The sequence below is a fragment of the Globicephala melas genome, chromosome 7 (genome assembly GCF_963455315.2).
Source record: "Globicephala melas chromosome 7, mGloMel1.2, whole genome shotgun sequence".
In the NCBI taxonomy this organism is placed as follows: domain Eukaryota; kingdom Metazoa; phylum Chordata; class Mammalia; order Artiodactyla; family Delphinidae; genus Globicephala; species Globicephala melas.
The window spans coordinates 109,081,944-109,370,301 of record NC_083320.1 but is presented as its reverse complement, the minus strand read 5'-3'; the positions used below and the strand labels follow the sequence as shown (position 1 = coordinate 109,370,301).

The following is a 288,358-nucleotide window of genomic DNA, read 5'->3' as shown; positions in this document are numbered from 1 at the left end:
GTGTTCAGCGTGCTGCACCTTGGGTAACGTGATGGCATCATCCCAGTCTCTAGTGTTTGCGTGCCTGTCATTGGTATGACTTGGGTCTTTACAGATAGAATTAAATTTGAAAACTGTATGATCATTTTGATTTTGCCATAAAATATTATGCAAAGTCACAGGAAACCCAAAAGACTTTAGAAATTAAGTGATTTTCTAGAGAAGGCCTCCTCATAGATGAGGAACCTAAGACTTGGAAATTAAAATGACCTTCTCATTACTTATTAGCTACATTATTACTGATTAGTTATGGGCCCCTGAAAAGAATCTAAGGTGTTTGCCATTTCTGTATTCAAATTTTTGTTGATTTTTTTAAGTTTTCTCCTTTTAAAAAAAAGGTCTCCAAGAAGCCAGGTCAGGGGAAAAGGATGTAGTTGCTGAAAGTATTAATGTTGAACCCTGCTTTGACAGATAGCAGTGTAAATATATCAGTGTGTTATTGGATTGAAATAATTCAGTTGCACCATAGGTACTCATCTTTTCATTTTTTATTTTGATTAAAACTAAAAATCCAGGCTTCTTATTACTGTTTGCATTCTTAAGATTGTTGCTGGCCAAGAATGTTTTGGCATGCCAGTGAAAGCATATGAGCAGTAATGTAATTGGATTATACTTTTTGTAGCTAAGGTGGTGCCTCAGCAAATCACACATACTTCTCCTCGGATCCAACCCGATTACCCTGCAGAGAGGAGTAGCCTGATTCCCATTTCAGGACATCGAGCCTCTCCAAATCCTGTGGCTATGGAAACCCGAAGTGACAACAGGTAGGAGAGAATGTGCCCCATCGTGTCACGAATTGTTTTGATTTTTCAGTGAAACCAGTTGTCCCACGAATATGGCATGTATTTCTTTATTTTCAGTTTTTCCCCCTGAAAATCTAATACATTGTGTAATTTCTTTAATTGTATGAAACTGTGCTGTATTTATTCGTTCTCCTTTTGATGAATGTTCTAGTATCTTTTTTTTGACTTGTGTACTTCTCTTTTTAATTTATTTTGAGCCATTTTGAGTGTAAGGGTGGCAGCATCATGACCTCTTATCCCCTAAGTATTTCCATTTTCATCTCTAGAGAACAAAGCTGTTCTTACTTAACCACAGTATGGGGAACTGAAACGATCCTTTAGCTTTCCATTCTCTTTCATACATTGACATTTTTGAAGAGTATAGATAGGCCGTTGTTTTTGCAGAATATTCTTCAATTTGGGCTTGTCGGATTGTTCCTCGGAGTTAGATTCAGGCTGTGCATTTTTGAAGTGAATACCATTAGGTGATATGTTCTCACTGTTACTACATCAGAGAGCTCATGCTCACCCTTTGTCCCATTAATAGTTATCTCAATATTAATTACTTAATGAAGGTGATGCCAGATTTTTCTACTGTAAAGGTGTACTTTTCTTTTTTGTAAATAACTAATTTGTGTGGAAATACCTTGAGACTATAAGTGTCCTTATAAGCTTTCACTCCGTAGTTTTGCTTCTATTGATGATTCCTGGCTGAATCAGTTGATGGTTGCAATATGATGGTTGCAAGATAGTGACTTGTTCGATCATTTCGTTGATATTTATCAGTTGACATTCTGATGTAAAGAAAGTTCATCTATCCCCATTTATTTATTTTTCTGTGTATTTTATTTTTGAACATCTGCATGGGCTCGTGGATTTGGTTTTATTTATTCATAATTATAATCCATTACTGTCATCTATTTCGAGGCTCAGATTGTCTCCAGGTTCGTCCTTGGGAGCCCCTTCAGACTAGTTCCTGGGTTTTGCTATGTCCTGGTCATTCTAGCCCTTCCTTACTTCTCACCACATTAAGATACTTGAAACTCTTCGTGAACTTGGTCCCTCTGAGCCCTGGAATCTGCCATTTCTCCAAGGAGCCCTGGTTCCTTTGCATCATTTAGAAACTAAGATCTAGCCATTAGCTCTGTTTGTTGTTACTGGATTGTCACTACTTCTAGGCCCTTTCAGCAGGCAGAGAGGTAGGAAGTATGTAACATTTTAAAAACTAAGTACATTCTGGTATCTCTGGTCTAGCTCCATTACCTCCCCCATTCCGTATTTGTATCTCCCTTCTCCCACCCCACAGTGAGAACCTGGTGGAGTGCACATGAAGTAATTTCAGAATTGGATCATTTTTAAATATTCTTGTTTGATTATTGTGGCGTGTAGAAATGCTTATTAGTTTTTTTCTTTTCTTTTTTTACCAAAGTACAGTTGATTTACAATGTTGTTGTTAGTTTCCGGTATACATCAAAGTGATTCAGTTTTTTATATATATATATATATATGCGATACAGTAGGATCTTGTTGTTTATCTATTCTATGTATAGTAGTTTGTGTCTGCTAATCGCAGACTCCTAATTTATCCCTTCCCGCCTCTTTCCTCTTTGGTAACCACAAGTTTGTTTTCTATGTCCGTGAGTCTGTTTCTGTTTTGTAAATAAGTTCATTTGTGTCATATTTTCAGTTCCACCTGTAAGTGACATCATATGGTATTTGTCTTTCTCTCTCTGACTTACTTTACTTAGTATGATCATCTCTAGGTCCATCTGTGTTAAAATATTACTCTCTCTAGGTCTGTATCCGTTGATATAATTGTTTGGGATGCAATTTAGGAAATGTTAGTATGGCAGTTAAAAGTAAAAAGAGTTTGCAGGGGATAGGATCATTTGAAGGGAAAGAAGAAAAACCATTTTGGTTCATATTATCTGTGTTCCATCTATAGACCATCTGTTCCTGTTCAGTTCCAGTACTTTCTGCCAACGTACCCACCTTCTGCATACCCACTGGCTGCTCACACCTACACCCCGATCACCAGCTCTGTGTCCACCATTCGACAGTATCCAGGTATGAGCCCCACTGTTAAGATGACTTTTAACATTTTAATTTTTGCATGCAATGAGATAGAAATCGATCAGTGAATATTTCTAGTGTGGATTTAATTACTCTAGCTTTTATTTTCAGATTCAGATCAGGCTGAAATCTGAAGCTTTAAGGTTGTAAATCACCACCCCTGAAATCTAAAAAGTTGTTACTTTCAGTGATAGTAGCATGATTTTATCCCACCCTGAGGATAATTATGTTAACAGTTTTTGTTATCCCTTAAAATGGAAGTGCAGTTAAAAACGAATAAAGCTGTACTCTTACGGGGCTTCTGTTGTTTTGTGGGATATTTGTTGTGTTTTTAATGTTCGTCCAGTTGTGCTCAAAATTCACTATCCAGTCCGGTAAATAGTGTTCTTTTTGCCAATCCAGACTAAACAATGCTACTTAAACCTCAGGGTTTGTATAGTCTTTTCCTGTGAGACCCTCAGCTCACTTCAGGCATAAGAAAGCCAGGTTGTCAGATTGTGGCCATTGCCTGTCTGCTGTGCCGTCCAGGACTGCAGCTGCGCCCACATGTGGCCATTGAGCATTTAAAGGGGATCCGGCACAAATGAAGAACTGAATTTTTTGTTTTACTTAATTAAAATGAGAGAAATTTCAAATATGTTTGGTGCAACTTAGTGATATGCAACTACTTTTTTCAAAATTGTAGATTTTATGAAATCAAAATACAAATCGAATATTTCTGAAATTTAGTCTCTGAATTGAGATGTGTTTTAAGAGTAAAATGTACCCTGAATTTTGAAGACATAATATGGAAAAGAGAATGTAAATTATGTTATTAATAACTTTTATAGTGATTATATTTTGAAATGATAATTTTTGGATATATTGAGTTAAGCAAGATATGTCATTAAAATTAATTTGGCCTGCGTTTTTTTGTGTGTGTGTGTGGTACGCGGGCCTCTCACTGTTGTGGCCTCTCCCGTTGTGGAGCACAGGCTCCGGACGCGCAGGCTCAGCGGCCATGGCTCACGGGCCCAGCCGCTCCGTGGCCTGTGGGATCTTCCCAGACCAGGGCACGAACCCGCGTCCCCTGCGTCGTCACTGCGCCACCAGGGAAGCCCTGGCCTGCGTTTTAGTTTATTAATGTGGCTACTGGAAAATCTAAAATTGCATGTATGACTTATATTTTCATTAGGACAGTGCTAGTCTAAAACTTTCAAACACTGAGGGTTTTTTTTAATATATATATAAATTTATTTATTTTATTTATTTATTTTTGGCTGTGTTGGGTCTTCGTTGCTGTGTGCAGGCTTTCTCTAGTTGTGGTGAGCAGGGCTACTCTTCATTGAGCTGCGCAGGCTTTTCCTTGCAGCAGCTTCTCGTTGTGGAGCACAGGCTCTAGGTGCTCGGGCTTCAGTAGTTGTGGCTCTTGGGCTCTAGAGTGCAAGCTCAGTAGTTGTGGCGCACGGGCCTAGTTGCTCCGCGGCATGTAGGATCTTCCCGGAACAGGGCTTGAACCCATGTCCCCTGCATTGGCAGATTCTTAACCGCTGCGCCACCAGGCAAGTCCCAATACTGAGGTTTAAATAGCTTTGAAAATAGGTTCCTCCATCTCTACATTGTTCTATGTGTGTGTTTTGATTTTTTTTTTTTTTTTGCGGGGTGGGGGGTGTTTGTTTTTCAAAACTTTCTTTTTAAAGGAACTTCATAACAGTGTTTTTTTATTAACAATCTTATAAAGTAGAATAATGTTTAATTGATTGTTGCCAAAAGTAGGATGCAAAAAGTATCATAGAAGCATGTTGACAATTAGGAAGTAAATTTCACGTGTGTGTGTGTTACACTAACTGCTGAAAATTCTTAAGTCTCTTTATCAGTAACAGCACTTGCCTTCAGGTTCTCTCCTTCATCTACTACCTTGAATTCTATAACAGTGAAGTTCTATAACAGAACTCTATAACATGATTCTATAACAGAACTTCTATAACAGTGCAGTCATTTTGCTTTTATGGAGAAGGTCATTCATGACCACTGTGTATTTCTCTGAATGCTAGCCAGCTGAAAAGGGCACGCAGAGTCTCTCTTGACCTAGAATCAACTATGCAGACACTATCATTCTATATAAACCTTTATTGTAAAAATCCATCATAAGAGCACTGTCTGAAGTGTTGGGGATCCTGCCAGTCGTCTGTTTCTCTACATTATTCTTCTTTCATCACTGCTGTAGCCCTGATAGATACTAACACAGAAAAATGAATAGTACGTTCAATACTTTATTTCTTCCAGGATCAAACTGTCATTGTTGGTGCAGATGAGAGGTAATATATTATTTCTCAGACATGTGAATCTAAACATGGGTGGACACAAATGAAAAAATGATTTAGTAACCAGCTTACAGTATCCTATTGAATATTTATTGAAACCCTACTTTTTTGTAAGGTCCTGTGTAAGGCTCCTATGCTAGGCTCTATTTTTAAAGTTGACTTTTAAACAGCTTTCAACAAGCTTAGAGTCTAGTAGGAAGATTAGACATGAAGAGATATTATAATATGCTAAATCTTAAAAGAGGGGCTTGAGCAAAGCCATGCTGCTTCTGAGGTAAGAGGTTATGTCTACTTGAGAAGGTAGGGTTGGAGGTCAGGAGTGATTTCCTGAAGGAAGTGACATTTGGAAAGCATCTTTCAGAAAGTATAGGGCAGAGCCGTAGTGGGTTTGGAGAAAAGCACATTTCTGTCTGTGAATAAAGTATTAGCTAGAGTATGTGGTCAGAGCAGAGTGGCTTGGTTTGGGCAGGAACATAGTGTGAGTGAGAACACAAAGTGTGAAATAAGATTGGATCTTAAAAAGGCTTGGAGTGGTGACTAGACTGCAGGTTCAACAGCAGGCAAATGACCAAAAACTGTTATTTAACAGAAATAGCACAGATACACTTCTCAGGAAGAAGCTATAATGCTCTGGAAATTGTGTATGTATATATTTTACAAAGGAAGAATTACAATATAGCCATGACTATAAATTTACACGTAGTAACTTTTCACTATACTTTTCTTATGCATAATAATAATTTAAACCTTTATCTCTATGGTTAAAAAACATTTTCAGTTAGATTATTTTTTAAAAATTGAGGTGTAATTGACATATATTAGTTTCACATGTACAGCCTAATGATTCAATGTTTATATATATTGCAAAATAATCACCACAAGTCTAGTTAACATCTGTCACCGTCCAGTTAAAGATTGTTTTTCTTGTGATGAGAACTTTTAAGATCTACTCTCTTAGCAACTTCCAAATATACAATACAGTATTGCTAACTATAGTCGTCATGCTGTACATTACGTCCCCATGACTTATTTATCTTATAACTGGAAGTTTGTACCTTTTGGCCACCTTTACCCATTTCGCCCACTCTCCACCCCTGCCTATGGCACCCACCAGTCTGTTCTTTGTGTCCAAGAGCTTGGTTTATTTTTGTTTTCTGCATTTTAGATTCCATATATAAGTGAGATCATATGGTATTTGTCATTCTCTTTGTGCCTTATTTCACTAAGCGTAATACCCTTTAGGTCCATCCGTGTTGTCACAAATGGCAGTATTTCGGGTTTTTCTTTTTTAATGGCTGAGTAATATTCCATTATGTGTGTATGGATATGCATACCATATCTTTTTTATCCATTCATCCACTAATGGACACAGATTGTTTCCATATCTTGGCTATTCTAAATAATGCTGCAGTGGACATGGGGATACGTATATCTTTTTCCAGATTGTTTTGATGACGGAGAAGAAAAGTCTTTTGTTTGTTTGTTTTCTTTCCACAAACAGTGAGAAATCCCTTCTTTTTTTTGTCGCTTCCTGGGAATGTTTTTGTTTTCAGTTTTGTTTGTTTGTTTGTTTTTAATATACACAGATGATATGTTTGCCTGATAGATAAAAGGACAAGTTACTTCTCTCTTCAGTGCATATTTTGGAACTTAAAATCCGCAGCTACTGTATTTCAGAAGTGCCTGTGATAGTGGTTCTATCAATTAAAGCAAACATTCTTGACCTGGAGGCATGGATGTATCTCAGAAGTTTTATATTAATTACTTACATAGTTGCCTGGCTCACATTTGGCTTTTAATAAATGATTGCTTTTTTCTCGTTTTAATGCTATTTCTAGCAATCTGCAGAGATCGTATCAAATTGGTGCAAGTAGTGGGGGGGGAGCCTCAACGTATAGAGTTTACGTAGCACTTTTTTTTTTTTAACTGAGAGTTTAGATCTTGAACAGTGGAAAAATTGTTTTGATTTGAGTGTTTTTCTCCTTATGTGGACTGTGCCAATCAAAGCTAACATTTTTGTCACTTTTTGCCTCATTTTTAGTTTCAGCTCAGGCTCCAAACTCTGCCATCACGGCTCAGACTGGAGTCGGGGTGGCGTCCACAGTCCACCTGAACCCCATGCAGTTGATGACAGTGGATGCATCCCACGCTCGACATATCCAAGGGATCCAGCCAGCCCCCATCAGTACACAGGGCATCCAGCCAGCTCCCATTGGGACCCCAGGGATCCAGCCAGCCCCCATAGGCACACAGGGCATTCACTCAGCAACCCCAATCAGCACCCAAGGACTTCAGCCTGCACCAATAGGGACCCAGCAGCCTCAGCCTGAAGGAAAGACTTCAGGTAATTTTAATTTTTTACGTGGAAGTTGGTGTGGAGGGAAAAGGTACACAGGGTTTGAATCATGGTTCTGCCACTTGCTGGCTTTGTGGTCTCAGGTAAGCTCGCTAGGCCTTAATTTTCTCTCTGTAACATGAGTTGCTTAGAACTTACCTGTCAGGGTCTTTGTAAGCATTAGAAACTACGTACATAAACAGCCTAACGTGCGCTTGCACATGGGGAGAAGCGTTCTAAAAGAGCTCTTAGTTGAGGGAGTACATTCACCTTATAAGACTAGTGTTCTCATTCCATTTCAAGATTTTCTTTTTCTTTTTTACCTTTTGGTCGTGCTGCGTGGCTTGCGGGATCTTAGTTCCCCGACCAGGGATTGAACCTGGGCCCTGGCAGTGGAAGTGCGGAGTCCTAAGCACTGGACCCCCAGGAAATTCCCTAAGATTTTTTTTGGAGTTGTTTGTAAAGCTGTAAAGATAGACTGTAATGTTGGTACCATTATTAGGAATTGAGAGGTGGTGGTATTTCACCAAAAAACTGTAGCAGAACATTTCTTGCAGTATACTATATACTTTATGTATCTCATCTCACTTATTAGTAATTATGATTGTAGAGCAAAGAAAAGACGTTCTTAATCGTGCATCAGTAGACTTTGTAACCTCCCCAGTTTGCCATCTGCTTTTGTCCTTATCCCTCATCTTCTTGAAATTGGACAGTCCTAACATGGATACTCTTGATTGTGGTGGTCTGATCGTTGTTTTTTGTCTTACGTGACATTTTAGTGATGTTACTTCCGTTTCCTTCTCTTCATTGCTCTTTCCTGTCCTCCAGCAGTGGTGTTGGCAGATGGAGCCACAATTGTAGCCAACCCTCTTAGCAACCCGTTCAGTGCTGCTCCAGCAGCAACAACTGTGGTGCAGACTCACAGCCAGAGTGCGAGCACCAACGCTCCAGCCCAGGGCTCGTCCCCACGGCCAAGTATACTCCGGAAGAAACCTGCCACAGATGGGTGAGTAGATCCAGAAGTGCCAAAGGACACCGCTAATTCTGGAGGTAATTGGTGTAAACAGTAGGCAGTAATCCAGTGCTGATAGCAAACTCAATTTCCTCCAAAATAACTTGACCGCCGGGTTATTCAGTAGAGCCTTGCCAAGCTCAGACTGCAGGATGGTAAGAATCCAGGAGTCAGTTGGGTGTCAATTTGTAAGCATGTGTTGCATATTACGTACTTTTAGGAGTTCTCTCTGGTTCTGAGAGTTTAACCCTAGAACCCCTAAAGTAGCTTGAAGTGAACTCTTCAGGCTTGTCTAGCTAGGCACAGTAATGTGTGCTGTGTATTTTTCCTCATCGTCCTAAATGAATTGTTGCTCGGGGCAGGCAGTCTCCCAAGTGTATTAAGGGTCATATTTAGTAGCAAATAGTGTTCTGTGTTGTCATATAAGCTTCTGAGTTGGTGGGTCATAGGTGGGAAGGTATGTGCTCTGCCATAACAGAGACCAGAGTCTCTGTCTTAATACTAAGTCAGTCCATGACACAGTAACCGTATTAATGAAAACACAAGGCAGAGCTTGTAGTTAAGATGGCAGATTGAGTATGCACTTCTAAATTTCTCTTCCTCTCAAAACCCTACAGAACTTATAGTAAGAGGCTTTTTAAAAAGACTGTAGGGGGGCTTCCCTGGTGGCGCAGTGGTTGAGAGTCCGCCTGCCGATGCAGGGGACACGGGTTCGTGCCCCGGTCCGGGAGGATCCCACATGCCTTGGAGTGGCTGGGCCCGTGAGCCTGTGCGTCCAGAGCCTGTGCTCCGTGACGGGAGAGGCCACAACAGTAAGAGGCCTGCGTACCACAAAAAGAAAAAAAAAAGACTGTAGGGAATTTCCTGGTGGTCCAGTGGTTAGGACGCCACGCTTTCACTGCCAAGGGCGCACGTTCCATCTCTGGTTGGGGAACTAAGATCCCACAAGCCACACAGTATGGCCAAAAATAAGTAAGTGGGTAAGTAAATAAATAAATATTTTTTTAAAAAAAGATTATAAACACACAGAGGTGGGGAGAATAGGAGAAGACACAACAGCAACAAGTCTTTGAAGCTGGAAAGCAAATAGGCAAGTGCTCACTCGCTCCCTTAGCCGTGAAAAAGGTGAACGGTAAGTCTGCAGAGAAGAGCGCTGAGAACCATCCTTGTTTAAATTGTGAATCTTCAAAAGGACCAGGAGCGGGAAGAACTGGGGGTATCCACCTGGATTAGCCAGCACAGTGAAGGGCATGGTGCTGTACCAAAAACGGATTAGGGGACCAAGCCTGTGTGGAGTGCTGAGACTTCTCCCTCGTGGCTGACACGACCCTGGCAGCTGAATTTAACTCTGTTGACAGAAAGTGAGAAGACGACTGTACTCTGCTTCTAGGGTCCGTTCCAGCCCGAGGGGAAAGAGCTAAGGATACCAACAGTAGGGGTTTAAGGACACTAAGGACAGGGCTCCGATTGCCCTTAAAGTAAACAAGCCCCGCCACAAGCTCAGAGCTTCCAACCGGCTTTTTAGTCCCCCCACTCCTCCTCATGAGCGTGCAGCCAAGCATGTCAGGTATCTGAGGGTTCTTCTAACAATGCAAGATAGAAGCCCCAGCGAACACACTGAAAAAAGCAGCTCGGAAGATGCAGAGGCTAGGCAAGGGGAATAAAACTAAAAACAAAACATAAGAACACATGAACAGAGACAGACACTGTCAGTACCGTCTTCAAAGGACAAATGAAAACTGCATCCATGAAACAGGAAGGCCGTGCTCCACAGAAGGAACATTCCGAGAACAAGAATGTGTCCAGAAATCAAAAACTCAGTAGAAAACTTGAAAAGTAAAATTGAGGAAATCTCTCAAAAGTAGAGCAAAAAGACAAAGAGATAGAGAATAGGAGAGAAAAGACCCAAAATTTAAAGAACCAGTTCAGGAGATCCTGCCTCCAAGTGATGGGGTTTCAGCAAGACAGATCAGAGAAGAGAAGAGGACGACTTAGAAATAATTCATAGAAAATCACCAAAACCGAAGGGTAGGAGTTTCCTATTTTAACGAACCATGAAATGCTTGGCACAGTAGATGGCAATGGATACAAACCGGCACCACGGTAAAATATTTTGAAATTTCACAGCACTGGACAAAATGAGATCTGGCCCTTCTCCCATGCTTAGTCACCTCCAAAGTCCCTTCTGCTGTGCCCTCTGAGATCGTCCGTCATCATCTCAGTCCCCTGTGGCCTGACCTCTTCTCTGAGCATGGCTTCTTGCTTTAATTGGAACCTGGCTCTTCTTCGGGGTCTCGACTTCCTCGACTCTCCCCAGGGTGGTGGCTGTCTCTCCCTCCCCATTCCATCCTGTCACTGGGCCTGGAGGTGGGGTGGCTGTCCTCTTTGGGCCTCACTGCCACTTTCAGGCCCATCCTTCTCAACAGTGGACATGCTTCCTGGCCTGTATTTAGATTTCATAAAATTTGCAATTGAAAAAGTAGTTTCACATAGCCAGGTTAATCCAGACACACTGAAAAGTTTTCCAGTAACTGAATCAAGTACCAGTTTTTAAATTCAAATTAGTTTAAATGAAATATTGTTAAAAATCATGCTCATCAGTTGCACTTGTCACCTTTCAAGTGCTTAGTAGCCCCATGTGGCTGGTGGCTACCTTGTGGGACAGATTCAGGTTTGATTTGGGGTCTGTGTTTGTCCTTCAGAAGGTACATAGTGTCTGGCTGTGTCATACCATCTTCAACTTTAATGTAAACAGAAATGATTTCCCAGCTCTCTGGCCTCTCAGTTGCTTGAATGCATCCTCTGCATCCGCCCTCCCTCAGCAGGGCACACGCATGAGCGCTAGCACTCCACGGCACAAAAGTTCAGCAGCTTTTTCTGTACCCTAGGGTCCCACAGCCCGCCTCTCTTTCCACGTCCCTGGCAGCGACTCCCAGCAAGACCCAGTTGGGAGCCTTCAGTCTATTGGTCCTTACCACCCTTTCACTTTTCCTCACTGCCTTTCCTGGCCTCTTTGTCTGCCCTCCCTGGTTCAGAGTCTGGTGCGTTGCAGTCATTTCCTTGCGTGCAGCCTCAGCTTCCCTGTCGTCCTCTTCACTTTGTCAAAGTCAGAGTTAAAATCCAGCGTTCTGCTTAATTTGTGTTGTGCCGCTTGCCTGTGTGCAGCAGAGTGTTGCCTCGTCCGCCTTAACCTCACACACCTCCCCTGGGATCTCCCAGCGGACCAGCACAGTCTGCTTTCCTTGGCCATTCCTCCAGACACCCGTGTACCTCTGCTCCTTTCCAGACTTCCACGCCTCCTCTCCTACGTTCACTTGTAGCTAATGAATGTGCCCACCTACTTTTCTCTTTCTGCTACGTTCTTGAGAAAATGGAAACACACAGAAGAGAAGTTCACAAGCTAGCTGTCACATGCTTGCCTGCCTGCCTCTGTCTCCAGCTCCGCCTCCATCTCTCAGTGGTGGGCTCATCACTCAGAGCTGAGCTCTCAGGGCGTCTCTCCAGAGCGCCTGACTGCCGCCCGTCTCACCTCCGTGAGAACTGCTCCAGCTCTTGTGCCTCTCTCCTCCGTCAGTTTTTTCTTGTTAGTGGATCCTTCACATAAACAAGTATAAACTTGTTATCATTTCTTCCACTTTGCTCCACTCTCTGCCCCATTTTTTTGCTCCTGTTTGCAATGAAAATGAAGGTGTTGTCTCTGTTTGCTAGCCCCACTTCTTCCAGTCTCTCTTTCTTTCAGCACTTTCACTGAAGTATAGAAAACTGCACAGATAATGTATGTACAGTGTAATGAGTCAGCACAAACGTATAACTGCTGTATCGGTTAAGAAACAGGACATTACCAGCACTTTCTCCCAAAGATTACTAACCAGTTTTTCTTTTTTTTTTTTTTCAGTTTTTCTTTTTACCCTATGGATTTGTTTTGCCTCTTTTGAGCTCCCATAGAATCATATACATTTTTTGTGTGAGTCCATCTTCTTTCACTTGATTTTGGGAGATTGATCCATGTTAGTGCATATAATTGTAACTTTTTTTATGGTTATATAAAATGCTCTTGTCTGAGAAGACCATAGTTTAACCATGGATATTTGGGTTATTTCCAGTTTAGGGCCATAATGTTACCCCGAACATCTCTGTGCATCACCTTTGATGCATCCATAAATGCAGTGCTGTTATGTACCTCGGAGGGGATTTGCTGGGCTGTGGGCTGTGCTCATTTTCAGCTCCAGCAGGTAACGCCAGCAGTTTGTCCAGGTGTTTGTACCCATTTACACTCTCACCAGCAGTGGGGTCCTTGCCTTCATCATCATCGACGCTTGTTATTTGGCACTCTTTTTTAAGTTTGGTCATTCTGTGGGTTTATAGTAGTGTATCTCTTTAGGGGTTTGGAGGGCTTGTTTGTACTGAGGAATGGGGGATTGAGTGGTCTTGCTTTTTTGTTTATTTCTTACTTTTTATTGTGGAAGGTTTAAACATAATACAGATTTGAACATCTGAATTTATACCCATCATTCAACTTCAGTTATTAACTTATCAGTTCATGTTTTATCTGTATGCCTTTCCACCACTTTCCACCATATTATTTTGAAGCAAATCATAGGGAACACATCATTTTGTTTGTATATATTCGTATATATTTCAGCATGTGTTTATTGAAATACATACTTTAAAAAGTGTTATAACCCCATAATGTTATCAAATATTTAGTCATTGTTCAAACTTCCAGTGATCTCAAATGTCACAATTTTGTTTTGTTATATTATTTATTTGAGTCTGTATTCTGATAAGGTACACACATTACGATTGGTCGATATGTCTATTAAGACTCTTCTAATATATGTTACCTCCATTTCTTTTTTCCTTGCACTTTGTCTGTTGAAGAAACTTGGTCTTCTGTCCTGTAGAGTTTTCCTCTCCCCTCCCAACTCTCTCCCTGAATTTGTCGATTGCATCCCCATTCTGTTAGTTCCCTAGGGCTGCTATAACAAATTACCACAAGTTTGGTGGCTTAAAACAACAAAAGTTTATTCTCACAGTTCTGATGACTAGAAGTCTGAAATCAACACGTCGGCAGGGTTGGTTCCTTCTGAACACTCTCAGGGAGGATCCACGCCGTGCCCTTCTTCCAGCTTCTGGTGGCTCTTGGCGGTCCTTTGTGTTGCTTGGCCTGTGGATGCACCACTCCAACCTCTGCTTCCATATCCACATGGCCTTCCCTCTGTGTCTGTGTGTCTCAAATCTCCCTCTCCTTTCTGTTGAAAGGATACCGATCATTGGATTTAGGACCTGCCCTATGTCTAGAATGATCTTATCTACTTAATTACGTTGGCAAAGACCCTATTTTTTTTACATTCGCGAGTAGCAGGGGTTAGGACTCGGATGGGTCATATTAGGGAACACAATCCAACCCCCTGCCCCCATTGTCTGGTTTCACTTGTTATTCTCTCCTCCACATTTTCTCTAAGTTGTTACTTGAATCTAAAGGCTTGGTGAACTTCACTTTTTCTCCTCTTTTGGCAAGACTCCTTCCTAAGTTGGTGGTTTAGTCTTTTTATCAGGAGAAGTATGCTGTGTGGAAGTCAACCTTTTTGAGATGTTAGCAGTCTTAGGATCAGTGTCTGGATCCATTCACAGTTAGGCATTGCAAAGTGGTATGTTCTAGCTGTTTCGTCTCAGACGGACTCTTCTAGCATTTGCTTGCACCCCTCCGCCAAAACTAAATGTGTCAAGATCACTTATGACTTCCACATTGCTAAGCTCCAGTAGTTAGTGGTCAGTCGGAGCCACGTGTGGCCTGTCTGCTGCGTGACACAGTTGATCACTAGCTACCTTGATCAACTGTTTTCACTCAGTTCCTCAGGTCAATATAAATGCATAGGTACAATAATGATTGTAACTGCTAAACAGATTTAAATGTTATTTTATTTTTAAATTTTTTTATTATTTATTTATGTTTTATATATTTATTTTTTTTGGCTGCGTTGGGTCTTCATTGCTGCGTGTGGACTTTCTCTAGTGGTGAGGGGGGCTACTCTTCATTGCGGTGTGCGGCCCTCTCATCGCGGTGACTTCTCGTTGCGGAGCACAGGCTCTAGGTGCGAGGGCGTCAGTAGTTGCGGCGTGTGGGCTCAGTAGTTGTGGCTCGTGGGCTCTAGAGCAGACTCAGTACTTGTGGCACATGGGCTTAGTTGCTCTGCGGCATCGGGGATTGAACCCGTGTCCCCTGCATTGGCAGGCGGATTCTTAACCACTGCACCACCAGGGAAGTCCCTAAATTTTAATATTAAGTACAAAGAAGATATGTAGGTAGAAGGTAGAAGAAGCAGGTAAAAGAGTCGCAATGGTTGCTTCCTGAAGAGAGACAGGCAGGAAGTGGGGAGGCAGGGGGAAGGGATCTGCTGTATGTTATTAAAATCGTTTTAGTACTATTTGGTTTTTTAAATAATCTGCCTTCATTACTTTGGTAAAATTTGAAAATCCATTAAAAAATACCTAGCCATAGGTACACTTAGCAAATGTGTCGTTCTTATCCTTTAATGCCGTCTGGGTTTGTCTCTTTACTCTTTCAGAATGGCAGTTCGGAAAACCCTCATTCCTCCTCAGCCTCCTGAAGTGGCTAGCCCTCGAGTGGAGAGCTCTATGCGGAGTACGTCTGGGTCACCTAGGCCTGCAGGGTGAGCACATCATTGAGGACAGAAAAGTCTAATACATGTCGCAGACTTCACATCATTTGCCTCTAAAAAGAACCACTAGTGTGTGCATCTGAAAGAACCATTTTCTAGCTATGAGATCTGGACACGTTTCTCAGCCTCTCTGACCGTTATTTACCTCATTTATGAAGTGGGCATACTTACAGCACCTGCCTCATAGGCTCCTTGTGTACTGAATCCACTTGGAACAGAGCCTGCCTCACAGTAAACACCAGTTATTGTTGCTATCGAAAATGGCATCGTGACACTACTTAATGCATTCCGTTTTCTTTACTCTTTATCTCCTTGATTCTAAAAGTAATCTTTTGGAAAAGAAAATGAGACAATATAAAAATATTTAAGGTATAAAGAGAAAATCGTCCTATTCTCCACCCCCCCTCCAGTCACACTCCCCCAGAGTAATGTTGATTGGTTAAAGTTTTGTTAAGCATCTTTCCACATCTTTTTCTACATACATGTGTAGATAGATCGATAGATTCTTAAAAACAGGATTTTGTTGATTGTTTTATATACTGCATTTTATACTTATATCTGTAATAGCTTACCATGTTAATATATTTATATCTACTTCTTCATAAAACTTCAAAAAAAAATTTATGAATGCCATGTGTGTGCCAAGTATCATTTTAGAATCTGGGGATATAAGAGTGACTGAAAGTGTCCATTCTCCTTAAGCTTACTATCTAGTGAGTGTAGAGAAATAATAAATATGTGAAGAAAAAGAAAACTGTAAATGGAATATAAGTGATGGGAGGAAGGGGTGATGACTTATAGAAAGGCCTCTCTGAGCAGAGGCTTTAAGAGCATGGAGGAATAAGCCACACGCTCCCTGATGTCAGACTGTGTCAGGCAGAGGAAAGAGCAGGGACTAAGACTTTGAGGTAGGAGTATTTGCAGTCACCACTTTGTACATTAGTGCAGGAATGTGCAAATAACCACGTAAACGGAAACTGTGCATGGTTATTTATAACTGTTCTGTGACCTTAAAAACATTTGTGAACGTATCAAAAACTCTCTTAACTGTCAGTTAAAATATATAGGGAAATGAAAAACATAGTAAAACTAAAATTTATTTAGTACACTGTAATTTGAACATCAGAAACGCTGAGAATTAAAGTGTTTTATTTCTTTCTAAAAGCTAATCAAGTGGGAATTCCCTGGCAGTCCAGGGGTTAGGGCTCCACGCTTTCACTGCTGAGGGCCCAGGTTCAAACCCTGGTCGGGAACAAAGATCCCACAAGCTGCGCAGCATAGCCAAAAAAGAATAAATAAATAAAAGCTAATCAAGAGTACAGTTGGCCCTCCGTATCTAAGGGTTCCACATCTCGAGCATCCACAGGTATCCATGGATTTTGGTATCTGCGGGGGTGGGTATTGAGGGACGACTGTAGTTGGAACAATGTTTCCCTTATTCACATTGAATAACTTACGATACAGCGCAAGAGTCCTTCTATGCGTCGGTGAATTGTCATACTCCTTTCTAAGTTTGGGTCTGCCCTGACATTTTATCCTGTCTTTTTTTTCTTTTGGCTGCATTGGGTCTTCATTACTGTGAGCGTGGGCTTCAGTAGTTGTGGCACATGGGCTTAGTTGCTCCACGACGTGTGGGGTCTTCCCAGACCAGGGATCAAACCCGTGTCCCCTGCATTGGCAGGCGGATTTTTTTTTTTTAAGAATTTATTTATTTATTTATTATTTTTTGGCTGTGTTGGGTCTTCGTTGCTGTGCGCAGGCTTTCTCTAGTTGCGGCGAGTGGGGGCTACTCTTCGTTGTGGTGCGCGGGTTTCTCATTACGATGGCTTCTCTCGTTGCGGAGCACGGGCTCTAGGTGTGTGGGCTTCAGTAGCTGTGACACATGGGACTCAGTAGTTGTGGCGCATGGGCTTAGTTGCTCCACGGCCTGTGAGGTCTTGCCGGACCAGGGCTCAAACCCTTGTCCCCTGCATTGGCAGATGGATTCTTAACCACTACTCCATTAGGGAAGTCCGGCAGGCGGATTCTTAACCACTGTGCCACCAGTGAAGTCCCTGTCCTTTGTCTTTTCAGTGTTGTAAATTATTTCCAGAAGTTCCTTTAATGTGAGGTTGTTGCCAGCATCACTTCCAGGGACATCTTTATCCTTTTATCAAACCATCTTCCTTAACTAATCCTTGGAATCTGGGTGCACATTCCACAGCAGCATCTTTATCTGTGCTAGCAGTTTCACCAGATAGCTTACATTAATCAAATTAATGCTGACTATTGAAAAAATGAATCCAGCCTTTATTGGCTGTAAAAGGCTTTGGTTTTTTGGTTTTTTTAATCCTCCCTGTAATTTCCATCTTCTTTCAATGTGGCAGTTAATTCAACATTTTGGTCTGAGTGATTGGGTTGTTGTGGGGTTTTTTTACAGTCTTCAATCCAGAATGGAAGTAAATACTCCGTTTCACTATAGTGGCTTACAGTAAAATGACTTTACCACCTTTTTTATATTCATTGGACTTTCTCAGTGTGGTCCAAGCCATAGCTTCATACAAGCCTAGGTCTCATCCTAAATTATCTTTGCTGTTGCCATTTCCAGATCTTCTAATCACATCCCATTTTACTTCTAGATTTATCACATTTTTTTCTGCATTTTCATCGCTGTTGGCCAGTTCTCTTTCAGTCGTTCATTTTTGTAAAATTTCACCTGGGTTTATCACAAGGAAACTAGACAGCACAACTACACACTTCGCTGTCTGCATGAACTGAGAAGTAGATGTGCAGTAATCAGTCAATGACATACTTCGAAAGAAGTGATGTGCGATGTGCATGTCTGTAAGTTACAGAGTGATTTGTGGACCGAAGAGCTAGTAGAAAAGTTTGCACTTTATGAAGTTACTCACAGTTAATAATTATACTGTAGTAACTGAAATTCGAACAGTGTTGGTGGGGGACTGGGGGAATACAGTTTCACGTATGTATGTGAAAGTCACACGTATCAGTGTTGTGCGAAGTAAGCACTGTCTGCATTTTAGGAATAAACAAGGAGCAGCAAGGGAGAGCAGCCTAGAATGAGGGGCAGGGTTGTACAAAATGGTTCAGAGATAACAATGAGAGCCAGATTACGTATACAGGGCTTTGTGGGCCATTCAAAATCCTTTGGATTTTATTTTGAGTGAGACAGGAGTGCCATCCGAGGGCTAAGGCATAGGAGTGACATGATTTGACTTATTTCTAAAAGGATTGCTCTGGCTGCTGTGCTGACAATGAACTGAAAGAAGACAAGAGTGGAAGCAGTGAGACCAAGTAGGAGATTATAAAACCTTAGACTCTCTTAATGGCTTGGACCCGCATGGAGGTAGTAAAAGTCTTCAGAAGAGTTCAGATTCTCAAAATGTATTGAAGGCACAGCTGTCAGAATTCTCTGAGTGGAGAGAAGGGGAGGAGGCAATGATAGCTACCAGTTTTTGCCTGAGCAACTCCAGATAAGGAATCACCCTTTCTGAAGTGAGAAATAGCAAGGGGGAAATCAGGAGTTTACTTTTAGATATTTTATTTTGAGATATCCAAGTGGTTAAACACACCGAAGCGGAGATGTCACGTGCATAGCTGGGTATATATTTCGGAAGTATATACGATTCTGGAATTGAAGATGGAGGTCCATGCTGCTGATTAAGATTTGGGAATTAAAGCAGGTACTGGCATACCTTGTTTTATGGTGCTTCACAGATACTGCATTTTTTACAAATTGCAGGTTTATGGCAGGCCTACGTCAAGCAACTCTATCAGTGCCTTTTTTTTTTTTCCCAGCATTTGCCCACTTTGTGTCTCTATGTCACATTTTGGTAATTTTCACCGTATTTCAAACTTTTTCATTATTGTTATATCCGCTATAGTGATCTGTAATCAGTGATTTCTGATGTCACTGCTGTGATTCCCTGAAGGCTCAGATGATGGTTAGCTTTTTATAGCAAAAAAGTATTTTTTACAATTAAGGCATGTATATTGTGTTTTTTCAGGCATAATGCTGTTACACACTTAATAGACTACAGTATAGTGTAAACACAACTTTTACATGCACTGAGCAACCAAAAAATTTGTGTGACTCGCTTTATTGCGATATTCATTTTATTGCAGTGGTCTGGAGCCAAGCCTGCATTATCTCTAAGGTATGTTGTATGTGTGCTTTAACACCTTGAGAGTGGAAAAGCTCCCACTGACAGTGAGTATAAATAGAGAAGTGGTACAAGGACCACACCTTAGGACATAACCATCTTTAGAGGTCAGGAAAGTACAAAACCAGAAAAGGAGACTGTATTCCTGTACTGTGTGCTGTTCCCAGATAGGCTGGTGCCATAATTCAGTCCTCAATTAATGAACATTTAAGTTATTTCCATTTATCACTGTAATAAACATTACTACAGTGAATCTCATTATCTATCATTGAGCCTCGTTGCAGACATGTCTCAGGGATAGATTTCCGGAAGCAACATTGATGGGTCAAAGTAAACGTGCAGTTTAAATTCTGATTTCCAATCACTCTACCTTTTTACATGCTTACAAGCTATGTGTTCCCATTTCCTGCACATTCTTGCCAACACCAGATATTAAATTTGCAAACGTAATACACTTATTTTCAGTTGTTTAAGTTTTTTTTTTAAACAAAGTAGCACATGGAGTTATTTTTAAAGTGGTAGAAAAAAAGGAGTTCATGAAGGTGAAGAGCACACTGTGATGTATCAATACAAAAGTTTATCCCTTGTGAGAAAAACGTGCAGAAACTTGGGTGAGGAGGGGCTGTTGTAGACTCTTTCCTGGGCTTAGTATGGTTCAGAGAAGCTGTGGGGTGGGCCCCATACAGGCACCCAGGCTGGCCTTTTTTTGCAGTTGGCAGTCTGTTTCTGTGGCACCTGAAAGAAGAGAGTATTTGGATTGTGAAAAGCAACCAGCTGAAAGAGCAGTTTTCCTACCCTCCCACGCCCAAGGAGTCTCACGTAAATGGCTGTTTCTTGGAATAGCCCAACTCATTTACCGACGAGTAATAACAGAAGGATTGATGGGAAAATAAGTTTAAAAAGTAGGAAAAAAGCAACAAAATATACTAGTTTGTTCACTGAGAACACTCACCAGAAACACATTTACAGGGAACAGATGCAATTTATAACAGAATATTTGACTGTGAATAGAAATTACTTAACAAAATAGCCACCACTTTTATGAAACAGAACACAAGGATGAAATACAAAGACTCCCAAGAATAAATGAGAAAACATAAAGAGATGATACGTGAGTGGACAGAATTCAGTAAAGATCTAGAAGAAACCATCACAGAATGAAGTACAGTTAAAAAACAGTGTAGGCATAGAGGGTGGAAATGAAAAAAGTGAACAAAAATTTTAAAAGAAACAAAACAAAAACCATACAGAACATGCTGTGATACAAGTAAGATCAAACATATACATGTCAACATCTCTGAAATCAATATATAACTTTAAATTGACTGCATGTTAATATCCTATCATTAAATAGTGTATTTTTAAGTTGTTCACAAAATATTGGTGTATTGTATAGTGTTGGCAACTTAGATTCACTGAAATACTGAAATAGACGGGTGTTGTGTAGAGATGGTAGTGGGTAGGTTAGAGGAAGGAGACTTCTCAATACATCTTTCGAAACGTGAATACTAATTCAAAACAAAACATTAAGAAAAGTTGAAATCTTAGAAAACAGTAGATTTAGAAGGTAAATCCAGACGCTAAAAAATAGATATAAAAATTGAATTTTAAAAGAAGTCACATAATACAATACTACAAGGCTACTATTCATGTTTGCTTAGGTTTTCCCTGCCAGCCACTAGTTCATTTCAAACTCTCCACCAAACCTATAGAAAAGCTCTGAATAAAGGTGGACCTATAGATCTCTGTGTCATTTGTTTTTGGTAACATCCCTCCAGTCCGCATTGGTTGCTCTCTAGGCAACCAATATAATGTGGCAACTCTGAACATCAGACTCCCACCCCTCCCCAGGTTTGTTGCTGTTCCTTGTAGTTGTAGTTGTTTCGTGACTTTTCTGAACTAATTCTTTAAAATCTATATCTTTGTCTACTGCAGCCACTGAAATCTACTTGGTTAACTTTGTAGTCAGCTAATGAAAGAACAGATTTTCTTCAATGCCTGGAACCAATAAGTCTCCATGTGTTTGCCAGAGAGCTCTGTGTGTGTCTTGGGTACCCTGTCAACACTTAGGCAGGCAGTTGACAGCTCTGCCTAAGCCCTCTCTTCCTGCTTGCACAGAGCCTCACAGTCAGCCAGAGGGGAGCCTTAGGGCCTTCTCAGTTCTTCCCTGGGCGTGTGCTTAGCCCTGGGTATGCACACAGCCCTACATGTGCGCGTTGCTTCCTAGACTGCCAGAAATATGTCAGAGCTGCAAATCGCCTATGGATAGTTCATTCTCCAGTTTTTCCTTTCACGTTTTTTGGGTAGCTTATTGTTGGCTTCAACTGTTACCATCCTCTCAGTCAGCTGGGAAACTGATCGATTGCCTCTAATATTTTCCAAAAACACACCTTGGGAAAAGGTCGTTTGCACTGACAAAGCTCCAAGTCAAGTCAAATAAGACAGCCTTGCAAATGGGAACAAGCAGACAGGTCATATAATGGTAATTCTTTGGTAAAGAGGGTTTGTAGTGGCTCTGACCCCTCTGGTAGCTGCAAGGCTGCTGGTTTTCACTGTCAGTGTGGGCTGTTGGCTGATAAGTCTACTGTGGAGCTGGAAATGGAAGAATGGAAACAGTGCAAGTTAAAACGCCACAAAGTTTACTGTTCTTACCAAGATTCAGCCTATTTTCTTGAATAGTTTTGCCAGATTGTTGAAAGCCTTTGGTTAATGTCTAGGAGTTCTGAAAAAGTTGTTTCTGACTTTTTTTTTTTTTGCCAGTTTTTTGTTGCTTTTATGAAAGGGAATTTTCAGAGATCCTAAGTCTCATATATTTTTGCTGATGTCTCTGGTTATTTTATCTCTTTTTTTTTTTTTTTCGGTCGTGTTGGGTCTTCGTTGCTGTGCATGGACTTTCTCTCGTTGCAGCGAGTGAGGGCTACTCTTTGTTGCAGTGTACAGGCTTCTCATTGTGGTGGCTTCTCTTGTTGCGGATCACGGGCTCTAGGCACGTGGGCTTCAGTAGTTGGGGCTCACGGGCTCTAGATCGCAGCCTCAATAGTTGTGGTGCACAGGCTTAGTTGCTTTGCAACATATGGGATCTTCCAGACCAGGGCTCGAACCCGTGTCCCCTGCATTGGCAGGCGGATTCTTACTGTGCCACCAGGGAAGCCCTATTTTATCTTTTAATTGTCTTTAATTCCAGAATAATCCTTACCTCTACACCACCCTTATTTTTTAAAATGCTTATCTTGAAATAATTTAAGACTCACAAGAAGTTGGAAAAGTAGTACAGAAATTTCCCATGTACCCTTTTTCCAGCTTCCCCAAATCATTACATCTTACATGACTCTAGTACATTTTTGAAATGAAAAGACTGGCATTGGTACAATACTGTTGACTTAACTACAGACCTCATTAGAATATCACCAATTTTTATAATGTTCTTTTTTTTTCCTTTGGTATATACTACTTTGAAATTTTATCACATGAATAGATTTGTATAACCACTGTTATAATCAGAATATGGAATTGTTTCATTACAACAGAGACATTCCCTCATTTACAGTCACACCCTTCCCCCAACCCTAACTCCTTGCCATTCAGCTGTTCTTCATCACTATAATTTTGTCATTTTGAGAGTTTTATGTAAATGGAATCGCATAATTATATATATAATTATATAGCTTATTTTCACTTGGCATAGTACTTTTGAGAGTCTATGCCAAGTTGTAGCATTGTAGTACTGTTTTGGTTGAGCACTGTTTTATCATATGGATGTAGCACAATCTGTTTAGCTGTTCACTCATTGAAGTAGATTGGGGTTGTTTCTAGTTTGGGGCTATTACATATAAAGCTGCTGTAAACATTCATGTACAGTGCTCTGGGTAGACCACATTTTCCACCCATTTTCATTTCTGTAGGATAAAAATCCCAAGAGTGCAGTTGCTGAGTTGCATTGTACATGTATATTTTTAGTTTTATAAGAAACCTCCAAACTGTTTTCCAGGGTAACTGGACCATTTAAAATTCATACCTGCAACATAGGAGATCCTTTTATTATACAACCCTGCTAAACTCATTTATTAGTGTTAGAAGGTTTTTGTTTGTTTGTTTTTTAATTTTATTTATTTATTTTTGGCTGTGTTGGGTCTTCGTTGCTGCACGCAGGCTTTCTCTAGCTGCGGCGAGCGGGGGCAGCTCCTCATTGCGGTGTGCGGGGTTCTCATTGCGGTGGCTTCTCTTGTTGTGGAGCCAGGCTCTAGGCACGCGGGCTTCAGTAGTTGTGGCATGTGGGCTCAGTCGCTGTGGTTCGTAGGCTCTAGAGCGCAGGCTCAGTAGTTGTGGTGCACGGGCTTAGTTACTCTATGGCATGTGGGATCTTCCCGGCCCAGGGCTCGAGCCTGTGTCCCCTGCACTGGCAGGTGGATTCTCACCCACTGCGCCACCAGGGAAGCCCTAGAAGGTTTTTTGTAGAAATAGTTGCTCCACATTCTTTCCTGCACTTGGTATCATAGGGTATTATATTTTCACCATTCTGATATGTGTGTGGTCGTGTATCATCGAAGCTTTCTTTGCATGTCTCTAAATGGCTAATAGTGTTGAACATTTTCTTGTGTGCTTATTAGCCTTCTGAATATTTTCTTTAGCAAATTGTTCATTATTCATGTGTTGTGCCCATTTTTAATGGGATTATTTGTTTTCTTAGTGTTGAGTTTACAGACTTCTTTATATTTTCTACATATAACTCCTTTATTAGATATGTGTTTTGTTTTCGTTTTTTTAACCATCTTAAGTGTATATTTCAGCGGTATTAAGCATATTCCCAGTGCTGTGCAACCAATCTCCAGATATTTTTCATCTTGCAAAACTGCAGCTGTATACCCGTTTTACAGCAACTCCCCATTGTCTCTCATTTCAACCCCTGGAAACCACCATTCTGCTTTCTTTTTCAGTGAATTTGACTACTCTAGGTAGCACATATAAATGGAGTCCTACAGTATGGTCACCCCTCGGTACCCTCTCGGGGCGTTGGTTCCATGACCTGCGCCCCTGCATGTGTCAAAATCCATGGAAGTTCAAGTCCCTTATATAAAATGGCATAGTATTTTCATGTAACCTACGCATCTCCACATTACTTATAATACCTAATACAATGTAAATGCTGTGTAAATAGTAGCCAGCATGCACCAAGTTCACGTTTTGCTTTTTGGAACTTTCTGGAATTTTTTGTCCCTAAATATTTTCCATTCACTGCTCGTTGAATCTGCAGATGTGGAGCCTGTGGGTATAGAGGGCCGACTGTATTTTTGTGATTGGCTTATTTTACTTCGCATAATATTCTCAGATATATGCAGTATGTGCTTTGCAGATACATTTTTCAGTCTCTGCCTTGTCTTTTCAATCTCCCAAAATGGTCTTTAGCAAAGCAAAAGTTTTTATTTTTTTTATTTTATTTTTTTTGTGGTACACGGACCTCTCACTGATGTGGCCTCTCCCGTTGCGGAGCAGAGGCTCCAGACGCTCAGCCTCAGCGGCCATGGCTCATGGGCCCAGCCGCTCTGCGACATGTGGGATCCTCCCAGACCGGGGCACGAACCCATGTCCCCTGCATCGGCAGGCGGACTCTCAACCACTGCGCCACCAGGGAAGCCCAAAAGTTTTTAATTTTGATGAAGCCAGATTTATCAGTTTTTTGTGCTTTTGGTATCATGTCTAAGAACTCCAGTCATAAAAGTTTTATAGTTTTACATTTTTACGTTTAGATTTGTCATCCTTGTTTAGTTCATTTTTGTATATGGTGTGAGGTTTTGGTCAATATTGAATTTTTTGCCTATATAAGTCCTGTTGCTTGGGGCCTTGAACTTGAGGGGTATTGTCTTGTGTTGCTTTTGATATTCTGAATTTTCAGCAGTAGGATATAAATTTTCAGCGCAGTAATATAAATCAGTAAAGCTTTACAGCTATCAAATGAAATATTTTACTTAAAAAAATGTTTGAGAAGAATTTGTAATGACATCGATGACTTCTTATAAAACTGAAAAAAATAGAATATACATTTTTGAAGACTGTATTTGTAGTTACTTTAGATGTCTGAAGTATTTCTGGTAAAACATACCAGAATGTTGTGGTGACCCTGGTTAGAGGGCTGGGTGTTCGAAGTGGAGGGAAGTTATTCTCAATTTGTATTCTTTTCGATCTTTTCCATGTGCATGAGTTTCCTGTTTTATAAGAAGTAGGTTTACAAATGACATATGAAGTGTGAGTATAGTTGTTATTAAAAAAACCTCCTAAGGCAGCATATGCAATAATGAATTCTTGGAGGGAAAAATACACTAATGTAATGAAAATTGGTTGTCTTTCAGTGATGTGACTTTGATTTCTTTAAAGTGTTCTTCGTTTTCTAAATTAATTTTATTACTGCCTATAAAAACGATGGGGATGGTTCTGAAACTTGAATTCCCTTTAAAAGTTACCCTAAAGTTCAACTTTTAAAATCAAGGAATAGAGTTTTAGTTGTGCTGTGTGTTGTACAAAAAGAATTGGACAAATATTCACCTTCTGAGATGATGCAGGTTAAGGCAACTTTCTGTGTTTGCTTTTGTGTTTCAGTGCCAAACCCAAGTCAGAGATCCACGTATCGATGGCCACTCCAGTCACTGTGTCTATGGAGACCATATCCAATCAAAATAATGATCAGCCCACCGTTGCAGTCCCACCCACCGCTCAGCAGCCTCCACCAGCCATTCCAACTATGATTGCAGCAGCTAGCCCCCCGTCACAACCAGCGGTTGCCCTTCCGACCATTCCTGGAGCAGTTCCCGTCACTCCACCCATCACCACCATTGCCACTGCCCCTCCACCGCCAGTGGCTGTGGGCAGCAGTCTCTCCTCCGTTTTGGGCCCTCCTGTACCTGAGATAAAAGTTAAAGAAGAAGTGGAACCAGTGGACATCATGAGGCCAGTTTCTGGTAAGTTCATTCACAGTATGCTCTTTGCTGGCAGTTGCTTCTTCCCCTTTTCCTAACTCTCCTCAGAGTCCAAACTCTCATGTGACCCTCAGCCAGGAAGTCTGACGCCTTGATGCCCATTTGAAATTTGTATTTCATTAGTTTTTAATAAATAGAAGAAAGCATTGCGCTCCTTTTGAAAACTAAAGCCATATTGCTACCCTTTTCTAGTTAATTTTCTCACCAAAATCTTGAAAAAGATTATTATTTCCCTAAGAATATCTTTGAACATAGCTTCTTGTATTCATTAAGAAAATATTGCCATGGAAAAGGGGTTCACAGTACAATCATAGCTAAGTGCTGATTAGTTTACAGTGTGTTCCCTGCCAATTTTTGTTGCCTTGTGCATGCAGTAAAGTAAGATCTGTGTTGTAGGAAGTAGTCTCTTGATAAATTTATTTGTGATTAGTAAAATCCCAAAACTACCATCACCCCCTCCCTCTTCTCAACTCTAAACTTCTAGTTTGTAAAAGGCAGGTCACTTTAAAGGTTTTCTTTTTGTTTGGTTGGTTTTCTGTTATTTTAATAACTTACGTGTAATCTTATTTTCCTGACTACAAAAGTAACATTCAGTGTATGAAATTTATAAAATACAGAGAAAGCCAAAGTGGAAAACAAGTCAGTTTGTCCCATAGTTACCCAGTATTACCCTCTTAACCATTCGGCATGAAGGCCCCCATCCCCCATGCCGCCTGTTCAGTTATGAGGTGTGGTCATGCTATGTCTACAGTTTTTAAACCTGCTGTGTATTTATTTGCTTATTTATTTTCATTTTATTATGCCAGGAAATATCCTTCTATGGCACCCATATTTAGCCTCAGCACTTCCGTTGAAAGGTACTGTGGATAACCCTGGAGGGGAAAGGAAATGGTCTCACTTTTGCTGTTCATCTGCTCTTTCAATGTACTGGGTACTTCCTCTTAACCTCTCGGTACTAGGAAGTCGGCAGTGTCCTTGCTCAAACCGTAGGGCTCTGCACCGGCCTTTGTCCTGTAGGGCTCTGCGCCAGGCACTGATGATACAACCTTGTACAAAACAAGCACAACTCCATCCTCTTGGAACTTACCTTCTCGCAAGGGCAACAGACGGTAAAATGAAGTAGAGACAAAATATAAGGGAGAGTTAGGGCTGGAGCTGTGATTTTTAAGAATGCTTTAAAGGAGAGGCCTTGCTGAGGAAATGATCTTTGAGCAGAGACATTAAAGAGATGAAATGCTGGCCACGAGGATGTCTGGAAGAAAGTCATTTCAGACCGGGAGAGCAGTAAATGTAAAAGCCTTGTGTGCTCAAAGAATAGCAGAGGCAACGGCAGATGGAGCTCAGTAAATGAGGGGAGCGGGATGGACAAGGTCAGAGAAACAGGGTCAAGACTGTGAGAGCCTGTGGGCCACGGTAAGGCCTTCGGCTTTGCTGAGGGAGGTGGGAGCTATCAGAGGGTTCCGAGCAGAAGAGAGACTTGAGCTCACTTCCATTTTTAACAGACCACTCTGGCTGCTCTGTGGGAAAAAGACTGGGAACAAGGGTGGAATTAGGGAGATGTGTTTAGAGCCTGCTGCATTAATTGCAGGGACTAGTGAAGGTTTCAGCCAGGGTAGTAGCAGTACCAGTAGTATGAAGTGGTGAGAGTCTAGATATATTATTGAAGTAGAACTGAGAGGATTTCTTTATTAAGATGGAATGTTGTGTGTGAGGAACGGCATCAGAGGCAACTATAAAGTTTTTGGCCTTAGTGTATGGAAGCATAGAGTTGCTGGCAGTTGAGGTAGGGGAGGGGGCGGGGGGTGGGGCTCCATTGTGTAGGGAGAGATCAGGAGTTAGTTTTTAATCTTATCCATTAAGTTAGATCTTAATGGATAAGATCATCTGAGGAATGAGCGCACGATAAAAAACAGAAGCAGCTGTGAACTGAACCCTGCAGCACTGCACCATTTTGAGGAGGGAGAGGAGGCCGAAGCTAGCACGGGAGACTAAGTGGAGGGGCCAGAGTGAGAGGGAGAAAGCGTAGAGTATGATGTCCTAGAAAGCCAGGACAAGGGTCATGACTGATGAGAGATCAGTAAGGTAAGAACTGAGCAGGACCATTGGATTTAGCAGTATGAAGGTCATGCAGATCTCGAGAAGAGCAGTTTCCACGTAATGATATTGGCCACAGCATGATGGGGAGTGGGTTCAAGAGAAAGCTGGGAAACAACTTAGAGACAGGGAGTATAAACAGCACTTGAGGAGTTTGTTATAAAGCGCTAGAAAAAGGAAGGGCAATATCTGAAGGGAAATGATGCCAAGAGGAAGTTATTTTTAAGACAGGACAAATGAGTTTTGTATGTTAATGGGAGTGATCCAGTAGAGGGGAAAGAAGTGATGATGCAGGAAAAAGAGACGAATTCCTGAAGCGATGTCTGAGGAGGTGAGAGTGGGTGGGACCTATTGTGTATGTGAAGGAATCTGTGTCTGCTGAAATCACAGAGAGAAAGGAAGTGCCTGGTCACAATGCATGTAAGTACGTATAGCTGGTGGGAATTTACGGACATTTCCTTCTGATTATTTCTATATTTTCCAGTAAGATAGAAAGCAGGGTCATAGCTGAGGGCAGGGGTGATATAGGAGGTGTTGAGGGTGAATGGACTTGGCAGACGCGGGAGGATCGTCCAGCAGCAAGGGCCTGCTCGAGGTCAGCAAGCATGCTAACAGGACACCTGTGCCCGTTGCTGTGTGTTTTTCTCTGGCTACACTCAGCTGCACAGGTGCAAACTAGTTGGACAGTTGGATTTAACCTGTTGTGCTTTTTGCTCAGTGAGTACAGTGAAGCAAAAGAAAGGACAATAAACGAATAAAGTGAATAAAATTAATGGGAGAATTAAAACCCAGTGATAGGAGAGAGTGGACATTTGAGGGATGAGTGACAGCAAATAAGTGGTATGATTAATGGATAATAGTCCCTAATGGGGTCTAGGAATTATTGGAGGCAAGTTACTAAGAGAAGTGACCTAGAAAGATAGTCGGGCTATCTTTGGGCTGGAAAGTCAGATGCTAGAAATTGAGATGTGATGACAGAGTGACGGGTATGACTGTTGGGAGTGGGTGGCTGAGGAAGGGTGGAGGGAAAGGATAGGCCAAGGATATATGGTATAGAAGAGTTGAGGTGAAGTTTTCTCATGGTTTGCGTGTCCCCAGACACATGATCCATACAAGCCCAAACAAATGATGTTAACATTGTACTGAGAATGCTGCTTATCTGGGGGCAGTGGACTGTGGTAGTTAAATAGTCCAGGCTCCAAAGCCAGACTGCCTCTGTCAGCTCCCAGCTGTCCCACTTCCTACTTGTGTGATTTGTGCCACGTTTTCTCATCTTTAAATTGGGGCATAATATAATGCCTACTTGCTCAGATTACTTTTAAGATTATATCAGTTAATGGGTTATCTCCTAGAAATCAATGCTCAAAGGCTTGAAAAACAGTGGCTTGAACATGTAAGGTTTTATTGTCTCCCTTGAAGCGAATCCTGAGGCAGACAGTCCAGGCATGGTATGTGGACTCCATAAAATCATTAGGGATCCAGGCTCCTATCACCCCTAGCATTTGACCCTCATGCTCTTGATTTAAGATAGCTGCTGGAACTCCAGCTATGCCATCTGAGTTCCAGGGTCACAGGAAGAAGACGAGGAGTGGGTCATGCCTTCTTTCTTTTAAGGAAACTTCTTAAGAGTGCTACAGAGCACTTGTATTTTCATTTCAAAAGGCCACAATGAACTGTAAGGGAGACTAGTAAATATGGTCTTCCAGCCAAGTGACAGTGTGCCCATTTCAAAGTGAGGGGTGCTCGTGCTAAGGGAGGTGAAGATGTGAGGTATTAGAAAGCAGTGGGCAGCCTCTGCTACAGTTGGAGTGCTTAGCATAGCGCTGGGCATGTCGGAAGACTCCATAAATGTTAGCTCTTTTTCCTGTCTTCCTCATCTTTCTCATTGATGGAAATCAAGTGACACTTTCCACTGTGTTTGGGCTCTCATGCATGTGTGCACCCTTTTTCCTATGACAGCAGTTCCCCCCCTGGCTACCAACAGTGTGTCTCCGTCTCTTGCATTGCTGGCTAACAACCTGTCCATGCCTACAAGTGACCTACCACCCGGTGCTTCGCCAAGGAAAAAGCCTCGGAAGCAGCAGCACGTGATTTCAACAGAAGAAGGGGACATGATGGAGACAAACAGCACTGATGATGAGAAGTCCACTGCCAAGAGTCTTCTGGTGAAGGCAGAGAAGCGCAAGTCTCCTCCCAAGGAGTATATCGGTAATGCTCACTTGAGCTAAATTTTGTCACAAGAAGCTTCCCACTTAAGTCAGGGGTCCATCCCTGAGGCTGTTTACATAGCCAGGTTTCACTTACGGCTTACCTGCAGGAATTATACCAGGAAGATTGTTGCAAATAGATAGTAAGCTATTTAATGTCTTCTTTTTCTTCTCTTGAATAGATGAAGAAGGTGTGAGGTATGTCCCAGTGCGTCCAAGACCTCCCATTACCTTGCTCCGTCACTATCGGAACCCCTGGAAAGCTGCATACCACCACTTTCAGCGGTACAGTGACGTCCGGGTCAAAGGTCAGTTTCCCCAGAAATGTTCGGTGTTAACACTTGCAATGGGTCTTTCAGTCAGCTATATTGAAATCACAGTAGAATAGAAAAACAGAATCACAGTTTCCTAGTTTCAAAAAGAACCATAAGTTTTTGTTATAAAATCTCAAGACTTTATTGTTTAACTTAGATAGAATACACAGTTGAGCATAAAATTTGGAAAATTATCCTTTGCCTCAGAAAGCTTTGTGTACTTTACTGGAAACACAGTCTAATGAATAAATGACAACATGTGTTGCCAGCTCCCCAAGTGGTCACAGATGACCTCTTTAGCCCTCAAAGTGGTTGAGGAAGAGCTATACTAGACTGTTACTGGACATGGTCCACAGTAGTTCCAGGATGCTCAGATATACATGTGTGATAAGCCCCAGGAAGTATATTTTCCAAAAGACGTTTTGTTCAACATATGTGAAGCTCTTGGAATGGTCTAGTACAAGCACTCAGTGAATGTCTTTGTGGTTTTGAACTTGAGAATAACATTCTCATTCATTAACCCACTTATAATAAAAATGGCTGATAGTACTTTGCGAATATCTGCAAATATTTCTAGGGATAGACTTCGTGTCATTAATCTCAAATATAATCATTGCACAGAGAAGTGTAAGTTTTCAGAGAATTGGTCATATTTCCCATTCCCTCAAATAAACTTTACTTGGAAGCTTCCTTGAAGCCTCAAGATGAGTCTGATTTGGATGGTACTGACTAATTAATGCCTATCAGCAGGAGTGAAGGTCCTGACAGTTCACTATCTGAATGGAAGTACAGAGGTGGCTGCACTGCCCAGCTTTTCTTCCTCACAAGTACACCCTGAGGATTGAAAAGAGGGTGAGATTTTGAAAGAGAAATCAGAGAATGTTGGCCTTTGGTGGAGGCAGGATATGAGCCACCAGACATTTCTTCACACCACAGGAATTCCATATCGTAGCAGGAAAGTATTTACAGTTTTCCCTGGTAACATGTTAAGCCATAAAAGATTCTTATTGCTTATTGGAACTCACTCTTCAAAAGCTATCTCAGGAAAGGTTATTTGACAGCTGAAAATACTGATGATTCCTAAATCTTCTGTTTGGGTATGTACATATTAATCACCTTGTGCCAAGTCTCTTGACTATTAAACTTTAATTGAACTATTTTGCCTAAGCTTTAAAGTCATATTCATACAAAGAAATAAAGGTGGAGTACTAAAAACAGGTAATTCACAGGGAGGAAAGAAAAGAGAAATAGGGGAATAAGAAGCACAGAAAACAAATAATAACATGGCAGGCTTAGCCTTACATATCAGTAATTACCTTAAATGTAAATAGTCTGGAAGTACCAATTAAAACACAGATGGGCAGAGAGGATAAAAAAAAAGATCCAACTATATTATGTCTGTAAGAAACTTCAGATACAGTGTGTCAGTAGAGTGACAGTAAAAGGGTGGAAAAATATGTACAATGCAAAAACTAATCAAAAAACAAGAGCAGTTATAATAATATCAAATAAAAGTAGACTTCAGAGGAAAGAAAATTACTAAAAATGAAAAAAGGCATTACATACTGATTAAAACTATATAGGCAACAAAAATCATGAGCTTCAGAATATATGAAGCAAAAACAGCTGAAAGGAGTATAGGCAAATGTGCAGTCATAGTTAGACCTTCGACACCCTCTTCTCGGCAGTTGATAGAAGTACTTTACAGAAAATCAGAAGGATATACAAGAAGTGAACACCACGAACCAACATCTAGTAGACATTATAGGACACTAGAACTGCAGCAGAATACATATTCTCTCAAGTGCACACAGAACATGTAAAGACAGACCATATTTAGGATCATAAACCTCAACAAATTAGGGAGAATTGAAATCATATACAAAAATATAAAGTATCTTCATTGACCATAATGGAATCAAACTAGAAACCAGTGACAGATAAAACCTCCAAGCCATGGATTAAGCAACACACTTCTAAATAATGGGTCAGAGAGGAAGTCTAAAGGGAAGTTTTTAAAAATACTTAAAACTGAATGAAGATAAAAGAACAACATACCAAAATATGTGGAAGGCAGCTAAAGCAGTGCCAACAGGAAAATCTATAGCACTAAATGTTTATATCAAAACAGAGGAGGAGGGCTTCCCTGGTGGCGCAGTGGTTGAGAGTCCGCCTGCCAATGCAGGGGACACGGGTTCGTGCCCCGGTCCGGGAAGATCCCACATGCCGCAGAGCGGTTGGGCCCGTGAGCCACGGCCGCTGAGCCTGCGCGTCCGGAGCCTGTGCTCCACAATGGGAGAGGCCACAACAGTGAGAGGCCTGGATACCACGAAAAAAAAAGAGGAAATACCTCAGTCACAGTTTCTACATCAAAAAACGAGAAAAAGAAGAACAACATAAACTCAAAGCAGGTACAAGGAAGAAAATAGTGAAAAAAGCAGAAATCAGTGAAATTGAAAACAGAAAGTAATAAAATGAAAAAGCTAATTCTTTAAAAGAAAAATCAATAAAATAAATCTCTAGCAAGACTGAAGAAGGTAGAAGAGAGAGGACATAAATCATGAATATGAAGAAGGAAACAGGAGAGGCAGCACTGCAAACGTCTGCAGACAACAGCCGTACACTTACTGCATATGCAAGCATGGCAACAAACAGTGCTTGACACATGATATTCTGTGTCAGAGATTAGCTCAAGATGGCAGAGTAGAAGGATGTGAGCTCAGCCCTTCTTTAAAAAACACCAAAACCACAACTAACTGCTGAACAACCATCAACCAAAAAAAAAGCACTAGAACCTACTGAAAAAGATAGCCTACATCCAAAGATGAAGAAGCCACAAAGAGATGATCGGAGGGGCGCAGTCGCTATAAAATCAAATCCCATACCCTCCAGGTGAGCAACTCACAAACTGGAAAACAGTTATACCACAGACGTTCTCCCACAGGAGTGAAAGTTCTGAGCCCCACATCAGGCTTCCCAGCCTGGCAGTCTGACAAGAGAAGGAGGAGCCCCCAGAGAATCTGGCTTTGAAGGCCAGCAGGGTTTGATTGCAGAAATTCCACAGGACTGGGAGGAAAAGAAACTCCAGTCTTGGGGGGGCACACACAAGGTCCCATGCACACCAGGACCCAGGTGTAAAAAGCAGTGACCCCATAAGAGACAGGCAGACCTACCTGCTAGTATTGGATGGTCTCCTGCCGAGGTGGGGGATGGCCGTGGCTCACTACAGGGACAATAACACCAGCAGCAGCAGTTCTGGGGAGTACTCGTTGGAGTGAGCCCTCCCAGAGGCCACCATTAGCCCCACCCAACAGCCTGTAGGCTCCATGCTGTAACACCTCAGGCCAAATGACCAACAGGGCAGAACACAGCCCCACCCCTCAGCAGACATGCAGCTTAAAGTCTTCCTGAGCACGGCCCTGCCCACCAGAGGAACAAGACACAGCTCCACCCACCACTGGGCAGGATCCAGTCCCTCACATCAGGAAGCCTGCACAAGCCTAATCTAGCCTCATCCACCTGAGGGCAGACAGCAGAAGCAAGAACTACAATCCTGCAGCCTGCGGAATGGAAACCACAATCACAGAAATTTAGACAAAATGAAACGGCAGAGGAATACGTCCCAGATGAAAGAACAAGGTAAAAACCACAGAAGAACAACTAAGTGAAGTAGAGATAGGCAACCTACCAGAAAAAGAATTCAAAATAATGATAGCAGAGGTGATCCAAGACCTCGGAAAAAATGGAGGCAGAGATCGAGAATATGCAAGAAATGTTTAACAAAGACCCAGAAGAGCTAAAGAACAAACAAACAGAGGTGAACAACACTATAACTAAAATGAAAATTACACTAGAAGGATCGATAGCACAATAACTGAGGCAGAAAAATGGATAAGTGACCTGCAAGACAGAATGGTATAAATCACTGCCATGGAACAGAATAAAGAAAAAAGAATGAAAAGAAATGAAGACAGTCTGAGAGACCTCTGGGACAACATTAAATGCACCAACATTTGCATTATAGGGGTCCCAGAAGGAGGAGAGAGAAAGAACCTAAGAAAATATGTGAAGAGATAATAGCTGACAACTTCTCTAACATGGGAAAGGAAACAGTCAACCAAGTCCAGGAAGCGCAGAGCATCCCAGGCAGAATAATTCCAAGGAGGAACACGCTGAGACACATAGTAATCAAACTGACAAAAATTAAAGACAGAAAAAAATATTAAAAGCAACAACGGAAAAGCAACAAATAACATACAAAGGAACTCCCATGAAGTTATCGGCTGATTTCTTAGCAGAAACTTTGCAGGCCAGAAGGGAGTGGTGAGATATATTTACAGTGAGGAAAGGGAAGAACCTACAACCAAGATTACTCTACCCAACAAGGCTCTCATTCAGATTCGACAGAGAAATCAAAAGCTTTACAAACAAGCAGAAGCTAGGAAAATTCAGCACCACCAGACCAGCTTTGCAACAAATTCTAAAGGAACTTCTCTAAGTGAAAAAGAAGAGACCAAAACTACTATAGAAACAAGAAAATTACAATTGGAAAAGCTCACCAGTAAAAGGCAAACATACAGTAAAGGTAGGAAATCATCGGCACACAATATGATATCAAAACCAGCAAAATTGTGAGAAGAGGAGAGCACAAATGCAGGATGTTGGAAATGGATTTGAAATTAAAAGACCAGCAACTTAAAACAATCTTATTTATATATAGACTGCTATATCAAAACCTCATGGTAACCGCAAACTGAAAATCTACAATAGATACACAAAAACGGAATCCAAACACAGCATCAAATCACAAGGGAAGAGAACAAAGAGGAAGGGAAGAAAAACCACCTGCAATAACAAATCCAAAATAGTTAACAAAATGGCAATAAGAACACAGATATCGATAATTACCTTAAATGTAAACAGATTAAATACTCTAACGGAAAGACATAGACTGGCTGAATGGATACAAAAACAAGACCTGTATGTATGCTGTCTACAAGAGACCCACTTCAGATCTAGAGACACATACAGAATGAAAGTGAAGAGACGGGAAAAGGTATTCCATGCAAATGGAGATCAGAAGAAAGCTGGAGTAGCAATACTCATAAAAGACAAAATAGACTTTAAAATAAAGACTATTACAAGAGACAATGAAGGACACTACATAATGATCAAGGGATCAATCTAAGAAGATATAATAGTTGTAAATAGATATTCACTCAACATAGGAGCACCTCAATATATAAGGCAAATATTTTAAAAAAAATATATATATATATATAAGGCAAATATTAACAGCTATAAAGGGAGAAATTGACAGTAACACAGTAATACTGGAGGACTTTAACACCCTGCATTCAAAAATGAACAGATCATCCAGACAGAAAATCAGTAAGGAAGCACAGGCCTTAAATGACACATTAGACCAGATGGACTTAATTGATATTTTTAGAGCATTCCATACAAAAGCAGCAGAATACATATTCTTCTCAAGTGCACATGGAACATTCTCCAGGATAGATTACATCTTGGGTCACAAATCAATCCTCAGTAAATTTTAGAAACTGAAATCATATCAAGCATCTTTTCCAACCACAACGCTATGAGATGAGAAATCAACTACAAGAAAAAACTGCAAAAACCGCAAGCATGTGGAGGCTAAACAATATGCTACTAAACAACCAATGGGTCACTGAAGAAATCAAAGAGGCAATCAGAAAATACCTAGAGACAAATGAAAATGAAAACACAATGATCCAAAACCTATGGGATGCAGCAAAAAAAAGTTCTAAGAGGGAAGTTTATAGTAATACAATCTTAGCTCAGGAAACAAGAAAAATCTCAAATAAACAATCTAACCTTATACCTAAAGCGATTAGAGAAAGAAGAACAAACAAAACCCAAAGTTAGAAGAAATCATAAAGATCAGAGCAGAAATAAATGAAATACAGATGAAGAAAACAATAGCAAAGATGAATAAAACTAAAAGCTGGTTCTTTGAAAAGAAACAAAATTGATAAACCTTTAGCCAGGCTCATCAAGAAAAAAAAGAGGGCTCAAATCAGTAAGATTAGAAATGAAAAAGGAGAAGTTACAACTGACACCACAGAAATACAAAGGATCGTAAGAGACTACTACATGCACCTATATGAACAGACCAATCACAAGTACTGAAATTGAAACTGTGATTAAGAAACTCCCAACAACAAAAGCCCAGGACCAGATGGCTTCACAGTTGATTTCTATCAAACATTTAGAGAAGCACTAACACCTATCCTTCTGAAAACTGTTTCAGAAAATTGCAGAGGAAGGAATACTCCCAAGCTCATTCTATGAGACCACCATCACCCTGATACCAAAGCTAGACAAAGATACCACAAAAAAAGAAAGTTACAGGCCAATATCACTGATGAACATAGACGCAAAAATCCTCAACAAAATACTAGCAAACCGAATCCAATAACACATTAAAAGGGTCATACACCATGATCAAGTGGGATTTATCCCAGGGTGCAAGGATTTTTCAATATCTGCAAATCAATCCATGTGATACACCATATTAACAAATAATTGAAGAATAAAATCTATATGATCATCTCAATAGGTGCAGAAAAAGCTTTTGACAAAATTCAATACCCATTTATGATAAAAACTCTCCAGAAAGTGGACATAGAGGGAACATACCTCAACATAATAAAGACCATATATGACAATCCTACAGCTAACATCATACTCAACGGTGAAAAGCTGAAAGCATTTCCTGGAAGGTCAGGAGCAAGACAAGGATGGCCACTCTCGCTACTTTTATTCAACATAGTTTTGGAAGTCCTAACCACAGCAATCGGAGAAGGAAAAAAAAAAGTCATCCAAATTGGAAAAGAAGAAGTAAAACTCACTTTTTGCAGATGACATGTCATTAGACATAGAAAATCCTAAAGATGCTACCAGAAAACTACTAGAGCTCATCAGTGAATTGAGTAAAGTTACAGCATATAAAATTAATACACAGAAATCTGTTGCATTTCTATACACTAACAGCAAAAGATCAGAAAGAGAAATTAAAGAAACAATCCCATTTACCACCACATCATAAAGAATAAAGTACCTAGGAATGAACCTACCTAAGGAGGCAAAAGACCTGTACTCCAAAAACTCTAAGATGCTGATGAAAGAAATCAAAGATGACCCAACCACATGGAAAGATATACTGTGTTCTTGGATTGGAAGAATCAATATTCTCAAAATGACTATACCACCCAAGGCAATCTACAGTCTTAAAATTTGTATGGAGATATGAAAGACCCCGTATTAGCCAAAGCAATCTTGAAAGAGAAAAATGGAGCTGGAGGGATCACGCTCCCTGACTTCAGACTATACTACAAAGCTATAGTCATCACAACAGTATGTTACTGGCACAAAAACAGAAATACACATCAATGGAACAGGATAGGAAGACCAGAAGTAAACCCATGCACCTGTGGTCAATTAATCTATGACAGAGGAGGCAATGGAGGAGAGATAGTACAATACAGTGGAGGGGGGACAGTCTTCAATAAATGGTGCTGGAAAACTGGACAGCTACATGTCAGAAAATGAAGTTAGAACATTCTTTAACACCATACACAAAAATAAACTCAAAATGGATTAAAGACCTAAATGTAAGACGAGACATTATAAAACTCTTAGAGGAAAACAGGCAGAACACTCTCTGACATAAATTGCAGCAGTATCTTTTTTGATCCATCTCCCAGAGTAATGGAAATAAAAACAAAAATAAACAAATGGGACCTGATTAAACTAAAAAGCTTTGTACAGCAAAGGAGACCATAAACAAAACAAGAAGACAACCCACAGAATGGAAGAAAATATTTGCAAGTGATGCAGCTCACAAGGGATTAGTCTCCAAAATTTACCAACAGCTCATGCAGCTAGCTCAGTGTCATCAAAACAAACAACCCAATCAAAAAATGGGCGGAAGACCTAAATAGACATTTCTCCAAAGAAGACATACAGATGGTCAAGAGGCACATGAAAAGATGTTCAACCTCACTAACTATTAGAGAAATGCATATCAAAACTACAATGAGATACCACCTCACACCAGTCAGAATGGCTATTGTCAAAAAATCTACAAACAATAAATGCTGGAAAGGGTGTGGAGAAAAGGGAATCTTCCTACACTATTAGTGGGAATGTAAATTAGTACAGCCACTACGGAGAACAGCATGGAGGTTCCTTAAACAACTGAAAATAGAAGTACCATATGATCTAGCAGTCCCACTCCTGGGTATATATTGGAGAAAAACATGGTTCGAAAGGATACATGCACCCTGATGTTCATTGTAGCAGTATTTACAATAGCCAAGACATGGAAGCAACCATAGTGCCCATCAACAGAGGAATGGATTAAGAAGGTGTGGTACATATATACAATAGAATATTACCCAGCCATTACACAGAATGAAATAATGCCATTTGCAGCAACATGGATGGAGATTATCATACTAAGTGAAGTATATCATACAGAAAAAGACAAATATCGTATGATTTCGCTTATATGTGGGGGGAAAAAAAACATACGAATGAACTTCTTTACAAAACGGAAACAGACTCAAAGACTTAGAGAACGAACTTATTGTTACCAGGAGGGAAGAGTGGTGGGGAGGGATAGATTGGGAGTTTGGAATTGACATGTACAGACTGCTGTATTTAAAATAGATAACCAACAAGTACCTACTGTGTAGCACAGGCAAGTCTGCTCAGTATGCTGTAATAACCTAAATGGGAAAAGAATTTGAAAAAGAATAGATACATGTGTATGTATAACTGAATCACATTCCTGTACTCCCGAAACCAACACAACATTGTTGGTCAACTGTACTCCAATATGAAATAAAAATTTTTTAAAAAGAAGGAAACAGGATATTACTAAGACTGTGCAGCCATTAAAAGCATAAGGAAATACTACAAACAACTTTATGCCCATAAAGTCAGCTGCTTAGATGAAGTAGACCAATTCCTTAAAAGCCACATACTAGCAAAACTCAGTCAGAAACAGGCAACCTGAATAGTCTTATAACCATTAAATAAGTTGAATCCATAATTTAAAAGCTTCCAAAGAGGACTCTATAGGCTCAGATACTTTTACTGGGAAATTCTACCAAACGTTTTTTTTTTTGTTTTTTGTTTTTTGTTTTGCGGTACGCGGGCCTCTCACTGTTGTGGCCTCTCCTGTTGCGGAGCACAGGCTCCGGACGCGCAGGCTCATCAGCCATGGCTCACGGGCCCAGCCGCTCTGCGGCATGTGGGATCTTCCCGGACCGGGGCACGAACCTGTGTCCCCTGCATCGGCAGGCGGACTCTCAACCACTGCGCCACCAGGGAAGCCCTACCAAACGTTTAAAGAAGAATCAACACCAATTTCCTACAATCTCTTTCAAATATAGGAGGGAACACTTCATTTTATGAAGCCAATATTTTCCTGATACAGAAACAAGACAGAGTACAAATATAGAAAACTACATATCAATATTCCTTAATGAATATAGTTGTAAAAATTCTTAACAAAATGTTAGCAAATTTAATCCAGCAATATCTAAGTAGAATTTTGCACCTTGATCAAGTAGGATTTGTTACAGCTCTGCAAGGTTAGTTCAGCATTTGAAAATCAGTGTAATTCACTGTTTTTAACAGGCTATATTAATTTCCTAGGGCTGCCATAACAAAGTACTACAAGGTGGATAGCCTAAAATAACAAATATATTCTCTCATAGTTCTGGAGGCCAGAAGTCCAAAATCAAGGTATCAGCCGGATCATGCCCTCTCTGAAGGCTGTAGAAAAGAATCCTTCCTTGCCTCTTTTTAGCTTCTGGTGGTTGCCAGCAACCCTAGTTATTCTTCAGCCTGCTGCTGCATTACTCCAGTTTCTGCCCCCGTCTCCAACAGAGCATTCCTCCCTGTGTTTCTTGACTCTTTGGATTTAGAACCACCCTAATTCAGTATGACTTCTTACTGCATCTGCAAAGACCCTCTTCCAAATAAGATCACGTTCACAAGTACCAAGGGTTAGAACTTAAACATCTTTTGGAGGGACACAGTTCAACCCACAACAGAAGCTAAAGAAAAATCACATGATCATATCAATTAATGCAGAAAATTTGTTTGACAAAATTCAAAACGTTTTCATGATAAAAACTCAAAAATAGAGAAGGAGGAAGACTTCCTCAACTTGATAAAAAGTCTACAAAAAAACTAGAGCTAACATTATACTTAATGCTAAAGACTGAATGCTTTCTACCTGAGATTAGCAAAAGGATAAGACTGTCTTCTGTCACCACTCTTAACTTAGGATAGAACTGGAAGTTCTAGCCACATCATAAAGTAAGGAAAAAAGAGATAGAAGCCTATAGAGGTTGGAAAGGAATAAATAAAACTATTTGCAAATGACATCATTGTCTACATAGAAAATCTCAAAAAAAACCCTGAAACTAGTAAATAAGTTCAGCAAGGTCACAGGCTACAATATCAACATGAAAAAAATCAATTATAATTTTAGATACCTGGAATGTTGTGGAAACATATTGAAAGCATAATGCCATTTACAATTATTCCCCCCAAAGTGATATACTCAGGTACAAATCTAGCAAAACATGTACAGGGCGTGTTTGCTGAAAGCTGAAAAATGCTGATGAAAGAAGATCTAAATAAAGAGACATACAGCACTCATGATTAGAAAAACTCAAAGATGTCAGTTCTCCCTAGATTGACCAATACATTTACTGCAATTTCTACCAAAATCACAGAGGTTTTTGTAAACTTAGTAAAGCTTGTTCTAAACATTATGTGGAGAGGCACAGGGACTAGAATAGGTAAAATAATCTTGAAAAACAACAGAAATCTTCTTACCAAATCTTCTTTAGCTTCAGTACTCAAAACAGCATGGTGTTTGCAGAAGGATAGACGTATTGATGACAGGAATGGAATAAAAAATGCAGAAATAGACTCACACAAATATGGCCAACTGATTTTTGACCAAAGTGCAAAAGGAATTCAATGGAGGAAGGAGAGTCTCTTTAACAGATAATGCTGGACATCCATATGTTTGGTGGGGGCAGGGGGGACCTCAACCTAATCCTCACACTTCATGCAAAAATTAACTCAAAATGGATAATAGATTTAAATGTAAAACTATAAAACTTTTAGGAAAAAAACCTAGGAGAAGGTCTTCAAAACCTAGGGCATGGTGAACAATTCTTAGACATAACACCAAAAACACCATCTCTAAAAGAAAAACAATAAATTGGACTTCATAAAACGTTTTTTTATCTGTGAAAGACCCTATTAGGAGAATGAAAAGACAAGCTATAGACTGGGAGGGAATATTAGCAAACTACATCTCTAATAAAGGACTCATGTCTAGGATTATATATTAGGAACTCTCAGTACTTAACAGTAAATAAAAACAATAATCCAGTTAGAAAATGGACAAAGGCATAAAGAGACATTTCACCAAAGAAGATACATGGATGGCAAGCACCTGAGAAGATGTCCAAGGGAATATAAATCCTGGTCCTTAAGTGTGGGCTATGTAGAGACTTCGTTCCAAAGTGTGCAGTGTGGAAGAGGGTGTCTCTCTCTCTTTACAGTGGAGACATGTGACAAACATCACCTCAGCCAGGTGATCAAAGTCAATTTCAATAGTAATGAATCATGTAATAATACGTACCCTTCTCAGGCAGTGATGACAATGGTACTTCTCTATGTCTCCTCTCAAAAATCTATAACCACTATCTAATCCTAACAAAAACATCAGACAAATCTAACTAGAAGGTCATCCTACAAAATAGTTAACCAGTACTCTTTAAAACTGTCAACGTCATCAGAAGCAAGGGAAGTCTGAGAAGCCATCAAGCCAGAAGGAGTCTCAGGAGACACGACAAGTAAATGTACTGTGGTATGTTGACTGGATTCTGGAACAGAAAGCAGTAAAATTTAATTTTTAAAAAGCGTTTATCCCTAGCCATTAGAGGAACTTAAATTGAGATGCCTACCAAAATAACTGAAATTAGGGAATTCCCTGGCAGTCCAGTGGTTAGGGCTTGGCGCTTTCACTGCCGGGGACCAGGGTTCAATCCCTGGTCAGGGAACTAAGATCCCACAAGCCACGCAGCACAGCCAAAATAACTGAAGTTAAAAATACTGATAATGCCAAGTGGGGATGTAGAGAAACTAGATCTCTCATACATTCCTTTGAGCATTTTGAATGTTATCCCACTGCTTTCTAGCCTCCATTGTTTCTCTAGAGAAGTCAGCTGTTGATTTTATTGGGGTTATCTTGTAAATGATGCATCATGTTTTGTCTTGCTCCTTTGAAGATTTTCTCAACTTTGACTTTCAACATTTTTATAATACTATAATATGTCTATTTGTATCTTTGCATTTATCATACTTAGGGTTCCTTGAGCTTCCTGGATATATAGTTTATTGGTTTTCAGTAAATGTGAGAAGTCTTCAGCCATTTTTTCTTTGAATATTTCTCCTCCTTTCTCTCTTTTCCTTTTGGTACTCCTTTATACATGTTTTGGTGCTCTTAATGGTGTTTCATGTTTCTTTGAGGCCCTGTTCATTCTTCATTTCTTTCTCCCTTCAGTTCTTCAGTGCTGTTGCTCTGTCTTCAACTCTACTAATTCTCTTGTACCAGTTCAGATCTACTGTTAAGCCCCTCTAGTAGATTTTTAACATTTTGTTTACTGTACTTTTTAACTCCAGAATTTCCATTTGGTTCTTTTCTTAGAAAGTAATTTCTGTCTCTCTACTGATTTTCTCTATTTAATGTGACATGATCATCATACCTTCTTTTACTTCTTCACTCATGCTTTTCATTCTGTGAATTTATTCATAACAGCTACTTTGAAATCTTTTTCTGATAAATCTGACATCTGATCACTCTCTCAAGCAGTTTCTGGTGCCTGTTTCTTTTTCCCTGTGTATGGGTCATACTTTCCTGTTTCTTTGCATGCCTCATAATTTTTGTTAGAAACTGGACATTTTAGATACTATATTGTAGCAACTCCTGGCACTGATCTCCCCATCTCTTCCAAGACCCACTATAGTTATTTGCTGTTTGCTTGTTTATCTGTTTAGCGACTGGCTGGATTCTTTTAGTGAAGTCTAATCACCTGCACCCTGCCAACACCACCAAGTGTTAATAAGCCTCTGACATTACTCCTTGGGGACGCGCAGCTTTGGGTGCCCACAGTCACCTGGGAAGACAGTGGCATTAGTACGGTTCTCCCCCACTGTTTGCCTGACTACATCCAGCTGATAAACCCCACTACTTGCTTGCCATTTGATTTCCTAGAACACAGTACTGGAATTTGACCTTAAACACAAATTCCTCTGCAAACTAATCCAGTCGTATTGTAGCTCCTTGCCAGAATGGTTTTGAGGTCAGTGTTTGATGTTTGTTCTGCCCCCAGGAGAGCTCCTGCCAGCTGTCTTACTCTTTGTTCTCTCCTGAAAACTGGTCAGCCCACAGCCTAGGCCGCGCCTTTCACTGGGTCTGTCCGTTTCCTCCCACTTTGACTGCACTCTCCGCTGCTTTGGGGAGCATATGAACTTGCGTACTCTGTTGAAAATGGAGCCACCTCCTTTGGGAAGAGATTAGAAGCTTCCTGTGCTATGGCCTGTTTCTCCCTCCAGGCAGAATCTCTGAGCCTAGGGCTCTGGAGGTGGGAGTGGGACAGTGACAGCCTTTTCTCCGAGTAACACCTTGCTCTAGGAGGTGATCACTCAGGGTAGGGGAAGAGGAGTGAGTAGCCTGGGGTATGTCCGCTTGGTTTGCCTCTCCTAATGTGACGCCACCATTTAACAAGCCAGGAGAAGGGCTCCTGGGGCCCCAGTGTTCTCAGCACGCCTTGCCTAAGGTACAGTCTCCATCCCACAAGTGGGGTTGAGCAAAAGAAGGGAGCCCCCACGTCAGTTCGACTCGCCCGGGACTTGGCCTCAGCAGCAGGGAGCACGGAGCAGGATGAGAAATGTCTCGCTTCTCCTTGGAGGACAGCCATCTCCCTAGCGGCTGGCGGAGAGGGGGCTCTGTGGGCTGGGATGCAGCAATCTGGGATGGAGTCACCGCCTCTCAACTGGAGAGAGGAGAGAGGGAGCGGTCTTGGTTTAAATACCACAGACTTCCTGTTCTTTCCACATTTTCGTAGATTTGCTTGAGTAGATGTTTCTGCTTTGCTCTTTGCCCTTAGGACCTTTCCCAGAGGTTTAGTGTTATTTAAAAGTTTTCCCCAGTTTCACTGGGGAAGCAGCTTAGAAGAACACTGTCATATCACAAGTCAGTTGTCTCTTATACATTGCTGAGCTACTCTGGAAAAAAAAAATTTTATAAAAACCAAACATACACTTACCATATGACCCAACAGTTGCACTCCTGGGCGTTTATCCCAGAAAAATGAAAACCTGTGTTCACACAAAAATCCGTACACAGGTGTTCATAGCAACTTTTTGGTAATAGCCAAAATCTGGAAACAATACAAATGACGTCAAACGGTTAAACAAACTATAGTGCCATTGAATACTACTCAGGAATGGAAAGGAAAGAACTATTGATCATGTAATAGCCTAGATGGATCTCAGGGGCATTGTGCTGATGCTTAGTGGAAACAGCTAATCTTAGGAGGACACATACCAAAAAGAAAAAAAAGAAGACATATCACGTGATTCTATCTATATAGCAGTCTCTAAGTGACAAAATTATAGATAGAGAACAAATGAGTGGATTTGGGGGTTAATCATGGGGCAGGGGTGGTGTGACCATAAAGGTGTGGCACAGGAGAGATGTCTGGTGATGCAATAGTTCTGAATCTCGATTGCGGTGGCAGTCACGTCAGTAAAATGATGTAATGGCGTGTACTCACTTTACATCAGTGGCGGTTCCCTGGGTGCGATACTGTACTACAGTTATTAAGATGTAGACAGTGGTGAAGGAGAAATACCTGACCTCTCTTTACTGTCTTTTTTCCCCAGTAATAGCTTTATTGCACTATAATTCATGTAGCATGCAATTCATCTGTTAACATGTACAGTTCAGTGATTTTTAGTATGTTCACAGTTGCACGTCCATCACTACGGTGAGTTTTAAAACATTTTCATTACCCCAATAAGAGACTCCACGACCCTTAGCCATCCTCCCCAGTCCTGCCATGTTCACTCCTCCCTATACCCCCAGCCCTAGGCAACCTCTGATCTGCTTTCCATCTCTGTAGATTTCCAGTGCTGGACATTTCCTATGAACGGAATCATGTATTATACAGTCTTCTGTGACAGGCTTATTCCACGTAGTGTAATGTTTTCAAGGTTCAGCCATGTAGCATGTGTGAGTACTTCATTCCATTTTCCTGCCGAATAATCTTCTATTTTATGGATATATACCACATTTTATTTATCCATTCATCACTTGATGGGCATTTCGGTTGTTACCACTTTTTGATTATTATGAATAATGGTGCTGTGATCATTTGTGTCTGCATTGTTTTTATAAATTTATTTTATTTATTTTTGGCTGCGTGGGGTCTTCATTGCTGCGCGTGGGCTTCCTCTAGTTGCAGCGAGCAGGGGCTACTCTTTGTTGCGATGCGCGGGCTTCTCATTGTGGTGGGTCCTCTCGTTGTGGAGCACGGGCTCTAGGCGTGCAGGCTTCAGTAGTTGTGGCTCGTGGGCTCTAGAGCGCAGGCTCAGCAGTTGTGGCGCACAGGCTTAGTTGCTTCGCAGCATGTGGGATCTTCCCGGACCAGGGCTCGAACCCGTGTCCCCTGCATTGGCAGGTGGATTCTTAACCACTGCACCACCAGGGAAGCCCCATGTGTCTACATTTTTGTGGGAACATCTGTTTTCATTTCTCTTGGACATATACGTAGGAATAGAATTTCTGGGTTATTTGCTAGCTATAGTTAACATTCTAGCAACTCCCAGACCGTTTTCCAAAGTAAATACATTTTTCCCACCGGCAGGGCATGAGGATACTTCGGATTTCTCCATATCCTCACCAGCACTGTCTCTTTTTTTTATTACAGCATCCTAATGGGTCGGAAGTGGTACTTCACTGTGGTTTTGACTTACATTTCCCTAATGCCTAATGATGTTGAATATCTTCATGTGATGTTGGCCATTTGTATATGTTTTTTGGAAGAAATGTCTTTTGGGATCCTTTGCCCTTTTTAATTGTTTTGTCTTTTTATCATTGAGTAGTAAGAATTCTTCCTATGTTTTAGATACAGGTCCCTTACCAGATATATCTCTAGACTATCTTTGCAACTTCTGTGAAACTAAAAAGTTTTTTTTAATGCTCGTAATGAAATATACACATCCATCTAAAACTGGTGAAATCTGAATAGGGTCAGTGGACTCTGTCAGTGTCATGGTTGTGATATTGACTGTAGTTTTGCAGGATCTTACCACTGGGGGAAAGTGGATAAAGAGTACACAGGATCCACAACATTGTAAAGCAATTATAATCCAATAAAGATGTGAAAAAAAAAAAGTACACGGGATCTCCCTGTATTATTCCTTACAATTGTATGTGAATCTACAGTTCTCTCAAAAAGGTTAAAATTCTTTCATCCCATTCATGCTAATATTTGTCTAGTAGACAGAGGTTTTTTTTAATTGCTCTGAGAAGTAAAGTTCGTCAGTTTTAGGTTCACAATCATATCAAAAGAGATATTCCATGTCCCACCCCCACCCCCTCCCGAACATGCACAGCCTCCCCTACCGTCAACACCACCACCAAGTGGTGCATTTGTTGCATCTGCTGAACCTAAACTGACATACAAGTATCACCCAAAGTTCATCATTTACGGTCCAGTTTGGTCTTGGCATTGCATACTGTATCAGTTTTGACAAACATATAGGTAGGGTTTTTTCGACATTAATTTCTAAAATAACAAAATAAGTTTTTTAATTAAAAAAATGTTTTTTAATTATCCGTGTACTATGTAATTACATTTTAAGTCCTAGTTAAACAGTGATATGAAAACTTCACAGATACAGCTAAACTCACCTTTGACAGGTACCCCTCAATCCTAGTTTCTTTCCCCAGTCCAAATGATACAATTCCTATTTATTTTACTACAGTGCTGGTTACTGGACTTTTCTACTTACATTTAAATGTGACTCAGGTTGGAGCCCTGTGACTTCTCCAAGATCTAGATAACACCACGGAGCTTCTAAGCTTCATGCCCAAACTCTCCACATGCTGGCAAGCTTCACACATGAGCAAGGCTCCAACCCACTAAAGACCATTTCCTTCATTTAAGAGTTTAGAGTACTAACTTACTCTCTTTTGAACTCACTAGATTAGCACAAGTAGGTCTGTAAAGAATTCTTCTGGTGTGGACAAAAAGAGCTTTTATTCATGTTGTGACTTGTATTTTCAGTGACTTAAAGATATTTAAGTAAAGCTCTTAATAAGGTAGTGGCTTGAACACAAATGACTTTAGCTCTATAAAAATTGAAATATACTTTTTTTTTTTTTTTAATGGTTCCAGAGGAGAAGAAAGCTATGCTGCAGGAAATAGCTAATCAGAAAGGAGTATCCTGTCGTGCCCAAGGCTGGAAGGTTCACCTCTGTGCTGCCCAGTTGCTGCAGCTGGTAGGTGGCGCTCTAGCAGTTGTTACGCCCTGCTGAAAAGAAGGATGGATGCTGGAGACGTCTGAGTTCATAGAACGTTTTCTTTAGAGTGATTCCGAAACGTTCCCAGTTAACGTGGGTCATGGTAGAATTTTTATGTGTGCTGTGTGATATTATAATTACTGTTACCTATTCTGTGGATGGATGTAATTGTAATCTAAATATATCTTAGTTTTGGTCCCCATAAGTGAAATATACTGAACAACTTAAGTTTGTAAGATGTACAGTTAAGGTTCAGTGTTACCTGTTGCCGTGACATCTGAAAAAGAGGGGGCGTCAGATGACCCAGCTGTGTAAGCTCCTCCTCCTCACGCTGCTCCTTGTCGTGGGGACCAGGCACAGTTCCCACTTCTTCCTGAATAGTGGGCTTCAGTTCTCTGCCAGCTTGCGATACTCAGATAAGCCGGTGACATCCTCCCGGGAGCACCAGGGGGCACCGCTCCCTCTTGATACTGCAGTGCCTGCCTCCTACAGCCCCTACTCCTTCACTCCGTTCCCTGCTTGTCATGGAGTGCAGCCCCCATGTGGCCGTGCGTGGTGTGCGGTGTCCTCTTCCCCTGGGCTGTGAGTATACTGACTAGTAAACTGCTGTTGATCTCTTCTGTCCAATGTGTTAGGTGTTCAGCCCTTTCCATAACCCTAGGCGGGAATCCTTCCTTCAACAAGGTAAAGAGGAGGTGATCAAAATAATAACCTCGGGTTTCCCTGGTGGCGCAGTGGTTGAGAGTCCGCCTGCCGATGCAGGGGACACGGGTTCGTGCCCCGGTCCAGGAAGATCCCACATGCCGTGGAGCGGCTGGGCCCGTGAGCCATGGCTGCTGAGCCTGCACGTCCGGAGCCCGTGCTCCGCAACGGGAGAGGCCACAACAGTGAGAGGCCCACGTACCGCAAAATATAAAAATAAAAAAAAAAACCTCACAAAGTCTTTCCATCTTTGGAGTAGCAATGATCTGAAGAACACTGTCTTTCATGAGTATTGTTTTTCAAGTAGTGCCGTGGCCAGGTTTTATGTGGCATAAAAGCATATTCTCTGAAACTTACAGGCTTGTTTTTCAGAGGGATTGTGAATTCCTGGCGGAATGTAAAAGTTATCCTTGGACTTCCCTGGCGGTCCAGTGGTTAAGACTCTGCACTTCCACTGCAGGGGGCACGGGTTTGATCCCTGGTCGAGGAGCTAAGATCCTACATGCCGTGTGGTGCGACCAAACAAACAAACAAATAAATAAATAAGTTATCCTGGGGGCTCCCCTGATGGCACAGTGGTTGGGAATCCACCTGCCAATGCAGGGGACACGGGTTCGCGCCCTGGTCCGGGAAGATCCCACATGCCGCGGAGCAGCTAAGCCTGTGCGCCACAACTCCTGAGCCTGCGCTCTAGAGCCAGTGAGCCACAACTACTGAAGCCTGAGTGCCTAGAGCCCACGCACCCAGCAAAGAGTAGCCCCCACTCACTGCAACTAGAGAAAGCCCGTGTGCAGCAACGAAGACCCAATGCAGCCAAAAATAAATAAACTAATTTAAAAACAAAAGTTGTCCTGGAAGATGGACTCTGAATTATGGCAAATTGTAATGTAAATTGTTGATCAATTTTCTTTACTGCATCTTAGTCATTGGGAGAAATGATTTTATCACCCAAACAGATCCGATACCAGTTTACGCAGGTGATTCAGGGTGGGTTGTTTGCCTGAGTTTGACAGAAGTATCTCCGAGGTCATGACGCCCTCCCTCTTGTTTGTTGCAGACAAATCTAGAACACGATGTTTATGAAAGACTCACCAACCTACAAGAAGGGATCATCCCAAAGAAAAAAGCAGCAACTGATGATGATTTACACCGAATAAATGAACTAATACAGGTTTGAAGGAGTCCTTTCCCTCTCCTTACGTCTCCCTTTCCCTCTCTCGTCCACTAATGTCTTTAGTAAAAACCTGTTACTTCAGCCTGCATTGTCAAGAAACACTAAAACCTTTTTTCTGTGTGAAAGCCTCAAAATGGCTCAATCCAAAGGTGAGAAGTTCTTTAAAAGCCACATTGTTCCGAAGATTACTTACTGACGATGTGATGTCTTTTGTTTCAGGGGAATATGCAGAGGTGTAAACTTGTGATGGATCAAATCAGTGAGGCCAGAGACTCCATGCTTAAGGTTTTAGATCACAAAGATCGTGTCCTGAAGCTTCTAAATAAGAATGGGACTGTCAAGAAGGTGTCAAAATTGAAGCGAAAGGAAAAAGTCTAGACCCCGAATCAGGACTTTGGAAACAGAATTTATGAAGAATGGTGTTGGGGGTGGGGGAGGGCTTTGGTTATTTTCAAAGCAGAACATTGAAATTAAGACAGCGTTCCTTAACTCATGCTCGAAAGCAGAGGGGCCCACAGCATCCAGTGACACAGAAGGATCGGAGCTGATCTGACACAGTGGACTCCAGTCTTTCTTTCAGGCGTCTCCCTCTTAGACTTACCATGTCGTCCATGATTCCTGATGCATCAGTGTCTCCCAGTTGGAATCGGTGACACAAGTGACTGGCTGGCGTTTTTCGGCCTTCCAGTTGATAAACTGTATTTATCTGCTGGATTCCTGCAGGACCCATACTGAGCCTGGACTGAAAGTATCCACTCAGACCATCTGTTCTCTCTCTACGCTGAAAATCGAACCTCTTCCCTTCACCCCAGTCGGTCCTTACTCTGACCTTCAGATGCCCACGCTGGCCTTCTAAAGCAGTGCCATGGCACCGAGAGACCTGCCACATCTCACTTTAAAGGGTTTGAACTATCGATTCTTGTCATTTTTTTAAAGAACCATTTCAAAGTGAAATTGTTATATTGTCTGTCCTGCGTGTGTCAGAGTTGGGTTTTTGTGGAGGTTCGGAGCAGGCAGCACCGTAAGTTGCTCTGAGATCTTTGTTCTGAAGTACGTTCTTGGTTACCTGTACTTCTGTAGCTGGTGTGATGCTGTTGATTGTATGTACCACACATCTCCAAACGTTAATAAAGGACTCAAAGAGGTTTTTGTACAGAAGCAGTTTACATCTTTTTATAAGTTAATCAGTGCTGTACTGCACATCGCTCGAGTGTTTACCCTACTGTAGTTTCTCTCACGTTGTTGAGTCTACTCTGTTAAAGTTTTGTTGTTCCACATAGAGTTCCACTTACCCTCGTATCTTGAAGATGTCACAGATGGTGAAGCCTGTTGGCTTTTGGTTATCTTAAATACGAGACTACCTTGTATCCCACTGCAGATAGAAATTGGTCATGTTATAGGACAATTAGGGGTAGAGCTTCCAGGAGAGTGGAGTTTCTTTACAAGGTTGCTTCCTGTGAACTAGCTCAAGTGGGAAGCCCAGCCTTGCTTTTTGCCTTGACCTGCACAGATCTGAGACAGGAGTCTATGCCGAGTGATCCAGTCTTTGGGACCAGAGATGGCCCTCCTGGGACAGCCTTCCTCGAACTGGGATGGTAAACTCTCATCTGTTGTAGGATTGGGGAAGAGAGAAGCAAAGCAGGCTTTCAGCCTTCCCCCGGTTAGGCCACATGGCCTGCATGGCATAAGCTAAAGAGGTCCTCGGAACAGTCAAGGCTGCTTCACTAGAGTGTTTCAACCTGAAGATATTACTGACTGTGTACTAGACGGTGCCGGTTTAGCGTTGTGTGCAGTATAGTGCCTGTGCTAGCACAGGGCTCCTTGCCTCCATTTCTCATCTGTGCATGTTGCCCAGGAATATGTGATGTGCTGGCTCTGAAGGACAGGACCCAGGTACTTTGGATCCTGCTTTATAGACCTATTCTGTCTCAAAGAATTGTTACCTCTGTTTAAACAAAACTTCGATAACCCTGGTCAAAGGAAGATTGTCAGTACAAACTTTGCTGTCAGTGCAGGTTAGAACGGTGGTGTTTTCTGTTTTCCCTCGCCTTATGAGGACAATGTGATCAGAAGATAGGAGAGGGTGGAGGGGGAGATGAATTATATGTGTGTACAGCATTATTTAAAAACAAAGCACCTTAAAGTATACAGTCTGATAAGATCTTACATACATATATGCCCATGAAACCATCACCACGATCAAGAGAGTGAAGATATCAGACCCCACATTTTCCCTGTGCCTCTTTGTGATTTCTTGCCTCTCACCCCTCCCTGCCTCACCACCCCCCATCTCCAGGCAAAGATTAATCTGCTTTCTGTCACTCCAGATTGCATTTTCTGGAATTGCATTTGAACGAAATCACACAGTATATTCTTTTTTGAGGGAGGGAGTCTGGCTTCTCTTACTCAGCATAATGGAAATTTATGCTGAGATTTGCTCATGTGGCTTATTTCAATAGTTCATTGCTTTTATTGCTGAGTAGCAAGCATTCCATCGTATGGATATGAATATTCCTTCCACAAGTTGTTTCTGCATTCACCTGTGGAAAGACATTCAGGTTGTTAGGTTTTGGTTATTACAGACACAGCTACTTTGTACGTTTCTGTCCTTTGTATGGATAAATGTCAGCACACACCTTAATTGGTGATTTTATGTTGGTTGTACTTTCCAGGGATTTATGACCAGGAGATAGTGCTGAGAAGTCCAGACACCCAGTGGCTCTTGGTCCAGAAAACTATCATTCACATACTTAAAGATGAGAAAGAATTAGAAATATATTTGAGGTAGGACGTCGATATGGTTTCTGTTCTTTACAGTAGAAAATTAAACATAAACCTGGGGGAAAAAGTTTTTCTGTTTTGTTTTTCTTTTTAATATTTATTTATTTATTTGGCTGAGTCATGTCCTAGTTGCGGCATGCAAACTCTTAGTTGCAGCGTGGGGATCTAGTTCCCTGACCAGGGATTGAACCCAGGCCCCCCTGCATTGGGAGCGGGGAGTCTTAGCCACTGGACCACCAGGGAAGTCCCTGGGGAAACAGTTTGAATCCATCTGCGTGGTCTAGAAAATCTTTCATATTATTTTCTTAAACCTAGGTATTTCAAAAGATCATTAAATAGAAAATGCTTTAGAATATTTTCATTGATTTTTATCATAGTAATAATATAGAATCACACAGTTTTAGAGTTTAGAAGTTATTTAGAGGTTATATATAGTCCAGCCCAACCTGTGATGAAATGGACACCTTTGAAAGGATGTTAAGTTTTTGTACTTTTTTATGTAAAATACAGCACAGGTAAAGAAAAGTACATGAAACAAATGTATAGCTTTATAAGTTCTTAAAAGAAGAACAACTTTGAAATGGTCCCCCAGAGTAAGAAATAGAACTTCGCTAGCCACAGAATGCTCTATCCCAATCACAGCGCTCTACCTCTCCCTAAAATAACCACTATCTTGACTTTTCCCTCCCAAATAATCAGTTTTATTGTGATGTAATTACAGAGAGTAAAATACCCAAATCTTAAATTTACAGTTTTGTGCATTTTGACACATATACAACCATGGCTAACATCCAGATAAAGATACATGACATTACTGTAACCTCAGAAGGAGCTCCTTTGTAGTCAAGTACACCTGTGTCCTCCCACCCACACCCATTAGTTTTGTCTGTTCTTGAATTTCGTGTGAATGGAATCACACAGTATGTACTTATTTGTGTCTGGCTCTTTTGCTCAACATAATTTGAGGTTCTTCCATGTGTTAAATGTATCCTAAGTTGTTTCTTTTTACTGCCCTGTGACTATGCCGCAGTCTGTTTACCCATTTCCCCACTGAAGGACATCTTGGTGCTTCCAGCTCTTGACTATTACGAGTAAAGCTGCTGTGAACATTTGAATGCAGCTTCTCGTGTGGAATCTCAGGTTTAAATCAGTCGAGTAAAAACCTAGGAGTGTGATTGCTGAGTCATAAGGTAAAACCATGTTTAGTTTTGTAAGAAACTTCCAAACTATATTCCAAAGCAGCTGTACCATTTTCCAGTCCCACCAGCAATGAGTGAGGGTTCCTGTTGCTTCACATCCTCGTCAATATTTAGTGTTGTCAGTGTTTAGATTTTAGCCATTCGAACAGGTGTGTAGTGGTTTCTCATTATTTTCATTTGCAGTTCCCTAACGATATGGTGTTGAGCATTTTTTCAAATGCTCATTTGCCATCTTCATATCATTTTTGATGAAGTATTTGTGCAGATCTTTGCCCATATTTTAATTAGCTTGTTTGTTTTCTGATTGAGTTTTAAGAGTTCCTTATATATTTTTGATACCAGTCCTCTTTCAGATGTGTGTTTTGCAAATATTTTCTCCGTCTGTAGCTTATGTTGCCATTTACTTAATAAGTGGTACCTTTTGAAGAGCAGTCTTTAATTTTAATAAAGTACAACATCAGTTTTTTCTTTCATGAATTGTGCTTTTGGATAATAGCTAAAGACTCATCACCAAACCCAAGGTCACCTAGGTTTTCTCCTATGTTTTGTTATAGTGGTTTTATAGTTTTGTGTTTTACTTTTAGGCTATAATTATCCATTTTGAGATAATTATTTTGAAAGTTGTAAGGTCTGTGTAAAGTTTTTTGGGTTTTGGTTTTCGGGGTTTTTTTGAACATGGATGTCCAGTTGTTCCATAATCATTTGTTGAAAAGACTATTCTTAATTAAATTGCCTTTGCTCCTTTGCCAGAGATCAGTTGACTGTATTTGTGGAAGTCTATTTCTGAGCTCTGTATTCTGTCCCATTGATCTACTTGCCTATTCTTTTGCCAGTACCACTCTGTTTTTTGGGGGGGTTTTTTTGGTTTTTTTTACCACTCTGTTTTGATTACTGTAGCTTTACAGTAAGTTTTTAAGTTGAGAGTATGAGTTCCCCAACTTTGTTCTTCAGTATTGTGTTGGCTATTCTAGGTCTTTTGTCTTTTCATGTAAATCTTAGAATCTTAATATCTATAAAACACCTTGCTGGAATTTTGACTAGGATTACATAAATCTAAGGTCAAGTTGGGAAGGAATTGACATCTTAATAATGTTGAGTGTTCTAGTCTATGAACATGGACTGTCTCCTCATTTATTTAGATCTTTGATTTCTTTCATCAGTCTTGTAGTTTTCCTCATGTAGAGCCTGTACATCATTAGATTTATACCTAATTATTTCATTTTTGTGTGTGTGCTATTGTAAATGGTACTTTTTTTTTTTTTTTTTTTGCCACACCGCATTGCTTGCGGCACGTTAGTTTCCCAACCCCAGGGATTGAACCTGGGCTCTCAGCAGTAAAAGCTTGGAGTCCTAACCACTGGACCGCCAGGGAATTCTCTATTTCAAATTCTGATTGTTTTCTGGTGTTATGTGGGAAAGCAGTCCACATTTATATATTGTTAACCTTGTGTGCTGTGATGTTGTTGTATTCACAGAAGTTTTTTTGTTGATTCTTCAGGACTTTCCATGTAAACAGTAATTCCATCTGTGAACAAATACAGTTTTATTTCTTCTTTCTCAATCTGTTTAGGTTTTATTTCCTTTTCCTATCTATTGGACTAGATAGGCCTTCCAGTAAGGTGTTGAGTAGGAGTGGTAAGAGGGAATATCCTTGCCTTGTTCCCAGTCATAAGGGTAAAGTGTTCAGTTTCTCGTCATTAAGTATGACATTAGCGGCAGGGTTTTTTTGTAGATGTTCGTTATCAAGTTGAAGTTCTCCCCTCTTCCTAGTTTGCTGAGAGTTTTCAATCATAGAATGAATGGTGGATTTTGTCATATGCTCTTCTGCATCACTAATATGATCATACGAGTTTTCTTCTTTAGCATGTTGGTATGATAGATTACATTAATTAATTTTTTACTATTGAACCAGCCAGTCAAACCAGCACACTTGAAATAAATCCCACTTCATTATGGTGTATAATTCCTTTTACACATAGTTAGATTCAGTTTGCCAACACTTAGTTGCATCTGTGTTCATGAGAGATACTGGTCTGTGCTTTCTTTTTCGTACATGCCTTAAGTCTGGTTTCAGTGTCTTGGTAATAGAATGAGTTAGGGAATGTTCTCTCTGTTCTCTTTTTGGGAGGGGATTGTAGAGAATTGGTACAATTTCTTCGTCAAATGTTTGGTCAGATTCAGCAGTAAAAACATCTGGACCTGGTACTTTTCTTTTTGGGAAATGATTAATTATTGATCCAATTCTTTAAATAGACATAGGCCTATTCAGATTGTCTCTCTCCTTGTGTCAGTGTTGGTAGTTTCTGTCTTTCAAGGAATTGGAACATTTTCCAATGTGTTCCTTTATTATTCTTTCCATGTCTGTAGGTACAGTAGTGATAATCTTTCATCTCATTTTTTTAAATATTTATTGAGATATAACTCACATAACATACGATTCACCTACTTTAAGTGTGAAATTCAGTGACTTTTACCATAGTCACAGAGTTGTGCATCCGTCACCACAGTCAATTTTAGAGTATTTTCATTGCCCCCAAAACAAGCCCTGCGCCCTATAACCATTACTCCTGTTTAGGAGCTGAATCTGTTTTGAGTTAATTTTTGCATCTGATGTGATGTAGGGAGTCCAACTTCATTCTTTTTTTTTTTAATTGAAGTATAGTTGATTTACAATGTTATGTTAATTTCTACTGTAGAGCAAAGAGATTCAATTATACATACATATATTCTTTTTCAGATTTTTTTCCATTATGGTTTACCATAGGATATTGAATATAGTTCCCTGTGCTCTACAGTAGGACCTTGTTGTTTATCCATTCTATATATAATAGTTTGCATCTGCTAATCCCAAACTCCCAATCCATCCCTCCTCCCCCTTCACAACAACCACAAGTGTGTTCTCTTTGTCTGAGTCTGTTTCTCTTTTGTAGATAAGTTCATTTGTCTCATATTTTAGATTCCACATATAAGTGATACCATATGCTATTTGTCTTTCTCTGTCTGACTTCACTTAGTATGAAAATCTCTAGGTCCATCCATGTTGCTGCAAATGGCATTATTTCATTCTTTTTTAATGGCTGAGTAATATTCCATTGTGGAATTATGGTATATACCACATTTTCTTTATCCATTCATCTGCTCATGGACATTTAGGTTGTTTCCATGTCTTGGCTATTGTAAATAGTGCTGCTGTAAACATTGTGATGCATGTATCTTTTTGAATTATAGTTTTCTCCAGGTATATACCCAGCAGTGGGATTGCAGGATCATATGGCAATTCTATTTTTAGTTTTTTGAGGAACTTCCATACAGTTTTCCATAGCGGCTGCACTAATTTACATTCCCACTGGCAGTGTACACACCCACATCCTCCACACCCTGTTCAGCATTTGTTATTTGTAGACTTTTTAATGATGACCATTCCTACTAGTGTGAGTTGATACCTCATTGTAGTTTTGAGATGCATTTATCTAATAATTAGCAATGTTGAGCATCTTTTCATATGCCTGTTGGCCATCTGTATGTCTTCTTTGGAGAAATGCCTATTTAGGTCTTCTGCCCATTTTTTGATGGAGTTATTTGTTTTTTTGTTATTGAATTGTATTAGCTGTTTGTATGTTTTGGAAATTAAGCCCTTGTTGGTCACATTGTTTGCAAATATTTTCTCCTAGTCCATAGGTTGTCTTTTTGTTTTGTTTATGGTTTCCTTTGCTGTACAAAGGCTTGTAAGTTTGATTTGTAAGGTCTCATTTGTTTATTTTTACTTTTATTTCTATTACCTTGGGAGACTGACCTAAGAAAACATTGCTATGATTTATGTCAGAGAATGTTTTGCCTATGTTCTCTTCTAGGACTTTTATCCAAATTCATTCTTTTGCACATGCCTAGCCAGTGTTTCCACCACCATTTGTTGAAAAGACTATTCTTTCACCATTGAATTGTCCTGGCATCTGTCAAAGATAAGTGAGTTGTCATTTTGAAGGCTTATTTCTGGATTCTCAGTTCTATTCCTTGGTCTAGCCTTAGGCCACTACCACAGTGTTTTGTTTACTAAAACTTTGCCATAAGTTTTGAAATTGTGAGTTCTACATTTTGGAACTCTTTTTCCATATTGTTCTGGCTGTCCTGGGCCCCTTGAATTTCCAGGTGAGTTTATGAACAGCCTGTCAATTTCTGCAGATAAGTCATCTGGGATTTTTATAGGTATTGTGTTGAATCTATAGATAAATTGGGAAAAATTTGCCCCCCTTAATATGAAGTCTTCGGATCTGTGTACCTGGACTGATTTTAGAATTTATTTACTTCTAATTTAAATTCTTTCAATTGTTCTATAATATTCAGAGTAAAAGTTTTTCATTTGTCAAACTCACTCCTAACTTTTATTATTTTTATGCTACTGTAAATGGAATAGCTTTATTTTTTTAATATTAACTATTGTTAATTTATTATACAACTCACTTAACACATTCAAGCAGAAATACAGTCAGGCCCAGAGGAAGACAGTTTTTTTCTGTGCCCCTTGGTTATTACAGATTTTAATAAGACATAATCCTTATTGTAGTAGATTCTTCATGTCATTACAGCTTCCTGCCATTGACACATAATTACTGGCATTAGTAAGTGTAGGAAAAATGTTGCGGTCTGGTCTATGTAGCAAAAATATTTGTGGCAGGCCCCTTTGATTAGCTTTATTTTTTTATTTTATAATTTTTTATTGAGGTATAATTGATTTACAGTATTCAGGTGTACAGCATAATGGTTTACAATTTTTAAAGGCTATTCTTCATACACTTATAAAATATTGGCTATATTCCCTGTGTTGTATAATATATCCTTGTAGCTTATTTATTTTATACATAATAGTTTCTATCTCTTAACCCCCTACTCCTGTCTTGCCCCCCTTTTCCCTCTCCCCACTGGTAACCATTAGTTTGTTCTCTGTGTCTGTGAGTCTCTTTTCGTTTTTTGCTATATTCACTAGTTCGTTTTATTTTTTAGATTTCACACGTAAGTGATATCATACAGTATTTGTCTTTGTCTGGCTTATTTCACTAAGCATAATACTTTCCAAGTCCATCCATGTTGTTGCAAATGGCAAAATTTTATTCTTTTTTATGGCTGAGTAGTTGGAACAGCTTTCTTGGTTTCATTTTTTGTTTGCTTATTGCTACTATATAGATACAATTGATTTTTTAAATATTGTACTTATTATTTATTTATTTTGAAACAGCTTGACAAATACAATTCACATACCATACAGCTCACCCATTTAAAGTATATAATTCATTGGTTTTTGATATATTACATTATTAACTTTTTAACTGTAGTAAATACATAACATAAAATTTGCCATTTTAACTATACAGTTCAGTGGCATTAATTACATTCACAATGTTATGCAAACTTTACCACGACTATTTCCAAAATGTTTTCATTACCTCTTTGTAACCATTAAACAGTAACTCCTCATTCCCCCTTCCCCAACCACTGGTATTCTCGAAACTATTTTCTGTCTCTGTGGATTTGCCTATTTTTAGGTACCTCATGTAAGTGGAATCATACAATATTTGTCCTTTTGTGTCTGCATTATTTTGCTCAACATGAGCTTTTCAAGATTCATCCAGGTTGTAGCAGGCATCAGAACTTCTTTCATTTTTATGTCTGAATAATATTCTGTTATATGTACATAGCACATTTTGTTCTATCCATTTATCTACTGGTGAACACTTGGATTGTTTATAAATTTTGCCTATTATAAATAACGCTATAACGAAAATTGGCATATAAGTCTCTGTTCAAGTGCCTGGTTTCAGTTCCTCTGGATATGTATCTAGGAGTGCAATTTCTGAATCATATGATAATTCTGTGTTTAGCTTTCTGAGGAACCACCAAACTACTTTCCATAGTGGCTGCATCATTTTACATTGCGAAGTACGTTATTCTTTTTGATGCTATTGTAAATTGAATTGCTTTTACAATTTGCTTTTGTCTTGTTCATTGCAAGTATATAGAAATACAACTGATTTTTGTGTGTTGATTTTGTATGTATCCTTCAGGTTTGCTGAATTTATTAGCTCTAACAGTTTTTTGTGGAATCATTAGGTTTTTTTACATGTCAAATCATAACATATGCATACAGAGAGAACTTTACTTCTTCCTTTCCAATTTGGATGCCTTTTATTTGTTTTTCTTGCCTAATTGCTCTGGTTTGAAATTCCAGAACTATGTTGAATGGAAGTGGTGAAAGGTGACACTGTTGCCTTGTTCCTGATCTTAGAGGAAGAGCTCTCAGTCTTTCACAATTGAGTACGATGTTAGCTGTGGGTTTTCCACATATGACTTTTATTGTGTTCAGGAATTTCCCTGCTATACCTGGTTTATTGAGTGTTTTTATATTGAGTTTTATTAAATGCTTTTCCTGCAACAATTGGAATGATCATGTGGTTTTATTCCTTCTTTCTAATAATGTGATTTACTACATTGGTTAATTTTAATATGTCAAACCATACTTGCGTTCCAGGAATAAATCCCACTTGGTCACGGGATGGTCCTTTTCATATGCTGCTGAATTTGGCTTGCTAGTATTCTGTTGGGTGTTTGCATCTATCTTCATAAAGATTTTCATCTGTTGTTTCTTTTCTTGTAGTGCCTTTGTATAGTTTTGGTATCAAAGTAATTCTGACTTCATAGAGTGAGTTAGAAAGTGTTTTCCTCTTCTTCAGTTTGTTGGAAGAATTTGTGAATAATTGGTATTGATTCTGTTTTAAACATTTGGTATAATTCACCAGTGAAGCCATCTGGTTCTGGGATTTTCTTTGTTGTGAGGTTTTTCATTACTAATTCAATCTCCTTACCACTTAACATGTTATCCTAATTCAGGCTGCTGTAACAGAATACCATAGACTGGGTGGCTTAAACAACAAACTTATTTCTCACAGTTCTGGAGGCTGGGAAGTCCAAGATCAGGGTGCCGGCATGCCTGATGACTGGTGAGACCACTCTTCCTGATTTGCAGTGAGTGTCTTCTTGTGTCCTCACATGGGGGAGAGCAGAGAGGAAGCAAGCTCTGTCGTGTCTCATCTTATAAGGACGCTAATCCCATTCATGAGGATTCCCCCTCATGACCTAACTACCTCCCAAAAGCCCCACCTCCTAATACATTAGAGGTTAGGATTTCAACAGATGAACTTTGGGAGGACACAAATGTCCAGTCCAAAGGACTTACATTTAATGTGATTACTGATAAAGAAGGGTTTACTTCTGTCATTTAGCTATTTGTTTTCTGTGTATCTTCCATGTTTTTTATTCCTCATTTCCTCCATTACTGCCATTTTTTGTAGTAAGTTAGTTTTGCAGTGTACCATTTTGATTCCCTTCTTTCTTTTTCTGTATATTTTAAAAGTTATTTTCTTGGGAGTTACCACGGGGGTTACAATTAACATCATAAAATTATGATAATATGCTTTGAATAATAGTTCTAATAGTATACAAACGCTTTGCTCCTGTATATTGCCTCTCCCTCTTTATGTTATTATTGTCACAGATTACATTTTTATACATTATATACCCATTATCATAGATTTATAATTATTTTATGCATGTTTCTTTTAAATCATATATGAAAAGGGAGACATTGGGACTTCCCTGGTGGCGCAGTGGTTAAGAATCTGCCTGCCAGTGCAAGGGACACAGGTTCGATCCCTAGTCCAGGAAGATCCCACATGCCGAGGAACAGCTGAGCCTGTGAACCCCAACTACTGAGCCTGCACTCTAGAGCCTGTGAGCCACAACTACTGAGCCCGCTTGCCACAACTACTGAAGCCTGCGTGCCGCAATAAGAGGAGCCACCTCAGGGAGAAGCCCACACACCACGGTGAAGCGTAGCCCCTGCTCACTGCAACTAGAGAAAGTCTGCACGCAGCAACAAAGACCCAACACAGCCCCCCACACACACACACACACACATACACTCACATATATATATATGTATGTATGTAAAAGAAAAGGGAGATATTATAAATATAAACTAAACCCAAAGTACAGTAATACTGGCTTTTTATTTACCTATGAAGTTACCTTCACTACTGTTTTTTAATATTTTCTTATGTCTTTGAGTTACTGTCTAGTGTTCTTTCATTTCAGTCTGAATAACTCATTTTAGGATTTCTTTTTTTTTTTTTAATATTTATTTATTTATTTGGCTGCACCGGGTCTTTTCATTGCAGCATGTGGGATCTAGTTCCCTCACCAAGGATCAAACCCGGGCCCCCTGCATTGGGATAGTGGAGTCTTAACCACTGGGCCACCAGGGAAGTCCCCATTTTAGGATTTCTTATAAGGCATATATACTGGTAATGAGCGTCCTCAGCTTTTGTTTATCTGGAAATGTCTTAATTTCTTCTTCATTCTTGAAAGATAGTTTTGCCAGATATAGAATTTTTAGGTGACAGCTTTTTTATTTCAGTATTTTAAGAATGTCATCCCATTGCCTTTTGATCTTCATGGCTTCAGATGAGAAATCTGCTGTTAACCCTACTGAAGATCCTTTGTACATGAGGAGTCACTTCTGTCTTGCTGCTTTCAAGATTCTCTCTTTGTCTTTGAGTTTTAGCAATTTGACTCTAATGTATTCCTTGAAAGGATGTGGATCTCTTTAAGTTTACCCTGTTTGGGGTTTGTTGAGCTTCTTGGAGGTGTGTATTCATACATTTCATCAGATTTGGGAAGTTTGGGCCATTATTTCTTCAAGTATTTCTTCTGCCCCTTTCTGTCTTCTGTTTCTGGGATTCCTATGATGTATATGTTGTTCTGCTTGATGGTATCCCACAGGTCCCTTAGACTCCGTTCACTTTTCTTCATTATTTTTTCCTCGTTATTTTTATCCTCAGATTGGTTAATTTCTTAATATCTAATCTTCAAATTCATTGATTCTTTCTTCTACTTGTTCTGCTCTACTTTTGAATCCCTCTGTTTTTCATTTCAGTTATTGTACTTTTCAGCTCCAGAACTTCTTTTTCACTGCCCTTTATAGTTTCCATCCCTTTATTGATATTCTCATTTTGTTCAGATGTCACCTTACTAATTTCCTTTAGTTCTTTGTTTATGGTTTCCTTTAGCTGATTAACATTTAAAATAGTCGCTGTAACACCTTTGACTAATAATTCTAATATCTGGCCTTCCCCAGGGATAGTTTCCTTAGACTCTTTACTTCCTGTGACTGGACCATACTTCTCTATTTCTTTTTGTGTATTGTATTTTCTGTTGAGAAGTGGATACTCTGAGCATCATGTTGTGGTAACTCTCTGGAAATCTAATACTTCACTCATCAGGGATTGCTGAGTTTTCTTTGTTGATGTCTGGAGCCTTCCTTCTGTAGCTTTTCCATACTATTTTTTGCAAAGTATATATTCTTTGTTGTGTATGTTCACTGAAGTTTTTCTTCTGTTGTCTCTACAGTCAGCCAGTGTACTGACAGAGATTTCCTTAAATGGCTCTCAAAAGAGAGAAAAAAACCTATCTCTTTAAACTCATGTCTGGGAGGCCCATTAGCCCATGGGTTGAAACAATGGCCCACCTCCATGGCTGCTGCTCATTTATCAAATCAGAACCCACAACCCCATCTTTTGGAGGACAAAGTCCTTATGACCCACTGGGTCCAGCAAGCCACACCAGAAGTGTGTGTAGGCTGCTGTTTCCATAGCTGCCTGCTCCAGGGCTTAAGGCTAAGGAAGAGCAGCCACCATCTCACTGAAGCCAAAATAGACAAAAGTTTACCAGCCTCTTCATCCAACTGTCTCTTGGATGGTGCAAGTATTCTTCTGCTCTACTGGCTGTACCATGTAGTTGCTTCAGACAGTTCCTGGCAATCTGATGGTTGGGTCAGTGGAGGGATAGATTCCTGGAGCTTTCTACTCTGCCATCTTTCCTGATGTCACTACAGTACAGTTTGAAGTTATGTATATACAGTTTGGATTTTGTGTGTTCCCACAAACTTGCTAAACTTGTTTATTTCTTCTGACAGTTTTTTCCTGTATTCCTTAGAATTTTATATATACAAGATCAAGATCCTGTCATATGCAAAGAGAGATAGTTTTCCTTCTTTCTTTCCAGTCTGTACATCTTTTATTCCTTCCTTCCACACCTTTTATTCATTCCGCCCTCCTTCCCTTCCTTCCTTCCTCCCTTCCTCCCTCCCTCCCTCCCTTCCTTCCCTCTTTCAGTAAATATTGAACATATGTGGTGAGAAAACATCCTTGTCTTGTTCCTGATCTTAGGGGAAAAGCATTTAGTCTTTCACCATGAAGTATGGTGTTAAATATGAGTTTTTCATAGATGCCCTTTACGAGATTAAGTTCCCTTCTATTCCTACTTTGTTGAGTGTTTTTTAATCATGAAACGGTGTTGCGTTTTGTCAAATTCTTTTTCCACATCTATTGAGATGATCATGTGGTTTTTGTCCTTTATCCTATTGATGTGTAGTGTATTACATTAATTGATTTTCAGATATTAAATCAACTTTGTGTTTCTTTGGATATATCCCATTTGGTCATGATGTATAATCCTTTTTATTAATGGACTTGATTTGCTAATTTTTTAAAGGTTTTTCGTATATATTCATTAAAGATATTCTGTGCATTTCTTTTTGTGTGTGATGTCTTTGTCTATTTTTTATTAGAGTTATATAGGCCTCAGAATGAGATGGGAAATGTTCCCTGCTGTCCTTTCTTTTGGAAGAATTTGTGAAGGGTTTGTATTAATTCTTCCTTAACGTTTTTTAGAATTCACCAGTGAAGTCACTTGGTCCTGGGATTTTCTTTGTGGGAAGTTTTTTGATTGCTAATTCAATTTGTTTATTTCTTATAGATCTATTTGGACTTTCTGTTTCTTCATGAGTCAGTTTGGTAGTTTGTGTCTTTCTAAGAATTTGTTCATTTCATCTGAGTTATCTAATTTGTTGGCATACAGTTGTTTCTAGTATTCCCCTATGCTTCTTTTTATTCCTGTAATGTCAATAGTAAAGTTCCCTCTTCAGTGTCTGGTAGTAGTAATTTGTGACTTCTGTTTTTCCTTGGTTAGTCTAGCTAGAGTTTTGTCAATATTTGTAAAGAACCAACTTTTGGGTTTTGTTGATTTTGTCTGTTGATTTCCTGTTTTCAATTTCATTGATTTCTGTTGTGATTTTTATAACTTCTATGCTTGTTTTAGGTTTAAATAGCCATTCTTTCTCTGGTTCCCTAAAGTGGAAGCTTAGATTTTTTTTGATTTTTTTTTTTTTGCGGTACGCAGACCTCTCACCGTTATGGCCTCTCCCGTTGCAGAGCACAGGCTCTGGACGCGCAGGCTCAGCAGCCATGGCTCACGGGCCCAGCCACTCCACAGCATGTGGGATCTTCCCGGACCGGGACATGAACCCGTGTCCCCTGCATCAGCAGGCGGACTCTCAACCACTGCGCCACCAGGGAAGCCTGAAGCTTAGATTATTGATCTTCAATCTTTCTTCATTTTTTAATTTATGTATTTAGAGCCAGAAAGTTACTTCTAAACACTGTTTTCTTAGTTGCAGCGTGCAGACTCCCAGTTGCAGCATGTGGGATCTAGTTCCCCAACCAGTGAAGATCCTGTGTGCTGCAGCTAAGACCTGGCACAGCCAAAAAAATATAAATATTATATATATTTTAATGGTCCACGTCAAAACAAACAGACAAACAAAAAACCGCTTTCACTTCATCCTACAAATTTTGAAAATTTGTATTTTCAATTTCATTTAGTTCAAAAAATATTTAATTTCTCTTGAAACTTCTTTGACCCATGTGTTATTTAGAAGTATGTTGTTTAATTTCCAAATATTTTGGAATTTCCCAGTTATCTTCCTGTTACTGGTTTCTAGTTTAATTTCACTGTGGTCTGAAAACATTCGTTGTATGATTTCTATTCTATTAAATTTGCTAACACATGTTTTATGGCCCAAAATGTGATTTATCTTACTAAATCAACTCTGGCATTAATGGACTCCTCTATCTTGACATTTATTGTAATCATAGTTTTGCATTTCTCTATGATTTTAATAACCAATTATGTCTATCTAAACATTACAGTTCATCTTGCCTGTTTTCTTATTGTCTTTGATATGCCTTTTATTTATTTTTAACAACTTTATTGGAGTATAATTGCTTTGCAGTGTTGTGTTAGTCTCTGCTGTATAACAAAGTGAATCAGCTATATGTACACATATATCCGCATATCCCCTCCCTCTTGTGTCTCCCTCCCACCCTCCCTATCCCACCCCTCTAGGTGGTCACAGAGTACCAAGCTGCTCTCCCCATGCGATACAGCTGCTTCCCACTAGCTATCTATTTTACATTTGGTAGTGTATATATGTCCATGCTACTCTCTTACTTCTTCCCAGCTTACCCTTCCCCCTCCCCCGTCCTCAAGTCCATTATCTACATCTGCATCTTTATTCCTGTCCTGCCCCTAGGTTATCAGAAACTTTTTTTTGTTTTGTTTTAGATTCCTTATATATGTGATAGCATATGGTATTTGTTTTCTCTTTCTGACTTACTTCACTCTATGACAGATTCTAGGTCCATCCACCTCACTACAAATAACTCCATATCTTTTTATGGCTGAGTAATATTCCATTGTTGATATGCCTTTTAAATCTTTAATCAAAGGTGGCCTTCCTGTTCTTTTTTTCTTAGAATTTGTTGGTTAAGGAACTCAGTCCTTTCCCCACAGTCTGATTTTTGCCAACTGTACTTAATAGTATAGTTAAACGTGATTCTCTGTCCTCTGGATCCAGAGTCTTGATCTGTTCATTTTTGATTTTTGATTTTGGTAGGACTGTGTGTGATGTTGTATTCTTTCAACAGGAGTTGCTTGCTGCCTAATTTTATAATGTTAGCAGCCAGTAGGAGCATCTTCAGGTTTACTCCTGATTCCTTTTGTTACGATGTTGCTCTTTGGTGTGGCAAGATGTTCTAAACATATCTTGTATATTTCCTGCTTCACAAATTGGTCATTTCTCTAAGAATCTCTGGTTTCAATTACTAGGAAGTGGTGTTTAAACATCACAGTCTAGGCAGTGGGGCATGATTATTGCTATTGGGTATGTAGTTCTTTCTAGGACTTTTTAATAGATATACAAATGCATATTTAAGTGTAGTGATTAATTGTAAAGTTACGCCCCACCCCCTTTCCATAAACTACTCTTTGGAAGCAAGTCACTAAGTATAGCCCATGTTCAAGCGATGAAAAATTAAGCTCCACCTCCTTGAAGGCTCTCCCCTCATTATTTTATTTTATTTTTTTATTTATTTATTTTTGGCTGCATTGAGTCTTCATTGCTGAGCGCAGGGTTTCTCTAGTTGTGGTGAGCGGGGGCTACTCTTCATTGCAATACGCAGGCTTCTCACTGCAGTGGCTTCTATTGTTGTGGAGCACGGGCTCTAGGCACACAGGCTTCAGTAGTTGTGGCTCACGGGCTCTAGAGCACAGGCTCAAGAGCTGTGGCACACGGGCTTAGTTGCTCCGCGGTGTGTGGGATCTTCGTGGGCCAGGGCTCGAACCCGTGTCCCCTGCATTGGCAGGTGGATTCTTAACCACTGTGCCACCAGGGAAGCCCTCCCCTTTTTTTTTTTTTTTTTTTTTGCGGTACGCGGGCCTCTCACTGTTGTGACCTCTCCCATTGCAGAGCACAGGCTCCGGACGCACAGGCTCAGCGGCCATGGCTCACGGGCCCAGCCGCTCCACGGCATGTGGGATCTTCCCGGACCGGGGCACGAACCCGTGTCCCCTGCACCGGCAGGCGGACTCTCAACCACCGCGCCACCAGGGAAGCTCTATTTTTTATTTTTAAAATTTATTTTTTTGGCTATGTGGCATGTGGGATCTTAGTTCCCCAACCAGGGATCGAACCCGCACCCCCTGCATTGGAAGCACGGAGTCTTAACCACTGGACCACCAGGGAAGTCCCTCCCTCATTTTTTAAATTGTTATACTATACTACAATATCAGAGCACATCAACAGTAGGGAGCATACTACTCTCCCTTGTAATCTTCAATTAGTATTAGTTCTAGAAATAACTATATATTTAGTGCTTACCACCAGTCCTTATGTCAAAGTCTCCATTTTGTTGTTTAAAACTTGTTCTCCAGTGAGTTCCTCAAGAAGGCCTCAAAGGTACAATATTCCTTCAGTTCTGGTGTATCAGTAATTGTTTGTCAACACCTTTTATAATTGAATGTCAGTTTGACTGACTTTAATAAAATTCTCTTAATAAAATTCTTGATTCACATATAGTTTACCTTTTTGTTTTACAAAGATGAAGTGGAATCTTTACAAAGAAAGTGTGTATAATCTTTTCATTCAAACTAGCATACCAGTGTTTTAAAATGCTCACTTATGGGCTTCCCTGGTGGCGCAGTGGTTGAGAGTCCGCCTGCCGATGCAGGGGACACGGGTTCGTGCCCCGGTCCAGGAAGATCCCACATGCCGCGGAGCGGCTGGGCCCGTGAGCCATGGCCGCTGGGCCTGCGTGTCTGGAGCCTGTGCTTCACAACAGTGAGAGGCCCGCGTACCGCAAAAAAAAAATAAAATGCTCACTTATAAGTTAACTTCTACCATTTTAATAGCATGTGATTGGTATTTTTATTTTATTTTACTTTATTTACCTTTTTTTTTTTTTTTTTGGCCTTGAAGTTTGCGGGTTCTTAGTTCCCCGACCAGGGTCTGAACCTGCACTCTCAGCAGTGAAAGTGCAGAGTCCTAACCACTGCACCGCCAGAGAATTCCTATGATTGGTATTTTTAAAGCACTCTCAGGGATTTATGGCTATCAGGTTGCTACAATTATTGCATTCAGGGTGTGAATCATCCCTGCTTTTTCTTCTCATTACATTTATCCATATTCTCATAGTTCTCCATGCTGTGTAATAAGTTACCACAAATACAAAACAACAGTATTTATTATTTCAGTGTCCATGCTTCAGGAACCCAGCAAAGCATAGCTGCAGCCCTGGGCAGGGTTTTATGAGGCTGCAATCATGGTATCCCCCAGGGCTGGGATAGCATCTGAGTCCTCTTCCAGTCTCACGTGGTTTTTCAGCATAATTTCCTATTGAACACATGATGGCTTGCCTCTGCAAGGCCCAAAGGAGTGCTTTTCTGGCTTCATAGCACCAGAGGCCAGGCAGGCATAGTTACCGCAGCGGACAGCAGAGTCAAGGCAGCAGTCTGAATATTTTGACTTGCCATAGGCCTCAGACCTATGGTGTTGGCTAGTTAATCATGGGGTTACTAGACATGAAATAGATAGGAAGCCTACTAGATTCTTCATCTGTATAAGCAGAAAAGTTCTAGGTCAAGTGAACAAAAGTCTAGCTCAAATTATAAAACTAGAGAGTCACACCCCCTCAGTTCCCAAACTTGAGCCAGTTGACAGATCCAGAACCTTTGGAATGAAGGGGAGTCTGGGTCCCCTTGAGGAAGGACCCCAGTACACTACCAAAAATGTATACTGTTAATCTTTCTCCCAGCCTTCCCCAAAGGGACCTACAGCCTTTTACCACTTTTACCAGAATATCTATGCACTGGGGAACAGGGAATAACCAGACCTTTCAGGGACACTGGCTGTGACTAGGCATTGATTTCAAGAGACCCAAAAATGTCAGGTGCCCTCCAGTCAGAGTAGGAGCTTATGGGGTTCTGGTCATCAATGGAGTTTTAGCTCAGGTCCATCTCACAGTGGGCCCAGTAGGTCCCCAAGCCCATCCTGTGGTTATTTCCCCAGTTCCAGAATGCAGAATTGGAATAGGCATACTTAGCAGCTGGCAGAATCCCCACATTGGTTCCCTGACCTTCAGAGTGAGGGCTGTTGTAGTGGGAAAGGCCAAATGGAAGTCATTAAAACTGCCTCTTCCTAGGAAGATAATAAGTCAAAGCAATACCCCATTCCTGCAGGGATTGCAGAGATTAGCAGCACTACCAAGGACTTGAAAGTTGAAGGGGTTGTGATTCCCATCACATCCCCATTCAGCTCTCCTATGTGACTGATGGATCTTGGAGAATGAGAGTGGATTAACATGAACAACGAAGTGGTGACTCCAACTGAAGCTGCTGTGGTGGATGTGGTTGCACGGCTTGAGCAAATTTACACATCCCCTGGTTCCTGGTATGCAACTATTGACCTGGCCTTCTCCTCCTCACCTGTCCATAAAGCTCCCAGAGCAGCTTGCTTGCAGCCTTCACTGCCCTACCGGAGGGGTATATCAACTCTCCACGCTGTGTTACAGCTTAGTCCACAGGGATCTTGATCACCTTTCCCTTTCACAGGATGTCACATTGGTCCATCACGTTGGTGACCCTATGCTGATGAGACCTTGTAAGCAGGAAGTAGGCACTACTCTAGACTTACTGGTAGGATACGTGTCAGAGGATGAGAAGGAAAGCCAATAAAATTCGGGGGCCTCCTACCTCAGTGACATTGCACACAGTTGTGTGCAACATGTCAAGATAGGCCTTCTGTGTTGGAGGATAAGGCCTCTCCTATAACCGAGAAAGAGGCAATGCCTAGTGAGCCTCTGCGTATCGGAGGCAACGTAGTCCTCATTTGAGTGTGTTACTTCAGCCTATTTGCTGCGTGACCCCAAAGCTGCTGGTTTCGACTGGGGCCCAGAACAAGAGGAGGTTCTACACCAGGTCCAGCTGCTGTGCAAGCTGCTCTGCTATGGGCCCTATGATCCACCACATCCAGTGGTGCTCGAGTGTCGGTGGTGGATAAGGATGCTGTCTGGAGCCTTTGGCGGGCTCCTGTGTGTGAATCGTGTCACAGGCCTTCAGGATTTTGGAGCGAGACCCTGCCATCCTCCATGGATAACGACTCTCCTTTTGAGAAATAGCTCTTGGCCTGCTACTGGGCCTTAGTAGAGACTGTATGCTTGACCGTGGGCCACCAAATTACCGTACGACCTGAGCTACGCATCGTGAACTGAGTGTTATCTGACCCACCGAGCCATAAAGTTGGGTGTGCATGGCAATGCTCCATCGTCACATGATGGTGGAATATATATGTGATTGGGTCTGGGCAGGTCCTGAGGGCACAGGTCAGTTACATGAAGAAGTGGCCCAAATGCCAATGGTCCCCATTCCTCTTACATTGCCTTCTCTCTCCCAGCCTGTACTCTTGGCCTCATGAGGAGTTCCCTACAATCAGCTGACAGAGGAAAAAAGACTCAGGTCTGGTTTACAAATGGTTCTACATGATATGCAGGCACCATAGTGGACAGCTGCACACTAGTCCCTTTCTGGGACACACTAGCTGCACATTAGTCCCTTTCTGGGACATCCCTGAAGGACAGTGGTGATGGTAAATCTTCCCAGCGAGCAGAACTTCAGACAGTGCACCTGGCTGTTCACTTTCTTGGCGGGAGAAATGGCCAGATGTGATCATATACCCATTCATGGCTGTGGCCAATGATTTGGTTGGATGGTCAGGGACTTGGAAGGAATATGAATTTCTTTGGCGACAAAGAAACTTGGGGAAGATGTATGTGAATAGACCTCTCTGGATAAGACTATATTTGTGTCCTATGTGAATGTTCACCAAAAGATGACCACAGCAGAGGAGGATTTGAATAATCAAGGGGATAGGATAACCTGTCCTATGGATACCGGTCAGCCTCTCCCCAGCCACCTCTATCATCTCCCAGCGAGCTCATGAACAAAGTGGCCATGGTGGCAGGGATGGAGCTTACACATGGGCTGCCACTCATCGAGGCCAGCCTCGCTCTGCTACCAGCAGCAGGGATCAACACCGAGCCCCCCTGTGACACCATCCCCTGGGGTGATCTGCCAGCCACCCGGTGGCAGGTTGAGTACATTGGACTGCGTCCATCATGGGAAGGGCAACATTTTGTTCTTACTGTAATAGACACTCTGGCAATGGATTTGCCTTCCCTACATGCAGTGCTTCTGCCCAAGCTACCGTCCGTGGACTTACAGGATGCCTTATCCACTGTCACCGTATTCTTCACAGCATTGCTTCGGGTCGAGGAATGCACTTCACGGCAAAGTAAGTGTGGCAATGGGCCCATGCTCACGGAAGTCACTGGTCTTACCATACCTTCCACTAGCCTGAAGCAGCGGACTTGATAGAATGGTGGAATGGCCTTTTTATCTTTTCTTTTATTATTATTATTATTTTAATAATAATAAGTATAGTTGTATACTTGATTTAATAATAAGTATAGTTGATTTATAATGTGTTAATTACTGCTGTACAGCAAAGTGACTCAGTTATACATATATATACATCTTTTTTTAATATTCTTTTCCACTATGGTTTATCATAGGATATTGAATATAGTTCCCTGTGCTATACAATAGGACCCTGTTTTTTATCCATTCTATATATAGAACCTTACACCTGCTAACCCCAACCTCCCACTTTATTCCTCCCCCAAACCCCTCCACCTTGGCAACCACAAATCTGTTCTCTATGTCTGTGATTCTGTTTCTGTTTCATAGGTAGGTTCATTTGTGTCATATTTTAGATTCCACATATAAGTGATATCATGTGGTATTCGTCTTTCTCTTTCTGACATTTCGCTTAGTATGATAATCTCTACTTGTATCTGGAATGGCCTTTTGAAGACTCAGTTACAGCACCAGCTAGGTGGCAATACGTTTCAGGGCTGGGTCAAGGTTCTCCAGAAGACTGTATATTCTCTGAATCAGTGTCCAATATATGGTGCTGTCTCTCTGATAGCCGGGACTCACAGGTCTAGGAATCAAGGGGTAGAAATGGTAGTGGTACCACTCACTGTTCCCCTTAGTGACCCCCTAACAAAATTTTTGCTTCCAATTCCTGTGACTTTGTTCTGCTGGCTTAGAGGTCTTGCTTCCAACAGGAGGAATGCTTCCACCAGGAGACACAACAGTGATTCCACTGAACTGAAAGTGAAGACTGCCACCAGGCCACTTGGCATTCCTCATGCCTCTGAATCAACAGGCAAGGGAGGGAGTTTCTCTGGTGATTGATCTAGATGACCGTGGGGAAATTGGACTCCACGATGGAGGTAAAGAAGAGTGTATCTGGAATACAGAAGATACCTTAGGGCATCTCTTAGTATTTCCATGCCCTGTGATTAAGGTCAATGGAAAACCACAGCAGCTCAATCCAGGCAGGACTACTTATGGCCCAGACCCTTCAAGAATGAAGGTTTGAGTCACCCTACCAGGTAAAGAACTATGACCAGCTGAGGTGCTTGCTGAAGGCAAAGTGAATACAGAATGGATAGTAGAAGAAGGCAGGTATAAATACCATCTACAGCCACACAACCCCTTACAGAAATGAGGACTCGAATTGTCATAAGTATATCCTCCTTATTATACCAACCTGAATTATACCACCAGCTTTCTTGTTTCTCCAGTTTGCACACAGGAGATTGTGGGAAACTTAGCCTCCATAACCATGTGAGCAAATTGCCGTAATAAATTTCCTCTTATGTATATATATCTATATATCCTATTGGTTCTGTTTCTCTGGAGAACCCTGATACATACGGTTTCCATGATTCGGGAGCTCAGGACGCATAATCAGGAGCCTGATCAGGGTCTGAAAGGCAACAATTATGGTATCATCCAGGGCTGGCATCTCATCTGAGTCCTCTTCCAGGCTCACATGCTTTTTGGCAGAATTCATTCCTGTGGAACTCCTGGTGGCTTGCTTCTTCAAGGCCCAAAGGAGTGTCTTAAGCCTCTCTTAAAGGGCTCCCTGATTAGATCAGGACACCCAGGATGATCTCCCTTTTAATTAACCTAAAGTTGATTGATTAGGGACCTTAATCACATCAGCAAAATCCCTTCAGTTTTGCCATATGATGAAATCAAATTATGAACGTAAGATCCCATCATATACACAAGTCCCACTCACACTCAAGGCAAGAAGAAGGTCGTTTACACCAAGGGGAAGGGAACTTGGGGGCCATCCAAGACTTCTACCTAACACAAGTTGTTTTTTTTTAATTTTTTAAGTGTGTAACAATTGCATTTTGGAAAACATGCTGCTCTCTTTTGTCTTGAGTTTCTAATGTGAACAAGGTCTAGGGTTAAGTCTGAGGACGGATAGAGCAAAGCATGTTTGTACTTTCTGGCTGTTTTATTGCAGACTGTTTACATCAAAAAGAAAGGCAGCAATAGACAGCAGCATGTGCTAAGCAGTAAATCAGGTGCACGAAATAAAAGTGCTTTCAGGGTTTAGAGAAGGAAATCATCACAGGATAGGAGTGACAGAATGAGGATAGCAATTGAACTAGATCTTCAAATTGAATTGAACAAATATTTATTAAGCCCTGAGTGACTCTGTTGGGGCAGAAAGATGAATCAGACAGTCTCTGCCTTCCAGGAACGTATAGTCTGGAGGGAGAGACAACGTTGAACCAAATGAATGTGGGCAGGTTAAAAAGTTGGTAGATTAGACATAGAATACGTAGGGAAGAAATCCCATAAATCATAAAGGATAAATAGTCTTCAGAAAAAGGAAAAAGCAACAAATGGCAAAGCGGAAGGGCAGGATGCAAGGGGAAGTAATAGCGAGAGAGAAAACCACAAATGTGCCAGAGCCCATGGCTCAGGGTCTTGTACGCCCCGCTACATAATTTTCACTTTTCCGTAAGAGTCATGGGAATTCTGGATTTCCCTGGTGGCGCAGTGGTTAAGAATCCGCCTGCCAATGCGCGGAACACGGGTTTGATCGCCGGTCCGGGAAGATCCCACGTGCCACAGAGCAACTAAGCCCATGTGCCACAACTACTGAGCCTGCGCTGTAGAGCCCACGAGCCACAATACCTGAGCCCGTGAGCCACAACTACTGAAGCCCGTGCACCTAGAGCCCGTGCTGCGCAACAAGAGAAGCCACCGCAATGAGAAGCCCGCGCACCGCAACAAAGAGTAGCCCCCGCTCGCCACAACTAGAGAAAGCCCACACACAGCAACAAAGACCCAACACAGCAAAAATAAATAAATAAATAAATAAATTATTTTTAAAAAGAGTCACGGGAATTCTTCAAGGGGCTTGGAGAGGGAAGTGGGGGGCAATAAAGGCACCAAGTAGGAGTTTGTTTCCTGCATTTCTTCAGTTACCCCTGGGAAAGCTAATTAACATCTCTAAGCCTCAATTGTCACATCAGTTAAACTGAGGTAATAATAATTTCTATTTCCGAGGTGTTGACGAGACGATGAAATGGAATATTCTGTGCAGAGCCTTTAAGATAGTTCCGAAGGGCCAATGTTCAGACAGTGATGAATATTTAGCTACCTTGGTCAGAGTTGAAGAATCTCTAGGTAAGAAATTAGTAAAGTGATGGGGGAGGGGGAATTGAGTGAAGGGGGTAAAAAGGTACAAACTTCCAGTTATAAGATAAATAAGTCATGGGAATGTAATGTACAGCATGACGACTATAGTTAACAATACTCTTTAGTGTATCTGAAAGTTGCTAAGAGAGTAGATTTTTAAAATTCTCATCACAAGGAAAAAACATGTAACTATGTACGGCGACGTGAGTTAACTAGGCTTGTTGTGGTGACCACTTTGCACTATATACAATATATCAAATAATTATATTGTACACCTGAAACTAATACAATGTTATGTGTCAACTGTATTTCAACAAAACTGGAGAAAATAAAAGAAATTAGTAAAGTGTAACGTTGCAGTGATGTTGTTGCAGGACAGGGGACCCCTTCCAGGGCCCGAGATGGGCTCTTGTCTAACACTCAGAAATGAACTGTCCGAGGAGACACACGTGCTGACAGAGCAAGAGACTTTATTGGAAAGGGGCCCCGGGCGGAGAGCAGCAGGGTAAGGGGACCCGGGAGAACTGCTCTGCCACGTGGCTCGAAGTCTCAGGTTTTATGGTGACGGGGTTAGTTTCCGGGTGGTCTCTGGCCAGTCGTCTTGCTTGGCCCACATTTGGTCTGACTCAGGGTCCTTCCTGGTGGCATGTGCATCTCTCAGCTGAGATGGATTCCAGCGAGAAGGGCTCTGGAGGCTGGTGTCTCCCCCCTCTTGCGGCCCCTCCCGGATTCTCCCGGTTAGTTTTCAGTGGCAGCACCATGTTCCTTACTGGGACCTCCTGTTGTGAGACAGCTCAGGCAAGTGGGACTGGCCAAGGCGGGTGGTTTCAGTCAACTGTTCCCTTCCAATATTAAGGAATAAAATCACTTTGAAATGTGCTTAAAGGTATTTGAAAAACTGAAGGTGGTGACTTTTTAAAGTAATGATGACTTTAATATAAAATTATATATCCCCGTTATTTAAAAAATATTAATCTACTCAGAGAGGTACAAAGAAGAAATTAGTGAATCTCCTGAAGTTCTACCACTTAGACAAAAAAGCAGTGTTAACTTATGGTGATCATAGCTTTGGACGTTACTCTGTGATGAGGGGTAGATAATTGAGATGAAGGGCAGAAATCATTTTATTGAATGTATTATACCACACCACTGTTTTTAAAATATAAATAACGTTAACTTTTATTCATTTAAAGACCAAAAATCTTACTGAATTTTAGTATGAGGTGTTAATTCCTTTTTTAAATTTCCCTCTCCCAGTATACAATATAGTTTTCCCTGAAATGAACCTACATCTATTGCATGTCAAAGAAACAGTCATGGGCTTCCCTGGTGGCGCAGTGGTTGAGAGTCCGCCTGCCGATGCACGGGACATGGGTTCGTGCCCCGGTCCGGGAGGATCCCACGTGCCGCAGAGCGGCTGGGCCCGTGAGCCATGGCCGCTGAGCCTGCGCATCCGGAGCCTGTGCTCCGCAACGGGAGAGGCCACAGCAGTGAGAGGCCCGCGTACCGCAAAAAAGAAAAAAACAAAGGAACAGGCATAAGGAAAAAGTGATACAGAGCAATTGCCATAAAAACCCTTCCTGGTTAAGTTTCTGAACTTTAAGGATAAACAGTTCTTCAGACATCCAGACATAAAGAGGAAGGCTCCACTGAAGACAATTCAATGGGGAAAGAATAGACTTGTCAACAAATGATACTAGGCCAACTGGGTATCTACAGGCAAGAAAATGATGTGGGATCCTCACCTCATACTATATGCAAAAATTGGATCAAAATGCTTCAAAAACCTATATGTAAGAACTTAAGGTATAGAGCACGTGGCAGAGCAGTCCTCCTGGGTTCCCTTACCCTGCTGCTCTCTGCCCAGGCGCCCCTTCCCAATGAAGTCTCTTGCTTTGTCTGAGAAGAAAACATAGTACAGTTGTTAGGGGAACCGCTAACCAAAACTGCCCATCCTGGCCAGGCCGGATAGTAACCACCTGCAAGAGTTCTCTTACAACAGGAGGTCCTGGTAAGGAACATGGAACTAACAATCTACCACCAACTGGAAGAATTTGGGAAATGTCAAAAGAGAGAGGAGACGCCAGTCCATACATCCTACCAACCTCCCAGAATCTTCTCACTGGAATCCACCTTGGCTGAGGGATGTGCGTGACACCAGGAAGGACCCTGAGTCAGACCAAATATGGACCAAGAAAGATGCTCACCCAGGGACAACCCGGAAACTAACCGCATCACCATAAAACCCGAGACTGCGAGCCACGTGGCAGAGCAGCTCTCCCGGGTTCCCTTACCCTGCTGCTCTCCACCTGGGCCCTCCTTCCAAGTAAAGTCCCTTGCTTTGTCAGCGCGTGTGTCTCCTCGGACAGTTCATTTCCGAGTATTAGACAAGAGCCCACTCTCAGGCCCTGGAAGGGTCCCCCTTCCTGCAACACACTGAGTTAGGCAATAACTTCTTAGAAACAATACCAAATGCACAAGTGATAAATGAAAAAAAAAATATTTGAACTTTATCAAAATTTAAAACTTTTGTGCTTCAAATAACACCATCAAGAAAGTGAAAAGGAAATCCTCAGAATGGGAGAATATGTTTGTAAATCTTGTCTCTGCTACGCGACTTGTATCTAGAGTATTTAAAGAACTCTTACAACTCAAAATAAGATAAATAACGCAAATTTTTAAATGGGCAAAGGATTTAAATAAACATTTATTCAAAGAAGATACATAAATGGCCAGTAAGCACATGAAAAAAATACCTAACATCATTAGTTTTGCAAATCAACACCAGATTAAGATACAAATGCACCCCCTTTAGGATTACTATAATAAATAAGAGGACAATCACACGTTTTGTCCACAATGGGGAGAAACTGGAACCCTCATATACTGCAGGTTGGAATGTAAAATGGTGCAGCCACTATGGAAAATGTTCTGGCAACGTATCAAAAGGTTAAACATAGTATTATCATGTGATCCAGCAATTCCACTTCTAGGTACACACTCAAAAGAATTGAAACATATGTCCACACAAAAACTTGTATATGAATGTTCATAACACCAGTATTCATAATAGCCTAAAAGTAGAGACAACCCACATATCCATCAACTGATGAATGGATAAACAAAATGTGATGTGTCCATCCGTCATCCATACAGTGGAATATTATTTGACCGAAAACATTATGCCAAGTGAAAGAAGCCAGACAGAAAAGACCAAATATTGCATGAGTCCGTATACATAGGAAATGTCCAGATTAGGCAAATCCGTCACAGAGCAATGGTTGCCCGGGGCCGGAGAGAGGAGGGAATGGGTGACTGCTACGGGAGAGGAGGTTTCTCTTTGAGCGACGAGCATTTTCCAAAATTAGACTAGGGTGATTGTTGCAAAACTGTACAAATACTAAAATCCATCAAATTGTACACTTTAAACAGATGAATTTTATGGTATGTATTTATATCTCAATAAAGCTGTTTTTTTTTTTTCTAAAAAAAGCAAGTTTCTTCAAGGGGTCAAACATTAGACTTCTCCATGCCAAATGCAATAACAGAAAACTATAGAGCAATGCCTACAAAATTCTAAGGGAAAGATTGACCTCAGAATTTTATACACCGTGAAGATATCTCTTTAAATACAAGAGGAACAGACGGACGGCTGAAAAAGCTACCCAAAATGAAATCTAGCTAAATAAGAAAGATTCAAATGAAAGAATTCAACAACAGAGGAGTCAAGGTAAAAGGACTGAAGGTGAAAATGGAATCAAGTTAAAATTAGAACCATGATTAAACAGTGGGGGAAATATAATTTGAAATAAAATGTAAATGTTACTGACCAGGGTTCTTGGCCTCCTTAATTAATCAATAGAAATTGATCAGAGACCAGACAAGAAATTCAGGCAAGGCCTCGGGAGCGAGAACCAACAACAGGTTCCCTTGCTTGTTCACTCACTCAGCAGGGGCAAGCTTGTTCCTTATATGGGGTGAGGGTAGGGGTGGGTCCAGGGGTCGGTGGGAGGGGTAGCTTAGGTGGTTTGCCCACCCCTTTGGTGGTGGTGTGTGCAGTGGGCATTTGCAGTGCCCTGCTTTTGCTCCCGGATCCTCAGAAGTGGCAGTTGGGATTTCTGGTCTGTTTGTATCTTGTCCAGAATTTGCCCCAACTGCACTTGAATGCACGCACTTACTTTTAGTCCCTTATAGTTCCTTTGTATTTTGTTGCTCCAGGAGACCTTCTGTTCAGGTGCAAGCACTGCGGCAAAGGGTCCCAGGTCCAAGCCTGTCTCATAAATATTATAAACAAAGGAGGATCATTGACTCCTGTCTTTTAGAGATGAGGAGAAAAATGTTAAACTTCCTTCTTGTTCCCCTCCTGCTGCCTTTTGACTTTGTTGTTTGTATGTATTTTCCAGGTGGTGAGCAGAGGTTAGACTGCTTTTTGTCCCCCAGGAACAAACAGCTGTGTCATCTCAGTGGCTCAGCGGTGCCGGTGTTCTGTGTCTACGTTCCACACCCAACGCTGGTTGTCCGGGGCTCCACTCCACGCTGTCACCTGGAGACCCGGATCAACATAGGGTCACTGTCCTGTAGCTGCAAGGCTGGGAACACCTGGCCCTCACTGTCAACACCCCAGGGAATAACCAGCTGAGCGGGGTTCACACAGGCAATAAAATGCTTTAGCCCAGAAGTTGGGAATTCCCTGGCGGTCCAGTGATTAGGATGCTTCGCTTCCACTGCACGGGGTGCAGGTTCAGTCCCTGGTCAGGGAGCTAAGATCCCCCATGCCACGCTGCACGGCCAAAAAAGAGAAAAGAAAAACACAAATATGGCTTCCCTGGTGGCGCAGTGGTTGAGAGTCCGCCTGCCGATGCAGGGGACATGGGTTCGTGCCCCAGTCCGGGAAGATCCCACATGCCGCGGAGCAGCTGGGCCCGTGAGCCATGGCCGCTGAGCCTGCGCGTCCGGAGCCTGTGCTCCACAATGGGAGAGGCCACAACAGTGAGAGGCCCGCGTACCGCAAAAAAAAAAAAAAAAGAAAAACACAAACAAAAACAGAAGTGACACCTGTCACTTTGACTCCCAGCCCATTGCCCTGTCTTAACTGCAAGGGAATAGGAGAGCATAACTTCAGCTGTCCCTGGCAGAGACTGGATACGGGAAGCTCTAGGAGTGTCATCCGTGGCCTGGAATACATCACTAAGATACAGAGGGTCAGGAGTAGCAGAAACTCCTCACCTCTAGTGGTTTTGAAAGGCTTCCCCTTTCCTGGGGCGCCAGTGCCCACAGCCCTGTCCCTGGGTGAGCTTTGGGGTCTCGTACCGGTCAGCGGCAACCTTACTGTCCTTGCAGGTCCTGTGGGAAGATAGTCTTGACTGTGGTTCTCCTTGCACGGCCTTGGAACCCAGTTGATTCTTTCCAAAGATGTCCATGTCTTTCCACAAATTCTTCGCCTTCTCAAAGCAGCCTGGGTGGATTTTTGTCATTTGAGATAGAGAACCCTTACTGGCAGGGTACTGTTACGTATACGGCAGTTAGATGGCTGGGAAAATGCCCATTTCTCATTAACTTGTTCTGTGCCGAATGAATAAGTCTCATGACAGAAAAGCCAAATTTGTGGGCTGGGCATAAAAGATTTTACCCCCAGTCCCCAAACGGGGCTCCTACCAGGATTACCCTTGATAGTTTCGCTTTTCCGAGACCTATATTTCCTTTAAGGACAAGAAGAAAAGAAATAATGCATTCTTTCAAACATGCAAGGGCGCTTCCACACATGCCCCATTTCTTTCTCAAAACTGAGGACTTTAGGCGTTTCTTCCATCAGTAACTGAACACTACCTGTAGCTCTGCCAGCACTTCAGGCTGAGAGGAATAATTTCTCAGTACTAAACTGCAGCTAACTGCCAAATGATTTTGTGAAGGAAAGTGAGGCGCCATGCCGTTTCCAGCTACAAAAAGAGCAACTACAACCCACAGACTGGGAGAGAATATTTGCAAATCACTTATCTGACTTGTATCCAGAATATATAAAGAATACTTACAACTCAATAAAAAGACAACCCAATTAAAACATGGGCAAAGGATTTGTACAGATATTTCTCCAAAAAAAGATCTGCAAATCAAAAATATATACATTAAAAGATATTAGGAGAATGCAAATCAAAACCACAATGAGATACCACTTCATGCCCTGTAGGATGGCTCTCATTTAAAAAGACGGACAAGGGCTTCCCTGGTGGCGCAGTGGTTGAAAGTCTGCCTGCCGATGCAGGGGATGCAGGTTCGTGCCCCGGTCCAGGAGGATCCCACATGCCGCGGAGCGGCTGGGCCCGTGAGCCATGGCCGCTGAGCCTGCGCGTCCGGAGCCTATGCTCCGCAACGGGAGAGGCCGCAACGGTGAGAGGCCCGCGTACCGCAAAAAAATAAATAAATAAAAAATAAATAAGAAAATAAAAAGACGGACAATAGGGACTTCCCTGGTGGTGCAGTGGTTAAGAATCTGCCTGCCAGTACAGGGAACACGGGTTCGAGCCCTGGGCTGGGAAGACCCCATGTGCCGTGGAGCAACTAAGCCCGTGCACCACAACTACTGAATCCACGCACTGCAACTGCTAAAGCCCGCGCTCCTAGAGCCCATGCTCCGCAACAAGAGAAGCCACTGCAGTGGGAAGCCCGCGCACCTTAACAAAGAGTAGCCCCCGCTCACCGCAACTACAGAAAGCCTGCGTGCAGCACCAAAGACCCAACACAGCCAAAAATTTTTTAAAATTAAAAAAAATCTGTTTAAAAAATAAATAAAAAGACGGACAGTAACAAGTATTGTTGAGGATGTGGTGTAATTGAGGGCTCATACATTGTTGGTGAGAATGTAAAATGATGCAGCCATTCTGGAAAACAGTCTGGCAGTTCCTCAAAATGCTAAACCTAGGGTTACCATATGAAACAGCAGTTCCACTCTAGGTGAAGTGGGATGAAAACACATGCCCACAAAGATACGTGTACACAAATGTTCACAGCAGCATTATTCATAATAGCCCAAAAGGGGAAATTAGGGCTTCCCTGGTGGTGCAGTGGTTAAGAATCCACCTGCCAATGAAGGGGACACGGGTTCGAGCCCTGGTCCGGGAAGATCCCACAGGCCGCGGAGCAACTAAGCCCGTGCGCCACAACTACTATGCCTGCGCTCTAGAGCCCAAGAGCCACAATTGCTGAGCCCATGAGCCACAACTAGTGAAGCCTGTGCACCTAGACCCCGTGCTCCATAACAAGAGAAGCCACCGCAATGAGAAGCCTGCGCACCGCAAGGAAGAGTAGCCCCCCATCGCTGCAACTAGAGAAAGTGCACGCGCAGCAACGAAGACCCAATGCAGCCAAAAATAAATATAATTCATTAATTTTTTTAAAAATCTCTACCTTTAAAAAAAGGGGGGGGAGAGTGGAAATTATTCAAATGTTCATCAACTCATGAGTGGATAAACAGAATGCAGTATATTCATATAATGGATTCGTATTCAACCATCGAAGGAACGAAGTACTGACACGTGGAGAGACCTTGCAAACATTAGGTGACGTGAAAGAAGCTGATCACAAAGACCACAGACTGTATAATTCCATTCATTTGAGTGGTCCTGTCCAGAAGAGGCAAATCCATAGAGAAAGGAAGGCACTCAGTGGTTGCCAGGGCCTGGGGAGAGGAAGGATGGGAAGTGGCTGGAAAGGGTGTGGGGTTCCATTCGGGTGATGAAAATATCCTAAAGTAAATCGTGATGGTTGTGCAATTCTGAATACACTAATAAGCACGGAATCGTACCCTGTAAAAAAGTCAGTTTTGTGGTCTATGAATTAGATCTCTTTAAAACTGTCATTTTTAAAAAGTACACCTAAAACAGCTATTTTGCTCACATATTTTTTAAGGTTCAAACAAGTTTGTTATTCTCATTTTCAGCTCTTGAAAGTGATTGTGTAGGAAGAAAAGAGATCAGCCTCTTGCCATGAAGAGGTGGTTAAGTTTTGCCTTGGGGAGTAACGGATTAGGACCTAAATCCTGTTAAATTTATTCAGTGCTTCACTCCTGTCCCCCTAGGTCTCTCCTCTTCACAGAAGCATTTTCCAAAGGCCTAAGCATGTTGGCCTAGGATCGTGTCCAGGGTTTGGGGAGAGGAATGACCTCAAATGCCCTGTCCACTGGCGCCACGGACCTAAAGTTTCCGGACACCGTGGGAGGGGCACATGCCCTCCAGGGCTCCTTCCTCCCCACCCTCCGGGCCTCTTGCTGGAGGGTCTAATCTCAACATGCAGCAAGGCCCCTGCAATGTAACAAATCACAGAAAGACAGCTTCTCATACCTTGGAATAGCGCTGGCCTGGTGTTTTGGAGACTTTGATGGTGCTCTGATGGGGCTGGCAACTCAGTTGTGGCAGGGACATGTCACTCTACCCTTTGGGGCCTCAATTTCCTTATCTGTAAAATGAAATATTTGGACTCGATCATTTCTAACCCTTGGGTTACATTTCCTTTCTATAACAGATACAGCTGTGTGTGGTTACAGCTAACAAGACCAGTATTCAAACTTCGCATTTCCTTCTCTCCTTTTAGAAATATTTCTATTTCCTTATTTTAATAAAAATTAACATCCATTCCAGACATTTTATTAAACTTTGACGTGTTAATTTATAGTAGTAATACCTTATCCTTGTTAAGGGGGTAAAAACTTTCAATGCAGCGTTGGCTAGCAGGTCTGGTGAGAGTGGGCCCCCCCCACTGACGTGAGAAATCCACATTGGTTCGTTTGTCCCCTCTGCTTACGGGCAGAGTCACAGAAAGGAAAGAAAACAAGAGCCCGTTCACTTCTCCCCCTGCCCTTCCACATCTGCCTTTCCTCTCCAGGGGAACCACTGCTCATAGTTGTGTCTATACCTCCTTTTTTTCCATAGAGTCACATGCAGATAGATAAACATGTACAGAGACACATCACAGCGATTTGACAGTGATGAAATGAGACCAAGTAGGTCGCTGGCTTTTTCCCTTCACAGTTTCTTAGAGAGTAATCTTTGCTGGTGTGGAGTTCCACCAGGCTCTTTCCCAGCCACGTGGTTTTCCTTATATGAATCCACCCTAGTGCACTCTGGACTCAGTTTCTCTGGTGATGAAATTAGGTGGCAAAAAATTCTTTTTTTGCATCGTCAACGATGCTGCACCACCTTGTATTCACGTTGTTGTGCACATGTGCGTGACACCTAGAAATGGAGTGGTGACAAAACGTAGTTCTCCGGAGGAAACTGCTAACAGGTGCTATACATCCTTCTAGTCTTTTTTTTCCAATCTGTGGCATGCAAATATATATGCATACGGAGAAATACATGTATGTATAGAAATATATCACAGTGTCTGTAGCCTAATGAAAACAGGACTAGGGTTGGATTTTGGTAGGTGCTGCTGAGGTAGGAGATCGATGGGCCCCAGGCTGAGCGACTGCAACCAGTCTCCTGCTGACGCTTCAAGATGAGATACTAGCAGGAGCATTGGGCCCTGACTGAGTGGAAGACAAAGCAACCACGTTTTCCTCATTCTCGTGGTCAAGGGGATTTCCCAGCCCAACACATGCACAGAGGATGTCCTCTAGTCTAGGGAGGGGCCAAAGGAGGGAGGAGCCACCAGCCCATAATATGTCCTGCCAACCCCTAGAAACCTTCGTGCTGGAATCCATCGTGGCTGAGAGATGCGTGCACCTGCCAGGAAGGACCCTGAGTCAGGCCAAATATGGGCACACGCAAGAAGATTGGCCAGAGACAACCAGGAAAACTGCCCCCATGTAAGAGATCTAAGCACGCCTACTGGGTGCAACTCACTCTTGAGTTCGCCGTCGTGCTCTTCCACATGTACTCAGATTATGATCTGTTTCACAATCTCCGTCTCTCGGCTGAATTCTTTCCTCAAAGAAGACAAGGACCGAGGCCTTCCTCCCACCCACCCCCCCCCCTCGCCGAGATCACCGCCAAGTCACTTTCCCACGGGGCTGCATCACCACTCCCCACTTGTCCACACTCCCTTACGCTGGCAAGTGTCGGTAGTATTACATTGTACCAGTCGACGGTGGGAAAATATTCGAATTTACATTTTCCTAACTGCCAGGAGGATCAATCATTTTTACTTATGTTTATTAGCCATTTGCATTGTTTATGTTATTCATTGCCTATTCATATTATGGCCAATTTTGGGGGGGAGGGTTGTGTGTGTATCTTTTTCTTATTAATTTGTGATTAGTCTATAATTGTGCCTTGATGTTACCATCTCATTTCAAGAAAAAAACAAAACGAACAAAAGCTAAGCTCCTCATTTGCCCTCTTTTTTTTTTTTTTGCGGTACGCGGGCCTCTCACTGTTGTGGCCTCTCCCGTTGCGGAGCACAGGCTCCGGACGCGCAGGCTCAGCGGCCATGGCTCACGGGCCCAGCTGCTCCGCGGCATGTGGGATCTTCCCGGACTGGGGCACGAACCCGTGTGCCCCGCATCGGCAGGCGGACTCTCAACCACTGCGCCACCAGGGAAGCCCTGCCCTCTTTTTTTACACTAAGTTCTCTTATGCCTGGGTATGAAACATTCATGCACGTTAACATGGGCCTTAAAGTTAACCAAACAAGTCTTTTCCCCCAGAACATTCAGGAACATTTTTTCTGAATTTCCCATTTGCACAGCAGCAAGATGACACGCCTTCTGAGAACCTTTCTTTCCCTCTATCTGCTCAGGTCACCAGTCCACAGGCCCCACTCCTTTGAAAGAGCAGGTCTGCAAAGACAGAATGCAGGCGCCCATGGGCAGCACTCAGATGACACTCCCTCCGCAGCACAATTGTCTGGCTCTTGGCCTTAGACACATCTACTCATTCTTTTTTTTTTTTTAATAGATTTTTTTTTAATTTTTGGCTACGTTGAGTCTTTGTTGCTGCGCGCGGGCCTTCTCTAGTCATGATGACTGGGGCCTACTCATTGCGGTGTCTTCTCTTGTTGCGAGCACGGGCTCTAGACACACTGGCTTCAGTAGTTACAGTACACGGGAGCTAGAGTGCGCGGGCTTCAGTAGTTGTGGTTCTTGGGCTCTAGAGTACAGGGTCAGTAGTTGTGGTGCATGGGCTTAGTTGCTCCTTGGTTTCTGGGATCTTCCTGGGCCAGGGATCAAACCCGTGTCCCCTGCATTGGCAGGTGGATTCTTAACCACTGTGTCACCAGGGAAGCCCCATCTACTCATTCTTTTTTTTTTTTTAATAAATTTATTTATTTATTTACTTACTTATGGCTGCGTTGGGTCTTCGTTGCTGCACGTGGGCTTTCTCTAGTTGTGGCGAGCCGGGGCTACTCTTCGTTGAGGTGCACAGGCTTCTTATTGCACTGGCTTCTCTTGTTGCAGAGCACGGGCTCTAGGCACACGGGCTTCAGTAGTTGCAGCACATGGGCTCAGTAGTCGTGGCTCGTGAGCTCTAGAGCACAATGTTCAGTAGTTGTGGCGCACGGGCTTAGTTGCTCTGCAGCATGTGGGATCTTCCCGGACCGGGGCTCGAACCCGTGTCCCCTGCATTGGCAGGTGGATTCTCAACCACTGCGCCACCAGAGAAGCCCATCCCATCCACTCATTCTTGATCTTTGATGTACAGATACTATGAGAGTATAATGTGGACCTCGTATACCTAGAACACGATGATGTATGGCCTTTTAGTCATTGTAGGGCCAAAGTGACATGGGAGAGCATAGGGGCTGTAGGAGATGAGACTACTCCTCACCTTGGTGGTTAAGTAAATCCTGGAAATTGCTGTTACGGGAGTGATGTGTGGACGTGTCTACCATCATGTGTCGCATAGCGGGGCCTGAGTAAGTGGTGGCAATTAACACTGTGCGTGTTTTTCTTTTTTCCAAATGTTTATTTATTTTTTGGCCGCAGCCTGTGGCCTGTGGGATCTTAGTTCCCTGACCAGGGATTGAACCCGCGCCCCTGCAGTGGAAGCACGGAGTCCTAACCACTGGACCACCAGGGAAGTCCTTGTGCGTGTTAATACATATCATATTTCCACAGGCTTTAGTTGGATGACTTTACTCCTAAGTTTCACAGGATATCCAAGAGCCATTTTAAGCTGCCCTGATGTAATTTCCTGCTGAGTTTCCTAAAATGTCCAGGCTGAGATGCAGGCCAGAGAGGCCAGGACTGGCTCTTGTTGGCAGTGAATAGACAGGAAAAGCTTCCATAAAACAGAAAACTGCCATTAGCTTACATTTTCTAAGGTCACTGTGTTTGGCACGATGGTCTTGTCACAGCCATTACCAGCAATGAGCTTAATGCCTGGACAGAGCAGCTGCACCTGCAGATCATTTCCTTGAAGGTAGATTGTGAACAGTGTTTCCTGGAAAGCTTCACTTTCTAGAGCAACGTTGAAAGCTTCAGCCAATAAAAGCTTAGGGGTTCATGGCCACTGGAGAATCTGTATCTCAAGCTGCCTGCACATCCATGGTGCAGACTGCAGTAGTGTGACGGCTTTGCATGCAAGGTTTCCCAGTCATCATGTAATAGGGAAGAATCGGGGGCTTCCCTGGAGGCACAGTGGTTAAAAATCCGCCTGCCAGTGCAGGGGACATGAGTCCAAGCCCTGGTCCGGGAAGATCCCACATGCCGCGGAGCAACTAAGCCCATGTGCTACAACTACTGAGCCTGCACTCTAGAGCCCGCGAGCTGCAACTACTGAGCCTGCCTGCCACAACTACTGAAGCCCACACGCCTAGAGCCCGTGTTCCGCAACAAGAGAAGCCACCGCAAGGAGAAGCACGTGCACCACAACAAAGAGTAGCCCCCGCTAGCTGCAACTAGAGAAAGCCCGCGTGCAGAAACAAAGACCCAGCACAGCCAAATATTAAATAAATAAATAAATAAATTTATTTTTTAAAAAAAGAATCATTGTATTCTATCACAAGTTAATCACTAAAGGCCTATAAGCTTAAATTACACATAATGGCCCATCTCTGGGAAACTTGCCTCCCAAGTAATGAGTGTTAATCTAAAATATCTTTATTTAGCTCACAGGAAGCATCCCAACCAGGTCCACCTGTGCATGACTGCAGGAAAGAAGAAACACATCCCCTCTGGAGACTGACCAGAACCAGGAAATGTTTGACTTTACTCCCTCCCCTTTTAGTATAAAACAAACCTGAATTCTAACTTAGTCAAGATGGTTCTTTGGGACACGAGTCCATCATCTTCTTGGTCTGCTGGCTTTCCAAATAAATTCACCATTCCTTGCCCCAATGACTTGAATCTTGATTTATTTTCCTGTTGTAGGGCAAGCAGTATGAGCTTGGACTTGACAACAATCACCATCATGCTTACTGCTTACCGAGCACCACTGTGTGTGTACAGGTAGAGTGCCATGACGGGGCCTTTGTGTAGGTCATTTAACCGTGGCAAATCACCTGTTGGGCAGTTATTAATCAGATGAGAAAGCTAAGGCTCAGAGAGGTAAAGTGACCTGCTTGGTAGGTGGAGGAACTAAATGCAAACCACGAATCTGTGCACTTTGCTCTGTGAACATCTTACTCTTTGTCATGGACTGGTGATCCATTCCTTACCCACTTTGGTCATTTGCATATTCACCTGGCCTTTCATCTAATGAGCAGAGCTGACACATAAACTCTGACGAGTATGTCCTGTGTGCTAAAAACTGTCAGGTGCCTTACATATGTGATCTCTTAATCCTCACCGTTCTGAGAGGATTTGAACTTTTTATTTGAATAGTGTCAATTTTTAAATTTTATTTATTTATTTATTTTGGCTGCACCAGGTCTTAGTTGTGGCACATGGGACCTTTGTTGCAGCATGGGGGATCTTCAGTTGGGGCATGCGGACTTCTTAGTTGTGGCATGCGTGCAGGATTTAGTTCCCCGACCAGGGCTCGAACCTGAGCCCCCTGCATTGGAAGTGCAGAGTCTTACCCACTGGACCACCAGGAAAGACCCTGTCATTTGTTTTTAAAGTGTATTTTTTAAATAAATTTATTTATTTTATTTATTTATTTTTGGCTGCATTGGGTCTTCATTGCTGCGCGCAGTCTCTCTCTAGTTGCGGCGAGAGGGGACTACTCTTCGTTGCAGTGCGTGGGCTTCTCATTGCAGTGGCTTCTCTTGTTGTGGAACACGGGCTCTAGGCGCGTGGGCTTCAGCAGTTGCAGCACGTGGGCTCAGTAGTTGCGGCGCGCGGCCTCTAGAGCACAGGCTCAGTAGTTGTGGCGCACCGGCCTAGTTGCTCCGCGGCTTGCGGGATCTTCGTGGACCAGGGCTTGAACCCGAGTCCCCTGCCTGGGCAGGCGGATTCTTAACCACTGCGCCACCAGTGAAGTCCCTCATTTATTTTTTAAGTAACAAGCCCATACAGAAAAGTACATAAATCCTAAGTAAACAGCCCAGTGAACTTTCACAAAATGAACACACCTGTGTGATCACAGCTGATCAAGAAGCAAAACAGTGTGTCTTCCCTTCCTCCCTCCTGCCCATCCACCCTCTCTCTGGTTAACACATGTATCTTTATGCAGCTCACATGAGGATTTTTTTTTAATAAATTTATTTGTTTATTCATTTTTCACTGCATTGGATCTTCGTTGCTGCACGTGGGTTTCCTCTACTTGTGGCGAGCGGGGGCTACTCTTCGTGTGCTGCACGGGCTTCTCATTGTGGTGGTTTCTCTTGTTGCGGAGTGCGGACTCTAGGCGTGCGGGCCCCAGCAGCTGTGGCACGCAGGCTCGGTAGTTGTGGCTCGTGGGCTCTAGAGCGCAGGCTCAGTAGTTGTGACACGCGGGCTTAGTTGCTTACCGGCATGTGGGATCTTCCCAGACCAGGGCTCGAACCCGTGTCCCCTGCATTGGCAGGTGGATTCTTAACCACTGCGCCACCAGGGAAACCGGATGACTTTTTGTTTTCTCTGGCCGCGCTGTGCGGCTTGCGGGATCTTAGTTCCCAACCAGGGACTGAACCCGGTCACCCAGCAGTGGAAGCTCAGAGCCCTAACCACTGGACCTCCAGGGAATCCCCTCACATGAAGACTTTTGTGTCTGATTTGGAGAAGGTTGCAAATAATTAATGAAAAAGCATTTTTTTTAAATACAGGTTTTATATTCTATAAACTCAGAATGAAATTGATAAGCCAGGCCTCGCCTGTCACATGGGACTAATTCAAAGTGAAAGGCACAGATCATAATTTCAAATCAGAACCTTTGGTAAATGTCCTACACCTTTTTTTAAATAAATTAATTAGTGTATTTGGCTGCGTGGGGTCTTAGTTGAGGCACACAGGATCTTTCGTGGTGACACGTGGGCTCCCTAGTTGTGGCGCATGGGCTCTGGGGTGCGCAGGCTCAGCAGTTGCGGTGCTCAGGCCTAGTTGTCCTGCGGCACGTGGGATCCCAGTTCCCTGACCAGGGACCAAACCTGCATCTCCCACATTGGCAGGCAGATTCTCAACCACTGGACCACCAGGGAAGTCCCCTACAACTTTTACTAGAGTACCCCGAATTTCCCACATTGCAAGGCATTTCAGCAATACTTATTTTAAATCAACATTTCTTCTACAGGTACCAAGCATCTGATATGCACTAGATACACGAGCAGGCCTGCCCGCCCAGGCTCCTTCCCCACAGATGTCTCCTTTTGGAGCCAGAGAAAAGGCCACGTGTACCTGTGGTTCTGAAACCAACCGTCAGACACTCTCTGACACCAACTAGATGTCCAACAATTCAAGTCAATCCAGTTCTGACCCTAACTACCCAGGTTAGCGGCAGACCCCGCTGGTTTAAGAAGTCAGTTCCACGAGACCTAACCCAGCCCCCGCTTCAGACGCCAACTGCAGGTCCTGGGGAGCCACCCCTACTTCTGACAGACCAGCTACAGATCAGGGGTACCCCCAGCCCCTCCTCAGTTTCAGTACTCACTAGAATGACTCACAGAACTCAGGAAAACACTTTACTCATGGTTACTGGCTTATCATAAAGGATACATCTCAGGAACAGCCAACGGAAGAGTTGCAGAGGGCAAGGCGTGGGAGACGGGATGCGGAGCTTCCACGAACAGATTTTGGAGGGACGCAAACATTCAGTCTATAGCACCTCTTCTATTGTAATTTATTTTTAAACATCACTTCCTTCACAATTATTTGAAAAGGTGTTTAGTTCAGATATCTTGAGGCAGTTCCTGCTTCCTGCCAAGGTTCCTGAAATATCTCACAAAAAGTGTCACTTTGTGATGAGAATTTGGGAGTCATTTTCTGCCCAAATTGTTGAAGTCTCTGGGTCCTAATGATAAAGTTGGCTAATACAGCTTGTTATAATACCGTAGTGTGAAATTTGGGACCAGTACGAAGTTTCCTGTGGGGCAGGTGGATTGATTTTGAGATCAGAGGATTGGTGGGTTACTTGTGCCTTACCTGGGCCCCATCTCCTCAATGTCCCACTCTTCTTGCTAAAAATCAGGATCAGCTCAGGAATTCCCTGGCGGTCCAGAGGTGAGGACTCCGCGTTTTCACTGCCGAGGGCGCGGGTTCGATCCCTGGTCTGGGAATTAACATCCCGTAAGCCTCGCAGCGCGTCCAAAAAATAAACAAATAAAATTGAAAATTAAAAAAAAAAAATTAGGGGCTTCCCTGGTGGCGCAGTGGTTGGGAGTCCGCCTGCCGATGCGGGAGACGCGGGTTCGTGCCCCGGTCCGGGAGGATCCCGTATGCTGCAGAGCGGCTGGGCCCGTGAGCCATGGCTGCAGAGCCTGTGCTCCGCAACGGGAGAGGCCGCGGCGGTGAGAGTCCCGTGTACCGAAAAAAAAAAATCAGGGGGACGTTGCACCCTCCCGTGGACCTGTCCCAGGGAGGGTGCAATGGCCAGCCCCTCGGATAGACAAGAACGATAACCACGCCCCTGGAGCCTGCCGTTTCCTCGGCACCAGCTGAGAGAAGTGAAGGCTAACAAGGAAGGACCAGTTTCCTTGAAGCTGCTAAAACCACATTCATGTCGCTTCTCCGGCGAAGTCTGGAGTGTGAGAAACTGTGGCCTCTCCTGGGTCAGCAACACCCCAAGTACACACCCCAGTCCTGGCTCTCGGGGACGGAGGAGGCATTACACCTTGCCTATTTGTTACCCGTCTTTTGAGTCTTTACTCTTTAGAGCCAATCCTGGCTCCACTGATGGAACTGGAAATCTATTCCTTAATGAGACTGATACAAAGCAGGGTCAGAAAACTGGCTGACAGCTCCTGCAAAAATCTTCTGATTTCTTTAGGATCTTCCGTTTCTGTGAGGATGGAAGATGGAGCTCAGGGGATGCACAATAATTCTTCCCTAACATACTCCTCTTTCCTGTAGACTTGAGGATTTCAGCTACTCTCGCATTCAGGCAGAGGCATTTTTGTTGTCTCATGCCATGTGACCTGTTCCAGGGTCACTTTATATTATGCCTATTCTTTTAATAGAAGACCTCATTTATTGGCGCACATAAGTGATGAGCCTGGGGGCAGCTTTACCTCCAGGCATGGACTGTGTCTTAGGCTCAGATGGTACAATCAGCCTGGTTTCTTCCCAGCTCCTCCAGGTCATAAGCGACAAGGCGGCAAGACCCCAGCCGGCAGTGCCAGGAGAAAGGCAAGCCGCCAATCTTGCTCGGCAACTGTCTTTGGCCTGAATTAGATCATGGGGTCAGGCCTGACCACTCCCTGGGACAAGGAGGATGAGATGCCAGGTCTGGCTGCATCCTGACCTTGCCGTGAAGCTGAAAGCTGAGCCGACCTGAAGGCTGGGCTGAAGCATGGTAGAGGTGCGCTCCTTGAGGTCTCAGAGCCCACGGCCCCCAGGTCCTGAGCCTCAAGCTCCCTCTGGGCAGGGCTGGGCAGCCAGAGTTTGTTCATTTTTACGACTGAGCAGTATTCGAGATTTAGGCTAGTACAAATAAAGTCTGCTATGACAATAGAATAAGGGTTTTTGTGAGGACATAACTTTTTTTTTTTTTTTTTTTTGCAGTACACGGGCCTCTCACTGTTGTGGCCTCTCCCGTTGCAGAGCACAGGCTCCAGACGCGCAGGCTCAGAGGCCATGGCTCACGGGCCCAGCTGCTCCGCGGCATATGGGATCTTCCCGGACCGGGGCACGAACCCGTGTTCCCTGCATCGGCAGGCGGACTCTCAACCACTGCACCACCAGGGAAGCCCAGGACATAACTTTTTACATCTCTGGGATAAATGTCTACTGCTGCAGTTGTCAGATCATATGGTAAGTATATGTTTAGCTTTTGAGAAACTGCTGAACTATTTTCAAAGTGGTCGTACCATTTTACATTGCCAGCAACACTGTATGAGGAACTGAGTGTCTCTGCATCCTCACCGGCATTTTGTATATGCCCTACGTTTTATTTCAGCTCTTCTGATAGGTGTGTAAGAACATCCCAGTGTGGGGACTTTGCTGGCGGTCCAGTGGTTAAGATGCTTCCACCACAGGGGGCAAGGGTGAGATCCCTGTCTGGGGACTGAGATCCCACATGCCGTGGCCAGTGTGGGCTTAATTTGCCCAGTGGCCAGTGATACTGACCATCTTTTCACGTGCTTATTTTCCTTCCATATATCCTCTTCAGTGAAAAGTTTATTCATACATTTTACCCATTTCCTAATTGGAGTGTATGTTTTTTACAGTGAAGTTTTGGGAATTCTTTATATATTCTAGGTATGAGTCCTTTATTGGATATGTGGTCTGCAAATATTTTCTCCCATTCTGTAGCTTGTCTTTTTATCCTCTTAGAGGGGGTTTTTCACGGAGACAATGTTTCTATGAAACCAACATCATTTTTTCCTTTTACGGATGATGTTTCTGGTTTTCATGTCTGAGAACTGTTCACCAAGCCTTAGATCTTGAAGATTTTCTGCTGTTTGCTTCTTCTAAAAGTTTCAGCGTTTTACACTTTAAAGCCTTTGATCCATTTTGAGTTAATATCAGGTACAAGTTGTGCCGTGAAGCCAGATTCTTTTTTCTTTTTCTTTTCATATTTTTTTGTTTTGTTTTGTTTGCCGAAGGATATCTAATTACTCCGGCACCATTTGTTGAAAAGACTGTTTTCCTCCACTGAACTGCTTTCTCACTTTTTTGTCAGAAGCCAGTTGGCCATACTGGGTAGCCAGTAGCCTGTGTCTGTCTTCCCTGTTCTGTAATCTATGTGTTGGTCCCTCAGCCAGTACCACAGTCTCTCTCTTTCTTTTTTCTTCCAGTTTTATTGACAAACAATGGACATACATCACTGTATTCGTTTAAGGTGTACTGCATGACGGTTGGATTTACATATATTGTGAAATGACTACCACGATAGGTTCAGCTAACATTCATCATCTCATATAGACACGATAAAAGAAAAGAAAGAAGAAAAGAAATTCTCTTTGTGATGAGAACTCTTAGGACTTACTCTTAATGATGTTCCTTTATATCATACATACATATAGTGTTAACTATAGTCATCATGTTGTATATTATATCCCCAATACTATGTATCTTATAGCTGGAAGTTTGTGATTTGTGTGTGTGTGTGTGTGCGCGTGTGGTACGCAGGCCTCTCACTGCTGTGGCCTCTCCCATCGCGGAGCACGGGCTCCGGACGCGCAGGCTCAGCGGCCATGGCTCACAGGCCCAGCCGCTCCACGGCATGTGGGATCCTCCTGGATCGGGGCACGAACCCGTGTCCCCTCCATCGGCAGGCGGACTCTCAACCACTGCGCCACCAGGGAAGCCCAGTTTGTGCTTTTTGACCACATTCCTCCAATTCTCCCTCCTCCCACACTCCTGTCTCTGGTAATCACAAGTCTGATCTATTTTTCTATGAGCTTCTTTGTTTGTTTTCAGAGTCCACATGTAGGGGAAAACTCAGTTCTGATGGGGGGTTTTGAAGCCCTCTCTCTGAGTAGGCAAGAGATAGGAATATGTAGAGGAGATTTTGTATCTAAGTCGGGCTGCTGGCAGAAGCTGCGCTATTGCTGTCCTGTCAAGGTGCGGAGTCAAAAATACGTCTGTGTTTAGAGGTTGGAAATACCATATTCACTCCCAACCAACACAGGGAGTAGGTGGGTCCGGGGTGTGCCCACTTGTGCACACATCTCCCTGAGCAGAGATGCTCCGTTCCCCTCCCCATCCTTGGCCTCCTTTGCTGTTCTCCCTGCATCCTCCTTCCTACAGCTTTGTGTAATTTGGAAGAAAAATAATCACTCATTGAGATGTCTGGGCTCTCTCTTTCTCTGGAGAAACGTGTGCCAGGGTCCTGAGGCTCTAAAGCTTAGGAACTGTTTCCTCATCAGTTAAGATCCATGCCCTGAGAAGTAAGAAAATATTTATGACCTTTGAAATTCACTCATGTATCCACTCTTTTGGATGGACACATTTGTGCCCAGTGCTGTAGCGAAGTTTGTGGTACTTCGTGCTTTGACATGTTCAACACACCAGCTGCATGGCTTCAGCTGGAAAGGCTGCATGAATTCTGCTGGGCAGCGAGGGACAAGGGTCAGCGAGCTAGGATTCGTGATGCTTTCAGGCATACTGAGCTGCTTTTACTCTGCCGTGGTGTGCACCCTCAGTGACTGAATGTTTTCTATCCCTCTGTGTCTGTTCAGTGATTTCCGTTCAACGTGGTTACTTCTGCTTTCCCTGAGCAAACCCCCAGCTAATTGCAATCTTCCTGAGCACGAATCAGTCTCTGGGCTTGTGGCTTCTCACCAGCTCCTTCCTTCTGGGTCCCCGTCTCCTACCTTTATTTTTGTATTGGTTAGATGTTAACTGTTTATTCAGTCTCATTTTCCCCCATCACGTCTGCACGTAAAGATCTCCCAACAGAACAGTGAAGGAAAAAAAGGTGGTAGTCTTCAACTGCTCTCATTTGTTTCCATCTCTGAGAAACACAAAGTAATTATATATAAGTATTATATTAAGGTATTATATCAGTGCCTTAAAGTAAGGCATTGACTTTTGGAATGTGTCCCACTGACCTCAGGGAGAAGAAGGGAAAGTATATCTGACCTCTGGCCCTTTCCTTCCCCTCCTGTGTACCTAAGCACTGCAGCTTTAGGAGCTAGAAGTTCAGGAAAGTCAGCAAGCCCTAAGGTGCTAGACAGTTCAGGACGGTGCCAGCTTTCAGCATTATTGGGATAAGGCCCCAAAGGTCGAAGGTTTCAACACAAACCCGAAGGAACTGCTACTAGCATATTCTCAGAAAAACCAGAGGGCAGTCTTATTTTGGTGAAAATTTGAAGCGATGGCTGTACCATTATTTACCTATTATTGCTCAGGCCAAGCCTGCCTTTCTCTGTTCTGTTCTGAGATAATAGGACTGGAGTCTATAAACTACATTTCCCAGACGCCCTTGCCATCTGATTTCTTTTCAGGTTCTGCCAATGGGAGGCGCTGGTGGGAGACCGGAAGGTGGCCGTGGAGTTGAGCGTCCCTTCTCATCTTAAGGTACCGTCAAAGGCCCGAGCACCAGCTGCAACAGTCTCTCAATCCGGCACCAGCTGGTGGTGGCCCATCCCTTTGGTTTGAAACGCCTATAGCATTTCAACGGAAAGTTTCTAGTTCCTGGATCTCAATTGATAGGATACTCATTACCGGGATTAGGGGTTACTTCCTACCTCCTGGAGCCCATGTGAGTTTCTAATGCATCTGAGGTACTTGCCACTTCCTGCTCCTCAGTCTGTGCAGCAAGATGTCATGACTGTAATGGATCTGTGTGATGTTCTGTGGAATGTCAGGAAGATTCAATTCTCTGCTGGCACGATGACGACAGTGAGGAGAGGTGACATAACGCCGAGGCTAGACAAGTGAAGATGTATTGCTCACTTACCTCCTTCCCGACTGCGTCCTGACGGATACAATAGCCATTTTTAGGATTTGCCATTTGAGGATGGACTACACTGAGGTTGCCAAAAAAAAAAAAAAAAAAAAAACCCAGGAGATTTTGTAAAAAATCTTAAATCGCTAGACTTGGAGAAGGGGACAAGATTGTTTTAAAATGATGCTGGAGAGGCAAATTGTGGTATATTCATTCAATATGTATTGAATGGCATAGTAGTCTATGCAGCAAAGAAAAATAGTGAACTGTAGCTGCACAGAACCAAAGGGATGAATTCCTAGCACATAATGTTGAGCAAAAGAAACTAGACACAAAAGAATCCATACTGTACGAGGCCATTTCTCTGACATTCACGAGCAAGCAAAACTATTCCGTGATGGTAGCAGTCAGAATAATGGTTATCTTTTGAAGAGAGATTAATACCTGGGCGGAGGCTCATGGAAGCATTCTGGGCTGCTGGAAATTTCTGCGTCTTAATTTGTACGGCGGTTACACACATGTACACTAATGGAAGAATTCGCCGGGCTGTACACTTGAGAGTCTCGCATTCTACATGCGCATCTCTCGATAAAAACCAGTACAAAACTCTCAGTACAGGCTAGACATTAAAAGTATTTATAAGATAAATGGATGTGTGACTTGAGCTTTCCAACTTGGTTTCATTTATTCCACCAATAATGCTAGTAGAAGCTTAGAAACTTTTTGATGAATTGTGTACCCAAGTGACATACAAAGTCTAAAAACGCATCTTCTCAGAGTAACATGGTTTAACTCTACCACAAACAAAATACTGTGAGTCTAATCAGTTTATTTAAACTACACTTTTCTGAAATACGTAGACATTTGTATATACAGATAAAGATTTATTTTAATCAGGTAAGTATTCATCATCTCTTTTAAGTGTCCAAACGGATTTATCCTGTGGAGGATACACAGGAGACAGGCACTTTTGTGGAGGCCAGAGCACAGAGGCAGACTTTGTATCTCCTACCAAGACCAGACTCATGTCAGTCTGGAAAATGGGACAAATGAAATCTGTAACACCTATCAATATATCCTGCGAAATCTTATTTCATTGCCACAGGCTGGTAAATGCCTTTGGTGCACGAATGCATTGCCAATCCAAGGTGCACATCCAAAAGAATGTATATGTTTGGTGTGCAGGCTAATTTCATGCTTATTCAACACCCTACTAATGAGGCTCACAGTTACGCAGCATTTTTTGACGTGATAACCTTATCATAGCTTTATATGTATAAACTTATTTAAATCTCATAACAACTCTGAGTTAGGGACTGCTACAATCCCCATTTTACTGACATACGAACTTGCCCTCGGGTCACAGGTATTCATGGCAGGACTGGAATTTGAAACCATGCAGTCTGATTCCATTCGCTCTCGTTTTTTAAAAGTAAGTTTATTTATGGCTGCATTGGGTCTTCGTTGCTGCACGTGGGCTTTCTGTAGTTGCGACGAGCGGGGGCTACTCTTCGTTGTGGTGCACTGGCTTCTCTTGTTGCAGAGCTCGGACTCTAGGCACGCAGGCTTCAGTAGTTGTGGCGCACAGGCTTAGTTGCTCTGCGGCATGTGGGATCCTCCTGGACCGGGTCACGGACCCGTGTCCCCTGCATCGGCAGGCGGACTCTCAACCACTGCGCCACCAGGGAAGCCCCCACTCTGTTTATTTTTTGCACCAGTTCACTGTTGCCTCCTGATGTGAGGTGACCCCCAAATGACTTTTTAAAGTCCTAACCCTTTGCCTTTTGGCGTCAGTAAACAACACCAGCAGTGTCTGGGTCCTACTTCTCAGTAAAATGCCATTGACAGCTCAAGGCAAGGTTTGTTTTTGTTTTGAGAGTGCTTCAAATCCAACTTGGTTCCATCATTTACCTCCTGGCAGCCGGATAACCAGGGAGCAGTAACTCCCTTATCTGTGGGCTGTTTAATGACAACACAGTACCACCCTGGGAGCAGTAGCCTAAGGCCCTTTTCCAGATGCCATGTTTTAAGGCTTTGAGCTGGAAAGACCTTCACTACCTGAAATTTATTCTGATTATTTAAAGTCAGGATTTGGTCTTCTAATTCAGAAACAAACAAATGAACTCTGGCTTGCTGCCTCCTGCATTTCTGGCTCTAGGCCATGTGATCATCTAATTTGTAGTTTTTCAGGCCGACAGAGGTTAGAAACTGGCCAATGTGGGCCTCGACAGCAGATAAGCTCATCAAGACTGTGACAGGAATTATGAAGACTGCTATAGATGGCTTTAAAAAAAAGTCGACCTCCCGTTCTGCAAGGCATCATTGTCCCTTTCTTCCACTGCTGTGCTTTGCCAGGTTCTCTGTGAGTCCCAGGTCCAAGAGGCACCAATCACTCTCGGTGTTTGCTGCCTACAGGTAATTATGCTAAAAGTCTTGTAGTAGTGGATCTTATTATGCTTTAGTACATTATGCATTCCAGAGCAGAAGGTTTTTGCTGGAAAGCTTCACTGTTAGATACGATTTGCATTTTTTACTAGGTACTTTTCTTTGCTCCTTGAAGACAAACACGTTAAGGATTCCTTTGTGCATAAACAAAACTGTGGGGTTGAGTGTGTGTTCTTAACAAGACTGGCAATACTTTAAAATAGGGCATGCCTTTACTGCAGGGGCTAAACGGTTTGTTTGGAGTGGTTAGGGTGAGGGAGCAGGGCAGAAATAAAAGACTTTTAGGGCAAATCCATCTGTAATTAAAATAAAAACGTTAAGTCGTCAAATCAAATAGCAAGGATTTGAAAGTACAATGATTTACTCCTAATTTTTAAAAACTGAGTTTTTTTGTAGTGCTCTGTTTGAGGCTCTTGCCCTGCTATAGTGCTGAGGAATGTGTTTAGTCGACCTATTGAATTAAGCCTGTACTCTGGGTAATTGCACCTGAGTCGTCTCCAGGCTGGGGACGCACAGGGTCAGGTCAGAGAGGTGGGCTCCTGGCACCACCCGGGTGTAGTTTGCCCCTTCCCGTCCACGAGGAGGCTAGCCTGGAGGCCGAGCCTGGAACACCTCCCCGCAGGCCTGGCCGGAGCCAGTGGGTCAGCTGCATTTAAAGCTGGTCTGAGCTGCGCCTTCCTGGCTGCTTTCGAAGGCTGCGGCCCGGTCGGGGGAAGCGACGCGAGCGTGAGCGCTCGGGAAGAAAAGCCGTGGGCAGGTGAGTGTTGGGTCCTAACGCGGGAGAGGGCGGAGCAGCGAGGCCGGGACACCCCGGCTGACGTCCCCAACCGGCACCTGGGCCGCGTCGCGGACAATGCCGCCCGGCCGGCCACACTACAACTCCCGGCGCGCTCTGCGCTCGCTCGCAGAAGCCAAGGCGGCCCGGCGTGCACTGCGCCGGCCGGCCTGACAGCCGGGCGCTTCGCTCGGCCCGCTCAGTGACCTGGGTCGGGGGAGAAACCAGCTGGCCAGCCTCCTCTCGGCGCCTCACCGCCTCGCCTTCTTTATTCCAACTGCCGGGGACTCGGCCCGAAGACTGGGAAGCAGCCTCCTAAATACAATCCCGTAGAGTCGGCGCCAGCCAATAAAGTGCGCGGAGTCAGGCCACGTGACAATAGCGGGGTGGTGCTCCGATGGCTCCCTAATCTCTATGGTTTTGGCGACTCGCTAGAGGGCGTGTGGACCACTGGAGGACTCCCTACATTCTTCCTCCATTACCTCACTGCCTCCGGTGGCTGCTGGGATACCGGAAGACTCGGGTCCCGGCTCGGCTCAGTCCTCCAGCTGCCCCGGGGAATACCTTTAGCAATTCTTTCCTACCGCTACCGCCGCCCCGCCGCTTCCTCCTCCGCCCGCCCCCCGCCGGCCTTCTTGGCCCCGCCCCGTCCGCGCCGCGCGTCTGGCCCGCCCGCGGCCCGCTTCTCTCGGGAGCCCCCACCCAGGTGCATGGCTCCATGAAGCAGGAGGAGGAGGCAGAGCGCGAGAGGTTCCGTCTGCCCCGGCTGCGTCTGGGCCAGGAGGAAAGGTGGGAAACTCGGTCCGCGCCGCTCCCTCCTCCCCCGTGCCCGCCGGGCCGGCCTCCCTCCAGCTGCCGCCGTGCGCGCCGGGCCTCCTCACCCCGGGGCGACCGGAGGGGCCGGGGAGCGGATCCCCCCCGGGTTCGGGAAGAGGGTCCCGGGACAGCGTTGGGGGGAGCTCCCGGGCGGCGGTGAAAGGAGGCGGCAGGCGGGGCCTGCGGGCCGCGTGTGCCCGCCGGGAGCAGGGGGGGTCAGGAGGCGTGCTGGGGAGGGGGGTGGGCGGACGCCCCTGCCCCCGGGCCGCGAGGCGAGGCCGGGCGAGGCTCCAGCTCCTTTCTGCACTCCCTCCAGGAAGCAGTCTCGGGTCGTGTAAAGTTTGGTGGTCTCCGGCGCCGCCTGGCGGCCCTCGCCCCCAGTCCCACCGCCCCCTCCCCCGCCCGACGTCTGGATTCCACCCCCGCGGCTCGGCCCTCGCTGCCCTACCAGTCGCTGGCTCGTCCCACCACTACTCCCGGCGCCGCACGCTTTCCTTCCACCCCCTTTTCCTTACCATTCACCTTTCTTTCTGCCTGTTTGGTCCCTCCCCACTCTGGCCTCTCCTCTCCCCACTGTATCTCGCCCTTTCCTTGCTGAACTCTCTTTCACACGCACGCTTTCGCCTCTTCTTCTCTTTCTTCCCAACTCCACCCTCATTCTGTCCTTCCTTATCCACCCAGAGTCCCCGTTTTCATCATCCCTCCACCTGACACTCTTGTGGGTTTTATGCCTCCCTCCTTCCCAGGCTGTGAGCTTTGCCCTTCATTCCTCGCCCTCCTCCATCCCCTGTCCTGATCTGAACTCCTCACTTTGCCACACTCCCTCACCCTTATCCCTCTGGGCCTATCCTCTTTCACTGTCCTCTCCTAGGATAGAGTGGGTGGGGCCTGGAGTCTCCTGTTTACATCTTTGGGAATAACTCACATCTCTACTTCTGGGGGGGGGGAGAGTTGGTGAAGAGATTACGAAGAGATTTATGCCAGCCGAAGAGTATGATGGGTGACTCTTACCTACAGTTAACATCTCCACCTGGGATAACAAGATGGCCTGGCCTCAGGACCCTGGCATGCTGTCCAGTAATCTTTCAGCACCATCTTTGCAGAGGATTTGGGAATCTGTTTGTATTCTGAAGCCAGTGGAGAACCTTGAAATGGTGTATCTTGGCCTGAGAACAAGTTTTGGTCTAAATTAGTGGTAGAGGAAGTTTTAATGTGTGTTAATGTTCAGGTTCAATAAAACCTTTGATCCCCCCGTCCACCCTTCTTGGTGACGGCACCAGGGATGAGATGATTTTGTGCATGGGGTTGCCCTTGCTGCCTTATATTTAGATTTTGAAATGTTTTGAATTAAAGAAAGCCTGTTCCTTAGCTTTTTTTTTCTTTCTAGAAATTGCTCTGTTGAGTTGTAGTTTTTCAGAAACCATCTCTTACCCCGGCACTGCCTTGATTTTGTTCATTCACTGCACCTGCATTTCCATCTTAGGTACAGGAAGAAGGAATGGAATCGGAAGGAAGAAAATTCATTTCAGAGACAAAATAGCTCCCCTCCTCTGTTATAGCTGTTCCCCTGGCAATACAAACTTTCTGCTTTCAGTGAGTATTACCTTGGACATACTTAGACTAGAATTTTGTTGCTTTTGCTCTCTTTTCGTTTTAGGCCTGTGCTAGGACTTTAGGATGTAGGTTTACTTTGTTCGCTTCTGTTATTCTGCTTCCGTGAGGGTGTCCTAAAGCTGATGAATCCTTCCACTTGCTCTCTTTATATGTAAAGACAAGTTTATTTTCCATAATCCCATTAGAGTGACCTAGATGGTGGTGTAGTATTACACTTACCCTTCGCGTCTCCCACCGCTTCCCAAATTATGCATTTTTTAAAGACAAAGATCATAACTTGTAGGTTAATGCAGTTCCTGTCAAGGTCAGTTATTGGGTGTCTTCCACATGGGTATAATCTTCAGAGATTTATGGAACATTTTGCCCTGAATCTGCTAGGGTGATACTGTTTTCTTAAAAATAATTAAAAGTCTACACGTAAACCAAGTTCTGGAAAAATTTTTATTACTGCTGCGTTCCCCTCAAATGTGTTAATAACGGTATGCAAACACTTGTAAGAGAGTTTTCCAGATCGCTTCGCATCTTACTGGAGGCTCACAGCCACTCTGTGAGGAAGGCAGAGGACAAATATTTTCATTTTACGAATGAAAGAACCAAGGCCCAGAAGGATCTGGCACCCTGCCATAGCTCACAGAGTAAAGGGAGGGGATCTAAAAGGAAAACAGAGCATCTGACTCCTTGTGGTCATGTTTTTCCTTAAGCTAAGTTGACATGAAAGTGTATAGTACTGTGTATTTTTCTAAATCTGTAAATTTTAGAAGCAATTGTATAGGTAGATCTCTTTTTCGCAGGGAAAATTTTCACACAGCAAATGTTTTGGCTGTTTATGTGTGTATGATGGGCTTTCGTGTAGAAATGATTATTTGAAATGATGACCAGAATGTTTGTGGGTCTTTCATCTGTTTCTTGGAATTGTTCCATAATAAGTAGGCCAGAATTATAGCTCAGGTGCCGTTTCACTGCTCAAATAATGATTAAATTGAATTTCAGTTCAACTCTGTGTCACAAAGGAAACAGCAGCCTGTTCCCTTCTGCGTAAAGCTTGGTTTGAATAGACATCCGGAGAGTAAATAATAACAGAAGAAAATACAGAGACCTCTTTTTTCTTTGCTTTTTGCCTACCTTCCAAATCCATTTTCTATGTTATAAGGTCATGCCCGCACATAGGCTGTTTGGGGCTTCAAAAGATGACTCTCTCTCTATTTTTTCCCACCTCCAGGCTCTTCTAGATGTTTTAATCTGGTTATTGTTGGAAATCTAACTACTTTGACTCAGTAGTTCTGTTAGTACTCAATATATATCAAGGTATCTGTAATAACAACAACAAATTTAGTTTCTTTTTAGTGTATGGCTGCAAGCTTAAAAGAGGACCCTTGTAGAACAGAACTGTGCACAGCTCTCAGCCCACTATTCCTTATATCTTCTGGTGTCTCACAATGAAAAAAACAGTGGATGACTTATTAGAAGCATGTCTCTCCAAAGAGGAAAAGCATCAAGGTCATTAGAGTAATAACCCCATGTTAATAATATGATCTTTCAATGTATCTACAAAGCAGAAGTAGAGTCACGGTTGTAGAACACAAACTTATGGTTACCAGGGGAGAAGTGGGGGAGGGATAACTTGGGAGATTGGGATGGACATATACCCACTACTATATGTAAACCAGATAACTAGTAAGAACCTACTGTCTAGCACAGGGAAGTCTACTCAATACTCTGTAATGACCTATATGGGAAAAGAATCTAAAAAAAAAAAAAAGTGGATATATGTATATGTATAACTGATTCACTTTGCGCTACCTCTGAAACTAACATGACATTGTACATCAACTATACTCCAATAAAAATTTTTAAAAAATAATATCTTTGAGCCTACATGGTAGTTCTTAATAGAATTTGATTATGAGGACATTTATCCCTCTAGAAATTGTAAGAACTCAGAGCTATGTTATTTATATAACAAACCCTGCTTTTATCGGTAAAGGTAGTCCTAGTATTAGTAATAGCAGATGCTTTAATGAATAGTAGTTCTGTGCCAGAGAAGTGCTAGATGCTTTTCATGTCTTAGTGAATTGCTCACAGCTAAGCCCTCTGTGGTAGCAGGAGCCCAGGTCCACAGAGATGTGACAGCCTGCCTGAGTTTGTACCTGGTAAGTCTGATTGGGGATTTGAGCCTAGACAGTAACCCCAAAGCCTGGGCTGTGTCCTCCGAAGATGGGAGCTGCTCTGGGAAGGCACCAGCTTGTTGTTTTCAGTGGACTTAGGAGCCTTGGAAGGGACCCCTAGCAAGGGAGGAAGGCCCTCCTGTCCAGCCAGCCACGTCTGTCAGGGTGTCCTCACATCCTCCCCTCAGTACTGGTCTCCACACCTTGTTTATGTTTATAACATCAGCAATTTATGAGACATCATTTGTATTAACTCCTTTTTTTAAAATTTTTATTGGAGTATAGTTGTGTATTAACCCCTGAAATCGTAAATTGCCCTCCAGACAAATAATGCTCCCTTGGGTAGCTCTTAAAGCGCCCCATCTTTGATAAAGAAAAGAAAATTCTTTTCAAGTGCAGTTTAGAAACTAGGTGTGTCCTTTGGAAGGAAAGCCTTGAGCAACCTACAGTTAAACAGCACCTGTGGCCAAGTCTAGGACTGACCAGTTACTGTGTTTTAGCCAAGAAGCCAGCTACCACCATAAACCAAACCAAGAAGTTACTGTAGGGGATATTTGACGTGTTTTTTAGAATGAATTGTCCACGTTGGCTCTCCACCTTGCTATGAATTAAACCATTCCTTGGTTTGGGCTGAGTAGAGCTGATGTTGTGTTTTGGTTTGGTTTTGGTTTTGTTTTTTTTGGCCACACCCCAAGGCTTGCGGGATCTTAGGTCCCCGGCCAGGGCTCGAACCCAGTCCCCAGCAGTGATAGTGCCGGGTCCTAACCACTGGACCGCCAGGGAATTCCCTGAGTTGACATTGTTGATAATAATAGATACTTGTATTTTGGTCACTTTTCAGCTTCTGACACACTCAACAGTCAACACCTCACAGTGAAACAAGAGTATCTAAAAGTCAGGTTGTGCCATAAATATTCTTTTTATTAGAAAGGCTAACTTAAATGGAATTGCTGGGAGATCTGTAGATAAGGTTGTTGGTGTGTGTACCATGTGCAAGACGCTGTGTTAGGTGTTGCGAAAGAAAAAACACAGATGCGGCTCGGCCTCTGAGACCGAAGGTGTTGGTGAGTTCATGGCTGGCTGGAATTTAAGTGGCCCAGATCAACAACACACTGCTCAGCTTTCCCACAGAGGGGGCCGGAGAGGTGCCTTTGTTGTGCACCCTCGTGAAGGCCAGGACCCCTTGAATACTGCATGTCAGGTAAAGGGTGTGGTGACTTTTGCAACCCTGAGAGCAACTTTACTTCATTTGACACTTGCTAGGTTAGGCGGTCTTAAGAGGTAACACAGTGATTCCTGTTATTTCCTCCAGCTTTTTGTGGAAGTGTGGGTATTGTCTCCATCTGGTGGAAATCCAGTTTTAACTAGTTCTTTTTCATTGTTCGCTCTAAAGTGGACAGACAGTAGGAAAATGACATCACTGCCATTGGCCCTTAAAGTGGCCCTTGAGTTTAGCTTTGAAAGAGTAACCAGCTGAAGGCTCCGAAGGTCTTAGTGGTATATGTGTTTACAAAGCAAGGGTTTTTGCCTGATTCCAATTGCTTCAGATGAACCAGCTTGACAGGAGTAACGTTTATTTGCTCCTACTATGGTCAGTGTACCATTGCTGGTAGTGTTTATGAGGTTTGGGGGAAGAGTGAGAACAAATGCACACAGTCCTAGAAGAGGTAGACTGTGCCGTTGGGGTGTTTGTTTTTAGCTGGTCAGACAGCAGGTTAGTCTGCTGTACTGAAATGCTATTATTCTGAGGGATCTCACACTGTGCCCTCGGAAGCCGAGCGGTTGGAGAAATGAATGTGTCTTTGGTCATTGTAGGACAGTCCCGGGAGCCGAGTCTGGGACACTTAGCTGTGGTGAGATGCCCGCTTTGTTGGAGTGGGGTTAGAAGAGTCTCACTTTAAAGAGGAACTTGATGAAATTGATAGGTTGAGGTTGATATGGTAAGTAAAAGTACTCACTGCCAGCACCTTCAGTCTTTCCTGTCATTCACTTAACATTTGCTTGACGCTGACAGATAGGTAAAATACTGGTCCCTTTAAAAACAAACCTTAAAAATTCAGTAGGAGGTGGGGAGATGGAGTAAGTAGGCTGCATATGTTTGAAATTTTCTATAGATTTAAATTTATGGAAATTTTTTTTTTTTTGCGGTACGCGGGCCTCTCACTGCTGTGGCCTCTCCCACTGCGGAGCACAGGCTCTGGACGCGCAAGCTCAGCGGCCACGGTTCACGGGCCCAGCCGCTCCGTGGCATGCAGGATCCTCCCGGAGCAGGGCACGAACCCGCGTCCCCTGCATCAGCAGGTGGACTCTCAACCACTGCGCCACCAGGGAAGCCCTATGGAACAAATTTTTAAAGAAATGCCTTCTAATATTTTAAAGAAATGCCTTCTAATAGACGATCTTTGAGGCAGAACGTCTCTAACTCTGCCTTTGGTCACTAACTGAGAATATCTGTTGAATTGTTTGCTTAGTGGCCTCCAGAGAAAGCTCGGGCCTAAGGAACCACAAGATTTGGGTGGGTTCTACAGATTACAAATCATAGTTGGGGAGGGGGAATTGTTAAATGTATTCTCTTGGTGTCAGTTGTGATCATGCCCCACTGCAGATCGGTGATTGTACGTGATGTGTAGGCAGAACCTTCCTAGGCTTGAGCTCACCTGCCTTGGCATGGTTTGAAAATCCCTTCTATTGCTCTGTTGTAGGATGTTTCACAGTCAGGTAGCTGATAGCACCTGCAGAGAAACACCTGAGTTGCCACTATCTCATGACATTTCGCCCTTCGCTCAGGTGTGCTTTGGTGTAAGGCGAATGAGGAAAGATTTCTTTCTTTAACCTATTTTATCCCTCCTCTTTGCCTCTTTGAATTTTGGGACTCTCTAGAGGCAGGGCCTCAGGGCCCTGTTGGTGCTGTTAAAACTCTAGCTCTCGAGAGATGGTCCCTCTGCTTCATTCAACACGTGTCCTAAACCCCCTGCACACAGTTATGCACAAGGTGGAAAGTCAGGTAAGAGCTCAGAGGGCAGTGCCATCCCTTGTGGAGTCAAGGGACAATGGCGGGGTACTGATGATTGTCAGCGGGATGGCGGAGATACTGGCTTTGGGCTTAGGTTTTCTTTTTTCCCTGCTCCATTTTTGTTGGCAAGATTTTGCAAACTATTCTTTTAGTTTTTAGTATACCCTTGATTTTTTTTCTTTTTTTTTAATCATGCCCTTAGGAAGGGGACTGAATCCAATGGATATTATTGGCAGGCCTTATTCTTCTTTGTGGTTTGGTGGGAAGACCCAGGCTTTGGAGTCTTACAGATGGACTGTGGTCCAAATCCTGACTCTGCCACTTAGCGGCAGTCTGGCTTTGGGCAGATTATCTTGCTCATTAAACCTAAGTTTCCTCCTTTGTAAAATGATGGTAACGTTGTCCTCCTTGCTGAGTGGTTTTGAGGATTCAGTGAAATCCTGTTTAAAGAGCACCTGTTCGATGCTCTAAGCCCTGAGTGCCCAGCGAAGTCCTGGCCTTCCGGAAGTTTCCATCCTGGTGGGAGCAGATGATAAGCCCAGATGATAAGAGCAGCTGACTCTATGCCAGACGCTGTATGGAAGCAGCTGACACATATTAAACTCAGTTCTCCTAACAGCCCCATGAGGCACGTGCTCCTGTTATTCCCAGTTTGAGGGAACTGAGGCATAGAGAGGTTAATCCTGGAGGAATCAGGATTTGAACGCAGGCCATTTGACTCTGGAGGCAGCATTTTTTTTTTTTTTTCGTACGCGGGCCTCTCACTGTTGTGGCCTCTCCCGCTGCAGAGCACAGGCTCGGGAAGCACAGGCTCAGCGGCTCAGCGGCCATGGCTCCCAGCAGCATGTGGGATCCTCCCAGACCGGGGCACGAACCCATGTCCCCTGCATCGGCAGGCGGACTCTCAACCACTGCGTGGAGGCAGCATTTTTAACCGAGATCTTCTGCTCCCTCTCTTAAAAGTCCGAACAAGGCAGTGATACCCGTGCTCAGAAACAATCTAGTCATTGGAGGTTTTACTGCATCACGTGCGTGAGGCTTTCTCAAAAAGAAGCCCCTGTTTCAGGCCAGACATTGAAGCACGCAAGCTGTTATTCCTCTGCTAGAGACAACTTTCATCTTCCGAAGAACTGTCTTAGATACAAAAATGTGTGTTTGTTAGGGGTCAGCATATATCAAGAACATAAGCAATATTTGTGAAATTTTTGTATCTCATTCAACCTAAAGTGGCAGGTTGTTTTTGTAGAAATTACGGCATTGCAAATGGGTACGTGCATATCTAATTTGATGTAAAAGGTTGTAGAATTTACAATCAAAATACCATACAGTAGAGCAGTGCCTAAAAGGCAGTTGTGTGCTACGTGTTCAAACCACAGGGAAAGTTTTAGGTAGGGATTATATATATTTTTTTGAGTGGGAGGGCTACAACTAACAGGTAATGACTTGAGGAAAAACAAAGTGTACTTTTCTCAAGTCAGCAGAATTTTACAAACTTTGGTATTATCAACATTGAAATAACTAGGATTGCTTTTCCTGAGCCTGCTGATTACAGACACAGACAACAGAAAGGATCTTGATCATGTTATAACTATATATCTTCACCTTAGGCTTTTTAAGAAAAAGAATTTAGTGGAAAAAGATTCCTTCCTCCTCTTAATCAGTTGGGGCTCTCCGGTTTCCTGGGCCATCTGATGCCGCATTTGGTTAAGCTGATGGCTTTGCATCTGTCTGCCTTGCTATGACAGGGCAGAAATGGCTGCCTCACAAAAGGGCTGTGAAGCTTGGGTCATTTGTGTGAATAAAGGTTTCTGCTAGGTTGTAGCTTTTTTTTGAATGGGGTCTTGAAAGGACAGAAGTGTAGAACTTGGAGTGAGTTCAGAGGAGAACCAAAGAAAATGAGTAAGGCTGTGCAGGACAGCTGTGAGGACGGAAAGGTGGGAGGGGAGCCCGGTGTTAGAAAGCGTGCTCTCGTCAGAACAGCTGCTGCCTTTCATCTTCACAGAGGTCCGGGGCTAAAATTACACAGAGAAATTGAGGTTAGTGATGAGGAAAATGAGGAGAGGATGTGGTTAACGAGGAGAAGCAGGGCTTCCCTGGTGGCGCAGTGGTTGAGCGTCCGCCTGCCGATGCAGGGGACGCGGGTTCGTGCCCCGGTCCGGGAAGATCCCACATGCCGCGGAGCGGCTGGGCCCGTGAGCCACGGCCGCTGAGCCTGTGTGTCCGGAGCCTGTGCTCCACAGTGGGAGAGGCCACAGCAGTGAGAGGCCCGCGTACCGCAAAAAAAAAAAAACAAGGAAAAGCATGAAAGTTCCTCTGGGGTTCTTTAAAAATAGGGTGGTTCAGTTTGGAGCCTCTAAAAAGGTAGAGAAAGCGTCCTGATGAGGCACCTGACAGGTCAAGTGCAGTCTTCCAGTCGGTTTTGAAGCGTCCCCATTCAGCTGCACGCTGGCTGCCACCCCACCCTTCTTTCTGCCCAGGGAGTCCTGGGCAAGAGGGAGCTGCTTGTGGCCTGCCTCCGTCCGTGGCGATGATAACCTTTATGGAAAATGGAAAACAGCTCCCCCTGAGGAAGAGGTTAGGCGCCTTCGGTCTGGAACTCAGGGTCTCTTCTAGCCCACTGGTCTGCCACCCTTTGCAACCAATGTGACCTGGGCAAGAAAGAATTTGATGGCTCCTACCCTCTCCATGGAGACCCTTTCTCTTTGAATTTTGTGTTCTCCTTGCGGCTAACCATTTGAGTTAATGCTTGCATGTTCTCTTCTGGGTTAGGGTTCCGCAGCATTCCAGACCTCAAGCACTGGTTCAGGATGGGAAAAAGACGCTGCGTCCCCCCACTGGAGCCCAAGCTGGCAGCAGGCTGTTGTGGGGTTAAGAAGCCTAAGCTGTCTGCAGGTGGGACGCACGGTCACGGGAGCCAGTCCACAGCCGTCCCCGGCTCCAGCGCGGGGCCTCTTCAGAACCACCAGCATGTGGACGGCGGCGGTGGTCGCGAGAACGTGTCGGACTTAACTCTGGGACCTGGAAACCCTCCCATTACACGGATGAACCCCGCATCGGGAGCGCTGAGCCCTCTCCCCAGGCCCAATGGAACTGCCAGCACCACCAAGAATCTGGTGGTGACCGCAGAGATGTGCTGCTACTGCTTCGACGTCCTCTACTGTCACCTCTACGGCTTCCCACAGCCACGCCTTCCTAGATTCACCAATGACCCCTAGTGAGTAAAGCGGTCGCGTGTCGGGGATGGTGAGAAAGGCATGACGCCTCTGTCGGGGGCATTCTCTTGAGAGAGTCTGCTACTTACAAAAAGCTTAACATGATTTGGGCAAAGGTTGTTGGGAATAGGATGATGAGAAACGTGCAGCCAATGTCTAGAACACTCACTGGGCTCAGTAATGGAAGGGCACTAGGCTGTGTTTGCAGGAGTGGTTGGCTTGTCAAAGTAATGTTCCGGGAATCAGGAGGGTTTCGTTCTTGGTCTTCTGTTGGTTCAAATGGCAGTGGGTAGGTCATTTAACCTCTCACGTGGAGAAGTCACACCATCACACCATTGTGGACCCGAGCACCGTTGAAGCCCAAGTGACCTGCCAGTGTCTGGGTGCCAGGTGGGAGACTAGGAGCTCATTTAGTGGGAGCTGAGATGCTCTTAACAAGGGTCCCCTCACTTGGTTCATTGTCAGTCCCATGGGGCTGCCGGCACCCCACCAGGAATGTCAGAATTTGCTTTACTGTTTTTAGTTCAACACTCTGTTATTTGTCCCAAGTCCCCTCGAGGTGTCAATGACTTTAATAAGGAATGTGTGTAAAGGGTAAAGTCAAGTGAAGATGCTCATGCCAATGCTTTCTTTCTCAATTGGAAGCAGCTTTGAGGTGGCTTTAAAGAGCACTGCTGCTTTTTTATTTTTATTTTTTTAGGAGATGCTTTTAGAGCATTCACTGACTGATCATCATTCCTCGACTGTTAATGCCATACTGAGGCGGTGCATAGCCCCACTGGGCAGGGAATGGAGGAGTATGAAGAAACAGTCCTTGCTCTCGGAAGACTTGAGTTGGCAGATCACACACAGAAGCTAAATAGTGTTCACACACCGTCTGGGCAGAGGTGGAGAGGAAGTTACTCCTGTGATTGTGTCAGAGGAGAAGAAATGCAGAGAAAATGTGCTCACTCTTTAGGGAAGTATTGCCGTGCGATACCGTGAACAGAAAAATCCGGACTGAGTCGGTGGAGAGGCTAAGCCTTGATCTGAGTGGGGTCAGGTGTGTCCCTTGCAGGAGAGGGACGTGGGTTTGGAAGAGTAGGTGGTGGCCGCAGCAGTGTAGGGTGTGGAGACAGTGGAATTCTTGAAGGGTTTTTGAGCAGGTTTTGGAACATTAACTTTGGCTGGTGGTGTTCAGGTGTTTTCCTGGAAGGAAAAGATGGGTAGGTGGGAGATCCTGCTTTGTAATAATGATCAAAGTTAGATAACTTAAAAAATTTAAGTTGCTTTTGAGAAGTGTTAACTCAAGAATCAAAGAGGTAAGGGCATAGGAATATGGAGGAATTTCAGGAAGAGGGGACAGCCCTGTAACCTCTGCCTAAAACATCTGTCAGCGTCAATCGGATGTAGCCTAATGCAGCATGACTTGGGCCTAGAAAGTGGTTAACTTCTGCTAAGAATAAGCTTTTTATTTTATCTTAGCGGCGCCACTTGGCTTGCAGGATCCTCGTTTCCCCACCAGGGATCGGACCCGAGCCCTCGGCAGTGAAAGCGCAGAGTCCTAACCCCTGGACTGCCGCGGAATTCCCCGAGAACAAGCTTTCTTGAGGAGACTTTTTCTTTTTTTCTGGAATTTATGAGCAGGAGAGGCAGAAATAATGATGGGCACGATGTGGGGTTGAGCGGAGAAGGTGTGCAGGCCCCGTGTGTCTTCATGAAGGTGGAACTGGGAGCATAGACACCTGAAAAGAGAGTAAACAAGAGGAGAAAGACATGGAGAACTAGAAGAAGAAAGAGTTGAGTCCTGGGCAGAGGAAGAAGAAAACGGCACGTCCACGTGGTGGTAGAGTGGAGTGAGGCTGTGAGCAGGGGCCTTTCTTCTCGTGCCTCGCGGCGATTTCCTCTCCATTTACACCCTGGGGCTGCGCGGCTCGGAGAGGGCAGAGAGGGCAGAGCCTTTCAGACAGCCCGCTCAGGAAACCATCCTTGAGGGGAAGATGAACGGGGATGGAGCCGAGGCTTTCTTCTTCCCTGATTGATGTGTGCTTGCTCTTTCAGTCCGCTCTTTGTGACGTGGAAGACGGGGCGGGACAAGCGGCTTCGTGGCTGCATTGGGACCTTCTCAGCCATGAATCTTCATTCAGGACTCAGGGAATACACGCTAACCAGGTAATGGCAACCGCACGTAAGACTGGTAGATGATTGGCAAGAATGGAAAAAAAAACTGCCTGTCTCTTCTGAGTGGTGAAGTCCGAGTGTTCTCTTTTGGCTAATCAGGAAATGTAGGGGACTTAATCCGGTGAGTCACTTCCAGTCCAAGTGCAGGCAGTTAGTGGCGTCAGGTTGTTGGCAGCATGCTCGGGCTGATGGATAGTGGATGTTTTCTGCAGAGCTCGAGAGCCATAAGCGTTCGGCACATGATGTTGGCTCCCAACCCTGGAGCAGCCTCACTTGTGTTTTCTGTCCCCTCCAGTGCACTTAAGGACAGCCGATTCCCCCCCCTGACCCGAGAGGAGCTGCCTAAGCTTTTCTGCTCTGTCTCCCTCCTTACTAACTTTGAGGATGCCGGTGATTACCTGGACTGGGAGGTGAGAGCAGCCGCATTTGGAACTCTGCGTCTCTCGTTGCATTTGGGTTCGGGTTAGTACATGGTAACGTGTCTCCTTCATTGAGCGAGGGTCTGAGGATGTGAAAGCTGAGCTTGGGAGGAATTGCAGGCAACTTGGGTGACAGAAAAGGTGCTGCAGTATCAGAAGTAGGAAGAAATGGGAAGGCTTTCTTCTCCCATTCTTCCCAGTCTACTCTGTTGTACATCCTTTTCCCATGTCTAATAAGAAATAGGAATGGGGATAAAGGAGAACATTCCTGATTCTTTGTGGTAAGCCCTTATCAGGAGCCATGTGTGCAGAGTCAGGGGCCCAGATCAAAACCCTGTGGCACGTTCTCTTAATGGAGTAGATTAAAGGTGGAATATTCAAGATCTTTGGATGAACTGCTGAGAGAATTTATTTCTGTAGCCTCCATACTCTCAGAGAGGTGGCTGCACGTAGACTCTCACTTCCCCTAAAGCAGCAGTTTCTTTGGCTTCCATGCCTGAGAGAGAGAGTAAGTCATGAAAGGCAAGAGCCTCCCCTTTTCTCAGCCCTGGGTCAAGCTGGTCAGGGGCAGTGTTGATTTATATGAGGATAATTGAAGTTCCACTAGAGTGAGTAAATGCCATTTACCGGTTGTGTGTTTTTGTAGGTTGGGGTCCATGGGATTCGAATTGAATTCGTCAATGAAAAAGGCGTCAAACGTACAGCCACATATTTACCTGAGGTTGCAAAGGAACAAGGTGAGTTGGACACATGGAATTTCCGTGAATGATACAGTTCACAGTGCTGCCAAGTAAAGGGCAGGAGAGTGGAGTGTGTTGCCTTTCAGCCTAACTGTAACTAAGGATGAGTGCCTTTCTTCCTCTCCCCATATCTGTCAAGTTCTTAAAGAACGAGAAACTCCCCCAAAGATGTAGGAGCTGGGAAGAGAAGAGGGGTAAAGACTTCCCACGCCCAGCTGCTCGTTTCACGTACTTTCAGTGAGTAGTGGTATTTCTTGGCCCCCAAAACTGCAGTGGTTAACTGTAGGGAAATTCCAGCAGTCAACTTGGTCACATTCTGGAGTTCATTGTAAAGGGAGGTTGCCCGTATTAGTGGGTTTTGACCTTCTGGTCGTGAGCTACTACACAGTGTGATAATTGGAAGAATGCAGAACATAATCTCTCCTGTGTTTTGAAAGAACTCAGTAGCTACTTAGCTCTTACAGTGGGACATGAAAGGTAGGAAATGGGTCAGGCAGGTTTTCTCTTTCAAAGCATAGTTAGAAGAATACCTTAAAATGCTGCTCGTGCAGTCTGGTGTATGACCCAGTTTTCTTTCTTTCTTGGAACTGGTCTGTGTTTTGAAAATAATATGTATCTGTTAGGTGTGAACCTGGAATAGAGAAAAATATCCGGTTCAGTGTATCAGCGAACTGATGTTGTGGAGAGGGCTTGCCTTGTTGGTTCCCGTCGTCGTTGTGTTTAAACTGTTTCAAAAGCAGTGAGGATACGACATAAAAAGGAGGAAGCCTTTTAACCGCTTCATTGAGATCCTAAATCTGGCATTTCTGTCCAAGGAGGCACACCAGGAGTTACTTCCTGAGAGTGAGATGTGGTGATAATATAGGTAAATAAGCAAGCACTTTTGCCATTTGAAAACTGGTTGGGAAAATTTAAAAATCAAGGCACCTACTGCAGTAATTTAGGGGGTTCTCTTTGGTTTTCAGTTTGATATATTTGGTTATATCTGTTGAAAATGTTTCAAGAACAACACAGCAGTAGATGTGTAAACACCTTCGCAGCCTTCCTAAAGGAATAGTTTCCTTCCTGCTGTCAAGTCTCTGTAGTAGAAAACGACTCCTAGAAATCATCGAAACGAAGGAAGGCCACACGAAGGAATACAAGCGCAGAGTATGAATTCTCTCTTCTCCCAGAACAGCCCTGGTTACAGCACTAGGCCTACAGGCTGGTCTACGCTGGGACCATGTTTGCTGCTAGATAGTTATACTGGGATCATATCTGACAGGAAAGACTCAGAAGCAGGGGGCCTGGGGACAGCCATTAGTGACGTGTGTCGGGCGTCATCTCACATCTCGGATTCTCCCTGGACTGCCAGTGAGGCAGACGGGGCTCCAGGGACGTGGGGCAGTGCCCAGGCTTGCTCCGCCCGCAGCAGACCGGGCTGCTTCTGTTCTGTCACTGTGGTGTCAGAGCACGGCCCGTTCTTGTGTCGCTGTGCGCTGACCTCGGTGTGCCTGCCTTCTCCTCAGACTGGGATCAGATCCAGACGATAGACTCCTTGCTCAGGAAAGGTGGCTTTAAGGCTCCCATTACCAGTGAATTCAGAAAAACCATCAAACTCACCAGGTAAGCCACTGTCTTATTTTCCTTGTCATTTTAATTCACTTGGGGTTGGATGGAGGATACTTTTGACAGACAGGGGAAGAGAAAAATTTTCTCTGTTAATGTCTCTAAACCGAAGACGTATGGGTGAGGTGGAAGCTCTGAGGAAGCAGTGGCAGCAAAGGCAGAGACTCCCCAGCATCCTGGGCATGTCCACGGCTAAGCTGCCAGCACAGTGGGAGCAGAGTAGCCGCTAAGCAGGTCGTGGGTGTCTTTGTCAGACCCACTTGCTGGGAGGCTGAGCGGGAAGGCTGAAGGCAGGAGAAAAGGCTCTCAGTACAGAAGTCCAGGGTCAGTTGAAGTCATCACATGTAGTCAGGTGGCCTGTTGATGGAATAGTTCCAAGGAAACGCCCCTGCCTGTTTGCGGCTAATACTTCTACGGGGAGGCTGCCTAGTGTAGGAAAATATGCATGGACTGGACTCTGAGTCCCAGCTCCACCACTTCCTAGCTGTGTGACCTGGGCCAGTTTTTCCACCTCTCAGAGCAGAAAAAAAAAATGTCCTGTCTGCAAGAGGTGAATGATAATGCCTTGGGGTCGTTTCAGGGTGTGGTAAGGTAATGTATGAAGAAGTGCTAGTCCAGGGCCAGGCAACATTGTAGTAGGTGGTCAGTAGATGTCAGTCCTCTTCCCATCCCTACTGAACTCGGAAACACTGAAAGGTTTAGCTTCTGTGGGGTTTCTGTGGACCTCCGTTGGCCCGTTCATCTGTGAAATGCTGAATAATCAATATCGTAACCTCACAGGTCTATCTGGAAGATAACCCCGTGTTTTTGAAATGCTTTGGATTCCAAAAAAAAGAAAAATCTTCAAATACAAAGCATTATTATTATCATTATTATTATAATTTATTTGAACAGCCATTTCCCTGTCAAAATTCAGGAATAATCACCTTGCAGTGGAGGAGTGATTACAGTGGGGAAGAGATGGCTCTGGGTAAGGATTGTCACACCCAGCTCCTGTGGTCTGTAGTAGGCTCCATAGGTTTGTAACACCCCATGCTTCGCATCCCGACTCATGGCTCTTTCCAGAGCAAGGCCAAAGTGCTATGAATTCTGTTCTGATGACCCTGTGATATGATATGGCATATTCATCTGGAAAGTGAGACCCATCCTCTATAGCCCCAGGATCTTTTAACCTGCTTCGTCAGAATTTGACCCAGAATTAGGTATCTGTGCCCCTTTTAGTTTATAAATAACTTGTTTGTTGCTTTTCTGCAAGTGGAGGTTGCATTTCTGTCAAATTTATCACATTTTAACCTGAAAGTAGATATGCGTTTTACACTGGGCATTGGTGCAGCCATCTTCCAGTCTGCTACCCATGTAATTTGACCTTGAAATTCTTCACTCAGACCCTAGTAGCAGATTGCTTAAGAGCAGCCTGGTGATAAGCATATGAAGTGTTTAAAGGTGGGATGTGCAGAAAACAGATTCTCAGGGGTGAATTGTGAGTGTGCTTTTCCATCTCGTTCATTTGTAATAACAACACTGTTCTCTTGTGCTGTCGTCTTTCATTCTCTGTAAGTAAGATTGCTCTTGGTCTTCCATTTTATTCTTTCAAAATGTGGAATAAGCTTTTGGTTTTCTCTGCCGCGTGACTACAAAATGAAGTATCTGGGGTTCCTAATACCCTTTCCTGTTTCCTTACACAGGTACCGAAGTGAGAAGGTGACAATCAGTTATGCAGAATATATTGCTTCTCGACAGCACTGTTTCCAGAATGGCGCTCTTCATGCCCCGCCCCTCTACAATCATTACTCCTGACACACGGCTGCATGACCAGTCCCACCCCCCCGTGGCCACCAATGGCTATGACATCATTGGAGCAGATGCCTCCTCTTCCTGGTCCAGTTACTTTTATTACTGCACCATTTTATGATGCTAGCTTCCGTTGCCAAGTCTGCCTCCAGCTGACTGAGGGGGGCGGGGTTACATCGAATGAAACAGAACTTGAGGGGCCCAAGCCTTATCTCAGCCTTTCCTCAGTATGGGGTTCCGTTGGATTGGGGCTCCTCCATGACTAGTGAGAATTCCGTGTGGGTTCAGAAGACCTTGGCTGCAGGTGCCGCTGGTGATTTGCTGCCTGTGTGTTGGCCACTCAGTGGAAGCTGGAATTGATGGTCCGTGAAGGCTTAGCCCACACACACCCCTGCAGCCTCCCCAGATCGAGTAGGTGTATTCCCCTGGCAGTCTGGGCAACGGAGACCAACAAGAAACGTTTTTAGGTTGTTTTAAATTCCTTTTTTTAAACTTCCAGTGTATAGCATACCACGAGTTGATCTCAACCTCCATGCTTCGTAAGTGGACGCCATGTTAGGGTCGAACGTGGGCACCATGAGTCGTTTGCGGCTCCTGGACAGAGACCCACCTCAAGATCGGAAGCCCTTTGGATGGCGTTGCAGCTCTCATTGCTCAGTTAGCCTCAAAGGTTTTAATTCTCATCCCACTATCAGTTGGATTTTTTGGCACTCTTCCTGCATTGAGTCTCCTGGTATCGAACAGAGCGCTGTGGTGTAGCCTGCAGAGGAATGGACTGGGATGCCCGCGGGAGGTCCTGACGGCATCGCTGCATGCAGTGTCGAGGGAGAGACCTCTTCCTTACCACCCGGCTACCTCACTCCTCTACTGGTGGCAGTGCCTATAGCTGGATCTGGGTTCTCAGAGGGCAGAGGTGTTCAGACAAGCACTTGGGTCGGGCTCTAGAAGGGCACGTCGGCATAGGAGAGAATCCAGGGTCTCTAAGCTGTTTTTCTGTTCCGGCAAACATCCTGAGAGACCTTTAAGCAGAGGAGTTCCTTTTTCTAGTTTGCCTGTAGAAGTGGGAAAACTGTTGCTGTTACAGTCCTTACAGGACTTTAGAACAGAGCTGTGTCATTAAACAAGGTGAATCTCTATCTTGCCTAACATGCCGGGAACCTTCACCCCACCATGGCAGAGTTCCAAATAGCTCATTTCATTCTAGGTCATTCATCCTTTCATGTGGCATATTTCCCTTTCTTGTTGTTGCTGATTCCAAATACCTGTCAGCAAGTTTCTCCTCCCTCTTGCCTATTCTTCACTCATATGGTGGCAAAGTTCATAGAAGCTGGGGACTTGGAAGACGCTTTGAAAACATGGTCACAGAGGCACTGCTGAAATGATTCACAGGAAGAGGTGGCCACTTGGAAGAAAGGACCCTACGGGTGATACACTGGTTTTCAACAACGTGTTTAGAGAACTCTCGACGCGGATTGGGTGTCAACCCAGTGAACACAATATTTTGATTTAATTTATTTTTAATGTTTATGTGGTAGTGGTGTGGCTTTCCGAAAATGGGCAGATGTTCAAGTCAAAGGGTCTTTGGGGTTTGCTTCTGCCAGGAACGGGGGAGGGGGAGCAGAGGCACAATCTGAGGAACGACACACGTGCCATTCTAGGCACAGTTGTCTCGTTTCTTGAAGAGATGGGTAAGGGTGAGCAGGTGAGCTCGGCACAGTCCTCTGCTGTTGGCGAGGGTGTGGAACGGGCAAGGGAAGCGCCGGCTGACGTCTGGATGCGCTGGCTGGGCTGCTGCACGCCGCCGCCTTTCCCTCGCGGTGTTCGTGAAAACAGGCTCCCAAAGAGGAAGGGGTTGTTTCGTGATTTCCTGCTGCTGAGAATAATAAATGTCTTGTTGCAAATAAATGTGACGGCAGTTACTCTTAGGTGCCATGGATCGATGTCAGGGTGGTCAGCAGCTCTGGACTAAACCGCCCACCTCCAATTTGTACAACAGTATTGATACATAGGGCTACACTCATTCCTGTTCAAGTCTTCTATGTTGAAAGTTGTGTTTAATTTCTAAAGTTTAAAAAAAGCAAAAAAAATGGTGCTAAACTTTCACCCCTGAGCACGCTCAGTGAGACTGGTCATGCAAGCATTTTCAGTGCCATGCTCTTTCAAGCCTATTTTTTCTCGTAGAAATGTTGCCCTATTTGTCTTCCCCAACGTATAGTATGTTTTTTTTTATTTTATTGAGGGTGGGGTAGGATACCTGCCATTTAAGAAAATGAACAGAAGATTTTAAAACCCAGGAAATGGGGGGGGGGAAATAGCAGTGCACAAGAATCGGGCTCCTGAAGCCCAGCACCACACTGACGAGGGCTCCGTGGGCTCTCTCCACTTTCTGGAGTGAAGAAGCCTGACTCCCTGCACATTCCCTCACGCCCCCATCCAAGCCCAGCAGTGGAGATGCTCGAGGTCCTCTTGCCTTGGCGAGGGGACTCAGGAGTCGACCGAGGAAAACTGTTTGGCCCCGTGAGGAATGGCACTGTCAGTGTCTGTCCCGAATGGAGCCTAGTCAGGAAGTGGTCTGGAAGTATACGGTCAAGGTCACCTCCTGAAGATGTATGGCAGGTGGCTCTCAGGAAAAATACTAAGTCTGGATCATCCACGTGGCAGCTTTGCGTAGGGAGATGACAGCTCCGAACTGGAACTGACCTGCCTTCCACGTGCTTGACCACAGCAGTGATGAGGGCGGCCAGTCCACGTAGTGGGAGTGGTGGGTTTGAAGAGAAGGGAAGGTTTTTCTGCTCGGTGTTTCCTTTGTCCTTGGGCTGCTCAAGCTGAACAGTAACCACTGTTTTCAAGGAACCAGCTCCACCTTGGCTGGTTTGGTTCGGAGTTCGTTTCATCCCTAGCTGTGAGTGCCTTTTGGTCTGGAAGGTTGGCTTGTCTCATAATACCCACAGCTAGGACATTCTCTGTAATTTCGAATTGTCCTTGTTCTCCATTAACTAAAAGAGAATGTCTGATCACTAGAGTTCGTCGGTGTTGGATTGTTTCCACTGTGAGGTTCTTAAACTTTTTCGCTTCATGATATTAAAAAGCAACTCATGTTAGAGACCCTTTCAACATGAAAGGTTTGTAGTTGAGACATTACATATATTTTATTGTTTATAATAAATATCATCTGTACAAAAGTCCTGGGTGTTAATTTTAATATTTGCACAAGATCTGTTTTCCGTGATATGTTAACACCTACAATTTCACTAACTGTTGATGTTATTTTCTATTGAGATTCGGGAGCCTAGGGAGCTATTTGTTCTTTTTGTTTATTTTCATTCTTATTTCCCTGAAGCAAGAGACTTTGTATGGCCTTCAGTGCAAAGACTTTAGACCAATTCTTTGTATTACACTTGGTTGCCTCTTGGCTATATAACTTCTGAGTGCAAATCATTGAACTCTTTAACAAAGTATTGTAGAGAATAAATCATAATGGGTAAAAATTGTTCTTTGTCTTGCCTCTTTTTTTTTTTTGAATAGTAGTAATAGTCATTTAAAAAATTTTTTTTAATTTTATTTATTTTTGGCTGCATTGGGTCTTCATTGCTGCGCGAGGGCTTTTCTCTAGTTGCAGCACGCGGGCTTCTCATTGCGGTGGCTTCTCCCGTTGTGGAGCACAGGCTCCAGGAGCGTGGGCCTCAGCACTTGTGGACGCGGGCTCCAGAGCGCAGGCTCAGTAGTTGTGGCGCCCAGGCTTAGTTGCTCCGCGGCACGTGGGATCCCCCCGGACCAGGGCTGGAACCCGTGTCCCCTGCACTGGCAGGCAGAGTCCCAACCACTGTGCCACCAGGGAAGCCCCTAGTCATTTTATTTTTAAAGACAGCCAACCAGATCATATTTATTCAGCCTGCATGTTTTTGTGTGGTGTTCATGATACCCAATAACCTTGCACTTTTATTTATTTTTTTTTATGTAATGCCATTACATAAAAATGCCATTGGGTTTTTTGAGCCAACTTTTCTGAACTAAGGTTTGTGAACCCTTTAAAATTCGGATCTTTCTAGAAAGAAGGTTCATAGTTCTCATTAGGTTCTCCAGTGAAACTGACCTTGCCCAGAAAGCTACAACCTGAACTCCGGGGTGGGGGGGATGCTCAAATTTAAGATGTCATTTGGTGAGGTTAACCCAAACAAAGACCCTGGGACTTTGGTGTGGTCTGACCTAAAGGAAAATGTTTCTTGCTTTTGGATGGCCCAGAAAGGATGAGGTGTGTTTGGAGAAAATGGCAAGGAATAATTTTTCAAACCTTACAAACATCCATATGCTGATATTGTCAGTCTTGGTTTGAATTTTTATTTGCAAGGATGTAAAAAATTTTTTTTTAACATACCCAGTTCTGAAGCCCTTAAAACTTGGCCACAGGTGTACGCTGTCAGGGTTAGATGATAATTTTGGAAATAGATCACAACAACTGGTTAAACACAGACTTTGGTAATAACTGGGGTGTGTGAGAGGAATTCTGTTCCTTCAAGAGAAATTATAGTTCTAGAGATTAGTATTCCATATTTGCAGTTACACAGCATGGAATTCCATTTTTGTTTGTTTGTTTTTGGTGGTGGTAAAATATATATAACACAAAATTTGCCATTTTAAACTCATTCTGTTGTCTGAAACGTGAACTAAGCCATGTGGTCAGAGATCGGTGGTTCTTGTGAGACTGAGGGTGGAGGAAGTGCTGTAAAGCTGCTTCCAGATCAATCTAGGGTCTGTGACCTTGGCTTGAATATCTATCTGCCTTTGAAAGGCACTCACTGGGCTGGTTGAAGAACTTGACCCTGAGCCAATAGAGTATAAAGAACCATAGTAGCTCTTGAGGAGCATAATGACCTCTTTCTCTGTATCCTTCCATATCTCTCATACCCCTTGCCACTTTCTGTCTTTTATGATGGAAGATAAGTCCAGATCTTGCATCAACTGCTCTTAGTGAGCTCCTTTTGGGGACAGCTCTAGGACTGATTCATCTTTTTAACCTCAGGGCTTTGCACTTAAGTATTTATGATGGTTTTCCTGAATGAAAATGTAGACAGACCAACCTATGAAACATCACTATGTGTTACCTGTTATTCTCCTTTCCTCTCTCTTCACCTGTTGACTTCTCTCCTGCTGTGTGTGTTGGGTATCCGGCTAGCCCTGGGGGCAGCCCATGGTAAGTCCAGTAAGTAGTAGTTGCTCTGTGAAGCCCTGTTGGATGGATAGATGAGAGAAAGGGGCCTACGCTGAGTACAGGACCATTTCCCACACCCAGCTGCTGCATGTCCCCAGACTCCTCGGGACATCGGTCCACAGCTGTAATGAACTGTGTAGGAAAGCCCTTCAAGGCGGTAATAAGCTCTAACAATACTATAGAACCTGCCATTAATTCACCGGATACATTTCTTCTGGAAATACAGATACAAGGCAAATTAACTTTGTGAAAATTATATTTTAAATCAAAGGAATACAAGTACATATTCTCGTCTGGTAATATCCTCATTCATTTACTGTTAACAGAGTTCACATGATACCTAAACGTGGTTCACTCCGGAGCCAAGTAGTGCACTGTGATTATTTCCTTCATTGTACAGCCATCTGTTTTCTCTCAGGTTGGAAACTTTTTCATTTGCTTACTTATCTTTTTCTTTTTGCGGTACGCGGGCCTCTCGCTGTTGTGGCCTCTCCTGTTGCGGAGCACAGGCTCTGGACGCACAGGCTCAGCGGCCATGGCCCACGGGCCCAGCCGCTCCGCGGCATGTGGGATCCTCCCAGACCGGGGCACGAACCCGTGTCCCCTGCATCGGCAGGCGGACTCTCAACCACTGCGCCACCAGGGAAGCCCCTCTTTTTTTAAATATTTATTTATTTATTTATTTATTTATTTATTTTTGGCTCCATTGGGTCTTCGTTGCTGCCGGCGGACTTTCTCTAGTTGCAGCGAGCAGGGTCTACTCTTCGTTGCGGGTGTGCGGGGCTTCTCGCTGCGGTGGCTTCTCTTTTTGCGGAGCATGGGCTCTAGGCACGCGGGCTTCAGTAGTTGTGGCACGCGGGCTCAGTAGTTGTGGCTCATGGCCTCTAGAGCGCAGGCTCAGTAGTTGTGGCGCACGGGCTTAGTTGCTCCGCGGCATGTGGGATCTTCCCGGACCAGAGATTCCAGGGATTGAACCCGTGTCCCCTGCATTGTCAGGCGGATTCTTAACCACTGCGCCACCAGGAAAGCCCCTGCTTACTTTTCTAAGTATCATCCAAATGTTCCAACAAGGCCTCTCAATATCACTATCCACATGTTGAGAATTATTGGAAAAATCCCACTACAAATCAAACATTTTAAATGCTTAAGGCATTGTAAGAAATTACACTGTATGTTTTCGGAGTCACCTACCCAGCTTCCCATCAACGACAGTTCCTTGGGTCGGTCAGCGCGTTACTGCATCTCATCTAATCCTTCCCTACGCCCTGGGAAGCAGGTATCGTCATCCACACTTCACCGGTGAGTTAGCTGAGGCTCAGAAAGGTCAAGTGACCAGTCTCCACGACGCGCGGCGAAGGGCGTACTGGAGAAGAGAAGGACGGTTTCTCCGGAAGCGACCAGCGCAAGATGCCCCTCGGCCCTCCGGGAACCCCCGTGACCTCGCGGCTCTGACCTGTCTCCGCTTCCTTAAGGGAAGCGCAAGGACGCTGCAAGTCCCTCGGCCCCGCCCGCCCCGTCGGGGTCCCGCCCACCCACCGAGGCCCCGCCCACCACTATGACCCGCCCATCCCCAATGGAGCCCCGCCCCGTCACCAAGACCACGCCCCTTCCTGGCCGCGGCTCAGCGCTTCCGCTTCCGGCGGTGTGGGCTGCTGTGCGCGGCAAGGTGATGGCGGCCGGTGGCAGTGATCCGCGGGCAGGCGACGTAGAGGAGGACGCCTCACAGCTCATCTTTCCCAAAGGTGCGGCCTGGGGCTGCCGGACTGCCCCTGTGGTCCTGCGTGGTCGCCGCAGGCCTGGGCAGGAGCGGCGAAGGGCAGGGAGGAGGGGGATGCGGGCCGGCAGGGCAAGGTGCCGCGGGAGCGGGCCAGCCGGAGTCCACGCCTGCAGCCCTGGAGCCGTCGGCGCCCAACTCCACACTGCCCCTGGGCGGCCTCTTGCTCCTGTTTAAGTAGTTTGTTTTATCCGATAAGCTGTGAAGTGTTGGAGGGATGTGTCAAAGATAAAGCTGGCACTAAAGGGGAAAGGACAGATTTTAATCAGTAATATACTATTGCAGTGGGACAGAGAGTCAAGCGTGGACTCATCTAAACTTCGATCTGTAGAGGTGACTGGGCATATTAAAGGGAGAATGAAGGAATAAGGAGCGGAGTGAGCGGGGCCTCAGTAGGGTCGGGGAAGTGAAAAATTACGAAAAGCGGGAAGCGGGGGGTTGGTCCATTTGAAACCCCTTTGGATTTGTTAACTGGCGTTTAACTCCTACCCTCCCACACCCCTCGCTCTGGGCTGGGACACAGGGGCCCTGTCTTCAAGTGTTGGCTGGAACAAACAGTTATTTTGGCAGCCTTCAGTTTTCATAAACAACCACTGTAAAGGGCTAGAGTCATCCCAGGGATGCGGCCTGGAGCTATTAGAAATCTAGTTAGTGTTTTAAATGCATTTATTTTATTTTTATTTATTTTTGGCTGCATTGGGTCTAAGTTGCTGCATGTGGGCTTTCTCTAGCTGTGGCGAGCGGGGGCTGCTCTTCGTTGCGCTGCGCGGGCTTCTCATTGCGTTGGCTTCTCTTGTTGCGGAGCACGGGCTCTAGGCGCGCGGGCTTCAGTAGTTGAGGCACGTGGGCTCAAGAGCTGTGGCACACGGGCTTAGTTACTCCGCGGCATGTGGGATCTTCCCAGACCAGGGATCGAACCCGTGTCCCCTGCATTGGCAGTCGGATTCTTAACCACTGAGCCACCAGGGAAGCCCTCGTCAAGTTTCTGTGGACCAAAGTTGAGTCCTTGGGGAGAAGAGGGCGACAGGAAAGAGCCTGGAGTTTGGTCAGGGAGAGAATCTTTGTCAGATGGCTGGGAGTAAAGCACGTTTTGCTATCAGAGAGCTTCCTCTTTGCAATGTGATGTGCTTAATTTGTAATTTAAAAACCCAAAATAAGTAGAAAGCTTAAGATTTTAAAGTATCATATCTTACAGGTACTGGAAAACACAAAATAAGTGGGGGAAGCCGTAACAGTACCCTTCTTTTAAAAAAAATTACTATATTCACAGTAAAACATGAAATTCCACACCTTTTCACCCAGAGGAAACGACCGTAAATAGTTTAGTGCTTATGCTTCCAAACTGTGCTCATTTATAAATATATACTTATACACTTTATTCTTTGCAAAAATAGAATTATGCTATAGAAATCATACAGCTTTTTAAAAATTTGATGATATATTGTGTAGAACTGTTCTATTCTTTCAAAGGGCTAGGTAGTACTTAATGGTTGTACCATAGTACTATTTATCTGTTGATAGACATATAGGTTGCTTCTAGTATTGTATTTTATAGACTCAAGGTGTAATACTCCCTTCCATAGGATAGCTTCATGGAAGTTTTGGGCATAATGGAAATATATGTTTGTTTTCTTTTTTATGGTGTAATAACTAAGAGGGAGATGGTTTTCTTAATTTCATGATAAATTAAACCAGTTTTTCATATTTAGGTTTTGTCTAGGTACTTTTTATTCAGGTTTTTGTTTGTTTATTTGTTTTTTAAATGCTGTACAGTTAGAAATTCCCTGGCAGTCCAGTGGCTAGGACTCGGCGCTCTCACTGCCGGGGGCCCCGAGTTCAATCCCTGGTCGGGGAACTAAGATCCCACAAGCCATGCGGCATGGCCAAAAAAAAAAAAAAAACCTGAAAAATACTGTACAGTTGCGGGATATTGAAGCCTCTGGATTTCTGCAGGGACGGAGACTTGCTGATAGTCTCAAAGGCAAAAGGAACGTTTAGAAGCTGACTTTTGGAGGAATATTTTCAGCTGACATTTATGCTTCTCACAAATAGAGTTTGAAACAGCTGAGACACTTCTAAATTCAGAAGTTCATATGCTTCTGGAGCATCGAAAGCAACAAAATGAGAGTGCAGAGGATGAACAGGAACTTTCTGAGGTCTTCATGAAAACTTTAAACTACACAGCCCGTTTCAGTCGTTTCAAAAACAGAGAGACCATTGCCAGTGTACGTAGGTGAGTGCTGAAAGAAAGTTTTATTAATCCAGACTATTAGACATCTGCACGTAGCATGCTGTTGCCGCCTCCCCCGCTCCTCCCGCCACCCCGTGGGCATCGTCTGTACGATTAATGTAAGTAAAATAATGTCTTCGTCAAAATTTTGAAATAGCTTATATGGTCAAAACCCTCCTTGGCCACCTTTTGCTGTACCCCAAATCCCAGTCACCTCCCTGCAGAGCGACTGCTGTCGGAAGTTTGTTGTTAGCCCTGCAGAGCTTGTCCCATACATCGGCATACACACCATAAACACACAGCATTGTTTTATTTTGCTTTTTTCTTTTGTTTAATAAAGTGGGCTTATTTATTATTTCCCTGATGTGTCCTAGAGATCTTGCTATGTTAATAAATATAAATCAGGAGCATTCTTTCTGGATCTTTGCTTGACCATTCAAAAGGTGACCGGCTTTTAGCATTTTTTCCTAAGGCATTGCTTCTCAAATTGGTTGGATGTGCTCTGGGAAACAGTGAGGTGCTGGGGTATATAGGAGGCCCCAGGGAAAACAAGAGCTGTTTTAGCATTTCTTTGATTTCTTCGAAGATGAACATTATCTCATGTGAACTAGATAATCATTTGATGTTCTGATATAATTTGAGCCACTAGAGAAGTCCATTTTTATAAACTGGGTGTCATCAGTGTTACTTGGTGGTATGGTTTAAAACATTTCTGCATTAAAGCAAACAGATACCAGTATATTGTGAAGTAAAACAAATGATATATATGATCTCTTTTTTCTAATACTTTAGTTGTATTTATTTATTTTTATTATTATTTATTTTGGCTGCACCACGCGGCATGCGAGATATTAGTTTCCCGACCAGGGATCGATCGAACCCGTGCCCTCTGCACTGGGAGCTCGGAGTCTTAACCATTGGACCACCAAGGAAGTCCCTGAATTATTGAAATAAATCATGAGACTTAAATCCTTGCAGTTGCAGAAAGTCATTTGTGCCTATGCCCCCGAGTTGGTTGTGGGTACTTGTTTGCTCTACTCTGGTGAAATGTTTGAGAAGTACTGTCCTAAGGAAAAGCAAGTGGACAAAAAGATGTATATATGCAAATATTCTTCAGAGAGCTATTAATAATAGTCACAGTTTTAAAAAAAACTAAATATTCAACAGTAATTAAATAAATTGTGGTAAATCCATTTGATGGACTACTATATATTTTGTTTGTTTGTTTGTTCTTTTCGGTACGCGGGCCTCTCACTGTTGTGGCCTCTCCCGCTGCGGAGCACAGGCTCCGGACGCGCAGGCTCAGCGGCCATGGCTCACGGGCCCAGCCGCTCCGCGGCATGTGGGATCTTCCCGGACCGGGGCACGAACCCGTGTCCCCTGCACCGGCAGGCGGACTCTCAACCACTGCGCCACCAGGGAAGCCCTGGACTACTATATTGTCATTGAAAATTATGATAGAAAATGAAATTGAAGGATGTTCACATAATTTAGGTGTGCAGAAAATGAAGTGATAAAGCTGTATATGAAGTATAGCCTGTTCTGAAAAGTGTGGGTGTATGCATGGGGAAAAGATTACGTACAAAACTGCAAAGTGTTGAACCAAAAAGATGACTTGAATAAATGAAGGTGGACTTAGAACAGATACAAATCCAAATCTATTATGTTTTATATGAGTCCAGTGTATGGCAAAGATGGTACTGTAAGTTACTGGGAAAATATTTTTAAATGAAGTTGTAACTCTGTATACCTTATACCAAAATAATTACTGAAGGAATTAAGGATTTAAATGTAAACTATGATGCATAAAAGTGCTATGTGATAACTTGAGTGAATATACAGTTTTGGCTGTAGTTAGTAGGACTTTAAATGAGGGGAAACTTCTTAGTTTCTTAGTTGAGAAACTTAGTTGAGTAAGTAAATGATTCTTAGTTGAGTAAGTAAATGAATTTACATAAATATCTTGAAATAAAGTGCCATAAGTAAAATCTAAGTATGAATAAACTGGGAAGAGGATTGATGTCCTTAATGTTAAGAGCTCTAACAGATAATCAAGAGATGACACCCAGTTTATAAAAATGGATTTAAGGGCTTCCCTGGTGGCGCAGTGGTTGGGAGTCCGCCTGCCGATGCGGGGGACACGGGTTCGTGCCCCTGTCCGGGAGGATCCCGCATGCCGAGAAGCGGCTGGGCCCGTGAGCCATGGCCACTGAAGCTGCGTGTCCGGAGCCTGTGCTCCGCAACAGGAGAGGCCACGACAGTGAGAGGCCCACATACTGCAAAAAAAAAAAAAAAAAGGATTTATTAGTCTCTAATGACTTGATTTATGTCAGAACTTCAAATGACTATCTAATTCAAATGAAATAATGTTCATCTTCTAGGAAATCAAAGAAATGCTAAAATAGCTAAGTAGGTTTAAAAAGAATGGGAAACCTGGGACTTCCCTGGTGGTCCAGTGTTAAAGAATCCGCCTTCCAATGCAGGGGACTCGGGTTCGACCCCTGGTCGGGGAACTAAGATCCCACATGCCACGGGGCGGCTAAGCCCGCGCGGCACAACTACTGAGCCCGCACGCCGCAACTACTGAGCCCATTTGCCTCAACTAGAGAGAAGCCTACGTGCTACAAACTACAGAGCCCGTGCGCCCTGGAGCCTGCGCGCCACAACTAGAGAGAGAAAAACCAGCATGCCACAGCTAGAGAGAAGCCCACATGCTGCAATGAAGAGCCCACGTGCCACAACGAAAGATGCTGCCACGAAGATCCTGCGTGCTGCAACGAAGACCTGACGCAGCCAAAAAAAAAAAAGAATGGGAAACCTAGTGTAAGAAGTAGGGGAAACAGGCACCATCTTTTATTGCTGGTGGCAGTGTAGTGTATATTGGTAAAGCCCTTTTAGGGCACTGTCTCTCAGAAAGAAGCCATCCAGTTATATCGTATCCTTTGACTGAATAATTCTGCTTCCAGGAATTTATCTTTAAAGCACAAAGTAATCAATCAAGTGCACAAAGAAGTATACGTTTACAATGATGTCTAGAATGATGAATAATTGGAAACAACAGAAATGTTCAACAGCAGGAAATTTGATATATAAATTTATGGCACAACCTTTCAGTGCAATGCCATGTTCAAGGTAAAGTTATGTGTGTACTAATATGGAAAACAGCTTCTGTATTGTTGAGTGAAAAAAGGCCAGTTAAAGACTAACATTTGTTATAATTCCTTTTGGGGTTTTGTTTTGTTTTGTTTGTTTATTTGTTTTTAATTATGGAAAGGGCGGTTGGACTCTCTATGAAAATGTTAACACTGGTTATTTCTGGGTAGAATTTCAGGTTATTTTCCCATGTTGGGGTTTTGTAGGGGTTTTTTTGGTATTTTTTATAAATGAATATGTGTTCATTTTACAACAGATCCCTCCGTATAATACATACACTACATTATGAACCTCTGCCTGTGTAACTAAGTTTACAGTATTTTCTTTACAAAATGGAAATAGCTTTATTAGGTGACGAAAAGTTACAAAACAGAATGAGTGAGTTTGTATTCTAAAACATAGAAAGACGTTTGGAATGGCATACTAATATGGTAACATTGACTTTGTTTAGGTAGTGACTTTCATTTTTCTGTCTTTATTTTCTCAATTTTGAACAATAACTAATAGGCTTGTAGTCAAGTGGTAAGGACAGGAAATGTTTATTTCTGAACAGGTAATTAAGGTCCTCTCTGAAACCAGATTTACCATGGACGACCTCTGTTTTAAGAAGTCGATATGTGAGAATCCAGGATATGATTTGTATTGATGATGTTCTTTTTTACAGCTTGAACTAGAAGTACATTTAAAATAAGATGCAGTTTATACATAGATTTGTACAAAGTAAGATATGCTTGTATTTGTTTATTTTTTAGATACTTTTTTTTTTTTTGCGGTATGCGGGCCTCTCACTGTTGCGGCCTCTCCCGTTGCGGAGCACAGGCTCCGGACGCGCAGGCTCAGCGGCCATGGCTCACGGGCCCAGCCTCTCCGCGGCATGTGGGATCTTCCCGGACTGGGGCACGAACCCGTGTCCCCTGCACCGGCAGGCGGACTCTCAACCACTGCGCCACCAGGGAAGCCCTTAGATACATTTAAAAGAGAATTTTCTTCAAGTCAAGATGCCTGGTAGATGGGGGACATCTGACATCATGTGTTTGACATAAAATTAATAACAAAGGAAGCAAAGAACAGTGGTAGGAAGAGCAAAGAGCAACAGAATAAATTCTCGGGGGAAAGCTTGTATAGTCCTCGAGGTACATAGCAGTTTCTCAGAAGTTATCATCGCAAGCATTCTTTGCCTTGGTGTGCTTTCACTGTCTCTGCCTGATTTCGTTGTAGCTTCCTGTTCTCCAGGAAGAGGAACAGGAAGTGATTTGAAAGTGGTATTTTGCAGCAAACCTAACCATAATGGGAAGATTGCAAGTGCTTTATTTTTCCTCTTCCTTGCTAGCTACATTTGATGCCCTTTTTCCTATTCATCATTGTTTGATTTTGTTTGTCTTGATTTTCTTCCCTGTGATCAGCTTGCTGCTCCAGAAGAAGCTTCATAAGTTTGAGTTGGCCTGTTTAGCCAACCTTTGTCCAGAGACTGCTGAGGAGTCCAAGGCTCTGATCCCAAGGTTAGGACTGGTTGTGAAAAGCTCTGTGTGTATTGGATAAATTCTTACAAGTAGAATTACTGTGTCTAAAAGCTGTGTGCATTTAAAATCTAGATAGATATCACCAACGTTGGATGGGTGCCTTTGTAATGAGATTGATGGTTTTATAGCACACCAATTGTTGGCAAAAATGTGAAACAGCTGAAACTCTGGTATACTGATGATAGGAGTGCAAATTAGTATGGTCACTTTGGAGAGCAGTTTGGCTACATCCAGTAAAGCTAAAGATGAATATACCCCATGAGCCCAAAATACATTCCTGGGTACGTGTCCTAAAAGCAACGCATACGTAGTTTAAAAGAAGACGTGTATTCCAATGTTTATTGCTGCATTGTTAGTGATAGCAAAAACTGGACAACAGTCAAGACTGGAGAAATAAATCATTGTATGATCATATAATGTTTATTATATAGCAGTGAAAAAACTAGTGAACTAGGACAACGTGGAATAATGTCAACAAATGCCAAATTGAATTTTGAGTGAAAAAATTGCAGAAGGATACATACAATACGATGCCATTTCTTTTTTTTTTTTTTTTTCCCGTACGCGGGCCTCTCGCTGTTGTGGCCTCTCCCGTTGCGCAGCACAGGCTCAGCGGCCATGGCTCACGGGCCCAGCCACTGCGCGGCATGTGGGATCTTCCCAGACCGGGGCACAAACCCGTGTCCCCTGCATCGGCAGGCGGACTCTCAACCACTGCGCCACCAGGGAAGCCCTACGATTCCATTTCTTATAGTTTAAAACCAGTACTGCATATTGCTTGTAGATACATTTACATATACTATAGTAAATATTAATATAAAAGTACATGTAGGGATGATGAATACCAAATTTAGGATAATGGTTACTTCTGGGGAAGGAAGAAAAGGAATTGGAATAGGGGAGCACACACAGAGCCATCGATTTGTGTCTGTCATATTTATTAAAGAATCAAGGGGAGAGGGAATTCCCTGGCGGTCCAGTGGTTAGGACTCCGAGCTTCTACTGCAGGGGGTCTGGGTTCAATCCCTGGTCGGGGAACTAAGATCTTGCAGGCCACACAGTGTGGCAAAAAAAAAGGGAATCAGGTGGGGATGACTTTTAAAATGAGCTTATTTTCTATACCATTTATATGTTTGAAGTACTTCATAATGTTTTTTAAAGGAAAGAAGTAAGAGTTGCAATGTAAAGGTGTCAGCGTTTAGGGGTAAGCGGAGAGGTGGGCCAGTGGTGCTGGAAAATTAGCACACACGAAAGAAAAGGCCGGGGAGCACTGTCGCTGCGACACTCACTTTTTTTGTTTTCCTTCTTGTAGCCTGGAGGGGCGGTTTGAAGATGAGGAGCTACAGCAGATTCTTGATGACATCCAGACCAAGCGCAGCTTTCAGTATTGACCTCCAGATACCACTGCTGCTGGGGGACACATCACATCCCCAGCACAGCGCTGCTGGCCCAGGATCCAGGGCTGACTTGCACAGAAAATCTATTGCAGAAGACACTTGGGCGTCCTTTGGATAGAACAACCCAGTGCTTGGTCTTGGTTTAGGTTGCTGTTTCAGGCTCGACCGTTGGACGCTGATGGCCAGCATAACCTTGGAGAGGCCTTGCAGTGGCTGCCTGAGCTTGCCTCTGGGAAGGGTGAGGTGGGGTGATGTGCATCTAAGCCACACTGCTGACGCCTCACATCACGGTCTTTGGCCCTTGTGTTATTTTTGATTCCTACTATTTCATGTTTTAATTTCAGTGTGTTCATAGTTTTTGAAGCTATACTAGAACATGTAAAACTGGTATGGGAAACAGTATCCCCTAAATGCAAAAAGAGCAATTAAACGAGACCTGTATCGTTGTTTGAAATTCTTAAAGAGAGGGTGATAGCGCCTTGGCGTCATTGTGCTTAACCAGGAGACAGGGAAGAGCTGCCGCGAAGAGTAGTCACGCCTGAGGGTGACTGCTGAGTGCTGTGGGGCACACAGCCTTGAGGTGGGCAAGCACCGTGCCGTTCTTCTTGGATTGCTGCACAGCAGAGATTTGGAGTAAGTGGTCTTTAAGCACTTACTGTGTCACTGCCGCATTCAGATTTTTCCTTCCTGGGCCAGATGTGAAGGAGTGAGCACTTCATAGTGTCCTCATATGGGGCATCGGGTCCAAACCTCTGGCCTCCTGCTTAGCAGCAGGTGTTCTGGGATGGAGGAGACATGGGAGGAGGGCGCCTGCCACTTCCCGAGCCACTACAGTGGCCTCACTCCATCTGAGGCTAGTTGCGGAGAAAACACTTTAATTACTAAACACTGCGGCTCTGAATTTTCTGAAGGGAAATATGCCTGTTTTCTTCACAATTTGGTGATTTTTCTTTGAGGCACTTGTTGGCTCCAAGTGAATTCAGGGTCCAGCGAAAAGGCTGGGGAAAGAACAAAGCTGCCTTTAAAAGTCAAGGTGGTTTTATGTCAGCTGCTGACTAAGGCAAAAATAAAATTTCTTTAATAAAGTCTTTCAGTTTCTGAAATGACATGGTTTCTGAGTTACCAACATTCTTGATCATTATTTGAAGGAAATGTCATTCATACCTCAATTAAAGAAGCATTTGAGGAAATAGTCTTTTCATCCTTGGGCAACTTTACTTCTTTGAGACTCAGTGTTCTCAATTGTAAAATGTGGATAATAGTTTCTATTCCACAGATGTTTTTAAAGATTGAATGAGAAAATTATTAAAAAGAGCCTATTGGTGTCTGACATACACTATACCCCAGTAAATGTTAGCTGTTATAGTCAGCTTGCTTTGTAGAAATTAGTGCAAGGGGGACTTCCCTGGCGGTCCAGTAGTTAGGACTCTGCGCCTTCACTGCCGAGGCCCCTGGTTCAATTCCTGGTCAAGGAACTAAGATCCCACAAGCCATGTGGCACAGCCCAAAAAAAAAAAAAAAAAAGAAATTAGTGCAAGGAATTGGTAGCATACCCACTGGTACTGGCATCAGACTATGAAAACAAACCCAACTGCCTTACTCAAAGTCTGCAGAATTATCTTTTAAGAGAGTCAGTTCCATGGTTGGCACCAGGCAATGAAACAAAAAGAACAGGCCTGGATGGCAGACCCGAGCTGTAATCCAGGCCGCGTGTGCTCGGTGGCAGGAGCAGGGCGGTGCTACCACCTCCACCGGGTGCCCGCCTGTGAGCCACCTGGGAGTATTAAACTGTGCAAAGTGCCCGGCATATAGTTAGGCACTAATAAATGGCAGGTAGTAAGGCAACTAGAAGCAGTTTAAAACAACAACTCATACTGGGGGATTACATGTAAAAGCAGCCTCATGCCATGTTACAGACTCAAAGCCTGGTCTGTGCCTTCTGGTCAGGGTTCTGTCTAGTCCTGGACAGCAGCTCACTGTCCAGTGAACAGGAGGCCCTGCAAAATCTTTAATCATCTGTGAAACATCGTTAGACTCACTGCACCGTTTGCAAAAGCAGAATTCAAAACAAAGATGTCGTAGGGGCTTCCCTGGTGACGCAGTGGTTGAGAATCCACCTGCCAATGAAGGGACACGGATTCGAGCCCTGGTCTGGGAGGATCCCACATGCCACGGAGCAGCTGGGCCCGTGAGCCACAACTACTGAGCCTGCGCGTTTGGAGCCTGTGCTCCACAACGGGAGAGGCCGCGACAGTGAGAGGCCTGCGCACCGCGATGAAGAGTAGCCCCTGCTCGCCACAACTGGAGAAAGCCCTTGCACAGAAACGAAGACCCAACACAGCCAAAAATAAATAACTAAATTAATTAATTTTTAAAAAAAGATGTCATGTTGTCAAAGCCTCACTTCACCAGAAAGCTACATTAACCAGAAAAGCTTTTCTGAAAGCTCTCGTCATCTTGGTTTTATAAAAATGTATTAAACTTGAGTCTTGAAAAAGCATTACTGGATGGGGCTTGAGCACAAGCCATTCTTACTAAAAATTACTGTTTTAAGCTTATTTCTAAAACCATTGAAGCCTACACAAAGACTTCTGTGTGAATAATCATTGCAGCGTTATTCATAATAGCTGGAAAGTGGAAACAATTCCCGTGTCCACCAGTTAGTGATTTGGTCAGCAAAGTCTGATACAGCCATACAGTGGAATACTTTTTAGCAATAAAAAGGAATGAACTAAAAAAACAAAAACCCGAAGCATTGAAGCCCACAGGATATGCCAGTGGGGTGACATTTTTTCAATTTTTTATTGTGAAAAATTTTAAGCACAGAAAAGCTGAAAGATTAGAGCATTGATCATACCTATGTTTTTCAGCTGCATTTAACAGGTAATGTTTGTCATACTTGCTTTATTATATTTTTCTAGGAAGCATATGAAAGCAGACAGCATGACACTTCATTGAAAATTGAAGCATGCATTTTAAAAATACACTTTCCTCTGTTAAGTACAACTGTTGCACTTAGGAATATTGACAAGCATTTCCTGATAACTTAATATTCAGTTCAAACTTCTCCTGAGGAGGGTTCTGGGCCAGTAGTCAGTCCCAGTGTTGGTATAATTTAGTATATAAAATCAATCGTCATAAAGGATCTAAATATTGAAATTGAAATATTGAAGAAATACATGTGGCTACTGCCCTCAAGTTGCTGGACGAAAATACCCGTTTGCAAGCCCTAGGTGAAAAGTGGGCCTAGACAGAGTTCAGGCCCTAAACAGTGATCGGTAATGTGTCTGCCTGTGGCTCTCCGTGCCTGTTCCTTCAGCAGCAGCAGGAGGGCAGTTTGGGACTAAACAGGCAGAAAGTGTGAGTGGCGACAGCAGGGTGAAGGTAGGTCTGTCTACTGGAATCACGTTCAGACTTGGGTTCTGTGCACCTCGCTCCCTTTGCGTGGCTCCCAGGGGGTGCTAAGTAGTGAGTGTTGAGTAAATACACTGCCCCCGTTTGCCGAAGGTCGACTTGGAGTGCAGGGAGAACGAGAATGTACCTGAAATAATACAGTTGAAGGAGAGGACTTTGTGAGGGGGCGGCGGGGAGGTGGGGAAGCAGCCCAGAAGACACCTGGGAATTTTGGAAGACAAGGCAGAGCTGCCCAACAGAACTTTCTGCAAGGTAGGAATATTCCTTATCTGCACTGTCCAGTGCGGTGGCTGCCTGCCACAGGTAGCCCTGGAGCACTTGAGGCTAGTGTCACTGGATTGAGGAACCGAACTTAAGTAGACAGCAACACAGAAAGAATTGGTCACATAGGCTAGTTTCCATTCAGTCAACTTTCTAGCTGTCTCAGTTGGGATAGAGGCATTTACAGAACTGGCTGTGCTTGAGCCTTCTTTGCAAGCAGCTTTTATTTATGCATGCATGCTTCACCAGGTCTTAGTTTCAGCATGTGGACTCTTCGCTGCAGCTTGTGGGATCTAGTTCCCTGACCAGGGATCGAACCCAAGCCCCCTGCACTGGGAGTCTTAACCACCGGACCACCAGGGAAGTCCCATGAACTGTAAATTTTATTTAAGTTTTAAATTTAAAAATTTAGATAGTCACATGTAGCTAGTGGTTACTGTAGTGGACAACACAGCTCTTAGCTCCCAACACAAATGTCCCGCAAACCACTGAGCGTTACAGCAAGACTGACAGTGCTCACAGGAGGAGCAGTAATAATGGGAGAGCATTCATCCAAATGGGGTCCCCAGAGTTTGGAAGTCCAAAGATGTATATCACTTTCTACGTATCACTGAATCCAATTTTTGTGTATAATACACATTCTCTTTTTAAAAATCTGCCTCTTTAGTACTTATGCTCAAGGACAAAATTATGAAGGCTGTTTTAAGGAAACATTTGGGAATAGTGAAAAGATGAATGCCCCATCTTGTGGTGAGAACCTCTTTCCTAATTAATTCTGCCTTTTCAGTAGGCTGATAACTTGTACGTTGAATTTAAAAAAGCAAAACTCCAAGGTTTATTACCTTTTAAGGCTTCTGATATTTATATTTTGTAATTCTACTAATAAATATGGTCCAGGCACAGGTTACTCCCGGATTCACAGACTGATGTCCTTTTAAATTCAGACTAACCTGTACCTCCTGAGCCATATCAACACCAGCCCGTGTCTGCATGTGTCCTAAATACATTCCCCTTGTTAATAGGGAACTTAACAGTTCTCCATATTCAAAGGCAATTGAAATTAGAAGATATTTGACAAGCAATACTTTCTATACTTAATGATAGAAGAAATAAAAAAGACTTGATTACATAATTTTAAATTGTGTAAAATCACTAGAAAGGCAATTGAGAGAAAATTTATAGCAGAGAAGACGAGCAAAGGGTGAAGATGTTTATAAAGAGCTTTTAAAAATAAACTTTAACATCTTAGGGCCCCAATTTCAAAAAGGATAAAGCATATCGACACAAGTTACATCCAATTACCAAATTAATGGGGAAACGTTCACCCTAATTAGTTTTCAAAGGTATCTAAAATGAGGTGATGTTTTTCTCATTAAAAATGTACAAAAGGGGCTTCCCTGGTGGCGCAGTGGTTAAGAATCCGCCTGCCAATGCAGGGGACACGGGTTCAAGCTCTGGTCTGGGAAGATCCCACATGCCGCGGAGCAACTACGCCCGTGTGCCACAACTACTGAGCCTACGCTCTAGAGCCCACGAGCCACAACTACCGAGCCTGCGAGCCACAACTACTGAATCCCGTGCTCCGCAACAAGAGAAGCCACCACTCACCGCAACTAGAGAAAGCCTGTGTGCAGCAACAAAGACCCAGTGCAGCCAAAAATAAATAAATAAAATAAATTTATAAGAAAAAAATGTACAAAAGAATGCCCTCTATTTACATGTAGTGAGCAACTTCTTTGTGTCAGTTGCTATTCTGTACGCATGAGGATACAGAGACAAAGAATGCCAGCTTTCAGAGTGCTGCCTCAGTGGGACAAATAAAAACATACTTCGTGCTTAAAGTCTTTACACTCCTGAGTAATACAAGGACCACAAAATCAGGTCTTCCCTGGTGGCGCAGTGGTTAAGAATCCGCCTGCCAATGCAGGGAACATGAGTTCACTCCCTGGTCCGGGAATATCCCACATGCCGCAGAGCAACTAAGCCCATGTGCCAGAACTACTGAGCCTGTGCTCTAGAGCCTGCGAGCCACAACTACTGAGCCCGGGTGCTGCAACTATTGAAGGCTGAGCGCCTAGAGCTCATGCTCCGCAACATGAGAAGCCACGCACCGCAACGAAGAGCAGCCCCCACTCGCTGCAACTAGAGAAAGCCCACACACAGCAACAAACACCCAATGCAGCCAAAACTAAAAATAAATAAAAATTAAAAAATAAAGGACCAACAAAATCACCCCTGAGCACCCACTCCCACCTCTCTTTATGCTGTAGTTTGTTTTTTTTTTGTCCAGGACTTTAGTTTGACTCTGTTTTTAATTACCCCCAACACACACACACACACACACACACACACACACACACACACACACACAATGTTGTACAGTCAATGCAGGGATTTATCCACTTTTTTTTCTGATTTTAAAATTTATTATAAGGTTGTAGTCTCAAGACAAAGTGATATGGGTAAAGGGTAGAGAAATAGATCAGTGGAACAGAATAGAATCCACAAGAGACCCATGCGTATATGATTAAATGATTTTGGATAAAGTTGCTAGGGCAATCCCACTGGAAAATGAAAGCTTTTTTTTTTCAGAAAATAACTTTTAATTTTATACTGTAGTATAGTTGATTAACAATGTTGTGTTCGTTTCAGGTATATAGCAAAGTGATTCAGTTATACATACATATGTATCTATTCTTTTTTCACATTCTTTTCCCATTATCCACATTTTTACCAACTTATTTGCTCATTGTTGCATCTATGCATCTCCCCTTCCTCCTGGGTTCAGTTTTATTTTTCACAAAGCTGCTCCTTTGGTAGTTTTTGAATAAGAGTACGAGAGTAAACATTCTCAGCCTTTCTTTGGCCAAATATGTCCTTCACCCTGATTTTGAGTAGTAGTTGTAGAATTCCATATTCTACATAGACACTAACTTTCCAGAGTACTTTGAGGATGCTATTTGTTTCTGGTAAGATTTCTGACAGTCTTAATGTTCCTTTGTAAATAATCTGTTTTTCTAATTGCTTTCATGATTTCTTTCTTGTTTTTTGTGTTTTATAATTTCACTACAAGGTGTCTAGGAATGGATTCAGTTTTATTTACTCTCTTTGGGAATTGTGTTGCTTCTGCCTGTGGATTCATGTCCTCTGTGATTTGGGGCAGTTCTTAGTTGTTGCCACTTTAACTGCACCTTCTTTCCATGCTCCCTTCTCTCTCCCTCTTGATTTTTTTTTTTTTTTTTTTTTTTTTTTTGGCTGTGCCCTGCAGTTCCTCAACCAGCTTCTGGGATCTTGGTTCCTCAAACAGTTGCCTGGGGCACTGGACCACCAGGGAATTACCCACAGAGGTTTTTTTTTAACAGCTTTTTTGAAGTATAATTTACATACCATTAAAGTTCACTCATTTAGAGTTTACAAATTAATGGTCTTTAGTATATTCACAGAACTGTGAAGCCATCACAACAGTCTAAGTGTAGAACATTCCATTATTTCAAAGAGAAGCTTGTACCATTATCAGTCACTTCCCCTCCCCTATTCCCACCCTCCCCAGCCCTGTCCACTGATTCTTATTTGACTATAGTTTTCTATTTCACGTATTTCAACTCGGGTCCAAATCAGAGTGTTCTTTTTTCCATAGTGTCTTGTTCTTTCATCATGGTTTCTATTTCTTCTTTCATAACTTAAGACATATTTAATGTATATTCTCTTTCAGACTGGTTATCTCAAGTTCTTGTTCTCCATTTGTTTTGTAATTATTTTGATTTTTAATGGGGATTGCTTTTACTATGGAAATGTGCCTGCGTTTGTTTGTAGGAGTGTTTCTAACAGAGGGGTCTGCACTTCTCCCAGGCCTGTAGTATCAATAGCCTGGGAATACTTCTTCCAATAATTTCTCCGCTTAGGGATTCCCACAACATGGAACGTGCAGTGTAAATCTGAATTCAAACCCATATGTGGCACAAGTTTCAGGTTTTGATTCCTCAGATGAGACTTTTTTTTTTAACCTGGAGCCATGAATAATGACAAGCATCCTTGTCTTCCTGGGCCTCTGGGCAGAGCCTATCTTTTACTGACGTGACAGTCTTTCAAGTTCCTGGCTTTATGGAGGGGGCCCAGCCCACCTGGAGGCTAACCTGAAGCCTCTAGCTAATCAGACCTCATGCCACCTCTCTGACCCCAGCCAAGATTGCTGTCGTGTCACTTGGAACTTCACTCTGGCTTTCAGTTCCCAATTTTTGTTTTAATTAATTAATTTATTTGTTTATGGCTGCGTTGGGTCTTTGTTGCTGTGCACGTGGGCTTTCTCTAGTTGCAGCAAGCGGGGGCTACTCTTCATTGTACGCTCTACTCTTCAAATAAATAAACAAATAAATTTATTAAAAAAAAAAAAGAAGAAGGCAGGCAGAACCCGGGGACACAGAGGGCAGCCCTGTAGGCTCCTAGGCTTGGTTCTGCCAAGACAAGTGTCTCTGGGTTCCTTTTAATACAGATATCACTGTGACTAGCGGGCCTCACTCTGCTTTATCCACAGTGTGTGTTCGTGTCAGCACGTATCCATGTCTCCAAGCTTTATACGGAACATTTCATAAACTTGACAGTGCTATTGCAATGAACAGGTGATTTACCAGAGAGGGAGGTCTGAGAGAAGACAAGGTATGAAATAGTCATTTTAGAGAGTGGCAGGTTGAAGGACCAGGGGGATGAATGTAGTCAGTCGTCTTGAAAGCCCTAAGGCTGTCCATACAAAGCTACTACAAGTGCTAGAAACCCAACAAAAGTACAAAAAGGGGGACTTCTTAATAGGGTAATGGCTTCATTGAAATGAAATTGAACTTCCAAGCCTCAGGAAGAGCAGGAACACATGCCATGAGTCTCCTCTTGGTCTCTGCTTGTTTCTTTCTTTTCTTTTTTAATATTTATTTATTTGGCTGCGCCGGGTCTTAGCTGCGGCATGCAAACACTCAGTTTCAGCATGTGGGATCTAGTTCTCTGACCAGGGATCAAACTTGGGCCCCCTGCATTGGGAGCGTGAAGTCTTAGCCACTGGACCACCAGGGAAGTCCCTCTGCTTTTTTTTTTTTTTAAATATAAATTTATTTTTGGCTGGGTTGGGTCTTCGTTGCTGTGCACAGGCTTTCTCTATTTGCGGCGAGTGGGGGCTACTCTGTTGTGGTGCACAGGCTTCTCATTGCAGTGGCCTCTCTTGTTGCGGAGCATGGGCTCTAGGCGTGCAGGCTTCGGTAGTTGGGACACACGGGCTCAGTAGTTGTGGCTCGTGGGCTCTAGAGCGCAGGCTCAGTAGTTGTGGTGCATGGGCTTAGTTGCTCCGCAGCATGTGGGATCTTCCTGGACCAGGGCTCGAACCTATGTCCCTTGCATTGTTGGCAGGCGGATTCTTAACCCCTGCACCGCCAGGGAAGTCCCCCTCTGCTTGTTTCTTTATATCAACTCTGCTCTCTTGTTCCCGCCTGCCTTCTTCCATATAGCAAAGAACAGGCTTCTAACTGCTCATGGGTTTCGTTATCTTGACCTTCTGCCACCCGAGAGGGGCTGGGATCAGGCTCTGTTTGGACCCAGATTCAGCAATCCCAGGGAAGGGCTTTGAATAACCTGGTTTGTGTCTGGTGCCCACCCTGGAGGTGCTCATGGAGACAGGAATCTATAAAAACACTGCAGGGACTTCCCTGGTGGCAGGGTGGTTAAGAATCTACCTGCCAATGCAGGAGACATGGATTCGATCCCTGGTCCGGGAAGATCCCACATGCCGCGGAGCAACCAAGCCCCTGCGCCACAACTACTGAGCCTGTGCTCTAGAGCCTGTGAGCCACAACTACTGAGCCCGCATCCCGCAACTACTGAAGCCTGCGCGCCTGGAGCCCGTGCTCTGCAACGGGAGAAGCCACCGCAGTGAGAGGCCCACGCACTGCAATGAAGAGTGGACCCTGCCCTCCACAACGAGAGAAAGCCCACATGCAGCAACAAAGACCCAATGCAGCCAAAAATAAAAATAAAATAAATAAATTTATATGGCATACATAAATATATATAAAGCTACAAAAAAGAATGAATATTACCATTTGCGGCAACATGGATGGACCTAGAGAATATTATGCTTAATGAAATAAGTCAGACAAAGACAGATTCTATATGATATCACTTATACATGGAATCTAAAAAAATAATACAAATGAATCTATATACAAAACAGAAACAGACTTACAGACATCGAAAACAAACTTATGGTTATGAAAGCCAGGGGGAAGAACTAATTAGGAGTAATAGGATTAACAGATACAAACTACTATATGTAAACTAGATGAAAAACAAGGATTTACTGTATAGCACAGGGAATTAATACCCAATATCTTGTAATAACCTATAATTGAATATAATCTGCAAAAAGAAAAACTAACCCAAACTTGAATCACTATGCTGTACACCTGAAACTGATGCAACACTATAAATCGACTCTAATTCATTTAGAAAATAAGTTATAATTTCCATTCCACTGGAGTTCCTGGAGGAAGGAAGTTAGTGCAGAAGAAAATATATGAGGGGAAAATGGCAAACAAAAACTTCACAATTATGTAAAACAGAGATCTAGGAAGCTCAGAAAACCTTCACTCAAACACATAGTCAATCTGCTAAAAACCAAAGGTGAAGAAAAAAATCTTGAAAGCAGTCAGAGAAAAATGACACATTATACATAAAAGAATATCAATTCAAAAGCCTGTAATTTCTTATCAGAAAACAGAGGCCAGGAAAGATTGGAATAATATCTTTAAAGCAGTGAAGGAAAAAACTACCAACCCAGGACATTATATGCGGCAAAGATATCCTTACCACTGAAGGCAAAACAAAGGCTGATGAACATGAAAGAAAACTAGAAGCGTTAATCATATCTGATGATTAACTAAATATAAAATGATATGAAAGCAATTTCTTCAGGCTGAAGTGAAATGACACAAGAGTTTGTGAAGTTGGAACTTCAGGGATAAAGGAAGAGCAACAGAAGCGGTAGTATCTGGATAAATGAGATAGTCTATTTTTTTTCTCTTCTTAAATTCTTTTAATATACATATGACTTCTGAATTAAAAAATTATACGAGAATCTCAGAGGGTGGGGTTCAATTCGTGTTGATGTAATACAACAACTATAACATAGAAAACAAAGAGTAAGAGCTTCCCTGGTGGCGCAGTGGTTGAGAGTCCGCCTGCCAATGCAGGGAACACGGGTTCGTGCCCCGGTCTGGGAAGATCCCACATGCCGCGGAGCGGCTGGGCCCGTGAGCCATGGCCGCTGCGCCTGCGCATCCGGAGTCAGTGCTCCGCGACGGGAGAGGGCACAACAGGGAGAGGCCCGCGTACCGCAAAAAAAAAACAAAGAGTAAAAGAATCTATATTGCTGTAAGGCTTACATTTTACTTCTGTCAAAACAAAAATTCACCCAAGAATGTTAAACAGGCAAGGAAGATGTTATTCAAGACTACTGCAATAAGAGAGACCAGAACTCAGTCTGAGCTCAGCTTCTCTGAACACAAAGGCAGGAGGTGGAGAGTTTTAAGTGTGAGGTGAGGTTGATCTGTGGGGTGTGTCCAGCACATTGAGTTATTCCTGAGTTTGCAATGGTTTTTCTCTGTGATTAGGACATCTGTGTGTGCTATTTGGTAACCATCAAAGTCAGGCTCCTACCCTCCCACAGACACTGGGAAATATATATGTTATATATGTCCCTCCCAAACTGCCCTGGATGCCACTTCAGCTGCCCCCTGGATGCCACTTCAGCTGCCCCCTGGAACAGGATATGGGTGGTATGGGCACGGAGGGAAAGGGCAGGAGGACACACAGCTGCTGATCGAAAGCTGCCACCTTGTGTAGGAGCTGCTGAACCAGGAACCCTGCTTTCCAGAGTTCCCCCTCTGCTGGGTGGGGACCGGGGACTATGTCCTGTACAGTTAGTTCCCCGACAGCTCTCCCAGCTAGGGGAGAAGGGGCCACTGCCCTGCCAATAACCTCATCACCCTCAAGGCAAAAACCTCCAACCCTCAGACCCCAGGACTGGGAAGCGCCAGAGGGTCCGAGGTGAATCTGCACCTGTGCGCGTCCTCTGCACACAAGCCATCCCTCCAGGACTTTTGCGCCAGCGGGTTCCGTGAACCCACGCCCATTCTTGACTCACACATTCCCAAGCTGTGTCCCAGAAGCAGGCCAGACGGTGTGAGCTTTGGAGGTTGACGGCGGAAGAAGAGTGCTTGAAGCCTAGCTCTCTATCCAAGGGCTGACTTCCCCAAGTGCTCTATGGGCAACTACCTGGGCAGACTCTGCCCCTCAGCCCCACCCAGGCACGGGGGGCCAGCACCTGCCGGGAGTTTGGCAGCACAAGCCCGGCTCCCTTCAGGTTGAGGGTTTCAGTAGCACCTATGGGCTTTACCCCAGATCTAAGCTGCCCCTTTGGGGCACTCAGCATTATAGCAGACACAAGGCGAGGGGTGGAGGGTTGCTGACTACAGCACACTGCTATGGGGGAAGTCTGGGACTGAACACCTGGGTCCCCCTGGTCAGAGCACCCCAAGGTGACCCCAGGACCCAGCACTAAGAATAGCCCTGTGTTTGGAGGCACTACTGCCCCTATCTTAAGTCACATTCCCAGGGGCATGCCCCAGTAGAGCCGCCATCCTTCCAGCCAAGGGCCCAGTACCACGGCCAGCAAAGCTGCCTTTAGGGGCATGTCCATCCCTGTCTCAACCCCTAGGAGCCCTGTCTCTGCAGTAGGCACAGGGATGAGCAACCTTGCTGTTATGGCGCCCTTACCACCTGTTCAGGGTGGGACACAAAACCACTGGGGCAACCAAGTCATTTTCCTCCACGTCGGGATCCAGGCACTCGCTTGGGGTCTAAGAGGCGAATGCTGGCCTGACTGAATAGCTTCCTGGAGAAGTAGTCAGTGTCTTCCTTCCTCCCAGGCTGGACGTCGTATGGGCCCCATTTCAATGTGATACACACATATAGGCCTGACCTCTGTGATCCTGGAACAAACTGGGCACCCAGAGAAACAGCATTCCCATCCCGTATTCTGCAGTTTTCCCCTAAGGTGGGTAGTTTGAGGCTGTTGTCTGTAAGAGGTCCTTGTCCTGTCCTGTCCCCTCCAGCGATGGAGCAGGCGGAATCCCTCCTACTGCCTACAGTGGATTCCTCCCCTCTCACCATTTTTTCTCCCAGAACCCTTGGGTCTTCTCTGTAACTTATAATTAAGCCTTAGTCTTGTTGCTTTGCATAATTCTCACATGTCTGTACTCTGTAGATCGTGTGGAAAGCACTGACGTGTATGAGTCGTGATCGGGAAGTCAGACCTGTTTAAAGTTTCCTGTGGCCCAGCTCAGCAGGTGTGGAGAGTAGCACAACTTGATGACTAGAAAGACTGGCCAACTTCTGAATATTGAAAGTACATTTTGGGAATTCCCTGGTGGTTCAGTGGTTAGGACTCTGGGCTTCCACTGCCGGGGAGCCGGGTTTGATCCCTGGTTGGGGAACTAAGGTCCCACTGGTCGTGCGGTGTGGCCAAAAAAGAAGAGAAAAAAAGTGTACTTTGAGTTTAAAGCTCAGTGCAAGTCCAGGATAAGACAGGCCGGGGGCAGGGGGTGGGGGGGGATAAAGACAGAGGCTCATTGTTGCCTGTTGGAATTGTCACCCCACTTTCTGACCTGGAGGGGCTGGATCACCCTGAGTGTATACCAGGAGTCCACACCCTACACGTTTAGTCTTTTCTAATGTAGCCATTTCTTTTCTTACTTTTTTGCTTTTAAAGGCCTAGGCAAATTACCTACACACAAATCTCACCTAAAGGGAATGGGCCTGGCATTAGAGCTTCTCAGCCAGCACAAGCAAGGAAAGCTTTAATTCTAGGATGTGACATATCCCTGAGCAGTTTGTGACATCCTGCTTTAAAAAAGTAAAACGACTCCCTGAATTACATTTCTTTGCTTTTCCAAAAATAGGGATGAAGGGGAAACAAGCTAAAATTAGTTCATTTTAATTATAAAAGATTAAAAGACTTCCAGTTTGTGGTCCAATATGTATGGAGATTAGAGATCATTACGCCTGTTACCACAAGAAGAAGAGAAGCTGAACAAACTGAAAATCAACAATTCTTCCTAAATCCATCATAGAGATGAGGTCACGGGGCAAACTATCATCACAAAAAGAACAGGGAAGACAAAATAAACAACAACAACAAAAACCTGCAAAAAACAAAGCACCCCAGAGAAAATGATTGCTTCTGACACCTATAACTAGCAGCAAAGAGTAAACATGGTTTAACTCCTAGAACATAAAAAACTTACATTAAAGCCCTATTTACCTCAGTTTGGTGTATTTTTTACCCAATACACTAATCATGTCCAGCTTTCAACCAAAAATTACAAGGCATACTAAAAGGCAACCACCCTCTCCCCCCACAATTTGAAGGGACAGAGCAAGCATCAGAACCAGACTGGAATATGATAGAGATTCTGGAATATTAGACTGGAAATTTAAAGTAAGTGTAATTTGGGCTTCGCTGGTGACGCAGTGGTTAAGAATCTGCCTGCCAATGCAGGGGACATGGGTTCCAGCCCTGGTCTGGGAAGATCCCACATGCCGCGGGGCAACTAAGCCTGGGCACCACAACTACTAAGCCTGTGCTCTAGAGCCCACGAGGCACAACTACTGAAGCCTGCGTGCCTAGAGCCTGTGCTCCGCAACAAGAGAAGCCACCGCAATGAGAAGCCTGTGCACCACAACAAAGAGTAGCCCTCGCTCGCTGCAACTAGAGAAAGCCCATGCGCAGCAACAAAGACCCAACACAGCCAAAAATAAGTAAATAAATTAAAAATAAATAATAAAATGAGTGTAATTCATATGCTAAGAGCTCCAACGGAAAATTGAACAACATGCAAGAACATGATGGGCAGTGTAAACAAGGAGATAGAAATTCTAAGACGAAACGGTAGAAATAAAAAACACTAACAGAAATGGAGAATGTTTTGATGAACTCATGAATAGGCTAGATATGACTGAGGAAAGAATCAGTGAGCTTGAAGATATATCAATAGAAACTTTTCAAACTAAAAAAAAAAGAGAGCGAGAGAGAAAAGACTGAATAAAGTAGAAAAGAATATCCAGGGACTGTGGGACAATTATAAAAGGGATAACATCTGTGTAAAGGGGATACAAGAAGAAAGAAATAAAACAATAAAGAAGGAAAGAAAGAAAGAAAATAAATACTTGATAATGGCTGGAAACTTTTATTTAACATACATCAAACCACAGGAATCACAGAGAACACCAAGCAGCATAAACACCAAGTGATCGATACCTTTGTATATCGTATTCAAACTTAAGAAAATCAAAGACAAAAAGAAAACCCTGAAAGAAGGCAGAAGGAAAAAATCTTACGTGTAGAGAAACTAGTATAAGAAATATATTGATTTTCTCTTCAGAAACCATGCAAGCAAGCAGAGAGTGGAGTGAAATATTTAAAGTGTTGAAAGAAAAAAAAAACACCCCACCAACCTAGAATTCTTTTTTTAATAAATTTATTTATTTATTTATTTATTTTTGGCTGCGTTGGGTTTTCGTTGCTGCCCGTGGGCTTTCTCTAGTTGCGGCAAGCGGGAGCTACTTTTCAAGCGGTGCGCGGGCTTCTCACTGCAGTGGCTTGTCTTTGTTGCGGAGCATGGGCTCTAGGCGTGCGGGCTTCAGTAGTTGTGGCTTGCGGGCTCTAGAGCGCAGGCTCAGTAGTTGTGGCACATGGGCTTAGTTGCTCCGTGGCACGTGGGAGCTTCCCAGACTAGGGCTTGAACCCATGTCCCCTGCATTGGCAGGTGGATTCTTAACCACTGCGCCACCAGGGAAGTCCCACCAACCTAGAATTCTGTATCTATCAAATTTCTCTTTCAAAAGTGATGATGAAATACAGACTCTAACATAAATAGAAACTGAATTTGTCTCCAGTAGACCTGCCTTGCAAGAAATGTTAAAGAAAGTTCTTCAGAGAAAGAAAATGATGTAGGTCAGGAACTTGGGGCTACATAAAGAAAGGAAGAGTGTTAGAGAAGGTATAAATTAAGGTAAAATAAAATTTTTTTTTTTTTGGCAGTGCCTTGCGCCTATGTGGGATCTTAGTTCCCCGACCAGGGATTGAATCCGTGCCCCCTGAAGTGGAAGTGTGGAGTCCTAACCACTGGACCGCCAGGGAAGTCCCAAAATAAAATATTTTTTAGTTTTTACTTTTCTTATTCTTAATTTATCTAAAAGATTAACTGTCTTCAAATTAATAATTGCAAAAATACATTTGGTGATAACAGTTTACGGATAAGTGAAATGTATGAGAGAAATTTTATAAGGGATGGAAGGGAGGAACTGGGAAAACTCTGTTATAAGATACCTACTTAACCATGAAGAAATACAGTGTTGGGACTTCCCTGGTGGTCCACTGGCTAAGGCTCCATGCTCCCAATGCAGGGGGCCTGGGTTCGATCCCTGGTCAGGGAACTGGATCCTATATGACACAACTGGGGTTCCTGCATGCTGAACTAAAGATCCAAAGATCCCGCACATGGCAACGAAGATCCCGCCTGCCGCAGCTAAGACCCAGCACAGCCAAATAAGTAAATAAATATTAAAAAAGAAAGAAAGAAAGAAATACAGTGTTATTTGAAAGTGAATTTAGGTTAGTTGTAAATTTAGATTGTTAATTGTAGGGAAACCGTTTAAAAAATTTTAAAAGAAGTACTACTGATATGTTAAGAGAAAAAATGGAATCACATTTTGATTAAAATCAGAGGCAAAAAATAGTTTAAAAGAGTGGAAGACAAAAAAGAGAGAACAGGGGCAAAGGATAGAAAATAGTTACAAATATGGTATATATTAATCCAACTATCTCAATAATCACTTTAAATATGGATGGCCTTAAAACATTAATTACAGGGGCTTCCCTGGTGGCGCTAGTGGTTGGGAGTCCACCTGCCGATGCAGGGGACTCGGGTTCGTGCCCCGGTCCGGGAGGATCCCACATGCCGCGGAGCGGCTGGGCCCGTGGACCATGGCCGCTGGGCCTGCATGTCCGGAGCCTGCGCTCCGCAGCGGGAGAGGCCACAACAGTGAGAGGCCCGCGTACTGCCAAAAAAAAAAAAAAAAAAGGAAAAAAACATTAATTACAAGACAGAGATCATCAGAATGGATTAAGAGAACTGCCTGTGTAGTTTACAGACCCTTAAATTTTACTGAGCTCCATGGCTATCACCTTTTCAGTCCTGAGCCACAGACCCAAATGGGAATTACCAGAAGGCATTTATGATTCAAAATTCACTTCCTTTGGCAGGTCGCTACTTCCTTGGTTAGGAGTAAGCGCAAATGAGGCTGTGATCAGGAAACTCTCCTTAACTCTTGTACTGTAGAATCTGCTGCTAAAGCAATAGCTGCCCAACGAACATCCCTAGAATCTCTGGCTGACGTTGTTTTTGATAATAGGATAACCCTTGGTTGCCTTTTAACTGAGCAAGGAGGTGTTGGTGCTGTGGCTAACACCACTTGTTGCACTTGGATTGACACTTCTGAAGAAGTTGAGACTCAGCTACATAAGATCAGTGAACAAGCCAGTTGTCTTAAGAGAGTGACTCCTTCAATGGGGTCTTTCTCTGACTTATTTGATTCTGATTGATTTGGGTCTTGGGGATCATGGCTGCAAAGTACATGCCAGATATTGGGAATTATCCTGCTTTTGATAATCATAGTAGTCTTCCTGAGGCTTGGTATTCTCTCAAAACCTTCAAATGCACGTTTGCAGTCACTAACCAGAGAGCAAAAGATCTCCCTAAAACGAGAACATCAGAAAAGGAACGAAGAGAATGACTGACTTAAAGAACGTGAACCCAATGTAGCGACCTGTAAACACCACAGAGAGGTCCAGGAGGTCCAGGCGTTAAGACTCTGTGCTCCCAATGCAGGGGGCATGGGTTTGATCTCTGGTCAGGGAATTAAGAGGTTATTTCTCATTACATACATATATTTATAAGCCACATGACATGGCCAAAAAAAAGAAAAAAAGAAAGTGTTTGGGGGGAATTGATAAAAACAAGACAACAGGCCCCAAATGGAGTCACTTACGCTAAGCCCCACCTCATCAAACTGAGACTTAATTACAGTTTCAGCTCTCCCAGAAATGCAATCTTAAACCAGTCAATCAGGAATCGCATAATTAGCTCTAGTTAAGTAACCTGACTGATAACCCCAGCCCTTAAAGCAAAGTGACCAATCTACTTTTTGCTAGTAGAACTTCCTTGTTCCTGGACCCTTCTGCCTATACTCTCCTTGGAGCTCCTTTCCATCTGTTAGATTGGGTGCTGCCTGACTCATGAATCATTGAATAAAACCAATAAGATCTTTAAAATTTACTCAGTCGAATTTTGTTTTTTAACACTACCCTGGAGTAAAATCCTTCTTTCCTAAATCTTTGCTTGTTGCTTCCAAGTTTCTGATAATCCCTGCCTTCCTGGAATTGAAGGAATGAAGATTAAACTTTTGGCACCTGGGGAGGTGTGGGGTTCTGATATTTGTTAATAATGCCCAGTGAACTTCCAAGTCTAGTGCAAAAAAATGGACTAGAAAGAGAAAGAATTCCTAAATGACGTATGATGTTAATCAAGCAACAGGAATTTGTAAACTGTAATTGTTAATAAATAGAGATTCATTTAATAATTTAATATACCATGTCAGTAACCTGTTACTGCTTTAAAAAAACACACCCTTTCCCCCTCAGTGATTACAAAAACAGAACACAATAGTCATCCTTAATCCTACCATATTATTTCCTTAGGTTATTTCTCATTACATACACATATTTATAGTTCTTCATATTCATGTTCCACTAAAATCAGATAATAAGCATTTCTGATATCATCATAAAAACGTTGTGTAGATACTCTGTAATGTACAGATACTCTACCATTATTTAGCCATTCCCTGCTATTGGACATTTAAGTTGCTCCCTTTTTTTTTTTCCTATCATCAATAATACTTAAATGAAGTTTTGTATATATATTTTTTTCACACTTCTGTGACCATCCTTAGAATAGATTCTTAGAAGAGGAATTAGAGGCAAAAGTAATAAATATTTTTAAGATTCTTGATTCATACTGCCAAATTACTTTCCTAAAGTTAGAAGACAACTTTTTTGTTTTGAAGTTGTATTCTGAACTTCATATAAGTGGAATCATCCGTGTCCTCTTTTGTGCCTGATTTAACAGTATCTGTGATATTCATCCAGTTTGTTGCATTTATCAGTAATTACAGGCATACCTTGTTTTATTGCGCTTCACAGATATTGCATTTTTTCCCCTACAAATTGAAGGTTCGTGGCAAGCCTGCATTGTCAGATGATGGTTAGCATATTTTAGCAATAAAGCATTTTGAAATTAAGGTATGTATTTCTTTTAGACTTAGTGCTATTTCACACTTAATAGACTAAGTACAGTGCAAACATAAACTTATATGCACTGAGAAATGAAAAAAAAAATCGTGTGACTCACTTTACTGCAATATTGGCTTTATTACGGTGGTATGGAACTGAACACGCAGTACCTCCGAGGTATGCCTGAATTTCCTGTCGCTACACAGCAGCCCACTGCATGACCACACCAAAATTTATTTACCAGTACAACTGCTGATGGACATTGGGGTTACCAGTGTTCGGTTATCACAAGAAAAGCTGCTATGAACATTCCCGTGCAAGCCTCTGGTGGACGCATGCACTCAGTCCTCTTGGAGGCGAACTGCTGAGTCTCAAGGGAGGGCTTAGTTTTAGTACTGGAAACAGTTTACCAAAGTGGTCGTACCCTAGGGCTCAGTTTTTATAACTTGGTCTCCACTCAGTGAGGAAAGGCGATAACTCAGAGGCACCGGGAACGCGCAAACTCTGTGTGCTTGACTCAGCTCGGCGCTTTCCTTCAAATTCTTAAGATATACCCCCAATTCCACGGATGAATAAACAGACTTAGCAACTCCAGCACCGTCCTCGAACAAATTTCTCATTCAATTTTAGAAAACAGGGTACTTCTGAGAGCATCAAGGTTAGCTCACAATGTGAAAGAAGTACGGCAGCACCACCCTCTCCCGGTCCCTCCTCTGGCTGCGGCTCCGTCCTTGTCTCAGCTGGAACAAAGGAGTCGCTCAGCTAAGCCGCGTGTGGTTCCGGTCAGGCCCCGCCTCTCACCTATGCGCAGGCGCAGATTGAGCCCTAGGGAGCCCGGCGGCCCCGGCGCGCGTGACGTAGTAGCGTACGCCGGTGCGTGATGACGCAGGGGCGTGCGCTCGGTGGCTCATAGGGGAAGATGGCGGCTGCTCTTTTGGAGGAGTGGGATTGAGAGGGGAGGGAGGAGGCCAGACAGGAGAGATACTCCTGACTGTGAAGACGAACATTTCGCTCGCTAGTCATTAGGAGCTCTGCTCAGCGCCACAGGGTGAGTGCGGCGGCGGCACGGGACCGCTCGCCTGCAGCTGGCGGCGGCACTCTCCGCCATTTTCATGCTCGGCCGTTGCGTGCTTTGGGGGCCTGGGGGGTGCCTGGGGATGGGTTGGAAGAGCTGGGAGGATCGAACTCCCGAGGGCTCTTTGAGGCGGGTTCGGGCCTCAGGGGACGGGGCTGGAGGCTTGAGGCAGACCGGGAAAGGCAGGCATGGTAGGACCAAGGCCCTGACTGGGGACCGGTGGCGACGAGAAGACGTAGGTAGGGTAGGCCACGGAGAAAACTGGGAAGTTTGGAGGAGGGAAGCGCGTTAAAACTGGAATTTGGGGCGGGAGTGGAAGGGGTTGGGCCGAGAGTGGAATGGAGTGTGGTTTTGAGTGGTTGGGTGAAGGGGTCACGGGAAGTTAGTTAATGGGAAACCTGTAAAACGGCGGAAGGTTTAACCTCGTTATTATCGTGGCTGGAAGTCGGTATTTTAACAGGGTTAAGTCCACAGCTTGACAGGCAGAAATCCCCTGCTCCTTTGCAATAGCTACATTAGTATTTTGTTTGGTTTAGATCGTGGTCCCTGCAAGTGTCCCTTAAGAACTCCCTGCACGTTTCCGATTTTAAGACTTCTGGCAACTAGATATTTAGGTTCTTAGAAGGCATTCTCTTTTTTTTACGGAAAGGAAAAAACTGGTTACTTGGTTGTAAACCCTAGTGGTTGGTGGTCCTTCCGGAGAAAGAAGAAGGAGGCGGGTCGATAGGGAATTCCATAATTGGACCTGTTTAAATCAAGTCAGAAAAGCACGGATTATTTGTAGAAAGCCTGTCAAGAATGTTTTGAAGTAATTTCCACACAGATGACACGCAGTTAACTGTTCGGGAAATTTCGAAGACGAGTATGAACAAAAAGCTTATGTTAAAAGGAATACCTCTTGGGAGCACTGAGTTGACTTTAAAGAACACTCTGGAGATTCAGTGCACGCAGCATTTTTTGCCTGTGAACGTGATGCAGTGGTAGATCTGTTTAATTTAAACAAAACTTTCAGAGCCTGTTAGTTAAAAGGAAACATGTTCATTCTTCCCCTGATGGCATTTTTCTGTTCCTAATCTTAATTGCTTTTGACACCTATCTTTTTTTTTTTTTTTACGCCTATCTTTTATAACCATAAGATACCTTTGCACTTTTTAATGGGTCTCCTTGCCTAGAAGGCGGCAAAATACTGTATCGGTTTCAGTTTGTTGAGGCGTCTAGTTTCGTATTTGGCCTTTTTTCTTGAAGTTTAGGGAAAATTTTTATCTTTGTGTATATGGGGGAAGAATTTTCATAGAAAATTGGCCTTACATCACAGTGCTTTAGGAAAAAATAAATCCTTATCCCTGAAGTTGATGGCTTAACCTGCATTCTTAGGTTGGTGAAAAATACTAAGACGACAGATTTTGCCATCACAGTTTTACCCCGACCTAAGGCTTTAATTATACTTTTAGTAACCACTTAAGGAGCTTATTCAAAGCTCTCTTTGCTAAGTAATAAGTCCGTATATTTTTCACACTACTTCGGGAAAAACGTGCTATTTGATTATTGCTGAAGTTCGAACTGTCATATTTCAGAATAAGAAAGAAGAAGGTAAGGTAAAATAAAGCTTTGTAACTGTAACAAATATATTGACAAAGATATCAGTGAAAGCTTTTCACTTAAGACTCTATTTATGTAATCCTTTTGAGGTTGCTCAGCCAAAAAAAAAAGAAAAAAGGACTTTTAGATAAAGTAGTATTCATTAGCTAGAGCCTGCAGATTAGAAATCTTCATTATCAAAGTATGTTTAATTAAATGTCATAAACTTACCAGTTGTTTAAGCATTCCAGATTTGTTGTTTAAGACTCCAGATTGTAGTTTTCTGCCAAACATTATTCCAGGATTTTGTGTTGAAACTGTTGCTTGTAATTCCAGGATTTTATTTGTGTTGACACTTTTGCTTGTGCTGAAACTTTTTCTTTTGGAATAGTGGAAGTATTTCTGAGACTCTTAAGTATGTATAGTATTGGAAAATCTTTACATTACTCTCATCCTTTCTGGCCCTAGAACATTTTAGTATTTTCTGGTAGTGACTGACTTTATAACGTTTGTATTGTACCTTATGTTCATAACTTGAGTGCTTGTAAATTCCCAGAGCTGGGTGGTATTGTAAAGGCCATGGGTTTTAGCAGTAGACAGACCTAGGTTTGAATGCCAGGCTCACCACTAACTAGCTTTTCTACATTTGGTCATTTACACTCTCTGAACTTGAGTTTTCTTATATATAAAAATGTAAATTATAGTACTTATTTCAAAGGTAAAAGAAAGTGTCTAGTACATAGTAAGCATTCAGTAATTTTTGGCATTTTTCTTTCTGTGACTTTAATTGATGAGGTCACTTTTTTTTAATTGAGATATTACTTTCAGGTGTACAACATAATGATTCGCTATTAGTGTATATTGCAAAATGATCATCGCAATAAGTCCATCACCATACATAGTTACAATTTTGTTTTCTTGCCATGAGAACTTTTAAGATCTATTCAGAAACTTTTAAATATGAAGTATAGTGTTATTAACTGTAGTCACGATGTCATATGTTACATCCTTATAACTTATTTATTTTAGAATTGGAAGTTTGCACCTTTTGGCCCCCCTTCATCCATCTTGCCCATTCCTACCTTTCCCATTCTCACTGTTTAAAAACTAACTCAAATATCTTTGTTGAAAACTTACTGATAATCTCATTCCTCTGGTAAACTGATTACTCCTTTCCCTGTGTTATTAAAGAATTTTGTGTATATCTCTCTCTAATGTATTTTGATTGAAGCAGTATCTTTTCCATTACTTTGTCAGCTCTTTGAAGGCAGATGTTTCAGAGCCTTATATTTTTTTTTATATTCATAAAGCCTAAGCATTATAAAAATGGATGAATGATTGATTTTTCTACAAAAATTCTCTTCATGACTCTGTTGGGATCCATATTTCACACAGACCTGGTTTATTATTCTGCTCCTTGGCCCTTACTGGTGACCTCTTTCAGACTATGCATATCTTGTCCATTCCTCAACATCCAACTAAATCTCTTCCCATTAATGATGTCTTCAGTGAGTATTTATTTATTTACAGCTGTCTCTCCAGTTAATCTAAGGTCTGTGTGACTGCCTTCATACTACTGGGCACTATGCCTTAACGGTTTTGAACAGATTGTTGGGTGGGTTGACAAATGCCCAACTGTGCTTGAAGGCTGACTTTGTTATAGGCACTTGCTCTATTTACTGTCCCACTTAGTAAGATACTTCTAAGGAGCAATTTCCCTTTATTTGTATGTGGGATAATCTGGTAACTTTTTTCCTATCTTTTTATGTTAGGAGAAACTGCAAACATCCAGAAAAGTTGAAAGAGTAACACAGTGAACACCTGTTGCCTTTCATTTAGATTTATCTGTTACTTACATTTAACCATTTTGCTTTAGTTCTCAGTATACCTCTCCCCGCAGCAACCAGTTGAAATTAAACATAGATATCATGCTGTTTGTCCCCTGAATACCTCAGGATGGATCTCTTTAAAGTAATGCCATTTTTCTACACTTTATGTATTTTTATTGCAAACTACCCTCCCGCTAAGACTATATAAAAACAGTAACCATTATTATGCGTAAGACAGTTAGCATTAAGTCTCTGGCATGGACTTTTTAAAGAATGTTCCACATTTGGGATTTTCTGATTAAATGATTAAAATGGCATTTAACTTATTTCTCTATTTTTAAAATTTCCTATAAATTGGACGTTAGATCTAGAGAGGTTTGATTAAATTTGGGTCAGATATTTTTGGCAAAAATACTTCATAGATGATGGTATGTAATTTACATTGTGTTACATCAGGAAGGACAGAATGTCTGGTTCTCCTGTTTCTAGTGATCAATAAGGTGGTGAGGATTACCAGATGTTAGTTTGCCCCATTGTTTACTATGCTAAGTTTACTTGGTTAGTGTGGTGTCCATCAGGTTTCTTCGTTGAAAAGGTACATTTCCCCGTCATTTGGTGGTTGATTGTTGGCCTAGTCATTTATTTAATTGGGGGTTATGAAAATTAAATGAGTGAACTTTCTACAAAAATTCTCCTCATGGCTCTGTTATTTCTTTACATTTATTAGCTGTTTTCTGTAAAAAAAAAAAAAGAGCTTCCCCCTCTTTCATGTTTTAAACTTACAAAAAAATTTTTATTATTTATTTGGTTGCACTGGGTCTTGGTTGCGGCAGGAGGGCTTCTTAGTTGCCACTCACCAACTCCTTAATTGCAGCACGTAGGCTCCTTAGTAGCCGCACGCGAACTCTTAGTTGTGGCATGCATGTGGGATCTAGTTCCCTGACCAGGGATTGAACCTGGGCCCCCTGCATTGGGAGCGCGGAGTCTTATCCACTGCGCCACCACGGAAGTCGCTCTGCTTAAACTTTTAAATTTTGAAATAAATACGAACTTACAGAAGAGTTGGAATACTAGTACAAAGAACTCTCCTACTTTTTCATCCCTGTTCACCAGTTGTTAACTTTTTGTCACATTTGCTTTATCCCTCCTTCCCTCCATCCCTTCTTTTTCCCCATCCCATGTTTTTGGTTGTTTTTTGGCCGTGCTGAGCAGCTTGCAGGATCTTAGTTCCCCAACCAGGGATTGAACCCAGGCCATGGCAGTGAAAGCACCTAGTCCTAACCACTGGGCTCCCTGGGAATTCCCGCCAGCCCATGTATTTTTTCTGAACCATCTGGAGTCCTTCACAGACACCATGCATCTTTCCCCTAAGAACACCATTCTCTTAAATACCCACAGTATTAACAAATTCTACACATTTAACATTGATACAATATTTGATATTCAAATTTCATATTCCAGTTTCTCTAGTTGTCTCAATAACGTCCCTTACAGAGTTTTTTCCCCCCTGTCATTTAGGATCCAACCTAAAATTGAACATTGTATTTGATTGTAATATTTCTTTAGTTTTTAATCAAGACCAGTTCTGTGGTCTTTTTTTCTTTAATGACTTTTTTTGTGTGTGTGTGTGTGGTACGTGGGCCTCTCACTGTTGTGGCCTCTCCCATTGCGGAGCACAGGCTCCAGACACACAGGCTCAGCGGCCATGGTTCACGGGCCTAGCCGCTCCGCAGCATGTGGGGTCTTCCCGGACCGGGGCACGAACCCGTGTCTCCTGCATCGGCAGGTGGACTCTCAACCACTGCGCCACCAGGGAAGCCTTAATGACTTATTTTTAGAGTATAGTCTATTAGTTTTGTTTTCGTTTTTGGAGAATTACTAATACTGTTTTTTGGTATGTTGTAGTTGTTACTGTTTTTTTAAAAATTTTATTTTATTTATTTAATTTTGGCTGTGTTGGGTCTTCGTTGCTGCACGTGGGCTTTCTCTAGTTGCAGCGAGCCGGGGCTACTCTTCGTTGCAGTGCACGGGCTTCTCATTGAGGGGGCTTCTCTTGTTGCGGAGCACGGGTTCTAGGTGCGCAGGCTTCAGTAGTTGTGGCGCGTGGGCTCAGTAGTTGTGGCTCTTGGGCTCTAGAGTGCAGGCTCTGTAGTTGTGGCACATGGGCTCAGTTGCTCCGCGGCATTTGGGATCTTCCCGGACCAGGGCTGGAACCCGTGTCCCCTGCATTGGCAGGCGGATTCTTAACCACTTCGCCACTGGGGGAGCCCCTGTTATTGTTTTTGATGCTTAAGTTGTTCCAGATTTGGCCAGTGTGAGTCCCTCGTCGAGCTGGTTTTTGTGTCACTTTTTTTTTTTTTTGGCTGTGCCATGCGGCTTCCAGGGATCTTAGTTCCCCTACCACGGAACAAACCCATGGCCCCTGCAGTAGAAGTGCAGAGTCCTAAACATTGGACCGCCAGGGAATTCCCTCTTATGTCCTTTTTGACTGAGACTGATTAATCTCTGAGGGCTTTCTTGGTTTTTGCAAAACAGAATAACCCAGGTCTTTCTTGTGTTTTCCTTTCTTCTTGTTTTTTATATTTTTCTATTTCTCCAGAAAGCTCTGCTTTCTTTTGAAGGAAAGTGATATTTATAAATTAAAATTTGAGTGCTAGGTAGTATATGCGCTGTTACTAGAGTGTCTTTGCTTCTAGGCTCCTTTCAGTGGACAGAGCTAGGAAACATGTTTTCAAAAATCATCAGTTTATATTATAACGTTATTATTGGGATTTGCTACAAAGAAAGTAGATTCAGTTTACATCCTGCTGAGTGCAGTTAATTTCTTTTCAGTCCTTTTTTTCCTTAGAATGTATTCTACTAAAAATGAACAGAGAACTGTGTTCAAAAGTTACAGTACTTCATTGCTGTTTCAATTTGCATTTCTCTGATGATTAATGATGTTGAGCATCTTTTTCATATGCTTGTTGGCCATTTGTATGTCATCTTTGGAGAAACGTCTCTTCAAGCCCTTTGCCCAAATTTTAAGTGAGTTACTTGATTTTTTTTTTGTTGCTGAGTTGTAGGAGTTCTTTATATATTCTGATAAAATCTGATAAATCTGATAAATCCTTATCAGATTTGCAAATATTTTCTCCCATTCTGTAGGGTGCCTTTTCACTCTGTTGATTGTATCCTTTACTGCACAAAAGTTTTTGAGATTGATATAGTCCCATTTATGTGTGTGGGACCCTTGTTTTTTCCTAACAATATATCCAAGAAATCATTCCAGGGACTTCCCTGGTGGCGCAGTGGTTAAGAATCCGCCTGCCAGTGTGGGGGACACGGGTTCAATCCCTGGTCTGGGAAGATCCCACATGATGCAGAGCAGCTGAGCTCGTGCACCACAACTACTGAAGCCCACGCGCCTAGAGCCTGTGCTCTGCAACAAGAAAAGCCACTGCAGTGAGAAGCCCACGCACCACAACAAAGAGTAACCCCCACTCACCACAACTAGAGAGAGCCTGCACGCAGCAACGAAAGATCCCGCACGCCTCAACAAAGATCCTGCGTGCCACAACTAACACATGGTGCAGCCAAAAAATAAATAAATAAAATGTTAAAAAAGAAAACTCTTCGTTTTTAAAAAAAATAATAGATATATGTTTCATTGGTTAAATTTTTTTAACTTCACTTTTAGGTATTTGGTTAAATCTTACTGATTATATCTTTAATAATCACTGTACTTTTGAAATCCAGACTGACTTGTTTGGCGGGAAATACCAAACTAAGACAGTATGTGTCATAGGGTAAAGATACAAATGCCAAAGACTGAGGAACTAGTTAGGCTTTTAGGCCAGTGTGGGTAATAAAACCAGAAACTGAGAACCACTGTTCCAAAATCAAGAGGCACTCAGAGCCTTAAGTTTGTCAGTTTCATCTTGCTGTTGACAAATTTGAAATATTCAAGACTATCTCTTTAGGGTTCTTCCTTTGGTAATGATTACGTATTTTGTTAAATGCTTTTACATTTCAATTTAGTTGTTAAGCCAAGTTTAAAAATGAGCTGAAAGAAACTGGAAAATCGTTGCTTACTCCCTGTATAATCTTGAAATTTTAGAATTATTTTACTTCTGGAAGTCATCAGATCTAGACCCTTAAAGAAACAGGATTGAGGAGATTAAATTTGTTCGTAATCACAGTTAGTGGAAGAATCCAGGTCACCTGAGTACCAGTTTAGTGTTCTTTTCTCCACCTTTACAAAAAAAACAAACAAAAAACAAACCCCCGAACATTTCATAGTGTAACTTGGGAGAGTTTTTTGGTTCATCGTCTTTGGGAGAGAGCTAAAATTATAAGTTTACATAGCCAGAAAAGTCTGAAATAGGAAAATCTTCCATCAGTTAGTAAGTGGTGACATTATTCTGTGGTCCTGAACTTGACATATCTAGCTTTGTTCAAAATTGATTATCAAACTGGGACTTCGGTATGTTTCTATTTTAGTAACCTAATGATTTCAGCCTTTAACTCTGCCAGATAATCACAGGATTTGGCAGAATGTTTCTTGGTAGATTTTTAAAAAATTAATTAGTCAATTAGGTCGTGCCGCAAGGCTTGTGGGATCTTAGTTCCCCGACCAGGGATCGAACCCGTGCCCCCTGCAGGGGAAGCATAGAGTCCTAACCACTGGACCCCAGGGAATTCCCTCTTGGTAGATTTTATCCACACACACCACATCCCAAGTGTGTAGCAAGGTGCCTCCCTCATGTGTTTTATGTACTCAAACTATAGTTGATAGTATGAGGGAGGTTTTTTTCACCCACATTTTCTACCCATGATGCTTATTTGCAACTATGTTTTTTACAGCAGTTTTGTGCCCAGATTAGTCATTTCTATTTCTGTGCCTGTGTTCATAACACTACTTAGTAGCATTACTTATGTAAGTTATTTTATTTTTATGCATTTATTCATTCATTCATTCATTTATAAACGAATTACCAAAAAAGAAAAAAAAAGTACAAAGTACAAGGGGATATACAGTGATCTGTCTCTTCCCTATGGCTATTCTCTAATCCTTTTTCATCTATCCAGTAGCTGAAGTTATCAGTTCGTTGTAAATTCTTCCAGAGATGTTTTGGGTTCTATATAGCAAATGTATTTACTACAGATGTATATGTGTCCCTTTTTTGTTGCTTTTCACTTACACAGTTGTAGTCTATACACTGTTTTGTACTTTTTTTCACTTAACGGTATATCTTGGAGACCCTAAATAGAGCTACCTTCTTGATAATATCAGTAGTTGCATAATATATATTGTATGGGGGGACTTCCCTGGTGGCGCAGTGGTTAGGAATCCGCCTGCCAATGCAGGGGACACAGGTTTGATCCCTGCTCTGGGAGTATCCCACTTGCCGTGGAGCAGCTAAGCCCATGCACCACAACTGCTGAGCCTGTGCTGTAGAGCCTGCAAGCCACAACTACTGTGCCTGAGTGCCACAGTTACTGAAGCCCACGTGCTAGAGCCCGTGCTCTGCAAAGAGAGAAGCCAGCGTAATGAGAAGCCCGCACACCGAAAGGAAGAGAGCCCCCGCTCACCACAACTAGAGAAAGCCCCCGCGCAGCAACAAAGACCCAATGCAGCCAAAACAAATAAATAAAAAATAATATACGCAACATTAAGAAGGAAAGAAACTGTTTAAAAATTTGGGCTTCCCTGGTGGCGCAGTGGTTGAGAGTCCACCTGCCGATACAGGGGACATGGGTTCGTGCCCTGGTCCGGGAAGATCCCACATGCCGCGGAGCGGCTGGGCCCATGAGCCATGGCCGCTGAGCCTGTGCGTCCGGAGCCTGTGCTCCGCAACGGGAGAGGCCACAGCAGTGAGAGCCCTGCGTACCGCAAAAAAAAAAAAAAAATTTATATATATAGTATGGGTATTCCATGATTAACTAGTCTTCTACTTAATAGACATGGGTGGTTTCCAGTCTTTTGTTATTAAAAACAGTGCTCCATTGAATAACCTTATGCATATGTGTTTGTGCATGTTTGAGCACATGTGTAGGGATAAATTCATGGAAGTGGGATTGCTTGGTCAAAGTAGGTGCAGTATCAGTGTGTGAATATGGTGGTTTCTTTCGCACCAAACCACCACTTGTATGATCATAGTTTTTTATTTTTTATAAATTTATTTGTTTTTGGCTGCGTTGGGTCTTCACTGCTGATCGCGGGCCCTCTCCAGCTGCGGTGAGCAGGGGCCACTCCTCGCCACTGCGCGTGGGCCTCTCATTGCGGTGGCCTTTCCTGTTGCGGAGCGTGAGCTCCAGGCATGTGAGCTTCAGCAGCTGTGGCACGCAGGCTCAGTAGCTGTGGCATGTGGGCTTAGCAGCCGTGGCTCGCCGGCTCTAGAGCGCAGGCTCAGCAGCTGCAGCACATGGGCCTAGCTGCTCCGGGGCATGTGGGATTCTCCCGCAGCAGGGCTCGAACCTGCGTCCCCTGCATTGGCAGGAGGATTCCTGACCACTGTGCCACCAGGGAAGCCTTATCATAGTTTTTGCCGTCTTGAGTTTTGTTGCTTCTCAGTAAACGATGAGTCATTCTGTAGCATGCATAGCAATGAGAGTTTAAAATCACTAATTTGTCCCTTTTTGATAATTTTCATGTGATATATATTCCTGGGATGATTCAGCATTACCTATAATAGTGGTTTATGTCCTTTTTGGACCCCATAGGAATCTTCTGAAAGTTTTATACTTCTTCCCATTATAAAAAATGTGAGTATCCATGTTAGAATTCTGCATGGAACTGTGAGGTGGAGAGGTAATTTAAATCCTTTTGCCCATTTATGTATCCATAGACCCCAGTTAAGGCCTCCTGCTTTATTCGATACATATGAACTCTTGTGTCTAGATTGGCATAACGGACATTCAGAATCTAGCCCCACTGTATGAACTCAGGTTTTCAGCTTCTTCCTCTGCTGCTCCCTCTCCCCACTACCCTGTCCTTGAACCATTTTTAAAAAACTTGAGTACACCTAATAAAACTAGTGGAATGTTGTGGGGTTGGCCAAATAAGTTCGTTCAGGTTTTCCCATAAGATGTTATGGAAAAACCTGAACGAACTTTTTGGCCAACCCAATATGTCAATTATATCTCAAAACAAAAACCCAAAAAGTAGTTCTCTTTTACTTCTACTTACTGTTTCCTCGGCCTGGAATTGCTCCTCTTCCCCTTCTCCACTTGGTGTATACTTTCTTTTATTACCCTTATAAGTTAGTTAATCTGAAACTTTTGTTTCACATCAGTGCTCCCCCACTCAGTTCTTGTTTCTTCCCATGGCATTCTCTCTCGTAGCAAAATATGTAAAGTACGTGGATAGGAAGATTCAGTATTGTCAAGATGTCAGTTCTTCCCAGCTTGATCTATAGATTCAACATGCTCCCAATCAAAATTCCAGCAAGTTATTTTGTGGATGTTGATAAACAAACAAAGCTCCTTTTAGTCAGATAAGTTTCATCAATGCCTGTTAAATGAATGGTTACTAGAGAACAGAATATTCACACAATTCTAAAGTATTACCCTACAGTATTAAACATTTTAGATATACACAAAGTTGAAGAAAGAAGTTAATACCATTTATTTGCCTCCTAAATTCAACATTTGTTATAGTTTTGCTGTATTTTCTTGCTAGGGCTGATATATCAAAATACCACAGACTGAGTGGCTAAACAATAGACATTTATTGTCTTACAGTTCTAGATAGAGGTTAGATGTCTGAGATCAAGGTGTCAGCAGGGCCATGGTCCCTCTGAAGGTGCTAGGGACAGATCTGTTCCAGACCTTTCCTACCTAGTTTTTGGTAGTTCCTTGGCCTGTGCCAGAATAACTCCAATCTTTACATTTGTCCAAATTTCCCCTTTTTATAAAGACACCAATCATATTGAATTACTGGCCCACCCTACTCCAGTATGACTTCATCTTAACTAATGATATCTGCAACGACCCTGTTTCCCGGTAAGGTACGGGGTGGTGGTGGTGTTGAAGACTTTACCATGTGAATTTTGAGGGGATGTAATTCAACCAGTAACAATCTGTCTCTATATACATACAGACATACATACATACTTTTTAACCATTTGAGAGTAATTGCATACATGACAAATGACGCTTCAGCATGCAGTATCAACATGCAGTAACACATCTAAGAAAATTCGCCATAATTTCCTAATATTATGTAATATATGGTCCACATTCAAACGGTCTTTTTTTTTTTTTCCAAACAGTCTTTAATAGCTTTTTTCCCCCCCAAACCAGACAGTCATTTGGTTGTCTCCTTGGACATGTTTAACTGGAGCAGTCTTTTTGCTCTTTTATTTTTTATATATATACTTTTTTTTTTTTTTAAGACTTACAGTGTCGCAGTTGCAGAACAAGCCTCTGTGCTCTGCCAACCTGATTAAGACTAGTTGAAACCACCATTTGCTTTCTCTGTCCAAGAGTCTTAATACAGAAGGCATGTCTCTTGATGGACAGTTAAGAGGGCTGTTATATTTTCTCTGTTACAGTTGTTCTGGAGAATGGACTTTATCTCTGTACGTCTTAAGGGTTGCCCTCTTACCTCTAAATGTTTATTTTGTGTATGCTACACATTCTGTATTTTAAATTAGATCATTGCAAACAGACCCTTTTAATTTGGTGAAAATTCTCTTAGCTCATTACCTGTAATACAGAAACACAAAAATTGTTTCTGTGAGCAAATACTGTGTTTGCTGTACTTCTCACTGTATAGTTAATATTTTTTCTTTTGTAAGTATCTTGGAAACTGTGTATACTGTTTGTTCTCAAATTTTTAGCATCCATTGGTAGACCCTGTAGTAGCAACTATTAATGGGTGTTCCAATGATATTTTTCTGTTAGCATATATTTTAACATATATTTATTACTGTTTTCATGTGTGCTAGGCTGTATGCAAGGCACTGAGAATATAGAGATTAGAAACATTCAGTCTTTGCCTACAAGGAATTTATAGTTTAGACAGAAAGGCAGATACGTGGTTTTTATCAGTATGATACCTGCTTTTCCATGATTATGCATAATATACTTTAGAAGTGCAGACTGCTGAATAAATTGAGTGTAATAAATAAGCATAAATTTATAAAAGTAATTAAGAACACTGGTATTGGGCTTCCCTGGTGGCGCAGTGGTTGAGAGTCTGCCTGCCGATGCAGGGGACATGGGTTCGTGCCCCGGTCCGGGAAGATCCCACATGCCGCGGAGCGGCTGGGCCCGTGAGCCATGGCCGCTGAGCCTGCGTGTTCGGAGCCTGTACTCCGCAACGGGAGAGGGTGCAACAGTGAGAGGCCCGCGTACTGAAAAAAAAAGTATTAGGAATATGCCAACAAAGGTTGTGAGAATGTTTGGCAAACTTAGAGATTTCAGAATAGCATTTAAAACAAAAAACAGAAAAACACTACTCCTAGCTCCTTGTACAGACCTTCTTGTCTGTTGTGGACAACTTGGAAAAACCCATGGTGTAAAGAAGACAACAAGGGACTTCGCTGGTGGTATAGTGGTTAAGAATTCGCCTGCTAGTGCAGGGGACACGGGTTCGATCCCTGGTCCGGGAATATCCCACATGCCGCAGAGCAACTGAGCCCGTGCGCCACAACTACTGAGCCTTGTGCTCTAGAGCCTGTGAGCCACAAGTACTGAGCCCTTGTGCCACAACTGCTGAAGCCCGCGTGCCTAGAGCCAGTGCTCCGCAACAAGAGAAGCCACTGCAATGAGAAGCCCATGCACCGCAACGGAGCATAGCCCTTGCTCACTGCAACTAGAGAAAGCCCACGCGCAGCAACTAAGACCCAACGCAGCCAAAAATACATAAATTAAAAAAAAAAAAGTCAACAAAATATTACCATAAGTCCATGCTCTTATTACCTTCATTATGTGTTTCTTTCCATTTTCTGGCTTTTGAGCAAAAGTGTATAGTTCTTTTAAAATAATTGTAATTGTTTCATAATCTGATTTTTCCACATAGTATTAGATCATGTGCAATTCGTTAAAAATATTTCAAACATTTTTAATTATGTAAAATTTCGTGATATAGATACACAGAAGTAATTTAGTCATTCCTCTCTGGTTGCCTGTTATGCTTGTGAACTGAACTGAAAGACTTTGTTGCAAGACAGGATTTTTTAGTTGCCCACGTAGTTCTCTATTAAATCATAGAATGGTTCTCTGAAATTTATAAACATATAAAGGTATTTCTGGAAATCACAGCTAGTTGTAACATGGTTTAAAAATTGCAGAAGTTTCCTTGAATATCAAATATAAGATTATAAGTCATAATCACTCTGTGCTTTACACATTTTAAGTATTGAGTGTTATTAATGGTTCTTAATCCTGTTCCTTCATTTTAGAGATCTAGGAAACAAAGACCCAGAGGTGTCAAAAATTTCTCCAGGATAGGAGAGCCTTAAATAGAGTCCTAGCTTCCATAGTTTGTTGTTCTTTGCACTCTAATGATTCAGTATCCCCTTCCCCCAAGGCTTAGGGGTTCTGTGGAGGAGTTGTGAATAGTATTAGAGTGGTGCAACTTTGCAGTCTATCTTGAACTTACTTTTAAGATGTAGCTTGAAGCAGGAGTTCTTCAGTTGAAGGAGATTTAAAGGGAGAGAATGAGAGGGAATTCCCTGGCTGTACAGTGGTTAGGAGTCTGTGCTTTCAGTGCCAAGGGCCCGGGTTCAGTTCCTGGTTGGGAAACTAAGATCCTGCATGGCACATAGTAAGTGCTGCCAACTCCAGTTGATTCTTGTTATTCATGGTAGTTATGTTCTATAAAGTTGCCACAAACACTGAACTAGCAAATACTGAACTGTTGCTCCTAGGAAATTTAGATTCCTGTGAGCCTCTGTGACAGTATTTGAGTCAGTCAGCCAAAACATAACCTGATTTTATGTGTTTCTTTTTTTTTTTTTAAGGATAGTTACTTTTTTTTTTTTAAGATTAATTTATTTTTGGCTGTGTTGGGTCTTCGTTGCTGCACGTAGGCTTTCTCGAGTTGTGGCGAGTGGGAGCTACTCTTCCTTGTGGTGCACAGGCTTCTCATTGCGGTGGCTTCTCTTGTTGCGGAGCACGGGCTCTAGGTGTGTGGGCTTCAGTAGTTGTGGCTCATGGGCTTAAGTAGTTGTGGCACGTGGGCTCAGTAGTTGTGGCTCACGGGCTCTAGAGCGCAGGTTCAGTAGTTGTGGTGCACGGGCCTAGTTGCTCCGCAGCATGTGGGATCTTCCCGGAGCAGGGCTCGAACCCATGCCCCTGCATAGGCAGGTGGATTCTTAACCGCTGAGCCACCAGGGAAGCCCTGTGTTTCTGTTTAAAGATGCCTTAGTTAATGTATATTGCTGATCCATTAACATTGTTCTCATGGTGAACAGCATTAGTTGTTTACAGCTTTAGTATCTAACTGTATTTAATCCATAAGGCACATCACAGCTTTCTTGCACTCAGGAACACTAGACAGCACTTGAGCACAACACTTGGGGAAGGGGAGGGTATACCTCAGCTGGGAACTTGAGTTCTGGGTGATTCAACTCTGCATATGATGTACAGATGACTGCCAAAGAGTACAAATGTTGATTTTGGGGCTACAGAAAAAGTTAACTATTAGGCAAATTTGCAAATACCGAATCTTTGAATAATGAGGATCCACTCTAGTTTGAGCACAGGGAAACAATAAAAATTCCACAAGTATAAAAAGTATGCCTTTTAAGTTCAGAATCCAAACAACTAAAATGCGTACTGAAACTTTTTTCCCTGAACCTAATCATGTAGGAGACAAACAACAAAGACCTAAATGTAGATTTATTCCCAAAAACGGTATTCGAAAGACATGACAGTGTAAAACTGGGAGTTTTATTTCACTGCTTTTAAAACTGGGAGTTTTACACTGGTGGGAGTAAAACTGGTTAATAAAATTGAAAACTGGAAAAGTATTCAACTTTATTAATCAGGAAAACTAAAAAAAGAACCAAGAAAAAGTGATTTTTCTTTTTTAAACCTAAAGTATCAAAAAAAGTGACTTCAGTAGTTACTCTTGCTTATGATGGAAATGGTTCTACAGAAAAAGCTTTACGTACAAAGATGATCAGTGTGATTTGAATTTTAGTAGGATGTATTTTATTTTATTTTTTAATTTTATTGAAGTATAGTTGATTTACAGTGTTGTGTTAATTTCTTCTGTACAGCAAAGTGACTCAGTTATACATGGATATGTGTATATATATTCTCTTCCGTTATGGTTTATTACAGGATATTGAATATAGTTCCCAGTGTTATACAATAGGGCGTTGTTGTTTATCCGTCCTACACAAACTAGTTTGCATCTGCTGATCCCAAACTCCCAATCTTTCCCTCCCCCACCCCCCTCCCCCCTGGCAACCACAAGTCTGTTGTCTGTGTCTTTGAGTCTGTTTCTGTTTCGTAGATATGTTCATTTGAATCGCATTTTAGTAGGATGTATCTTAAAAACAATTCAAATGTCCAACAGTGGGACATTTAAGTAAATCATGTTTATATTATATATATATATAATTTTTTTTTCTACCCAGAATATTACATAAGTTTGTTTCAGATGTAACAGCAGTGTTAAAATCAACAAATTTTAATATTAACTGAACTGAGTAAACTTAGCTGTTTAAGTATTTTTAAAGTTATTCTCTCCAAAAAACTAAGGGAGCTTTTCTTTTCCATCCCCACATACCACGGTTTCCCAATAGTTCTGTTTTTGGAAGACTTTCAGTTGATGAGTAAACTGCTTTGCAGATTTTTCAGAACTTCTTTGCCCAAATGAAAACCAATCTGGACAAATTATATATTGCATAGATTTCTCTGCAGTTTTTTCTTTCTTTAGAACCTTATTGCAATTACCATACAGTATAATTTTTACCTATTTGCCCCACATGAAAAACTACCTGTTCTGAAAAATATGATGGATATATCCTGTGATCTTCCAGTTAATAGAATTTTTACCTCAATGATGATCTTTATCATATTTCAAAATAACCAACTCCACCTTGGACATTATTTCCATCTTTACTGACTCATAGGCACATGAACTAGTGCCCAGCTTCTACCTCTTCTACATCCTCTTCTCCATAAGTGGATGGAATTATTTAATATAAGTCTGATGTAGGACAATGAACGCTTTACAAACACATACAATTTAAGTTAAAGTCATTGACTAGGGAGCCTACATGCTCAATTCAAAATTTAATATCTTTTCCTCCATAAATAACATGTACTTAATTGTCATGAGGCAGCTTTTTGGTTTTCAGAAAAACCACGTTTAGGGCTTCCCTGGTGGCGCAGTGGTTGAGAGTCCGCCTGCTGATGCAGGGGACACGGGTTTGTGCTCCGGTCCGGGAAGATCCCACATGCCGCGTACCGCAAAAAAAAAAAAAAAAAAGCAAAAAAACCCCACGTTTAGGTATGTATTCATAGGACTGATTAGACAGTCCAGGTGAAATGGTTATAGGAATAGAGGCAGCCGTCACCTCACAAAACTCATTTATATATCAAAATCTATTTTGATATGTAAGGCTGAATTCTTCAAACTAATTATGCCTTCTGTAACTCAAGCACTGTACTCTTGGCAAGAGCAATGCTGGAACTTAGCATTAAGGTGAAGGTGCTTAATGCTAAACTTTTCTTCTAAGCTTAGATTTGGACTGCTTAAGAAACTGGTACCCAAGAAACCAGCTTGGTCTTTCTACATTTTTACTGTCTTAAGTAAATCATGTTATATTTAATGGAACATTTAGGAAGTTGTTAAAAACACTTGCAAATAGTTTTGTAACATGCAAAACTCTTAAGCTGTAATTATTAAGCGGGGAAAAAAAGAGTAAAAATTTAGGTATAATCCATGATTTCACATACAGTTAACAAGTAACAATGGTGCCATATAGTCGTCCCTCACTATCTATGGGGGATTGGTTCCAGGATCCCTGGAGGAGGTGGGGGTCCCTAATATAAAAAGGCATAGTATTTGCATGTAACCCACACATATCCTCTCCTGTATTTTTTTTTGCGGTATGCGGGCCTTTCACTGTTGTGGCCTCTCCAGTTGCAGAGCACAGTCATCCAGACGCGCAAGCTTAGCGGCCATGGCTCACGGGCCCAGCCGCTCCGCGGCATGTGGGATCTTCCCGGACTGGAGCACGAACCCGCGTCCCTTGCGTTGGCAGGCGGACTCCCAACCACTGCGCCACCAGGGAAGCCCTCTCTCCTATATTTTAAATCATCTCTAGACTACTTATAACTAATACAATGTAAATGCTATGTGAATAGTTGTAAATGCAAGAAAAATGCTATGCAAATAGTTATTGGTTTGTGGCAAATTCAGGTTTTTTGAAACTTTCTGGAATTAAAAAAGGTTTATTCCCATCCACAGTTGGTTGAATCTGCAGATGTAGAACCTGTGGATATGGAGGGCTGACTATATTTACTTGCTCCCACTCCTCTTTACTTTCTCCTCTTTTCCCAGATATCTATCATTACCATGTATTGTTTTCACAGTGGACCAAGGCTTAAAACATGCAAATTATGGATAGGTAATACAGATTTGGCTCACAGTATATATAATATCATTAGTGTCTGTATTAATGTGACACTGAGGTGGAACAGGATCTTCAAGTGCCTTCTGATAGTCATTAGGGAGAGATTAAACTGTGTACAGCATGGTTTTCACTTATTCATTCAGTTTATTTTTTTTCTGAACTCTGAAAAAGTTGAGGTATCACTGACATACAGCATTTTATTAGTTTCAGGTGTACAACATAATGATTTGATTTATGTATACATTGCAGAATTATCACCAGATAAGTCTAGTTAATGTCTGTCACCTTACATAGTTACACATTATTGTTCTTATGATGAGAACTTCTAAGATCTACTCTCAGCAACTTTCATGTATGCAATATAGTAGTATTAACTGTGGTCACCATTTTAGTCATTACATTCCCATGACATTTATAACTGGAAGTTTGTACCTTTTGATCCGTTTCACTCATTTCATTTACTGTACACCCCCCTCCTCTGGCAACCACCAGTCTGTTTTCTGCATGAGTTCTGTTTTTTGTTTGTATTTTAGATTCCACATGTAAGTGAGATCATACATATTTGTCTTTGACTTATTTCACTTAGCATGATGCCCTCAAGGTTCATCCATGTTGTCACACATGGCAAGATTTCATTCTTTTTGATGGCTGAGAATAATTTTGTGATACATATATATGTGTCTGTAATGTATACGCACATATATATATAGACATATTGGTTCCGTATCTTGGCTGTTATAAATAATGTTGCAGTGAACATGGGGTGCATATATCTTTTTGAGTTAGTATTTTTGTTTTCTTTGGATAAATACCTAGAAATGGAATTGCTGGATCGTATGGTAGTTCTGTTTTTAATTTTGGTGGAAACCGCCACACTGTTTTATAGCTTACTCCCCTTGTACTGATAGCCATCAGTCTCCAGAGGCTTTTAAATTATTAGTAGCTTGCAGTTTGGGAATAGGAAGTATTGCTTAAGCACATGTGAAAGGACAGTTGTTGTTTTGAAAGTTGTATTTCCTGTTTTAAGTTAATTTTAGTTAAAAGTGTTTAAGATAAACTCTAGATATTAGATTTGTGTCTTACTCATTTGTTTAAAATAATGTTATGATGAAGCTGATTGTCAGTTCTCCAGAAATTTACTGGACTGAATTCTCCTTGGAGGGACTGATCCACATATATGACATGTATGTTGCCTTTCAGTCTTTTTTTTTTTTTTTTTTGCGGTACGCGGACCTCTCACTGCTGTGGCCTCTCCCGTTGCGGAGCACAGGCTCCGGACGCGCAGGCTCGGCGGCCATCGCTCACGGGCGTAGCCGCTCCGCGGCATGTGGGATCTTCCCGGACCGGAGCACGAACCTGTGTCCCCTGCATCGGCAGGCGGACTCTCAACCACTGCACCACCAGGGAAGCCCTGCCTTTCAGTCTTAACAGACCTTCCAGCTGAGAACTATCTCAGGTTTTTGATTGAAAACTTAATCCAACGTAGAATAAGCAACTGAATTTATGTTTTTGTCACTTATAAATTGATACTATCCAGTCATTAAAGGAGATCCAGTCAGACCCCTTTTGCTGTAGAAAAACTATACACATACCATTTATGGAATAGAAAAATATTTTCTTAAAAACAAAACTGAATTCTGGCTTCTGTTTCCCAAGTTGAGTGAGGGAGTGAAATTTTACAGTGTTTTAAATTGAGTTTCTAATGTACGAAATCATTATGTATTAACTGTGAAACAAATTTCATTTACTTTTGGGGTAATAAATGTAGATAGTCTAAAATTCAAAATGTGTTAACTAAATTTCTTTTTTTTTTTAAACTGATTTACAGTATTGTGTTAGTTTCAGGTACAGCATAATTCAATTTTTTTCACAGATAATATTCCATTGTAGGTTATTACAAGATATTGAGTATAATTCCCTATGCTATACAGTAATCCTTATTGCTTACCTATTTTATTTACAGTAGTTTGTATCTGTTAATCCCATACTCCTAATTTGTCCCTTCCCCTCTTCCTTTGGTAACCATAAATTTGGTAATCATAAATTTGTTTTCTGTATCTGAATCTATTTCTGTTTAGTATATAGATTCATTTGTATTACTTTTTAGATTCCACATGTAAGTGTATCATACAGAATTTGTCTTTCTCTGACTTATTTTACTAAGCATAATATTCTCTAGGTTCATCTATCTTACTACAAGTGGTAATATTTCATTCTTTTTTTTATGATTGAGCACTCTATCACATCTTAAACCAGTTGTCTGTTGATGGGCACTTGGGTTGCACCCACATTTTGGCTATTGTACATAGTGCTGCTATGAACATTGGGGGGCATGTATCTTTTCAACAATTAGAATTTTCATTTTTTCCAGATGTATACCCAAGAGTGGAATTGCTGGATCATATGGTAGCTCTGTTTTTAGGTTTTAAAGGAACCTCCATACTGTTTTCTATAGTGACTGCACCAATTTACATTCCCACCAACAGTGTAGGAGGGATCCCTTTCCTCCACATCCTCTCTAGGATTTTTTTACTTGTAGACTTTTTGATGATGGCCATTCTGATTGGTGTGAGGTGATAACCTCATTGTGGGTTTTTAAAAAAAAAAAATTTATTTATTTAATTTATTTTTGGCTGCATTGGGACTTCATTGCTGCGCACAGGCTTTCTCTAGTTGTGGTGAGTGGGGGCTATGCTTTGTTACGATGTGCGGGCTTCTCATTGCGGTGGCTTCTCTTGTTGCGGAGCACAGGCTCTAGGCATGTGGGCTTCAGTGGTTGTGGCTTGTGGACTCAGTAGTTGTGGCTTCTGGGCTCTAGAGCACAGGCTCAGTAGTTGTGACACACAGGCTTAGTTCCGCAGCATGTGGGATCTTCCTGGAACAGGGCTCAAACTTGTGTTCCCTGCATTGGTAGGCAGATTCTTAACCACTGTGCCACCAGGGAAGCCCCTCATTGTGGTTTTGATTTGCATTTCTTTAATAATTAGTAATGTTGAGCATCTATTCATGTGACTGTTGGCCATCTATGTCTTCTTTGGAGAAATGTCTATTTAGATCTTCTGCCCATTTTCTTTTTGACGGGGTTGTTTGTTTTCGATATTGAGTTGTATGACCTGTTTGTATATTTTGGAAATTAATCCCTTGTTGGTTGCATGGGTTGTAAATATTTTCTCCCATTCCTACGTTGTCTTTTTGCTTTGTTGATGGTTTCCTTTGCTGAGCAAAAGTTTGTAAGCTTGATTAGGTCCCATTTGTTTATTTTTGCTTTTATTTCTTTTGCTGTGGGAGACTGATCGAAGAAAATATTGCTATGATTTGTGTCAAAGAATGTTTTGCCTGTTTTTTTCTAGGAGTTTAGTCTTCCTGCTAAATTCAGGAGCAAGACAAGGATGCCCACTCTTATCACTTCTATTTAACATAGTGTTGGAAGTCCTAGCCACAGCAATCAGACAAGAAAAGAAATAAAAGCTATCCAAATTGGAAGGGAAGAAGTAAAACTGTCAATATTTGCAGATGACATGATACTCTATATAGAGAATTCTAAGGTCTCCACACAAAAACTATTAGAACTAATAAATGATTTCAACAAGGTAATGGGATGTAAGACTAATATGCAGAAGTCTGTGGCGTTTCTGTACACTAATAATGAAATGTCAGAAAGATAAAAAGAAAAAACCAATCCTGTTTAAAATTGTGTCAAAAAACTTAAACACCTAGGAATAGATTTAGCGAAGGTGAAAGACCTATATGCCCAAAACTATAAAACACTGTTGAAGGAAATTGAAGATGATTCAAAGAAATGAAAAGATGTTCTTTGCTCTTGGATTGGAAGAATTAATATTGTTAAAATGGCCATAGTAGGGCTTCCCTGGTGGCACAGTGGTTGAGAGTCCGCCTGCCAATGCAGGGGACACGGGTTCGTGCCCTGGTCCAGGAAGATCCCACATGCCGCGGAGCGGCTGGGCCCGTGACCCATGGCCGCTGAGCCTGCGCGTCCGGAGCCTGTGCTCCACAACGGGAGAGGCCACAACAGTGAGAGGCCCGCATACCGCAAAAAAAAAAAAAAAAAAATGGCCATACTACCCAAAGCAATCTACAGATTTAGTGTAATCCCTATCAGAATATCAGTGACATTTTCCACAGGACTAGAACAAATAATCATAGATGGGATTATTATATGGGACCACAAAAGACCCAGAATTGCTAAAGTCATCCTGAGAAAAAAGAACAAAGCTAGAGGTGTAACTTTTCCAGACCTAAGACTATGTTACAAAGCTACAGTAATCAAAACAGCATGGTATTGGCACAAAAACACATACATAGATCAATGGAACAGAATAGAGCTGAGAAATAAACACATGCACCTGTGGTCAATTAATCTATGACAAAGGAGGCTAGACTATACAATGGAGAAAAGACAGTCTCTTCAAGTGGTGTTGAGAAAGCTGTACAGCTATGTGTGAAACAATAAAATTAGAACATTCCATCACATCATATACACAAATAAACTCAAAATGGCTTAAAGATCTAAATATAAGACATGGCCCTATAAAACTGGAAGAGAACATAAACTAAATTTCTTGTCCTAAGTCATCTAATTCCCTTCCTGAGGTCATCACTGGTAATATTTCTGGTGTATCTGTCTGTAAGTGATATAATCCTATAAAAACATGAGTGTGCTTATAGCTTACAAATGGCCTGCTTTATTTTTTTGTTTGTTTTATCACAACCAAGATAGCCAACCAAGGTAGTTTCTTCTTTTTTAGATCCTGTAGAACTTTATATTTCCTTCTAAGGTTTACATTCATCAAATGAAAGCATAGATTGATCATTTTCATCAGTGAATTTGGAAAATTTAGGAATGGATCAAGTTTTTAATATTAGTTGTATCTATTGTGAATACTATGTGAATATCTTAAATTCCTAATAAATATTGCAGTTTGTAAAAATTTTTTCTGTGGTAGTTATTTGAACTTAACTTTGTAAGGCAGTGGTGAATTCTCAAGGTGAGGCCAGAACTATTTTTATAATCATGCTAAGATATTATTAGGCTTTTTTACTGTGTTGACATTTGCACTTATGGTATAAAAGCAATAATGGATAAAAATGCTGGCTCCTTAACATGATTCAAGGCAGTGGTACCAACTGTGTTAGTAGTCACTGTATGTTTACTGTCACCTCACACTGGTAGTTAAAATGAAAAAAGCATTTTACTTAAGAATGTCATTGACAAGCAGTAAAAATAATTAATTTATTTAAATGTTAAACCTTGAATGTGTGTTTTAAAATACAGTGTAGTGTACTGTGGACAGAATTGTGTCCCTGTGAGAATCGTATGTTGGAACACTAACTCCCAGTGATGGGATTTGGAGATGGGGCCTTTGGGAGATAATTAGGTTTAGATGAAATCATGAAGGTAGGGCCTTCATGATGGGATTAGTGTCTTTATAAGAAGAGACACCAGAGAACTTGCTGTTTCTTTCTCTCTGCCCTATCCAATTCAGGGGACATGGGTTCAACCCCTGGTTGGGGAACTAAGATCCCACATGCCGTGGGGGCAATTAAGCCTGCGCACCACAATGAAGAGCCCTCACCGCAATGAAAGATCCCACGTGCCTCAACAAAGATCCCGCATGCCACAACTAAGACCTGACACAGCCAAAAAAAAAAAAAAAAAAAGAGCAAGAGAGACAGGACTATTCAGGTTATCTATTTCTTCTTGAGTGACTTTTAGTAGTTTGTGTTGTTGCAGGAATTGTTCATTTTCACTCAAGGTATTAAATTTTAGGGCATAGAATTTTCATATTATTCCCTTATTATCATTTTAATGTCTGTAAGCTCTGTAGTGATAGCCCTTCTTTCATTCCTGATGGTTCATTTGGGCACCTCCTTCTCTATACTCTCCCCACCTCTGTCTGAACAGTCTGTCATTCTTTTAAGTAAAAAATGTGTTCCATTAAAAAAAGTGAGTATTATCATTACATAATTGTCCTTCAAGAGAAATGACATACTTTTGTAAGTGAGAAAAAGCACTTTATCTACACTTCCCATTTCATCACACAGTACGTATTTGTCTCCTCAGGCTGCTATAACAAATTACCACAGACTGAAACAGTGATTAAACAACAGAAATTTGTTTTCTCACAGTTCTAGAAGCTGAAAATCTGAAATCACGGTACCAGCGTAGTCAAGTTCTGGTGAGAGCTCTCTTCCTGGCTTGGATTCTTTACCACTGGACCACTAGGGACGTCCCTCTCTCTCTTTTTTTTATTTGGCTCCGTGGCATGTGGGATCCTAGTTCCCCGACCAGGGATTGAACCTGTGCCCCCTGCGTTGGAAGCACAGAGTCTTAACCACTGGACCGCCAGGGAAGTCCCAGTCCTATATCTTTTAAAGAAACTGATTTCATAGTTAAAATCCTTTCAAAACAAGAAACTTGATGTTCAGATGGTTTCACAGGTGACGTTTACCAAACACGTAAGGAGGAAATAATACATGGGAGTTCCCTGGCGGTCCGGTGGTTAAGACTCCGTGCTTCCACTGCAGGGGGCATGGGTTTGATCCCTGGTCAGGGAACTAAGATCTCACATGCTGCGTAGCCAAAAAAAAAGAGGAAATAATGCAAGTTCTATAGAGTCTCTTCCAGGAGATATTAGAGAAACACTTCTCAACTCACTATATGAGGCTTGATACAAAACCAGATAAAGATATACAAGAAAATAAAACTATACCAATACTCCTCACGAACATGGATGGAAGAGTTACAAAATATTAGTGACTGTATCAAATACAGCTAATTATAAAATGGATATAATATGTCACAATAAATGCGGTTTATTTTGGAAATGAAAGGCTGTTCAACATTTGAAAATCAGTTGGGGTAATCTACCATATTAATATACTAGTCTTTGTAGATAGAGAATAAGCGTTTGATACAATTCTTCATACTTTCATGCTAAAAATTCTTACAAACTAGGAATGGAGGGGATTTTCTTTCACTCATGAAGGGCATCTATAAAGGTCTATAGCTAATGTCATATTTAATAGTGAATACTTAATAGTGGAAGACAATGCTTTTCCCCTTGAAATTAAGAACAGTGCAATAAGGCAAGAAAGAGAATTACAAAGGGCTTTTAGAACAGAAAGGAAGAAATAAAATTGCCCCTATTTGCAGATGACATGATTGTGCAGAAAACCCCAAGAAATCTACAGGAAAGCTTCTAGAACTAATAAGTGAGTTTAGCAAGATTTCAGGTTATATAGACAGTGTATACAATTATTGTATTTCAGTATGGAAATACAATTAATTGGAATTGCAGCAATGAAAATATGTAAAAAATGGTACCATTTAAAAAGCACCAAAAAATAGATACAAGTCTAGCAAAATGTGTACAGGATCTGTGAGCCGAAAACTACAAAACTGATCAAAGAAATTAAGGAAGGCCCAAGAAATTGTAGAGAATTTACCTTTTTGTGGTTTTGAAGACTAAACATTAGGGTGTAATTTCTCCTCAAATTGATTCACCAGATCAGAATCCCAGGAGCATTTTTTGTAGGTAATCAATGATAAGCTGCTTTAAAAAATCATAGAATGGCAAAGGAGCACAGATTGCTGAAACACTTGATAAAGAACAATATAGTTGGAGAATCTGATATGAGATCTGGCTGATTTCAAGATATTCTTTACAGTTACGGTAATCAAGATATTGAGGTAGACCCCCCACAAAATGTGAAAGACAATTCAGTAGAAAAAAGATGAGTCTTTTTTATAATTGTTTACAGTACAATTGGAAAATGTAAAACAATAAAATCGACAGGAGAAAATCTTTGCAGCCTTGGCTTAGATAGAGACTTCTTAGATGTAATCGAAAGTACGAAATCAGTTGATAAGTTTGATTGCATTAAGATGAAAAACTTCTACTCTGAAAGAAATGGTGAAGAGAATGAAAAGAAGTGACAGACTGAGAGAAAATATTCTCAGATAACATATCTGATAAAGATTTTGTGTGTAGATTATGGAAAGAACTCTCAGAACCCAACAGTAAGAAAATAACCAGAGGGAATTCCCTGGCAGTCCAGTGATTAGGGCTTCACCCTCTCAATGCCAAGGGCTTCGGTTCAATCCCTGGTCAGGGAACTAAGATCCTGCAAGCGGTGTGGCGTGGCCCAAAAAACTAAAATCCAATTTAAAAATAGGCAAAAGATTTGAAAAGAAGCTTTGCTGGTAAAGATACATGTGTGACAAATATCTGAAAAGGCTTCTACATCATTAGTCACTAGGGAAATGCAAACTAAACCTCAACAAGATACTACTTCTCTACTATTAGAATGACTAAAAAGCAAAACAAACAACCATGTCCTCCCCCTAGTAGACTATACCAAGTATAAGTGAGGATGTAGAGCAACTGGAACTTTTATGCATTGCTGTTGGGAATGCAAAATGGTACAGCCACTTTGGGAAACAGTTTGGCTGCTTTCCATAAAGTTAAACATAAACTTAACATGACCCAGCAGTTTCAATCCTAGATATTTACCCATGAAAAATGAAAACTTAGGTCACACAAAAAGTACGTGTGAATGTTTATAGCAATTCTGTTTAAATTGCCAAGCACTGCAAAAAAGCCAAATGTTCCTGAATTGGTAAATGGATAAGCAGTTGTGGTATGTCCATAGAATTCAACAGTAAAAAAAGGAATTTGCGATAGCGTTGGCGAATCTCAAAAGTATTATGCTGAATAGAAAATGCCAGACTTAAAAGTCTATATACAATGTATGATTCTATTTATATGACATTCTGTAAAAGACAGAAACTACAATGATGAGGGGACTTCCCTGGTGGTCCAGTGGTTACGACTCCATGCTTCCACTGCAGGGGTCACAGGTTAGATCCTGCATGCCGCACCTAGCGGCCAAAAAAACCCACACACAATTACAGGGATAGGAAACAGATCAATGGTTGCTGGGGGCTAGGAGTAGTGGTAGGAGAGCTGTAACAGCGGGCCAGTGTGAAGGAATATATGGGGGTGGTGGAACTGTTCTACATCTTGATTGTTCCATGGTTCTATGCATTTGTTAAAACTTAGAAAGGTATACCAAAAAGTGAATTTTGCTGCATGTAGCTTTTTTTTTTTTACAGGTATATTTTATTTATTTTATTTTTAAAATAAATTTAATTTTGGCTGCATTGGGTCTTCGTTGCTGTGCGTGGGCTTTCTCTAGTTGCAGCGAGCGGGGGCTACTCTTTGTTGTGTGTGGGCTTCTCACTTCGGTGGTTTCTCTTGTTGTGGAGCATGGGCTCTAGGCGCTCAGCCTTCAGTAGTTTGGCATGCTGGCTCTAGAGCATGCGCTTCAGTAGTTGTGGCACACGGGCTTAGTTGCTCCGTGGCATGTGGGGTCTTCCGGAGCAGGGCTCAAACCTGTGTCCCCTGCATTGGCAGGCAGATTCTTAACCACTGAACCACCAGGGAAGTCCCTTGCATGTAACTTTAAAAATAAATTAATTAAGAGTATGAGAAGATAAGCCACAGACTGAGAGAAGATATTTGCAGAAGACATATCTGATAAAAGACTGTTACCCAAGATATGCAGAGAACTCTTAAAACTTAACAATAAGAAAATGTATAACTCAGTTTAAAAAACGGGCAAAAGATCTGAACAGACACCTCTCCAAAGAAGATATACAGGTGACAAATAAGAATATGGAAAGATGCCTAGCATCATACATCATTAGGGAATTGCAAATTAAAACAACGAGATACCACTGCACACCCGTTAGAATGTCTAAAATCCAAAACACTGACATCACCAAATGCTGGTGAGGCTGTGGAGCAACACAAAGCCTCATTCATTGCTGGTGGAAATGCAAAATGGTGCAGCCACTTTGGACGGTTTGTTAGTTTTTTACAAAATGAAGTATACTTTAAAAAAAAATTATTTATTTGGCTGTGCTGGGTCTTAGTTGCGGCATGTGGGATCTAGTTCCCTGACCAGGGATCGAACCCAGGTCCCCTACTGGAAGTGTGGAGTCTTAACCAGTGGACCACCAGGGAAGTCCCAAAATGAAGTATACTCTTACCAGAGGATCCAGTAATCGCGCTTCTTGGTGTTTAACCAAATTAGTTGAAAGTAAATTCATAGAAAAAACTTGCATGTGAATGTTTATAGTAACTTCATTACTAATTGCCGAAACTTAGGTAACCAAGATATACTTTATAGGTGAGTGGATAAACAAAGAGTGGTACATCCAGACAATGGAATGTTAGTCAGTGCTAAAAAGAAATGAGCTAAGCTATTGTGGAAAAGACCTGGAGGGACTTTAAATACGTACTGCTGTGTGAAAGAAGTCAATCTGAATACATTTTTCAAAACCCATAGGATGTACAACACCGAGAGTGAACCCTTATATAAACTTTAGGCTTTGGGTGATAGTGATGTGTTAATATTGGTACGCTGATTTTAACTTTCAGTCTGATGCTGAATGTTGTGAGGGAGGGGTACTGTGCGCAGGAACTCTGTGCCTTTTGCTCACTTTTGCTGTGGACCTAGAACTGCTTTAAAAGATAAAAGTGTATAGGAATAAACCTGCCCAAGGAGGTGAACGACTTATGTGCTGAGGACTATAAAACTAATAAAGGAAATTGAAGATGATTCAAAGAAATGGAAAGGTATCCCATGCTCTTGGATTGGAAGAATTAATATTGTTAAAATGGCCATACTGCCCAAAGCAATCTACAGATTCAATGTGATCCCAATCAGATTACCCATTACATTTTCACAGAACTAGAACAAATAATCCTAAAGTTTATATGGAACCATAAAAGATCCAGAATTGCCAAAGCAATCCTGAGGAAAAAGAACAAAGCAGGAGGGATAACCCTCCCAGACTTCAGAGACTACTACAAAGCTAAAGCAATCAAAACAGCATGGTATTGGCACAAAAACAGATATCTGGATCAGTGAAACAGAAAAGACCGCTCAGAAACAAACCCACACAACTAAGGTCAACTAATTTTCATCAGAGGAGGCAAGTACATACAATGGGAGAAAGATAGTCTCTACAGCAAGTGGTGTTGGGAAAGTCAGACAGCTGCATGTAAATCAATAAAGTTAGAACACACCCTCACACCATACACAAAAATAAATTCAAAATGTCTTAAAGCCTTAAGTATAAGACATGGCACCGTAAACTCCTAAAAGAGAACATAGGCAAAACATTCTTCGACATAAATTGTATCAGTGTTCTCTTAGGTCAGTTACCCAAGGCTATAGAAATAAAAGCAAAATAAACAAATGTGACCTAATCAAACTTACAAGCTTTTGCACAGCAAAGGAAACAATACAAAACAAAAAGACAACCTGTGGAATGGGAGAAAATATTTGTAAACTATGTGACTGACAAGGGATTAATTTCCAAAATATACAAACAGCTCATACAACTCAACAACAAAAACCCAATCGAAAAATGGGCAGAAAACTTAAATAGACATTTCTCCAAAGAAGACATACAGACGGCCAACAGGCACATGAAAAGATGCTCAAAATTGCTAATTATTAGAGAAATGCAAATCAAAACTACCATGAGGTATCACCTCACACTGGTCAGAATGGCCATCATTAAAAAGTCTACAAATAACAAATGCTGGAGAGTGTGGAGAAAAGGGAACCCTTCTACACCATTGGTGGGAATGTAAATTGGTGCAGCCACTATGGAAAATGGTATGGAGGTTCCTCAAAAAACTAAAAATAGAGTTGCCATATGATCCAGCAATCCCACTCCTTGGCATATATCCAGTTAAAATTATAATTCAAAAGGTACATGTACCCTTATGTTCATAGTAGCACTATTCACAATAGCCAAGACATGGAAGCAACCTAAATGTCCATCGACAGATGAATGGATAAAGATGATGTGGTACATATATACAGTGGAATGCTACTCAGCCATAAAAAAGAATGAAATAATGCCATTTGCAGCAATATGGATGGACCTAGAGATTATCATATTAAGTGAAGTAAGTCAGAAGGAGAAAGACAAATACCGTATGTTATCGTATGTGGAATCTAAAATATGACACAAATGAACTTATTTGTGAAACAGAAACAGATTCACAGACATAGAGAACAGACTTGTGGTTGCCAGAGGGGGAGGAGGGGAGGGGGAGAGATGGAGTGGGAGTTTGGGGTTAGTAGATGCAAACCATTACATGTAAAATTAATAAACAACGAGGTCCTACAGTACAGCACAGAGAACTAGATTCAATATCTTGTGATAAACAATAATGGAAAAGAATATACAAAAAAATGTATACATATGTGTAACTGAATCACTTTGCTGTACAGCAGAAGTTAACACAATATTGTAAATCAACTGTAATTTTTTAAAGTATATAAAAATATTAAATTTAAATGAAAAGAATGACAAGCTATGGCATTCAGACTTCTTGAGTATATGTTAAATACTCTTCTTGAAGATGAATGTAAGTAGACTGTTGCTTCAAGGAAAGAAACTTAGTATTTGTTGCCAGTGATAAAAATTGAGTTTTCAAGCAAGAATTAGAGTTTTGGAAAACTTGTGTCTGTGAGGTTGAGTTTCCCAGTAGTTAATAGTTTTTATGATGAGATCAATGCTGATTTAATAAAAATGATTATTACATGTTTTGTAAGAAGTGTGACAGATGAAATGCCTGATTTTGTGGAACCAGTGTTTTCCAAGTGATGAGTGCATGGTGTTGAAAAACCATGCATGGTTTAAAGTTCCAAAGTGCAAGACAAACCAGTGTATTTTAATATGATAGAGTACAGAAAGCTTATTGATGTGATTTCAGAGGCTGCATTACAGTTAATATTTAATAAACTATCACTTGTCAAGTTTTGTTGGAATATCAAAGAATACCCATAGTTTTCTGAGAAGGCTATTAAAATAAAAATCTTCCTTTTTCCAAATGTATATCTCTGTGGGTCCAGATATTTTTCATGTACTCTAACCTAAATAATAACATATTGCAGCAGATTGAATGCAGAAGCAGACATGAGAATCCAGCTGTTTTCAGTTAAGCTAGACATTAAGGAGATTTGCAAAAATATAAAAAGCAATGCCAGTCTCTCATTAGTTGTTTCTGGTGAAGAGAAAATAGTTATTATAATAGGTTTATCATTATTCTAAATTAAATTAATACTTTGGATTTTTCTGTTTTAATTTCTAATATGGCAAGTATCTATGGATATAAATACAACAATTAACAAAAACTGGGGGGAAATCCTCAATTTTTAAGAGTAGGGCTTCCCTGGTGGGGCAGTGGTTGAGAGTCCGCCTGCCGATGCAGGGGACACGGGTTCGTGCCCTGGTCCGGGAAGATCCCACATGCCGTGGAGCGGCTGGGCCCGTGAGCCATGGCCGCTGGGCCTGCGCGTCTGGAGCCTGTGCTCCGCAACGGGAGAGACCACAACAGTGAGAGGCCCGTGTACCACAAAACAACAACAACAACAACAAAAAAGAGTAAAGTGGTCCTGAAATAAAAAGTTTTAAGAATTTGCTGCTATAAAGAAACTGTTTCATTGAATTCCCTGGTGGTCCAGTGGTTAGGACTTGGCACTTACACTGCTGTGGCCGGGGTTCGATCCCTGGTTGGGGAACTAAGATCTCACAAGCTGCAGGGTGCAGCTAAAAGAAAAAAGAAACTGTTTCAGAAGTAAGCTGTCCAAGTTACTTTGTCCAGTGGTTGCCAAATTTTGCCACAGTAAAGTATCACCTGGGAGCTTTTAAAACTCTGCTGCCCAGTTCATATCTCATACTATTAAATCAGAATGAAGATGAGACCCTTAAAGTCTGGCCTTAGGAACTGCTGACTTCAACTCACACTTGAATCTTTGAATTCCTTATCTTTAATTTAGGAGGTCACTTTATGATTACTTACCTTATCTAGAAAATGGGGCATGGTTTCTGTTTACTTCTACAAAGGTAGTTCGCTAATCCAGTGAGAATTGGTTTGTCCAGTTTTTATTGGTTTAGACAGTTGATAAATTGCAATGCAGTTTGAAAAGTTTAAGAATGGAAAATCCTCTTTCTATGCTAATGACAAGGGGAAATAAACATATCCAATAACCACTGACTTTATCTCCATTGAAAACCGTTGATGGTACAGGTCCCTTATCCCAGAATCACACTTTTGAAGTATTGAGTTGTTACTTTCCAGTTGAGTAGACAGTCAGATTTGTGGTCATATGTACATTAAATATTAAAGTTAGCTTTTGAAATGGCACAGAAAACTGAATGTAAAAGCCCAAATACAGTATCAGGTAACATGTATATTAAACTGGTCGAGTGCAGTATCCACTAAAATGTTTCAGTACCCTTGTACCTAAGTATACAACCAAAACTGCTTACCCCAAGTTACAAAGAATTATGCAGGTAAATCTGAGGCTGAAAGCAATAAAAGTTGGAAAACTCCTACACTGAGAGTTAAGTAAAGTTGATCTTTAATGTCAGAGTTAGTCATCAGCAAGATACAGAATCGTGAACTTTTAAAAACTACTTATTTAAACAGTTGCCTTCTTGTTTATTCTTTAAAAGATGGAGGGCTACCCTGGTGGCGCAGTGGTAGAGAGTCCGCCTGCCGATGTAGGGGACACGGGTTCGTGTCCTGGTCCGGGAAGATCCCACATGCCGCGGAGCTGCTGGGCCCGTAAGCCATGGCCGCTGAGCCATGGCCGCTGAGCCTGCGCGTCCGGAGCGTGTGCTCCGCAACGGGAGAGGCCACAACAGTGAGAGGCCCGCGTACCGCAAAAAAAAAAAAAAAAAAGATGGAATAGTCTCAACATAATGTCTCCTGATTTGTTCAGGATTCATATTTATCAATGATTGGACATTGAAGAGAGAACGTATTGATCACTGTGTTATTGGCCTTGTTCTTTACCACTCGTGTAGATCCCCTCAAAGTTCTTTGGCAGATTAGGTATCAGATCTCTTTTAGGGTAGATTCTCCATCTCAGGACCTAATGGTCTGGTGATAATCTTCAGTAGAGGTTCCCAGGCTGAGGTTCTGACCTAGGGGACCAGGTTTGTGTTAATGAGGGTGGTGATCTTAAAATCTTTTGTTACTTTTAAAAGCCCTTCAGTAATTGTACTTGCTCTCCTAACTATTTAATGCATCAGTAGTTTGCTTTCGGTTAGAATTCTTTCCTCTCAGTTTGGGGAAACAAGCTTTCATGTGCTGATCAGAAAGCTCTAATTAGTGGTTGACACGGTAAGAACTGTTATATTTCATAGTTCAGCCAGATTCTGGTGCCATAGCTACTGTAGCCAGGCACTGTACCCACACTAGACAGATGCTGTATTTGAACTTATTTGGCTATGGATTCTCAGTGGCAGCAGAAATTAAGTCATCATAAGCAGAAGATAGCATAAATAAGAAACTGTGGTCTTCACTGAACGGTTTGTTAACATTAAACCATTTGCTTTCACTTTTTTTTTTTTTTTTTTTTTGCGGAATGCGGGCCTCTCACTGTTGTGGCCACCCGTCCCACCCCCCCATTGCGGAGCACAGGCTCCGGACGCGCAGCTCAGCGGCCATGGCTCACAGGCCCAGCCGCTCCGTGGCACGTGGGATCTTCCCGGACCGGGGCACAAACCCATGTCCCCTGCGTCGGCAGGCGGACTCTCAACCACTGTGCCACCAGGGAAGCCCTGCTTTCACTTTTGACAAATTAACAGGAAGGAAATACTTTTTTACATTGTGACCTAGTGTACACACATGTACAACCGAAACAAGTTTTACAGAAGCAGTTCTTTCCTTTAAAATGTGTGGTTCAATCTTATCTGTTCTATTTTTTAAATTATTAAAGTAATACTAGTTGTCAGCCACATTGATTTTAGGAACCACCAATAGGATATGACTTCTGGTTTAAAGGAAAAATATTACTTCAGAGCAATTGATGAACTTTCAGGCCATGGAGGTTTCTTTTCAGATCTACCCTCCTGAATCGTAAAGATATTTTTATTCAATTGTGTGAAGCATTTAGTAAATTCATTTTGGATTGAATTTGTCGAATTAGTTAAGGTTTAGCAATGTTATTTTCCAATAAAAAATACATTTGACCCTTGACCAATGTGGGTTTGATCTGTGCAGGTCCACTTAGACACAGATAGTTTTCGATAGTAAATACTACAGTACTGCATGGTCCATTTGTTGGTTGAATCTGAAGTTGCGAAGAACCGTGGATATGGAGGGCTGACTATAAGTTATACTCAGGTTAACCCCGCATTGTTCAAGAGTCAACTGTACACATTTCCGCCTGTGTTTTAGTTGGAGATTGGCTGTGATGGTAAAATTTTTCTCATGGAGTCAGAAATGTTTGCTTGGGGAAGATTATTTTGGATTACGTTTGGTTGGGGAAAAGATTATTCAGGATGTGGTGTGCTGAATGAATGAATGTTACTTATTTTTGTTTCTTTCTTCTGTCTTTTCCTCCAACCTTCCCCCACCCCACCCTGAATTTAAACTTCTTGAGGCTGAATTGTGCAGTAAGCATCCTGTGTTATATCCCTATTGCCTATGAATAGTTCCTGGTAAACAAGCATAGTAGATTCTCAATATAGTAGTATTCTCACATTGCTTTCTTGATGAGCTCTTCTGTTCTGATGAACTGTCAGTCTTGAGGACAGACTTTATGTGTGTCTCTGTCTTTAGCCTGTCAAGTAGTTAGTGCTCATTGATTACTTCTTGAAATGAATTACATTTCTTGTTATGCTTCCCCATGTCACAGGGTTTTTTCAACAGATTCAACAGTTCGTAAGTATGTATTCATAGCTAGTAACTAGTAACTGCCTCAGTGAATTTGGTGGTGCCTGCTCATTATTAATAACTTTTGCTATATAATTTTCAATTTAAGTCTTACATCTCATAAATCTCTTTCTGTTCATTCTGCTATTGTTGCTCTAATTTTTGAGCTTGTGTTACTACTAGTATAGAGCTTTTATTACTTTAATTAGAAGTTAGGTTCAATAAAATGAGTTATTGTTTAGCACAATTCTGCAATGTGAAACTTGTAATGACTTTTCTTTAAGAAAAGCATTTGTGGTTCACTGGTCAGAATGGCCATCATCAAAAAATCTACAAACAATAAATGCTGGAGAGGGTGTGGAGAAAAGGGAACCCTCTTGCACTGTTGGTGGGAATGTAAATTGATACAGCCACTATGGAGAACAGTATGGAGGTTCCTTAAAAAACTAAAAGTAGAACTACCATATGACCCAGCAATCCCACTACTGGGCATATACCCTGAGAAAACCATAATTCAAAAAGAGTCATCTACCAAAATGTTGATTGCAGCTCTATTTACAATAGCCAGGACATGGAAGCAACCTAAGTGTCCATCATCGGATGAATGGATAAAGAACATGTGGCACATATATACAATGGAATATTACTCAGCCATAAAAAGAAACGAAACTGAGTTATTTGTAGTGAGGTGGATGGACCTAGAGTCTGTCATACAGAGTGAAGTAAGTCAGAAAGAGAAAAACAAATATCGTATGCTAACACGTATATATGGAATCTAAGAAAAAAAAAAAAGGTCATGAAGCACCTAGGGGCAAGATGGGAATAAAGACACAGACCTACTAGGGAATGGACTTGAGGATATGGGGAGGGGGAAGGGTAAGCTGGGACAAAGTGAGAGAGTGGCATGGACATATATACACTACCAAATGTAAAATAGATAGCTAGTGGGAAGCAGCCACATAGCACAGGGAGATCAGCTCGGTGCTTTGTGACCACCTAGAGGGGTGGGATAGGGAGGGTGGGAGGCAGGGAGATGCAAGAGGGAAGAGATATGGGAACATATATATATATATAACTGATTCACTTTGTTATAAAGCAGAAACTAACCATTGTAAAGCAATTATACTCCAATAAAGATGTTAAAAAAGATATCTTTGTAAATAATGACTGTCAGTATTTTAAATATATCAATTCTTCCCAAAGTGATCTAGAGATTTGCTGTAATGGCAATTCATATATAAAAGTTGTCTGTTTATTTGGTAGAACATGACAATCATGTTATTAATCATAAAATTAATATGTAAAAAAAAGGAAAATGGAGGAACAATAACAAAAAACAAATACATGAGACATGTAGAAAACCAAAGGTAAAGTGTTAAACATAAATAAATCCTACCATATCAACAATAAAAACTACATGTAATGAATTAAACAATACAATCAAGAGTCATATATTGTCAAACTGGGTTTAAAAAAATGTTTTCTGTAGGAGACACTCCTTGGATTCAAAGGTCTAATGTGTACAAAGTAAAAGGATGAAAAAATATACATCATGCATATAGCAACCATAAGCATGCTGAAGTGGCTATACTAATACCAGAAAAAATAGACTTTAAAACAAACAAAAAATTACTAGATATGAAAAGGGACATTTTATGGTAAAAAAGGGAAGATACAAAAATTATTAACATATGTGTCCTGAATAAGATAAAACCAAAACACATGAAGAAGAAAATAGCAAAATACACGAAGAATTGAAGGAAGACATAGATAATTCCACATTAGGTAGAGGCTTCAGTACTCCACGGTCAATAATGGATAGAACAATTAGGTAGAAGATCAACAAGGATATAGAAGACTTGGACAACACTCTGAATTATCAAGACCTAATAAATGTCTACAGAACACTCAACCGAACAGTAAAATACGCATCCTTCTCAACTACATGTGAAACGTTTTCCAGCATAGATGACATGCTAGGCTAAAAGACAAGAGATTGAAACCCACATACATTGCTGGTGGGAATGTAAAATGGGTGGCCACTTTGCAGAACAGCTTGACAGTTCCTCCAAATGTTAAACATAGAGTTACCGTATGACCTAGCAGTTCCACTACTAAATATATACCTAACAGAAATAAAAACTTATGTTTGCACAAAAGCTTGTACGTGAATGTTCACAGAAGCATGTTTATACAAACAAAAGTTGGAAAAAACTCAAATGTCAATCTGTTAAATGAATAAACAAAATGTGGAATATCCGTACAATAGAATAGCATTCAGCTATAAAAAGGAATGAAATATTGATCCATGTTACAACATGGATGAACCATGAAAGCATTATGTAAGGTAAAAGCAGCCACTCACAAAAGATCACGTATTGTATGGTCCCATTTATATGAAATGCCCAGAAGAGCAAATCTGTAGAGGCAGAAAGTAGATTGGTGATTGCCTAGGACTGAGAGGGTTGAGGAGAATGAAAAAGCATTGTGAATGTGTAATGGGTTTTTTTGTGTGGAGACAGAAATCTAAAATTGGATGTTGTGATGGTTACACAAGTCTTTTAGTGGTTACACTAAGAACCACTGAATTGTATACATTAAAGCGTTGAAATTATGGTATGTAAATTACATCCCAATAAAGCTGTTAAAAAAAAAAAGCATTTGTGGTTTTTTCCCTATCTTCATTTATAACCTTGGTAGTATCACATGACTAAGATTATAAAAGGTTATTTTGTAATAGTTGGGACAAGAAGCAGAATTATAATGCTTGTATGGATTTGCATACACAAACGCGTCTGGGTATACCAGTTTGTTCAACAGACTAGTCAGTACATTGGCTAAAAGAATAATATATTTCATGCAAAATAATATCTTTGAGCAAAAAGGATCTTTGAAGTTATCTACATTAGACTTGTTGTCCAGGTTGAGAAAACAGATGCAGAGAAGTGGCATGACCTGCCTAATTTTGGAGAGTAGTTTTAAGCTTGAAGGCTAAGAATATGCTGCAGACTTTTGTGACTTCAGAGGAGTCTTTGTATTTGCGAAAAATAGAGATGGGGACCAAAAAACACAAAGTATGAAATCTATGAACTTAGAAGTGATATTCAGTGAATTACGACAATATGTTGTACCCTGTGCTAGGTGTAATAAAAAGTAGGCATTTGATAAAATTGTGCTGATTTCTTTAAACATTGAAGGTTTGTGTGTATGAGAAAGACATGATGAATTCAATGTTTCAGGTGATTTTTTTTCCTTAGCAATTTGGTTCTATTGTTAGTGTGTGTTTAATAATCATACGCAAATTACTTATGCTCATTCTGCCTCAGTTTCTGTGTTGCCTACAGCCCCCTTCTCCCCACCCCATCCCCTCTTATCTCCCTCCCTCCCGCTCTACCCCAGATATGAGATGAATATGCTTTGGGGACAACCCTGCCTTCTGGTTTAAATTGTTCTCTTCTGTTAGTGTAGCTCAAGTGTGAGTACTTCAGTGAGTAGAAATTACAGTAATTATTTTTATGAAAGATAAAGCTCTTATTTCTTTTTCTGTATTTGGTTATATATATAGTTCCTTGAAGTATAGTCCTGAGTGAAGCCTGAAAAGGATAGTTTTAATGATTTGATTGATGGTTTTTCTATCTGGGTCATTCATTTTTCAACCTCATATTTCAAGTTTTCTGCTGTTTCAGTCATTGAAAGCTGCTATATCATTATTGCTGAAATCTTTTGGCAACCCAAAGGAAGATTTGAAGGAGAGTCAGGAGGTCCAGGTATTTTGCTCTGCCTCTGCCTCTGTGTTAGTCTGCTAGGGTTGCCATGACAAAGTGCCACAGACTGTGTGGCTTAAACAACAGAAATTAATTTTCTCAGTTTTGGAAGTTAGAAATCTGAGATTAAGGTGTGAGCGGGGGGTTGGTTTCTTCTGAGACCTCTCTTCTTGGCTTGTAGATGGCTTTCGTCTTCCATGTTTTCACATGGCCTTCCTTCTGTGCATGCCTGTGTCCTAATATCCTTCTCTTATTGGGATGCCAGTCACAAGGGTTAGGGCTTTATCTCCAAGTGCAGTCACATTCTGAGGTACTGGAAGTTAGGACTTCAATGTACGAATTTTTGGGGGGACACAGTTGAGCTCATAACAGCCACTAAGAGGCTCTGTTTTGACTTTGGGCAAATTACAGTGGTTTGCAGAAGTGAAGCTGAAGTGTGTAAGGCATTTATGAAGACTGGTTACTGTATTGTTAGGAGCTTTTCTTGTTTTATTTTAGGGCTGGATTTTGATTTAGAATATAATATTTTTTTTCGTTTTCTTCATGCCGGACCTTTCTAATTTTTTTTTTTTGTGTGGCTGTGTTGGGTCTTTGTTGCTGTGCGCGGGCTTTCTCTAGTTGCGGCGAGCGGGCGCTACTCTTCGTTGTGGCGCGCAGGCTTGTTGCGGAGCACGGGCTCTAGGCGCGCTGGCTTCCGTAGTTGCAGCACTCAGGCTTAGTAGTTGTGGCTTGCGGGCTCTAGGGCACAAGCTCAGTAGTTGTGGCGCATGGGCTTAGTTGCTCCACGGCATGTGGACTGCGCCACCAGGGAAGTAAGTCCCCATGCCGGACCTTTATTTCTAGAACACAAGTGGTACTTGACCATTCAAGGAAAAGTTAAAGGCCTTTTTTACAGAACAAGTTTTGCTCAACAGATCTGTAAATGGAAAGGTCTTAAATGAAGGAGTAATATTTTTTCTAGCTTTAACATGTGAATTATTCAAGAGTGTTAGTAATAACACACTGGTTGTTTTGTATTTGACTTCAGTCATTTTCCTCATATTTGTACAGTAGATCCTTGGTTTGGCTCTTGGTTAGTGCTTTACATCCAGGTACCCGTCACCCAGCTTTAATACCATCAGCTTTCTGATAATGTTTCATCTACTCTCCATATAAAAGTTTTTCCAGCAGTTTAAACCCCCCATTCTTTAACTGAGGTAAAAGTCATATAACATGAAATTCACTGTCTTAACCATTTTAAAGTGTGTAATTCAGCACCACTTAGTATATTCACAGTGTCGTGCAGCCACCACCTCTGCCTGGTTCCAAATATTTTCATCGTCCCCAAAGGAAACCCCATTCCCATTAAGCAGTCATTGCCCATTCTGCCCTTCCCCTGCCCCTGGCAACCACTAATATGCTTTCTGTCACTATGTATTAGCCTGTTCTGAATTTGGGTATAAATGAAATCATACAATATGTGACCTTTTACGTCTGGCTTCTTTCACTTGGGTAGTGTTTTTGAGATTCATTCATGTTGTAGCATGTGTCAGCACCTCATTCCCTTGTTTTTTTGGCTGAATAATTTTTAAGCCTCTTTTGATACGTGTAAAAATCTTTATTCTCATTTGATATCAATAATATTAGAAACTAGAATATTAGGATAATTTTATTCTAATAAAATTAGAAATTTGATGATTATAAAGTGAAAAAAATAGTAATTTTAAAATATACTTTTCAAAGCTGCATCCTTTTAGAATTACTGGAGTAGACATCTGAATTAAAGCCGTTAATTGAAATCTGCATGCTGAAACTTGGTTGGATTTATGGGATAGCTGAATAAACATATTCCTTCACCAACCTTATTGAGGCAAATGCATTCTAATTTAATATACACACAGCCTGAGAATGTGTCTCATCTCATTACAGATGAACATTTGTCAGGCGTCTTCTGGGATTGCTCCACAGTAGTGGGAGTAATATGTATTAGATGCACGTTTAATTGCACTGTTTACTTTTGGTGTCTTGGGAGTCAGGACTTGTCTCCCCACCCCCACCCCCACCCCTACCCCTCCTCCTGCCCCATTTCCTTTCTGTTATCATTATTCAATGGTTTCAGGAGATACTAAAGGGACAAGGGTGAATTAGCTAGCACTAAGACTATTTTCATCCAGAGGAAATCACAGATTTATTTTCAGGTCCTTTATTTAGTGTCTCTTTTTTTTTTTTTTGCGGTACGCGGACCTCTCACTGTTGGGGCCTCTCCCGTTGCGGAGCACAGGCTCCAGACACACAGGCTCCGCAGCCATGGCTCACGGGCCTAGCTGCTCCGCGGCACGTGGGATCTTCCCGGACCGGGGCACGAACTCGTGTTCCCTGCATCGGCAGGCGGACTCTCAACCACTGTGCCACCAGGGAAGCCCTATTTAGTGTCTTGAATGAAGAAAGGCAAATGTAAGAATATAGAAAAATAATGGAGAGTCTAATCATTCCTCATTTTCAAACAAAATTACCAAAATGGTTATAACACCCTTTATGTGTTTTTTCATGGTCTGATTTTTTTTTTCATGGTCTGATTTTTAAAATATGCTTGAAAATGTGGTTTTAAATCATGCATATTTGTATTATTGGAATGTAAGTTTAATTGGAGAACACTAAAGTTGAAAAACTGTTAACTCTTAACATTTTTTCCTTCAGATGTTAGCTTAATATTGCCTTATAAATATGTAAATCCACATATTGAGAAATAAGTTTCTGTGGTAGTTACTTTGAGCCTGAAATTAGATATACATACTTTTAGCATTCATATGAAGTAAGATAGTTTATTCCACTTTTTACACTAGTCCTAGGAAATTTAAAAGGACAAAATGTCAGGTTTTAAAATTTTTTAGTGACTTGTATAAAATGGGGGTCTTACGATAAACTTAAAATGATGTGTTTTACTATCAAACATCTAATGAAAACTTCATTTTAAAAATGTGAACAGTTCTCAGTGATTTTACCTTCCTTACCCTCCACAATTTACCCACCCCACACGTGCACAACACAGTTGCCCAAGCTGTTATAAACAGTGATTTTTCCTTCCATCAGGCTAAATTTTACAGCAAATACTTATTCGCATTTATTCTGTGAATTGACCTTTTTCAAATGTGTAACTGGTCTCTGCCATTAAATTTAATAGTTCATTTTGGAAATAGGTTGACTAAAAGCTAAAAATGGTGCATATTAGGAAAAGGAAGAGAAGTGTAAAAAAATGTTCATTTAAAAATATTTTCAGGCAGTGTTATAGTGCTGATATATTTGTAGTGACAGTACTTTTTCCTTACCCTAGTGTCCTAGAAGGAAAACATCACCATGGCTACAGAAATTGGTTCTCCTCCTCGTTTTTTCCATATGCCAAGGTTCCAACACCAGGCACCTCGACAGCTATTTTATAAGCGACCTGATTTTGCACAGCAGCAAGCAATGCAACAGCTTACCTTTGATGGAAAACGAATGAGAAAAGCAGTAAACCGAAAAACCATAGACTATAATCCATCTGTAATTAAGTATTTGGAGGTAAGTATAGTTAATGTACTTCAGATGACCAAACTTTGGTTTCTTAAAAAGAAGAAAGTTTTTATAATGCAGGGTAATAAGTATACCTGTGTTTTTTGAATTAGTAGGATGAAGTAGAATTTCAAATGAGGCCAATCACCTCAATAAAAAAAGAGTACTTTTTTTTTTACTCTTTGCATGCATGAATAATCTCAAAAATTATTAGACTCCAACTTAAAAATAGGTTTTGTTCTAAAGGTTCACACTGTATTTCAGAAGAGGGTACTTTTGTCCAACTAGGCCAACTTTTAAACACTTGTTAAACCCACAGTGTATATGAAATGTTAAGAGACTACCAACATAAGAATATTTGTATTAGAACATGTGTTCAGAATAGTGACTTGCATGTCCAAGACACTGGCATCAGAACACGACTCTCCAAACCCCTCAGGGAAAAGGGCTCTATTTACTTGGAGGGTTGAGCACCTACTGCAGTCTTACAGGGTGAAACCAACTCTGACATGGCAAATAAAGGCAGAGTAGGGGTCTGCCTAAACCTGTGTCAGCTTGGCTTATCTCCCCTTTGACTTCTTTATTTACTTGTCTTAACCTTTCTTGTCTTAAGCCTCTGTGATTTGCTTTTTTCATTGCTAACTCCACGTTAATCAGGTTTTGGTCTGCTCTGCCTCCTGTGAAGAAAATTTGTCTGCTTTTCATTACCTGAGACAAGTTGTTAAAAGACCTATATGCATATTGGGCATAATTAGTATGTTGCAGGCACATAGCAAAAATATTCATTCAGAGGTAAAGACAGATTTAGGCTTTTTCAGGTGTTTCAGTTGGAAAACTAGCCTAGGAAAGTTTGGGAGGAATTAAGAAAACCAACACCAAGATAAGAGGAATTGTTTTGTGCTGAGGATTTTGAAGGAATTGGGAACGTCTGTCGACGCCTTGACCTTTTTCCTTTTGCTAAGGTATGGTCAGTGAGAATGTGTTGGGGTCAGCAGCATCTTGGATGATTGGTTGGGCATAATATGAGTAAAGAAAGGAGGGAAATTCTAAGCAGTGTCAGTGTGATAAGAGGGGAAATCTCTTAAGATACCCACTATTATCTGTTTTAGAACATAATGAAAAAGTTTTAGTCTTTTTTCCCCATTTAACGACAGCTTGCATTTTGTAAATATTTACTTATGTTTCAGATTGAGTATAATTAGACAATATATTGATTGATTGATTAATTTATTTTTAACAGAATAGAATATGGCAAAGAGACCAGAGAGATATGCGGGCAATTCAGCCTGATGCAGGTTATTATAATGATGTAAGTATAAGATATGTCATGCTAGCTTAATAGAAACCTCTTTGCTTGGACATTTGAACTATGGGATCTCTAATTCAAACATGGACTTTTCTTTTTACATTTTTATAATTAAAACAAAACATTCCTAAAGGGATAATATAACATATCTGTGTAAACCATGGTTTTTTTTTTTTAAATCTCAATTTAAATTTTCCTTTTAATCTGGTAACGGATGAACTTTTGATTTGGGGTTTAAAGCAGTGTCCAGCAAAAGATTGCACTGCCTCAGAGTCTCTGTAACAAGAAAGTTAATTTTAAACTTGACTTGTTATGAATGTGTTTAATTGTGTTGACTTTGAGAAGTAATTGGGGGAAATCTGGCACTTGATTTTATTGTTTATTTAGTAATTATGGGCATTTAACTTTCCTGTATCTCCTTTTTCTTCATTTAATTACTATAGACTAATTGTAATCTATTATAATAGTGTTTTGAAAGTCCTATATGGTCCTGAATTTGTCTTTAAATGTTGAAGTAATTACCTTGTCATGTCTCTGGTTTATGCCCTGTTTGTGATCTTTAAACCCCATTTTTTTTTTTTTTGTAGCTGGTTCCACCTATTGGGATGTTGAATAATCCTATGAATGCAGTAACAACAAAGTTTGTTCGAACATCAACAAATAAAGTAAAGTGTCCAGTATTTGTTGTTAGGGTAAGTATTTGATATTTTTTGGATAAATTAACTCTGAGTTAGCCTGCAAATATATTTGCAAAGAAAATTAAACATTATTTTAAATGTATATCTGGGATAAAAATCAGTGTATTGCTTGTATTTTTATTTTGAAATATCCAATCATTTATCCACTATATCCACATTTAGTAAGGTAGTACTTTTGGATTGCTTTTCTTCATGTTGCAATTTCCATAGAATTCTCTCTGAGCTGGCCATGGATATATATATATTGCAGCAGGTGTCTGACTTGCTCTTGAATAGGATTGTTTTGTTACTGTTTAGAGAGCAGCATCTCAAGGCGAATGAAAACTCTTAGGGTTACTAGGAAGGAAAACACCTAAGAAGAGCTGAAGACCAATGGTAGACCATAATTGTCAGCTCCATGAAGGTACATTGTAGGTACTCTATACATTTTCACTAGAATTTTTAAAATACAATTTAAAAATAAATAATATATTAACATGGTTCAAATTATTAAAATTTGAAGGGGTTTGCAATAAAAAAGTCTTCCCATCTCTGTCTCCCAGGCATCCTGTTAATATTTCCATAGATAATGGTATAATCATTTTTTTGTGGTCTGCTAGTAAGAATGCACTTGCTGGTTAGCAGTATATCAAGTCCAGAAATGTAGGAAAGTTAATAGTCAAAGTGGAGCAAATAAGAATTGAAAAAAATAATGGGACAGAGAAAAAACAGTCATGGCAAACATTGTGGCAAATGAGCAAAATAAGCAGGTCTTCTTATTAGGGAGTTGTTGTGATAGACAGCCGGGAGAACTGAGAGGGGCTGGAAGAGACTCTGGCTTGAGTTCCATACAAATGTGGTAGTCAGTCTTAGGCCTCCTGTTTGCTTCAGAGGCCTATTAGAGTAGAAACCATTAGTAAAGAAATATTATTTGAATGGCTTTTGTATTAGGAGAGCCAACCAGTATGTAGTGTAATTTTGCTTGCCAGGGAATTTGGGAAAAGGAGTACGATGGCAGCTAATTTTAATATCTTGTTAGCATAACACAAAACCTTTTTGGAATGAATAAAATCTAAGCATTCTGTGTCCTGTATCTTATTAGATGGGTAAATTTCTCATTTGGGAATCAAGCTATAAGGTCTTAAGAAATTTGCACGTAGTAGAGGCAAGTCCAAATTACAAGGTATTAAAGACATAAAGACTGTGGGTCCTGTGTCAGCAGTTTGATTGCTTGTAGTGTCTACTGGGTTGGGATCCATAGCAGATAACAGAAACTAGGAAAGTAGGAGGATTTTATTAATAAAAATCAAAATCATGATCTGCAGGTAAACAGTAAAAGGCTGGCTTGTCATATATATCTGTGAAATTTACCAAACAGACTTCATTTCGTGTATCTCATCCTATAAACACACTTGTAGTTTTCAACTCTGTGTCACACTTTTTACTAATAGGATTCTTATATTGATATTTCATGTATTTACATCTAAGGAAAATGAACGTGTAATCTATCATAGAAACTTGAAAATAAAAGTAAGAAAAAATATGTTGCATTTTGAGTTGATAAGCATATACCACAGATTCCCTTCAGTGTGCAAATTGTGACATTGAAATATTGGGGTACTGTTAGTCATGCCTCTGTTGTATTACATTTTTTTGGAGACTAGATTAGCATAAGACCTGTCACTGCCTAATACTGTGAACGAAGAACTTAAAAAAATATATATACATGTATATAGTATATATTGTACGTTTAGTTTCCAGGAAAAGTTTGATAGCCCTGATGTCCTTAAATTGGTATGTAATACTGTTTTTTCACAAGACACTGGTAACATTTTTGCCTGAATTGGTTCACTAGCAGCTGTAATAAACCATATCCTTTATACATTTAGTCTTTGAATTTTTCTGGTGACTGACCATCTTATTTATGTTGGTCTGCCATGTATTCTAGAAAAATTAAGTCTTTGCGTATTTTGTTTTGAAATGCTCTTTAGAGTGCCTAGGTGTGTGTAACTTAACAGGTATTTAAAATGCACTTATTGGGGCTTCCCTGGTGGCGCAGTGGTTGAGAGTCCGCCTGCCGATGCAGGGGACACCGGTTCGTGCCCCGGTCCGGGAAGATCCCACATGCCGCGGAGCGGCTGGGCCCGTGAGCCACGGCCTCTGAGCCTGCGCGTCAGGAGCCTGTGCTCTGCAACGGGAGAGGCCACAACAGTGAGAGGCCCACATACCGCAAAAAAAAAAAAAAAGCACTTATTAATTTTAATTAATGAGCTAAAGTGCTAGAGCTTTCCTTGCACTGTGTTAATACAAGTTCTTTTCTGACAAAGTACTTGCTTATAAATCTGAGCTATAGTCTTAAGTGAAAGTCAGTATCGTCCACTTAATGTCAATTATTGGATATTTTATAAATAAAGACTTTCTAAGTGTTCTAAAAATTAAGGTTGAGGATTCGTGACCTTGTATAATGTCTTTTTTTTTTCCCCAGTGGACTCCAGAAGGAAGACGGTTAGTCACTGGAGCCTCTAGTGGAGAGTTCACCTTGTGGAATGGACTCACTTTCAATTTTGAAACAATATTACAGGTAACAGTAATCATCAGATGGTAGCATCATCCTTTGTTACTGTAAAGAACTTGATATATAGTTAGTTTCTTGGCATTTTAAACTTACAATTGGACAGCTTATTGTTATGAGTTAAAATATGCTCCTGTAAAGGCTTCCATCATATATTCTTTTATATAATGTTTACAAATGTTTTGTGTTTTCACAGGCTCACGATAGCCCAGTAAGAGCCATGACTTGGTCACATAATGACATGTGGATGTTGACAGCGGACCACGGAGGATATGTGAAATATTGGCAGTCGAACATGAACAACGTCAAGATGTTCCAGGCACATAAGGAGGCGATTAGAGAGGCCAGGTTTATACACAATATACCATTTTCTGTAGTCCCTATTGTCATGGTTAAATTATTCTCTAAGTGTATTCTGGGTGCAGAGATGCATGGGCTCTGTCAGATTCTGGGAAACTTTCTGCACCCTATAAACACAATATTTTTCTTTGTTTTCACACATTCACCATTTTGCTGGCACTTTTCTGAAGTAGTGTTGTCCCGGTATCAGCCTTTGCAATATGTTAGAGATGTATTGTCTGCCGCATTTTGCACTGGTTTTCTCTTTTCGTTTATGGTTAATAATGTGTATACGTTATTCATTTTTATTACCTACTATGTAAGACAAGAATATTTCATTCCAAATAAAGAATTCAGTCTTTAATTATACAACTGAATAAAATCTAAAGCCTACAGAAAACACCTTCAGAGTTCACACAAAATACAAGATAAAAAAGGCTTAAGTGAAGACCCTGGTTGGCTTGGTTATGCCACGACTTCAAAAGGAAAGTATAGGACTAAAAACTCTCACAAGTAACTCTGGATGTGGCAAACATTAATGGATTAATGAGTGGGTTCTTTCAAGCTTTGAAACTGTAAGCAGACCAATGTCAAGAAGACTTTCCTTCTGATTCACTGTTGATAACATCAGTAATGCAAATGTATCATAAGTGGGAGTTTAAAATATTTTCAGTGAGTTGTATATTTTTACATATCAGTGAGATATGTATAGTAGAAATGGAAAAAAAAAGTTTCAAAAAACAAGCCTGAAGAATTGCTGCAGCCTCAAGAATAAAGAAAGCTAAGCAGCATTCTTGACCGTTGTGCCACCCACGTGTGGGAGGAGGTTGACATCTTTATAGAAACATCATCCACTGCAGTCACTTGTTTCTACTTTCAGAATCTTAACAAAAGTTATTGGATAAACACGCTTCTGCAAAGACTTTGCCTTATTGTCCTGACCATACATTGAATTTTCGCAGTTGGTCCTTTCTTAGGCAAAGGGTTCAGAAGTTCAGGGGAGTTCTTAGATGAGAAACTTGATGGTCTTTTACAGGGAGGAAAAAATGGATTCCTCCTTTGCAAGCATATTCTTTGGCTTTAAACAGTCAGAAGGTCCCCATGTTAGTTTTCTTCAAAAAGTGCAACATTCATGGGATAGCTTGCCTGGAAGAAGGTGTGAACGTTTTCCACAGACCTTTTACATAAATCAGAAACATCATATGTAGGGATGTGTAGCAACCAGTCTTTAGTATATGTGCTGCCGAAGCGAGCACGTAACCAGTCTTTAAACAGCCTGTCTGAAACTTTTATGAAGTTTGGAGCAGAAGCTGATGCTAATTTTTTGAGCAGTATTCCTATGTGATTTAAAAGACTTTACAGGAATATTGCAAAGATAGAATTTGTTTCGTTTCTCCACTTAAATCCGCTCCATGTTTTCTGTTGGTACCATAGGAAATACTATACTGGAGAGAGTGGGTAACATTAGTACTAATAATACACTCATAAAGTTCTCTGAATATTGCTGATTGAAAACTAAGAAGCAGCTACTCTGTTGAATTCTTCTTTTGATGAGATACATTTGTTAGCTGACAACATTCTCTTTAAGGGCTTCTTCACTGTGGATACTTCCCTCTCCTGTTTATAACGCAGCACAGTGTTTTTATTTTTCCCTGTCTGAGAAGCACAGATAATCTGTTAAATGCTGACTTCTTTCCCCTGCTGTGTGTCTTCATGTAACAGTTTCTCACCCACGGATAATAAATTTGCTACATGCTCTGATGACGGCACTGTTAGAATCTGGGACTTTCTTCGTTGCCATGAGGAAAGAATTCTCCGAGGTACGTGTACTAACAGTACTGATTGGAATATTTAAATAGGGAAGGCATTTGTGGTTTAAATCATCACAATACCACAATACCAGCTTACATCTTCATTCAGTTGTTTTACATACACACCCTCTCAGTCAGGCTCTTTAAAGAAAACTGAACTCTCTGGTTCACAGTCATTTTTGTAGATTTTTACTACTAATATTATCTTTGAATTCTTTGAGCTATAAATTAAATACACATGTTCCCCTTCTTCTCCCCTCTCCTCCCAATTACTTACTTATCTGTATGCATCCGTTAGGGCTATATTCCTTTTCCTGCCTTGTACCCAGGATAGCTTTCACCAACATACTGACACGATAATTTTATTTATATAACTCACATTCTCCTGGCAGGCCTTTTACAATATGCATTAACCAAGGTCTCACTAGCTACACTTCTCAGTATTGGTATTTCTGAAAAGAGGTGGTTTTTCAGTATACCACATTTGTGCTACATGGCCCACTTGTTACTAAGCTTTGGAGGGATTTTTATTTACTTTTATTGATTTCATAATTATAAACTAACATCTATAAATTACTCTATCCTAGAAAAGAAATCCGTATTTTCACTTGGATTAACTTAGTTTTAGACTTCCTAAGGTGGGGCTGTTGAAATACTCACAGTACATCAACACCATTTATGTGAATTCAGTGCTGTTAAAGTAAGTTAAGGAAATTAACTGTGTGTTTTATATATTCAATACAAACATTGAAACAAAAAACATTTACGCTTTTAACTAAATCTCATTAGTTTATTATTAATTGGGAAGGTAGTTTTCTCAAGTGCTTAATTTGAACCTATGCTGATTTAACAAGGCGTACATTCTGTTGCATACTCTTCATTCCAATATGCCATAAAAGTAACATCTTCCTCTGACACATAAATGCAGGGTGGGAGAATGGGTGCCACAGACATTGGGTGTCAAGCAATTACTATTCAGAGATTGCCCTTTTTGTTCAAGAGTTGGCAGAGTTAGTAACCTTGGTTGACTTACAAGTTTTTTATACCTTTTTCAGAGCTTTATTTACAGCATATAGTGTCGATGCTTTCTAGACAAGAAGCTAAGTATTCTTGATATTTAACCCATATTTCAAGCCAGTGTTATTTTTTTTTAATCACAATTTTTAAACATTCCTGGCTTTGCACATTTTGTGTGGGTTTTACCCACAGTAACGTATTGTGATAGCTCGCATAAGGATATAGCACCTTCACCTGTCATAGTGAAGGGGTGTCCTGACAATGAGGTCATAATATTGTACAGCTTCAGAACTAGGTGGAGCCTTTGAAATCATCTAATCTGAGTTATTGTATGGATGAGCATCATGACCCAGAAGGCTTAAGTGACATGTTCAAGGTAAAAGAAGTTCAGAGCCAGGACTAGCATCCTGTCACTTGACAACTGGCCTGATGCTACACTAATGTTGCATCTTTCCTCACTATTAGTAGAAGTCTTAGCTGCTAAACAGTGATAAGGGAAACAACTTTTTCTAGCCTTTGAAAATCCTAAGAAATATAGAGGAAACCAAATAATTTTATTTATTGAAAGTAATTCTAAAGGATCAAAACCATTAATTTTACAGTGACCTAGGACTATAATAACTGTAAAGTCTGATACAAAACCACTCTGCATCTTGGATTAAATAAAGAAGAAGAAGAAAAGCTACTATAAGATAGCATTTTCGATCCCAAATTCCAATGAAGTGTTATTCAGTTTTGGTAATGAAACTGTTTCTAAATAGTGCTTAGGAACTTTTCTTCTGAAATGTAGTGTACATGAGTTATTAGTCAGCAGTTAAATATTTTCAGATTTGAGTCCAGGTGGATTTGGATAATGTGGATGCTGGGTCATTACCTGTTCTTCGCGTAGCTTAAAAATACACCAATATCATGTCTATACTGAGAGTTGAATTTTATTTTTTATGTGGATGTTCTTTTTAAGTTTTCACTATGAAAATTTCAAACATGCACAAGAGTATAATGAACTTGCATGTACTTTTAGGATTTGTATTCTAGCTTATTCATGTTTTTTACTTCCTTTAAATAGTATTCTACTTGCTTTATGGTCATGATTTTTTTCTTTGTACCTCAATGAGTATATGAGAAGTATAAATATATAAGCCAAGTTAATTATACCACCCAAGTAGTAGTTCTGATAGTGGATCTGGTGTAGTAGACGGGTTTTTCCAATTATCCATTTTCTATCATTCTTCATTTTTCTAAATTTTCTGAACTTTAGAGATGATTATAAAATAGTGAAACCAATGTTGTTATAATTTTTCTGTTCTTCACTTGGTGATCAGGGGATGATGGAACTCCACTTTTCTCAAGGGGTGATGTGAAATTCTTCAAATAAAATTTGAAGTGAACTTAATTTAGTTCTGTTCGTAGAGAGAAAGGTGGATCACAGAGTTAAGCAAATAGGGTGGCCTCTAAAATGTCAGTTGCCCTATAGAAAGGGGGTGATGTTCATGTAGCCTACATAGGCTGTGTGACGCCAGGCAGGTAGGTATATTCCTAAGGCATATTAGTGTTGTGCATCAGACCATCACTTGGGATTAAGTTAAGAAAATCCAAGAACATTTTGATTGAAGAGGATGTTTGTGATCACGTAGTCCAACTCTTTAATACTTTTCTACATCATTCCCCAAAACCAGTTTTCTACTCACAAAACATTTTTAGTGATACAGTATTCACTACCGCACATGAATCTCTTTTTCAATTTTAGGTAGCTCTGATTTTCAGAAAGTTCTTTCTTTATATCAGAAACCCACTTTCTTATAACTTGTCCTACCTTCTGGAACACAAAAAATCAAGTCTGTACTCTTCTACATAGCAGCCCTTTAAGTATTTGAAGACAGCTCTCATGTCTTCTTAATGCAGTCTTTCAGCTATAAGCTTACAGGATCCCTGTGAGTGCAGAATTTACAATTGCTTTTTAGTGTCATTACTGAGATTATTCTTATGCTTCTTGGAAAAAGAAGAAGTTGCACAAGAGAAAATAATCAGTATTTTTAACAAAAAATGAGCATCGATCTATTGCCAGATTTGCTACTTTGAAGTTGTAATGTTTGGTCCATAGATGGGAAGAGGAAACACTTGTGAAATTGAATATACTGCAACATTGAGAAGTACCATGTATATGTCCACCCGTTTCCAAAGCATATGCATATCAGCATAATTTATACACATTTATCCTTTTCTATTATGAATTGCAGCACTCAAATTATGGACTGTGATTAAAATAACATTTAAGCACCAGGAATACATGAGTCTAAATGAGCCTCTAGGTGTTTACGCACTTGACTCTAAGAGAAATAGAGGCATTAAAATCCATTTATTTAATTAGCATATATTATATGCATGCTATCATAGGTAGAAGAAATTTAAAAGAAAATAAGGTATGATGACCTCCTACCCTCTTGCTTCTTAAAGTTTAGTAGGAAAGGTAAGATATTGTCACAAACAATATTGTTGGATATTAGGGGAGAAGAGTCATGAGAGTATTAGAAGTGTAGTTTAAAAAAAAAATGTAGTTTTATCAGTGTAAAGTTAGAAGCAAATCACTTGTGACTAAAATGAAAATGTGAAAGATTGAAAATGTAGAATCAGTAAGAATACGGAGTAAATTTTAATGAGAAGCATAATTATATATTATATGATATATAACATGTATATTATATATAACTTAAAAAGAATCCAGTTTACCAGCTTTAGCATGCTTTAATTTTGTTTTACCTTCTTGATTTTAACAACAGTAGCTGACACATTACACTTACTATGTATCAGGCATATTTTAAGTACTTCATTTAATCTTACCAGTAACCAGTACTTCATCTTACCAGTAACCCTATGAGATAAATACTGTTTATTCCACATTTTACAAATCAGTAACCAAGGTACAAGAAAGTTAAGTAAACCTCCCCGAGGTAATATAACTTGTAAGAGGGGAGGCTCAGATTTGAACCCATGTTATTTCACTCCAGAGTTCATGCTCTTATTCATTATGTTAAACTGCCTCTTTTATGTTTTAAAAATATCATCAGCATGGATGTAATAATGTCTTCCTGAGCTGTGATGACAGAATTGTCGAGATTTTTGGGGGGAAAGGAGAGAAGTGTGGGTAGAGAGAATTTAGGTACTCAAGTTTATTTTACCATTCTTCTTTAAAGCTGTCCATATAGGCTATAGGTTTTCAATGTATATTTAACAACCAAAAAAATTAAACCACAACGAATAGTTCAAACTGCAGATGAGTTATAAGCTAGGTTATATAAATAGAACATGGACATAAGGAGTTGTACTGAGACTTACTCAGGAGGTAAGATCTGTTTTCAGTTTTAAAATATAGCACTCATGGAGAGGAAATGAACCTGAGTACGCACAGCTTATCGAAAAGAATACTATTAGTATTTTTACTAAATCTCTGCTTATCCGTGCCTGATTGTATTTGGCTGTGGTTCTTAATGAGATAAACTCCTCTGCAAAGATCTTTTGGTTCAAAAAGTGTGTTTTTGAACTGTGTAAAGACATGTTTACAAAGTCTGAGTGTTCAAAAAAATCTCTGATTTTTTTTTTTTTTTTCTTTTTGTTTTTTTGGCCGTGCTCTGCGGCATGTGGGATCTTAGTTCCCCTACCAGGGATCGAATCCATGCCCCCTGCAGTGGAAGTGCGGGCCACTGGACCACCAGGGAAGTCCCCTCTGATGCTTTTCATTGGAAATAATTTTACTTATTTAAAGTAAAATTGGCAAACCATGAAGTTTATGATGAATGGACCTAATGTATTTGTACAGAACATTCCACAAAATCCTTTCTGTTCTCTCCAAGACGAAAAACACCCAGCTTCCTTTAAAATAAATAGCCTATAGCAGAATAACTCCTTCCACTAACATAGCATGTTCTAATATTAAAAGTACTTCAGGCACATCTTATATAATCATCCAAACAATCATGTGGGCCCATATATATATTGATTGACACCTGTTTTCTCTTATCTGTGATCCCTTATTTTGAGGAAGCGTTTATATAAGGCTCTTTTTCCTCTGCTCTGCTGAACAGACTGGATCATGGTAGGTTCTCCTATGTATTGATAAATAACTATCTGGGTATATCATGAGAGGGAAGAAGACTTAATATTTACTTCTAAAGCAAATTATTTGAAGAAATTAGTGTAGTAGTGTCCTGAAATAGTCATTTTATATAATCCATCCACAGTTTTACAGGAATTGTTTTAGATTTTTATGCCGGGTTTTGTCCTTTCTAACTCTACACTTAAGATATTGCACAAATGTGGCAAAAACTTGTTGAAAATAGATCTTAGCTTTCTTGGGATGCCAGTGCTACACACTGTTACTGTCTTATCCACTGTTATAATTAAGAGTCGAGTTATTTCCAGACATTCTTTTGTGTATAAAGATTCCAGTTTTTTGACAGCAACAAATCACTGTGACTCGTAATCTAGGCAGTCAGTTTTCATCTTTGCATTTAGTAAATATTCTGTAATTGCTTCAGTTTATTTTGAGTGAGGCTTAAATTTCTATTTGCTGAGGAATTAGTTACCCTCTTATAGAGCTTCTCAGCTAATCAAGTTTTTGATAGTTTTTAAAGTTAAATTTCAGAGCTTTGGAAAGAGCTGATAAAAGTAGATAAATATATAATACCCTTCTGGCTTCTTCATTTCTACTGGGTAGATCCTTAATAAAAGTATATGATTAAAATATGGTATCACCACAAATAAGTTATCTGCCAGTGAGGGACATTAAGTACCAAAACAAATATTGTTTTTTTATAGTCATTTTTTCCCTTTACTCACTTTTTTATTATATATTTGAAAACCATCTTAAAATTTGATTTAAATCATATCTCAGGAATTTCTAAGAAGCACCTGCCATGCTGTGATCTCTTTAGTTATAAAGAGACTAGAAGAATTTCTATTTAAAGGAAGAAATGGTAGTTTCTTGGTCATTTATCCTTTTTTACAGATTGTCATAAAATAGTCTTTTAATTTGTCCAGAACACACTATTATGTCTCAGAATCAATCTACTGAGGCCTCTTGATGTTTTTTTCCGCTGAATATAATTTAATATAGTTCTCTTTGAGAGAAGTTTACCTTCTTAGCATGATTTTAGAATATCGTGTTACTTGCATTAGCCCAGTGAACTGTACCTGCTTTAACTTGATGTTTTTAAGTATTGCACTGGTTCTAGGGAACCCCAAGGAAGGCCCAGCCACCACAAGGTGCCTTTGAGCAGGGGTAGGTGGAGCTTCTCCGTAGCCCAGTGTGCTGCTTTATTAGAGCCCTCCCCCGACTAGTGTATGCCCCTTTGTCTATAGTTCTGAGTGCGCAAAAGTGCAGACATCATGTAGAGATCCAGTTTAGGGTATGTGGCTTTAAAAGTGGCCAAGTTGTTGCTGTTTTCAGGCTATGTATGTATTTTTTCCACCTTTTTAAATTATCTGTTCAAGAGTTAAACCTTGAGCATTTTCTGCACCTGGCATCTCCCTTTGACAGCTTGCGGGAATCCCTACTCAGTTTCCAGGTTTGTTTTGTCAAAGGTGGAAACCATAAGTATTCTACCACATTAAAACAATTAGGAAATACTGAGGGAAATCAACATGAGTGCAGAACCAAAGTACAAAGGTGAGTCCAAGAAACTTCATACCTGGGAGCTCAATATTTTATCTGCAGTGGAAACTTTTTATATATTATTAAACAAAAGTAATTTTTGATACTAGGAGTCATCAAAGGTTAGAGTAGCTGGTCTTGGTCCTGTAAAGCCTATTAATTGCTTTTTCTAATAAATAGTTTTAACTCTTCTGAAATGAACTTCATTGATAATAACTGCTACACATTAAACTTTTTTAAAAAGGCACCAGTGCACATGCATACAGGCTCTGAGAAGAAAAGTTTACAAAATGCTCATTAAGGGACATTACTGCTTCCATTGAAAACCGGTGGTTTGGAATAGGTCATGCTAAAACAACCCTGTTTTTCTAGAATTACCGGAGGGGGTCAAGGAAATTGTAGTCAAACCGTAGTCAATCTTTTGAATTCATCTGTGAGTCATGGTAGAGGATCATGGCTTTATAGCTGCATGGTTGGTCATTTCCAAAAAAGTTTCATTGGATGTTTGTTATCTGTGAGGCAAGTGTGCAGAGAGTGCTGCAAGATCCTTTACTTGGCCTCTGTCATGTTTAACATTTTTTATTAAAGATGGCTTGCTTTGCAAATTTACAGGTAATTCAAAATTACAAGCAGAAATTCTCATCTAGAGAGAACCTCTTGAATCTCATCAGGATTCAAGAAGATAGTGTGATGTTAAACTTAATAGAAAAGTATTATGTTAAATTTTAAATAGAGATGAGTGTAAAGTTCTGTATTTAGGTTTTCAACCTCAATTCTGGAGTTTATTAGACTGGTTTATGAGAGTTCATATGAAAACGATCATGGGTGTTAGATGATAAGTGTGAATTCTTGAGGTGTCATGCCTTCCCCTATTTGTAAAAGTGATGTTCAGAATGATGGAGCTTAATGATGGGAGATGATTAGAATGGAGAAGGATCTGGAAATCATGAGGAAGAGTAAAGGGAAGTTCAGTATTCAACTTCGATAAGAGATTGAAGAAAAGTTTTGTCATTTTCAAATATTTAAAGGCTTTTGTATGGAAGTAGGATTGGATTTATTGTATATATGTCTAGAATAAAGGGGATGGGGAGAAAATAGGACATCATATTTGGATTTAATTATGGAATTTTTTTGTTGAAAAGAGAATGGGCTATTATTCTGTGAGCTGTTAGGCTTTCCTTTGCTGAAGTTGTGCCATGTTTAGCTTTGCCAACTGTTACGGAGATTATAGAACGCACTCCTTTTTCAGAAGGATGGTTCTATTTGATAATAATTAATTAACGTGGATTAGGTTGTCTGTTAACTGTAGTTTCATGTTTTAAGGCAGACCCAAAAGCCTGAAAGTCAAGCATGTGGATACATTCATTACAAAGGGTTAAGTGGATGGGATATTATCCCATGAGGAGATACTGCCACCTTCTGTTCTAAAAATATTTTTGGTGAGACATAAGATCATTTAATTAATCCTACTGCTTGAAGTAATAAATGGAGCCTCAAAGCCACCTCATCTTATAAAAAATATTTTAAAATATTTATACTTTTAGATCATATTATGCATATACAGTAAAGTACACAAATTTTAAGTGTACAGTATGATGTATTTTTACATATTTACACACTCATCTAACCACCTCTTAGATCAAGATACAGAGTGTTTTCAGCACTCTAAAGATTCCTTCCTGCCTCTTTTCCACCTAAGCCTTCTATTAGGTAGTTTAGACTTTCCAAGATATTTTCATTAAATTATTTTTCCTTTTTTTCTACTGTTCCTTATTTTGTCATTTTGTGGTTTCTATCATCTCACTTTCCCTTAGTGGAGCTTTCTTAATTTCCTTTCCTTGATTTGCTTCTGTACTCTTTTGAAAATAATGTTTTACTATTTTTTCTGATTAGCTTCTTTTACTAGTTTCCTGTTACATAACAGAAGTTAGTGTATAAAGAGATAGTATTGTGTATTACTACAATCACAATCTGAATGTGATTCACAGTTTTAGCTGTTAGCAGCCATGTAAATCACATTACTGTGGTTGTGTCCTCATGTGTATAATGGGGATTAATAATAGTACCAACCTACTAAGTTGCAAGAAATAAATGGGTTAATTCATAAGAAGCACTTAACTAGTGCCATAAAGAGTGTTCAGTGGATGCCAGCAATTATGTCATTTCCAAAGGTAATTTCGGAGCCTGTTTCCCTGTCTCTGCCTATTTAAGGATTAAAATGGTTATTTCAGAAGTGTATTCTACTTTTCTCATTTAAATATTTTTCATCCATTGTCATTAGTTTTTACAGTAGTACAAGTTTTTATTTACAGGTAGTCCATAAATATGAACACTTGTTTAAACAGAGTTGTCATGATTTTCCAATGTTTTCAGGTGTAAAAAATTCAGCGCTTAGAATTGGGCAAAGAGTAAAGGGAAGTTTAGATCTTAAGATCTCATATGGAAACATTTAAAGATTCTATTTTAATTGTTAGATGAATTGAATATTTAATGATTACCTACTGGTCAAGATGCTGTGCTTGATTCTTTTGCTGATATATTTACAAGGCATGATCTTGTCTCTTAAGCAGCATTTTCAGCATTTCCCTAGTTCTTTCATTTCTTCAGATGTTTTGTAAATTGGCCTAGTACTATGGTGAAATAGTGCTGAATAACTGAAATCCAGCAGTCTTCACAGCTTATCACACTGCAGCAGATTGTGGTAATTGGTGTCTAGTCTGATTCCTTGGGACAGCATTTATTTTTCTCTGAGGAAAGAACAGGTATTTTTTTCCTATTGACTGAACTTGATCACAGTTTTAAACTTCAGACTCCATTTAGCAATATAGTAAAGTTGGGTGAGCTAGTGATAGCTCTGGTAAAATGTCATTTCTGTTTGTCATCTTTGATGAGGAATGTGATAAGCAGTAAGTTAGAAGTTTTGGGGAAAGTGTATTCCACATATTTTTTGTCACAATAGACAGGACTTAAATATAGAAATCTAGTATCAACTGTTTCAGCCTCCTGATCATCCTCTGTCCCCATCCCATCCAGCTTGCCAGCTGACAGCCGACTGGCTGGGCGTGTAGCCTATTCTATCCCAGAAGTCTTTGGTGGAGTTTGTTACAGGGTGGGATCTAGATCCTTACATAGGATGTAGCAGACATGGGCCCGACTGATAAAGTGATTCTAAGAGCAAACAGGATGATATTACAGGAGGTATTAGAAGTTAAAGAGCATTCATTGTAAGTTTGATGATTTCTGAACATAAATCCTGCTTCTTTCTTGAGGTCATATAGTACACCACCCACTTCTAATGTTCTTTCTGTAGGCCCTCAATGTTTTGAAATACTTCAGAAGTTTGGTGTTTTTAATATTTTACATATTTTTTGTAATGGTCAAATCAGATCATTTAATTTAGTTTTCAGAGATTTATGGAAACTTCCATTTACATCTTTTTCAAGTGGCTTAGTCTAATTTTTTAGGACATTTTTAGTTTTACAGATTTAATGTTTTAATGTGCCATGCAAATGTAAATCACCAAGGGTCTTCTGGGTAAAAATAAAATCTTTATTAAAACAAAGATTCAAGAGTACACTAGGCATTTTGTTTGGTTTATTAAATTCTAGCAGAAAAATCATTAAATGTTACTATAAAATACTTTAACTTTTTGAATTAAGTGTTTTAAATGTAGTTTTTTCCTTTTTATTTTGTACCTTTTTTTTTTAGGGGTATAATTGCTTTTGTACCTTTTTTTTTTAAAAAAAAAGGAAAATCTGCTATCCTTCCACCATGAGGAAATAAGATGCTGACACAGCTCTGTTTTGGGAATTGGATATTTAGAGATTGAAGCCCGTGAGATGATAGGTGCTTGAAAGACTCAGTTTGGTAGAGGAGAGTTTCAGTCCTGGAGGAGGCTCACCAAGGACCGTGATAATTGTAAAGGACAAGGCTTGGCACTGTTATTAAGGTCTAGACTGTAAAGGGAGAGTAGTCAATATTGTGGTGTTTCCTTCATCATTATTTTACAATCACATTTGAAATAAATGTGCTAAAATCCAGCAGGCAATAAATTTGCATTTCTTGAAAAAATAAATTTAGAAGAGATTTACGGAGGAGGTTACTGTAAAATGTAACTTATGAATATTTAGCCCGTTGTTCCCTAAAATCTTTTATTACCTCATTTACCACAAACTTCCTTTTTCTACTGTAAGTTACACAGACATTACATGGTATAATATATATTGTCTTTGAACAAACTTTTTTTTTTTTTTGAACAAACTTTTAAACATTTTTTATTGCTATATTGAAGTCATGGTTTTCAACTGCATGATGGCATCAGAAGATGAGTTTAAATCATTGCTCCTTCTACTTGTTGAATAACCAGGTTTTCATGATCCATAAAAAGTAAATGGTAATGCCTGTATAACAAGGGAAATCAGATTGTAATATATGCAGCACTTTGTGTGCTACATGTTAGAGGGCAGTGGTGGTAAAAATGTTTTCTCTCACGCAAAATGCCCACACAATGTAGGTTGCTAGGAAATGATGTGCCTTTGAAGACAATGACTTTCATGTTTGGGATCTCAGACTCCAAACTTACATCTTCTGTGGCCAGGAAGGACACAGTAGATGCTAGGGGAACAGCATACATTTACCCATGTCCCCAACCTTAGACATGAAAATCTTCCGGTTATATCTGGAAGGTAAGTAATGGGTGATTTTTTTTTTCCATAGTTTTTTTCTTTCTTTCTTTCTTTTTTTTTTTTTTTGTGGTACGCGGGCCTCTCACTGTTGTGGCCTCTCCTGTTGCGGAGCACAGGCTCCGGATGCGCAGGCCCAGCGGCCATGGCTCACGGGCCCAGCCACTCCGCGGCATGTGAGATCTTCCCGACCCGGGGCACGAACCCGTGTCCCCTGCATCAGCAGGCGGACTCTCAACCACTGCGCCACCAGGGAAGCCCTCTTTCTTTCTTTTAAAGTGGATTTTATAGTTGATAAGTTAAAAGATGTTTTCTGTTTTTTCTTTGGGCCAGAGAGGGGCTTTTTAAAAATTATCCTCAAGTTCTTTAAGACTTCTAGATTTTAACTTTTGGGTTAAACATATAGTTATGAATAGATTAGCTTTAAAAAATTTTTTTTGACAAAATGCTGATTTTAGTGTCTAGTAGATTTGTTTGTGTTATAGAAACTTGTTTGTTTTAAGTTGGCATTCTTGGTTTTTTTAACCTCTGGATGTGATTAATTCTTACAAAAGTAACATTCAGCTGTAAATTGGGAGTTTTTTGCACATCTAAAAAAATCTTTCAGTGGAAAAGTACATATGAAAATCTTCATTTTCTTCTCATACTAACCTATTATCTAGATTTTCCAGTAGTTATGGTGAGCACTTTTTTTTTTTTCAGAGTTATTTCCTTCCACCTTTTCCTTACATACCTTTGGTTTTATTGTTGCTGAGTATTTTCCTGGAACCCTTTTTTAAAAATACTTCTGAATCTGCGTGTAGCCCAGATACTTGAGCATATGCCTCCAGTTGAATAGACTCTTGATGAACTCGTTCTCTTGGTCATCTTGGCTAGATAGGCTTCTCCTATGCCTTCTCAGTATGATTGGCAATAATGCTTTTTATTTTATCTGAACTCTTCAACACACACTAGCATGGCTTTGACATTGAAAGCAAAAGGGAAGAAATCTTATGCCAAAATCATCCAAAGCTGCCCTCCCTGTGAATTATGAGATGTGTATTAATAAGGCATGTTTTAGAGTCATTTTGTAACCCCAGAACACTTAGTCTGTTTTATTCTACTGTTAGTATTGACAAGTGTGCCTGTAGTCAGAGATCACCAGGAGCATACCTGTAGTTGAACAAATTGGGTTTATTACTCGTCGTAAGCAAAGAACACAGACCATAGGGAACCACGGGGTATCTCAGTAAGAGGATGTTATAAAGATTATATTATAGGATTTGGACTTTGGGTAATTGAGGTAAGGGTTCAAAGAAGTGAGGTCTATCACTCTTTTAGCATAAGAGAGATGTTTGGTATTTTGTAGGTTTTGCAGGACCTTGTTTTTGTTTCATGTCATCGTGATCTCAGAATGACTTAATTTGATACAGATGTTCAGTGAGATTGTCCAACAGGAGAACAACATGGTTTAGCTGTAAAAGTCGGATCAGTTTTTAATAACATGGAGGCTTAGCTGTGAGCCTCAGATTAGTTCTCAGAGATCAGCAACTGCTTCACCCGCCCCCCCCGCCCCGCAATAGCATTTAAGTCCAACTGGCTTCTCACTATGTAGGGACCAGGTGGGGGAGGTCAGGGTTTAATAGCAGTGACCTGTTGGGTCTGTCACTTGAACAAGCTGCGGTGATACTGACAGGTATATTTTTACAAAGGCAGTTGGGCATCATGCTAGTTTTCAGCTGGCTAGAAGTAATTAGTTTTCCCCCACTATCCTAAAGTAGGACTCAGCTTGCCAACGGATGCACAAAATAAATCGAGACAAAGTGCAGGTGCTCGCAGACTACCATGGCTTGCTGCTGAGATGCTGAGTGTAGTTCCTAGCGAAGGAGCTTGGTGGCGCCACTCTTGTTGCTCAGGGTGTCCACTGCCTCTATCTCGGTTTTGCTGCAAAACAAATGCTTTTTGCCTTTTTTTGCAAAAGCAGAAATTCTCTTTGGATTTCTTTCTGTTAGCAAAAACAGGTACAAGCATACCTTGTTTTATTGTACTTCGTTTTGCTGCACTTCACAATAGTGCATTTTTCACAAATTGAAGGTTTGTGGCAATCCTGTTTCAAGCAAGCCTATTAGCGCCATTTTCCAATAGCGTTAATTTTTAATTAAGGTAGGTACATTTTTTTAAGACATACTGTTATTGCGCACTTAATAGATACAGTATGTGTAAATATAACTTAAGTACTGGGAAACCAGAAATTCATGTGAATTGCTTTATTGCAATATTTGCTTAATTGTGGTGGTTTGGAACCGAACCCACAGGATCTTGGAGGTATGTCTGTACTAATGTAGATCTTTCATAAAAGCGAAGTGGTGTAAAGCGAACTTTGGAAAAGCACGGGGTACCTTTAGTGGGTAAAAACATGTCCTTTTTAAGAAATAAGATGAGTCAGTTTTGCTTCATTAATCTCTCTGGGGATCTTAGGGTTTATTTTACTAAATTTAGTGTCTAGGAATTACTTTTTCATACTTCAGGAGTTCTTTAGATCTGGGAAGAGTCAACTGTTTATTTTCTCTGTTGTCTTTGTTATTATAATACATAGCAGTATACACCAAAGGGATTTTAAAGGTTTTTAAGACTATGAACACTGTTTAAAAAAGCCTTACAATTAATAATTATAATAATTGTAAAATTCTTTATGAACTCTCAGGTTGACTTAAGGCCAAAAAAAGACCATGTTTTGAAACTCCACTCTGTAGTTTATTCATGTGCATCAAAGATCACTGAAAAGAAGTGTATATTTATTCATTTATTTAAGTAATTGCTGTGCACTGTGTGCCAAGCTAGGTGCCAGGCCCTGGGTATGGAGGAGGGAGTCAAGTACTTATTCTTGTCTTCATGAGCAATACAAGTGATAGCTGGAGATTTTTGGTTTCAAAGCATCACTTTTAATGGTATCTTAATTTCATATACTAAAGTAAGCATTGTATTATTGTATTATAGTGCATAGAAAAATATCCCTGTGATTAATGAGGTAGTTCTTACCATTTTTGTGATTTTGAAAGTGATAGCTTTTAAAAATCATGTATTTGTGGAGCATCTGCTCATGCAAGTCTGGAGATAATGTTTTTTAAATGTGAAGGTCTTCAGAACAAAATTTGTCTCCTAGGAAACTGCAAGATAGGCTTCTTCTGTTGAATCTTTACCTTGAATAATAAACTGGGAGTATTCTTAATACTGAATCTTTTTGTCATTTGGTAAAAACTGAGTAAGTTTTAATACTAGAAAAGTTAGGTTTGTAATTAAGACTTGACTGTGGGTACTTATTAAAAGTATAGAGCACATTAGGATAGTGTCACATGATTAGAGAATTCAAAATGTCTAGCTCCATTAGACAAGCAAGACACACTGTAGGCAAACCAGTCTCTTTATGTGGTGCTACTAGTTTTGCCATTGGTCTATAGAATTTTCCTATAGAAATAAAGAATATAATCATATTTTGTCATTGAAATCTTCATGATAGCTTTGAGTGTTCATGAGAATCTCAAAAACCTTTAAGAAAGGATTTAGATTGCAAAACTTTTGAACTCTTGATGCTTTTAGTAGAGCAGTAGTAGCATTAGAATATGGTTGATTTGGGCCAAATGTAGATGCCAGAATACATCTTCATGTAATTTAGGCACAAAGGTTTGTGGTACATTCTCTTGATTTAAAGTGTCCAGATAAGGTTTTGTAATTTAAAATTAAATCTATCTGGGCAGCAGCCCATTTTCATGATCCCCACAAAACTCTTTTCCTATTATTTACTGTAACCAGTAGACTTGCATCTATGTTTTCTTTGTAACTATCCACTTACCATAAGGGTTGTTGTGAAATAGTACCAGTTTACTATGTCTTTTTATAGTCAATGTTGAGTGCAAGTCTGTTTGTAATGTGTCATTTTTTTTCTATAAAAAAGGGAGGGGTAAATTTTCTGTTTGTGTATTGCTACCTTTAAAATATAGGAGAATACAGGAATTCCCTGGTGGTCTAGTGGTTAGGACTCTGCGCTTCCACTGCAGGGGGCATGGGTTCAATCCCTGGTCGGGGAGCTAAGATCCTGCATGCCACGCGGCACAGCCAAAAAAATTTTTCCTTTTAAAATAAAGTATAGGAGAATATAGTGTAATTGCTGTTTACAGTGGTTAAGTGATAAGGAAGAAGAAATCATTAATGTTGTCGAACCTCTTCTCCAGCTGCTCCAAAATTCTGGCTACAGTCATAGTTTCTACTTGGGAAATCTTTGTTTTTTCGTCTGGGGTACTTTAAACATTACTCATCTGAGAGCAGCAGGTATGGCTTTGAATCCCAGCTCTGCTGTTGGGCAGGTCAATCTCTCTCAGTATGCGCTTCCTCCTCTGTAAAGTGGAGCTAATGGTACCTACCTCACAGGGTTGTTGTGAGGGTCCCAGAAGTACACAGAAGAAGGCACTTCTCATGTTGTAGGCATGAAGTAAATGTTGCTTAAGTCATATATGTGCTAGGAAAGATGCAAAAAGCATGGAGGGTGTAAAGAAAGTAACACATTTAAGTTAATTTGGTTTAAGAGGAAGTTGGAATTGATTAGGAAAGATATTATAAAGGGTTCATTTAAGAGGAGATGACTAGATCAAGAATTGGGATGGGTTGTCATTATCCTATTTCAGTAGTGATTCTTAGGTTTAGATGTGTCATTGATAAAATTAATTGTATTGTAAGCCACATTTAAATAAATAACATTATATTGAAATGGAACTATGACTTATTTTTTAAAGCTTTATTTATATAAGTCCTCATACTTTATTTCCACTGTCATCTCAGAATCACAGCATTACCTTAAGGCAATAATTCACTCCCACCATTCCCCATGCACTGTCCCCAAAGTTCTGTTCCTTTTTTTGGTTGCTTGCTTGTTTGGTTTTTGAATAGATAATACGTTTGAATCTTTCCTGAGAATCACTAGCTGTTTTTTTTGAGTTCTAGTTAGGTAAATTCATATTTGGTGAATATAAGATATACTAAGTTATTCTATAGATGCAGCAGAATTTTCTTCCCGTTGCTACTTTTTACTAGGTTTATAATATCTTGAAAGGATATAACGGCCAGAAAAATGATAGATCTCTGCAGTGTGAGTTATTTGGGCATTTTAAATAGACATTTTAAGTTAGATCAAAATCACATACTCCATTTCTAGCAGTGCAGTCACATTATAAGTTCTTATTCTGTTTTTCTTCAGTCTTTGATTTTCTCCTTATATAGTTGCCTTTTCTAAAAATGAGTAGTAAAAGAAAAATCATTCTTCAAGCACGGTTAAGGTTGAGAAACCTTCACTCTGCCACATTACTTTGATTTTGTGTTTGGTATGAAGGCTGAAGATGAGAATTAAAGACCAGAAACTGAGAACTTTGTGGTCCCACACACCCCAACATCACATTGGTCCCACAGAGCACAGACAGGCAGTGTTGCTGCAGATACCTGGTTAACCGGCATTCTCTCTCTGGGAAACACTGATGACACAACTTAGTGTGGTTGACTGGCAAAGAAATGTATAAACTGCGGTCATACGTTTACACGAATGTGTTCAGAATACAACCAAGAGACTGAAGCCCACTATCAGTATGTATCTTTTAAGAAGTGTTCTCACTAGTTCAAATGGGTTTACGTTGATTTTTCCACATCGTGTCCTGTCACCGGAAAGATGACAGATGATGAGTACAAATGCAGGCTGACTTCATAACAATTACTGACCTATATGTGGATATCACTTGCAACCTTGGCTTTATTAGCAGCACCATTTCCTAACCAACCAAGCCGAAGACCACATGCAACATTTTAAGATGCATTTTTTTCATCAGTCATGCATGACGACAAGTATATTCTGTGTATCACGTGGAAGTGAGATTTGGAGAGAATTGTAATGTCTGGATTCACACATTCCTACCATGTGCCATATGGAAGGCTGAGATCTATTATGATGCATCAGTGTTGGGGGAATGGAGGGGTGGAAAGGTAAGGAAAGAATTGGGTAGGATTAATGTTGAAGATGTTTTCTTGAGAATTTTCTGCCTTTTACAAGGGTAATAAACATTCATAAAAAGTTCAAACACTTAGAAGAAACAAGTCAGTGTCTTGCCCTCCCTGTTTCCAATCTCACATTCAGAGGTCATCACTATTCCATTAATAGTTTGGTGTGAATGTTTCTACAACTCTTACGCATATACAAAAAGAAACGGGATTATACTACATATATTCTTCTGCTGTTTGCTTTTCTCACAACACAATATATCATGATCATTCTTCCGTGTCATTACTATTGCAGTCTTTTTAAAGTAACTGCTCTATAACATTACATAGCATGTATCTACCATAGCTTATTTTACCATTCTCAATGACAGACATTTAGAATTTGCAAGAAGTTTTACAAAGACAAAGTTGTTCACTAAGCTTCATTGTACCTTTATATTTGTTCCCACTTAAGTAAATTTTCCTTTAGGATAGAATCCTAGCAGTAAACTTGATGGATCAGAGCATGACCATTCAAACTTTTGGAAGATACTTCTGAGTTGTCCTCACCATCCTGGAGTCATTAACAATAAACTTTAAGAATGTTGTGATCCAGCCAGAAATTCTAGAGATACCATAGTCTTAACATTTGAGGAAATTTCCACCATTTAGAAATGTAAGCTTATTTTTTAAAATTTATAAATAACATGCACATATGGTAAAATATTTTCTCCAGCACCGTAGAGGGATGGAATGTGGATAATCCTTTTAAGCTAATTTGTTTATTTCCTGTGGTTACCATCAGAATTTAAAATATTTCTTGGTATATCTACCTGACACAGTGTCTGTTTACTACCTATCATGAAAGGTGAAGAATTTCAAGTAATTACACCACCAGCCTTGCCTTCTACCTTCTGGGCTTTGTTATGAATTGTAGTTGTTTTGATAGTTTCCCATATAGCTTTAAATGTTCTTAGTTCTTTACTTTTGGGGGTCACCAACTTTAGGCAGTGTTCCTTGACTCACCATTACGTTACCTAAGGAAATCTATGCCCCTCAATATCTTTTCTACTTTTCTCCCTTTTATCTCTCCAAGGATTTTTAACCAAGGTTTCAGTTCTAAAAAAAAAAATGAAACCAATAAGTAGAATTTTGAATATGAATGAGCCTGTTGACCTCAGAAACAAGTAGTATAAGCAGGTTTATAATAAACTCTGTGGCAGTTAAAAGTTGTCCTACTTGAAGATTATCAAGATCAAGTGAGACTGTTTTCTTAAATCGATTGTCCTATAAACTGTTGAAAGTAATGCCATAATTAAGTTTGCTTTAGTTTTTCTTATAATTTGTAATTACTTTCCCTTCTTAATGGCACTAAAAGCCTTTACTGTAGCAAGTTTTTAAGTTTTAATTTTGCAATTATAGTAAATGCATTTTATTTTTATTTTTGAAGATATTCTTCACCTGGTTCTCTGACTTCCTGCTCTAATTTGGACTGATTGTCTTCTGTGCCTGTGACCGCAGTCATACTGGGATTTCTTTGCCTTCCCCTGTTCAGTCCACTCTGTTTTGTTTTTCAATTTAGTTAAAAATATACTTCCCCCCTCCCCCCCTCCCGAAACAGTGCTTGAGAGGTAAATTTCAAAATTCTGATGTCTGGAGAGGTCTATAATTTGCCATCATACTTGACTCATAGTTTGTGTTTCAAATTCTAGGTGTGAAATTCTTTTCCCTCAGGATTTTGAAGGCTTCCACTATCTTCTGTCAGTTCTGCTGATGAGAAGTCATATGCTATTCCAGTTCTCATTATTTTGTAGGTACCCTAGTTTTCCCTTCTGAATGTTTTTTAAATGATCTCTTTTTTTCTGTGGACTTATTTTATTTATTATTATTTTTACTGTGAGTATAGGCATAAGATTTTAAACTTCATCTTCATTGGCTCACTTTGATCTACAATCTCAAATCTTTATTCTAGTCAAAGGGTTTTTCTTTGATTATCATTTCGTACTGTCTCTGCTTGTATTATGGAACTTGATATATGAATGTTGGACCTCTTGGAGGTATCTACCGTGTATTACCTCTTTCATATTTTCTGTTTCCATCTTTTGCTCCAAGTATTGGGAGATTTCTTCTATTTTATCTTCCAGAATATGATCTTCAGTCATGCCCAATCTGTTATTCAGCCCTTCTGATGAAATTTTTATTTTATCCACTGCCGTGTTTAATTTCCAGGACCCCCTAGTGGTTCTCTGGTCTTTTCACTTTTCATGGTGGCCTGTTTTGTTGTTTGTTTTTTTGAAATGCACATACCCTTTAAAACTTTTAGCATAGTAATCGAGGTGTGTGTGTATGAGTGTATATGTGTGTTTAGTCTGGTTGAGTCTGTTCCTATTTGTTTTCCCTAGAACCACTTAATCTGTTTCTTTTTCCTGGTCTTTCTCTTTCCTCCTGTTTGATTTTTCTCAAATGTCCAGTGATCCTTGGCCAAATATTTGAATGAAGATTTGTGTTGGTTAGTATAAGTAGCTGTTTTTCATTTCTTTTGCAGTTGAGTAAGTCCACTGGCCCAAAGGACTCTCTGCTCAATAATAGACCTCGCTGTGGACTCTGTGTGCGTGTGTGTATGTGTGTGCACGTGTGTAGTGAGCTGTGTGGGGAAGGACAGTCTTGGAGTAAACGGGCACCTGCCACAATTGCCAAAGTAAGAAAGTAAGTGTGTTGTATTCTGAGATGCAGTGCTCAGTTTATTTCACCCTTGGGTGGATGGAACTACCCTCCTTTCTCCCCTTCCCCCTCTCCTTTCCTCCTCCTCTCCTGTCTCATCTCCCCTCCTCTTTCCTTCTTTCTCTCCTCTCCCTTCTCCTTTCCTTCCTCCAGGGTCATAGTATGGCATTGGCACAAGCTTTGTGCTGCTTTTCCCTCCAGCCTTAAGTCCTGTTTGGGGATTTCTTCCCAGACTTACTATTGCTTTGTTTTAGAAAGCCGTTGTCTGGCTTTAGCTGAGTGCAGCTGTTCTATATAAATGGGAAGACAGGAGGAGGGGCCTGGACAAGTTGCTCTGTGGAGAGTTCTGTAATTACCCTCATTACAGCATCACAGCCTTTGTCACTGAGCTGTCCTGGAGCCTAGAGTCTTTTTAAGGCCCCAACAGCCCTTTGTGTATTTTGTGTTTTATTTCTGTGCTATGGTTTATTCATCACTGAGCCCATCTATTTTTGGAGAATTGCCCACATTTAGGTTGAAGTTTTTTGAAATTTTCATAACGTTTGTGGTCAGCGACAGTCGTGGGAAATAAGTGCATCCACTGTAAATCTTTCAAAGTAATCTAGGAAGGGGCTTTGCATACATAATTTAACTTAGCAGTAAAATCATGATTTATTCCAAGACTCAGTTCCTTCTTCACATTAGTGACCTTGAGACAGTTTCCCTTACATCTCTCCTGGTATTCTTCCTACTTCTGTCATTTCTCCATTTCTTAAGAAATATTATACATTTAAATTTTTAATCATGTATTTCTAGTTTAAGGTAATCCATGGCATTTAGGGGAATTTAGAGTAAGTGATCAATTAAAATAACTGAAAGACACTTGAGTTAAACCTAGTATTTTTCCCATAGGTTTCTTTTTTCCTAGAAATGTGTTAATAAAAATAGAAAAAAATGTAGAGAGAATTTTCAAATATTTACTTAATAAATATTTTTAAAAAGTGATTGGTTTTATCTCAGTATTGGAGACTGCCATTTAGTCTAGCGGAATTAACAGTATTATCTGTCATCAGAAGTATTACCTGTTTTTCTTAGTTACTTAAAACACAGTCAAAATAATAAAATAAAGGCAGTGATGGCCCCCATTGTAGGTTTTCCAGTTCTCAGAGAGAAATGGCGTTAGATCAAATCTAATACTTAGGTTGGATGTTGGTAATTAGAACTCTGTTCTTTTTATCTTGGGTCACTTGAAGACTGAAATTTAGCGAAGTCTTAAGAAGTCTCACTTGGGAAGTACTTTCAAATCGAGCCATTTTCTGCTATCCCGTACTCTGTTCACGGTAATGACAGCTCTTGCTCTTAGCTCTACATGGAAATCGCTGTCCTTATGGTGAGCTTTTTCAGGGCAGAGATTGGATCAAAACAAGAGTTCTTAAAATTTGACTATTCAGAATGTGTGCTAGGCATGATGATAAGTGCTTCATACATTTCATTTAATTCCTGAAACAATCCAAAGATTGAGTAGTCCATTTTACACATGGAAATATAAAGGCTTAGCAAGGGTTAAGTAAATTATATAAGATGGTAAATGACATTTGAGGTTTAAACAGATCAAGTTCACTTCAAATCTTTTTACTAATAACCATTGTATAGCACATGAACACTAAACATAGTACCTACATGAATTAAATTATATTTAACATATCCTTTCCTTGATTCCAAATAAAACTGTTCTGACACTGTACCTGTGCGCCTGTTGGACAAAGCTCACTTTGTCTCGTGGTTATTTCTTTCAGAGGGAGGGAGTATATGGTAGATTGTAGGTGGAGATGAGAATTTTTGTGATTCACGACGCTGCTCAGAGAGGAGGGCAAACTAAAACACTGATCTGTTTTTCCTAAGAACACAATTTTGGTTTTTTGGTTTTTTCCTCTGGGCTTTTCATCATATATTCATTCATTCATTCAACAAAGTACAAGAAGATGGCAGATTTTAAAACACCTCCACGAGGGAATAATGGTATTCTTTATAATATGTTAAGTTTAATTTGAGCTGGTTTGGATTTTCACATTTCCTAATCAGTATTACTTGGTTTCCACATTTCTAGAACGGTCAAACATTTTTTTTCTTTCTGAGATTTATGGGCAGAATTTTGAAAATTTATTATACGTCTTCATTTCATTTATAATGAGGCTTTGGCTGGATTCAGAATTCTAGATTCAAAGTTTCTCCCCCACGTTAGCACTATCAAGATTTTGTTCCTCTGTCTTCTTGCTGCCAGTGTTTTGATGAGTATTATGGTGGTTGTGGAATGGCCCTCAGTTGGGTTTTAGCTGATATTTTTCTCATGATTGGTTTTGGTTTTATGGGATTTGGGGAGGTAGACCACAGAGGTGAAGTGCCATTTTTATCACATCAGAGCAAGAGGGTGTATGCTATCAACATGACTTGATGTTGACTTTGGTCAACAGGTTGAAGCAGTGTTTGTCAGAGTTCTCCAGTGTAAGGCTACTCTTTCTCCCCCTCTCCATACAGTGCTCTTTGAAAGGAAGTCGTGAAGCACAGCCCACACCAGAGGGGTTGGGAATTACGCTCCACATCCTTGAGGGTGAACCTAAGTTATTTGGAATTTTCACGTATGAGAAATTCAGCTCTTCTCCCCCTCTTATTTATTTATATCAGTATGGGCTAATGAATATTTTATTGGAATATGTTTTCACTATGATGGAAACTAGATAATAGGACCAGCTCCCAGTTGAGGTTTTCTCCATTATCTTATTTCTGCTTTGAAACAGAAATGAAGATAATTATCAAGATCCAGTTGGAGTGTAATGCCATATCAGAATATTCATTTGTAGGAAAAGTTTCACTTATAGGTAGAAAACACACAATGTGCTGGGAATCATGTGATACATACTTAACCCCAGCAGTGTTTAGGGGTTCACATAACCCTTTTGTTCTGGTACAGGTAAATTTCTGTAATCTTGCCATTGTTACCTTCCTTTCTTCCAAGAGGTGAATAGTAGCAGATGGAGAGGATTATATAGGGAACCACATTTACCAAAAGTGTGCAGATATACCCAAGAATAGTAAGGCAAAACTCAGAGGTTCAAAGTACAGTTGATGCTGTGCATGCCATGATTGCCATGGGGTTAATTAATTCTACTTTGACCAAGATTATGTGTTGCTTTTATGTATCTAAACTTCAATGTAAAAAAACAGTCTCCTTAAGATGGCCAACTGGGTGAACCATATTTTTTACCTTGTTTTCAGAAGGAAGGCTTACTCTAGAAGTACCCTAAAGTATCATTATAAATGGTTTTGCTTTTTCTTTATTAGGAGTTTCAATCATGACTTCTGTTCATTCTTGGCCAAGGTACCTGCTGGCACTAATAACTTTATTATTAATGTCGCATAGGTACTGCACTTTCTGGTAGTCCTGCTCATTGTTTTTTTTTGCGGTACGCGGGCCTCTCACTGCTGTGGCCTCTCCCGTTGCGGAGCACAGGCTCCGGACGCGCAGGCTCAGCGGCCATGGCTCACGGGCCCAGCCGCTCCGCGGCACGTGGGATCTTCCCGGACCGGGGCACGAACCCGTGTCCCCTGCATCGGCAGGCGGACTCCCAACCACTGCGCCACCAGGGAAGCCCCCTGCTCATTCTTTTAAAGGATTTTTTGGATTTACATTTTCTTTCTGATTTTTCAAGCAATGGCTGTATGCTTTTCTTCTTGATCCTTTAAAAGAATATTGTGTCATCTGTATATTACTATTGAATTATGAATGTGTGCAGAAATGTTTACTAGAGAACTTTGACTACGCACATGCTCACACACACACACACACGCACACACATGCACACACACGCACACACCAGTGTACCCTTTCTTACAAAGGACTTTGTGACTGGTTTCTGCGTTGCGTGGGACCCCAGGTATCTCCCATCCCAGACAAATGGCTGAAGTGCTTTGATATATGATTGTTAACATCCAGCAGTTGGGGGAGTACAACAACAATGAGGCTGAAAGAATATTTGGTTGTTGCATTCCTTTGCTTTAATCTGCTTTGATAAATATTCTCCAAAATAGCCTTGTACTTTTTTGAATACTTTAAATTTTTAATTGGACTCAGAAATTATATACTTAGTCATATATTCGTAATTTTTTTCACTTTATGCCAGAAGTAGTTACATGGCATTAATCTTATGAGATGTGTGTTCAATTTCAATTTTTAACCTACTTGACAATTTCATTTAGGTCAGCCTTTGTGAGTACCACGTAAATACGTGGCACAAATAAATAGAAGCCATTTTACTTGCATACGCAAATTAAATACGTAAGTTAAGTAGAGGATGGGCAAATTTATGATGTGCCTACCCCCTGTGCCATTTGAGTTTGTTTTTGTTTGTATACTGGATGCTTTTCTGACACCGTATGTTTAACTGTTTTTTATAACACTTTCCTGTGTTACCACTCAGCTCTGTCAAATCCTTACATTTTGCCATACTTATTTCTGAATTTTAAAAAGAAGTACACATTACACACATTGCAGATACGGTTAAAGGTCCCTTTAGTTGCTCCTCTCCTGCTCCAGAGGTGTCTGCTGACCTGAATTTAGGTTCGTCATTGCCAGACCACATCCTAAGCTAGCATTTCAAAATTTCACAGATTGGTCTTTTGAGGGACTTGGAAGTATTCTGAGAAAAAAAGGCTTGCGGTCAAATTTTCACCTACAGATTTGTAATACATATTGAAAGCACTGAAGGCTCTCAGACATGAAAAGAAACTTGTCAATTTTTAAAATTCAGCATTGCCCAGCTATTTGACCGGAGAAACCCTTCCCCCATGATTCTGTGCACTGTTGTTGCTTGGAATATGCTTTGTGTAAACACTGCCTAGAGGTGTACTCTTTCCAAAATTTATTTTCCATTTAATTTTATAGTTTTTTACTAATGTAACTTTCTAGATTTAAATGACAAAGATAGTAATTACTTCCAGTTGATGTTCAGTGTTCGATCAAATTTAAAATCATTCTGCAAAAAAGGAAGGTAAAAATGTTAATAAATTGCATATTCATTGACCAACATACAAGTTGCTTATGCTCCTTAATTTTTTAAATTCTTGATTCCGCTGACCTACTGAAGTGTTTGGCTATGGACCATGGCTACACATACCCTTTGCCTTGAACTGATCTGTTACATTTTATGTTCTTGTGGCTGGAAGTAGCTTGAGTTTGTTAATGTTTGACACACTTTCTTGAATAACAGTTCTTCAGCTGTTAATGTTGTACAAGGTGGCGCTTAAATTTTGTTTGCTTTTTTTCCTTCCTGTATTAGAAAATCTTGGTGCTTTTTGTAAGCTATGTATAAAAGAAATTTTCCTTAAGATTTGTTCATATAATGGTCTGATCCAGGAAAAATAAAATGGGAAAATGGACACTATTTCTGACCTTCAAATAAAACTCTGTATCTTGATTTTCAGACTGTTCACCGAGCCTTGGGGGCATATGCATTGTCTTAAGGCAGGGCTGTTTACCTGTGTGGGATGATAGGTCCCTTAGGATCTGGTGAGGCTGTGGAGGAGAGATGAGGTTCTTGAAAAATGCACAGGGGCACAAAGTCTACATACAATTTCACAGAGGCCAGGGAACCTCCTCGGATAAGGGAAGAGTACAAAAACAGACCTTGTTCCCTTGTTGGCTCCTAGCGTTCACTGCACTACACTTTACGATTCTGAGATTGGAAATTATTAATCAACAGGAAGACTCCACTTTCTACAAAAGTAAGTCTAGAGCTGTTTGCCAAACAGCTAAGGACCTAACCATCTATCCTGTTATTCTCAGAATTTTAGGGTTTATTAAGGAGTCTCTGCATTATATTTCTAGGATCTCCTTTAAAAACAACAACACATTAAGCATTTTGTCATTAGGAAAAATATTATTATTATTATTTTTTGCATTCTGCACCTTCCTATTTCAAGCATAGTCATGTAACATTGTTTTTAAAAGAGGTTTTTTTTCTGTTTTTATTTTGTGGAGAGGGTCTCTAAAACACCTGCATTAATTGTTTGCTGGCTTAATTTCAGTCTATATTCAGAAAACATTTATTCTAAGTATTAACTTTTTTGAAAGTTATTGTACCTGGACTGTGTGATTCCACAGATACTTCCCCAGTGTTCAATTTTATTTCATTTGGTGGTCACATATTTTAGAGGTTGAGCACCCATAATAGGAACCCAATAAATGTTGCTATTGAGCACACTTATTTTGAATTAGTGAACAAGTGAAAGATAGATGAATGTGTGAAAGTATAATCAAGTGGAATAAGTAAAATTACTGTTTACCTCCCCATTTGGTATAAATTCTAATGCACAATTAATGGTTGCTTTCTGCAAATAATTATGAAATAATAAGCTAAACAATTCTGGCATGTCAGACACAGGTTAATCCACAAAGCAATGCCACCAGTGTCTCAGAGATTCTAATTCCGTCACTATTCATTTAGCTAGCACCCTGAGGGAATGTTTAGCTAGCAAAGAAATGATGCAGAACTCATTGCCCTCAAAGCTTAAGCTCTGAGAGTAACCCAGTATGGTTAGATTAATTTGGAATTTCTTTGGGTGGAGTTGGGTCATGGTTGCCACATTTAACAGGACCCTGGTCTTCGAAGTCAATCTGGTTACTTCTCAGATAGTTAAAAAGTAATTCTTTTTTATGTGTTTATCTTTAGATTTTACCCCTAAATTCTTTTCTTGTACACTTCTGAGAGATGGAAAGATGTGTAGAAGTTTGCCTTCTACACCCTCAGTTACATTTGAGCAAGCAAAATTTGATAAGTGAAACAAAACGAAAGGACCTCTTCTGCCACTTCATTTGGATGTTATATTTAGTGAGGTGAAGGGAAGATTGGAACGGGAAGAAGGCAGTCCTGGCCACCTGGCCACTGGCCTAAACCCTTTTAGGCCTCAGTTTTCTCTTGTAAAAATTACAAGGCTGTATAACTTTGTAGGTCTTCACTAGCTCAAGTATCAATTGAAGGTAATTTTTTTGTTGTTGCTATTCATTGTGTAACTGAGATAGGGAATAAAAATAATGTGATTATGGAAATTCAAGGAGACTTTCTTTAAAATGTCTAATTACAGTCTAAATCAGTGTTGTCTAATAGGACTTCTTGAGATGATGGAAATACTCTGTGTTTATGCTGTCCAGTATGCTAGCTGTTAGTCACAGGTGGTTGTTGAGCACTTGAAATGTCGCTAGTGTGACTGAGCGACCTAATTTTTAATCTAAATTAAAACATTTAAATAGCCACAGGTGGCTAATAGCTACTATATTGAACAGTGCAGGTTAAGTTCTTAAATATTTATAAGCATTCAAAGGGAATGTCACGTGTAGATTTATCATGACAGTCTTGTTTTTTATTTGATGATTTTGGCAGTTGGGATATTTTAGAATTTGGCAGTTGTACCCCCAAACCTCAATATTGAAATCTTTCTTTAAGCATAGTTGTAGTTGCAGTATGGCCGAGCTACTTGTTACCTTTCCTGGGGATCCTAGAGCTTTTACTTGGTAACTCTGTGCCCACATCACTGGCTTCTTAAAGCTCTGCCATCCTACTAAGGATTGTATGTGTTTACTACAATCTGCCTTTAGACTCCTGTCAGTCCCCTGCAGGGCTCTACGTTTTCCTGTGTTAGGCTTTATAGTATCTGGAGGAGGTTTGGTGGTGTTGAGAGTTGTTATCTTTGTATTTTTTATGGGCTTGATTCTGAAACGTTTAAATGCCACTTTAAAAAATACTTGGTCTTTCATTGGCAAGAAGTTTTCAGTCCTAAAATCTTGAGCCATTAGAAAGATGTTTTTAGTACTAAAATGTCTAGGTCAGTAGGCCAATAAAAAACAGTTGTCACATGAATGAATTTTCCATTAAGTCTGTGTTAATTGCTTTAGCACTGCAGATACTACAGTCTTAAAATTTCCATGTTTGGGGGTAACAAAGAACTTTGAATGATTCTATGCTGAAATTCTGGACCTTTGAAATGATAAAAATTGTTGTAAAGGCGTTCTTTAGGGTTAATGGTTGAAATTGATAAGCCATGTGTTTGGGACTCAGTCGTTTTTCTATGAGATAATAATTTATATAAGATTAAGTTTTTATATATAGCATGCCAGGTCACAAAACCCATATTATCCTTGAAACTTAGTTCAGCCATAGCGAGTCCAAGAGCTTTCAACGAAAACTTTCATTCCCACTGAGGTTCTGAAGCACATCTTCCCGGGACCACAGGCACTGGTTAGTTCTGTATTGACAAACACAGGCGCTAATTGATGTCAGTCAGTCCCTTGAGTTTTGAATAGAGGGAAACCAAAGCCAGTTGACATTAAGTAAAGTAATAAAAGCGCATGTTAAAAACTTCAAGCAGTACAGAAGAGTAAATGACTTCTTCTTATTCCCATACCATTTCTTCTCCCTAAAAAACTATTAACAGCTTAAGTTTTCTTTTTTCCAAATGGGGCTAAATTACACCTTGCTTTTCTGCTTATATTATTTAGAAGTCAGGTTTATTGAGGTGTAAGTTACATATGGTAACATTTACCTTTTTTTAGGTGTACAGTTCTATGAATTTTGACAAATATATACACCATAATCAAGATACATAACATTTCAGTCCCTCCAGAAAGTTCCTTCTCACTGCTTCATTTTTTTTTTTTTTTTTTTGCGATACGCGGGCCTCTCACTGTTGTGACCTCTCCCGTTGCGGAGCACAGGCTCCAGACGCGCAGGCTCAGTGGCCATGGCTCACGGGCCCAGCCGCTCCGCGGCATGTGGGATCTTCCCGGACCGGGGCACAAACCCGTGTCCCCTGCATCGGCAGGCGGACTCTCAACCACTGCGCCACCAGGGAAGCCCTCACTGCTTCATTTTTGAAACCACCACCATAATCAAGATATAAAACACTTCTGTCACTCCAGATTCAGTTTCAGCTTCAGTTTTAACAGCCGTATAGTATTCAATTATATGGATTTATCTTAATTTTTCTAAATATCCCCTCACTGATTTATATTGAGGTTGTTTCCAGTTTTATAATTCAAACACGGTGTAATAAATACCTTTGTATATAAATCTTGGTGTGCTTTTACAGCTACAAACATAGGGTAAATTCCTAGCAGAGGGATTACAGAATTAAAGGTGGTGAGCATTTAACATTTTGATAGGGCCAAAAGCCTCCCTGCAAAGTCGTACTGATTTACTTTCCAACCAGTTATGCATAAGAGCGTCTGTAACTTACTACACTGGGTGTCACCAAAATTAATTTTTGCTAATTTGATGGATAAGACATTACCTAGCTAAGTAACTTGCATTTTTTTTCTCATTTTAAAAACATATCAAAAAGTTCACACACACACAAAAATCTAACCCATGTTATTTATGGTTAAAACCACAGTATAACATTAGAGGAAATGTGGATAGAAAAATTTTACCTTTTTTCTCACAATCCCAATACGTTTTTCATTTCCTGCTTATTTGTATCTACATTTTTGCAAATATATGTGTACATTTTTATAGTCATTCTCATAGCATATGCACAGGTTGTGCCTGTGTTGTTTGCTTGTAAAAGTTCCCTTTATTTCATGAGCATGTTTTTCTTTGTTCCCAGAATCTTCATTGTAGTAGTTGTATGTTTCTTTTGTTTTGGGACTGTGGCACAGTTCATTTAGTCATTCCACTTCTAAAATTTTTTATACTTTTAAACTTATGAACAAGGCTTCAAATACCATATTTTAAAAATAAGAGTTTTTAAAAATCCTTGAAAATTATTTTCTTAGGATAGATTTCTATCAGTCAGATTCTTCTGGATCTAAGTGTATCATATTGACATGAGAGGGTAGAATTTTATCATTTGAAATAGTTTTTGTCACTTCATTGGGAATTCAGTAACTTTTTTCCCTGGAGAAGGAAGCAGTTGCATATCAATTTGCTTCTATGCCAGCTTAATCTATTTATTCTTTTTCATGAAAAATTATGAAAATGACATGCTGCTTGTAAAGATTTCATACAGGTAATCAATCTGTTATCTAGTAAATAAAATTTTTTAATTGTATATTTTTCTCAATAGATCATTTCATGTGTTTCAATATTTTAAAATTACCAAATAATATACAGTGAACTCTCCTTACCCTTGTTCCCAGGGTACAAGGGTACCAATTCCCCTTCTTGGTAGCAGTCAGTATTATCAGATTCTTTCATATTCTTTCAGACATATTCTATGCAGTTTTTTTTTTTTTTTTGCGGTACGTGGGCCTCTGACTGTTGTGGCCTGTCCCGCTGCGGAGCACAGGCTCCAGATGCGCAGGCTCAGTGGCCGTGGCTCACGGGCCCAGCCGCTCCACGGCATGTGGGATCTTCCCAGACCGGGGCACGAACCCACGTCCCCTGCATCGGCAGGTGGACTCTCAACCACTGCGCCACCAGGGAAGCCCTATTTTATGCATTTTTAAGCAAATGTATGTGTGTGCTCTGTGTATGTGTGTGTGTGTCTCTTTTTAAGCCACAAATGTTAGCAACCTGCACATACTTTTTTGTACATATTTTCTTAGATTATTTTATTTGTATTTAATTTTTTTAAAGTAGATAATACATGTACATTTTTCAAAAGTAAAATAATGTAAAGGCTTGAATAGTCCCCCTTCTATTTCAGTACCCTGTCTGCAATGTACCGCCCTTTGGTGAGTCTTTATGCATAGAGAAGCAAATAGGAAGGTACATATTTTTGTTTTCCTTCTGTAACTCTCAAAGTAACCTTTCACACGTAATCAGGCAGTATAGAATAGGCATTAAGAGCAGTGGCTCGGGGGCCGGTTCCCTGCATTCAGGTGTCTGCTCTGCCACACATCATCTGTATAATCGTGGGCAACTTTTTTAACCTATCTGTGCTTTGTAATCATGTAAAATGATGACCCAGTATACATTCTTTGCTTAGAATAGTACCATACATAAGGAGTATATGTGTTTGCTAGTAGTATTATTTTTATTATTAGGGACAGTGACCAATAAAATAACATCCACGAATCAGTTCCAATCAGTTTGATGTATATTAGTGATATATATGGATATGGGTAAATTCATTTAACAGAAAGGGATGGATGGGATTTTTCACTTGTTTGAATTCTACTGAAATATTTTAGAAAACTTCCGAAAACAAAAGTGAAGCAGCTAAAATACATTTTGTTGTTCTTTTCTTATGGGTTGATAGTTTTCTTGTTTTTGCATATACTTCTTTAAACTAAACTCAACTTTCTTTATGTAATAAAAGTGTCCCAGAGAAGGTGAGGGTAGAGGTGGCAGCTAAGAATACGAACATTTTTGCATAGTGCATCACATTTTAAAAATACTTTCTCACACACTTTGTACTCAAATTTGGTAAAAATACATACGTATCTATACATAATATTTAATTTCAGGTGATAGTGGCCCATAAAGTTTTAAAATTCCCTGGCCATATCTTTTAAGGATAAAATTGTTAATAACATTAAAAGTTCTTAAGGCAAGCAAGGGGCTGGGGGACTGAATTATATTTCTGTCCAACTTTTCCATCCTCAGTTCTTAATAAAAAATTAAGGCAACAACGAGACCTCTTTCCCCTTTCCCACCTTCAGATCCTAGTTACAAAATAATATATTTTTATTGTAGGAAATATAAAAACAGAAGACACAGAAATAAGAATCACCTTAAAAGTCCTATCCAGCTTAGTATTATAACAGCTTGGTGTCTAGACTTCCTGCCTTTTTTCTCTATATAGATATGCACACACAGTCACTCGTTATTAATTTGTTTGCCTTCTACAGTGATGGCATCAGGAATGCTATACACACTGGTGTTTGTTTTTTTTAATAAACTTAGTATCATGAACATTTTAATCATGCCATTAAATTATCTATAGAATCATTTATAATAGGTGCATCATATTCCATTGAGCACATGTGCCATGCTGAAATTTATTCTGTAGTATATTTCCTATTCAGGAGCATTTAAAAATAAACTATGTCGGTCAACATCATTATATGCCAATCTTTTTGGACACCCATTGTATCCTGATGATCAATTCTGAGACGTGGAGTTTAGCGGGTTGCAGGATACGTACTTTTTCCGAACTTTTAATACACGTTGCCAAGCTCCTCCAGAGAGTTGGTATCTCCCGAGCGCCAGCCCTGGGATGAGCTTTAGATAAGTCCTTGCCTACGTGAGATGCGAATTTCCCTTCTGCATGGTGCACATTCACTCTCCAGCGCCTCTAGAACCATCTCTTCCTTCTTCCCTACTTCCCTATTTTTCTATTCTTCTGTATCCTTCCTGCTTCCCACCTCATACTCCATAGAAGCTGGATTTGAGCCTGGTTAGAGAAGGAGCCGTTTCAAATGCTGTTTACCTTCCCCTTCACCTGCTTCTTAGTGCATTTGCTATATAAAATACTCTTGAGGCTCTTTTTGTACAGCAACAAGTTTTCAAAAATCATGCTCATTTTTTTCAGTTTTGTAAATTCTGGTTTTCACTTTCGTAATTTTTAGTAACGGTTAATCTGTTGCGTTTTTGAAGCAACCTCATGCTCTAGCACAGTGGTTAAGAGAACTATCTCTATTCCTACAGACAGGGTTCAGATTCCAGCTCCTGTTACTGTTGACTAGCTTTTCTCAGGGTTTTGAGAGGATTTAAAGAGGTGCTCGATACACTGCCTATCATATAGTGAGCACTCGATAGACTAACTTTTATTGGCATCTCATCTGACATATGTGTGAATGAAGCAGGGATTATTTTTCCCATTCTGCGTTTCAGTAAATGGGATCAGAAAGATGGAATACTTTTCGTACTGTCACATCTAGAAAGTGGTGGTGTCTGAATCTGAATTTAGGACTTTTGATCTATAGGGACTACTTCAAAGCAGGAAAGCTAAAGTGAATGACAAGCATTGTTTCTAATAATTAGGACAATACATAGAAGATCATGAAAAGTTTGCACAGCTTTACAGGGGCTTCCAAAAATCTTGACCGGCCTACCAGCAAGTACGTGAGAAGGTGAGCTTAGTTCCAGAAGAGGAATGGTCCCTGTGCATTGTGGCATAGGAGGAGAGGTTGCTGTACCCAAAAGTCTTCCAGACACAAAGGCCAAAGAGAGTTTGTTTTAAAAGTTTAAGATGACTGAGTACTAGGATCAAAACATTTAATAGGTTTCTCTATTTTGGTTTAACTTAGAATGGAGTCCTGTTTGAAATATCTATGCTGATTAGGTTTTTATCTTAACTTGTTTCCGACAGGGCACGGTGCTGATGTGAAGTGTGTAGACTGGCATCCAACAAAAGGGTTAGTTGTTTCAGGAAGTAAAGATAGTCAACAGCCAATCAAGTTCTGGGATCCCAAGACTGGGCAGAGTCTTGCAACACTGTAAGTGATAGGAACCCCACCTTGGTCCCTAAACCAAGGGGAGCAAAGCTGCCTGTATTCTTTACCTTTTAGCTTTTTTTCCCTCTCATATATTCCTGAAAAAGTAGTGTAGACAACAGATGGACTTACACCTAGAGCCTTCTTATTTATTAAATATGATTTCTCTCTAAATTCCTAATAAAATAAGGCTTGATTTTTGTTCTGCCACATACATCTAAATTTAATTTGGGCGTCACGGGGGTGGGGAGGAGGTGGTTATTGCTACTCTTCTAGCTTTACTGTTTCCTCATCATAATACATTTTGTATGGAATTGATGTGTGTGCCATTTTTTTTTAAACTTATGGCTGCACGGCATGTGGGATCATATTCCCCAACCAGGGATCGAACCCACGCCCTCTGCATTGGAAGCGCGGAGTCATAACCACTGTACCACCAGGGAAGTCCCGACATGTGTGCCATTTGTTAGACACAGCCCAGCTTTCTCCATCTCACTACATCTACTTATAGAGAAATTTTCCCTTCATATTTGAATCAGTTCTCAGTTTTTATCTGAGGTATTTAGTTACGATGCAGCCACATCATAAAAAATTTTCTCTTTGAATTATCAGTAAACATTCACAGTTCTGTGAATATGTTGTTAACGTTCTTTTGACTAAGCAGCTGTATCCTGGTCCCTCTGATTGGGAATTGAGCCATACCCAGAGTGAGCTGGCTGGAGCAAGGCTGCCTTGTTGCACAGCTCCAGTGGCCACAACCAAATAGGACGCCTTGTGAATGGTGCTCCTTGGAGATGTGCATTGTGCAGGCCTCAGCGGTTGCAGAGTCTTTAGTTCAAATTAACCCTCAAACTATCTTGTGTCCTTTTTAAAATTGCTTTGACTTAATGAGAGAAGCTTCATTGAATTTTTAAAATTGAATGAGCTTTATCGAATATTAATTTATGTGTTCAAGTGCTTCCCCTGCTTCACAGATAAACTTTTCTATCCAGTTGAAGTTCTCCTATTTTAACTAGTTAGTGAAAGCTGTGCTTAGATAATGGACATAATTTCTTTCTGTCTTTGACCTATTTCTTTCACGTGTACTTTTAACCATGGTCCTATAATGTTACATGCTTTATTACTTCTAGGCCAAAGTTCTTGCCATCTTGACTGCCATGTGCTTTTCAAGAAAAATGGTCATTATATTGATTTATACTTGTTTTGAATTCTGACAGATTATTTTCTTGGTACTTTGTTTGTAGTCATGCCCATAAAAACACAGTAATGGAAGTGAAATTAAATCTCAATGGTAACTGGCTACTCACAGCATCACGTGACCACCTCTGTAAACTTTTCGACATCCGAAACCTGAAAGAAGAGCTTCAAGTCTTCCGAGGTCATAAGAAAGAAGCTACAGGTCGGCGGCTATGATATGCTTCTCATTTTGACTATTACCTGTAGTGTTCTGAGATCCTAATAGTTTTGTCCTTCTCCGTGTTTTTGTTTACAGCTGTGGCCTGGCACCCTGTTCATGAAGGACTTTTTGCCAGTGGAGGGTCTGATGGCTCTTTGTTATTCTGGCATGTTGGGTATGTGGCACTTACTATGTAAAAAGTTGTAAATTTTATGAAGAGAGCACCTGAACATGAAAAAAATGATAGTGTTTTGTATTTTTTCTGAGTGTTCATATGTCCTGTATCTGTAAACCCAGTTTGGAACAGAAAACTTAGCATCTCTCTTTTTGGCTATGGAAGTCTTGAAGGGAGAGTAAGACCAACTTCCTTGTTTCTTGTGGTGAGGTCATTTCTGAAGCATTTCCCCTCTGAGGTACTCTGGATAAAAGACTGTATTCCTGATGACAAATCAGTACCTCTGAAACATGTGGAATTGACCAGATTTAAAGTAACTGACTTTGGTAGCTTTGTGTTGCGCTAAAAGAAAATGTCTTTCTTGGTGGGGGAGGGGTTGGGTAACTTTTGTGAAAAAGACTACTTTCTGTGGTGCCATTACAGGGTAGAGAAAGAAGTGGGTGGGATGGAGATGGCCCATGAAGGAATGATTTGGAGTCTGGCTTGGCATCCTCTTGGACATATTCTCTGCTCAGGTTCAAATGACCATACTAGGTAAGCTTTATGTCAAAAATAACAAGGAATTACTGTATTTATGGAGCAGCAGGAGATAAATGTATATCTTACTCATATAGGAATGTATTAATTTGTTTTCTAACTTACTCTTAAGGACATGTTGGTAGTGGTTTATAAATATGTGTATTACAAGGAGATTGGGTATTGAATATGACTTTCTTATTTGAATTTTGTTTTGCCTTCTAATTTAAAAAGTGTCTTTCTACATTAAAAATGTTTAGAATAAGGCATTGTAAAACTTTGTTGTTTTTGCCAGAGGACTGCTAAGTATTGTTAAGTGCCCAGAAATACACTGAAACCGTGCTCCTCTCCTCCCCCCTCCAAATACTTTTATTTTGACAGCAAATTTTGGACCCGAAACCGACCAGGTGATAAAATGCGAGATCGATACAATCTAAACCTGTTGCCTGGAATGTCTGAAGATGGAGTGGAATACGGTGAGGTTCTTGCATGTTTATCTGTCTTTGAAATCTGATATTCTGTTATAAAAGTGTTAGGTGTTAAGAAGATTTTGCAAAATGAATTTTAGTTTTATAGTTCATGGATTTATAAATCGCCAGCAATAATTTTCATTTTTATAAAGTGTTAATTTTATTGGCCTGATACATTTATAAAATCTCTATTGACACTGGCTGTATTCCTATGTATAGATGACCTTGAACCTAATAGCCTGGCAGTAATTCCAGGGATGGGAATACCAGAACAACTAAAATTAGCTATGGAACAAGAACAGATGGGTAAGAGAAGTTGTACCTATAAATTTTACTTTTTCTGTAATTTTACCTATTTCTTATAATCATGATATTAAATTATGTTGAAAATGCCAAAATGATGTATATTGAGAAATGTTGATAAAAGTGATGTAAACTGCATGATATTTAGAATCTGTTCTTCCGAAAATGTGTTCATTGATGAAGTGACCACTTTCTTTTATTTCCTTGGCTAACTACTTCTCTTTATGGTTTCAGGGAAAGATGAATCAAACGAAATTGAAATGACAATTCCAGGTTTAGATTGGGGAATGGAGGAGGTGATGCAAAAGGATCAGAAAAAAGTACCTCAGAAGAAAGTTCCTTATGCAAAACCTATTCCTGCTCAGTTTCAGCAGGTGAGTAACTAGAAGTGCACCCCTGCCCACTTGGTGGGAGACTCCGCTTGGTAAGTCTAACTGAAGTGCAGAAGTAGGTTTCTCTTGGATTATCTCATCTGTTGAAGGTATTTCTGTACTACAGACATTTTTTGAGCATTCTTCACATATTTCAGGCATTATTAGACATAGTTCCCATGTGTTGCTTTGCAGTTAGTCCTGAGTTTGTCATGAATCTTCTCTAGGTCTTCTTTTATTCTCACCTCCTTGTTATCATTCCAAGCTATCAGAAGCAGGAAAAAAGAGACATGGAGCAGGGAGAGTATGTTGACCCTCTTCAACATATTTTGTCTGTCTTCCACTTTGTTCCCTCAACACAGAGTGCACGTGTCCTTTTGAAGAGGCAGGCAGGTGTTGCATCTTAATAACATGTGAGATCTTGCAGCTTTTATCAACAACAATTTCTACCTAGTGATGTGCTTGCCTGACTCCATTCCTGTGTCACTAAGAATTAGTATTAGAAATAAAGATAGTTTACCAGCTGAGCCGACTTGTATTCACCAGGTTGGAATGAGCCACTGACATTATAGAATGGCTTTCTCATTCTGTCATTATGATTTACACACTTAGAGTATACTTTAATATTCTCTTCTTTCCCAAGGCTTGGATGCAAAATAAAGTCCCAATTCCTGCCCCAAACGAGGTACTGAATGACAGAAAAGAAGACATTAAATTGGAAGAGAAGAAAAAAACACAAGCAGAAATCGAACAAGAGATGGCCACATTGCAGTATACTAACCCACAGCTTCTGGAGGTGTGTGACGCTCTTCTGGGGGATTCGAGATGATCTAAGAAAGTAGTGATTAACGTTTTGTTTATTGATATGCTCTTAAGGAGAAGGGAATGGACTCTCAGATGGGTCTGATGAGCAATATCATTTCTTATTGCTGCATTAGGAAGCTAGTTTCTAAAAGAATCGTGTTTCTTAGACTTTTAAAACCAGATCAGTCAAGCAGCAAGTAGACCTAAGTTGAATATACGTTTTTTAATAGACAGGATAAACCAACATAGTTTTAATTTGGATTCATTTACTTATCCACGGATAAAAAATTTCTTTCTGTCAGCTCTAGAACAGGTGGTTTGTTCTTATTTTCCCTACCTTTGGCAGCTACCAAGAATGGTAAAACACTAGTAAATTGTTGGGCTTTCCCTGATCAAGATGGATATAAATAGTCCTGACTGCTGTTTCCCAGCACCTAAAAAGAAGCATTCTAGAGTCTGGAAGCCTGAGTACCTTCAGAACATCTGAATATCATATGGACTCTAGAGGCCACTCAGTACCTTATGTTTGTTTTGAGGCTCCCCTAATGAAATAAGTGATAGCAATATTGTCATCTTTAAGGGCTCTGGCATTTTTATCAGGATGCTTTTTCTTCCTTTCTTTCCAGCAACTTAAAATTGAAAGACTTGCACAGAAACAGGCTGAGCAAATTCAGCCTCCTCCTTCATCCGGCACCCCTCTCCTGGGACCCCAGCCCTTTCCAGGACAAGGTCCAATGTCTCAGATTCCTCAAGGTTTTCAACAGCCTCATCCATCTCAGCAGATGCCAATGAACATGGCTCAAATGGGGCCTCCAGGTCCACAGGGACAGTTTAGGCCCCCTGGACCCCAGGGACAAATGGGACCACAGGGTCCTCCACTGCATCAGGGAGGTGGGGGGCCACAAGGATTCATGGGACCACAAGGGCCCCAGGGCCCACCCCAGGGGTTGCCGAGGCCTCAGGACATGCATGGGCCCCAAGGAATGCAAAGGCATCCTGGACCTCATGGCCCTTTGGGACCTCAAGGACCACCTGGACCACAGGGCACTTCTGGTCCTCAAGGTCATATGGGTCCTCAGGGCCCACCTGGCCCACAAGGTCACATAGGCCCCCAAGGCCCACCTGGTCCCCAGGGTCACTTGGGCCCTCAGGGACCTGGTACTCAAGGTATGCAGGGACCACCTGGTCCCAGAGGAATGCAAGGACCTCCTCATCCTCATGGGATGCAAGGTGGGCCAGGGTCTCAAGGGATCCAAGGTCCTGTGTCTCAGGGACCTCTGATGGGATTGAATCCAAGAGGAATGCAGGGTCCTCCAGGCCCCCGAGAGAACCAGGGTCCTGCTCCCCAAGGGATGATGCTGGGCCACCCGCCTCAAGAGATGAGAGGACCTCATCCTCCAAGTGGACTGCTGGGACATGGCCCTCAGGAGATGCGAGGTCCTCAGGAGATGCGAGGCATGCAGGGGCCTCCACCCCAAGGATCAATGATGGGCCCTCCCCAGGAATTGCGAGGGCCTCCAGGCTCACAAGGTCAGCAGGGGCCGCCCCAGGGCTCTTTGGGACCTCCACCCCAGGGTGGCATGCAAGGGCCCCCTGGACCTCAGGGACAGCAGAACCCGGCAAGAGGGCCACATCCATCTCAAGGGCCAATACCATTCCAGCAGCAGAAAACAGCTCTGCTAGGTGATGGGCCCCGGGCCCCCTTCAACCAGGTATTCTTTCTTTCCAACTTGTAGGCATTACACTTTGGGAAAATACACTCTGCACTGAGGTGGCACTTCCAAATGCTGAGAAAGGCAGTCACAGCTGGTATAGATGTCTCTCAAGTAGTGATGATGGCTTGAGAATAGCATCATGGCTGAAGAAAGAAATAAGAGTAATTAAGTAGATACCAAATACATTGCAATATGAATCTTTACTTCTCAACCTATGTTTCTGAATAGAGGTTCTTCCAGAAATGATGCAGTCCCTGTTGAATACAGTTCATAATTGTCCCAGGGCTCCAAAAGAGCTGTGGCCCTGAGGAGGGTGAGGAGGGAGCATGGGTGGGTCTGATCCTGTCCTGCTCTATTTTCTGGGCTATTGCCTTTGTAGGCTGGTGTTTCATGGGCTTGCCCGACAGCTGAGCCACCCCCTATCTGCCTGCCGATCTGCCTGCCGGCTCTACTGTTAAGATAGTGTGGGGTGTTTAACTCATGAGTATACTGTAGACTGTGATCTCACTATTTTCATTTCAGTGAATGCTTTTAGAGATCTCTTGAGTCCAGAATTGTGCATTTTCAAATGGTGACCCTTTGGATGAAGTTCCGTTCAAGTTGTTGTTTTTAGCTCACATATAAAAGTGTTTACAGGAGGGAGTATTTCTGTAGAAATTTTCTTGGCCCTTTTTAGAGGATTCTGTTATTGTCAGCCAAGTTTTTCTACCCATTCTCTGAGCTGTGCTTGAGAGGTGGTATGATGAGAGTTCAGTTTGCTTGGGCTGAATTACAGAAGACTGCATGGGCGTGAGTGGATTGAACACTGTTTGGCTCTGTGGTGTCTACATTTTTCTGAATTTCATAGTCTGAAAGCGTTATTTGGGTATGAACAACTGGGTTTGTGTCCTTGAAGTCAGTCGTGGACCAAAAGGAAGTGAGTGACTGAGTGAGCTGGTGTTGCAAGGCACTCAGTTCCTGTGGAAGAGGGCCTGCTGTGGATGCTGTGTGTAGAACACACAACACCTCAGAGAGTCTGTAATGGGAAGGTGACCATTGGATTCAACTGAATTAAAATAACTAGATTATATGTTCCTCTTCAGCACATCTTCCAGAACTTAAAAATGTCATACCAATGAAGAATCTGATGGCATTTGAGTTTATTTCCAGAACTTATTGGGCACTTTCAGAGTTTAGGATGTTTAATAAATCTAGGTTTACCTTCCAGAACTGTCCTAAGACTTAAAAGTAATATATGTTTTATTAATACAGAGTATATTTGTGTGTGTTTATAATATTTACCTACCTAACCTTATGTTAGTGAATGAACAGTTTTCATTTTGGAGGATAAAAACATAATGAACTTTAGCTATCACCTTGTGACTGAAATTATATAAACATGTCATATTCCAGAGGACAGGTCTGTTGGGGACAATTTAATAAGTTTTTATTGTATCATATAGTAAAAGATTTTACACATGAAAAGCAAAGTGGCTCTAAAAATTTAATTGACCTATAGAAATATTGGTGGCATGAGAATGGAGGATTAATATATTATAGGGCATTTCACATCTCGGAAGTCTGATAAAAAGCTTTGCTTGTATTTCTTTTTCTTTTTTTTTGCTTATATTTCTTACACTGATGTCTGACTTTGTTCACTTTGACCAGGTCAGCTATTTATTTATTTATTTATTTATTTATTATTTTTGGCTGTGTTGGGTCTTTGTTGCTGTGTGCAGGCTTTCTCTAGCTGCAGCGAGTGGGGGCTACTCCTTGTTGCGGTGTGCGGGCTTCTCATTGAGGTGGCTTCTCTTGTTGCGGAGCACGGGCTCCAGGAGCATGGGCTTCAGTAGTTGTGGCACGTGGGCTCAGTAGTTGTGGCTCGCGGGCTCTAGAGCACAGGCTTAGCAGTTGTGTTGAGGGCTTAGCTGCTCCGCGGCATGTGGGATCCTTGCAGACCACGGCTCGAACCCGTGTTCCCTGCATTGGCAGGCGGATTCTTAACCACTGAGCCACCAGGGAAGTCCCCCAGGTCAGTTATTTAAACCAGTTGTTTTAACCAGTTGGTTAAATTTAATGGAATTGCCTTCAGGTGTTACAGTGATAGCATGAAAGATGTTGATAAGAGCTGCCCTTGAATAAAAGGGACAAGAAACAAAGGAATATGGAAATTACTGGTATTGAGTTAATGATGGCAATTTAACTGCAGTGCTATAAATGAGTCCTATCAACGCTGCTCTTTCTTGTAGCTAGTTTGGAATGTGAAAGCACTTTTGCTATTGATGGTTTTGAAACTCTGCTATTCTCTTGGTAGGTCCAGTCACTAAATGCATTTTTTATATGAAGGAATGACTAGATATATATTTGATTATTTGTTTGTCAAGAGACCAGATCCAAGGTCACTGGGCAGTGTGGGGAATCTGAATTTAGACATGGCTAGATAAAAATACAGAATATTAGGACTGGGGACAAGCTGGGGTTGCAGAGCAAGGAGGTTAAGAGGATCAGAGCAGTAGGTTTGCATCAGACAGAAGCTGCAAGAACCCACGAACCCATGTCCCGAACCCATGTCCCGGGTAACGTAGCTGGGAATGCGTAGTGGGTGCTGAGCACGGGGGAGTTAGACAGTAGAGGTTAGGGAGTGAAAGGAGAAAGCAGTGAGTGAGCACCTTGCTCATCAGGAACCCCTTTCTTACTCTCCTGCTCCCCGCCTTTTAAACCTGGCCATAACCTCTTGAGAGGATGGATATTTTCTATAGCTGGAAAGGGGTCATGGATGCGAGAGCAGAGTTTACCTGTCCTGGCGGGTTTCCAAGCCTTTACTTTTGCTAGAAGTTCCGCCTGTGTGCAGAGTGTTGTTGTTTTATGTTACGATTTCTGACTTTCCACTGAGGTTCTTGCTTGGCATTACAAGTAAAGATTTAGCTTTAAATAAAACTTATCAGGAGGTTTAAAATACAAGTGTTTCCTTTTATTATGGTCAGAGAAGTATCTCCTTTCCCCCAATTTAATGACAATTTTGCTATGATGTCACTAGGTATATATTTACTCCTGGAAGCTTTGGGGTAACCTAGTGTTTTTATCTTGTCACATTATGATACAATTGCTGTTCATGAAGCACAAGCCTTTGATTTCACACCCCCGCTTTAAAAACATCTTTTCAGGAAGGACAGAACGCAGGCCCCCCACCCTTGATACCAGGCCTAGGGCAGCAGGGAGCACAAGGTCGCATCCCCCCACTTAACCCTGGACAAGGACCTGGCCCTAACAAAGGTAAATATCTGCTTGGCTGAATAAGAGATTATATTCTATCTCCTTTGGGTAAATCTTAACAATAGTTTTACTGGTAAGTAATTGATAGAATGGTCATTTGAACCTCTAGGAAAAATAAGAGCGTAGTCAATTCAGGCAATAGCTTTGTCTTATGTTGTTTTCGTAGATTTGCTTTAGTTAGCCCAAATTCTGCCCAGAGGAAACAGCTGCTTACTACCAGAAGTGGGCGGTGAAACCCCTTGGACAACCACCAAGAGCAGGGCCTGGGCCACAGGCCGGCCTTGCTCATCTCCTGGGAATGGGAGTGGTTCCTGTGCTAACTGAATGCAAGCGTATGTTTTTAGCATCCCAGGGAGCTGAACTGGCTCAGTTTAAATTTTTGATGGGATAAAGAATTCAGAGATTTTGACGGTGTTTTTTTTTTATTTTATTTTTTTTTCTTGCGCTACGCGGGCCTCTCACTGCTGCAGCCTCTCCCATTGCGGAGCACAGGCTCCGGACGCGCAGGCTCAGCGGCCGTGGCTCATGGGCCCAGCCGCTCCGCGGCATGTGGGATCCTCCTGGACCGGGGCATGAACCCGTGCACCCCACATCGGCAGGCGGACTCTCAACCACTGCGCCACCAGGGAAGCCCTGACGGTGTTTTTAATATCACCCCCTCCTCCCCTCAAATTGTGTCATATACTGAATTCTTTAGCTGGTTACATTGTTCTGTACCCTTTGAAAAGAAGAAAGCCATGTACCAGTGTGTTGTGCCTCAGGCTGTCGATGATATGAAAAGCACAGAGATGAGAATTGTCAGTGTTGAGATGTGAGGCTCTGTGGAAGTTGAGTCACCCCTAAGGGTTGGAAGGGGGCACACGCAGGAGCCGCAGTCCCTGCTTTGCGAGGTGTTCAGCTCTCACACGCGCAGGAAGAGCTGGAGCGGGACTGTGGTGAGTGGGCAGCTCCTGGGTGGAGAGTTAGAGGGTGGGACTGGGAGGGAGTGCGGGTGGATGGAGTTGTACGTTCAGTGCGCCTTTTCACGGGGGAACAAGCCAGAGAATCGTGAGCATTGTGGAGACGTCACTACAAAGAACTAGACCCCTTTTAATTTTTAATTGGCTAAGCCCACAGCACCTTGTGGTACATGTTAGGTTTCTTGCCCCCATTTGATTAGATTAAGAAAAGTCCTTGTCAGCATTTTCAGCCCTAGGACTTTGGGAATTTAAAGCTTAGTCCTGAATTTACATGAGTCACTAGAGGTAAAGAAAGGGAGAGATAAAGGAATTAGGAAAATGTTTATTTTAGTCTCATCCTATGGAAGCCGTGGCCAACAGGGAAAAAGAGAAAGAAAGCATCAAGAACCAATTCTGGATTTGGGGACCCTAAGAAAAGAAGTCTGTTTCCCACAAGGTACAGCCATCAGCAAACCGAGAGCCTGCCTCTCTCCCTCTCCCCCACCTTGTGTCTGTCTCCACCTACTTCCCTCTCCTCCTTGCTCTTCCCCTTTTCTCTTCACCACCCCCACCCCCACCACACCCCCGTCTCTCTCTTCCTCCTTTCTCCTCCCAGGGACCAAAGGGAGAAGGGAGAGCCGAGAAAGTGGCCCTGCCGGCCCCCACTGGATTAACCAGCGCCACCGCCCATCACCGGGGGCCACATCCCTTCTGATTTGTAGTGGTGGGTTTCTTTCTTTGGAGGAGCCAGGTTACTTTTAAGCAGATAGAGGTAATGGGAGGATTATTATTCATAGGTAAGTTCGAATGGAATGTGTTCAGCTTCCTCAGGTCAAAGGTCTGCTGTGTCTGAGGTCACACGAAGTCCAAGCAACATGAAGGCAGAGGAGCCATTAGCTGCAGGGTCACACTGGGAAGTGAGGGGCTGTTTACCAGGAGGAAAGACGCCTGGGGTATTTGAACAAAAAGGCAACTTCGAAGGCGCTTTCCTGAGCATGGAGAGGACTGGTTTAATGGAAGGAAAGAAGGGAAGGTAGAGGGGACAGAGAAAGCTTGAAAGAAGAGAGAGTCCTTCTCATGGTGTATTTTTATACTAAGATTTCCAAGTATTTTAAACATGTTGAATGGTGAGGAGGAATTGAAATGGCCAAGAGAAATGCGTAAAAATGAGAGAGGAAGGCTGTTAGAAGGGTAAGGATTATGGCCGACTGTGCCGTAAGGAAAGGAAGTTCGTCTTGATTGCCAGGGAAAAGCAGTAGAAGGCATGAGCTGGGCAAGTGGAGGAATTTCACTTTTAAAAGTTAGTTGTTTTAGAAGCAAGAGTGTCCCTTTGCCATCTACATTAAAAAATATATTTGATTTAAAGTGTATGTTGACAGAAAATAGGTGTACATTTACAATGGCTGCAATAATCATTCAGTAGCCAGGAAAACAAATCCCTTCAGACTAAACTCAGTGTAATTGGCCTCTTTCCATTTTTATTCAGTACTCTGAATATATTACATATATTAAAATATTAAAAAAAAATCTTTAGTGGGTTTCCAAGCTCTTATCTGCGAAGAATGGTGATGATATTATAGACGAGGGATATCATTCATAGAAAGGGACAGAAAAAGTGTTTATATAAACCCTGAAACTGAAGTACAGCAAGGCTGTTTGGTCACAAAGCAGTTATTAGAGAGGCCCATGCTTCCACGTACCTTACAGAGGATTTTGTTAAGAATCAAAGTATGAGTTAACAAATCAAGTTAAATGAACTAGGAGTTAAAGGAGAGACATCATGGCAGTGTAGGCCTGTGGCCCTGTGGTGAGCTTGCGGGCTTTTACAAACGCAGAGGTGAATTCCTTGTACTTGGCTCCCCGGCTTTCAGCATGAATTTTCCCTGTTGCCTTCTCCCTGGGTATGGGGAGTGGGCCCAACAAGAACACTGAAGGAATGGGGGCAGGAAGGGAAGCCCGTTCTTATGCCGGTGAGGCTCTCTTGTGTTTTCTAAATGAATCTTCATATCAGCTGAGTTGCTAATCTCATTTGAGATTAATAATTTGCCCTAGGTCGAGTTGCTTAGCTAATGAGTGATGAAATCTGCACCCCCAAAACCCTTGTTCTTTTCATCATATGATGCCTTAGGGACGTTTGTCTCCTAAGTATGCCGGGAACCAAAAAGGGAAAACATTCTTAATAAAAGCATGCATTCTGAAATTTTAAGATGCTGAAAATCAGACCTACGTCGGCAGGATTCCTGGAAGACAAGGTAAAAATCAGTTTTGTTTCCTTTAGGTGACTCACGTGGCCCTCCGAACCATCACATGGGCCCAATGTCAGAGAGACGGCACGAGCAGAGCAGCGGTCCCGAGCACGGTCCCGAGAGGGGTCCTTTCCGGGGCGGCCAGGACTGCAGGGGTCCCCCTGATAGGCGCGGCCCTCACCCCGACTTCCCCGATGACTTCAGCAGACCAGATGACTTCCACCCCGACAAGCGCTTTGGCCACCGGTTACGTGAATTTGAGGGGCGAGGAGGACCTTTACCGCAAGAAGAGAAGTGGAGGCGTGGGGGCCCTGGGCCTCCGTTTCCTCCTGATCACAGGGAGTTCAGTGAGGGGGATGGCCGGGGCGCGGCCCGGGGCCCTCCAGGGGCGTGGGAAGGCCGCAGACCTGGAGATGAGCGCTTCCCCCGGGATCCTGAGGACCCACGGTTTCGAGGGCGCAGAGAAGAAAGGTGGGATGGATACTTCATGGGTCCGTTTCTTCTTCCCTGGAGCTTTCCACCTGTTCTCTCCACAAAAGTCTCTTTCCTCTCTCACTTGGGGAGAGAGTACCCTCCCCCCTCTAGGTTTTGTGTTTAGACTTAAAAATATGTATATGCCTTTAACATTTATGTGGTTCTTTTTTGTCTCTACAATTTAGAAATCTTTTTCTTTTTGCTTATTACTTGGTCCTTTTAAACAGATAGGTGGGTCAGTGTACTGTAAAGTTTCTTGGATTTGAATAGAAATCTCCAGGTTCTCTTGGTTAGAATGATGAAATAGGAGACAGATATCTAGATTGAGAATAAAGGAATTACTGAGTAGATAGTTTCTGTGTAATTGCCTAAAGATCTTAACAAAATCCAATCAAACTGAAAAATAATCTTGCTGTTAAATTAGGTTGAGGTCAGGCTTGAACACTCAACTTGCTTGGGGTAACAAAAGGAATAGAAGTAGTAGGGAGAAAAAAACAAGAATTAGTGAAATCTCAAGTGAGACTCAGAGTAATCAGTGATATAATAATTGAGTTTTTACCTTGTGCCAGATGTTACTTCACTTAACTGTTAGAGTGAGTTGTGAGATAGGTGCTACCGTCAGCATTTACAGATAAGGGATGACATGGAGAGTCAGTGCGGTTTCTTGACTTTGGAAGGTCCCATAGGTGGTAAGTGTAAGAGCAGCTTCAGGCCTGGGCCATCCGACTGCAGTGCCCAAGCTGTGCTGTCCAGCACTCCTGCCTTTCCTGCCTCAGTCCTCTCTCTTGTGTCTTCTTTTCCCATCATACTTCTCATGACTGTCGCTTGCAGGTAATTGAAGTAAGGGTTGGCAATCTCCGTTCTCGCGGCGGGTGTTAGAAAAGAGTGGCTGATAAGATGGCCAGGGAGGGTGAACTAGAGGGGTTAAAGGAAGCAGCTCTCAGAGGGGAGTTTTTAATAAAAAGATTTAAGAGCTCTCTTAATGACATCCCAAGTGTTCACAAGTCTGCAGGAACCTCATCTCCAATGGCTTTGGCATCAACGTAACTTTCATTGAGTTCTTGAATCTCTGCATCCTGTGCAAAGTTTCAGATTTTACTGTGCTTCAGTTTGTCGTATTTCATCTGTCAGTGACAGACCCACACCTAGACTCTTGTGCTGTGCCCAGCTTGTGCTCCTCTTCAGGTGTGCCAAACGTGTCCTGTTCACGTTGTGCCTGCTTTTTCCTCTGCCTGGAGCACAGTCTCCCAGATGCTTGTGGCTCACTCCACTTAGATCTCTCCTCCTGTTCCTTTATTTTACCCTGCTTTATAGTTCTGCATAGCACTTAGCACTGCTTGACATTAAGTGGTATACTTATTTCTGTATTACTTGTATCTCCCAGAAGCACGGTAGCTTCCTGAAGGCAGGTCCTCAGTAACTGTTGAATAAATGAATCTGTTAAAGGGGGAGATGTATTTGACAGGGTTCAGTTCATTAGGAGGTGTGCTACTCAGCTTGGGCTGCCATAACAAATACCACGGACTGGGGGGCTTAAACAACAGAAATCAATTTTCTCACAGTACTGGAGGCTGGAAGTCCCAGATCAAGGTCTAGCAGGGTGGGTTTCTGGTGAGACTTCTTTTCCTGGCCTGCAGACAGCCACCATCTTCCTTTGTCCTTGCATGATGGAAAGAGAGTGAGCAAGCTCTTGTTGGTATCACTTCTTATCTAAGCCCGTCATGGGGCCCCGTGCTGAGAACCTCATCTAACCTAAATAGCTCTCAAAGGCCCATTTCCAAAGTCACCTTGGGGGATGGGGCTTCAGCATATGAATTTGGTGGAGGGGACGCAAACATTTAGTCCATAACAGGAACTGTTTTCTAATTAGGGCACATTAGACTCCCCCTGTCCTTTTGTAGCTAGGGCAGTCGTATAATGGCTGCCTGGACAAGAAAAGGGTCCTGCCACGTGTGGGGAGTCTCCCCTGAATCCCTCTCGGGGGAACAGCGCCCTCTGCTGATACTCTCCCTGCTCCACTTACCTCCCCGTGTCAGTTCCACCCTCACCTTAGGTGGTTATTTCAGCCAGCGTCTGGGTCATACCCTCTTTGCTTGCAGCAGCATGGCTCATTAAGTTACCTCAGGACAAGAAGAGTATTAAAAAGGTAGCTAGTAGCTGGAACGGTGGAGTGAAAAAAGGAAAGCTCTTTTTACAGTAAAACACCAAGTTATAAATGGAGGAGGAGTGATAGAATTAGAAAATCACTTCTTTTAACACCCAGTGTCATTAGGATCATCAGTGGGGATGCTAAAAGCCACTGAGTAAAAAGATTGTGGAGAATCACCCATGCTGCCAAAGTATCACCCTACAGATTACTTAATTGCAAAGGAGAAAATGTACCTTTGCAACAATGAAGTTTTGTTGCCATACCACTTTTGCATCGTGAACAATGAGACAGACTGGCATCACTGTGAAGGTATAAGACGTTTTGCCAGAAGTGTTTTACCTGAATCTAATCATGAGGAAGCAATCACATGAATTCAAATTGTGGAACGTTCTGTAAAACGAGCCGTTTTGAAGGATGGATCCTTCAAAAATGTTGGGGCCTATCTCAGTAAAAATTAAAAAATAAATAAATAAGTAAAGTCGAGGTCATGAAAGATAAAACGCAGGAGGGGTGGGGTGGGGGGACTGTTCTAGATTAAGGTAGACCAAAGAGACGTGACCACTAAATAATAGTGTGTGATGATGACTGAAATCTATAAAGACAACTGTAAAGGACGTTTTGAGGACAATTGGAGAAATTCAAGTTGGACTGTATATTAAATAATATTACATGTTATTTAGAGTGATAGTAGTGTTATTATGTAGGAGAAAGTCCTTGTTCTTAAAGGAATTTACTGAAGGATTTAGGGGTGAAGCATCATGTCACAACTGGTTTTGAAATGGTTTAGAAAATGAATTTATAAATGGATGGATGGAGAAGAGACAAAGGCTCATGTGGCAGAATCTTAAGAACTGATTAATCGCAGTGAAGGATGTATGGGCATTTGTTGCTCTACACTTCCATCTTTACTGTAAGTTTGAAATTTTTCGAAAGAAAATGTTGGAGTAAAATATAACTGAGTGGAAACTCAGGAAAAAGCAGAAGGCCTGGCCTGAGAGGAAGCCACGAGCAGGCAGTTCATGCAGATGGCCCAGCCCCTTTGCCCCTTCTGATCCTTTCTCCAGTTTCCATGGCCTCTCTTGGGTGTTCACACACCTTTCCTGCTGGCAGGCCCCTGTTCCTGCTTCCCCACAGGCTTCTGCTACAGCTCTGGCACCCCCTCATTAATGGTCCTGCTTCAGTAACACTCCTGGATGACTTAGTTTCCCAGTTCCAGAATTTCTGAGAGGTGGTGAAATTGTCCACCAGCCCAGGCACCAGGTTGCCAGCTTGCCAGCGGGTGGGCTACCCATAAGCCAGAGGCCCTACCAGTACACCAGTCAGCTGTGGGCTGGGGCCACTGGTGAAGTTCATGGCCACCAGGCCTGCCCCTGAGTAGAGGTGGGCCGGGGCAGATGGCAGAGCAGATGCCCCAAAACAAGTTGGGTACAGTTAGCAGGCATGAATCTGTGCCCCCCCTTTTTTCTGATTATGTAAGTAATATTCATTATAAAAACATAAATGGTAATATGGAAAGTATTTGGGAGGCAATGGTAAAGAGCCTGGGCTGGGTGTCAAGACTGGCTGAGTTCAAATCCCAACACTTACTGTGAGTCCTTAAGTAAATGACTTAACCTGTCTGAGCCCCAATGTACACATGGGTAGAATAGTAGTGTCAGTTTCTTTTCTTTTTTTTTTTCCTTTCTATTTTTTGCTGTGCTGCATGGCATGCAGGATCTTAGTTCCCTGATCAGGGATCGAACCCGTGCCCCCTGCCATGGAAGCACGGAGTCTTAACCACTGGACTGCCAGGGAAGTAATAGTGTCCGTTTCATAAGGTGGTTGTGAGGATAAAATGAAATGAAATAGTACATGTAGAGCACTTGGCATGAACTAAGCACCTAAAAAATGCTCACTGCTATTATTCCTCAAAGCCTAAAACAAAATTAAAATAACCCTACATTCTGGTGCTTTTCCCTCCTGCCTGTTTTTATGTGCCGCATTGGGATTGTAAAATGGGTACTTTAAAAAATACATACTTTTATTTTGTTTTTCTCCCATTTAACATTGTATCATATTTTCTCACATCATTATGCTTCTTTGAAACATGAACTGAGGACTACAAGGTATTCCATTAGGTGGATATTCTGTTGTTTTTCCCTAACAGCTTCAGACGAGGAGCCCCCCCGAGACATGAGGGCCGTGCTCCCCCCAGAGGAAGGGATGGTTTTCCTGGTCCCGAAGACTTTGGACCAGAGGAGAATTTTGATGCTTCTGATGAAACAGCCCGAGGAAGAGATCTCAGAGGTCGAGGTCGGGGTACCCCACGAGGTGAGCTGAGAACCCCGGGTGTGGGAAGGACAGGGGTGGAGAGGTAGGTTGTTGTGGACACCCCTGAAATAGTCTGTGAGTGCTGCGTTGCTGTGTTCTATTGTGTAGGAGGAAGGAAGGGTTTACTTCCCACTCCTGATGAGTTCCCTCGCTTTGAAGGAGGTCGGAAACCAGACTCCTGGGATGGAAATAGAGAGCCAGGTAAGGCAGTAGAGCTGCGTGTGGCTTAGGGTCCCACAGTTCACAGAGTGTGGTCTGAGGACTCTCCCAGGGGTCCACTGGGTTCTCTCTTTAGCGACTCACCTCTCCGTGGCAGGCCGCATTGTCTTCAACCCACATCTTCAACCCACAGTGTAGACTGAACGCAGGAGCAGATGGGAGAGCCCAGCTTTCTCCTACTGAGCCAGATATTAAAGAGATTTGTCTAAATACCACTCTTTTCACTAAATTGTTTCGTTTTGGGAAAGTACAGTTAAATGAACTAAAGTTTTCTCAGTCTTCATTTCTGATATGGCAAATGTTGTTAGAACTCTCATAAATGAATTCTCTTTGGGATCCTCAGTAATTTTTAAGAGTGTAAAGACACTCTGAAACTAAAAAGTCTGAGAACCACTTTTCTGGCCCTTCCCTGCCTCCTCTTATTTCAGGAGGCATGTTTATTTCTAATCTTGACCCTTTTTGTGTACTCATGATGTGACTAGGTGTTCAGGAAATGTTTCTTGCATGAGTGAGTATTGGTTTTTGAGTTGCCACTTATTCTTTTTTTTTTAATTAATTAATTTATTTATTTCTGGCTGCGTTGGGTCTTCGTTTCTGCGCCAGGGCTTTCTCTAGTTGCGGCGAGCGGGGGCCACTCTTCATCCCGGTGCGCGGGCCTCTCACTATCGCGGCCTCTCTCGTTGCGGAGCACAGGCTCCAGACGCGCAGGCTCAGTGGTTGGAGTTGCCACTTATTCTTAACAGTGCAATTCCTGTCTGCTTTTAGCCACGCTGTACTTTGATATAATGAGATGGTTAGATTCCTAGCCTTCTGGATCTGTCTTCTCTATATTAGGGCCAGGTCATGAACATTTCCGTGATGCTCCCCGCCCTGACCATCCCCCTCACGACGGTCATTCCCCAGCTAGCAGAGAACGGTCCTCTTCTCTCCAAGGCATGGACATGGCATCCCTACCACCCCGAAAGCGCCCCTGGCATGATGGGCCAGGAACCTCTGAGCATAGAGAAATGGAAGCCCCAGGGGGTCCTTCTGAGGATCGAGGAGGCAAAGGTAAGTGAGGCCGGTGATTTCAGCTCGGGAGCTACGGATGCCACAGCCCTGCCGAGAAGGCTGCAGGGGTCACGGGGAGCCTCCTCTCCGGGCCAGCCCCATCCCAGTGTATGCCTGTTCTGTCTGTCCCCGACTGGGGTACCGGGGGTCCTTTCTCCACTCTACCGTCCAGGGCTTAGACTGTGCAAAGGCACATGTTCCTAGCTGCGGTACAGCCAGTTGGAGCTCTCAGTGGGTGACTGCAAGCTCAGCCTCTACGCAGTTCTCCTCCTCTTGCTTCCAGGAATCTCTGGTTTGTTCACACTTTCCACTCCAGCTCTCTTTCAGATTGCCCCAGTACTTTCTCTGCTGATCTGTGAGACTCTTGCTCTAATTGGCAGCTGTGCTCTCTGGTAGTGGCTGCTCTGATACCTTGAAGGGTGTCCCCAGTGGCAGAAAGAATTGTCCTCTCTCAGGTTCTGTGGTGTTTTTTTTTTTTGGAGTCTGAACCCAGGAGGAATTTGGCTTATGCCCAGAGTCACAAAGACTTTGGGGAATATGGTCTGGAAGGGGTTTTCTTTTCAGGGGAGCAGTGGATTATTTCTACTACTTGAAACTTTGGACCTTTATTTTAGAGGCAGCGCTGACTTTTAGCCCAGAGCAGTAGCCACCAAATGCTAACTACAGCTGTGGTCTCAGGTTGGGCTGGGCCGTTGCACATGTGGTGTACTTTGGAGGCTGCTGGAAAGACTGCCTGTGTGCCTCAACCTGTGCTCCACTCCTCAGTTCACCTGCCTCGTGGCTGTAGTCCCTTCATTACAAAGTTCTGCCTTTTGTTCTCGGTAGTTCCGTTCTTCTCAGTGCAAAGCCCTCAGAAATTACCTCGTGTCACCAGTAGATCCCCCCACCCAAGCGCTCATTTTGTTGCCGGTTGGGGTGGGCACTGGGGACACCTTTGTAGGTCCAGGGCTGAGGCCACGTGGCTAGTGTGGAAATGATGTCCTAGCTGACAAATTCTCTGCCAAGGTACCTTCGGGTGGTACTCAGCCAGGGTACCTAGGCTGAGCTTTGTAAGAAAAGAAGCCAAAATGCCTTTGGCTATTTTGGCTAGCTTTCCTCACCTCCTTGTCTTAGCTGGATTCAAATTCCATTCAAAAATTTAAGACGAAGTTGGCAGTAGTCTTCTGATAATGCATTATGGGAGATGTGTCCAAATCCGATCATCTCAAGACAAAAAATCTTAAAGGTCAGAATCTTAAAAATCATTAAGATACCTAGAGGTTTGTGTGTCTAAGTCTGATACAAATAACAGTATCCCTGGGAGAATCACTAAAAGCCAGTGTTTTTCTTTTTGTGCTTTTGTTTTTCAAGAAATGTTTTATCTCATTATTTAAAAGGAAATCAAAAGTGCTATATAGTTGTAGGATAATCATAGTAAACACTTATCCTGGTTAGAGCAATTGTAATAATTAACGTCATCAACAGTTTGTATTTCTTAGTTGCTTCCAATGTTAAGTCAGTGCTTTTCAAACCTTCCCCTGGAATACCCCTGGTGGCGTAGGAGGGTGAAGATACACATCTCATGGACTGTAGGCGTGGTCCATGTGATCGGTGACCTCCAGGAGGTGCTCCGTGTTTATCTCTTGGCTCCCTGTCAGTTCCGTCATAGCCGCGGGGAACACGTGTGTAGGTGAGGCTGAGGGGTGCGCAGCCACAAGACAGGGCAGGAGTGAGATGGTGGTCCAGAAAAGCAGAGGCACAGCTTTCAGTGCTCTGAGGGCTGTGCTCATGTCCTCAGAACTCTGGTGTTTTTTTTTTTTAAAAAGAAGTGTTCCACTGTCTGTCATCATAGAGTAAAAGTTTGTACCAGGAGTTGTTAACAGTCTCTGATGGAAAAAAAAAGTCACATGTAAAACCATTATTTTGTTTCAGGCCGAGGGGGCCCCGGACCTTCTCAGAGAGTGCCAAAGTCTGGACGTTCCAGCTCCTTGGATGGAGATCACCATGATGGATACCACAGAGATGAACCTTTTGGGGGCCCTCCAGGCAGTGGTACCCCTTCTAGAGGGGGCCGGAGTGGCAGTAACTGGGGTAGAGGGAGTAACATGAACTCTGGTCCGCCAAGGCGAGGAGCTTCAAGGGGGGGTGGAAGGGGTCGGTAGAAGTTGGGGCTCAGTACCCCGCGGCCTCTCTGGACAGTATTTAAGAACTTCTGTGGACTTTCCAAGAGAAACAAAAGGAAACCTGCACCGTGTAGCCCTGAACTCTTTCTGGGGCAGCTGAATCCCAGGAGCCCCTGATGTCTTCAAGGTGAAGAGACTGCTGCCAGAGTAGCTGGCTACCCAGAGTAGCTGGCTACCCAGAGTAGCTGGCCTTGTTTTGTCCTGTCCACCCACACTGCCCTAAATCCCATGTGGGCTTGTGAAGATAAGAGCTGGAATTTTTTTTTTCTTTTTTTTTTTAAAGTGTCACAAGACATGGAACCTCCACAAATTTAAGTTCATGTCCAATTGGAAATTTGTTTCTATATGTACAGTTTGTCAGAGAAAAAGTTGTTTTTGTATGAATACAGAATGTGATTTACGCAAGAATTAACAGAAAACAACTAGTCGTCAAGTGCTTGCCTTAAGGAAACCCTTAGCTTCCATTGCATCTGGTCTGCTGAGGGGGGTACAGTTATTGCTTATATTTGTGAGCATACTTGATGGGAATCTCTAAGTCATCTAAAGTCACCTGTGAACTTTTTGTTTTTAAACAAGTTCTTATCTAGCCCTTCTGTCACACTTATTTTTGTAGTAGCGTGAAAAATACTTCAAAACTATAAAAAGGTTTGAAGTAGATTCAAAGCCTTATAATTAGTTAGATCTACTCTGGCAGATGGAAAATTATACACCAGAGGAAAAAAAAAATCTGGATGTCCAAGTAGGGGTCTTCCTTGGCTGCATCTCCTAGTAATCACACCGTAGACTTGCATTGCCTTTTTCTGAAGAGAGGAACTTGACATAAACGAGAAATCAACTACACATACCTTCTGAATACTGTAAATCATTTCACAAATGGTTCTAAGTTGAAAAGGAATGGATCAAAATATCTCTTAAAACAGTTGTGCAAAACTTAAATAATTTCTTCCTCTTCCACACTAGCTATGTGGAAACACCAGTGCTTAAGGCAGAGGATTGTTCCAACTTAAAGTAAGCCAGGAAGTTCTCATCCACAACAAGTTCCTTTAGTTTTAAATAAATGGAACATTTGGCCCAGTTTGAATTGAAAGCCAAAAGTTCAGTTTGAGATAACCCCAGCATACTTTCTATACTGACCCCTTACTTTGTTTTTATAAAAAGAAACCTTTTATTATTCAAAGGACTGTCCTGTGGCCACCCTAACGTCTCATTACTTTGCCAGCTTCAGTTTGGCATAGGAGAAAAGTTTCCTTGACAAATTTAGTGGTGCTGGAAAGTGTCAGTACTTGCTTAGGAAAGGGATACTGACATAGTTGGAGAGTATATAAAAAAACTCGTAACTGATTCTCCATTAATGTAAAAAATGGTAAGTGCTAAGTTATCTCTGCAGATAAAATGTTGACACCACACACACTGCTTTTTTAGGGTGTTAGAACCTAGAGACTACAAGAGATTTTCTCTTTACTTTGCGATTTAAAACATCCTATTGATCAGCACTTTGCTCTAAACACGTTTAGGAGACTCAGGATTGCTTTAGGTTTGAGGATATTCTTTTTGTGTGTGTGGTACGCGGGCCTCTCACTGTTGTGGCCTCTCCCGTTGCAGAGCACAGGCTCTGGACGCGCAGGCTCAGCGGCCATGGCTCACGGGCCCAGCCGCTCCGCGGCATGTGGGATCCTCCCGGACCGGGGCACGAACCCGTGTCCCCTGCATGGGCAGGCGGACTCTCAACCACTGCGCCACCAGGGAAGCCCTGAGGATATTCTTTATTTGCCCTCCACTGGTATAGCTTAAAAATTTTGAAGTTGTAATCAAATTCTAAGAAGCTCAAAAGGGATCCAGAGAGCAAATCCATACAGAGATTTAGGCTCCTTTTTTCTGAGATTTATGTGGTAAGAACTTTATCATAACATTCCAAGGCTTTAACTTGAAAAACACAGAACCTCAGTAAGCAGATAACCAGATCACATTTTGAGAATGAATTCATTTAGAGAAAACTGAAAACTCAGCATTACATATTGATTAATTACTTAGCAATGCATTACTTAGTAGGTGATGCATTTTAAAGTATCACTGTCAAAATACATACCAGATGTTGTGCTTTGAATTTTATTAAAGCTTAGATTTCCAAACAGTGAATTCTTGAAAAAATGTTGGGAAAACAGTTTTTAAAAATACAGTAGCATGAACATAAAAGTCAACACTGTGAAATCTTCAGCCATGCAAACTGTAGAGAAATTTAGAACTAGAATGCAGATTTAACAAGGGGGTAGAAAGAGCAGCCAATGGTACAAGTTTTCCAGTCAAAAAAATCACTCCCCCAAAACAGTGGATTTGCTTTTACAAACACCCCCTTGGTTGTTCCTCTTGAGGTAGGTAACCCTATTTACTGAGAGGGGAACAAGGGAGCATTCTTAGAGAATATGGGGGGTTGGGGTAAGTCTACAGTGTGGATGTTGGTCACTTTAGTGTCCACTTCTTGGAGCAGGGCTTAGGACACTGATAAAAATCTAAATTTTGAGGTTGGACAAAGGGGCAAGGCTCGACTGCTGCCTGACACCCAGTTTCGGCAACACTGGAATCCAGCCCCAGGAGACAATTATTTTCAAATCGTGCAATCCAACATACAGAAAAGTGGTTCACAACCTTAGCTGGGAAAGGAATCATCTGGAGAGCTCAAAAAAAAATGCTGATGCGTGGCTCCCACCCCCAGCCCCGCAGAGACAGACTGAGTTGATCTGAGGTTTGAGTCGTCAAGTAATTCTCATGTGAACGGAGAACCACTGGCGTAGGATTTAAACATTTTAAATAGTTTACTTCCTAGTTAATATACAGCTAGTGACAAAACATGTAGTTTTCTGGACTCCTCAGAATATTGAGCCCATACTTTCTGGCAATAAATTAAGGTAAGTAAGAAGGTCCTAAACAAAATTAAGTGCTAAACCTAAAACGAAGGAAATTTGGCAATTAGATGTGAAAAGCATCTTACATTGCATGAAGATCAGACTGTAAAGTGTAAACTATAGTTAAAAAGCAGATCATAAAATTAGGAATGAAAATAATTAGGCCTTGTAGAAATCCATGGTTTCCATCAAATAGGGAAATCGCACGTAGAATCATGTGTCTCCCAGGAGTCCCCTAGCCCAGTTCTGCCCACGGACCTCTCACAGCGTTTACACGCACCTTACTGGGTATTTCTTACAGGACGCTTCTTGGTCCATCGCTTTCCTCATCTAATACAGAATCAATTTTCCTTTAATTTTATAAGGTACCATGTTTACAACTCCACTGAAAGAAAAAACTGAGATAAACCGTCTTAACTAAAGTACTTTTAAAAATTCCGGTGACTAAAGTCTGTATTTATTTTAATAACTCTTATGTATCCACTCACATTGAAGAATACGGAAAAATAATTTCCAAGAGCCGAAGAGAACAAGTTTACTGTAGCTAAGCTACTACAGTCTACCACTGGATTTTTTAAAGTGACAAAACGTGGAACAGAAGTCTGAGAAAAGTAATAAGGGCAGTTAATTAAAACGGAAGAGCTAGTGTTCTTTTTCTTTTTCAACTGAGTGTAAACTAAGACCACGGTTAACGCAAAAGCAATTTATCATAAATGCTTCACAGTATGTCACCAACTCAAGGACAAAATTTAGTTCTCATAGCACTTGCTGCTGAGTATAGCACAAAACGCTGAACTTGAGGAGCTTCCGAAACAGCTCATGTCTGTTTTACAACTGCTGCTCAGTTTACAGATTTCGCTGGCACAGTAAAGGAGCAGCCTTTGCCCCGCGCGCTCTGGGAAAGGCGGGCGCAGTCCTTGGCATGGCGAGCGCTGGGCCCCTGGGCCGGCTCCGTGTGGTCTCCCGACGGCGCGTCCCGGGGCCGGACTCTGCGTCCTTTCCGACGGCGCGGGCCCCAGGCCTCTCACACGGGGAGCGCCTTGGTGAGGGTGGCGCCCGGTCCCAGGCGCCGAAGCGCCATGCGCAGCGCGGTGCCCGCGCCGCGGGGCAGCAAACCCAACAGCACGGCGAGCAGCGCAGCCACCTGCGCGCAGGCGCCCAGCGCCGTGAGCAACGTGCTGCGCAGACCCAGCGCCGCGTACAGCGTAGCGCCCAGCGCGGCCACGTAGAGCAGCGCGGGCCGCGACGGCGCCTCCTCGCCGCGCAGCAGGCGTCCGCACGCCGCACCGCCTCGCAGGAGCGTGCCGCCCGCTAGCGCCAGCACCGAGCCCAGCGACCACAGCAGCGCGAACTTGCGGGCGCGCAACAGCAACACTGGGGCGTAGAGTGCGGCCAGGCCGAAGCAGAGCGCGGCCAGCAGCAAGCACACGCCGCTCGCCGCCAGCCGCTGAGCGCGCGTCACGCTCGGCATGCACGTCGGTCCCGCCGCCGTCGTCGGCTCCGCGGAGTTCCGCGCCCACGTCCAGCGCAGGCCCGCGCGGCCGAGCCACGCCCCCGCCGGCCCGGCCCCGGCCGTGGGCTCCTCTGCCTCTCCCGCGTCGAGGAGCGGCTCGGCGGCTGCCGGCCCGCCCGCTTTCCCCTGCGCCAGATACTCCTGCAGTTGGCGGTGGAGGTCCGCCATCTTGGGCGGGGTGTCCGGGAAGGGGAGGGCTGCCGCCCACTTCCGGTTTTGCTCGGTCGCCGTTGGAAGCGGCTCGGCTCCGGTCGGCTGTTGGTCGGCCTTGGCGGAAGGGGCGGGGCCTGCGGCTCCGCTCCTTCAGCTGCCTCCGCTGGACCCGGGGCTTGGGACTCTGCTGGTCCCTGTGCGTTTACCCTCCCAGCCCCGGACCTTGTCCTGTGTCCGGTGTAGGCGCTATGAGGGCCTGGATAAATCATGGCAGCATTAAAAGTTAGTTGGGGGGCGTGAGTCGGTGTGGTTATAAAAGAACTTGAAGGAAACTTAACGTGTCTTGACCTTATGGATGTCAGTATCTTGTGATACTGTGTTATAGCTTTTCAAGATGTTGCTATTGGGGGAAAATGGGGAAAGGGTTCACGGGATCTACATATTTCTTAAAACCATGCTAATCTATGTCAATGAATTCAGTGTTTTTAGAAGCTCAGACTGCAGGTGGTTTCTTTGGGAAAGCTACAGAGGTGAAGAAGAGTTAACCCCCCCACTCCCACCAGTTTGCTTCTTTTCTCTTCCCCGTTTCAGCAGAGGCCTGGAAATATTCTTGAGTCTTTCAGGCCCCTTATCATGTATCCTTGGCCCGCCTTGCCATGCTCCTCGCACTTCTGGGTGTTCTGAGGTAGCTCCCACAGCCCTGCTCTTTTTCAGAGCCTCCTTGAAGTTCTTCAGCCAGTGGTCACGTAGGTCACAACTTTCCGGGTCTCTGCCAGGGCTTCATCCCCCTCTGGTTTCTACCTAATTCCCATTCCCGGACGTTGGATCAAGCTGCACCTCCTGCTGTTCACTCCTATTCCGCTTAGGTGCACTTTTTCTGAGTTCTCATCTGTTCTAGTTGTGAAAGTTTATTGGTTTAAGGCAGTGCCAGCAGCTGAGGACAGGTTCTCTTCTATCTCCCTTTTCCTGGGGCCTGGAAGGCTGCTGCAAAAGCACACAAACAGATGTTGACCAGATTGACACAGTTATCAATTTGTGTACAGTAAAGCTGCCTGAAAGGCTTTGTAGATACTTCTTTTTAAAAAAATTATTTATTTATTTGGTTGTGCCGAGTCTTAGCTGCAGCAGTCGGGCTCCTTGGTTGTGGCTTGCAGGCTCCCTTGCTGGCCCCTTAGTTGTGGCATGCGAACTTTTAATTGCAGCATGTGTGTGGGATCTAGCTCCCCGACCAGGGGTTGAACCTGGGACCCCTGCATTGGGAGCGCGGAGTCTTAACCACTGCACCACCAGGGAAGTCCCCTGTAGATACTTCTTTTGTAGATGTAGAAGCCATTGGTTGAAAAACCTATTTTGCTAGACTTTATAAATGCCTGTTGTGAACGTGAACATGATGGCATGGAAGTCCTTTTGTACTGTAAAGTGCGATACAGTTAAATAATACAGCAGTCTACTCTTGTACAAGTGTTCGGCTTACTTGCCCCAGAAGTACTGGGAGTGGAAGGCAGGGCTGACCACTCTAGGCTGTTTCCGGTATCCCTGGCTTTGGAGGCACTGCAGGAGGTGAACCCAGGATATTTCCCCCGTGTCTGCCGCTTTTGGCTGTACTGGCTTCCCCTGGGCAACTCCTGCTGATAGGCTGGTAACACCCCTTTGTTCTCTCTTCTATGGAAAGGTTGATATTAATGGCTTTCTGCTGTTGTCGTCTCTGACTTTTCAGTCTTCCTGTTACCTGTGTAACCTGTTTCCCGCATTAAATTCCCCTTAATACTCTCTGTTTTCCTGGTTGGATCTTGGCAGTTACTGTTGGTCCTGAACCAAACTTGGTTCCACTTGCCCGATGTGAGCAAAGCCAATCCACCGACACTGGATTGTGGTGGAGGAAAGCGCAGCGTTTATTGCAGGGCGCCCAGCACCATGCTCAGAGGACCCGCACTCCCCAGTGGCTTTCCGGGAAGAGCTTTTAAAGACAGCGGGAGGGCGAGGGTCACAGGGTGCATGATCAGCTTGTGCACAGTTCTCTGGTTCATGGTGAGGTCAAGAGGATGATGTTTCAGGAATCTCAGTCATCAGCCTTCTGGTTCTAACAGGTCTGGGGTCTACGTGCTGGTGGTGAGCATGCAGTTAACTTCCTCCACCTAGTGGAGGTTTTAGTGTCTGCAAAACAGCTCAAGGGTATGGTTCAGGATATTGTCTACAGCCCTTGAGAAGGTAAAGGTCCTCAACTTTGTTTTATGGCTAAACTATTATTATTTTGTCTGGCTTGACCGCTTCCTTTGTTTCTTCATTTTCTCACTTTGCTCTTTGGAACTCGGGGAACACCTAGGAGGCTAAAGCTTTTCTACAAACAAGAAGTGGAGACATGGGGAGGTCTCTCCCTGGAAGGGTCCTGCTTGGTTTCAGTATGCTTTTTCAAATACATTCCAATTTGTTATCTCACGTGTGTCACCCTAAATAAAGGGGTAAACCGAGGCAAGCTTAAGTTACCAGAAATTGAACTTATTCGGGAATAGCAGAGGAATTGCATTTCGGGAAAAGCAAACTGTAGCAGCTACAAGGGAGTCTGTTGAGGTTTGGGCTGGGCTGTATTTATGAGCAAGGAGTGCCTAGAGCAGGGATCAAGCCAGAGTCCAAGCAGTAAGTTTGGCTTGAGGATGGGGAGAGATTTTTTTTTTTAATTGGAGTATAATTGCTTTACAATGTTGTGTTAGTTTCTGCTGTGCAGTGAAGTGAATCAGCTGTATGTATACATATCTCCCCTCCCTCTTGGACCTCCCTCCCACCCCCCATCCCACCCATCTAGGTCACCACAGCACTGAGCTGAGCTCCCTGTGCTATACAGCAGGTTCCCACTAGCTACCTGTTTTACACATGGTAGTGTATTTATGTCAAATCTAATCTCCCAATTCATCCCACCCTCCCCTTCCCCCCTCCCATGTCCACATGTCTGTTCTCTACATCTGCCTTTCTATTCCTGCCTTGCAAATAGGTTCATCTGTACCATTTTTCTAGATTCCACATATATGTGTTAATATATGATATTTGTTTTTCTCTTTCTGACTGACTTCACTCTATATGACAGACTAGGTTCATCCACATCTCTACAAATGACCCAATTTCATTTCTCTTTATGGCTGAGTAATATTCCATTGTGTATATATATGTACCACATCTTCTTTATCCATTCATCTGTCGATGGACATTTCGATTGTTTCCATGTGCTGGCTATTGTAAATAGAGCTGCAGTGAACATTGGGGTACATGTGTCTTTTTAAATTATGGTTTTCTCAGGGTGTATGCCCAGTAGTGGGATTGCTGGATCATATGGTAGTTCTATTTTTAGTTTTTTAAGGAACCTCCCTACTGTTCTCCATAGTGTCTGTACCAATTTACATTCTCACCACCAGTGCAAGAGGGTTCCCTTTTCTCTGCACCCTCTCCAGCATTTATTATTTGTAGATTTTCTGATGATGCCCATTCTAACTGGTGTGAGGTGATACCTCATTGTAGTTTTGATTTGCATTTCTCTAATAATTAGTGTTGTTGAGCATCTTTTCATGTGCCTCTTGGCCATCTGTATGTCTTCTTTGCTGAAATGTCTATTTAGGTCTCCCGCCCATTTTTTGATTGGGTTGTTTGTTTTTTGATACTGAGCTGCATGAGCTGTTTGTATATTTTGGAGATTAATTCTTTGTCCTTTTCTTCATTTGCAAATATTTTCTCCCATTCTGAGGGTTGTCTTTTGGTCTTGTTTATGGTTTCCTTTGCTGTGCAAAACCTTTTAAGTTTCACTAGGTCCCATTAGCTTATTTTTGTTTTTATTTTCATTACTCTAGGAGGTGGGTCATAAAAGATCTTGCTGTGATTTATGTCAAAGAGTGTTTTTCCTATGTTTTCCTCTAAGAGTTTTATAGTGTCCAGTCTCATATTTAGGTTTTTAATCCACTTTGAATTTATTTTTGTATACGGTGTTAGGTAGTGTTGTAATTTCATTCATTTACATGTTGTTGTCCAGTTTTCCCAGCACCATTTATTGAAGAGGCTGTCTTGTCTCCATGTATATTCTTGTCTCCTTTGTCATAGAATAGGTGACCATAGGTGTGTGGTTTTATCTCTGGGCTTTCTGTCTTGTACCATTGATTTATATTTACGTTTTTGTGCCAGTACCATACTGTCTTGACTACTGTAGCTTTGTAATGTAGTCTGAAGTTGGGGAGCCTGATTCCTCCAGCTCCATTTTTCTTTTTCAAGATTGCTTTGGCTATTCAGGGTCTTTTGTGTTTCCATACAAATTGTATAATTTTTTGTTCTAGTTCTGTGAAAAATGCCACTGGTAAATTGATGGGGAGAGATTCTTGGTGAATGTTCAGTTCTGTAGCCATTAGCCACATGTAGTTTGAGCAACCTGAAAGGTGGCTGGTGAGTTGGAAGAACTTCATTTTAAATTTTAATTAATTCATTATTTATAATGAATTATATTTATACTATAACTTATATTATCAACATAATTTATAAAATATAATTTATTATAACATAGCATCATTATATGATCAAATTGATAAGAGCCACATGTGGCCAGTGGCTTCTGTATTGGACAGCACAGCTTGGAGCACGTTGGAAACATGGGCATTTTGGTTATCACTGTGACCAGCGGGCACCGGAGGCATTTGTTCCACAGTGCCTGCAACGTCAGGCTTTGGTGAAAGTCAGAGCGTCTGGGCTGGGACAGCTTGTTCTTCCACAGGGGTTCTGGCAGAGCCGTCTGACCTGAGAACACAGTGTTTTCTGAGCTCAGCTCTGCAGACCTCGCTGCCTGCTCCGTGGCAGGGCTACTTGAATCGGGGCCCTCCCCTGGGGGAAACCAGGGAAGCAGGCCCTCCTACACAGGAGGTCCTTGTGCGTAATGAGGGCCCATCACAGTGTGTCTCACTGTTGAGCAGGGCTTTGTGTGTCCAGCTCGCTTAACCTGAGAGACATCCTTGTGCTGTTTCCTTGGGTAGCCACCCTGGGCACCGGCGCCCTCGTTGGGTGTCATGGGGCAGCGAGGTGGCACTGCCGAGTCCCAAAGGAGGGCTGAGGGGAGACTCAAGCTGAGGTGAGGGCCCTTTCTGTGGCCCGGCCGTGACCATAGCTGCCCTGGTGCACCGCACCTCTTGCCGCTGTCAAAGGATTCATCAGGACGTCTTATTTGCCACTTGCAGCTTGGTCTGACTGTAGCCCAGCAGAGGGCTCAGAGGGGCGGTGGTCAGGGTGCTGGTTTAACCCTCCCCACCTGTCCCTCCACCCACTGATCCCAAAGACTGGACCTTGGGGGTCATTTCCCACTTGGAGCCCCAGGGTGGAGGTGGGACCTGGTCACCTGGAAGGGGCCCACGGTTCTCCCTGTGTCCCAGGCTCGGTGGGCACGGAAGAAGCAGGGTGATCTGTGTGGGGGCCTGAGAGCACAGGATGCCGGGGGACCAGGAGCACAGCCCCCCACCGACAGGACACGGGAGCAGAAGACGTGACAGTGTGGCTGTTGGCGGTGCCCGGCTGGGACAGCCCCTGGGTGCAGAGCTGCCGGAGGCGCGGCCCAGCCAGGGGCAGAGGAGCACCCAGTGGGCTGCGCGGCCAGCGACTGCGCTCGGGAAGTGCATGTGTGTGTGTGTTCTAGGACTTGCTGAGGTGGGGCTTTGGGCGTGTGGATGTGTGACCGTAGAGCAGTTAATTCAGTTCGTCCCAGTCCTTGTACTGTGCTCTTCCTAGGCCTCTTCTGGTATACCAGCCACAAGCTCTGTAATCTCACTATTGTCCAATTAATAGCCTGTGAAATCCTGACGTTTTCCTTGAACTTAAGTGAACACAAGTACATACAAATTGTTTTCTTATTTTGCAGTGTTATTGAAAAAAATTGTGTCAGAAACCTTTGTACATTTACATTTTATCTAAAACGGTTACTAATTTAGAATTTAACATTTTATGCTCAAGTAAACAAAATGTATTTATACTAATTTTTTATATTTTAAGATGGATTTTTGACTGTAAAATAGGAGGCATGCTTTCTCAACCTACAGTTGCACCATCTACATCTAAAGATGCTGAAAAAGGGAGTTCCCTTCTTTTTGGGTGGTTAGGATTCTGGGCTTTCACCGTGGTGGCCCGGGTTCAATCCCTGGTCAGGGAACTGACATCCTGCATGCCGCATGGTACGGCCAAAAAAAAAAAAAAAAAAAAAAAAAATCCCAGAAAAGGGAAACTGACGTATAGCAGAGTTGTTCTCTGCAAGACAGGAGTCAACTCCGTAGAACTGGGCAAAACTATACATTAGCAAAGAAAAGATGACAAAAGCTCTCTTTTTGTCAGCTTTATAGATGTTGACCACGTTGAACGTTGTCTGAGCCCTGTGCTCCTGGAAGCAGTGGCAGTTGAGAGATCCCCGTGTCTCAAATCCAATCTTTATGTCTGGGACAGGGCCCCCTCCCACCCCTCATCCCCATGACCCCTTCTCCACTTGCCTCTGTAATACCCTAGACCCCTTCCTGTTTGAGACATTGCTCGTTAATGAACAGCATAGCAGCCTGAGTGAAACCACCTCCTTGGTTGTCAGTGCATTTTGTCTTTGATAGTTTTGGTACCGTGACTTGTTCAGGAGCAAAGCCTGTGCTTGGATCCCTGCTTCCTCCACCCTCATGGGGAGCCTCTTCATTCCTGACTGTAGATTTGGGACCGATGGTATTTCTGACCTCTGCTCCTGTGCTCTGGACTGTGTCCATCAGTAGCACAGAAGGGTTTTATTTTGATTCTTTTTGAGTGCTCACCTGGTTTCATGGTCTGACCAGTTGGGTTATAGAGATCAGGTCTCTGTTGGGTAAAAGAAGACAGGGGGCTTCCCTGGTGGCGCAGTGGTTGAGAGTCCGCCTGCCGATGCAGGGGACACAGGTTCGTGCCCCGGTCCGGGAAGATCCCACGTGCCGTGGAGCGGCTGGGCCCGTGAGCCATGGCCGCTGAGCCTGTGTGTCCGGAGCCTATGCTCCGCAACGGGAGAGGCCACAACAGTGAGAGGCCCGCGTACAGCAAAAAAAGGAAAAAAAAAAAAAAAAGAAGACAGGAAGTCTTGTTTGTTACTCTTTTCTGTTCATCTACTTTGAGCTCATCAATTAAAGATTCGTATCCACTGGGAAGAGAACAGCTCTTTGATGTGGACTAGTGAATTCTGTTCATCTCTGTTGACTGCTGCCCAGGGCTGAAATTTTAGAATTGGAGCTATAAGCTCTTGGTCTGTGTCTGTCATTCAGAAAGGCCTTGACTTCTCATTATGTGAGTGTGTGATGTTTTCCTACCTCTGGGTGGTATTGCCAGATCAGATTATGAAATTGCTTAAATTAAAGGAGCTCTATTTTCATTGACTTAGAGATAAATAAGCACCTTATAAATGCAATATTCTTAAAATTTCCAGAAGTTAAGGAAAGGGAACTTCTAATACTTTCAAAGAACAGAAAGAAAAAATACATTCTTACAGAAATTAACTCAGAAATGTTTTAAGAATAAGTTCACATTATTTAGGCAAATGAGACTAGCTTAATATTTTTGGTTTAATAAAAACAGCCATGTCTTCTCTGACCATTAAGTGCTTACATTTTTATTCTACTTGGGTATATTCTTCTTAAATTTATGCAGGTTTAGTGATCAAATAAGCTAGCATTACTTACACTAAGTGTTGAAGATTATGAAACACCTGTTTGTATCTAACCAAATCAAATCATTATTCTGACAAACTTTATTTCAACAGTAATTACTTTTCTTGAAGATAATTGCCAAGATGTTTAGGTAACTTAATCCTTGTACTTATAGTGTATTGAGTTAATTAAGCAAAAATACCTAGATCATCTCCAAGTAAGAGAATGCTGAAACGTTGTTACTAAGCATAATTTATTTACTTATTTATTTATGTATTTGCCACACAGCTTGCCTTGGTTCCCTGACCAGGGATCAAACCCAGGCCCTGGCAGTGAAAGTGTCGAGTCCTAACCACTGGACCGCCAGGGAAGTCCCTAAATTTTGCATTCTTTTGCTGCTTATTTTTATTTGCTACAGAGGGCTGTATCTTTGGGTCTGTAATGAACATGCGCACTTCCGCTCATTTCTTACATTTTGTGAGGTGTAAGGCCACACACAGCTGTCCTGTGTGTCTTCACGAGTGCTGCTAGTCTGCGATAGAGAGCTGCTGTGGGACAGACAGTGCACAATTGTCCACCCTGTTATCTCTCAACTGGGAGTTAGTTACTTTGCTAAAAAGTATCATTAATTTGTGGTTTAGACGAAGTAGAAAGAATTTTGGAGAAATACAACTGAGTGCATATATCTATTTTTCAAGAAAAACAGTAGTTTTGTCCTAAAGAAGTGATTTTTTTTTTTTTTTTTTTTTTTTTTTAGTCTCCATCCCCTTTCTTCACTCTTCAAGCTTACTGAGGACCGAGAAAAGCTTTCTCTGTGGTTGTAACTATTGACGTTTACTATACTGGAAGCGGAAACTGAGAAAACTTTGAAATACTTACTCATTGATTCATTTGACAGTAGGAGCAATGAACACGTTGCACGTTAATATCTTAGTAATATTATAGAATTAGTTCTGACCATGTGGACCTCCAGTGCTATGGGCTGAAAATGCCCCCCTAAAATTCATATGTTGAAATCCTGTCCTCCAGAGATGATGGTGTTAGCAGGTAGGGCCTCTGGGAGGTGCTTAACTCATGAGTGGGATGAGTGCTCTTACAAAAGAGGCTCCGGGGAGCTCCCTACCCCTTTCAGTCACGTGCATGTATAAGGAGAAATCTGCCACCCGGACGAAGGCCCTCGCCACGCCACACTGGCGCTTGATCTTGGACTTCCAGCCTCTAGAACTGTGAGAAACACGTTCTTGTTGTTTGTACGCCACGTAGTCTGTGGTATTTTGTTATAGCAGCCTGAATGAGCTAAGACACCTTGAGATTGGTCTAGAGTACAGTGTCCATTTGTCCCGGAATATGAAAGAGTGCAGTGAAAGACTAAGTTTGGAAGTGAATTTTATTCACCTTGATTTATAATACCTGAATGTGAAAAGTTAAAATCTTGGCAAAGTTTGCCCAATTTGATAGGCTTGTCTCCTTGGTTTACTGGTTATTACCTTCACCTACAACACAAAGGATCACTTATTCTGTTATTTAATCTATCTAGACAACAAAAATTCTGTATCTGACCAGAATAGCCTTCTTTGGTTTATATTCATTTATTATGTCTTTGATTATTTATCAATAGAAAACAGAGTTTCTCATTTAAGAATGGGCTAAGGTTCTTTGCAATCATATTACCGTCTAATTTTTTTAATGTTTTATTGTCACTTTGAAATGAATAGCCAAATATTGTTTCTCAGGCACCCATGATTTGATTCCTATCTTAAATCTGATAACTTTGATTTTTATGTTCTCATACTGAATCCTAAATGTATAATAAAATGAAGTAACAAAATTCCAAAATCTCACCTGGAATGTCGTATTTGAGAATGATGTTCCTTCAGGGTATCTTCTACACCTAAAACTGACTTTGAATTTCCCTGAGGATACCTGGAAAATCACAGAGCATTTGTTCTTGTTTATTCTTCTTTGAAAATAGGGCTAATTTTGTATATAATTATTTTATCTAAATTGGGGGGGGTTGACTTAATTGTTTTGCATGCTGCAGAAATAACCAGATTTCCTTGTCAATTGCACTATTCTTGTAATGAACTCTCATCCAGTCTTTAACTTCTGAAAATTATTTGGATATATAAGGAACTCCTTCCTCTGTTCGTTGAAGTTATCTGCAACTCATAACAATATAGTAGACTATGATTTTATAAACAGAAATGTGCAGTTTATAAAATACCTACCTGACCCGTACAGGTAGGAACTCCTACCTGTAGGAACTCTTACTGAGTTCTCTTATTTTCATAGCAGTATAAGTTGTTATAATAAATTCAGTAAGATTGTCTTCCTTGTTAATGGATGTAGCTGGAAATATTGGTTATGGAACCAAAGCCTTGCCTGGAATATCATATTTGAGCATGATGATCATTTAACCAGATATGACACTTTTAAGAAGCTAAGGTTGACTTTATGGAGCCAAGGCTTACAAAACCCTCTTTGGAACAGCAGCCTGTTTCCTGGCTTACAGGTCTCCTAGCCTTACAGGTGAGTAAGGAGGTCACTTCCTGGCAGGCCCAGGAACCTTAAGATATCTTGGGAACCCTGAAGAGAGGAATTCACCTAAGTCTATAGGTACTGCAGTGAGATCTGGTGGCGGTTCTTTGCTTGGTTTCCTAACCTCAAGAAGCTTTTTTAAAAGTGCAGTCTGGGGCTTCCCGGGTGGCGCAGTGGTTGGGAGTCAGCCTGCCGATGCAGGGGACACGGGTTCGTGCCCCGGTCCGGGAAGATCCCACATGCCGCGGAGCGGCTGGGCTCGTGAACCATGGCTGCTGAGCCTGCGCGTCCAGAGCCTGTGCTCCGCAATGGGAGAGGCCACAACAGTGAGAGGCCCGCGTACCGCAAAAAAAAAAAAAAGTGCACTCTGAGGACTTCCCTGGTGGTGCAGAGATTAAGAATCCTCCTGCCAATTCAGGGGACACAGGTTCAATCCCTGATCTGGGAAGATTCCACATGCCGTGTGGAGCAACTAACCCCATGCGCCACACGTACTGAGCCTGTGTACTGGAACTACTGAAGCCCACGTGCCCTATGGCCCCTGCACCGCAACTACTGAGCCCCTGTTACTGCAACCACTAAAGCCCGCTCTCCGCAACAAGAGCAGCCACTGCAATGAGAAGCCTGCGCACCGCAACGAGGAGTAACCCCCGCTCGCCACAACTAAAGAAAGCCTGTGCACAGCAACAAAGACCCAGCTCAGCCAATTAAAAAAAAAAAAAAAAAAAAGTGCACTCAGATTCCTTAGGAAAACTTCCAGTAAAGCGACCTTAGGAAGGCCTAAGGTAAATCACCATTCTTGCTGCATCTGTGAAAACACCAGGCCAGATCTAATGAGACCAGACTTATTTTGCAGGCAAGATTAGTGTATCTTTGAGATTAGAGACCTGAGAGCAAAAATTGTGTTTCAGTAGAAAACTATGCACTGCACATTCTTCTAGGTATTCAGATTCCAGCCCTGTTCATCGCCTTTGAGCCACTTTGCACTTCCTTTGTAAATTGTAGGTAACTGATGGAGGTGCAAACTTTGTCTTATATGGTAAAGGTTTTTAAAATATATATATATTTATTTATTTATTTTGGCTGCGTTGGGTCTTTATTGCTGTGCGCGGGCTTTCTCTAGTTGCGGTGAGCGGGGACTACTCTTCGTTGAGGTGCACAGGCTTCTCATTGTGGTGGCTTCTCGTTGCACAGCATGGGCTCTAGGCACATGGGCTTCAGTAGTTGTGGCATGTGGGCTCAGTAGTTGTGGCTCACGGGCTCTAGAGTGCAGGCTCAGTAGTTGTGGTGCACGGGTTTAGTTGCTCCACAGCATGTGGGATCTTCCCAGACCAGGGCTCGAACCTGTGTCCCCTGCATTGTCAGGTGGATTCTTAATCACTGCACCACCAGGGAAGCCCTTATCTGGTAGAGATTTAATTGACTTCCTTGACACTGGAAGAATCGGTTTTGGTACCTACTTGCACATTGAACTGGACCCTGCTACCTTTCCCAAATTGTCAAACCTTACTGAATTTTCAGTGTTTCCAGTTTGTGTCAGCACCTGGCAACAACCCGCCAAATGAATGTTTCCAGTTTTCCTCCTTCCCACCCAACTTGGCATCACTAAGGCTGAAGCCTGACCAGCTAGATGCCTGTTGGGTCTCTGGATTGCCTGGCCATTTCCCCAGGATCTGGAGAAGCTTGGTGACTTGTTACAGATCTGGAAGGAGTTATTGCTGCAGCAGACATTTCATGAGCTGGATTTCCCTGGACAGGTGGGCCAAAGGCTCGGGTCATACATGTCCTGTATGGAGGCAACCAAGACTGTGAACAGCATCACCAAAAGCATTGACATCTAGCAAGGGGGCTTTAAGAGGCTGAATAATCAGTGCTGCTGCATAGCTGAAAGATTTTCCTCCACTGATCTCTTAGAATCTGCTGGATTAGGTACTTTCAGCATTCAATCTGGGGCTCTTACTTTCATACAGCTTTTATATTCCTTTTTCATTTAGGTTTCCCTCTTTTAAGAAGTCTGATCTCTAGGACCCTGAAAGAACTGACCTTCGCCACCACCTTCCAACAGATGGTTCAAATGGTTTTACAAAACGCCAACAAGAATGCCTGAGATATAAACACTTAGACCCTTCCTCACCTGCACAGGAGGTTTATGATTGCCTCTGAGTTCAGCAACAACTGAAATTTGAGGGGAATAACCACATTGACCCCCTAATGTTCTGGGAGATGGCTAATTGTGAAGGACCACCCTGTGCTTGCAGATTGGACCTGCCTCCACCCTTTTTCATGACTCCCTTGTTTATCTGCCTCTATAAAGTCCCAGACCCCCTTCCACTTCTTTGAACCCTTTTCCCTAGCGCAGTAGGCTGAATAGAATCATCTCCTTAACTGTCCAGTGCATTTTGTCTTCCACAGTGCTAAAATCTTACTTTAGTTTGTTGTATCTTATGCAATAGAACATTTTCAGTACTACTGTGCCACTTAAGTTGCGTTATCACTTTAAGACCAATAATTCTGAATTTAAAGGAATTGAATGATTTAAATATTTGAAAGACCAACTTTATTTCTCCCATCTTTTAAAATTAGATATGAAAAAACTGCTAGGACAGCTTACAGGTTAAGTTATCAGGCAGTCTTGACTAGAGGAATATGCACAATAGCTGAGAGACCAGTAAAGCCTATGCATTCAACATTGCTGGATGAAAATACAGTAAAAAATCACGGAAGTGAATCTGCTTCTGGAATGTTGGAGTGAAGGGCATGGTGGACTCTCCCCCCAACAAAACAACCATTTAACTGGAGAAAATGATTCAAAAGAATAATTAAAAGCCTCTGGAAATTGTCCTAAGGGCATACAGCAAATGGAGAAACATTCATTCAAGAAAACCTAAATCTCAGTAAGATTTCTTTGGCAACTGAGCTACAACCCACTCCCTCCCCTGTCGGCTCCACCTTACAGAAACTCTATTCCAGGCACCCTACTTGGTGCAGGCAAGAAGAGGAGGGACTCCCCCCCAGACCCTACCAGTAGAGCAGAGGCTCTACTCCAGGTGCACAGGCTGAGAATCCTGGGGCCGCAATCCCCACCCCAGATTGCTTATGGGGGGAGGTTCCACACCAAGAGGGGCAGGCCAAGAAGACCAGGAGCTACTTTTAGCCCAGAGCCCACTTTTAGAGGAGACATGTTCAGTTTAGGATAAGTGGGTTGCTGTCCCTAAGCCTAGATCCTGTGTGGTGGTGCAGAGATTCTCTCCAGGGGAGAGTCAGACCATAAGAACTAAGAGCTCCCAGCTCTGTCCGAGGGGGAGTGATTTTATTTGGAGGAGAGGGTGGAAAATTTCATGCTAAGGGTGTTGTTGAAAACGAGATTTTGGTTGAGAGAGATTAAGAAGGCCCTCATAGCTCCATGATACCAGTAGCAACAAGCAAAACGGCAGAGCAACCAGAAGTTTGATAGAGAAAACCAGGGAAAGAGACAGCCAAGAAAAATTCACCAGGGATCACAGTCAACCATGGGTGTCAGGAAGTCTGTATACAAGCATTAGGCTTCACCCGCTTAGGGGCAATCACAGCAGGATGTGAGCAGTCTTGGAAACACTTTCCAGTCTGAACAAAAACTCAGCACCATGTGGAAGCCTCTTTGGCACAAGGGCCTTAAGCAGAACTTCTGACCGAACACTAGTTGAACAATAAGCTACTTTCATGCAGAGGCAATGCCTAGGAAGTCAGGCTTTAACATAAAAGTTAAAGGAGTTTGGAAGACTGTGTGCATGGCCAAGGCTGAACATTCTTAGGAGGGATCAGATGGGGACAATCCAAGCTACTGGTCTCTGGCGGAACATAGGCCAAGAAAAAAAAAAGATCCTCAAGCTGTGACAGCAGCATCCAAACCACACATACACCCAATGGTAAAGGGTAAAAAATACAACTGTTCAAGGGGGCTTAAGCACACCCGTTGACCAATAAGTGGCTTATGCTGACCCAGGGGTGACCCCTGGGAAGCCAGACTAAAATATAAAAGCAAGACAAGATCTGAATAGGGACATCAGAAGCTTCACACTGCAGGGGAAATAGACTTCACAGAGTTAGTTCAGCAAGTCACTGAACAAATAAATGACCAAGCAAAGAACAGCATCAATTCCTGGGGGATGGAGAGAATTGGTATCCAGAGTTGCTAGTATAATATATAAAACATCCAGTTTTCAACAAAAACTATTTGACACACACAAAAAAAACAGTAAAGTGTGACCCATACATAGGAAAAGAAGAAACCATTATAAATATTTTCAAAGAACTAAAGGAAACCATGCTTAAAGAATTAAAAGAAGACTTGGGAATTCAATGGCAGTCCAGTGATCAGGACTCAGGTTCTCTTTATTTATTTATTTAGGCTGTGCTGGGTCTTAGTTGCAGCATGCAGGCTCCTTAGTTGAGGCATGCGGGATCTTTAGTTGTGGCATGCAAACTCTTAGTTGCGGCATGCATGTGGGATCTAGTTTCCTGATCAGGGATCGAAGCCGGGCCCCCTGCATTTGGAGTGCAGAGTCTTACTCACTGGACTACCAGGGAAGTCCATAGGACTCAGCTCTTGCACTGTCATGGCCTGGGTTCAATCCCTGGTCCAGGAACTAAGATCCCATAAGCCGTGCGGCGTGGCCAAAAAAAAAAGAAAGAAAAAAAAAGAAGAAGACTTGATGACAATGTCTCATCAGATAGAGAATACCAATAAAGAGAAATTATATAAAAGAACCAAATAAAAATTCTGGAGATGAAAATTCTGGTACAATAACCAAAATGAAAAATTCACTGGGGCTTTCTACAGATTTGAGTTGGCAGAAAAAAGAACGGTGAACTTGAAGATGGGTTCAATAGAGATAATGCAATCTGAAAAACAAGAAAAATAATCAGAGCCTCAGACTAATGTGAGACACTATTTAGTTCACCAACATATGCATAATGGAGAAAAGGGAGAAAAGGGGGCATAAAAATTATTAGGAGTCATGGCTGAAATTTTCCCAAATTTGATCATAGACATTAATCCATACATCCAAGCACAATGAACTTCGGGTAAGATAAACATAAAGAGATCCACACTGAGATATATCATAGCCACAACATTGAAAGTCAAAGACGAGAAAATATTAAAAAACAGCAAGAGGAAAACAATTCATCACATATAAGATTGACAGCTGACATCTCATCAGAAACAATGGAGGCCAGAAGATGGTATTCAAAGTGCTTAAAAAAATCCTGTCAACCAAGAATTCTATATCCAGCAAGACTGTCTTTCAAAACATAAAGATATTTCAAAATTAAGGGAACCTGAAAAAATATATTGCTAGCAAGCCTGACATAAGAAGTACTAAAATAAGTTCTTCAGACTGAAAACAAATGACACAAGATAGTAATTCAAATCCATGTGAAAAACAAAGTGTCAGTAAAGATGGATAATTTCAAAAGACAGTATAATTGCATATTTCCCTTCTTTTCTTCTCTTGTTTAAAAAGTAATTACCTAGGATATATGTATATAACTGTATTCTTAGGCTTTTCACTTATAGAAATTTTGTCAAAATGTTATCTGACAATAACAGCACTGAGGAGGGAGGTGGGAACAAAACTGTTTTGGAATAAGGTAATGACACCAGATGGTAACTCAAATCCACAAGAAAAATAGAATCAGAAATGCTAAAAAAAGTTTAGTATAATTTTATAAATATATAATTACTCCACTTTCTTCTCACAGAATCTTTAAAAGACATAGGATTATGTAAAGTAAGGATTATAAGAATTTATTCTTGGGTTTATAATATATATGGATGTAATGTGTATAACAATAACACAGAGAAGGGAAGGAGACATCTTCAGACCACTCCACCTAACAAAAGCAAAATACAGGGGTTTCCCTGGCCGTCCAGTGGTTTAGACTCTGCACTTCCAATGCAAGGGATGTGGGTTTGATCACTGGTCAGGGAACTAAGATCCCACATGCTGCATGGTGCAGCCAACAACAACAAAAAAAAGCAAAATATACGTTCTTCTCACAGGCACATGAAACATTCTCCAGGATAGATCATATGTTAGGCCAATAAAACAAACCTCAAAATATCTAAGATGACTAATATCATACAAAATATATTCTCTGACAACATGGAATGAAATTAGAAATCAATAACAGAAGGAAATTTGGGGAATTTACAAATATGTGGAAATTAACACAGTCCTAAAGAACACAAGGGTCAAAGAATAGATCACAAAGGAAATTAGAAAATACACTGAGATGAATGAAAATGAAGACAAATATACAAAAACTTACGGGATGAAGGAAAAGCAGCGCTCAGAGGGAGATTTGTACCCGTTAAAGTGTACGTTAAAAAAGAAGAAAGATCTGAAATCAATAACCTATCTTTTCACCTTAAGAAATTAGAAACAGATGAGAAAACTAAACCCAATGCAAGCAGAAGGAAGGAAACAAAATAAAGCAAAGTGGAAATAGAGAATGGAAAAATAAAAGTCAATGAAACCAAAGTTTAAAAAGATCAGCAAAACTGATAAACCTTTAGCTAAACTGACACACACACACACACACACACACACACACACACACACACACAAATGACTAAAATCAGAAATGAAACAAAGGAATCACAAGACTTCTCTGGTGGTCCAGTGGGTAAGACTCCATGTTCCCAATGCAGGGGGCCTGGGTTTGATCCCTGGTCAGGTAACTAGATCCCACATGCATGCCACAACTAAGAAGTCCACATGCCACAACTAAGAAAGTCCATGTGCTGCAACTAAGAAAAAAAAAGATGCATGCCACAACTAAAAAAAAAAAAAAAAAGAAGAAGAAAGGAATCACTATCAAGCTAATAGAAATAAAAGGCTTATGAGAGAATACTCTGGGGGACTTCCCTGGTGGTGCAGTGGATAAGACTCCATGCTCCCAATGCAGGGGGCCCGGGTTCGATTGCTGATCAGGGAACTAGATCCCACATGCATGCCGCAACTAAGAGTTCGCATGCCACAACTAAGAAGCCTGTGTGCCACAACTAAGGAGCCAGTGAGCCGCAAGTAAGGAGCCGGTGAGCTGCAACTAAGGAGCTCACATGCCGCAACTAAGGAGCCCTCCTGCCACAACTAAGTCCCCACACAACCAAATAAATATTAAAAAAAATACTATGAACAGTTCTATACCAATAAATTAGATAATCTAGATGAAATGGACAAGTTCATAGAAATAGAAACTACCAAAACGAATTCAAGGAAATATAGTAAATCTGAAAAGACTCATAACAAATAAAGAGATTGAATTAGTAATTTAAAAGCTACCCACAAAGGAAAACCCAGGACCAGAAGTTTTACGGGGGAATTCTACCAAACGTTTAAAGAATTAACACCAATCCTTCACAAACTCTTCCAAAAATAGGAGAGGAAGGGACACTTCCCAACTCATGCTGTGAGATCAGGTACTTGATATCAAAACCAGAGAAAGACATCACAAAACAAAGAAAACCACAGACCAACATCTCATGAATATACACAAAAATCCTCAGCTGATTACTAGCAAACCAAATCTAGCAACATGTACAGAGGATTACACACCATTACCCTAGGATTTATCCCAGGAATGCAAGATTGGAATAATATATGAACATCAAACAATGTAACACACCACATTAATAGAATACAGGACAAAAGTGACATGATCCTTTCAATAGATACAAGAAAAGCATTTGACAAAATCTAACACCCTTTCACGATAAAACATATAACAACGAAGCAAGACAGGGAAACTCCTCAGCATGATAAAAGAGGTCTACAAAACACAGCTAATATATTTAATGGTGAAAGACTATACTTTCAGGCTAACAGCAAGAACAAGATTTCTATTCAACAGTGTACTGGAGGTTCCAGCCAGGGAAAATAGGCAAGAAAAATAAATAAAAAGCAACAAGTTTGGAAGGGAAGAAGTGAAACTATATTTGCAGATGACATCTGTTATGTGGAAAAACTTAAGGAATCCCCTATGAAACTATTAGAATTAATAAACAAGTTCAGCAGGGTTATTGGATAAAAGATCAGTGTACAAATTTTAATTGTATTTCTATACACTAACAAGGAAATATCTGAAAAGGAAATTAAGAAAGCAAGTGCATTTACAATCACACCCAAAAGAATAAAATACTTGGGAATAAACTATCTAAAGTAGGGCAAGACTTGTACACTGGAAACTACAAAACACTGTTCAGTGAAATTAAATAAAATCTAAATAAATGGAGAGACAACCCATGTTAATGGATCAGAAAACTCCTGTAGAGTCACACTTACCCCCTCTCCAACCATTCCTAACCCCTGGCAACCACTAAACTGTTTTCCTTCTCTATAACATAACTTTGTTATTTCAAAGATGTTATATGAATTGCATAGTAGGTCATCTTTTAAGACTGGCTTTTTTTTTTTCACCCAGCATAATGCTCTTGAGATATGTCCAAGCTGTGTGTGTATCATTCCTTTTTATTCTGCCTCCCCATGTTACCCTTGAACATATTTTTAGAATTCCACTTTGCTTTATCTGTAGTGTTTTTTGGTGTAACTCTTTGTATAGATTTTTTAGTACTTGCTCTAAAAAGTCATATATACATAACCTATGCACAGTCCACTAGTGTCGACATTGTACCATTCTGTAATAGTGTTACAGGTCCCTGGGGTTCTCTACATTTTTTTCAGTCTATCCCTCTGTGTTCAGTTTGGGTAGTTTACGTTCCTCCATCCTGGGATTTCTCAATCTGGCTGGTGGAAATCGGCATTATTCTTGGCCCTGTGAAGGTACCAGACACTGTTTGCTCGCACTATTTCCAGTGGTTTTCCCCGAGGGAGTAGTTTCTCACATGCACGTGCTTGTCAGCACTCAGCTGAGTGCTTGAGGCGGACCCTCTGATCTTCGGAGTTCTCTCTCTGTGCAACCTTCTCCTTCCCAGGATCCAGTCCCACGAAGTCCAGCTGCCTCTGCCTCCCTGGGCTCTCTGCTGCATCTCCTTAAGGGAGTTCTCTCAGCTCTGCCTGGGTTCCTTTTCTCCAGGCTCGGGCCTGGGAGCGCTCTTCAGGCAGTAAGCTGGGGCAATCACTGCTCACTTGTCTGTTCTGTCTCTTATGATCACCATCCTAATGTTCAGTATCTTGAAAACAATTGTTTCATATACTTTGTCTCTTGTTGTACATATTTTGTTTGGTTCCTGCCACTTCATCTTGGCTGGGTATAGAAGTCTTAGTAATTATTTTTTGTCTTGGAAAATATAGTTTTCATAAACATGTATCATGTTAATACGTACTAATGTTCTTATTGATTTTTTTTTTTTAATCTGCATCAGGTCTTCGTTGCAGCACGCAGGATCTTTTGTTGAGGCACGCGGGATCTTGTGTTGCAGCACCCACGCTTCTCTCTAGCTGTGGCGTGCGGGTTTTCTCTCTCTAGATGTGGCGCGTGGGCTCCAGGGTGTGTGGGCTCTGTAGTTTGAGGCACGCGGGCTCTCTCACTGAGGCGCGCGAGCTCAGTAGTTGTGGCGCGCGGGCTTAGTTGCCCCGTGGCCTGTGGGATCTTAGTTCCCCAACCAGGGACTGAACCCACATCCCTTGCATTGGAAGGCGGATTCTTTACCACTGGACCACCAGGGAAGTCCCCATTCTTATTGCTTTTTAAATGAATTGATAACTAAATTTTTTCATTTTAATTTCTAATATGGTAAATATTGATAGATATAACCCACATAAATAAAAGTATCCTTGCTCTACCTTGGTATATCCTTGGTACCAAACTCTCTTTGGTATCCTCAATACTTTTGAGAACCATTTACATATATGAGTTTATTTAATCCCCACAAAATCTTTATTAGGATTACTGTTATCAACCCTGTTTTACAGGTGAGGAGACTGTGGCTCAGAGCAGGGAAGCAGTTGTCCGTCACACAGGAAGTGTGAGATAGTATCTGAACCCACGTAGCCTGACTCTATGGTCTATACTCTTCAAACCACGATGCCACACTGCCCTTCAGAGCGTGGGTTTTTCCACTTGATACAGTGTTTCTAAGCCTCAGCGTAACCATTAGATGCCGGCCCAGCCCCTTTTGGTCCCAGGTGTCTGCACCCTTCTTGCCCAGCAGAATCCTTGGGCTCCAAGTGTCTTCATGTAGACAACTCTGGGGGTGGCCCCAGGGGAAAAGATGTGCAGCTGATTTCTGCTTTGCGCTCGTGCTTGGACCCCACCCTTACGGCCTCGGTCCTAATCGACAGACACGCGGGTGGAATTACAGCTTCTCTGGGCGGCACCGGTCAGAGGCCTTGGGCCTCCCTGTAGCTGGTCAGTTAATGGAGTAGCATTAGTGCTGGTCAAAGTTACTGTGCCTTGGCGGGGCTGGGGGTGTCCCCAGACCTGCTTCTCCCGGGGCAAATCTCAGACTAGTGAACAGCTATGAAAGTCCGGCATGTGTAAGATGACTTTGAGCATTAATTGCATTTCCAAACAGATTCCATTTTTCAAAGAATACTTTCCATCAAGATTTCCTCGAATGATGGATTCCCCTGGGTGTAAACTCTTTCAGTTCTACAAATTCAGTTCAGGAACTGATGTGTTGAGTAAAATGATATTTGAGATGCTTTCAGCAACAGGAGTATGATATGTACTCTACAATTAGGCAGCTCATCATACGTGTATAAAACTGACCAAGAATGTTTAAAACAATGTTCATTTAACAAATATTTACTGACAGCTTCTCTGAGTAGAGAGAGCCCTGTCCTTGGTCCAGGGGGTAGAGCAGTGAACAGGGCGGGAGTCTGTTCTGGGAGAGTTTACGTTCTGGCGTCTAGCATATTTATAGCGTGATGGCAAGTCATTTTAAACAACACGTCAATACAGTATAACATCACCGGTTCCGGCAAACGGCTGAGCGCCTGCTCTACATCTAGCTGGCCCTCTTGGGTGCTATGTTGTGTAAAAGTTCAACAGTTCCAACCCCCAGGGGTGTAACGTTTGATTGAGAAACGAAGACCAGTCATCCTCATGAGAGTGGTGCACACGCATGCCGGCCCACCCCTAGCCGGCAGCACGAATCCAGGGAGATCCCGGAGCAGCATTTAGGTACTCCGCAGTGTGACTGATGCCCAGAGCTGGACGACTGGGGCCGCCCTGCTCAGTGCCCATCAGTGCGGCCATCTGCCGTGAAGAAACAGAGCATGGAATTGCAAACACAAAAGGAGCACAAGATAACTCTGCAAGCAGATCACCAAATAACTCTGCCCAAGTGAGACTGGAACAAAGGTGTCGTCAGCACCCATCTTGGACGGTGCGACTCAAGTTTTCTTCTTTCTACTTTCTTTCTACTTCTGGGCATTTCGCAATACAATGAAAGTTTTATAGCAGAAGATTATAACTGATTTGACATGAATCATCTCGAGACTTTCCTTCTCGGGGAAACAGTAACGGGCAGGGAGGTGTCTTAGTATGCGGTCTGGGGTTATTCCATGTGGTTGCAGGTTCTCTCTTCTTGTGCCCTTGTCGGGGAGTGGCTTTGGCCTGCGTACCTGTTCTAAGCATCAGGCTTCCCAGGGGCTCATGAAGCCAGTTTAGTGAATGCTCAGTTTAGCAGGGGCGGCTGCGCCTCTGCCGGCCCCTCTGAATTCAGAGGACAGCTGTCGCTCCATTTGTTCTGCAGCCCTGGCTCCCGGCAGGCAGGGAATAGGCTTTCAATGGCCCGCCCAGCAGGCACCTCCCCAGGGAGGCCGGCCCTTCCTTCCTCGGCTTCCTCCATCTTCTCCCCATCCCAGAAGGGCCTCCTGCCCCAGCGCCAGCTCCAGCCCAGCCTCCTGTCCAGGGAGAGATGGGGCTGAAATGCCTGGGTACCCCGTGGTGACTGGACACTCCCAGGGGCTGCCCAGGCCTTCTCCACGTGGCCACGCCAGGAGGGCCAGGCAGCTGCTCTTCCCCAGAGAAGTGGCGGGCGGTGCTCGGCGATGGAAGCAGCAGGACGAGGCCGGGTGGCGACTCAGCCCTCTGAGGTAGAGACGCTGCGTGGTGCCCAGCGAGTGGTGCTTTTTGCTCTGGAGATGTGCGTGGGGCCCTGTTCCTGGTTCTCCCTGCCATTCCCTTGATGCCGTCTAAGTGGTCACGCTAATGTCGCTAAGGGGGGAAAGGGACCAGCCCTGGGGGGGAATGCCCGGCTTACCTTGGCCAGATGCTGGGCCTCCTGCTGGGCAGGCCACGGATGGACAGGCTGCGGGTGGGCGTGGGCACAGCCGATCTTTATTCTGCACACGGGATGGAGATGCTCCCATGGGGAGGTTGGCGGTTGGTCGTCCTCGTGGAAAAGGGAAAGTGAAACAGACTTCGGCGCAGGGAAGAAAGGTGCTTTTAGAAGCAGGGAGAGGCTGGGGACCCTGCAGGTGAAGAACTCTCTGTGGTCACCGTGCACAGGTGGTTTCTTGTCGGGTGACGGAGGCCATGATGTTTGAGGTGCAACAATGTGGCATTGCTGAACGCCTGCTGGGGGCTGTTCTCCGGCCACTCTTGTTCCAAACTCGGGAGTCAAGTCCGCCCCAGAGCCAAGGCAAGAGTGACATGCATTTTTCTCTTCCAAGTGCAAGGCAGGCAGCCTCTGGAAAGGCCGCCGAGCCATGAGTGGTGAAGCTCCTTGGCTCAAAAACACCCCTGAGTAAACCAGACTCTGAAGAAGGGTCCTGTGTTCTCCTTACCCTGAAGAAGGGCTCTGGGTCTCTCTGTTTGTTCTACAAGTGTTACAAGAATTAGTGGGTTACGATTCCACCGGCTTATTTCATGGAGCGCTGCGTGGTCCAAGAAGAAGCAAGGACGTTTTGTACTGGTCAGACGGTGTGTTCTGAGGGCATGCTCACATTTTAAAATGGAAAAATGTATTTGTCAAAATGACAAATGTTCTGGTGTCTGTGGGTGTGCTGCCCGCTGTTCATGTCTCAGCCTGGGAAGCCTGGGCTGGGGAGAGGCTCCGGCTGGAACAGTCCAGGTGCTTCCCTGGCCCTCCCCAGGGATTCTCGCAGGCCACTTCTGGAACAAACTTTACACTCGAAAGAGCTGGCTAATTTGAGTTATGTATTCCTCCCCTACGAGGACCAGTGCTTGACCACCCCCAACACCCTGAGAGGGAAATGCCCAGACCAGACGCAGGGCGAGAGACCCCTGGGGCCCTCACATCACATGGGCCGTGACACCCGTCCTGCCTGCTGGGAAGGCCCATGGCAGGAGAGATCCTGAGACCTCCTTCTCCATCCCATTGCCACATGGGGGAAGGGCCCTGGCTCTCGAGAGGCCACTCGAGGCACCTGGAGACCCCCAGTTCCCACTGCCCTCAGCCTACTGATGAGGCCATGCTGGTTGAGGGAGGCCCAACCCCTCCTTTGGCCCCCATGACCCCCAGCCCCCCACCATGGGACCCCTGGGCACAGGGCTAGCTCAGGTGTGCTGCTGGGCTGGAGTGGGGAGTGAGAGGGTGGATGGGCGGGGCAGCCAGGGACACCCCTGGGAAGGGGGTGCTCACAGATACCCAGAAGGTGTGGAGCCTGCGCCCGGGGGGGACCCCACGCCTCCCTTCTAGGACAGCTCCCGTGTCGCTCCACTGCTTGCTTTGTGGCTCAGCCTTGCCTGTCTCAAAGCCTCATCTGTCATGCTCTGAATCATCACATTAAGTGGGTGATTCACGCCTCACTTCTGAGTGTCATCAGGGGCTCCCTCCCTGTCAAACCCCAGCCTCCGAACTGCACCCTTTCCCCCTCCCTCCCTCCCACGTCTCTGCTCCCCTAGAGCAGGATTTCTCCAAGCAACTATAACGTTCTCTGTCACCTCCATTCTCCCCCTAGGGTGCTGCATGCCCCACTGCAGGAGAGCACCGTCTGCATGGCCACAGTGAGGAGTGCTCCTAGGAGTGGGGCACTGCAGGGTCCCACCGCACCCCTCCAGCTGGACTCAGGTCCCCTCACACGCACGGGCCTGCTCTTGACACCAAACCCAGGTCCCTCCCTGTCCTGCAACCAGAGCAGCTTGCACATGGGAGCAGTCATACCCTCCGGGCTTCTGTGATACCTCACCCCTCTCCTCCTCACTCCCTGGTCCCCTGACCTCTCACACTTGGAGGGCTCCTGGCTCAGCACAGACACCTTCAGTGACCTCATGAGCCCCAGGGTTGAAACTCCATCTGCACCAAACCTTCCACATCTTTGCAGAGATGGGACCTCTCTGAGCTCCAGGTTCACAGTGCCCACTCCCCCACTACCTTCCCTGGGATGTGCAACCGTGTGTTTATGGTTTCCTTTGCTGTGCAAAAGCTTTTAAGTTTCATTAGGTCCCATTGGTTTATTTTTGTTTTTATTTCCATTTCTCTAGGAGGTGGGTCAAAAAGGATCTTGCTGTGATTTATGTCATAGAGTGTTCTGCCTATGTTTTCCTCTAAGAGTTTGATAGTTTATGGACTTACATTTAGGTCTTTAATCGATTTTGAGCTTATTTTTGTGTATGGTGTTAGAGAGTGTTCTAATTTCACTCTTTTACATGTACCTGTCCAGTTTTCCCAGCACCACTTATTGAAGAGGCTGTCCTTTCTCCACTGTATATTCTTGCCTCCTTTATCAAAGATAAGGTGACCATATGTGCGTGGGTTTATCTCTGGGCTTACTATCCTGTTCCATTGCTCTATATTTCTGTTTTTGTGCCAGTAACATACTGTCTTCATTACTGTAGCTTTGTAGTATAGTCTGAAGTCAGGGAGCCTGATTCCTCCAGCTCTGTTTTTCTTTCTCAAGATTAAATGCACAAATCTTAACTGTACATTTCATGATTTTTGACAAAAGCATACACTTGTGTGACCCAAGCCCCTATTAAGATATAGAACATTATCATCACCCCCAAAAGTTTCTTCATGTCCTTTTCCAGCCAATCCTTGCCCCCCACGCACACCCTGAGGCAGCCACCATCCTGACTTTTTTCCACCACTGGCTAGTTTTTCTGCTGTAGAGCTTGATATAAATGGAGCAGGAGCTCTTCTGCGTAAGGCTTCTTTCACTCAGAGTCATGTGTGGAGATTCATCCACGTCGGTGTCAGTGTTTTGTCCGTCCTTGCTTAGACCCCGCCCCTGCACTCTGGCCCTACCTTCTCCCTTATTCCCCATGCCCCGCCCTCCCGCTCTCCAGACCACCTTCTTTCTGACCTCAGGGCAGCAAAAAACAAAAGCAAAAACAAACAAAAAAAAAACAGCACTTGCTGTTTTTTCCGCCAACTCTTTTCCTCATTCAAGCGTCACCTCCACTTGCCCCTCCACTCTAAAGCAGCCCCGCACACTGCCTTTCCTTTGCAGCACTTGTCCCTGTCTAAAATCATGTTTGTTTACAGTCTCTCCCCACCCCCAGCTAAACTCAGTGAGAGCTTGGCCCAGGTCCTCTTGTTCACAGCTGTACCCCTGGTGCTGATATACCATGAATAGTCTTGAATGAAGGGGTGATGAGTGAGTGAACATCTGAATAACCACTGCCAGGCAACCGCCTGCTCTTTCTTGCGAATCTGACCTGTAGGTGCACTGTAGGAGGCTGGCCCATGACTCCTGGAGGCTCCACGTCTCCAGTGGGGCTGAACGGTGCCACAGTCGTCACCCAGCTCGTGCTGAGTTTGCCCCTGGCACAGGGAAGAGGCACTCTGGACGATGGGTGAGCAGCAGAGGGCTCTGGTTTGGCCACAGGCAGATAGTCTCCTGCTCAGCAACAGTACAAAGGGAGGCTGGAAGGCTGGAGGGCAGGCATGGGATCCCCAAAGGTAGGGAGCAGGTCCCTTTGGTGTTTTGCCGTCTACTTTTCATCCCCTTTGGTTCCCACAGGACCCCAGTATCGCTTAAGCATCCAGTCCATTGCTGGTGCACAGCCCCCAGCACACTTGCTTCTCTGTGTTCGCAGTTATGGAAAGCATTTGTCTCTCAACAGGCAGACGACCCAAGAAATCATCCACGTTTTACACTTAACCATCAAATTACAGTGAATCAGCTAAGACACGTTCGCAAAAAGAACAACTGCAAACCACACTAGTTTCAAGATATCAGCTACTTAGGAACAGGTGCCTTTTCCAAGCTTATTCTGTAGATATAAGGCTGCACGGTAGTATCGATTCGTCTTTCTGAATTCCCGTTTATTTATAGGTTGCTATTTTGCATGGCCATTTCTAGATAGTCTTTGTTGCCAAGAAGTAATGCGCGACGTTCAGTCGGGTTAATAGACCAGGCTGCTCAGTTCTGCCCGCCCACCCCCCCCACGCCCCCCGACGGTGTCATTTGGGCCTCCCCCCCCGCCCCCCGACGGTGTCATTTGGGCCGTCTCCAATTATGAGCTACACTCCACAGCCCCGCTAGAAATATCTGCCTTTAGGCAGAGTGAGGTTTTTGTTTTGTTTGTTTAATACTTTTCTCAGAATAGATTCCCTAAATGGTTTTATATCGCCAGGTCACTTTAATGGCTCTTCAGCTTACCAATAGCGAGCGCTTCATCATAGGCAGGAGGAGTAGTACCTGGCCCTCCTCCCCAACTTCGGCGTTTGGTCTGTCTTTACAAAGTACCTTCTGCTGGGTTAGGGGGCTGCTCACAGACTTGGATGAGATGGTAATTTCCTAGGGAGGGCACTAGGTAATCTCCTGGCCTGGCATCTAAGTATGCAGAACCTGGCTCCTGACTCCGAGGGGCGCCCCTCGACCTTGACCTCCCTGGAGGCGAGACTGCGTGGACTGGGAGTCCCCAGTGCCCCGGGAGGGAGTCGGTGCCCAGAAACATCCGTCTGCGGAATTAAAGCGCGAACGTGACCCCCTTTCCTGCCCGGGGCCGCAG

General features: G+C 42.0%; 5 protein-coding genes and 1 pseudogene across 22 annotated transcripts in view; 5 read left to right on the top strand and 1 right to left on the bottom strand.

Moving 5' to 3' along the window:
- Positions 1–51,676, top strand: part of SAP130 (Sin3A associated protein 130) — a 75,483-nt gene extending 23,807 nt beyond the window's left edge. For 4 of the 7 annotated variants that reach the window (XM_030840442.2, XM_030840441.2, XM_030840438.2 and 1 more), the window contains 11 exons: positions 662–803; positions 2,767–2,888; positions 7,239–7,541; positions 8,361–8,538; positions 15,114–15,218; positions 25,982–26,340; positions 30,412–30,660; positions 30,842–30,967; positions 48,526–48,629; positions 50,410–50,523; positions 50,746–51,676. In XM_030840442.2, coding sequence (XP_030696302.1) covers positions 662–803; positions 2,767–2,888; positions 7,239–7,541; positions 8,361–8,538; positions 15,114–15,218; positions 25,982–26,340; positions 30,412–30,660; positions 30,842–30,967; positions 48,526–48,629; positions 50,410–50,523; positions 50,746–50,904 — 1,961 coding nt within the window. In that variant the 3' untranslated portion in view covers positions 50,905–51,676. The remainder of the gene's footprint in view (positions 1–661; positions 804–2,766; positions 2,889–7,238; positions 7,542–8,360; positions 8,539–15,113; positions 15,219–25,981; positions 26,341–30,411; positions 30,661–30,841; positions 30,968–48,525; positions 48,630–50,409; positions 50,524–50,745) is intronic. The other 3 variants (XM_030840439.2, XM_060302591.1, XM_070046024.1) reach the window with 2 other exon arrangements.
- An 18,340-nt stretch (positions 51,677–70,016) lies between these two features.
- On the top strand, positions 70,017–73,878 carry LOC115843895 (uncharacterized; annotated as a pseudogene).
- Positions 73,879–101,404: 27,526 nt separating this feature from the next.
- On the top strand, positions 101,405–121,941 carry AMMECR1L (AMMECR1 like). 5 transcript variants are annotated; one of them, XM_060302589.1, is made up of 9 exons: positions 101,405–101,711; positions 103,222–103,331; positions 111,300–111,744; positions 113,783–113,893; positions 114,198–114,312; positions 114,968–115,058; positions 116,298–116,414; positions 116,570–116,666; positions 118,355–121,941. In XM_060302589.1, the coding sequence occupies exons 3-9, from the start codon at positions 111,338–111,340 to the stop codon at positions 118,464–118,466; spliced, it is 1,050 nt and encodes a 349-aa protein (XP_060158572.1). In that variant the 5' UTR covers positions 101,405–101,711; positions 103,222–103,331; positions 111,300–111,337; the 3' UTR covers positions 118,467–121,941. The 5 variants fall into 5 exon arrangements, with proteins under 5 accessions (XP_060158572.1, XP_060158569.1, XP_060158570.1 ...); XM_060302586.1 differs by lacking the exon at positions 116,298–116,414 and adding an exon at positions 117,586–117,639 and having other exon boundaries at positions 101,406–101,711; XM_060302587.1 differs by lacking the exon at positions 116,298–116,414 and adding an exon at positions 117,564–117,639 and having other exon boundaries at positions 101,406–101,711; positions 118,355–118,411.
- Positions 121,942–125,308: 3,367 nt separating this feature from the next.
- Positions 125,309–134,849, top strand: POLR2D (RNA polymerase II subunit D). The gene is made up of 4 exons (XM_030840321.2): positions 125,309–125,411; positions 127,496–127,676; positions 132,230–132,325; positions 133,659–134,849. The coding sequence occupies exons 1-4, from the start codon at positions 125,339–125,341 to the stop codon at positions 133,735–133,737; spliced, it is 429 nt and encodes a 142-aa protein (XP_030696181.1). The 5' UTR covers positions 125,309–125,338; the 3' UTR covers positions 133,738–134,849.
- Positions 134,850–153,753: 18,904 nt separating this feature from the next.
- Positions 153,754–257,009, top strand: WDR33 (WD repeat domain 33). Of its 8 annotated transcripts, none has more exons than XM_070046020.1 (23): positions 153,754–153,914; positions 195,786–196,012; positions 197,244–197,312; positions 197,897–198,001; positions 200,472–200,567; positions 200,755–200,906; positions 202,620–202,717; positions 236,054–236,180; positions 237,422–237,576; positions 237,670–237,748; positions 238,172–238,282; positions 238,646–238,740; positions 238,954–239,040; positions 239,272–239,411; positions 240,052–240,204; positions 240,839–241,924; positions 245,071–245,179; positions 246,734–246,841; positions 248,396–248,834; positions 253,133–253,296; positions 253,405–253,497; positions 254,449–254,565; positions 256,477–257,009. In XM_070046020.1, exons 2-23 carry the CDS (start codon positions 195,809–195,811, stop codon positions 256,704–256,706), a joined length of 4,017 nt encoding a protein of 1,338 aa, XP_069902121.1. In that variant the 5' UTR covers positions 153,754–153,914; positions 195,786–195,808; the 3' UTR covers positions 256,707–257,009. The 8 variants fall into 8 exon arrangements, with proteins under 8 accessions (XP_069902121.1, XP_030696248.1, XP_030696250.1 ...); XM_030840388.2 differs by having other exon boundaries at positions 254,350–254,565; XM_030840390.2 differs by lacking the exon at positions 246,734–246,841 and having other exon boundaries at positions 254,350–254,565.
- Positions 257,010–258,688: 1,679 nt separating this feature from the next.
- On the bottom strand, positions 258,689–261,362 carry SFT2D3 (SFT2 domain containing 3). Its single transcript, XM_030840384.3, has one exon. The coding sequence runs from the start codon at positions 261,306–261,308 to the stop codon at positions 260,652–260,654; it is 657 nt and encodes a 218-aa protein (XP_030696244.1). The 5' UTR covers positions 261,309–261,362; the 3' UTR covers positions 258,689–260,651.
- Between the last annotated feature and the right edge of the window lie 26,996 nt (positions 261,363–288,358).

Coding starts and splice junctions, on each gene's coding strand:
- AMMECR1L (XM_060302589.1), top strand. CDS start 111,338: ATGGGAAAAAGACGCTGCGTCCCCCCACTGGAGCCCAAGCTGGCAGCA. Junction 115,059..116,297: donor TGAGGTTGCAAAGGAACAAG/GTGAGTTGGACA, acceptor GTTTGCTGCTAG/ATAGTTATACTGGGATCATA. Junction 116,667..118,354: donor AAAACCATCAAACTCACCAG/GTAAGCCACTGT, acceptor TTCCTTACACAG/GTACCGAAGTGAGAAGGTGA.
- SFT2D3 (XM_030840384.3), bottom strand. CDS start 261,308: ATGGCGGACCTCCACCGCCAACTGCAGGAGTATCTGGCGCAGGGGAAA.
- POLR2D (XM_030840321.2), top strand. CDS start 125,339: ATGGCGGCCGGTGGCAGTGATCCGCGGGCAGGCGACGTAGAGGAGGAC. Junction 125,412..127,495: donor ACAGCTCATCTTTCCCAAAG/GTGCGGCCTGGG, acceptor TCTCACAAATAG/AGTTTGAAACAGCTGAGACA. Junction 127,677..132,229: donor ACCATTGCCAGTGTACGTAG/GTGAGTGCTGAA, acceptor CCCTGTGATCAG/CTTGCTGCTCCAGAAGAAGC.
- WDR33 (XM_030840388.2), top strand. CDS start 195,809: ATGGCTACAGAAATTGGTTCTCCTCCTCGTTTTTTCCATATGCCAAGG. Junction 200,907..202,619: donor GAGGCGATTAGAGAGGCCAG/GTTTATACACAA, acceptor TTCATGTAACAG/TTTCTCACCCACGGATAATA. Junction 236,181..237,421: donor GGGCAGAGTCTTGCAACACT/GTAAGTGATAGG, acceptor CTTTGTTTGTAG/TCATGCCCATAAAAACACAG.